The 269,645-nt window shown below is 53.5% G+C and overlaps 17 protein-coding genes and 1 pseudogene across 38 annotated transcripts; 8 read left to right on the top strand and 10 right to left on the bottom strand.

Annotated features, from left to right (window-relative positions):
* Positions 1–3,131: 3,131 nt before the first annotated feature.
* Positions 3,132–11,680, bottom strand: SIGLEC11 (sialic acid binding Ig like lectin 11; the record flags this gene model as incomplete). Its single annotated transcript, XM_079723050.1, has 9 exons — positions 3,132–3,323; positions 5,046–5,112; positions 5,592–5,688; positions 5,918–6,202; positions 6,292–6,549; positions 10,474–10,521; positions 10,720–11,049; positions 11,167–11,550; positions 11,638–11,680. The coding sequence occupies 9 exons, from the start codon at positions 11,678–11,680 to the stop codon at positions 3,132–3,134; spliced, it is 1,704 nt and encodes a 567-aa protein (XP_079579176.1).
* A 14,262-nt stretch (positions 11,681–25,942) lies between these two features.
* On the bottom strand, positions 25,943–27,658 carry ATF5 (activating transcription factor 5; the record flags this gene model as incomplete). The annotated part of the gene is made up of 2 exons (XM_079724246.1): positions 25,943–26,610; positions 27,481–27,658. The coding sequence occupies 2 exons, from the start codon at positions 27,656–27,658 to the stop codon at positions 25,943–25,945; spliced, it is 846 nt and encodes a 281-aa protein (XP_079580372.1).
* A 24,054-nt stretch (positions 27,659–51,712) lies between these two features.
* NUP62 (nucleoporin 62) lies at positions 51,713–53,263 on the top strand (the record flags this gene model as incomplete). Its single annotated transcript, XM_079724006.1, has 1 exon — positions 51,713–53,263. One exon carries the CDS (start codon positions 51,713–51,715, stop codon positions 53,261–53,263), a length of 1,551 nt encoding a protein of 516 aa, XP_079580132.1.
* Positions 53,264–58,240: 4,977 nt separating this feature from the next.
* Positions 58,241–67,838, top strand: IL4I1 (interleukin 4 induced 1; the record flags this gene model as incomplete). The annotated part of the gene is given in 8 exon segments (XM_079723765.1): positions 58,241–58,277; positions 62,077–62,315; positions 63,005–63,117; positions 63,725–63,926; positions 65,986–66,054; positions 66,394–66,530; positions 66,911–67,682; positions 67,686–67,838. Coding segments are annotated over 8 exon segments (1,722 nt in total).
* Positions 67,839–68,124: 286 nt separating this feature from the next.
* On the bottom strand, positions 68,125–81,213 carry TBC1D17 (TBC1 domain family member 17; the record flags this gene model as incomplete). 6 transcript variants are annotated; one of them, XM_079723690.1, is made up of 17 exons in its annotated part: positions 68,125–68,852; positions 68,935–69,021; positions 69,566–69,682; positions 69,849–69,946; positions 71,638–71,737; positions 71,816–71,916; positions 72,010–72,126; positions 72,585–72,679; positions 73,201–73,304; positions 73,391–73,519; positions 73,884–74,042; positions 74,146–74,257; positions 74,745–74,952; positions 75,730–75,853; positions 80,371–80,445; positions 80,652–80,750; positions 81,193–81,213. In XM_079723690.1, the coding sequence occupies 17 exons, from the start codon at positions 81,211–81,213 to the stop codon at positions 68,643–68,645; spliced, it is 1,956 nt and encodes a 651-aa protein (XP_079579816.1). In that variant the 3' UTR covers positions 68,125–68,642. The 6 variants fall into 6 exon arrangements, with proteins under 6 accessions (XP_079579816.1, XP_079579819.1, XP_079579818.1 ...); XM_079723693.1 differs by having other exon boundaries at positions 71,819–71,916; XM_079723692.1 differs by having other exon boundaries at positions 74,152–74,257.
* A 398-nt stretch (positions 81,214–81,611) lies between these two features.
* On the top strand, positions 81,612–89,843 carry AKT1S1 (AKT1 substrate 1; the record flags this gene model as incomplete). Of its 2 annotated transcripts, XM_079723468.1 has the most annotated exons (5): positions 82,279–82,331; positions 85,569–85,954; positions 87,057–87,134; positions 87,232–87,401; positions 88,798–89,843. In XM_079723468.1, the coding sequence occupies 5 exons, from the start codon at positions 82,279–82,281 to the stop codon at positions 88,939–88,941; spliced, it is 831 nt and encodes a 276-aa protein (XP_079579594.1). In that variant the 3' UTR covers positions 88,942–89,843. The 2 variants fall into 2 exon arrangements, with proteins under 2 accessions (XP_079579595.1, XP_079579594.1); XM_079723469.1 differs by lacking the exons at positions 82,279–82,331; positions 85,569–85,954 and adding an exon at positions 81,612–81,690.
* A 1,200-nt stretch (positions 89,844–91,043) lies between these two features.
* On the top strand, positions 91,044–97,024 carry PNKP (polynucleotide kinase 3'-phosphatase; the record flags this gene model as incomplete). Of its 2 annotated transcripts, none has more annotated exons than XM_079723219.1 (16): positions 91,044–91,194; positions 91,830–91,876; positions 92,219–92,530; positions 93,169–93,248; positions 93,328–93,385; positions 93,483–93,590; positions 94,006–94,077; positions 95,335–95,383; positions 95,493–95,563; positions 95,643–95,735; positions 95,823–95,919; positions 95,996–96,057; positions 96,345–96,454; positions 96,534–96,621; positions 96,709–96,770; positions 96,852–97,024. In XM_079723219.1, the coding sequence occupies 16 exons, from the start codon at positions 91,044–91,046 to the stop codon at positions 96,967–96,969; spliced, it is 1,578 nt and encodes a 525-aa protein (XP_079579345.1). In that variant the 3' UTR covers positions 96,970–97,024. The 2 variants fall into 2 exon arrangements, with proteins under 2 accessions (XP_079579345.1, XP_079579344.1); XM_079723218.1 differs by having other exon boundaries at positions 91,044–91,198; positions 91,786–91,876.
* Positions 97,025–97,854: 830 nt separating this feature from the next.
* PTOV1 (PTOV1 extended AT-hook containing adaptor protein) lies at positions 97,855–106,849 on the bottom strand. Of its 7 annotated transcripts, none has more exons than XM_079724451.1 (13): positions 106,563–106,849; positions 103,511–103,648; positions 103,288–103,370; positions 103,162–103,219; positions 102,972–103,079; positions 101,339–101,494; positions 100,746–100,832; positions 100,588–100,661; positions 100,453–100,510; positions 100,179–100,283; positions 98,421–98,618; positions 98,263–98,334; positions 97,855–97,983 (listed from the first exon to the last, which is right to left on the bottom strand). In XM_079724451.1, the coding sequence occupies exons 1-12, from the start codon at positions 106,731–106,733 to the stop codon at positions 98,323–98,325; spliced, it is 1,248 nt and encodes a 415-aa protein (XP_079580577.1). In that variant the 5' UTR covers positions 106,734–106,849; the 3' UTR covers positions 97,855–97,983; positions 98,263–98,322. The 7 variants fall into 7 exon arrangements, with proteins under 7 accessions (XP_079580577.1, XP_079580578.1, XP_079580579.1 ...); XM_079724452.1 differs by having other exon boundaries at positions 100,179–100,241; XM_079724453.1 differs by having other exon boundaries at positions 98,421–98,591; positions 100,179–100,241.
* A 12,055-nt stretch (positions 106,850–118,904) lies between these two features.
* Positions 118,905–135,703, bottom strand: MED25 (mediator complex subunit 25; the record flags this gene model as incomplete). Of its 2 annotated transcripts, none has more annotated exons than XM_079723763.1 (18): positions 135,517–135,703; positions 135,376–135,421; positions 135,025–135,149; positions 128,541–128,639; positions 127,998–128,118; positions 127,580–127,742; positions 127,319–127,449; positions 126,992–127,079; positions 126,703–126,896; positions 126,138–126,266; positions 125,409–125,494; positions 125,273–125,330; positions 125,062–125,169; positions 122,628–122,816; positions 122,240–122,311; positions 121,890–122,108; positions 121,465–121,648; positions 118,905–119,149 (listed from the first exon to the last, which is right to left on the bottom strand). In XM_079723763.1, the coding sequence occupies exons 1-18, from the start codon at positions 135,648–135,650 to the stop codon at positions 118,905–118,907; spliced, it is 2,391 nt and encodes a 796-aa protein (XP_079579889.1). In that variant the 5' UTR covers positions 135,651–135,703. The 2 variants fall into 2 exon arrangements, with proteins under 2 accessions (XP_079579889.1, XP_079579888.1); XM_079723762.1 differs by lacking the exon at positions 118,905–119,149 and adding an exon at positions 120,880–121,012 and having other exon boundaries at positions 135,517–135,680.
* Positions 135,704–141,899: 6,196 nt separating this feature from the next.
* Positions 141,900–146,652, top strand: FUZ (fuzzy planar cell polarity protein; the record flags this gene model as incomplete). The annotated part of the gene is given in 12 exon segments (XM_079723385.1): positions 141,900–142,010; positions 142,270–142,391; positions 142,670–142,754; positions 142,976–143,044; positions 143,270–143,374; positions 144,179–144,376; positions 144,523–144,666; positions 144,668–144,703; positions 144,971–145,077; positions 145,153–145,217; positions 145,299–145,373; positions 146,381–146,652. Coding segments are annotated over 12 exon segments (1,344 nt in total). The 3' UTR covers positions 146,608–146,652.
* AP2A1 (adaptor related protein complex 2 subunit alpha 1) lies at positions 146,649–183,502 on the bottom strand (the record flags this gene model as incomplete). Of its 3 annotated transcripts, XM_079723382.1 has the most annotated exons (24): positions 146,649–147,089; positions 147,480–147,614; positions 147,831–147,900; positions 147,994–148,110; positions 148,199–148,320; positions 149,522–149,613; positions 149,716–149,798; positions 149,904–149,960; positions 150,305–150,370; positions 150,688–150,851; positions 150,934–151,101; positions 151,217–151,448; positions 151,618–151,715; positions 152,188–152,370; positions 152,509–152,646; positions 152,783–152,951; positions 153,377–153,527; positions 156,541–156,649; positions 158,050–158,151; positions 158,684–158,813; positions 170,257–170,450; positions 170,598–170,740; positions 170,871–170,939; positions 183,436–183,502. In XM_079723382.1, the coding sequence occupies 24 exons, from the start codon at positions 183,500–183,502 to the stop codon at positions 147,012–147,014; spliced, it is 2,937 nt and encodes a 978-aa protein (XP_079579508.1). In that variant the 3' UTR covers positions 146,649–147,011. The 3 variants fall into 3 exon arrangements, with proteins under 3 accessions (XP_079579508.1, XP_079579509.1, XP_079579510.1); XM_079723383.1 differs by lacking the exon at positions 150,305–150,370; XM_079723384.1 differs by lacking the exons at positions 149,904–149,960; positions 150,305–150,370 and having other exon boundaries at positions 150,925–151,101.
* Positions 183,503–190,734: 7,232 nt separating this feature from the next.
* On the top strand, positions 190,735–204,649 carry TSKS (testis specific serine kinase substrate; the record flags this gene model as incomplete). 3 transcript variants are annotated; one of them, XM_079722944.1, is made up of 11 exons in its annotated part: positions 190,735–190,904; positions 191,150–191,363; positions 198,952–199,047; positions 199,254–199,337; positions 199,670–199,753; positions 200,330–200,610; positions 201,075–201,269; positions 202,124–202,297; positions 202,975–203,110; positions 204,219–204,343; positions 204,473–204,649. In XM_079722944.1, the coding sequence occupies 11 exons, from the start codon at positions 190,735–190,737 to the stop codon at positions 204,624–204,626; spliced, it is 1,713 nt and encodes a 570-aa protein (XP_079579070.1). In that variant the 3' UTR covers positions 204,627–204,649. The 3 variants fall into 3 exon arrangements, with proteins under 3 accessions (XP_079579070.1, XP_079579071.1, XP_079579069.1); XM_079722945.1 differs by having other exon boundaries at positions 204,176–204,343; XM_079722943.1 differs by having other exon boundaries at positions 199,643–199,753.
* Positions 204,650–214,939: 10,290 nt separating this feature from the next.
* On the top strand, positions 214,940–215,654 carry LOC307066759 (ferritin light chain-like; annotated as a pseudogene). Its single transcript has 2 exons — positions 214,940–215,041; positions 215,208–215,654. The product of its transcript is annotated as a ferritin light chain-like (transcript).
* Positions 215,655–218,473: 2,819 nt separating this feature from the next.
* On the bottom strand, positions 218,474–238,018 carry CPT1C (carnitine palmitoyltransferase 1C). The gene is made up of 19 exons (XM_079723856.1): positions 237,975–238,018; positions 237,139–237,293; positions 232,019–232,158; positions 230,606–230,777; positions 230,373–230,474; positions 230,153–230,290; positions 225,718–225,795; positions 225,376–225,483; positions 225,187–225,271; positions 224,547–224,742; positions 224,250–224,432; positions 223,444–223,549; positions 221,853–221,969; positions 220,967–221,131; positions 220,589–220,723; positions 219,799–219,951; positions 219,222–219,335; positions 219,016–219,108; positions 218,474–218,784 (listed from the first exon to the last, which is right to left on the bottom strand). The coding sequence occupies exons 2-19, from the start codon at positions 237,277–237,279 to the stop codon at positions 218,605–218,607; spliced, it is 2,406 nt and encodes an 801-aa protein (XP_079579982.1). The 5' UTR covers positions 237,280–237,293; positions 237,975–238,018; the 3' UTR covers positions 218,474–218,604.
* A 703-nt stretch (positions 238,019–238,721) lies between these two features.
* On the bottom strand, positions 238,722–239,703 carry ADM5 (adrenomedullin 5 (putative)). Its single transcript, XM_079723761.1, has 2 exons — positions 239,376–239,703; positions 238,722–239,180 (listed from the first exon to the last, which is right to left on the bottom strand). Exons 1-2 carry the CDS (start codon positions 239,444–239,446, stop codon positions 238,925–238,927), a joined length of 327 nt encoding a protein of 108 aa, XP_079579887.1. The 5' UTR covers positions 239,447–239,703; the 3' UTR covers positions 238,722–238,924.
* Positions 239,704–241,321: 1,618 nt separating this feature from the next.
* Positions 241,322–251,893, bottom strand: PRMT1 (protein arginine methyltransferase 1). Its single transcript, XM_079723551.1, has 10 exons — positions 251,825–251,893; positions 248,874–248,975; positions 247,946–248,101; positions 247,741–247,804; positions 245,623–245,765; positions 244,659–244,746; positions 244,457–244,572; positions 243,416–243,566; positions 242,986–243,107; positions 241,322–241,640 (listed from the first exon to the last, which is right to left on the bottom strand). Exons 1-10 carry the CDS (start codon positions 251,858–251,860, stop codon positions 241,557–241,559), a joined length of 1,062 nt encoding a protein of 353 aa, XP_079579677.1. The 5' UTR covers positions 251,861–251,893; the 3' UTR covers positions 241,322–241,556.
* Positions 251,894–257,843: 5,950 nt separating this feature from the next.
* Positions 257,844–263,997, bottom strand: BCL2L12 (BCL2 like 12). 2 transcript variants are annotated; one of them, XM_079723024.1, is made up of 7 exons: positions 263,728–263,997; positions 262,711–262,825; positions 262,352–262,494; positions 261,190–261,276; positions 261,011–261,102; positions 259,891–260,178; positions 257,844–258,017 (listed from the first exon to the last, which is right to left on the bottom strand). In XM_079723024.1, the coding sequence occupies exons 1-7, from the start codon at positions 263,831–263,833 to the stop codon at positions 257,967–257,969; spliced, it is 882 nt and encodes a 293-aa protein (XP_079579150.1). In that variant the 5' UTR covers positions 263,834–263,997; the 3' UTR covers positions 257,844–257,966. The 2 variants fall into 2 exon arrangements, with proteins under 2 accessions (XP_079579150.1, XP_079579151.1); XM_079723025.1 differs by lacking the exon at positions 263,728–263,997 and adding an exon at positions 263,504–263,557.
* Positions 263,998–264,909: 912 nt separating this feature from the next.
* IRF3 (interferon regulatory factor 3) lies at positions 264,910–269,122 on the top strand (the record flags this gene model as incomplete). Of its 2 annotated transcripts, XM_079724445.1 has the most annotated exons (7): positions 264,910–265,074; positions 265,743–265,914; positions 266,001–266,071; positions 266,722–266,908; positions 267,011–267,391; positions 268,280–268,395; positions 268,904–269,122. In XM_079724445.1, 7 exons carry the CDS (start codon positions 264,910–264,912, stop codon positions 269,069–269,071), a joined length of 1,260 nt encoding a protein of 419 aa, XP_079580571.1. In that variant the 3' UTR covers positions 269,072–269,122. The 2 variants fall into 2 exon arrangements, with proteins under 2 accessions (XP_079580571.1, XP_079580572.1); XM_079724446.1 differs by lacking the exon at positions 267,011–267,391 and having other exon boundaries at positions 266,722–266,895; positions 268,264–268,395.
* Positions 269,123–269,645: the final 523 nt, after the last annotated feature.

Below are 269,645 nucleotides of genomic sequence, written 5' to 3'. Positions count from 1 at the left end.
GCAAGTGGTTATTACCGTGCTTGGCCAAGGCGGGCAGTTTCGGTCAGTGGTTCCCTAACAAGGTGTGGGGTTTCATCTCTGAGAGGGGCCGCCCAGTAGACAGCTGGGAAGGACAAATCACTTCCCTTCCCTTGTGAAATATTTTTCTCATGAAAAAGGATTGCTTCTAAGACTGTTGCAAGTAAAATTCCTTCCGGATGAGACCTCAGAAACTATAGCAAATGTTTGCAGAGACTTTCTTATGGATGTTAAACAAAATTCAGCTGAGTACCTTTTACAGCTCTAATTGGCTCTGTTCAGTGATTCCTGAACTGAGCAGCATCCTGTCGAGCAGATAGAACGGACCTTGAAAGACTTTTAGAGGCAGAAGGAAGCAGGAGCAAGAAAGTTCTACTAGGCAAAAAAAAGCAGGTTGCTTACTGCAAACTTGCTTTTCTTCAGGGGACGGCAGGAGCCTGTCAGGCACATTGCTTAACTAATTCTGATCAGATGATTCCTGATTGATGGTTTAAGATGCCATTTCTGGAAGAGCTGACACTGTTATGGAGTCTCTGTTTGGTGACGTGGGGCTTAGCGTAAGCAACTCCATTTTGGGCCTGTTGCCTTATTTTTAACACACAGTTGGAAGTTAATGGGGAAATTTTTACTGCTTTGGTGGAGAGTCTACAAATGCAAATTATGATGGGTGTTTGTGAAATGTTTCACATCTGCGTTGTGAAACGTAGATGATATTTTTTTAATTGAATTGCTATTATTTATTTTTAAAATTTGTTTTATTTATTTATTTTTGGCTGCATTGGGTTTTCGTTGATGGGTGGGCTTTCTCTAGTTTCGGCGACTACTGAGTCCACGTGCTGCAACTACTGGAGCTCTGCGCCTAGAGCCCGTGCTCCGCAACAAGAGAAGCCACCGCAATGAGAAGCCCGCGCACCACAGCAAAGAGTAGCCCCCTCTCGCCGCAACTAGAGAAAACCTGTGCGCAGCAACAAAGACCCAGTGCAGCCAAAAATAATTAATAAATAAATAAATAAATAAATTTTATAGAAGAAGATAATAATAATCCATGGGAATTCCCTGGCAGTCCAGTTAGGAGTTGGTGCTTTCACTGTTAAGAGTGCAGGTTCAATCCCTGGTTGGGGAACTAAGATCCCAGAAGCCACACGGCACGGCCAAAATAAAAATTAAAATAATAAAATAATCCATGGGGGAGAAGCATATTTCATTGCTTACTTATAATTTCCAGGGTCTGTTTAGCCATAGAATTATGCAAATTAAAAGAACAGAGGACTTCCCTGGTGGCGCAGTGGTTAAGAATCCGCCTGCCAATGCAGGGGACATGGGTTCGAGCCCTGGCCCAGGAAGATCCCACATGCCACGAAGCAACTAAGCCCGTGCACCACAACTACTGAGCCTGTGCTCTAGAGCACGCAAGCCAAAACTACTGAGCCCGCATGCCACAACTACTGAAGCCCGCGTGCCTAGAGCCCATGCTCCGCAACAGGAGAAGACACTGCAATGAGAAGCTGTCGCACCACAATGAAGAGTGGCCCCCGCTCGCCGCAACCACAGAAAGCCTGCGCGCAGCAACCAAGACCCAAGGCAGCCAAAAATAAATAAATATATAAAAAGAACAGAAAACAATGTTAAGTGCTCTGTTGTTTATAAGAACTTGTTGAATGTGTAAGAATTGATGGAAAATTTCTTCAAGTGTCAAGGCTATTCTTAAAAGAGATATGACTTAGAACAGGAAAAATTTTTTTTTTAATTTGAAGTATAGTTGATTTACAATGTTGTGTTAGTTTCAGGTGTACAGCAAAGTAATTCAGTTATACATATATACATATAGATTCTTTTTCAGATTTTTTTCCCTTATTAGTTATTACAAGATAATGAATATGGTTCCCTGAACTATGCAGTAGGTCCTTGTTGTTTATCTCTTTTATATATAGTAGTGTGTATCTGTTAATCCCAAACTCCTAATTTATCCCTCCCTGCCTCCTTTCCTCTTTGGTAACCATCTGTTTGTTTTCAATGTCTGTGAGAAGAAATTCTGACTTGAAGTGGGTAATTACTGTGGCATTCCCATGATGATATTTTCAAAAAGATTTCATCCCTTGGAGAATGTGATTCTTTTACACAGATGTTACCAAATACTCTGCCAGCATGAGAGCACATGGAACCATCTTGTGTCATGTTGAGGAAGGGGGTAAAAAGTGGCAACCATGCTCTTGTTTTGTTGGTGGACACCATTTTTTTTTTTTTTTTTTTTTTTTGCGGTACGCGGGCCACTCACTGTTGTGGCCTCTCCCATTGCAGAGCACAGGCTCCGGACGCGCAGGCTCAGCGGCCATGGCTCACGGGCCTAGCCGCTCCGCGGCATGTGGGATCTTCCCGGACCGGGGCACGAACCCACGTCCCCTGCATCGGCAGGCAGACTCTCAACCACTGCGCCACCAGGGAAGCCCGGTGGACACCTTTTTTAAAGGTCATTGATCAAGAGATGCAACATGATCCTGAAAAATGGCAAAGCAAAATCTGCTATGAAAGATGGAATTACATGCTTCAACACCTCCAATGTGAAGAACAGTTACCAGCATGAAGTTATTAAATTTATGCCAAAAACACATTCCCCATCTCGGCTCATAATGCTCTTGTTGGGCGTGTTTCCTCACGAATGGAAACAATGGAAAAAATTCAATGGACGCTCAATGGAAAGAAGAACAAAATCCGTTGGATGTGACCCCCGTGAAAACTATATTACGATGTAAATGGACACAGACTGGAACTGCAAGGAATTTTATAAGCAGATTCTGCAAAACAAGAAACTTAAGGAGAAGCAAAATATCAAGGACACAAAATTCAAGAGGTACCCTTGAATCATTGATTTCAGATAATCAGTGAATGATTGTTTTTGTCTGAGGAAATACACAAATTGAGTTTCCAGGAAGCAGGCTCAGAGAGAGGCCGGTATGCAATGTGTTGGGAGGAGGAAGTGCCCCAGGGGTGGGTCCCTGTGGAGGGGAGACGGAGGGGGCAGGTGGGGCAGAGGGATGCGATGCAGCCCAACGACAGCCTCAGCCGAGAGTCTTTGGGGAGCTCTGGTGGGGGGAGGTCTCCAGAGCTGGGGGTCGTCATTTATGGATCTTGATCTCAGCATATTCGGTGGTGCTGGTGGCCTCCTGGTCCTGAGGCTCCCAGGGCCTCAGCGTGTAGAAACTGAGGGAGGCGTAATGGAGCTCCTGTTCCTCCCCAGAGGTGGGGGCGGCCACCACTGGTGGGGGGAGGTCCCGGGGGCTGCCTGGAGGACACTCATGCTGGTAACCCTGAGTGGAGGGAAAGAAGGGGGTCATATTAGGATAACAGGGCTGGGAGAGAGCAAGGGGGGTCCGTACGTAACCCTGAAAACTGAACATTCAGTCTTCCATCTATCCATTCCAGACATTGGCTGAGGCCCCCATTCATTCATTCATTCAACAAATGCTTGAGAGTAATAATGCCTGGCCCTTGGTAGTTAGTTGCCAGTCTCCTATATTCCTCACAACAATCTACTTGGGAGACACTATTATCCCCATTTATCAGGTGGAGAAATCGAAGCTAAGTAAATAGCCCAAATCACACATTTAGTCATTGGTAAGGCCAAGATTTATGCTAGATCTTTCTGACTCCAATGCTGCCTTATGGAAGAGCTCCCCTGGTGCCAGGCTCTGGATATTCAATGAGGAACAAAGAAGACACCATTCCTGACCTCCTGCAACTTGCGGTGGGGTGGAGGGGGACGGCGGGGAGCAGGCGTTAAAGCAGTAGTCAATTATATTACTATATAATTGCAAATTAAGATGGGACAAAAATGGGATGGGTGGTGTGAGGACAGGGATTTGCTCAGACCTGGATGGCCCTTCAGGGACCACTCAGCATTTCAGAGGTTCAGGCAAACACAATCACCCAATTGCATTATGAACCCTAAAATCAAAGGATCTTGTTGTGCCAGAAAGGGTTAACCTTGCCCAAAGGAAATTTGACCCTGTGCCCCAGCACCTGGGAGGGAACCTCTAAACCCTTGAAATGTCTTGACTGATTAGAGTGTCTTTGTTCACCCGGGTCTTGGCCCACACTAGATGGTGTAACAATGTGACAGATGGTGGGGGCCTTGGGTCACACAGTATCACACCTCTGCAGAGACTGGACACTAAGTTAAGCCATGTGGGCAGTCAGCCATGCCAACGTAACCAACTCCCAATAAAAATGCTGGGTATGGGAGAATTCCTTGGCCGTCCAGTGGTTAGGGCTCCTCATTTCCACTGCAGGGACATGAGTTTGATGCCTGGTCAGGGAACTAAGATCCCACAAGCTGCTCAGTGTGGCCAAAAAAAAGAAAAAAAAAAACTCTGGATGTGAAGGCTCAGGTGTGCTTCCCTGTCTGGCAATAGCCCATACATGTTATCACACATCATTGCTGGGAGAATTAAGCACTTTCTGCACAATTCCACTTGAAAGAGGCAACTGGGTACTCACGCCTGGTCTCCCCCAGACTCTGCCCCATGTGCCTTTTCCCTTAGTTGATTTTAATCTCTATCCTTGTCCTGTAATATACTATAACCATGAGTATAAAAGCTTTCAGTGAGTTTTGTGAGTCCTTCTGGTGAGTTATTGAAATTGAGCTTGTCTTGGGGACCCCCAAACTTGATAGTAGACAATAATTATTTTGGGGAGAGCCTTGTGGCATCCTGTCTTGGGGAGGTGAGGTAGGAAGTGGGGGGAAAGTGGGTCAGCGGTCCGGAGAGAAAGGAGGAGGTGGGGGTAGGGAGGGCCCAGTTGGAACTGAATACAATCAGTAAGATGGCTGGGTGGTCCTTGGCTCTGAGAGAGGAGACAGAGAGCAGAGGGGAGGGTGACTCCCAGGTCACTGGGCTGGGTGACTGTGTTGATAGGGTCCAGAGGAAAAGCTTGTGTGGGTCATGGTGAGCGTCTAAGTCATCGAGAGGACTGCAGCCATGGCCATGCTGGGGAGATAGATGGGATCCCGAGGGACAGCGCTCGTCACTCACCTGGGAGGTAAGACCCAGCACGGAGGGCTCATCCTTCTCACCGGGTGCCTTCCTGAAGGTCTTCACTCTGAAAGGGGAAGCCAGGACCTTTCAACAGCCCAGCTGGCTCAGAGCTTGGAGGGCAACTACTGTCCTCCCTGCTTAAGAGGCTAGAAGGGCTGGGACTTCCCTGGCAGCCCAGTGGTTAAGACTCCAAGCTTCCACTGCAGGGGGCATGGGTTCTATCCCTGGTCAGGGAACTAAGATCCCAAGTGCCACACGGCGTGGCCAAAAAATAAGAAAAATATAAAAAAACAGAAGGCTAGAACGGCTGACCGAGGCCAGGAGGTAGGGGGTGCACCTCATCTTATTGACCTTCATAATGAGAACGGGCGCCCTTCATGGATGGCTGGGGACAGACCCTGCTCTGACTCCCTGACCCAAGGCCCGGTTCTCCAAAGCTCTGCACCATCCAGGTTCCTCCAGCGGGGGCTGCCTGGGATTCCAGGGCTCAGACCCCTTCCCGCCCCCTGCACTCGCCTCCCTCCCCCAAGAGATGACACTCACGTGAAGAAGATGAGGCAGGAACACAGACTGAGCAGGCCAGCGATGCCAGCTCCTCCCACGGCCCCCAGAAGGAATTCTCCTCCAAGCTTGGGCTTCCCTGCAGATGATCGGGGTGTGGGGTGGCTCCCCTGCAAGCCCCAGCACCCTCGTGCCCCTTCCTCCCACAGAACTGAACTCTCCTCAGCCCCCAACCAGCCAAAGGACAGGGCTCCGCTCCCACCCCTGTCTCATCCCCTCCCGTCCAGGCCCCTCTCCCCACAAGCTCCATCTTCAAAGGATGGAGACTCCTTTCCCCCTAAGCCTCTGCCCCCAACAGGCCCCCTGACGTGGCAGCAGCAGGACAGTGGCGCTCTGGGCCCCGTGGACGTTCTGGGCCTCGCAGCTGAGTCTGAGGCCAGAGCTGAGCCCCTCGCGGAGGCTCAGGGAGCTGTTGGCCCAGGGCCCAGACGAGCTGGAGGTGATCTTGAAGGAGGCGTTGCTGAAATTCCCCTCCAGCAGCCCCTCCCCCAGCCGCCAGCGCAGGGAGGGCGCCGGCTGAGCTCGGGAGGAACAGTCGCAGTGCAGACCCTCATCCTCCTGGGCGCAGGAGGGTCCCAGCAGCTGCGGGGCGTCTGTGGGGAAGGAGACGTATCAGCGTGCCTCTCCCCTCCCCTGGACCTGAGTGTCCTGTCCCTGAGTGTTTTCCCTCCTCCCAGCTCACTCTGCACGGAGAGATGCACGGAGGTCCACAGGGAGCCCTGAGGATGCTGAGCTCGGCAGGTGAATTCGCCTTCATGGCCCGACACCACCTGGGGCACCTGCAGGACCCCGGGGTTTGAGGGATGTGAGGGGCTCAGGGTCCGGCTCCCCCGGGACCAGCTCAGTGTGGCTGGGGGGTTGCTGTCGGCGACACAGACCAGGCGCAGAGATTCTCCTTCCAGGACAGGAAGAGATGAGCCATTCCCCAGGTATTTCAGCTCTGGAGAGAGAGAGACAGACAGAGACAAAGACAGAGAGACACAGAGACAGACAGAAAGAGACAGAGACAGAGAGCTGAGCCCAGGCTATGAAGCGCTGTTTCTATTTCTCCTTTCTACTTTTTTTTTTTTTAAGTTGGGAAGGAATCCCACAAATAGTTTTTTAAGCAGCTTTATTGAGATATAATTCGCATACCACGCAACTCCATTTACATACCACCTAAAAGTCATGCGATAACCATCACCACAATCAATTTTAGAACATTTTCATGACCCCCCACAACACTCTGTACCCCTTAGCCACCCCCCCCAATCCTCTCATCACCCCAGCCCTAAGCAACCACTAATCTCTGTCTCTATGGATTTGTCTCTTCCGGCCATGGCATGTAAATATCCAGCTTCTTCCCCTCAGCATGATGTTTCCAAGGTTCTTCTACGTGTATCAGTGCCTCATTCCTTTTCGTGGCTGAATCTCATCCATTGTCTGAACAGACGATGTTTTGTTCATCTGTCCATCTGTGGATGGACACGGGTTGCCCCTTAACTTCTCTGAGGCATTTGTCCTCATCCACGTTTCTCTCCTTCCTTCCTGAACTGTCACCATCCGCCATTCAAGTATCCAAAATTCAAGTCCCACATCCTTCAAGGTTCTTCAGGACCTGGTCTCTACCTCCTCACCTCCTTTGCCCCGGTTATCTCAGGATAAATAGGGCGTTCACATCTCGCATTCTAAAATTCACAGAGGAAGGAAGGGGTGTCCAGAATGAAGTCCCTCCCACACTGACTCCCCAAGTGACAAATTCCTCTTGTCCCAGGCAACATTCATTGCCAGTTTCTCGTGTGGCCAGTCCAGAGCTATTCTGTCATAGCCTTATCTAGTGGCATCGATAATAGATATCCCTGAGGGACCTCCCTGGTGGTCCAGAGGTTAAGACTCCACGCTCCCAAGGCAGGGGGCCCAGGTTCGATCCCTGGTCAAGGAACTAAAGCCCGCATGCCACAACTAAAAAAAAACAAAAAATATTGCATGCCGCAACTAAGACCCAGCACAGCCAAATAAATTAATTAATTAAAAAATAATAAAAACAAATATATATATATATATATATATACACATACATACATCCCTGAGGCCCCACAATTATGCTCCTGGCCCTAAAACTTATAATCTCATAACTCAGAGTAGGGACTGTGACCCAGTAGATCAGCACCCTTCAGGACCTGGTTAGAGATGCAGATTTGCAGGCCTCCCTGGGCCTCCAGAGTAAGAATCTTCACTGTCACAAGATCCTTGAGAAATGTGTGTGCTCAATCAAGCTTTAGAAGTATTGCCCAAAAGAAAGGCTATTCTATTCGCCCAGGGAATGGGGAATGTTTGAAGGGACATTCCCAGGAAAACTAAAATCAGTGAACTCAAACGCTTGTCAAAAGTAGAATGGGGGCTTCCCTGGTGGCGCAGTGGTTGAGAGTCCGCCTGCCAATGCAGGGGACGCGGGTTCGTGCTCCGGTCCAGGAAGATCCCACATGCCGCGGAGTGGCTGGGCCCGTGAGCCATGGCTGCTGGGCCTGCGCGTCTGGAGCCTGTGCTCCGCAGCGGGAGAGGCCACAGCAGTGAGAGGCCTGCATACCACAAAAAAAAAAAAAAAAAAAAAAAAAAAAGTAGAATGGAAAAGAGAAAAACAAAAACAAAAATGGAATGGAAAACTAAGTTCTGCAGTGGAATGGTCTGTCGACAAGGAGACATGGTAATTACAGCTCCAAGCACTGCAGGTGAAGGTCAAGATCATGAGATGCTGCCACACCAAAGTCAAGGCAGTTCTGACACAGAAAATCCACTCCCAGGTACAGACTCAAAAGAATTGACATCAGGAACTCAAACAGTTACTTGTACAGGAATGTTCAGAGCAGCACCATTCACAACGGCCACAAGGTAGAAACAACCCAAATGCCCATCAACAAATGGATGGAGAAACAGATGGTGGTCCATCCACACAGTGGAATATTATTCAGCCATAAAAAGGAGGGAAGTTCTGATCGATGCTACAATGTGGATGAACCTTGAAAACATCACGTTAAGTGAAAGAAGCCAGACACGAAAGTCCACAGATGGTATAATTCCATTTCTGTAAATATCCAGAATTCATAGCAAATTCACAGAGACAGAAAGTAGATGAGTAGTTGCCTGGGGCTGGAGAGAGGGAGAATAGGACTTGAATACTTAACAGGTACAGGGCTTTCTTTCTGGGTGATGGGAAAGTTTTGGAATTAGGTTGAGGTGGGCAGTTGCACCACGTTGTGAATGTCCTAATGCCACTGAATTGTTCCCTTTAAAATGGCTCATTTTGGGACTTCCCTGGTGGTCCAGTGGTTAATACTCTGGTCTCCCAATACAGGGGGCCTGGGTTTGATCCCTGGCAGTGAACTAGATCCCACATGCCGCAACTAAGACCCGGCACAGCAAAATAAATAAATAAATAAATAAATATTTAAAAAAAAAAAAAAAAAGACATGACTACCTAATAGGTACGTCCTCAATGCCATTGAATTGTTTCCTTTAAAATGGCTTATTTTGGGAATTCCCTGGGGGTCCAGTGGTTAGGACTTGGCGCTTTCACTGCTCGGGTGAGAGCTCGGGTCCCATCCCTAGTCAGGGAACTAAGATCCCACAAGCTGTGCAGTGCAGCCAAAAATAATAAAATAAAATAAAATAAAATGGCTAATTTTAACTATATTCAGTGTCTTGCAATAACCTATAATGGAAAAGAATCTGAAAAAGGATAAATTTATATATATGTATAACTGAATCACTTTGCTGTACACCTGAAACTAACACAGTATTGTAAATCAGCTCTGCTTAATTTAAAAATAAAGGGGAAAAAATAAAATGGCTAATTTTATGTTACGTGAATTTAATTTCAACTAAAGAAATAAAAAGTCAAACAGGAACACGTCTTACTCCTATTCACATAAAGCTTTTAAAAATACGGTAAACTATACATCGTGCAGAGATTCAAACATATTTGGTAAAATTAAAAGAAAACAGAAGGAATGTGGATGTATTAATTAACTTGACTGGTAATCCTTTCACAGCATATACGTATATCGAACCATCACGTGGTACACTTTAAATATATACAATTTACTTATCAATTACACTGCAATCAAAAATAAAGTAAAATTATGGGAACTCCCTGGCGGTCCAGTGGTTAGGCCTCCGCACTTTCACTGCCAAGGACCTGTGTTCCATCCCTGGTTGGGGAACTATGATCCCACAAGCCCCTCAGTGTGGCCAAAAATAAAGGTGGCCAGTGGTTAAGAATCCGCCTGCCAATGCAGGGGACACGGGTTCAAGCCCTGGTCCAGGAAGATCCCAAGTACCGCGGAGCAACTAAGCCCATGCACCGCAACTAACAAGCCTGCGCTCTGGAGCACGCCAGCCACAATTACTGAGCCCACGTGCCACAACTACTGAAGCCCGCGCACCTAGAGCCCATGCTCCGCAGCAAGAGAAGCCTGTGCGCCGAAACGAAGAGTAGGCCCCTCTCGCCACAACTAGAGAAAGCCCGTGTGCAGCAGCAAAGACCCAAGGCAGCCAAAAATAAATAAATACAGATTTTTTAAATAAAGTAAAATGAAATCAATAAAAGGAGAATCACACGAATTCAGTGTAGTGGCTTTCTCCGAGGCCAGAAGGGAGGGGCTAAAATCGGGTGCTCCAAAGGTGGAGATGAGCTTCTAGTTCTTACCCAGGGTGCTAAGTACCACCCGGGTCTTCCTTTTATGGTGTTTCCTCAAAATTTGCATATGTTTGACAAATCGTCTTCGCACGAAATGAATAGTAAGTAAAAAACAATTTGTCTAGGAGTCAATGGGGGCTCTCCCGTCTCTCCCATCCCTGCTATATCCCCACGGCCCTCCCTTCCTACCTGTGCCATTTCCTCGGGAGATGCTGATGGTCAGGTTCTGGGGGGCGTCTAGGGCAGAGAGACGCAGTGAGGAAGAGAGTCAGAGCTGACCCTTCCGCGCCCCCCACCACCCAGGAGGCACAGAAATGGAAGCACAGCAGAGCAGGGCCTACATCCTTCCTGCAGACCCTCCCAGCCCCTGGCCTCCGGGTCACCAGCGCCCATGCCCCGCCCCGCGAGCACCCCCCATCCTGATTCCGCACTCACAAGACACGTTGAGCGTGACGGTCCTCTCCGTGCTCACGCCAGCCCTGCGGAAGGTCACCCGGCAGGTGAGGTTGGTGCCGTGGTCCTGTGGGCCGGGAGTGAGCAGGATCTCCGAGGAGTTATAGGCCCCCTTCGAGTCCAGTCCCGGGGGGCGGAGGGCAGCCCCGGTCCAGGAGATGGTGGGCCGCGTGGCCAGGTCACAGGCCCCTGGTACGGAGCACGTCACGTGGCTGCTAGAGCCGGACTCCAGGGGCTCCTTGATGTAGATATCGGGGGTCTGTGTCAGCGCTGGAGAGGAGAGAGGGAGAAGCCAGACCCCAGAGGGGCCCCCTGTGTGTGCCCAGCCCTGATGTGACCATGCGCCAGTGTCCCCCTTAGAGGTGGAGGGACAAGGGGGTCCGTCCTTCCCCCCATCCCTGTTATCTGTTCCTGGGGACCCCTCCGTACCTGTCACGTTCACAATGAACAGGTTATTTTTGTAACTATGTTTCACATCACCTCTCATCAGCTGAAAATAATAGTTTCCACTGTCCCCCTTCCGGGCGTCTGTGATGCCCAGGGAGCAGTTGTTTGCCCCAGGGTCCCCGAGGAGGTGGAATGGGATTTTTCTCTTCTTTTTTACTCCCCTGCCTGGGTTGTTTGTGGCCATGGCAAGATCCATTTGGGATGGTCTATCCCCTTTCCGGAACCATTCACCATAAATGGGTGTAGAGTCGGTCGGGCCAAGTGAGGGATAGGAGACGGTGCAGGGCACAAGGACACACAAACCCTCCTGCACTGTCACCGATTCCTGCACTTGCAGCTGGTACCACGGATCCTGCTGCAGGGACCCTGGGGGGACACAGAGGCTCAGCTGCAGCTCCAGCCCCAGCCCCGTCCCGGCCGGGACCCTGCTCTCCCCACCATCAACTCACTCACCCTCCCGTAGCAGGGGCAGCAGCAGCAGCAGCAACCTGTCCATGTCCAAGGGGCCAGGAGTTCCCAGGACTGTCCAGTTTCCGGACCTACCTGTCTGTCCGGGAAGGAAGCCCCAACAGGAAGCTTCTGGGGGAGAAGCGGGCAGTGACCATCCACAGATGAGTAAAAGAGGAAGCTTGGAACTGCAAATGTCTGGAAGACATCTCTTCTGACTTCTCCTTTCATAGATGGAAGCACCAGAGCAGAGATAGGATGCAGGGCTGCTCTAAACCCTGACCCCAGGAAGCAGCCACCCTGGGTCAGCCTAGGGGGAGGGCAGTGCCGGGAGTGGGGCTCTCCCAGGAAACAGGCGGGGGAAGGCTCCAGGTGAGGTGCTGGAGGCAGGGATTCATTCATTCATTCATTTATTTGTTCATTCATTCATTTGCCAGGCAAACATCTACTGCACGCAGGGGCTGCAGGCAGAGGAGGGCATGACCTCACAAATCCTGCCTCACTTTTGCGTGACCCCAAACCCAGTGCCCCCACCCAGGCTCTCCAAACTCTACTCACCTCCCTGCCTGTCTTGGGGCCATGTATGTGTCCACACAAGGATCCCAGCTCCACAGTAAGAAGTGGACTATTTGCACAGAGCTTCATGCTCAGAAGGGCTTCCCGCCTGGGGTTTGATGCTCTGAGGTTGCCATCTTGAAATTCCTAATAAGTTTGCATTTTGTAAGTGAAGTCTAATGTGATAAGGACCACATGCCAGGGGGATTGGAACTTTGAATCACATGCAGTCCATCCGGGGACGTCCTGGATCTGGAGACAGCTTCTGGGCCCACCCTCGCACCCCCATCCCACCACTTGGGCACAGAGAGGGTCTGGAGTGTGCTGAGTTGAGTGGGTGCCTGTGAAGGTCTGCACTGCCCATCCCCCCAGTCAAGCCCAAGGGATTGGACATTAACTAGCAAATATAAACACTATGAACAGGGACTTCCCTGGTGGCCCAGTGGATAAGAATCCATCTTGCGATGCACGGGATGCCAGTTCGATCCCTGGTCGGGGAACTAAGATCCCATGTGCCATGGGGCAACTAAGCTCGTGCACTGCCACTAGAGAGCCCAAGTGCTGCAACTACAGAACCCACGTGCTCTGGAGCCCACGCCACAACTAGAGAGAAACCCATGCACTGCAATGAAAGATCCCGCATGCCACAGCTAAGACCCATTGCAGCCAAAAATAAATAAAATAAATAAATAATAAATCTATTTTAAAAATGGTTAAAATGGTAAATTTTATGTTATGGGTATTTTAAGACAATTTTTTTTAATGTTAAGAGAAAAACAAAACATGACTGATTGAGAGAGAGTCCATGGAAAAAAGGAATAAAGGTTTTTCCTGCTTTTTTTTTTTTTTTTTTTTTTTTTGGTCAAAGGAACCTCACATTTTCATTTTGCTCAGGGGCCTGCAAAGGATTTAGGCAACACTTGTAAGAAGCTTCCAGACTCAGACCTGCCCTAAGAGGAGAGCGTGGTCAGCACTGCCCAGGGGCTGGGTTGATGAACATCTGTCCCTCTCCTGAGGGTTGGGACAACATAGGAATGAAGGACACATATCTGGGACCACTCTGCTGGCATCCAACCCAACTTCTCAAGTGACTGGCAATACATGTAGTAAAGAATTAACCTCATCCAAAGAGAGGCATGGGCTTTACCCAGCTCCTGGGAGGGAATCCTAAGCCCTTGGCATGTGTGTCTCGGTGTCCACATTTCCTTTTTATTTTTTAATAAGAATACTGGTCATATCGGATTAGGCCCACCCTAATGACCTCACCTTAACTTGATCACCTGCAAAGACCCTGTTTCCAAATAAGGTCACATTCACAGGTACTGGGGGTTAGGTCTTGAACATCTTTTTTGGGGGGACACAATTCAACCCATAACAGGCCCCCAATAAAAACGCTGGACACCAAGGGTTATACTCCACAAATGCTGTCATACATCGTTGCTGGGTGTATTGGTCAGCTTTGAGTTGCCATAAGATACCACACACTGGGCAGCTTAAACAACCGAAATGTATCAACACTTTCTCACAGTTCTAGAGGCCAGAAGTCCAAGATCCAGGTGTTAGCTTGGCGAGGGTCTGCCTCCTGGCTGGCAGATAGCTGCCTTCTCACTGTGCCCTCACATGTCAGAGACAGAGAGAGGGAGAGAGAGAGAACTCTGGTGTCTCTGTGTCTCTTCCTATAAGGGCACTAATCCTATTGCATAAGGGTCCCACCCTTATGACCTCATTTAACCTTAATTACCCCCTTGTTTCTATCTCCAAATACAGTCACATTGAGGGGGTTAGGGCTTCAACGTATGAATTGGGGATGGGGGATTCAGTCCATAGCACTCGGACAATTAAGCACTGTCCACATGACTCTACTGGGAGAGACCACTGGAACCTTGTGCCTGGCCTCCCCTGGACCCTGTCCTGTGAACTTTGCAGATTTTATTTTATTCTATTCTATTCTAAATTTCTTTGGCCGTGCAGCGTGACTTACAGGATCTTTGTTCCTCCACCAGGGATGGAAGCCGGAGCCCCAGCAGTGAGAGTGCAGAGTCCTAACCACTGGATGGCCGGGGAATTCCTTCCTTGGCAAATTGTAATCTGTATCCTTTTGTTGTAACAAATCCTGAGTATAACAGTTTCTCTGAATTCCTTAAGTCCTTCCAATGAATCATCAAACTTCAGGGTGGTCTTGGGGATCCCCAGAACAGTCTGTTTCCCTCCTCCTCCTCAGACTGTGGTGCAGAAAGCCACCGTTTACCTAAGTGGGGGCGACGGTGCCCACCTGCCTGGGTCTGCCCATCCTGGGGACCAGCGCTCGCGTTTTTGCGCGCCCTCTGGTGGACCTGCAGTGGTCAGCTCTCAAAGAGCCCAGAACTTGTCTAGGATGGGAAGTTGCTGACGGGGAAAATTGCTGAGTTTATCACAAATACGTAAAAAGGAAATGGGATAAATGCAGCCTGAAAAGCACAGAAAATGCACAGAAGAAACCCTCAGTTCCCCTTCATCTACAACCAGTTTCTCACTTTACTTCCTTATCGCTTGTCTCACAAACGGGACGCAACATCACTTTTTTTTTTTAATATTCATTTTTTTTATTTGGCTGCATGGGGTCTTAGTTGTGGTACGCGGATCTTAGATCTTCGTTGCGACATTTTGTTTTGTTTTGTTTTTAATTGAGGCACGCAGGATCTTCGATCTTCCTTGCGACGTTTTTGTTTTGTTTGGGTTTGGTTTTAGTTGCAAGATGCGAACTCCTAGTTGAAGCATATGGGATCCAGCTCCCTGACCAGGGATCAAACCAGGGCCCCCTGCACTGGGAGTACAGAGTCTTAGCCACTGGACCACCATGGAAGTCCCTGGAGGCAACATCACTTTTAACTAAATGGTCCCAGCTGGTACCAAGGTGCCCATCCCTCCTCTTGCACTTGCTACCCTGTCGTCTACAGCCCGGCCTGGACCCCACAGAGAGCAGGTCTTGGGGGCAGGCTCTGAGGAGAAGGGAAACCAGGATCTCTGTCTCTGACTCAGTCGCTCTGCCTTGTCTTGGTTTGAGTCAGTTTTCCAATTTCTACAGAATTGCAAAACAGGCCCCAAAAACTTCCCTTTTTTCAAATCAAGTAGACTATTCATTGCTTTTCCAATAGATGGCCCGAAAGAATGGGGGTGGGGAGGTCAGCCACTGGTAGGATTTCTGGGAGACTCAGGACCACATGGCATGGACATTTAGTGCTGAGGACCAAGCTGTCACCTAAAGTCAGGAACCCTGGGATTCCCTGGTGGCTCAGTGGTTGAGAGTCCGTCTGCCGATGCAGGGGACACGGGTTCATGCCCCAGTCCGGGAGGATCCCACATGCTGCGGAGCGGCTGGGCCCGTGAGCCATGGCCGCTGAGCCTGCACGTCCGGAGCCTGTGCTCCGCAGCGGGAGAGGCCGCGACAGTGAGAGGCCCGCGTACCGCAAAAAAAAAAAAAAAAGTCAGGAACCCTATTCTTTGTCTTCCATGGGAGATGTCATTGCCTCTGGGCCTCCTTGGCCTGACAACTAGGTCCAGTTGCCTGGATATAGAGCTCCACCATTCCTGGGAGAAATAGTAGGGTGGAGAGTTTACCCCAGGACTCACAATGAATAACACCCAAATGTGTGTGTGTCCGCTTGTGTATGTGTGTGAGTGTGTTTGGGGCCCAGAGCAGGCCATCTCAAAATGTGCTTCAATGGCATATTGATTATTTTGCATTATAGTTACTCAAGAAACTGCCAGGACTTCCCTGGTGGTGCAGTGGTTAAGAATCTGCCTGCCAATGCAGGGGACACCGGTTTGAGCCCTGTTCCAGGAAAAATGGAGCAACTAAGCCTGTGCACCACAACCACTGAGCCTGTGCTCTAGAGCCCGCGAGCCATAACTACTGAGCCCGCACACCACAACTACTGAAGCCCACGCACCTAGAGCCTGTGCTCCGCAACAAGAGAAGCCTCCGCAGTGAGAAGCCCGCGCACCACAAAGAAGAGTAGCCCCCCGCTCACCACAACTAGAGAAAGCCCACATGCAGCAACAAAGACCCAGCGCAGCCATAAATAAATAAATAGAAATAACATCCCCATCTTAATCCCCGGAACGTGTGAATACGTGTTACCTTGCAGGGCAAAAGACCTTTGCAGGTGTGATCACATTGAGGCTCTTGGGGTGGAGCGATTCTCCAGGTGGAGCTCCATTGTGATCACAAGTTTATAAGACAGAGGCAGAGGGAGCATGGACCACAGCAGGGGTCAATGATGGATGATGATCAAAGAGATTGTAGTGATGCCATCGCAAGAACCTGCAAGAAGCAAGAAAGAGATTCACCTCGAGATCCTCCAGAAGGAACCAACCCTGCTGACACCTTGATTTATCTCCCTGAGACTCTGTTTGGACTTTTAGACTCCAGAACCGTAAGAGAATGCATTTGGGCTGTTTGAAGTTGAAGTTGAAGCCCTAGTCCCTTGAGAGGCTCTAGAGGAGAATCCATCCCCTTGCCTCAAGGCCCCCTCCGCCATCTGCAAAGCCAATGGCATAGCATCTTCTCTGTCTGCCTCTGCTTTCATCTGCTTTTCCATCACACGGGCTTCTCTCCTGTGTTCAAATCTCCCTCCACCCCCCTCTTAGGAGAATGCTTGTGCTTACATTTAGGGCCAATGCAGGGAATCCAGGATAATTGCCCCATCTCAAAATGCTTAATTTAATCACATAGGCTAAGTCATTTCTGCCATAGAAATTAACATTCACAGGTTTCCAAAGATTAGGAACTGGTTATCTTTTTTTTTTTTTTTTTTTTTGCGGTACTCGGGCCTCTCACTGTTGTGGCCTCTCCAGTTGCAGAGCACAGGCTCCGGACGCGCAGGCTCAGCGGCCATGGCTCACAGGCCCAGCCGCTCCGCGGCATGTGGGATCTTCCCGGACCGGGGCACTGAACCTGCGTCCCCTGCATCGGCAGGCGGACTCTCAACCACTGCGCCACCAGGGAAGCCCCATGATTCCCTTTATATGAAGTATTCGGACTGGGCAAAGCCACAGGGACAGAAAGCAGATTAACAGTTTCCAGGAGCTGGGGGGAGAGTGGTTTTGGGGGTGATTGCTTAACGGGTCCAGGCTTCATGCTTGGGGGTGGGGGAGAGGATGAAAAAGTTCTAGAACGAGATAGTGGTGATGGTTGCACAACACTGTGAATGTGCTAAATGCCACTGAATTATACAGTTTAAGATGGTTACAATTGTAAATTTCATGTTATGTATGTTTTTATTGAAGTATAGTTGATTTACAATGTTGTGTTAGTTTCAGGTATACAGCAAAGTGATTCAGTTATACATATATATCTATCCTTTATCAGATTCTTTTCCATTATAGGTTACTACAAGATATTGAATATAGTTCCCTGTGCTATACAGTAGGTCCTACTTTATATATAGTAGTGTATATCTGCTAATTACCAATTTCAAATTTATCCCTACCCTGCTTTCCCCTTTGGTAACCATAAGTTTGTTTTCCATGTCTGTGAGTCTATTTCTGGTTTGTAAATAAGGTCATTTGTATTATTTTTTAAGATTCTACAAATAAGTGATATCGTATGATATCTTTCTCTGACTTACTTCACTTAGTATGATAATCTCTAGGTCCATCCATGTTGCTGCAAATGGCATTATTTCATTCTTTTTTATGGATGAGTAATATTCCATTGTGTGTGTGTATATATATATCACATCTTCTTTACCCATTCTTCTGTCGATGGAAATTTAGGTTGCTTCCCTGTCTTGCTACTGTAAACAGTGCTGCTATATATTTTGTATTTTTAACACAATTTTTTTAAGTCCTCAGGGCCACTAATACAGAAACAGCACATTTCTGGCTATTATCAACATAGTAATTCAAACCAGCTATGAAACAGGACTGAAACAGGATTTACCCCTTGGTGGATTATTTTCCTAGCACTACTGTAATAAAGCACCACAAACTGTGGTGCTTAAAATAACAGAAGTGTATTTTCTCACAGTTCTGGAGGCTAGAAGTCCAAAATCATGGTGTTGGCAGGGCTCTCCTCTCTCTGAAGTCTCTAGGGAAGGACCCTTCCTTGCCTCTTCCAGCTTCTGGTGGCTGCTGGCAATCTCTGGCATCCCTTGCCTTGTGGATGCATCCCTGCCTCTGTCTTCACCTGGCCTTCTCCCTTCATGTCTGTCTCTGTGTTTCTTTTCTTCTTGTAAGGACAACAGTTATATGGGATGAATGACCCACCCTACTGTAATGTGACCTCATCTTAACCAATTGCATCTGCAATGACACTATTTCCAAACAAAGTCACATTCTAGGGCTCTGGGAAGAACATAAATGTGGAGGAGACACTATCCAACCCAGTACACTTGGTCAGATGGTCACTGGGAACTCCAAGTGGAACCTGAACATGGTTGAACATTCAGGGCAAGACCACAGAGCAGCATACGTAGGTGATACAGGAATCTTGGGACCTGTTAATGTAACTGGCCTTTGCCTTCTGGCCCTGTTAGATCCCTTCTCCTGAAGGAGGGTTAATGCCACGCCCAACCTTACTTCATAATTCATCACAGTTCAGTACTGAAGAGGCAGTGTAGCTCCATAACACTTACTGACCAGCTCACATTACTTTCTCTTTATGTCTACTGCAATCTGGATGTCGTTCATTGTAAGAAAATGATTTATTTACTTGTCTGGCTATTCCACTGACCCAGAGACAGGGCCCCATGCTAGATTCAGTTGTGACTCCAGTACTAACTGTTGTCTAGTTGGACCCTGGGCTCATTTGGAGTACTTCACTGGCTTTGGCAGCTCCCCGCCCCCCGCCAACTATGCCAAGGGAACTGGGTTTACTTCTACCGCAAGCACAATGCCGAGGAAAACCTCTGGGCGTGGAATCAAGGTCACTGGACTCAACTCAGAGATCTCCCTAGGTGCGGAAATGTGGCTTTGGTGATTCACTCCCCTACTCTGATCCTCAGTTTTCTCTTCTGTAAAGTGGGAATTTTTAGCAATTGGTTTAACAAACACACCAGGCCCTTCAAAGTGATTTACAAATACTAACTCATTTAATGCTCAGACAGCCCTATCAAGTAGGTGCTATTAGTCCCATTTTAGAGCAGAGGAAACTGAGGCACAGAGAGGTTAAGCAAGCTGCCCAAGGTCACACAGCCGCCTGGATTCCACCCTGGGTTGTCCCATGCCAGACTAGGTGGGGAGGCCTTCCTGTACGGGCAGGGTGGTGAATTTGAGGTCTCGTCTGTCCTCCCATACCGGGATGTGAGCTCTGGGAGGTGCACAGGGGCATTTAATGAGCACTGTGGAATGAAGGGATGAGTGGATATTTTAGGATGGCCACATCCCTTCGTGACCGCCTGCGCCCTCCTGCCGCTCTCTGTTCTGGGAATTCTATTCGTGGTCAGGGCTTCTAGTCCCAGTAAACCGGATCCTCGGGGCGAGAGGGGACCCCAAGGAAGTCACGGGCTTGGGCTGAGTCAAGGTTGGAGGTTAACCCACTCACAGCGGGGCACAGGCGCCACCTGGCGGCGGAGTCCTGCTAAGATAGAGACGCCGGGAGACCAGGAACGTTTGCTTTGGGCGTGGTTGAATCGGCATCTTTGAAAGGGAGTTGATAGCGGGTGGGCAGTTGTCTGAAAATCAGTATTTGATACTGGGTGCTTCATAACTTTGGCTTCCAAACTTTTCTGACCGTGATGCAAAGTAAGATATGATTTTACATCAACATAGTTTCACAAAATAGCACTCTGTGATACATGGTATTTTGTATTCTGTTCTATTGATATCTTTAAACACTGGTCAGAATCCTTTAAATCGATATCCGACTCTATAATGGGTGCCCACCTGCACCATTGTTTTCAGCTCACGAAGAAATATTATGATGGAGAAAGGGTTAGCTCCCAGATCCAACTCTTTCCAAATTCCTCGTGATTTCTCTCCACATTTGTGCTACCTCTCAGGTCCAGCATTGCCATCCCTGACTTCAAGATAAGGAACCTAGGCTCAGAAAGGCAAAGACGCCTGTTTTTCTGGGGGAGAAAAAGCACTAAGTTCTCCTAATTTCACTGTTATTAAGTCAAGTTTAATTTAGTTCTTTCTCCTTGTTTGCTGATAAGATTGAGCTACACTGGCCTGTGGTTTTCTTGTCATGTACAATGTAAATTATTGACATTCCAGAGCTCGGGCTTAAAATTGCAAGTATTCATAGGTAACAAAACGAATCAGAGATGGAGATCAACAGTCTGTGCCTATTCTAGATTGTTCAAACAAACCATCCTTCTTAAATATGCATAAAGGTGACAGATAAAATATGAAAATCATCTTCTGAGCAACAATTGTCAAGGACCGCCCAAGCCAAAATCCACAGGAATGCCAGAGGGGAGTTAGCACTAAAGATAATTTGTCTTGAGGGCCTTGGCTGCTCCAAGCAAGCTTGAACTTGGGCTTTGACATTTGTGTTTACTTCTGCTAGGTAGCAACACCAGTCAGGGATGCTTCAAACTAAGTTCAAGCTCTGAGGGTCCCTGCCCCCCCAACTACGAGTACACAGGGTGGATATCCACAGTAAGTCTGGGCTGTGGCCACAGCTTCTCAGAGATGTATTTTTCCTATTCTTTTTTTTAAACCATGCTGTGGTCAGCACCAAGAGATGAAGGATAATGAAGCAAAAGGGGTCCCCAAGTGGGGCATCTAAAAGATGACCCTTGGGACTTCCCTGGTGGCACAGTGGTTAAGAATCCGCCTGCCAATGCAGGAGACACGGGTTCGAGCCCTGGTCCGGGAAGATCCCACATGCCACGGAGCAACTAAGCCCATGCACCACAACTACTGAGCCTGCGCTCTAGAGCCCGCAAGCCACAACTACTGAAGCCCGCGCACCATAAGGAAGAGTAGCCCCCACTTGCCACAACTACAGAAAGCCTGCACGCACCAACGAAGACCCAACGCAGCCAGAAATAAATAAATAAATAACTTAAAAAAAAAAATTGGAGGGAGAGCGTGCATGTGAAGTAACTGCTTAAAGGGCATGGGGCTATATTTTGGCATGATGGAAATGTTTTGGAACTAGATAGAGGTGGTGGTTGTGCAACATTGTGTGAACTAAATGTAACTGAATTGTTCACTTTTAAATGGTTAATTACGTTGTGTGAATTTCACCTCAATGAAAAACAATTCAGACTTGGTAAAGAAAGACTTTCTTCAAAAGGATTATTGCAAAGCAGAGGAGGGGCTATTGCAATGGGAGAGGCACTACTATAATCAGGAAAACCATAAGATTTGCAAGCTGCTAGCAGACAGCAGAGTTTTTCTTCTATAGGGAGGAGTTAACAAGGCTAAAAAGAATGAGATGTGGGGAAGTGGGATGACAAGGTAGCTTGCTAGAACAGTAGATCAGAGAGAATGGTTTATCCTGAGGCCACCCTATTCAGAGGTTGTATTAGGGCTCAGGCTAAGGATGGACCAAAATTCTGGAAGGGATGTGGTGGGAGACTTAACTTAGGTTTGGTTAACAAGCATTTTGTGCCAACTGATCCATGGTGGGCAAAACAGCTAATTGTTTATTAGTCCAAAAAATGGAAATTTGGAGGATCTGTGTGTTGCTTTGTCTTAGGTGAACAAGGGGCTCATCCATGGGTCTTATCTAAGTCATATGGGGAAGGGTGCTTGTTTGCAGTAAGCCATTTCCTGGAAAGCAAAAGTTGGGGGGTAGGGTGCAGGGCAGGGGATTTCTTCTCTGTTGTCCAGACGCATAAGGCTCAGGTAAATGTCAGCACTGTCACAAATAAATATGCTTTACTGTTGGGTGGAGAAGGGCAAAACCTGCCCCTTTGGACAGGTCAGCCCTCAGGTGGAATTTCAGCCCCAATTCACACTTGGCTGGCCCAAGTGTCAAGACTTGAAGTTAAGTAGAAATAAATACGAACATAGCAGTTCTCACGCTTTTGGGTCTCAGAGACCCCTTTGCACTCTTAAATAAATAACAGAGACCCCTTGTTTGCATGGGTTATATCTATCAATATTTATAGTCCCACGTGTCAGGACTCAAACCCAGCCAGAACCCAGATTGGGACTTGAATCCACCGTCTTTTAATTGAGATCACACACCTGGTCTCAGGGCTTAATGAAGCTCAGGTTCTTGATGTCTCGCTTCAGAAAAAATTCAGTGAGAGACAAAGTGATAGGTAAGAAGTGGATTTATTTAGAGAGAAACACACTCCACCAACAAAATATGGGCCATCTCAGAAGGCAAGAAGCCCTGAAATATGGGGTGGTTAGTTTTTATGGGCTGGGTAATTTCACAGGCTAATGAGTGGCAGGATTATTCCAACTATTTGGGGGAAGAGGCGGAGATTTCCAGGAATTGGGCCACTACCCACTTTTTGGCCTTTTACGGTTAGCCTCTGAACTGTCATGGCCCTGGTGGGTGTGTCCTTTAGCATATGCTAATGTATTAATGTATTACAATGAGCATATAATGAGGCTCCACTGGAAGTCAAATCTTCTGCCATCTCGGACCTAGTTAGTTCTAACCAGTTTTTGTCATGTCCTATAGTTATGTCATTCTTTTAAAGGTTGTGCCCTGTCCCTTTCCTTCCTGTTTCAGTTTTAGCAATTAAAATTGCAAAACCTTTAAATTGAGAATACACAAACACATATTCCATTAGCCGTCAGAGTATGATGTCATACATCACATAATCTCTGGAAAATTCCACAGAGAGAGAGAGAGAGAGAGAGAGGGAAAGAGGGAGGCAAATAACATCTTACTATTACTATGAAAATAGTTTTAACTTTGTAAAACACCTGAAAGTGCCTTGGGGACCCTGAGGTCCCCAGACAACATTGGGAACTGCTGGCCTAGAAGCCCCTGCATCCCTGTATTCCTGACCCTGGCTGACTCTCTTAGTTCTATCTTAATGACCAGACTCCCTAACATCCATTTTTCCCCTTTTCCTTTTGGTAATAGGACCACCTAGGCTCTGGCTGAGAAAATGACCACCCATCTAGAGACTACATTTCCCAGGCTACTTTGCAAGTAGGTGTTCCCACGTGACAAATTTCCAGCCAAAGGAAAGGAGCAGAAAAGATGTAGGAAACTCCCAGCTCACATCCTTAAAAAGAGGGTCCTTAAAAGGAGGCTGCTTGCTCTCCAGTATCTCTTTGCCCTTTCCTGCTTGCTGTAACAAAGTGATAGTGATGATGACTTGGCTTCAACCGTCTTGAAGAGGCTGACACTTTAGGAGAATGGTTCCCAAATTGTGGTCCCCAGACCAGCTGTAGCTGCAGCAGTGGCACCTGGGGCTTTGTGAGAGAGGCAAATTCTCAGGCCCCATCCAAGACCTGCTGAATCAGAAACTCTGGGGCATGGGGCCCAGGACTGTGTTTCCAAAAACCCTCCAGGGGATTCTGATGCACAATCAAGTTTGAGGACCAGAGCTGGGAGGTGTGGAGCAACAAGATAGAAGGAACCTGGGTCCATGGATCACCTCAGCAGGTAAGGCCGACCTACTCCCTGCCCCATCTACCAGTGTGGATATTTACATGAGAAAATCAATCCATGTCACTAAAGCCTCTGTTATGTGGTCTTTGGTAAATCAAGTCAATACCTTAATCAACAGTATATTTAAATACACTCCTTGATTCTTTTTGAATTAAAAATTTTAGGCATACACCACACAACCATCAGGAATGGCTACTATTGGGTTGGCCAAAAAGTTCGTTCGGGTTTTTTCCATAATGAACGTTTTGGCCAACTCAATATTAAAAAAGAAAAGGAAAAGACTAAGTTGGCAAGGATTGAAGAAACTGGAACCCTCGTGTACTGTTGGTGGGAATGTAAAATGTAAAATGCCACTGTGGAACACAGCTGGGCATTTCCTCAAAAAATTAAAAATAGAATTACCATTTGATTCAACAATCCTACTTCTGGTTGAAACTTGAGGACCTTGAATGGTATCTCATATAAGTGGAATCATACACTACCTTTTGTGACTGGCTTATTTCACTTAGCATAATGTCCTCAAGGTACATCCATGTTGTAGCATGTGTTAAAGTTTCCTTCCTTTTTAAGGCTGAATCATATTCCTTCCTACAGCTAGGAGTACCCATGTAACATAGCTCTAGACAATGAGATGTAAGCAGAAATCTACCAGAGTCAGCTAAGAAAGATTTGACCTCCTGTCTCAAATTTAGATACAATGCCTGGAGCTGTGGCCTCCATCCTGTGACCATGATGTAAAAGCCAAGAGAATCTGAGAGACCTCGGTAACAGCAGCAGCCTCCCTCTAGACTTCTGTGGAAGAAACTTACGTGCACACCACTGATGGGCAGGTCTGCTGTTACTTGCAGCCAAAAACATTTATAACTAATACACTTGGTCAAGTTATATCACCTCTGTCTCCCCAACCAGAAGGTAGGTTCCACAGTGGCAGAAAACCTGACTTTTTGTCCACCACTATGTGACCAGCCCTTCCTCTCCCAGCCAGCGCCCGGCAGAGACCACACAGATGGAATGAGTGTTTGTGGTTATTCATCCAAAACCTAACAATACCTTTCTTTTGGGTTGACTGAAATAATCATGCAAAATGCTTAAAATAGCACTCGGTACACAGTAAGCCTTCAGAAAACAGATGTAGCTGTATGTCTCCGCCATGGCTACCAGGCCACCTCCCACTTCCTCCGACTTCCCCTGGGAAGCTTTGCTCAGACAGCTGGCTCTTCATCACAGGGTACCCCACAACTGTGCTGCAGCCATCCAGCCCCTTTTGGTGTCACCCTTTTTGGTGACAAGGACCACGGGGAGCTCGCACCTTTGGCTATTCTCTCTTTTCCCTGTCTACGTAAGTAACAAATGGAAGCTAAAAGTGGGTCTTGGACGTTTACCAGTTCAATCAGTCCCATCTTGGCCTTGACTGTGTGTCGGTGTGTGTGCTTGACCGTAAGTATTATGTCATTTCCATTATTATCATTATCGTCTTTGGTCTAAGACTGCCCTCCGAGCAACTTCTCCTCTCAAAGACAAGACGCACAGCCAGAGGAAATTCTTCATTTTATTTCCACTCACAACCCCTGGAAAGGATCAGTCCCCGCCCTCCCTCACCTAGAGGCAGCCCCTCCCCCAACACCTTCACAAAACACTGATTTCCTCCCAGAGCTAAAATGAACACCCAGTCACCCATCATGGCCACTCCCCCCCACCCGCCCACCTCCCCAGCTGCCCACTTATCCACCTGCTCTGTGAACTCGGCCACCTTTTTGGTTCCACCCCCAAATGTAGTTCCCCAAGGTCACTTGGCTGATTTTGCTTGTATTCTGCGGGCACCTTTGTTAAAGCCCTCCCTGACTTAGTCTCCAGATGGCCTCCCTGTCCTCCTCTGCATAGACGTTCTGCAGAGATTCCTGGCCTCACTTCCCTGCTTGAGAGACCAGGTTTCCAAGCTCTCCCCTGCTCCCCCAATTCCCCATGGGCCTCGGTTCCTCAGCTGTTAGTTGAAGGGTATAGATGTGGACTAAGGCCAAACATTCCATGATTCTGGGGAGGGAGGAAAGGAGGCAAGGACAAAAGGGGAGGGGGAGGGGGAGGGGAGGGGAGGGAGGAGGAAGGGGGAGGAGGGGGAGGTTGGAAGGCAGCTAGAGGCGGGGGGATGACGGGGGCCCTCCCACCTCAGCCCCAGAAACAGAAGTGAGCCACGGCTGAAGAGCAGCTCGCCCGCTATGGCCTGAAGACCCCGCCCAGCTAGCTGGGCCGGGTCCTCCGGCTTCGAGCCTTGTACACTTCGATGAGCAGATCCTTGACGTACTGGATCTCCCGCTCCACCGACTCAGCCCTCTGCCTCAGCTCCCGGTTCCGGGCCTCCAGCCCCTGGCACTCGCCCTCCAGGGCCTCGCCCTCTGCACGCTTCCTCTGGCGGTACCTCAGAGCTGCTGACTTGTTCTGGTCTCTCTTCTTTTGCTTGCGGTCCCCTCGGGTGGCGGCAGGATTGGGGTAGGGGGTGGGGCGGGAGGGTTGAGCGGGAGGAGAAGGGGGTTGCCGTGGCGGGGACCGGGGGGGCGCCAACCCCGAGTCCCCCTGCGCGGCCTCACTGCGGCAGTAGATAGCCAGCAAGTCGAGGGTGTCCGGGGCCGGGGGCGGGGGGAGGTCAAAGGCAGGCAGGGGGAGGGGGAGGGAGAGGGCGGGTGCCGGTGCTGGCTGTGTCGGAGGTGGGGAGGATGGTGGGAGGAGTGGGGCGTCAAGGAAGAAGTCTTCCATCTGCTCCAGCTCCTTCTTGAGGAGGGAGGCCATAGCTTCCAGGTCAGGTGGGGGTGGGGAAGGTGGGGGGAGGGCACCTGAAGGCAAGGGGGGCTCCAGAGGGAGGAGGGCTGTAAAGTCCACCCGCTCCGTCATCCAGTCAGAGAAGCCATCGCCTGGAGGAGTGGAGAGGGGCAGAAAGCTCCTTGAGTTCCTAAGCCTCCACCCAACCAGGTCCCACTCACGACTACCTCATTCGTCCCATTCATTGAGTAAAACCACCAACCAGCCAATCAGTCAGCCGACCAAGCAAGGAATCATCAAACCAGTCAACAGACCAACAGACCAGCCAACTAACCGACCAATTAGCCAAACAATCAATGAACCAGTCAACCAACCAATGATCCAAACAACAAAACAACCAGCCATTTCTTCAACCGTTCCAACATCCTCTTTACTGATTAGCCTGCACCTGTGGTTTCTTGATTTACCCTCTAGTTTACTCGTAAACGGCAAATTAAATCACACATAAACACACCCTGTTTCATCTTTAATTAATTATTGAAAACCCACTATGTACCAAGCATTTGGGATACACTAATGAATAAAACACTTCCTGCCTCAGGAGCTCTGCCTATGCTGTTTCTTCCACCTGAAAAGCTCTTCCCTTTTCATGGCTCATTCCTTACCATTCTTTAGGTCTCAGCCAAAATGTTACTGACTTGGAGAGGGTTTCCTGGCTCCCCACTCTAAACGTGTCCTTGTTGTCATTTTTAAGCTCAGCTACTAAGTGTTTCCCACTTATCCCCATGCATCATCATTTAATATGTCTCTTGTCTGTCTCCCCAGTAGAGTGTGAGCTCCAAGAGGGCAGGGATCATGTCAGTCTTGTTTCCAGCTGTATCCCCAGCACCTAAGACAGTGCCTGACATATTATACATGCGCAATAAATACTTATTGAATGAATGAAAAATGAATGAATGAATTCTTCTCCCCTGCCCCCCACAGCCCAGCTCACCCCACCTCCATTCTTTGCCTGCCCTTACCTGCCAGGGGCTCTCCCCTCCCTGGAAGCCCACCCTCCAGGGCTCCCCCAAGGACCTCATAGGGGCCCAGGGGGGCAGGGGCCAGGGGGAGTTTCCCATAGTCTACGAGCCAGCCCAGCCCGCTAGCTGGGAGCAGGGTCCTGTCCAGCTCCAGCCCCAGGGTCGCCAGGAGTGACATGGCTGCAGCACGGGCGTTGGGCACGGATGGCAATGGAGAAGGCTGCACCAACAACTGGCAGGAGGCTCTGGCGGTTACTCAGCTGGACGAAGACAGGCACCAAGGCAAGAGTGGAGTACCTACGAGTGTGACACAAAAGTGAGTGGGTCAGGGGCCAGCCTCACCTACTGCCAAAGCCACGGGGAAACCAAGCCATACCCCCAGGGCCCCGGGATTCCTTGCCCTTTCAGAATTCTAAATCTGCCCTTTCTTTCCCCAAATCTGAGCCCCACCCATTCCCAAGGGAATTCTCTTTAGGCCCGACTTACTTTTTTTCAGAATTCCCCAGACCCAATCCTTCCAATACAGAACCTTATGGTCTCCCAGGGGAATTTCCTTAAGTCCCTCCCACCTACCGCATAGTATTCCGTTTCATTAAAAAAAAAAAACAACCCAGGGGAATTTTCTTGCAGCTACACCTCTTCCTCTAAAATACATCCTTTAGGCCCCACCTCCTCCCTAGAGTCCATCTCAAATCTCTTCCCAGGGGAATTCCCCCTGTCCCGCCCCTTCATCAATGTCATCCGTTCGAATCCCACCCTTCCCTTTGAATTTTGCGGTGATCGCCACTGTCCCTCCAAGTCCCGCCCCCACGGTTTATTTTAGCTCCACCCCTCCCCGACGATTCCCCAGAGGCATCGCCTCTTTCTCAGATAGAAACACCATCCCCTCAGCTAACGGTTTTCCTAGTCCCGCCCCTTCTCACCGTGGGTTACCCCCCCCAAGCCCCACCCTCCGTGACGCCTCTTATCCTAGCTCCAAACCCTTAAACGGGTCGTTTCTAAGTCCCGCCTTCTCCCCTGTCTAAGTCCCGCCTTCTCCCCAATCTAAACAGCCCTCCCCCGCCCCCAGCAGGTGCCTGAATGAAATGGAGGGAAGATGTGCTTTGCGCCTGAGCAAAGTGGAGGCGGGCGGGTGGAGGCTGCAGGCGGAGAACAGCTCCCCACTCTCCACCATCCACACGCGGCTCCCTCGCCGAGGGCTAAAGCGCATGCTCCACCGCCGTAGCGGCCCCATTACTCCCTCAGGCCTCCGCCCTCCTGGGGGTCAGTGCGCACGTGCGGCTGCTTACTACCCTCCCTTTGCATAGAAATACTACCGCTGGTGGACAGATGCGCATGAGCAATCGCTCGCAGACTCATTCAGGGCGGGGGGGAACCACCACCTTCTCTGGGAACTAGTGCGCAGGCGCAAACGCACAGGGGCTGTCTTTAAACACCAACGTTGTCTGGAAGAACGCACCCTCCCCCCATCGGCCCGAGTGCGCATGCTCCATCGCGCGCGAACGCCCTGTCTTCCCTCTTCTGCGCCTGCGCGACCGTGATTCCTCAGTCTCGTCTCCCTACCCCCCAGACTCGGCCGTGAGGGCCGCGAGCTTCGAAAGGGCGGGAAACGCCGTTGGAGAGGGAGAGGCGAGCGGTTACTCACTCCATGGCTGCGCAAAGGAGAGGCGGCGGCGGCCTCGGCTGAAGAAAGACGGCAGGAGCGGAGAGCGCAGGCGCGGTGAGCGCAGAGACTGGCCGGGGGCACAGAGGGGTTGCGGCTACAGAGCCATGGCCGGGGCTACGCGGGCTGAGGTGGCGTCGCGGTAGTGTGAGGAGAAATCATGATCTGAGGATGGGGAATGAGGCGACCCCGGGGACTGGGGACAGATATACCGGGGGTGGCGCAGCACGGCCTGCCCGAATCCTTCCGCGCCCCGCCCCGCGCGGCCTCAACCGTGAGGCGGGCCTGACCGCCCGCCCTCGGGGATCCCGGGATCCGGCCCCCTCATCCTTCCGACCACGGGAGTTCGGGCCTCTCCTTTCTCTGACCTGTGGATCTAGCCCCGCTTTCCTCCCAACCTCGGGGGTTCCGACCCTTCTTTCCCTCTGCCTCTGGGGTCCGGTCCCCTCTTCCCTGGGGTCCGCGGTCCGGCTCTCTGCTCCCTCTGATTTGGTGACTCGGCCCTTCCTCTTCCCTGAGACCCGCACTAGTTCATTTCTCCTTTCCTTTCCCCTGCTTCGCGAATTTCCGGTCAGCCACATGTTGATCTCTTTATCCTTAACTGCCGTCCCACTCTGAGAACACCTTTTGTGGCTTAGAATCTGGCGTGAGTCACAGAGCACGCTCCGTTCAAGTCAGAGACCGGCGAGGGTGGCCTTGGGCAAATAACTTAAATTCTCTAGCCTCTCAGATAGGGGATTATTTGTAAAGTAAGGAGAATCATCACGTGTACCTGGTGGGGTCGTTTGTGAGAAATAAGTCCATTCTTGTGAAACCCAGATCCCACCTCCTATGCGCTCGCTCAGCCTCTTTTATCATCAGTAGGAGGGAACTCTGGGCCCCAGCGTCAACCCTTCCGACCCCCGTGGCCGGAGCCCCAGACACTTAACCATGCAGCCCTTGCTCATAGGTCGTTCTTGTGTTTCCTCCACTCCTCCAAGGTGATTTCCAGCCATCCCCGCCCTCTCCCATTCAAATGATGGACGCTCAGCCCCTGGTGCAGGGAGTCGGTCATCGCCCTGTCCTATCTTTTCTCCATCCCCTGCCAACCTCTCCTCAACCCTTATCCTCAGCACTCCTTTCAGGCCCGTTGGTTCATTCTTTTGTCCCTGCCCCTCTCCTGGACTTCCTTTGGAAAGACCCTCTACCTCGGCTGCCCACCACCACCACCACCACCCGCCTCCCGCCACTAGATGAGTCTTCACACTCTGCCAGAAAGAGGGGGATCTGTACTTGCGTTGCTAAAAGACATCGGGCTTCCTAGCCATCCGCTCCCCCTGCACTGGACCCCCCACCAGCCCCAAGTGGATGTGGGTCTTTCCTGTGCAGCAGGAACCCCTCCTTTTCCCACCCTGCATTCATCCACATCAGGACATTACACCTGGAGTTCAGCTTTTCATCACTTTTGTGGTGCTTATGAGACTGAATCAAGATCCAAAGAAGGGGGGACCCGGATCTTGAGAGTTAGCTGGGAGTGAAGACACACGGGCTTTTTTTTTTTTCCTTCCAAATGCATGTGCTCTTTTTTTCTCCCAGTTTTATTGAGATATAATTGACATGTAGCACTGTATAAGTTTAAGGTGTACCACATAATGATTTGCCTTACATACCTCGTGAATTGATTACCACAATAAGTTTAGTGAACATCCATCACCTCCTACAGTTACGACACTAAAGAAATAGAAAAAATACATACGTTTTTCCTTGTGATGAGAACTTTAGGATTTATACTCTTAACAACTTTCATATACAACATATAGCAGAGTTAATTATATTTATCTTATTGTACATTATATCCCTCGTACAGGCTGCTGTTGCATACAGGAAGTCTTTCTTGGGATCTGACCATGTTCCCTTATGATACTTCCTGTCCAGTCTGCCAACTCTTGCCCTACAGGGGCTACGTTATTACCAAGGCAGCATAGAGTAGTGGTTAAGAGCAGTCTCTGGAGCCAAGTTGTTGGGTTCAAACGCTGAGTACACCCCACTTACTAGCTTACTGGCAATTTCCCTTCCCTGTGCCTCGGTTACCATTAACAGTGCCAGAATAAAGCATAGAGTTGAGTAAATAGAAACGTACTGATGTACGTGGCCGTTAATAGTACCTGCTTCTTAGTACTGTTTTGAGGATTAGATGAGTTAATCCAGGTCAAGTGCGCTTAGACTAGTGCCTGGCACGCAGTAGGTGCTACATAAGGAGTTTTTATTACTACTGTTATTGAGGTGGATGTGTTTTATCTCCATTGCTAAGCAGTAGTGCTTTTAAAGTTCTTTTAAGTAAGAAGTAAGGACCGACTTCCACTCCTCAGTGTAGATATTTGAGCGGTAGCAGGTGGGATTAGGGGAGTCTGTTGGACAGGCCGCTGGCAGTGAGGGCACAGTCATCCCCTGTCTTCTTCGAGAAGACCTTCTAGATTATAACAGGAGGACTAGGTAGAGTATTTTTATTTAAATAAACTTTTTATTTTGGAATAATTGTAGATGTACTGAAAAGCTGCAGAGACAGTGCAGAGAGTCCCCTTATACCCCTCATCCAGTCTCTGTCACTGGACATCTTGCATTATGCTCGTACATTTGTCACAATTCAGGAGCCAACATCAGTACATTTCTATTACCTAGACTCCACCTTGTCTTCTGATTTCACCAGTTGTCCGCTAACGCCCTTCCTTTGTTCCAGGATCCCCTCCAGGATGCCGTCTTACACTTAGTCGTCCGTCTCTTTAGCCACCTCTGTTCTGCAAAGGCTTTTTAGATTTTCCTTGTCTCTCATGACCCTGACAGTTTTGAAAAGTGCAGGTTGAATATTCTATGGAATGTCCCTCCATTTGGTTTTGTCTCATAGATGGGGATTATGGGGTTTTGAGAGGATGACCAGGTAGGATATTTTTTAATACCTGGGAATGAACTTAGTGTGGGAATCTTGCTGCCAGTAGATTGCGGTGTTTGCTGACTGAGAAGACCCTGGTCCCCCTGTCCCAGCCCCTTGTGCCTTTTTCTCTCTCCATCTGTTGGGTCCCATAGAGTTGAGTTCTGGTGCCAATTACCCCCCACCACGTGGCCTGACTCAGTCCTGCGGAACTGGTGCCAGCTTGCACACTGAGCTCCCTAGCCCTTCAGGGCATATTCGAATTTATGGGCGGTGGGTCATCAGTGGTGCCTGTGAGCCCAGGTCTTGGCACCCTGAACCCTCTCCCCACACCCACCTCTGGACCTATTGCCCATCCAGGACTCAGATGCCTTGGCCTCCCCCAGCTTCACAAAGTCCTCTGGGGTCCAGCTGCCCCAGGCCCTTCAACCCTGAGCTGGGGCTGGGAGCATGGGTGGGGCTGCTGGGGACTCTTTTTCAGTGCGGAGGAGCCAGGCTTGGGGAGTGAGGTGGCAATTGCAGGCAGGTTGCATCACCCTGGCTGTTTGACGGGGAGGGGGAGTGGGGGGATTCTCTGGGGGCCCCCCTGCGCACCCGGCAACTGTTCCTGGTTAGTGAAGTCCTGGATTGGAGAGAGGCCCCAGCACAGCAAGGGAGGGGTTTGGGGAGGGGGAGGGAGAGCAACCTGTGCAGAACCCTGAGAATCAGGCTCCATGCCAAGAACTACCAAGAACAGACTCAGATCACAGAGGCTGACCCGCTCAGCTTGCAGGGGGCAAGGTGTCGTGTACAGTCACACTGTGGTTAGGGCCCGGGCCTCCGCCATATAGCTTCCAAGGCCCTGCTGGTCCCAGGGAGAGCCTGTCCTCTCTCAGATGTGTGGGGTCCCTGACCCCCAGCTCAGGATGTAGCCTGCTGGGAGGCCACCAAGCCTGGACCTTCACCTCGGGTCTGCTGCTGCTCACAGTTGCCGAATTCTATTGATTGTGAGCTGCCCCTCCCCATCCCCTGTCCCAGAGGAGGCCCTCCTCACCTGTCCTATCGCAGAACCCCGAACTGGTCTCCCAGTCAAGGTGACGGGCCTGCAGTGATGAAAGAGGCACCGAGTTTTCCATCAGATGGACCCAGGTTTCAATCCCAAGCCCATACCACCTAGTCCTGGCCAAGGGTGCACACGAGGCCCCTACTCTGCCTTGGCCTCAGCTGCCTTCTGAAAAGTGGCTCAGATCGCTTCTCAACCTTTTGGCTGAGATCAAGTGAAAAGTGGCTCAGAGCCTTGACTCTGGAGCCAGCCTGCTAGGTTCACATCCCAACGCCACTTATTTGACCCTCGGCAAGTGACATCTTCTCTCTGTGATTCAGTTTCCTCATCCATAAAATGGGGTAAGATGACCCACCTCCTAGGATTATCGTGAGGATTAAATCGGTAAATGTATGTAAAATTCCTAGAACCGAGCCTGCCTAATTATGAGCATTAATTATTTCTCTTTAAGGCTTAGGTGCTGAGGGGATTATATGAAATGATGTAGGTAAAGCCCAGCACTTACTAGGAACTCAAGGTCAACCCATGTTTGTTTCTCTTCGTATTCCTACCCCACTTTGTTCTGCTTTCAGAGCCGCCTCGAAGGCAGATGTCTGTGTATGTGACTGTTTCCCTGAGCACTTAGAGGGTAAGTCAGGACCCTCCTCATTCCCAAGAATCATTCCTCACAGCCCCCAGCCCTGTGCTGTAGCCTCACGAGGCATCAGTTCTCTTTTTTTGGCCGTGCTGTGGGGCATGCAGGGATCTCAATTCCCCGACCAGGGATCAAACCCGTGCCCCCTGCAGTGGAAGCACGGAGTCCCAACTGCTGGTGGTCCCAACTGCTGGACCACCAGGGAAGTCCCGCATCAGTTTATTTTTAAATGAGTTGCTCAGGCACAGAGACTGGGGAATTCAGTCCTGTGGCCTCTGAAGGGGCACTAGGGCAGGTGTCTGCATCATGCAGGCCAGGAGGGCAGAGGTTGGGGGTGGGCGTCTTGGCAAACAAGGGCAGGAAGGCCAAGGCCAGTTCAGCTGGGGAAAGGGCAGTGCAGGGGCCAGGCACACAGAACACAGGTCTGCCACGTGGCCCAGCGGCTCAGAGTCCTCCAGAGTCCCTTCCCTCCCCTCGCTCCTGCTACATCTTCCTCAGCAGAGGCAGCCACAGCTCCCAGAGCCTGGCGAGGCCCCATACTGCTGCACCAGCTCCAGCACCCTCGATGGTCATCTTCTGTTTTCATTTCCTGTGGCCACTGTAACAAATTGCCGCAAACTTAGTGGCTTAAAACAACATGCATTTATTCCCTTTCAGTTCTGGAGACCAGAAGTCTAAAAGGGGTCCTTCTCGAGGCTCTAGGGGAGAATCCATTTCCTGGCCTTTTCCAGCTTTGAGAGGCTGCCTGCATTCCTTGGCTCATGGCCCCTTCCTTGAATCACTTCTACCTCTGCTTCCATCATCATGTCCCCTATCTCCTCCTTTGATACTCTTGCCCTCCCTCTTATAAAGACCCTTGTGATTACGTTAGGGCACACTCCAAAAATCCAGTATAGTGTCTCCATCTCAAGATCCTTAATTTAACCACATCTGTAAAGTCCCTTTTGCCATATAGGGTAACGTTCACAGATTCTGAGGACTAGGATGTGGACATCTTTGGGAGCGTTATCCATCCTACCACGCCTCCCCTCTCGGAACCTCAGTTTCCTCATCTGGGAGCTAAAGGCGAGCGCCAGCCCTGGCATACCCCTCCCTCATGTGCCCACAGGGAGTGGACAGGGTAAACTGAAGGTAATTGACAGCATAGTGTCCTGGAGCTCAGGACACATCACTTACCACCGTGTGGCCTTCAGCAAGGTGCTGTGCCCCCACGTGCTACATCAGAAGAGCAGGGACAATAGCAGAGGGCAGTGGTGAGGACCAGAGATAACGTGTGAAAAGGCCTAGAACGATGCCTGGCTCCGCGAGCGAGCTGTCCCCGCAGGCACGGTGCTGCTCAGGGTCAGCCCATGTGCCCTGCAACAGTGCCGGCCTGGCAGTGCAGAGCTTCAGGTTTCATAGAAGTGAGAAATCCAGACTTTTCCATGAGATCCAAGTTTTAAAAGGTTGGTGAGTCACTCAGAGAAACCTCAACAAACCACGAGTGTGGATAGGCTGGGGCCGAGGGCCCTCCCTGACCTTTGTGTGCGGTGATTGCCACCCCCCTGCTCCCAACCCCACATCTGTCATCCTCTGCCCAGAGCAGAGAACTAAAGGAACTGAGGACTTCTCGGTGCAGGGCCACACACCCCCCCGAGCTGCTCCCCCCACCCCCCGCTGGACCGACCCAGCTTGAAAGGGTGCCGGCCTCACTTAGTCTCTGCCCAGCCTATGCGCAGTTGGGGAGGGCAGTGTTTGTGGGGAGCAGGGAAGGGGGTCTCTAGGGAATCATCTGGGAAGGTTGGGCTCCTGCTGAAGGGGGGCTGGTGTCCTTCATCAGCCATCCATGCCCCCAGGACTTCCAGTACATGTAGTCAAACCATTTGGGTTTCTTGCTTGCCGCAGCTGTGGGGCCACCCACCTTGGGGGCCCATGGGGCATCTCAGGAAGGGGGTGTCAGGACTTTTAGGGGCTGGGCTGGGTTAGGTGACTGGGGAGGGTTCAGGGAAGTGGGGTTTTGCTCTGGATTGGAGGCCGGCAGGGAGCAGGGGCAAGTCCGTGACCAGCGTCCTTTGTCAGTGGAGCTGATGCTGTGCTTAGTTAAGAAGCAGCCGTCAGCTCTGAGCCAGGAGAGTGATGTTTGGTCATTTTTGTGCTTTGGACAGTATGTTTCTGTCTGTGTTGAGACGTGTCAAGATCCATCACAACCAGGGTGGCTTTGCCTGATGTGTTCTGTTAAGTTGTTTATGCCCAGCAGGAGAGTACCAGGGCCAGCTGTCAGGGCTGCTCTTCCCTTTCTCACAGCAAACCTGCTCCTCGTGCCCGATGGGGGATGGGAGGTGGAGGGCAGCTGCAGCGCAGCCTGTACCCCTGCCTTGAGGTGGGCCTTGGATGCACCATACCCCCAGGTTTGCTTGGGCACAAAGGGAAATAGCAAGGCCTGAATGAATGCAGTTGGCACCCACTGGGATGGCCAGTCGTAGTGGGAGCCAAGGGAGCAAGAGGGGGGTGGGTTTGAGGCAGAGGCAGGGGACCACAGCAGGAACACCTCGCAGGCCTGAGAGGTCCCCCAGGACTGCCCCACGGGGGGCTTTGAGGGCCAGCAGCCAGCAGGGCCCCAGACCTCAGAGCTGTTAGGTTTGTTCAGTAGCCCTTTGCGCTTCTTCTCCTGCCCGCCCCCACCCAGAGCAGGAACAGATTCCGGCGGGGGCCGGGGGGACGCGGGGCAGGAAAGAGCAGCTGAGGCCCCCGCTTCACTCCAAGCGTCAGGAGTCTATCCTGCAGCGGGGGAAAGCATACGGCACTGAGTTGGATTTGAGAGTGAAACCCGAACCGCTAAACTAGTCTGGAAGGTGACGGAGGTGACCTGGGATGTCATTAGGGAACAGGAAGGGGGTGTTGGACATGGCACGCGATGGGGGTGCGTAGTGGTGAAAAGGGTCACACTGCAGAGGCTCCTGATGCCCCAGCTTAGCTCTGGGGCCAGACAGCCTCGGTCAGTCCTAACCACCTGGGCGACTTTGGGCAAGTTACTGAAGTTCTCTTGGCTTCAGTTTGCTCATCTGTAAAATGGGAACGCTGGTAGTTCCTGCCTCTTTGGGTTGTAGTTAGTACAGGTAAAGCACTACAAACAGGGCACAGCACATAATAAATGTCCAGAAGTGTTAGTGCGTTGGTTGATACCCAGGGATAGGTAGGGACTGTGATTGGTTTTAATCTCAGAATCAAAGCCACCCTGCCCCCCACCTCTGGTGGTTTTCACCTGGTTCCCAGAGAAACCATCCCCATGGCAACTGCCTCTACCACAACCTGGACCTTTGCCTCCCTCCCCCACTGACATCACTGCCTCTCCCCTGGGACACTGGTGTTGATTACAAGAGAGAGGCTGGGGAGGGAGCACAGGTGTGTGTGGTTCTGTCTACACACACACACTCACACGTGTCCACCTGCGGTGCTCTTTTTTTTTTTTTTTTTTTTTTTTTTGCGGTACGTGGGCCTCTCACCGCTGTGGCCTCTCCCGCTGCGGAGCACAGGCTCCGGATGCGCAGGCCCAGCGGCCATGGCTCACGGGCCCAGCCGCTCCACGGCATGTGGGATCCTCCCGGACCGGGGCACAAACCCACGTCCCCTGCATCGGCAGGCAGACTCTCAACCACTGCGCCGCCAGGGAAGCCCCACCTGTGGTGCTCTTAAAGTCCCTTGGCCCTGGTGCTTCAGCCCCACACTAAGTCTTGTATCTGTGGTGTATCTGGGCCAGGCTGCGTTTCCACTGGAACCCCTTGTTGGCCTCAGCTGACTGGAGCATTTAAACTACAGTCTCCTCCCCAGCCCATTCTCAACCAGCTGTACTCATCCCCACGAGAAAGTGTGATCCTATCTTTAGAAATAGCTCTGCCCAGCCCCTGCCTTCTCAGCCCCTCCCTGGCATCCCATGCTTGGTTGGTTTGTTTAATGGCTTTATTGAAATACTGGGGGAAAAAAAGCATAATTCACATCCATTTATTAAAGTGTACAATTCAGTGGTTTTTATACATTCAGAGTTGTGTACTCATGACCACAATCTAATTTTAGAACATATTTATCACTCCAGAGAGAAGCCCCATACCTCTTAGTGGTCACTCTCCGTGCTCCCATCCCTCGGCAACCACTAAACCTGCTTTCTCTCTCTGTAGATTTGCCTATTCTGGACATTTCATATGAATGGAATCATACAATAGGTGGCCCTTTGTGTCTAGTTTTCTAGGTTCATCTGTTTTGTAGCATACGTCAATACTTTATTCCTTTTTTTTTTTTTTTTTTTTTTTTTTGCGGTATGTGGGCCTCTCACTGTTGTGGCCTCTCCTGTTGCGGAGCACAGGCTCCGGACGCACAGGCTCAGCGGCCATGGCTCACGGGCCCAGCCGCTCCACGGCATGTGGGATCTTCCCGGACCGGGGCACGAACCCGTGTCCCCTGCATCGGCAGGCGGACTCTCAACCACTACGCCACCAGGGAAGCCCTTTATTCCTTTTTAAAGCTGCATAACATTTCATTTTATCCATTCATCAATTGATGGACGTTTGGGTTGTTTCTACTTTTTGGCTGTTACGGAATATGTGTGTACTAGTTTTGTGTGGACATATGTTTTCATTTCTCTTGGGAGATACCTAGGAGTAGAATTGCTGGATCGTAGGATAACTCTGTGTTTAACCTTTTGAGGAACTGCTGTACTGTTTTCCAAAGTGGCTGCACTATCTTACGTTCCCACTAGCGATGAGGCTTCGAGTTTCTCCACATCCTAACCAACGCTTGATATTGTCCACCTTTTTTGTTATTTTAATCCTGGTGGCACCAGTGAACTGGTATCTCATTGTGGTTTTGATTTGCACTTCCCGAAGGCTAACAGTGCTTTTCCCGTGCTTATCACCCATTTGTGTATCTTCTTTGGCAGCTTGTGGTTTTCACACAGGGCATTTAACACTGTTCTTCAAGGCAGCCCTTGCCCATCTGAGCTTTTGCCTGGAATGAGCTATTGATCTAACCCGCTCCCACCTTGACTAACTCCTCCACATCCTTCAAAACAGGCTTAAACATCCCTTCCTTCTCTAGGACAGTGTCCTTGCCCCTCCCCTGGGCTTCCAGTAGGTTCTAACCAAAGCTCTTTCACAGTGTCTACCTGTTGTCCAACAATTTATCTCTTTGTTACCCTCAGTAAACTCCGAATTATTTAAGGACAGGAACCTTGTCATATCCTGACTTTGACATTTATGTTGACTCTAAAACGGAGATGCTAATGGTACCCTTCTACCCTGTGGTAGAAGCAGTGAGAACTAAACCAGTTAGTACATGGAAAGCACTTAGAATAGTACCTGGCACAAAGCAACCTGGATCTGTTTATTGGGTTAACAAGCATTTGCTGAGTGCCCCCAGTGACCAGCAACTGTCACAGACATTGGGTATAGCAGTGGAGATCACGGACCAAAATCCTGCCCTTCATGGATCCGTCGTTCTAATGGGCAGACAGACAACAAATGAGGTCTGAAAATGGAATATATTGTATTTCAGATGATGCTGGGTCCTAAGGATAGCTGGGGAAGACCTCACTGAGTAGGTGACATTTTAGCAAAGACCTGAAGGAGGTAAGGGAGTGAGCTATGGGGCCATCAGAGTGTTCCAGAGAGAGAAAACAGCAAGTGCAAAGACCCTGAGGCAGGAGTGCTTTAGGCGTGTGTGCAGAACAGCAGGAAGGCCTGTGGGGCTGGAGTGGAGTGATGGAGGCAAAGGGTGGTTAGTGATGGGGGCACCTTTTGGCTGTTGGGAATAATGCTGCTGTGAATGTTTATGCACAAGTTTTTGTTTGACTACCTGTTTTCAATTCTGGTAGCTTTTCCTTCCTCACATTTATAACACTGGGTTTTTGAGGACAGGTGGCCATGCCATATTGTCTTTGTTTGCCCAGCCCAAGGCCTGTCCTGTCCTGTCCTAAGTCTCAGTGGATGTTTGTTGACTGAATGAATGAGGTATATTTGTGAATTACCCAACATGTGCTGGCATACAGTGGTGCTGAATGGTTGGTGCTTTTATCATTTTTTTTTTTTAATGCAGTTCATATATCAGGTTGGCAATACTTTCCTAATTTCAGGTGCTGGCAGATTGTAGGGAAATGGTTGTCTCAGGCACTGCCAGTTAGAATAAAAGCACATACAGGCAAGTTGGAGGGCAGTTTGTTTGTCCCTCTCAAAACCAGAATGCAGGTACCTGTGGCCAGCAGTTCTTCTGGGATCTGCCCTGGAAAAGTGTCTGTGCCTGTGCCCGAGAAAGCATGAGTGAGCATGCTTGTTCCAGTATTATTTATAATAAAGAAAAAATCAGGAGCATTCTGAATGTCCATCAGTAGAGGCACGGATAAATAATATGTGGTCTAGTCACACTGCGGACTGGTTTACAGCAGCCAGAAGGAGAGGAAAACCTGTTGAAAACGCTACAAATTGTGGAGTGACACATGCAGTATGATCCCCTGTGTAGTAGAGAAAACATATGAATAAATCATTTCCTCTGGCTATGAACGTACGCACAAGTACGTAGATAACAGATACACAGCGACTTTTAACCGGGATACCTCATGGGTGTGGGGACCAGGATCAAGGGTAGTGATCAGGGGATGCTTAGCTTTGTTGGTGGTGGCCAAAACAATATTTTAAAGAGAGGACTGATGTATTGATTGTGTAGTTAAAATTTAAATGTTAAAAATGCAGTTAGGGGGACTTCCTTGGCGGTTCAGTGGTAGACTCTGCCGTGCTTTCACTGCAGGGGACATGGGTTCCATCCCTGGTCAGAACTAAGATCCCATGTGCAGCACGGCCACACACACACACAAAAATGCGGTTAGGTAGAGGGGGAAAATATCTTTCAGTACAAGAGAAGGAAACAAAACAGTTCTTGGCAAAAAAGGTAAGGGATCCAGTACCTGAGTATTCCTCAGAGCTCGTCCAGTCCTATTATTTTATATTAAGAGTGGTCCTAGAATCTTCCTTAAAAATCTACTCCTCTGGTTGTTTCCTGACTTTTCCACACACGACTAACCTGATTCGTTTTCCCCGTGGGGAAATTTGCTGTTTGTCCCCCCACCTGAGCTCCTTCAGGTGCAGGTTTGGGCCTCAGGAGTGAGAAGGAGAATGTAATTGCTCATTAGCCGTGAGGTGACTTCTTGGGGTAGAGAGAGTATTTTCCAGTGAAGGAAGGAAGAAGGATGGCTGAGAACCTCTGAGTCCAAGAAGTACTTAGGTACCAGCTGGAGGCAACCCTGAGGAGCAAACAGCCGAGGGGTGCAAGGCAGTTCCCCTGTGAGAACGTTTCCTCCTCCATCCAATGAGGATGATAAGCCTACTTAAAATGACTTCTACAGTATAGTCAGTGAAGAAAGAAGAGTGCAGAATAGTGCTCCTGGCATATGCAGCCTTTTGTGTACAACGGGGAGATTGCAAACTGCATTTACTTAAACGCATTGAAAATCTCTGGAAAGGGACTTCCCTGGTGGCGCAGTGGTTAAGAATCCGCCTGCCAGTGCAGGGGACACGGGTTCGAGCCCTGGTCTGGGAAGATCCCACAGGCCGCGGAGCTACTAAGCCCATGCGCCACAGCTGCTGAGCCTGCGCTCTAGAGCCTGTGCTCTAGAGCCTGCGAGCCACAACTACTGAGCCTGTGCGCCTAGAGCCCTTGCTCTGCAACAAGAGAAGCCACAGAAATGAGGAGCCTGCGCACCGCAACGTAGAGTAGCCCCCGCTCACCGCAACTAGAGAAAACCCACGCACAGCAATGAGGACCCAACACAGCCATACATACATACATACATACATACATACATACATAAATTTATTTATTTTTTATTTTTTTAAAGAAAAAAAGAAAATCTCCGGAAAGAGGCACAAGAAACTTAAAAGCTTGTCTCCAGGTAAGAAAGATAGCTGTGCGGGGCAGGGGAGGATCAGAGACCGTGGAATTCCCTGTTGTACCTTTGGAACATAGAACCATGTGAACAAACTATCTCTCCACAAAAAGAATTTAATTTTCATTTTGAAAAATGACCAGTATGTCATTGGGTGGGTTGGGAAATGGAACACGTGTGACAGTGTCTCTTGGGCAGTTAGTATACAGGGACATTTAGGGATCAGTTCATGTGACCAGGACAGGCAGTGAGGCTTTCCACATTATTTGCCCTCCCCACAGCAGACAGACAGACACGCCTTCTGTTTGTCCAGACAGGTCTCTAATGCTTAACATGGATTCGTTATATTGATACCTGGGAGGGTGAGAAGCCTGCAGCGTGCCCGTCCACAGGCCCGAGGAAATTAGGACCAGAACCCCAGGCAGCTTAAGGAGGTGAGAGGGCAGTTGAAAACTGCATCTACCTGGTCTCTGTCCCACCCTCCCAGTAGGGGATGCCTTGTGCTGTGGAAGAGAGATGGCCTTTACACGGAGGGGAGCAGTGAGGTTTCCCTGCTGCAGACTGGCTTAGAAAAGCCTCTCTGCCCCTCTCTGGGGCTCCGTTTCCTGCACCTGGGGTTGGCCGGGCCCAGCAGACAGGGTGATTGTGTAAGAGCCAGACAGAGTGGCCCAGGTCACCACCAGCCCCCGCCAGGCGACTGCTGGCGTCTTGCCCCACCCCACCTCCCAGCAACCTGGGTGAGTCTTTCAAAACGTAAATCAGATCCTGGAACTTCAGAACTCTATCGTGGCTTCACACCGCACTCTGGTCTGGCCACACTGGCCTCCTCGCCGCTCTGGAGCCTGAGACTCTGCCTTGTCTAAGGTCTGGTTGGCAAGCTGCTCATCGCTGATCAGTTGATTTCCATTCTTGAAGGGCCGGCTCTCTGGCTCATCCGTTCCCTGAGGTTTAGAGGGGTTTTCTTTGACTCAAGGGAGAGTAGGGGATCCGATTCAAGAGAGATTTAAGAAGCAAGAGTCAGTGTCTCACATGTTGGTGAGACAACCTGGAGGAGATGATGGTGAAGGGCAGGGGATAGGGAGTCCCTGCACTGACACAGCAAAGGTACTGGCTGGGCCGGGCTGGGCCGGGCCGGGCCGGACCTTTGAGCCTCAACGGGCATCACATTTCCCCAGGCAAGGCCGCGTTCAGCAGCGCTGGGCTGGGCTGGGCTGATGACGACCAGGGGCAGCGGTTCCCTCAGTCTCTGATCTCCTGCCTTGTCTCTCCCATGTCTTCTCCCCTCTTCTGGTCTCTCTGAGCCCGTGGCCACACTTCCTCCAAGTCTTAAATAAATAGCTAATTCCAAAGGGAAAACGTAGTTGGTACAGACAGCTCCTGTCCTGCCTGGGTACTGTCTGGGCTCAGCGTTGTTGGCAGCCACCAGGTGGCTGTGGGCAGAATGCCGGGAGCAGTTGCTCCCGTCACTTCCCAGAACCGCATTAATAACATTTCCTGGGTCCCGAGGATACACCAGACATGGTGCTAAGTGCTTGACACGGATTAGACCATTTCATCTTTACAGAGACCGTATGATTCTAGAGCCATCATCCCCTTTTTTCAGATGAGGAAACTGAGGCCCAGGGGATGAACTTAGAACTAAGCTCCCAGGGCTAGGAGTGGAGGAGCGGGCACTCGGGCCAACAGGCTGCAGCGCCCACTTCTCGTTGCTGGGTTGTGTCCTGCCGGGCGACTGGCAGAAGAGGTTGGGCAAAGTCCTCTGTCCGCAGAGCTCACGGAGGTGCGTGGGCTGGACTTCTCCTGACCGCTGCAGGCCTGCTGCCCTCCTCCCGGCCCATCAGTGGACTAGAAAGACCTGGGCCCCATTAAGGAGCCGTGGGACATGGAGTCCTTTGGCTGGACTCGCTGCCCCAAATGAAACAGAGTTTCTGTTATGAAGCAAGGGGGTGGATGTGGGGCAGCTGCCTCTGCCCCAGTGGATGAGCCTCGTGGTGGGAGAGTCACTTCTGAGGTGAGAAGGTGAAGGGCCGCGGTGGGGTTGGGAGGGAAGCGGGGTCCCAGCTTTGTGTCCGGTGGGTGGACTGGCTGCCAGTCTGCTTCTGTGACCCGGCCCTCGACCCCACTCCCCCTCAGCCTGCTGCTCCAGCCATAGCTGTGCAGAAGCTGCCCTGGAGGTGTGTCACTCCCTCGGCTGCTCAGCCGCCTGTTCCGCCCAGAGCACTCCACTCCTCCATTAGACTTAATTCTGACGTTTCCCCCTCCCCTACCCCAGAAGGAGCTCGATTCCCTTCTTGGGACTAGTGTTTGCTGCTGTGTGACCTTGAAGAAGTCACATCACCTCTCTGAGCTTGTTTCCCATCCAGGAAGGGTTTAGTGTGCTGCTTGCTCCCTAGTGCTCCTGGCCGGGTACCGCTTACATAGGTGGCACTCAGTAAATGTAGTTAGTATCAGTTCTCAGGCCGTTGGTCAGTCACAATTATTTATTGGGTACCTGCTGCATGCCAGGCACTGCTCTACGTGCTGGGGGTACAGCCATTAACAAAACAGAGGGAAATCCTGCCCTGTGGGGCTGACACCATCATAACCACAAGCCCTCCTTGGTGCTCCCAGGCCACCCTGTCCCTCCCCTCCGTCATACCCTGTCATGGCCTGTCGTTGCTGTGTGCCCCACACATCCATGCCCTGATGAGGTCACCCCAGTGGCCAGGGATGTCTGGATTTTCAGGATCACAGCTGTTCTTTCCCCACTAGCTCCGCAGCTGCTAGGGTCCCGCGATTGCGCCCCGACGCACATAGGCAGGCCTGCCCTGGCCCTGTCGCCCCTCTCTCCTGCCCCTTTCTCAGCCCCACCTCCAGGATGTGTTTCCCATCCATTTCTCTGTATTGAGTTCCGCCCTGTTCTTTGTCCCCCACCCCTGTATTAGTTTCCTATTGCTGTTGTAACAGGTTACCACGAACTTAGCCGTTTAAGACAACATACATATTTCCTCTTACAGTTCTGGAGGTCAGAAGTCTGAAATGGGTGCACAGGGCCGTGTTCCTTCTCGACACTGGGGGAGACTCTGGGTTTTGCCTTGTCCAGCTCCTAGAGGCCACCTGCTTTCCTTGGCTCATGGCCCCTTCCTCTGTCTTCAGAGCAGCAGTGTAGCAGCTCTCGGAACGTTCTTCCATGGTCACCATCCCTCTGGCTGTCCTCTTCTGCCTCCTGATTCCACTGAGAACCCTCGTGATTACATTGAAAGCCCATGCAGATAATCCAGGATCATTTCCCCATCTCAGGATCCTTTCCCCATCTCAGGATCCTTAATCACATCTGTGAAGTCCCTTTTTGCCATGTGAGGTCACGTATTCACAGGTTCTGGGATTACGGTGTGGACATGTCTCAGGGCTGTTCTTCTGTCCACCACACACAACCCCTCCCCCATACCCTTCTTAATCTTTCTTTTCCTCTTGGTCCAAGGCTGAGGTCCCCCCATATTCATCCCCAAACACCTCTGTTCCTGGTGTCTAAGAAAAGGGGCTGGGGTAGGGAGGGAGGGAAAGGAGAGCCCAGGGCTCAGTAACAGTGCTGCCTGCCTGCCCTCCGGCCACACCGGCCTCCTGCTGTCGTGGTCCCACCCCAGGACTTTGTTCTGCCTCCTCCCTCTGGTCTCAGGTGCTCGTCCCTCTGGCCGCCTCTGTCAGTCCCCTCACCCCTGCGCGGCGCCCCCTCTTCCCCTTCCCTTGCCCCACTTGGTCTTTTCTCCGTGACGCTGAGCCTCTTCTAACACGCCATGTAATTTCTCTCTTGTGTCTTGTTTTCCTGTTTGTCTCCCCCACTGGAATGTAGCTCCACGAGAGCAGAGACTCCTCTGTCTCATCTACAGCCGTATTTTCGGGGCCTTGAATAGTGTCTGTACATAGCAGGTGATCAGAAATACCTGTTGTATGAACGACTGTTGTACTGTAAAGAATTTGTGTCCCCCCTTGGGGGACAGACCATTTTTCCTCTCTGTTGTCGTCACTGTACACAGGGTAGGGCTGAGTAAATGCTAGAGTGAATAAAGTAGATGAAGTTCAGGTTTGGAGAGGCAGAAGAACTAAAGGTTGGTGGACCTGAGCGAAGGTGGAGGTGATGGCCGAGAACCCTGGTCCTTGAAGCTGAGGGTGAGTTGTGTCTGTAGGTGGGAATCCCAGACGCCCCGGGGCCATGCAGGTGGCCGGATGTGGTTTGGAAAATGAGGGCAAATGCAGGGCTGGTGGCTCTGCCAGTAACACCCTCAGTGATCTCAAGGCAGCCCCTTCTCACTCGGGGCCTGGGTCCTACATGGACCAACTATCCCGGCCACAGCTGCCCAGTTCCAAGCACCTGGCCCGGGCACACCCTCCCCTCTTCCCAGGAAAAGGCACCACTTCAGTTTTTGTACCTCCCCGCTTGCCCCGAAGCAGCATCAGCTTCTCTTTTAGGAAAGCTCATCCCGCCCTCACAGAGGGCAGAGGGCTTTTTTTCCTTCTCTTTTTTTCACAGCTCACAATAGTGTGTATTTGTTCAGCCATGTTTTATGAGAAATTCCCAAAGTTCTGGTTGTCAGTGGCTTCGTTAACCAGGACAGACCCTGCAGAACTATCACTTTGTCTCATTTTGGTGCAGATGTATACATGTCCCAACCTGGGATTCTCTCTTCTCCATCCCCAGGGTCCTGGCTCAGGCCTTGGGCTCTTGGCCTAGACCATCCCCCAGCCTCCTCCCAGCCGCCCCACCTCCAGCCTCTACTGCTCCAGTCCATCCCCCACCATGTTAGTCCCCCCTCCCCCCCCACCTTAAAGTCCCTCTGTGGCTCCCTCAGGATAAAGTCTGGCCATTATCGTGACATCGGTGGCTCTGCCAGCTTCTCCCATCACATCACGTGGCACCATACATGAATATGGTCACAGGTCCTCAAGACCACCCTCAGCTTCTGTGGTTTGCTGGAAGGACAGATCACAACTCAGCAAAGCTGTTATAGTTATGGTTTATTATGGCAAAACCAAAACAGGTTAAAATCAGCAAGGGGAAAAGGTATTCGGGGCAGAGTCCAGGAGAGACCAGGTGGAAGCTTCCAGTTGTCTTCTCCCAGGGGAGTCACACAGACAGGGCTTAATCCTCCAGCAGCAATGTGAGCACACGCGGGACGTTGCCCACCAGGGAAGCCTTGCTGTCCGGGGTGGTTTTAGCTACAGTCATGCAGGCACCGTGCCACCTTCGTTTTTCAGTCTCTAGCCCCCTCACAGGGCATGCTGATGCCGTGTGGCCCAAGGCCCACCTTAGAGACACTCTGTCAGGCAGGACGCTCCAAGGGCTTGGAGGTTCCCTCCCCAGAGCCGGGCAAGGGCCAGTCCTTTCTTTGGAATATGCAGGGTTCAGTCCTGCCCCACGCACGTTCTTCCAGCACATGCCGACAGCGAACTCAGGCCCCAGAGCCACACCTGCTGGTCAGCCTCTCTCTGCCTCCACCCAGACCCTCCTCCCTGTCTCCGGGCCGACCCCTCGTCCTTCAACGCTCAGCTCAGGCATCCGCTCCCACTACCTGTGACCCAGCCTTGCTCCTGCCCTCAGCCCTGGTACTGAAAACCAACGTTTGCCGCATCTCTGGCTGCCTTCAGGGTTTAGGTCATCTCCCTGGGCCTCACTCTCCTCGTTCGTCAAATGGACCCGCTTTCAGGAATAAGTGAGCCGTAACACACAGGGTGGGCTGGATCAGTATGTGTTCACCACTCTTGGTAGGTCCCTGGCATCCGAGGTGTTGGAAACAGATGAGGCGTTTAATAAATAGAGAACCATTAAGCCAGACAAGGCCCCACGGGAGATTGTTCTTCTTGTGGTATAAAAAGCAAAGAACTTTCTATAAATGCTCTTCTGAAAAATTTTAGCTGCAGCTTACAAATAGCAGAAGCTCTCTCGAGTGAGGTCTTGAGAACTGAGACATGTGGGTGTAGCAGTTCCGATGCTTCTGGCTGCTGGTAGCAGACCCAGCTCGAGGTGGCTCTGCAGTGAGCCGGGGGGGTGTGGGCGTCTCTCGAGCAAGAAGGGCACTGGTGCAGGGCCGGGCGCCGGTGGTCCCGGAGGCTAAGGCACTTGCTGTGGCGAGAGTGAAGAGGCCTTTCTCAGAAGCCCCCAGAAGAGCTTTGTAAAAAGGCCAAGGTCATGATCCCGCCCCTGGAGAGAGACTGATGTTGGTGGTCTGATCAGCTTACATTTTGAGTGTATGTCCCAGGAGGTGGTGGGTCGGAGGCAGCCAGCTGAGGTCTGCTGGCTCAGACCAGGCAGGCCCACCGGGAGGGCGGGCGGCCCCAGGCCCCTCTCCCCAGAAGCACATGGCTGCGTGGAGGAGACCGAACAAAACCAGGGGTCTGCGGTGGAAGGTGGAGGGGCAGCTACATAGGCAGAGGGAAGAGGAGACAGGACTGGCGGATGCCTTCTCTGGGCCAGGCACGCGGCCCCAGTCATGACCGTGTTTATTCTTCAATGTGTGAGGGGAGTATCCTCATTACAGGTGGGAAAACTGAGGCACAGAGCGGTTCAGGAGCCACCTGCGCCGGGCCCCACAGCTAGTGAGTGGCAGGAGCAGAGTTCAAGCCCGGGTCTTTTCTTCGTGCTCAGAGACCAACTTCGTGCCTGAAGACAGGGAGCCGTCTTGCAGCTGCTTTTAAATGGAAGGAAAATAAGCACATGAGGGTGTGGGGTGGAAGCTGGGGTGCAGAATAGCGGCCATGCCCCCAAAGCAGGGCTGCTTGCCCTGTAACCAGGATGGCGGGGGGTGCCCATTTGATGAAGTAGAGATGAAGAGGGCTTTTCAGTGCAGGGGCGGGGCTCTAGGGCCCACCATGGGGTGGAATTGCAGGTTGCTTCCGTCTGAGCCTCTCCTCGCCCATCTGTGCGCTGGGGCCATCGTCCCGACTACCTCGTAGGACGGGTGTGAAGTTGGCTGAGGAGGGGTTACGTATCACACTGCTGTTGGGGCCGGGATCGGCTGCCCCAGAACCACTCTCATTTCGACGCTGGAATGGGTCATGCAGCCTGAGGCCCGCTGAAGAGTGGCAGCTGACCGTGAGTTCGTGTTAAACTTGAGGTCAGCCACAACCTCCAGGTCTTTTTCCTAAGCACTTCACAGCTGGGTTCACACCCACCCCCGGCCTCCCTTCCTTCCTCACCAGCTTCCAGAGGCTCGCCCCAGAGTGACGGTGCAGTGCATGCCTGTGCGCAGCGACCGAGGTCATTAACACCATACCTACCTCCCTCCCGACTCGGCCATGCTTCAGTGTCGTAGGGGCCACTCCCACTTTCCTGATGAGGGAGCTGAGTCTCAGGGAGCCCTGGGGAGTCACGGGGTCCCCCTTCATATCCGTCAGACACTTTCTACTCCCCATCTGTATTCGTGTCTTATATGGCTGTTCTCACAAATTATCACAAACTTATTAGCAGCTTAAAACAATGCACATTTATTCTCTGTATTTATGGACATCAGAGTCCAAAATCATTCTCACTGGGCTGAAATCAAGGAGAGCTGGTTCCTACTGGAGACTCCAGAGGAGATTCCTTTTCCTTGCCTTTTCCAACTTCTAAAGGCCACCTGCATTCCTTGGCTTATGGCACCTTCCTCTATCTCCAAGTTAAAAATGCGTTACTCCAATCTCTGCCTCCATCTTCAGATGGTCTCTTCTCTAGTCAAATCTCTGTCTGCCTCCATTTTATAAGGACACTCATGGTGACATTTAGGGCCCACTGTTTAACCCAGGGTTGTCTCCCCGTTTCAAGATCCTTAATTTAATCACATCTGAAAATTCCTTCTGCCGCATATGGTAGTACATTCCCGGGTTCCAGGGAGTAAGACATGGGTGTCTTTATTTTTTATATATATATATAAATTTATTTATTTATTTGTTCTTGGCCGCGTTGGGTCTTCGTTGCTGCGCACAGGCTTTCTCTAGTTGCGGCGAGCGGGGGCTACTCTTCGTTGTGGTGCACGGGCTTCTCATTACAGTGGCTTCTCTTGTTGCGGAGCACGGGCTCTAGGTGCACGAGCTTCAGTAGTTGTGGCACATGGGCTCAGTAGTTGTGGCGCACGGGCTTAGTTGCTCTGCAGCATGTGGGATCTTACCAGACCAGGGCTCGAACCCGTGTTCCCTGCATTGGCAGGCGGATTCTTAACCACTGTGCCACCAGGGCAGTCCGACGTGGGTGTCTTGAGAGGACCACACCTTCGGTCCTGACTGGCATATGGTGTTATTTACACATGCCGGCTCCCCTGCTTCCTTCAGCCCAGCCTGTGGTGTCCAGCCCCTCCCCACACCCAAGTCACCTTTGGGGCAAGACAAGGTGTGATTGAGCACCAGCCTAGGGGAGGTGTGTTTAATTCAGTCACCCTATCTGTCCCGCTCGAACTGTGATTCTAGAATCTGGCTACACAAGTTCGCTGGTTCTTCAGAGTATATTTACACTCTGTAATATGAAGTTCTCTTTCAAAAACCAAGCTTATCAATTATGTGTCTATTATACAGATGGAATGAACATTTGGAAGCTACTGCAAATTAGCAAGGAGACCATCCACCTGTAGTCCCACCAACCAAAGACAGCCCCCAGTCACATGTCGGTGTATTTCTTTCCAGCCCTCTTTGTTCAGAGTAGTTCTGTTTTTCCACAGCTAAGATCACACTGCACTAGTAAATTTGCATTCTGCTTCCCTTTGTTGTCATTTCCTGCATTTCTTTAATATAGTTAGAGGCCGTGTCAGTGGGTATAATGCAGATCTTCCCTTGTATCTGTTAGCTAATTGATCCCCTAATTCGGTGCAGGGAAATGCCCTGTCATCTGGTGCCCGCGCTGGGTGAGGAGCTTCGTGGATCAGGCCCATGGCCTGGGGTCAGCTCCTGGTAGGTCACCGCAGCCCTCTGAGCCCAGTTTCCTCATCTTGGACGTGGGGACATAACCCCTGCCGCCAGACAGTAGTGAGAGATCGTGTCCCTGAGCAGCCCGCCTGATGGTTGGTGCTCAGTGTGTGATCACTCACGCCCACTGACCTTTTCCTCTCCAAGTCACCTTTGACTTTCCAGCTAACAGATGGCTCTGCTCAGGGCTTTTTCAGTTAGAAATGACGGAACTCAGTCAGCTTAAACTGAACAGGGGCGTGCTGGCTCATGGCACTTCTGAGGAAGACAGTGGGGCTGGTGAGCAGGACTGGATTTTCTGGGGCTCTCGCACTCTCTCCCCCTCCCTCTCTCCTGTGCCCTGCACCTGCAGGTGGAGGAGGCCCCTCTGTAGCACCTGGAGAGAAACCCGGGGGAGATCTCTTGGCCGACTCGCGTCTCCATGTGCCCTTGAACCAGTCTCTGCAGCCGGGGGCGCCAAGCGCTCTGATTGAGCACTCGGGTCTCGTGCCCACCCCTGAGTTAGAAGGAGGGCGAGGGACTGCGCCAACATGCCCTCCATCCTCCTAAATGGTGCGGGGTGTGTGCAGAGGGGGCCTTTGGCACCCAAGGCCCTGGTGTACGGCTCAGCTTCCCGGGGCCCGTCTCTCTGTGAGTTCCAGAAGGGCACGTGGTGGGTGGCACTGTGCCTAATCAGCCTACCCGCCCCCCACTTGCAGTCAGCAGAGAGGCCTGCGGAGCAGGTCCCAAAGGCGCTTGTGTGCCTCTAGCCCCACTCGCCAGAAGCGCCTCGAATCCGACCTCCTCTTCAGGGGCTGAGGTCGGTTCAGGCGCCCACTCTTCGGCCTTCCCCTCCTTGGCAGCAGGGCTCCCGCTGGTGCTGGCTGTGGCCATGAGCGGCCCAAGCACCTCCAGCTCCTAGTGCCTGACCCCCTGGACGGGCTGTGCATCCCGATCCTTCTTTGCTAGTTTAGCAGGGCCTGGTTAGGCTACACATTGGGAAGAGGAAGGGTGGCTGCTTAATCAGAATTATCGAGTCCTGCCACCCTGCAGACGGCTCCGTCGTGCCGCTGAGGTTGCCTTTCCAAAACTGCCATCTGATCATGTCACTTCCTGTGCTTTAAAAAATCTTTCCAAGGTTGCAGACACCGGTGGATTTGCTTTGGGAGCCGGAGTAGCTGCTGCCACCAGAGTCTGGAGCCATGAGCGGGTTTAATTTTGGAGGCACTGGGGCCCCCACAGGCGGGTTCACCTTTGGCGCTGCAAAGACAGCAACAACCACGCCTGCTACGGGGTTTTCTTTCTCCACGTCTGGCACCAGCGGGTTTAATTTTGGGACTCCCTCCCAGCCAGCCGCGAGCACCCCTTCCACCAGCCTGTTCTCACTCACCACCCAGGCTCCGGCGACACAGACCACAGGATTCAGTTTTGGAACCACAACTCCTACAGCAGGAACAACCGGATTTTCCTTGGGGATCAACAGCCCAAAGCTGAACTTGAGCGGCACAGCTGCCACCCCAGCCACGACGCAGCCCAGCGGCTTTGGGCTCGGCGGCAGCACCCTCACCAATGCCATCTCGAGCGCCGTCACGTCAGCCCAGGGCACGGCGCCCACCGGCTTTGTGTTTGGCTCTACCACCACGTCTGCTGCTCCGTCCACCACACCTGGGGGCTTCTCGTTCACGGGTGGAGGCACGTCCCAGACCGGGACCTCCGGCTTCAACATTGGCTCCATGGGGAGTTCGGCCCAGCCCACGGCCCTCACCGGGCTGCCTTTCACACCGGCCACACCAGCGGCCACTGGAGCAGGGGCCACACAGCCTGCTGCTTCCGCACCTGCCGCCGCTACCACCAGTGCTGGGCCCTCGCTCTTTGCCTCGCTGGCAACCGCTCCAACCTCGTCTGCTGCCACCGGGCTCTCCCTTTGTGCCCCAGCCACCACGGCGGGGACGCCCGGAGTGGGGACGTTGGGCTTCAGCCTGAAGGCCCCTGGAGCAGCTTCCACCACCTCCACGGCAACGACCACCACCGCCACCACTGCCACCACCGGCTTCTCCTTGAATATAAAACCACTGGCTCCAGCTGGGATCCCCAGCAACACAGCGGCCTCCGGGACCGCCCCAGCCGGCCCCAGTGCAGCCACCGGGGTGTCCGCCAGCCCCGCGATGACCTACGCCCAGCTGGAGAGTCTGATCAACAAGTGGAGCCTGGAGCTGGAGGACCAGGAACGGCACTTCTTACAGCAGGCCACGCAGGTCAACGCCTGGGACCGCACGCTGATCGAGAACGGGGAGAAGATCACCAGCCTCCACCGCGAGGTCGAGAAGGTGAAGCTGGACCAGAAGAGGCTGGACCAGGAGCTCGACTTCATCCTGTCTCAGCAGAAGGAGCTGGAGGACCTGCTGAGCCCGCTGGAGGAGTCGGTCAAGGAGCAGAGTGGGACGGTGTACCTGCAGCACGCCGACGAGGAGCGAGAGAAGACCTACAAGCTGGCCGAGAACATCGACGCACAGCTGAAGCGCATGGCCCAGGACCTCAAGGACATCATCGAGCATCTGAACACGTCAGGGGGCCCCGCCGACACCAGCGACCCGCTGCAGCAGATCTGCAAGATCCTCAACGCGCACATGGACTCGCTGCAGTGGATCGACCAGAACTCGGCCCTGCTGCAGAGGAAGGTGGAGGAGGTGACCAAGGTGTGTGAGGGCCGCCGCAAGGAGCAGGAGCGCAGCTTCCGCATCACCTTCGACTGAGCCGCTGCCCCGAAGGTGCATAGCGGGGCTGGGGACATGCAGTTACTGTCCCGTTTGGGGTTGCAATGAAATACATGTTTGTTTGTTTCTTTCTTTCAAACAGTTGTGCTGTTGAGAGAACTGTTCCGTGGTTTGACTTTCCACCTTAACGAATAGAAAGGATTCTCAGCGCTCCGGTCCAGGCAGCAGCCTCGCAGGTGTGGTTTCTGTGTGTATCATCTGTGTGTCCTAGACTCTCTCCATCTACTACAACCACCCACCTCCAAGAGCTGGAGAAGCACTGAGCCGCCTGAGAACCACTTGTCTCCCAGCCGGGGTGCCACGCGGCCACTCTGTCCAACACACAGTCATAGGTGCAGGGAGAAAAGACTACGGTTGAAGAATCTCCATCCTCAAGGAGCCAGCAGCCTGGTATAAGTGTAACCAGTATAGAGAAGTGACTTGTGAATGGAACGGACAGTGGGACATAGAATTTCAAAGGAGGAAAGATAGGTCAGATGAGGGACTTGAATGAGGTGTTGAGAAAAGAGGTCTCACCTTGCCTGGCTAACACACCTCGTCCTCATCTCCTTATCTCAGGCTTCACCTCCTCCGGGAAGCCCTCTCAGCCACCCTGAAGCTGGGTCAGGTGGCCGTCCTGCATCCTGCGGGCCCCACACCACACTGAGCTTGCGAGCTCACATCTTTGGTTACACTCGTCACACTGTATTGTGCCGACTGTTTACTTCTCTGCCTTGCCATTAGGTTGTGAGCCCCTGTGGGCAGGGACAGTTTCTTGTTCCCCTTGTGTCCTTGGCACAATTCCTGTCACACTTGTCAAACAGGTGAACAGTACAGATGAAACCAGCATAAAACATTAGTCCACAGAATGCCTGTTGAAGTGGCCAGGGTGCCAGAGGCGGCCACAGACTTGATTCTGAACCTCCCAAAGCCAAAGCAAACCTAGTCAGTTGCAGTGAAATCCACGGTGTCCAGAAGGCAGAAGCCAGCCAGCTGTATCCCAGGTGTCTTTTGTATCTGTCTTTACACTCTGCTGCACTCTCTGAAATACCTACGGCTGTCTGTTGCTTTTCTAAATAAAATAAAGTTTATAGTGGAATAAAAAAGCTGCTGTTAATGTGGATAACTTAGAAGAAGGCTGGGAAAAGAGCAGGTTCCAGATCAAGTGGGATGCCATTTGTCTGAAACTCAGAAGCAAGCAAACCTAAATGCACTGCCGAGGCGTGCATACACGTACATACACACATACACATGTTCGCAACGTGGGTTCCTCTGGTGCTGATGGCAGGAGAGGAGCCGGTGGGGAAACCCGTTATAGCTGGGTCATATCTTCCAGTACATGTAAATATCCAGTCATCTGTCACCATCCTCAAGGCGTGTCATCAGCAGCATTCCTCTCCCTGTTACCTGGGGCTGGCCGGAGGGTTCTAGTTGTGCTTCAACAGTGGGCAACAGGTAAAGCTGGGCTGCAGCTTTGTATCGGGTGATTTCCAGATACTGGCCTGACGTTCTCCCCCTGACCCTGGCCCCTGTAGGCGCTAGTGATGCCAAGCACTCAGATCTTGCTCCTGGTGCAGGGCATTGGAAGTCTGCCCCCCAGCCTCCCTCAGCCTGTGCCACACTAAGCCGTGTTTTGGCTAAGGAGGGCCCAAGGACACTGGACATGTATGGGCCAGTTTCCCAAAGTCATGATCATGAGTCATTTCCTCAGGCCATCTTGGGCTTCTAAGAACCATCCAAGCAGAAGCCATGGAAGAGGGAGGGAAACGAGCTAGAGGAGGGAGAACCCGGCAACCCCAGTTGCTTCTCTCCGAAGGCTCCGGCCCCTGCAACAGTGGCCCTTTGTGCCATCTGTGAGCCATGACTTCATCCGGGACCCGTATCTGACTCCCTCACCTGAGGTGAGGAGAGATGGGGAGGCCTTGAGTCCCCTTAGAAAGTAGGGAGTAGTGTTTTACCTACATGTATTCATTCAGCATCCATCTTTGGAGCACCTGCTACCTACCAGATCCTGATCTAGCATTGGGGTTTCAAAAATGGAACGATAATTCTCTGCGCATGAGGTCACTGGCAGGGGCTACACAATCTCGATAAGAAAAAGAAAATTCCTTGAGCTTGCATTTCCAACGCATATACCTATTACTTTGCATATTAAACATTAGTGGAGCTTAATTGCTTCCTTATAGTTGTATTTTTTTTAGTGACACTTTTTTTTTTTTCGGTACGCAGGCCCCTCACTGTTGTGGCCTCTCCCGTTGCGGAGCACAGGCTCCGGACGCGCAGGCTCAGCGGCCATGGCTCACGGGCCCAGCCGCTCCGCGGCATGTGGGATCTTCCCAGACCGGGGCACGAACCCGTGTCCCCTGCATCGGCAGGCGGACTCTCAACCACTGTGCCACCAGGGAAGCCCTGTATTTTTTTAAAAATAAAAACAAATTGAAGTTCTAATATTTTCCTCCCACAACCCAAGGGATCTCGGGCACCCCACTTTGAAGAACAAAAGCGATTATAATAAATCAACACAACAGCCGTGCCAGAGTGGGGGCACCATGGGGGGAATGGCTCCAGCGTCTTCCTGGGGGAGGCAGAGGCATTCCCAAGATTGCAACAGGGTCAGCAGCTGACTGGGTACCACCCCGTGGATGCTGGCTTCATTGTAATTGCAGTTTCCCTTTCTAGGAAGAAAACAGATGCATTTCCTTGTCAGTCCAGACAAATGGCCTCTCCTTAAGTTCCTCTTCATTAATTAACATGAAGACAAGCATGGTGACTAAATTCGGAGTCAGAGGCTTTTAAAGGTGAATCTCTCCCTCAGTAAGCTGTTACGGCATTTCTTCTCCCTGTTTAGGGGTAAGAGTGGCAACTGTGGGTTTATGGTTACAGCTCGCTTTTCATCTCCAAGACACCCTCAAACAACTGCCTCCATTATGGCCCAGCCCTTTCCCCAGGATGATGCCCCTGCCTCATCTGGCACAGGTGGGCATCAAAGAGTCAGATGTTTGAAACAACCAGAGATTTCCAGAGGTCGAGCAGCCTTGATCTCCAAAGGGAAGTTGAAACAAATGAGTCTCAAGCAGTGGTGTGCTGGTAGCAGTCAGCCCTCTGATAGCATATGCCCATTCCCATGGTGTAAATTCTCCCACAATGGCTGATTTCAAGCCACCAAGGTGAAGTCACCAAACACTAATTTGGGAAATTGACACACACTGTATAGATGCAACTAATTCACCTCGAGAGTATATACGTAATAGTAAAAGGTAATCAGATAATTAAGAGATGAATTTTGAGTATTATCTTTGTTTTTAATAAAATTAATTGTAAATATTTCAATTTTTTAATAATGGCTCGCAAAGCAAAACCAAAAAAGAGATCCGAAAATTAAATGGTCAGCCCTCGTGAATAGGTGTGAGCCAGCTCCAGCACACCACTGCTCCCAAGGTTTTCAATCGACCTCAAAATTGCCTTGGTGCTTTAAAAGTCTGCCCTCAGACCAGCAGCTCTCTGCAGAACTTCCCAGGAACAAAATCCCTCACCCTCAGAAGTCAGGTCTGCTTGTGGACACCAGCCAACCCCCAGCCAGACCTAACTGTCCTGAGCCACCCCTGGGCCTGTCCCACAGCCCTCACACACCTTGGCACTGGTCACTTCACACTCCAGAGACCCACCTGGGCACTGCCCACACCTCACCTCCAGACACCATCCTGGTTCAACCCCATGACCTGCTGAGATTTCCCCGAGGCAGAGCCCAGGTGTGCTGCTCTGCTAGGCTCAGGCCTAGCCTGGGGCCATGGGGCCACATCAGACCCCCACCCCTGGGTTTTAAGAACATAGACCCCCAAATCCACTGAACTGAAAGTGACACTTCCTGACAAAGATACTCAGTATCACTTAGATGCAGTGTGGGCTCTGTGAATGTTGATTCAAACCAACTGTTAAAAAAAAGTTTTGATGGGACTTCCCTGGTGGTCCAGTGGTTGAGACTACGCGCTCCCAGTGCAGGGGACACAGGTTCGATCCCTGGTCGGGGAACTAAGATCCTGCATGCCGCATGGCGTGGCCCAAAGGAAAAAAAAAAACACGTTTTGAGATAATCAGGGAAGTGTAAGCATTGATTTAATATCATTTTTAAATGTGATAATGGTATTGGAGTTTTATTTTTGAAAAAGCAAATAAGTTCTTATCTTTTTTTAATTAACTTTTATTGGAGTGTAGTTGATTTACAATGTTGTGTTATTTTCTGCTATACAGCAAAGTGAATCAGTTATATATAAATCCACTCTTTTAGATTCTATTCACATATATGTCATTACAGAGTACTGAGTAGAGTTCCCTGTGCCGTACAGTAGGTCCTTATTAGTTATCTATTTTATATATAGCAGTGTATATATGCCAATCGCAAGCTCCCAATTTATCCCTCCCACCAAGTTCTGTTCTTTTAGCGCAGAGGTTGGCAAACTGTGACCCCACTTCCTGTTTTTGTAAGTAAGGTTTTATTGGAACACAGCCACACCCATCCATTTACATGCTGTGACTGCTGGGAAGACAGAGTTGAGTAGGCGAGGTGGAGACCACGTGGCCCCAAAAGCCTCAAATGTTTATAGAAAAAGTTTGCCAACTTCTGTCTTACAGAAACATCCTGAAGTATTCACCTACAAAAATGATAATATGTCTGGGGTTTGCTGTAAAATAATCAGTGGGGGAGGGAGAAAGTGTAAATGAAACAAGATAGGCTATGAGGCGATGAATGCACCTAGCTTCATCATCCTAGTCTGTTTTTATATATGTTTGAAATTTTCCATAATAAAAAACTTTCGAGAAGGGGGCATCTGCGCTCCACAGCCTCCTAACTGCTCTGACCCCACACCAGGACCCTGGCATCTCTGGTCTAACAAGGGAATCGGGACAGAGCCAGCACCACTCAGCCTGGTTTCGCACACGGCCAACGATGACTTCTATCCCGGGCTAACCAGAAAGGCCATGGGCGCTGAGAGAGCCCGCCAGAGCCAGCCATGCAGTGAGTGCCCCCATCAGAGCCCTGGGGTTCTGGAAACTGGGGGAGGAGGGGCAAGGGGGCTCTGAGGGAAGGGGGCCCCTGTCTAGGGGTCAGGCCAGAGATCAGGGCCTCCAGTAGGTCTGTCCTCTGCCCTCTGTACCCCTCCCCATCCAGGTCTGGACCCCCGACTTCTGCCTGGGGCCCTTGGCATCCTCTGGGTAAGCCCTGCCCTCCTCTGAGACTCGGTGAAAGTTTTAATACTGACCACTCAGGGTCTTTGGACTGACTCAGAGGGAAGAATATATATAAGGCACTAGCCCTGTCCGTTGCCCATCTCTGTGGCCACCATCACTAGTAGCTGCCCTGAGGGGCCACAGAGGCCCCCCGGGGGGCGGGGAGCAGGGCCAGGTCTCTGGCTGCTTCGGATGTGACCTAACCCCATTAGAACTGTCGTTGTGGTTCTAGAAGCCAGCCAAATAAGGTAGGGTTTTCTCCCTAGAGGCAGTTTTTACCTGAAAGGGTTGAAAAAGCCCCAGGTCTTTCCCACCATCTGCCCCCACCGTCAGTTCTCGCTGTGTGTTCTATTTCTCCTACTCACAAGCTTAGGAAACCTAACCTAATCCAAACCACTCTTTCTCATGACCCTAATTCATACCCTAATACCCTAAATTCAACCCTAACACCAATCTCTGATTTTATCAGGAATGAGTCTGGAAGACCAGTTATTTCTGCCAAAGCAACCCCCACATTACTCATAATCTCTTGACCCCAAAACAACCTTTGGTGTATGGCCTTCCAGCATTTCTTTTCCTGCCAACTGTACCGTGGACCATATCTGGCCATATCTGATGTTGGGTGTTCCACCAACATCAACCAAACCCTAGCCTGGTGCTTCTCAGCCGGGGCGATTCTGCCTCCCCTTCCCCTGGGAACGGTTGGCGATGTCTAGAGACATTTGTAGCTGTTAAGCCTTGAGGGGCAAGTGCTACTGGTATCTAGTGGGTAGAGGCCAGTGATGCTACTCAACATCCTACAATGCACAGGACCTTCCTCACAAAAATGGTCCCAAATGCATAGCACCGAGACGGAGAGCCCCTGCCCAGGCCCCATCCCCGGTCCACGAGCCTGAGCTAACCAAGTGGTAGCCATCCTGGAGCCGCGCTGCTGGGATCAAACACAGGTTCTGCCCCTTCTTAGCTGGTGCCTGATCTGGGCCCCAGTTTTCTCCACTGTAAAATGGGGACAGCTCAACCCACCCTGTCAGAGTTGTCACTGGAGTCAATGAAGTAGAACGTGTAGCGTGTCGGGCACGCAGTGCTCAGCAGGACCCACCTTCACTTTATCAGCATCAAGCAGACCGAGCAGGCCTTGCCCTCGTAGCCTCCGTGAGTCCTGCTCGCCTCCCCGCCTGACTCCTTGCATGGGGTCTCTGGGGTAAGGCTACACGCCTTCCATAGAGTCCGGGGGTTGAACTGGGGGTGTGCCCGGAGCCGGGGGGACTGTGAACAGAGACCCTGTGCAGGAGAGACCAGGGGGTCAACCCAGGGACCCCGGGAGGGCCCCCCCAGATGCTCTGCAGACCCGCACCCCTTGCCCAGACATGCCCTGGGAGCCCCTTGGCTCCGCTGCCTCCATCCCTTTCTGCTTCCACGTTCTTGTTGCTCCCTTTCTCTGTGTGGGACATTACCACGAGGCCGTAGAGCAGAGGGGCCTCCGGGAAGGGGACGGGGTGGGGGTAGGGACCTGGGATCAGGTGGACTCCCAGCTCTGCTGTTTCCCACTGTGGGACCCAGGGCAAGTGCCTTCCCCGCCGCGGGCCAGGTTCCCCCTCCCTCACACGGTGTGTAAGTTCTGGCACGCCAACCCTCCACGTCATTGTGAATGAAGCAGGCGGGGTCTGCGATGAGAAGGCCTGCCAGCTCTGAGGCCTGTGCAAGTCCTGGGGTCCGCCCCTGCCCGGCCCCTGGCCACCTCTGAGCCTCAGATTCCTCCTCTACCCAGGGCAGAGCTCTGAGCACAGGCCACCTCAGAGAGCGGCAACCCTCTCGCTGCTGGTTTTTGCTGACTCTCGCCCTTTCTCTCAGTGTCCAGCTCACTGATTTTGTTTCCTTCTTGGCCACCGCCTTCCCACCCGCATCAGATGTTTTCTGACTCACTGGTATGCACCCCCTCCAGCCCCGTACCTCCATCAAACCACATCCCTCTTTGATTTACTGTTTGGATTTTCCCAACTGGTTGCTGCACAGGACCTGCCGCCCTCTGGCTTTCCTCCTCACCACTCGCCTGGTGCTCTCTCCTCCAACCTCAAGAAAAATCCCCAAGATTGCCTCTCCCCACCCCCTTCAAGGGACCCACGATGTGTCCCCTTGGCTAAAGCCCCGAAGCCATGAGCCACGCAGTGGCTCCTTGGAGCCGGGTCACCCTGTTCTCACTGCCTGCCCCCCGCCCCTGAGGAGAAAAGGGCCCACGGACAGTGGGTGGGGATGGCCAAAGCCAGGGAGAGAGACAGAAGCACTGGACAGTTTCTCCGAGGTGCCCCCCGCCGAAGCCCTAGCTTGAGCCGAGCGTCACAGTGGTTCTCAGCGCAGCGGGGACGGGCTCCTTGTGCAGGGCTGGGGTCCAGGGGGCCTTCACTGAATCCCTCCAGCACCCCCGCGGTGGCAGCAGCTGGCATTTCCTAAGAAGCAGCTTCTAGTACTGACCCGGCTGCTGTTCCCAGGGCCCCGACCTGGATTCACTGCCTACTCCCTCCAGCACAGGAGCGGCCCCCCCTTGACAGATGACACCAGCGCCAAAGAGAGGGGAAAGCCTGCTCCAAGTCCCCCGCTGGCAGGTGCCAGACTCAGGACCCAGGCAGGCTGGCCCAGAGCTCGTGCCACCGACCATGAGCTGCTGCCTGCGAGTCCCCTGCTGTGCCCGTTTCACTGAGCTCAGAGCGGCCATGTGGCGGGGGCCAGCGAGGGCCCTCCAGAGAGAGCACAGGGACGGCTGACACAGAGAAGGACTCAGAGGCTGTCGCAGGGCACACGCAGTCCCAAGGCGAGAGGCCGCCTCTCCCCCTGCTCTGAGAATGAAAGAGGCAGAGAAGGCAGAGGAGAGGACAGACACAGGGGCCCTGCGATCACATCAGGGGGACCGAGGGCTCGGGCAGGCCAGACTGATCTGCTTCCTCCCGACCCCTTCCCCCTCCGCCGCGCCCCCTCTAGCCTCAACTAGACTCTGAGCATCTGACCCGCCGCCCGGGAAAGGAGTTTCATTTCCCACAGTTCAATTTCCCAGAAGGGAGGGGAGGGCGGGGCTCGGCTCGGTTTAAGGACCGAGAGGGGGGACTCGGCAGACAGGCAGAGTGGACAGGGGAGAGAGGAGGTGCTGCTGCCTTTGGAGGCCGAGGTAGCGAGGAGGCTGCAGAGAGACTGGGCCCCATGGAAACAGATGGGGAGACAGGGCTGAGCAGGGCAGATAAGGGAGAAACAGGGAGACCCAGAGGAGGTGAGAGAAAGGGGGGACAGAGAGGAGAGACAGGAGAGGAGGGCAGACAGGTGAGCAGAGCCCAGGAGCTGGCTAGCCCGGGATCAGGGGACACACACGTCTAGAGAGACCAGGGCCATAGTGGGGAGGGCTGAGGGGGGCGCGGGGCAGCCCACAGCGGGCCAGGCTCGGGGGCACACAGGCTCCTGTCACAGTGGCCCTGCTTCCCCTCCAACCCAGACAACGTCTCCCCCAGAGAGACATGGACTCCTTGGGTAAGTAGGCAGGGGAGGGGGCGGAGCCCGCTTTTCTCTCCCCACATACCCGCTGACCCTGTCCTTCTTCCCCCCAGCCTGGCGCCTCCTCGCCCTGGTCCCCGTCCTCCTCATCCTGGCGGCCTCCCTGGACTGGCAAACTGCCCAGAGCCACGACCCCTTCGAGAAATGCATGCGGGACCCCGACTATGAGCAGCTGCTCAGAGTCCTGACCTTGGGCCTCAATCGGACCTCGAAACCCCAGAGGGTGACTGTGGTTGGTGCGGGCGTGGCTGGGTTGTTGGCCGCCAAGGTGCTCAGCGATGCTGGACACAAGGTGAGAAGTGCTGCTTGCTGTCTACCTTGAGTCTTTCCTGCTGCGGCTGGGAGTCCTGGGTAGAGGGGCCTGGCCACGTCCCTGTTGAGGGGTGGGGGTGATGGGAGGCGGAGAGAGGGAGCTATGCTTTCCTTGTGGTCTGGGGAGCGAGGCCTGGAACCCTCTGCTCTAACATGAAGCCCAGAGGGAACATGTGTCAGTGCTGAGGGGGCTTTGACTTTCCCTGCCCCACTCTCATCCTAGAGGAAAGTCCCTTGAAACCTCCTCCAACTTCCTGGGGGCAATTTGTGTTGGTGGAGATGGAAACTCCACACAAGGGGAAGTGCCCCCTGAAGTCTAACCACTGTCCCTCTCACTGAAATCCAAGAATGAGTATGGGCCAGGCCAGTGGCTTCAGTACACACAAGAAATCTCCCCACTCCCTGAGCTGGGAAGTCCCTCTGAAATCTGGCCAGCAGCCTTCCTGCTGCAGTCTGGAAATTGTCACATTGTACATGTTCACTATGACTTTCTGTTCTCCCACCAGCCCCTCCCACCCCCCCATAAAAAAGATCCTTCTTTCATCTCCGTCTGTGCTGCTGTGGGGATGGAAGGTTGGGTAGGTGCACGGCGGGGGGGCTGCGACAGGGTGGAGATGGGGAGTCAGTGGGAGGAGCTAAAGCACCTGCTTGCTGCCCATCGTCCCTCAGGTCACCATCCTGGAGGCAGACAACAGGATTGGGGGCCGAATCTTCACCTACCGGGACCGGAAGACCGGCTGGATTGGGGAGCTGGGAGCCATGCGCATGCCCAGCTCGCACAGGTGGGGCCTGACCTGGGAGGCAGGCAGGCGGGGGGCCACCCCAGCCCCTACCTCTGAGCCCAGTCTCAACCAGATTACCAACTCAATCACTGCTCCAGTGCCAGCACGAACCTCAACTCTGACCCCAAACCTGGCGCCCCAGTCAAGTCAGGCCTAGACCCAGCCTCCCGCTCTGTCCTTTTCCTGACACTTCCAGGCCTCCCGCTCCAGCCCCACCACTGAACCCCTGAAGTGCTCAGGCCACTGCGTCCAGCCCTTCCAGACCCCCAGCTCTATCTTCCCCGACCCTGGTCCTTTGCCCATCCCCAGCTCCCACCCCCATCCAGCACAGCTCTGTCCCCATTCCTACTTGATGCCCAGTGAAAGCGACCTCCCCCTCCAAACCCAGTCCTGAAGTGCTGCGCCCTCAGCCTTCCAGCCTTGTTCCCCTTTCATTCCCGTCTCTGGCACTGACGACCCCCAGTCTAGCCCAGCTCCAGCCTCATGCCCAGCCCCAAGCCCCGTCCCCAGCTGCCCCACCCACCCCCTTCCCTTCTCCAAGCCCCACTGGGGAGAGGGGCCCCCACCTCCCCCGCCCGACCCTCACCAGCGGCTCCCACTCCCTCAGGATCCTCCATGAGCTCTGCAAGCGCCTGGGACTCAATCTGACCAAATTCACCCAGTACGACAAGAACACGTGGACCGAGGTGAATGAGGTGAAGCTGCGGAACTACGTGGTGGAGAAGATGCCTGAGAAGCTGGGCTACAAGCTGCATCCCAAGGAGAAGGGCCACTCGCCCGAAGAAATCTACCAGATGGCTCTCAACAGGGTAGGTGCATCCGCGAGCCCTGCAGCCCTGTCCCCCTGCCCCTGTCCTCCACGCTGTGGTGTCCCATGCCCTTTCCTCCTCCTGGCCTAGCTTTCCTTTTCCCATTCCTTCTGGTTTCCCATCACTGGCTCTTCCATCTTTAGTTCCCCCATAAGCCCTGCTGATCCGCATCTCCCATCCCCTTCTCACTCACACACTGGCTGGGACAACCTCACCTTTCTACACGTGTGGGGTTTTTTGTTGGTTTGTTTTGGGTTTTTTTAGGCTGCGTCATTCAGCCCGTGGGATGTGGGATCTTAGTTCCCCGACTAGGAATTGAATCCATGCCCCCTGCATTGGGAGCTCAGAGTCTTAACCACTGGACCGCCAGGGAAGTCCTTCTACACCTTTGGTTTAAACTATGATCTGTGGGCTTATGTTTTCCAAGTCCATCTCCTGAGACCCAGACCTATGTCTGTCTCCCCCTGGCCATCCCCCAGGACCCTCCAGCTCCCACTGAGCTCGGCGGCAGCTTCCCTGAACCCACTCAGATTCCTGGGTTCCCCATCTCACAACAGTGCCATCATCACCACCCCCGGTCACGAAGCAGAACTCCAGGGGCCATCCTCGCTTCCTGCCTTCCCTGTCAGGCCCCAGCTCCACCCATCCTGCCCTCAACTGTCTCACACTGTTCCTACCTCTCTGTCCCCCCAGCTCCAGCCCCAGCTCAGGCCTGGACCGCTCCCTGCATCCTCACCCTGGCCCACCCTGCTCACAGCCCCCTGTGCTCCCTAGCGCCTCAGCCTCAGTTTGAAGCCCTGAGCAGTCTGGTCTCTCCCACTCCTTTAGCCCCATCTTTTCTCCAAGAAGTTTTTCTTGCCCACCCCAAACTCTCACGGTGGCCCAAACACCTTCGGCTGTGTGCTCCTTCGTGTGCATTATGCTTGTCCGCCGTCCCACACCCATGCCACTGACCCTGCCTGGAAGGCCTTTTCCTTTTCCCACCCAGGGAACCCTTTTCATCCCTCAAGAACCAGCTCCAGTGTCCCCTCCTCCAGGCAGCCTTCCCTGATGCCCTCAGGGAGGAGCCAGCCTAAGCCTCCTATGGGAGCCCCTAATTGTCCATCTCCTCTCGTGGACAAGGGTGGGCACTTAGTCCAGGTCATTTCTGTGCCCTGGCAGTGCCCAGTTTAAGGAGCCTAGGGAAATGTGAGGGGAAGTGTGAGTGAGTGAGTGAGTGAAGGGACACCTCCTTTGGGGAGTTCCCCGGCCACAAGAGAGAAGCCAGGTGGACAAAGGAGAGGGCTGAAAACAGAGGGCAGCGAGGCTTCCGGGAGGGGATGAGGCTTGAACAAAGCGGTGAAGGATGACCAGTTGGGTGCCTGGCAAAGATGAGGGGGGTGAGCAAGTGCAGGGGTGTGGAGGTGGGGGAGACCCGAGGGTGGTCTGGGCACTGGACACTGTGCTGTAGACCTGAAGCTGCCCTAAGAGATGGTGACCGAGGGGCTGGCAGGGGCCTTGAACGGCAGGCTGAGGGCTGGAACTCTGCGGCTCCAGGCACTGGGGAGCCACAGAAGGCTGTGGGCAGGGGAGGCGCCGTGAACAAACCCCTGTGAGCAGTCATGCCCTGTCAGGGCTGATGGGTGGGTGGCAGAAGGGACTCCACTTCCGTCTGCGCCCACAACGATCCAGGCGACAGATAATTACCGTCCATAAGGACACAGTGCTGACTGAGACAAATAATTACTGTCCACAAGGACACAGCGCATGGAGCGCACAGGCTGGGACAGAGGCAGGCAAAATAACACCCAACCGGGATGAGTGTGGCATTGTCCGGGTGGACCGAACGCCCGGGGAATGAGGGGTAGGAACGACTCAGGAGGACTTCCCAGGGTGGTGACATAGTTGCAGTGGAGGGCAAGGCTGAGGGCCAAGCACAGGCGACATCCTGGCAGCTTGAACAAGAGAGGTAAATGGCCGGCCATGGGCAGGAGCAGGAAGAGAAGCCAGGTTTGGACCCCAGGTGGGGCCTCCCCGGTCCTGTCCCCACAGCTCAGCGCCACTGCTTGTCCCTCCACAGGCCATCAAAGATCTCCGGACACTGGGCTGCAGAAAGGCAATGATGAAGTTTGAAAGGCACACGCTCCTGGTGAGTGAGGGCCTCGGTGTCGCTGTCTGAGAAACGACGACAAGGAGGGTGCCCATGGGGCCTTGGGCGGGGAGTCAGAAGGCAGGAAACCGGGACCCCAGGCCTGCCACCTCCTCCCTGCCTGACGGGGCTGGACACGCCCCTCTTTGGGCTTCGGTTTCCCTCATCTGTCACAAAGTGGGGGGGGGCCGTTTCGCTGAGGTCCAGGGAACCGCACTAAGCAGGGTCGTGTCACTGAACTAAGTAAGAGGCTCCGCGGGGAGCGGCCCCGTGGGAGGGGGTACGGAGCCGGCAGGTGCAGCCTGCCTGGGCCCTGACCTGGGCCACGCCATCCCCCAGGAATACCTCCTCGGGGAGGGGAACCTGAGCCAGCCTGCCGTTCGGCTCCTGGGAGACGTGATGGCCGAGGACGGCTTCTTCTATCTCAGCTTCGCCGAGGCCCTGCGGGCTCACAGCTGCCTCAGCGACCGGCTCCGGTGAGGCGGGCTGGACAGACGCGGGGGCCGACGGGGCGAGTACGGAGTGGGCGGGGCTGGCGGGGTGGGCTTGGTCCGTAGAGATGAGGGCCTGGACCCAGGGGGCGGAGAGAGGCGCGCTGGGTCCCGCCACACTCGCCCCGCATCCCGGTTCCTCCAGGGGATGAAAGGCACCTGGAGAGTGGCGTGGCCCTGAGGGCACGAGGCGGGGTTCCCGGGTCACACCGCTCTGCCCCCGGGCCTGGGGGCGGGTAGATGAACGGGTGGGATTAGAGGCAACCGGCAAGTGAGAACTGGAGCGGGGAGGGGGGAGTGTCTGGGGAGAGGCCGCTGCGGAGATGCAGGGCCCGAGAGCCCGTCACGCACCCGCCCCGCCGCAGGTACAGCCGCATCGCGGGCGGCTGGGACCTGTTGCCGCGCGCGCTGCTGAGGTCGCTGTCGGGGCCTGTGCTGCTGCACGCGCCCGTCGTGGCGATTAAGCAGGGGACGCACGAGGTGAGCGTGCACATCGAGCCCTCGCGCCGGGCCCGGAATCTGAAGTCCTTGACGGCCGACGTGGTGCTGCTGACGGTGAGCGGGCCCGCGCTGCAGCGCATCACCTTCACGCCGCCGCTGACGCGCAAGCGGCAGGAGGCGGTGCGCGCGCTGCATTACATGCCGGCCACCAAGGTGTTCCTGAGCTTCCGCCGGCCCTTCTGGCACGACGAGCACATCGAAGGCGGCCACTCGAGCACCGACCGACCGTCGCGCATGATATTCTATCCGCCGCCTGGCGAGGGCGCGCTGCTGCTCGCCTCGTACACGTGGTCGGACGCGGCTGCCACGTTCGCTGGCCTGAGCCTGTCGGAAGCCCTGCGCTTGGCGCTCGACGACGTGGCTGCGCTTCACGGGCCCATCGTGTACCGGCTCTGGGACGGCAGGGGCATCGTCAAGCGCTGGGCGGAGGACCCGCACAGCCAGGGCGGCTTCGTGGTGCAGCCCCCGATGCTCTGGCGAACCGACAAGGATGAGGGTCAGGAGTACGACTGGGCGGTCCCCTACGGCCGCATCTACTTCGCCGGCGAGCACACGGCCTACCCGCACGGCTGGGTGGAGACGGCCGTCAAGACGGCACTGCGGGCCGCGGTCCTGATCAACGGCCGGACCAGCAGCTGAAACGACCCCCGGACCATCAACAGCACGGGGCATGTGCACGTGGCGCCCGCCCACCACCACCCGCGCAGCCTCGAAAGGGGGCGGGGCACCCACTCTCCAGCCTTACATGCGGTCACCGCTCCGCACACGACCCAAAAGAGGACCCAATATTAAAGTATTTTTGGAAACAGCGGTGTGGTCCCGCCCCCTCCCTGGCTCAGTCGCTTCCCCAGTTTGCAGGGAGCAAAACCATTAGCCCTCGCGGTAGAAGGGGCTGCGCCTGTCCTGGAGCCCCAGAAGCTGTCCCACTTCTTCCTGGGCCGTGGGCTCCGTTTGGGGGAGTAGGACGTACAGGACGGACACCACTTTGCACCACTGGTGAACGTTAATCACAGTGCCCGCGACGGCTGTCACGACACGGCGGGATCCTTATGCAGGTGACAAAAAGCCCAGCCGACACTGGGTTAAACACGAGTTTATTTTTCTCGTAACAAGAAGCTGGTAGGTAGGGCCCCAGAGGGAGCAGCCCCGCAGGCCCTTCCATCTTGGTTATGTGTGGGATGTGCCCCTGCACCCCATCCTCACTCCTCCAAAAGCCCCAGACTCAGGCAGGTAAGGGAGCCCTGCCTCCACAAACCGCCACCACTCACCCCCAAGGGGCCTCCTCTTAGGCCTCACTGGCCGGGTCAGGGTCACAGTGGTCAGACATCGACTCTGCAGAGTGGTCAGAGGAGACCACGAGTCACCACCCCCTCTCCATCCAGAGCCAAGCCAAGTGGTGGCCTCCCCCCTCCACCTACTCGAGGCCAACTACATAGGAAAGTGTCAGTTTCAAGAAACCAGCTAAGAGAAGGGAGGCCTGGTGGAGAGCCCCGCCCCTCTTTGCACCTCCCCTCCCCAGCCTCCAGGAGGGGCGGGGTCGTGGGGAGGAGCTGGATAAAGTGTCTGGTACTGAGCTGGCCGCCTCGCCCAGCACGGCTAAGAGTCCGCACATTGCTCCTCCTCCTCCTCCTCCTCTGGCAGGATCTCCAGGCTGCTGTCAGGCTGCGGGACTGTGTCCGCCGGGGGCGGTGGAGCCGGTGGGGCGCGGGTGGGCGACAGCGGCAGTGGGGAGGCGGGTGGCGAGGGGCTCTGGGGCTCTGCGGGGGGCGCCAGGCCTAGGATCTCCTGCACGTTGTGGGGCAGCTCCTGGCGGGTTGGCGGGTAGGGAGCGAGAAGTCAGAGGTTTGCTGGGGGTCGGGGGGGCTATTGGGAGGGGTCAGGGACTCACCCGGCAGGCGGTCAGCTGCAGGTAGAGGGCCTCGGCCCGCGTCAGCACGTCCTCCACGCTCAGCTTCATGGTCAGCTCGTTGATGTGCTGCGGGCGGGGGTGGATCAGGCCTGCCTGCCTGCAAGCACCCAGCCACCACCGCCCAAGCACCTACTCTGTGCCTCGTGCTGGGGTACAATTGAGGGAAGACAGACCGGGCTGGCCCTCTTGGGGCTCACAGTGGAGCTGAGGGATCAGGAGAGGTCATGTTCTCTCCGGCTGCTTGCCAGCGCAGCATTCAAGGAAGGAAAAGGGCACCGAGCCCTACCACCGCGGCCCCGCCCCACATTAATGCACTGGGGCAGGGGCAGGTGGCCCACTCATGCATGGGCCACATGCTCTGTGAGGACACTGCAGGGAGCCAGGGATAATGGGGTAGGAGACAGACAGACCCCGTCTCCTGGCCACCGTGCTCAGAGCTTAGCCAATCATACTTTCAACAATCCTATTTTGAGTACCTACTACCGAAAGGTACTGTGGCACAGGGGCAGGGCCAGCCTCCACGGAGTTCACACCCAGGTGATGTGTCTTCTCCACACAGGTCAGGATGGGCAGGGAGAGGGAGGGGACTGGGAGGGAGCCAGGGTCTCACCTTGAGGATCTCATTGGACCCGAAGCCTGAAAGCATGAGGGTGTCCCGCTCCATGTCCAGGATGGCGCAGGCCACCAGCAGGTGCAGATTGGGGCCAGGGAGCCCCGTCCACAGCACCTAGTGGTTCCCAGGGGAGGGGTCACTGCAAAGCCTCTGCCTTAGGTCCCACCCAGGTCTGCCCCACGCCCTGCCCACCTCCCACCAACCTCCCTGCCCCACCCACTGGCAGTACAGCCAATCCATTTCTCTTTCTCGGCCCTCCCACCGCAACTGGCTGGCTCACCTCCCACAGCCGAAGGACATCCGGGAAGGGGAATTCCCTCTTGAACCAGATGAGCAGCCACCGGAAGCAGAAGCAGAGAGAGCCAGAGTCCTGGGAGTCTAGGGGAGGACAACGGTGGGAGGGGCGGCCCTCAGCTGAGAGCAAGCTCAAAATCCACTCCAATCCCGCTCAATTCACAGGGCGCCCGGTGGTCAGACTGGACTCTTAAGAAGTCACCCTGGCTGTAAGAACCCGCACCAGTCTACGCAAGTGGAGGGACAGCTTCAGAGCGGGGACAGGGACACTCAGTGTCAGCAGAAACCTTTCCCATCCTGCCTTCCAGGCTCCAGATGAGGTGAGCTAGCCCCGTGGTCTCCACTCTCATGCGGAAGGGAGGCAGTAAGACCAGTCCACTCAGGAAAGAAAATCTATTCAACATCCAAAGCTGGGGGAGGTGGGAGGAAACTGGCCCTCGTGTACACTGCTAGCAAAAACGTAAGCTGATAGAATTTCCTGGGAAAGCAGTGATGGAGACAAATGTTTCAAAAGATGTAAAAATATGTACTGCACTAGATACAATATCACTTCTTGGAATTTAACCTAAAAAAATAATCCACGAATATAGATTCATCACGGTGAAAAACTGCAAATAACCTAAAAGTCCAGCAGGTCAGGTTAAATCTATTCTTATACATCATTAAGATGGGCAGAACACCATGTAGTCGATAAGACTGATGATGTAGGGCTTCCCTGGTAGCTCAGTGGTTGGGAACCTGCCTGCCAATGCAGGGGACACGGGTCCGAGCCCTGGTCCAGGAAGATCCCACATGCCACGGAGCAACTAAGCCCGTGCACCACAACTACTGAGCCTGCACTCTAGAGCCCACGTGCCACAACTACTGAGCCCACGTGCCACAACTACTGAAGCCCGCGCACCTAGAGCCCGTGCTCTGCAACAAGAGAAGCTACCGCAATGAGAAGCCCGCGCACCACAATGAAGAGTAGCCCCCGAGGGCTTTCCTGGTGGCTCAGTGGTTGAGAATCTGCCTGCCAGTGCAGGGGACACAGGTTTGAGCCCTGGTCTGGGAAGATCCCACATGCCGCGGAGCAACTGGGCCCGTGAGCCACAGCTACTGAGCCTGCGCGTCTGGAGCCTGTGCTCTGCAACAAGAGAGGCCGCGATAGTGAGAGGCTGCGCACAGCGATGAAGAGTGGCCCCCGCTTGCTGCAACTAGAGAAAGCCCTCGCACAGAAACGAAGACCCAACACGGCCAAAAATAAAAAATAAATAAATAAATTAGTCATTATCTGCGTTCAAAAAAATAGTATGAGCAACAGCAACTTTAACTTTCTTTTCTTTACGTGAATTCCCTGCATTTTTTACACTGAACAAGCAATGCAGTCAAATTTTAAAGCCGAAATGCAGCAGTCCCCGCCCCAGCAGCCCAGAGAGCCAGTTTCCAATCCCGGCTCAGGGGTGACTGGAGATGAGAGCTGGTTGGAGATGAGGAGTGTGAGGAGCTGCGCCCAGGTCCTTCGTCTGACAAGTCTGACAGGACACGAAGGAGCCACCTCAGCAGGCAGCGGGAGCGCGTTTGGCAGGGGTAGGGGGCCCACATCTGCATTCGTTGAGGTTTTGCTCCAAACCGCAGTCCTGCTTTTACATATCAATTCTGGGTTCTGTGGGGATGTTTCTCTTGCTTGCACCACGTCCAAACATACTGGACATTGTCTGTGGTCACTCCCAGAGACTCTGCAGCAAGGTCTGTGGGCCCACCCTCATCCCCTGCCTACCTGCCGAGACACGTACCCAGGAAGTCGCAGAGCGGAGGGTCCAGCACCCTCAGGAGGAGCAGGAGTTGCCCAAGCTGCCGCTTCATCGTCTCCTGACTCTCCTCAAAGTTCCCGTGCTGGGGGAGGGAGGGCCACGTGAGGAGCCAGACCCCAGCTCTTGAGGGGGCCTGTCTCCCAGCCCTGCCGAGCCTCACCACGAGCTCCATGAAGCCACAGAAACACCAGAAGGCATCCACCTCGTTCTGAGTGACGTAGAGGATTGGGGAGAGAAGGTCACTCATGCCCTGGACGTAACCTGGGGGAACACGGGGTCAGGGCCCAGCCGAGGCCTGCAGCATGCTCCCCCCGCAAGGCCAGCCCCCAGCAACTCGCCCGGGCTGAGCCGCACCAAGGTCGAAGTGGTACATGCAGTAGGTAAGGAGGATGTCATTCAGCAGCCCCAGCCCCGGGTTCTCGGGGCCCTCGTAGAATTTGTTGGTCCTGTCGGTGCGGCTCACATCTCTCTCTGTGGGGACAGGGGGCAAAGTGCAAAGGCGTGAACGGTGCACCCCGTCCCTGCCGGCCGGCCGCCAGCACACCTAGGCAGGTGTGGGTCGTCCAGAGACCATCTCGCACGCTCTCACGTGAGGTGCTGTGCTTCACGCTCACCAGCTCGCCACACCCTCCCAGCAGCTGACAGTTACTAAACCATCAACAGATGGGGAGACTGCGGCCCAAGGAGGTAGAATCACTTGCCAAGATCTCACAGTGAGTAGGTGGTAGATTTGAACCCACGGAGCCTGGCTCCCCTCCCGTGCTCCCCCCATCCCCGACCCCAGGGCAACTCATCCCTGCTCACCCCCGTCTCACTCCCCCTCCATCCCTACAGATGGCCTCACTCCTGCTCTTAGGGAGACAGGGGGCTCCCTCGGGTCCCTCCCAGCTGTTTCTGGTCTCACCATCCCACCCTTGCCCCCCACCAACCAATGAGGCTGCGGTATCCGTGCAGCAGTGAGTTCCTCCGCTCCTGCTCTGGGCTCACAGATTTCCACTGCAGCTTCATGCGGAAATACTCGTCCCTGAGGGGAGGGGAGGGGTGAGATGCAGGGACACCCCCGCCTTCTCATCCTACAGGGCTCAGCCTAGGTCACCGCCCCTGTGCTTCCCCTCCCCCACATCTCTCATGACACAGAACACCCCTGTGGGATCTTTTTGTTCTTGTTGTTCAAAGTCTGTTACCCCCATTGGACAGAGAGCACCGGGGCAGGGACCGGGACACACGGCAGAGGCACAAGATATACGAGGAACGACGAGAGGTGGCCCCATGGGGTTAGGAAGCCCGCTGCAAAGCGGTGACCACTGAAACGGCACGGCGCCAGAATGAAAATGGCATCGGAGATGGGCTATGGGCCCTACAGGGGCAGGGCCTGGCCCACTGCCTCTGTCCCCGCTGTGCTCAGGTCGACGGCCCGTCTGTGCACGCATAGCGCGCCGGTGCCGGGCCGCCCACTGGGATATGCTGTTGATCAAAAACCTCCAGTCGACTCAGGAGGCCAGAGGCTGGAGCGCAGCAGGGCAGGAGCCACGGCGTCTCACTCACGTTTTCTTGCGCACGTGGGCCTTGTGCTCCTCGGCTGAGCCCTCCCAGCTCAGGTACCCCAGGAGGAACTTCCAGGCCTCGCGTCGCAGGCTGGGGCTCAGACCCTGGAGGGCAGAGGGCAGCTCAGACGGGCCTCCCCTTGGCTGCCCGCCGACCCTGCCCAGGCCTGCCCACCCACTCGGCTCCTCACCCCGGAGAAGATGCGGGCTTTCAGCTCAGGGACCTGCTGCAGGCGGCCCTCGGGGCCCACGCGGTGGGCCCACTCCTCCTCTGTGACCGGAGGCGCCCGCTCCACAGCCGGCCTCGGCCCTAGCTCCACCTGGGGGACACAGGACGAGTGAGCCCAGCGCCTCGCCCAACAGCGCTCCCCAGCCCACCGCGGGCCACTCCGAGTCAGCTCAGAGCCCTTCTAAGCTGCACGGACGGACAGAACGTTTGGGGCGGGAAGCATCTCCTTGGCTGGGTCAGTGAAAAGGTCACCCCCCAAGTCAGGCAAGTCCCCCCAGTAATAACAGGCACCAGGTGCACAGGCTATAAGCACCTTCCACCAAGTCACTCATGAAACCCGATGAGGGCGGTGCTGTTATTATCCCCATCTCACTGGGGAAACAGAGGCCCAGGGAAATGCAGTCCCATGCCCATGGTGACAGCCAAAGAGCAGCAGCGTCCACCCTGATACTCACACAGGAAATGACCTCAAACCCGGGCTCGGGTTCGTCATCGGGGGCTGGAGGCAGGTCAGGGGAGGCCCCCTCCTGGTGAGGCTGCAGGGCTCCCCGGAAGAAGTTGGTCACACGGGAGAAGCTGCTGAAGGTGGTGGAGTAGGGGTCCTGGAAGAAGCGCTGGGGACAGGGCCAAGGGGCGGTCACCGTCCACCCTCCCTGCCTGGCCTGCACGGCCCGCCCTTCCCTGCCCACACCGGCCAGCCTGGCGCTGGGGACTCACAGACACCACGTTGGAGCTGTCCTGGTCAAAGAGCTGGAGGTGGTGGAAGGAGTTGGAGAGGGCCGAGGAGTCATGGGGGAAGACAAGGTAGAGGCGGGAGTCCTGCGGGGAGCTGCGGGCAGGGCATCTGGGTGACACACAGGCAGGGCGCCCCGCTTTTTTTTTTTTTTTCTCAGTGTCCCGACTGCCCTTGGGGAATCCCTCATCTCAGGCCTGAGACCCCAGCTGGACCCCAGGGATGGCACAGACCCCAGGGCTGGTCAATGAGGGCCTTCCACCTCCCTGACCAGGGTGACTGACTCAGGGAGAGGCCAATGAGAAGCAGCCCCAAGATGCCGCTGGAAAGTGAGAAAGAGGTGCTTTCTACCCACCGGGGCCCCCAGAGAATGACAGCAAACTCAGAAACAAAAAGAGCAACTCTTTCTGCATTCTGGGACCCGGGTCCCACCTGATGTCAAACTGCCCTTTGATTTTGCAGTTACACGCGCCACTCGAGTCTCTTTTTCCTGCCTTTAAATCAGTCTGGGTTGTATTACTTTCTCAGCCCTGAGGGAGTCAGGCTGCAGCCCTGGAGGGGTGGGGCCTGGGACAAGGCTCACCTGGCCAACAGCAGGTAACGGCTGAGGACACGGAGCAGGGCGCGGGTGCCCCCGCGGTGGAAGTGCAGGGCGGGCAGGGAGCCTCCGGCCTGCGTGACCAGGACCAGGTATGCCCAGCTGAGGCCCGGCTTGGAACGGCGGATGGACTTGAGCTCCCCCAGACTCACGGAGAAGGCCCAGGAGCCCCGGGGGGAGCTGGGCTCTGCACCTAGGGGGACAGCAGCGTCGGGAGCGGGCGGGCGGGGGGCGGGGGCGTGTGAAGCCAGAGGCGGCTCAGGCATCTCCTGAGAGCCCACTGCGAGCCAGCCCCAGGCCCTCTGGGAAAGGAGCCCAGTAAAACTGGAGGGGAGCCTGGGGGACGGGTGCCTGCCCCCAAATCTCCCCAGGCTCCCCACGTCTGTCCCCTGCCCCCCACAACCCTGCCTGTCTCACCTCCCACCCTCTCTTCACTCTAGACCCCTCTCAAGCCACAGCAAAAAGGCTGTGGTTTCCTAAACACACCCAGTGCCCCACACCTGTGGTCTTGCCCCCGCTGCTCTCTCTGCGGGGAGAGAAAACTCTCAAGCATCCTTCAGAGCTAGGCTGTGGCACCACCTCTTCCTGGAAGACTTCTCTGCCCCCTAGGGGGTTAGACACCGCCTCTGGTGCCCCCAGCACCCTGTGCGACTCCAGGATGGCCCGAATTACCCTGTCACCCTGCAACCGTCACCGCCACAGCCTGGAAAATTCCATGGGCAGGACTTACGTGGAGGTGCCCACAGCCAATCAGGGAGCCCAGCCTGATGAGCAAGGCTGCAAACCCCAGAGACGCCGGCCACGCTGGACCTGGGCTGGGGACCGCCCTGCACCCCCCACCCACTCTCCTGGGACTGGACGCCAGTGTGGGCGGCCATCTTGACTGTGAGCAGCACAGCCCACGGAGCCATGACCACTGAGGGTAAGTCGTGTCTCCGCCTGCCCCCCCAGGGGCACCAGCTTAGTCTACCTCTCGTGGGCTCTGAGTGGCGGTGCCGTGGCCGCACGGTGCTGATGACGGCCCAGTCGGGTTCATAGCCGGGGTCAAAGGTTGGTTCCTCCTCAGAGGTGCAGGAGTCTCCCCCACTGGTGTCCTTGGGGGAAGACAGGAAAAGAGACTGAGGGACTGTGGATTCAGAGTTTCCAGATCTGAGCCTCGAGGCCACCCTGGGAGGTAGCCCCATTGAACAAAGAGGGAAACTGAGGCACAAAGAGGGCACAGCACTTGCTCTCAGGGTCGGTCACCCAGTGCAGCCAGGCAATGAGCCAGGACTTGAAGCCAAGTCTCACGGTGGCTCTAACCAAAGCACCCCCACATGGAAAGCAGACAGCTAGGCAGGGGTTGGGGTGCTTTGCAGTCAGACTGCCAGAGGTCGCTGTGCTTAAAATAAGTAGGTAGGAGTTACTAGAGTAACTCAAATCAGGACCACAATCAGATACCACTTCACACCCACTAAAATGGCTAGAATAAAAAAAGACAGGCAATAGCAAGTGTTGGTGAGGATGTGGAGAAACTGGAACCTCTTACACTGCTGGTAGGATTGTAAGATGGTGCAGCCACTGTAGAAAACAGTCTGGCAGGTCCTCAGAAGGTTAAACGTGGAATTACCATATGACCCGGCAATTCCACTCCTAGGTATACACCCCAGAGAAATAAACATGAACACCCACACAAAAACCGACATGTGAATGTTCACAGCAGCATTATTCGTGACTGCCAAGAAGTGGAAACAACTCACCATCCATCAAACTGATGAATTAACAAAATGGGTAGATCCATACAATAGAATTTTATTCAGCAATAAAAAGGAAGGACGTTCTGATAGATGCTACAATACGGATGAACCTTGAAAGCAACCTAAATAAAAGAAGCCAGTCACAAAGAACCACATAGAGTATGATTCCATTATATGAAATATCCAGAATAGGCAAATTTATGGAGACAGAAAGCAGATTAGTGGTTGCCAGGAGCTGGAGGAGGGGAGTACAGGTACAGGGTTTCTTCAGGGACGATAAAATGTTCTGGAATTACACGGTGGGGATGGTTGCAAACGTGTGTGAATACTAAAAACCACTGAATGATGCACTTTGACAATTTTAAGTTTTCATAAAGCTTGAATTTTTTTGAGTCTGATGGTAAGTGCATTCTATCTGAATAAAAGAAAAAAATAGCTGGCTCGTACTGTGTTATGAAAATAACATGAAGTGCTCAGCATGGGGCCAGCTGGTGGCTGCTTTTATTGACATGAGCCCAGGGGCCTGTTGGGCAGATTCAGGGAAACCATGCAGAGCAGGGCCATGCTGAGGGCCAGAGTGCAGTAAAAGCCGATGATGCTGGCCATGAGCCATGGAGGAGGGCAGGGAGGGGACAAAATGTGTGAGGATTGCAGCAACTGTGAGAGAATTCACATCTCATGTGTCTTCTTCCTCTATGGGAAAGGCTAGAAAGGTAAAACATTTCCCAGGCTCCCCTGAAGTTGCGTTCCAGGCACAAGAGCCTACCAATCAGATGCACTCAGATCTACAAAGTGGAAATTAGATAAGGGCAACTTCCTGCCACTCTGGCTGGTGTTTGGCTGACAAGGAAAAAGGAGGAGTCTTATCTCTGTCTTCATCTCCCTGCACACAGAGCGGTAACTGGGGCAGCAGTGGGGCCGATTAGCAGCTCTGATGTTAGTATTCTTGAATTTGACAACTCCAATGACAGTCCCATTCCCTACAGCCCTGCCCTCACTGGATCGCAGTTCCCCTGGCAGGTCAGTTCTGCAGTGTCAGTCCTATTCCTCTAGCTTTTGTAAAAATTCTGTAAGCCTCCACGTCTTTGCATTTAACCCCTTGCTACTTAAAGTAACTAGAGTGTTTTGTGACTCCTGCAGTAAAACTCTGCATGATTAGAAGGACTCAGACTGTGGGTCTACCCAACAGCCATTTCTGCTGGATATTCCAGACTTACAAGCCACTCCCACAACAGAAGCTGAAATATCCCAATACCCACTTTCCCAGCCTTCCCTGCACTTCTGAATGGCCTAGGGACCCAACTCTGGCCAGTGGAAGCTGAGGGTACAACTCTGGCCAGTGGAAGCGGGGAGTTTGAAGAAGGGAATTCCTGATAAAAAGGCACCTACAGGAGTGAACACCCTATTCAGGTTAGCCTCTATGTGCTGTCACGGGAGGACATGGTGTTTGGAACTGTGGCAGCCAACCAGGGCCACGAAAGGAAGGCCAAGGAATGGCAGGGACACCTGTCCACAAGCTGCCAAACCAGCCCCTGGCAAAGCCATCTGTGCCCTCCCTGTTTTGTGACATGAAGAATTTGATAATTTTGCCAGTGTTTACACAAAATAATGATAATTAGTAGTGTTGTTTGTCAAATATTTGCAGCTCTCCGCCCCTCGGGCATACAGTAGGATTACAGCTCACTGAACTCTACTGGCTGAGTAGAGACATGCAACTTGTTCTGGCCAAAGGGCTGGGATATATCACTTCCAAGATGGACTGTTTAACTGCCAGGGAAAGACTTCTAGAGATCTCTTTCCCTCTGCCACAAGGAATGAGACCTTTAAGATGCTGGCTGCTCTAGCAGCATGCTTCCTTGAGTAATCATGATGAGCAGAGCTCTTTTGCCAACCTGAGATACACACGTAGAGTGAACAAAAACAGTTAAAAAGGCTGGAGCTCCAGCAGCCCTTCTGGACCAGAAGGCAGCCTTAAGGACAGATGCCACATGTTGAGAATGGATGCCACATGCTGAAGATTACAGAGCAAAGTTGGAAGGAAGCTGAGTCATTGATAACATACGAACCTATACTGCTGACTTCTGGGCTTTGTAAAAAGAGAGAAATGAGCTGTTATCTTGTTCAGGTCACTGGTATTCCTGTTTCTATCGTGTACAACCAAATGCAACTCTTAACTGATGTGAAGGTTTCTGGGAAATCTCGTTTTTCCTGATAAAAAGGACAGATATGATTGGTACCCTGCTGGCCCCTTTTTCCTGCCTTAAAAGGAAGATGCAATGGCTGCAGCTGAAGTGGTCATTTAAACACCACTAGAGCAAGCACAGTAGGTTCTCAGCAATCCAGGTCTTGATGTCACTAACCAAGGACAGCAGCCTCATACCTTTTGGAGCCTTGTGAGGTGAAAGAAAAAAACTTGTTTGCTCACTGTGTTGTCAGCTCAGTTTTACGTTCCTTGGAGCTGAATGTATCCTGAGTTCATAGGTGTCCTTCCCACTGATGCCCGTCTCAGTGGGTTTCTGTTATATGAAAATAAGAGTGCCAAGGAGAACAGCAATGTTCTCAAGAAAGGCGCTCAGACTGCCTGTGAGGCTGGTGAAAATGCAAAATCCTGGCTGCTGCTGCTTTACCTTCCATAGGGGAGGCTCTGGAATCTCCATTCGAAACCCCATGGCCCTAGCTGAGGCTTCCTCCTCTCTTCCTGGCCCGTCACACTGGCCTCCTCCCCGACCTCCCAGCCCCCAATCTCCCTCCATTTGGTCCTTCCATCCATCTCCCACATGACCCCCCAGATGGGGCTTTCCATACCCATACCTTTCCCCTCCCAAGGCTCACCTTGGCCCCCAGGACAGGGTCCAAGCTTCGCAGCCTGGCATTTCAGGCCCAACCATCTTTCCAGCAAAACCCTCTACAGAGACATCCCACATTCCGTTGTGCCCTGAAACACCCTTCTTTCTGCTGTCCCTGAAATATATGCTTTCGGTTTTGGGGGGGGTTTTTGGCCGTGCTGCGTGGCATGTGGGATCTTAGTTCCCCAACCAGGGATCGAACCCGTGCCCCATGCAGTAGAAGCGCAGAGTCTTAACCACTAGACCACCAGGGAAGTCCCCGCTGAAATATATTCTTGCCTGCTTCTCATCTTTAAGAATCCCAGCCCAAATGTCTGCTCTCCAGAAAGAGACATGCTCTGGAATCAGTATGTCTGGGTTCAAATCCAAGTTCCAGTACTTCCTAGCTTTTCTGACCTCAGAAGAGGATGAGAGAATGAGGCTTCCTCTCATCGTGCCTCAATTTCTCAAAAACAGAATGAGGGGTGAGGGAGGACTTAGGCAGTGTCTGGGCTGGATTCATCTCTGGGTCCCAGCACCATCCAGCACAAGGGCCTGACAAGGAGACATCTGGAAATGAGAAGGGCGAGGTCTTGTACCCAGGGAAGGAAGGAATCCTGGCGAAGTGGATGAGTAGCCTCTGTCGGGTCTTGTTCCCTCTCTGGACATGATGGCAGGACTGCCCAAGAGAAAATGCCACACTCCGTCAAGTCCTTATGGGCTGAGAGCCCGTGGAACCTGAATCCACAGGCTGAGTTGTCCTCTTGCACCCTGGCAGAGCTCTCCCAAGAAGCAAAGGGGGTGAGGAGGCAGGCAGCTACCCCCATGGCCACAAATCTCATAGTGTCTACTTTCTTTCCATGAATGGGCATCTTCAGCCCCATTTCACAGAGGAGACGAAAGTGAGGGACAGAGAGAACTTAGGTCCCAACCAGGACCACACATGCTCCTAGGGTAGGTCTGGAATTGTATTCAAGTCCTTCAAATGCTTTCCACTGCCCCGACCTAGGAAAAAAGCAAGTGGAGAAAGGGGAAGCAAGGGTAGCCTACCTTCTTGGAGAAGAAGATTTGGGTGGAATCTCCAGCCTCCTCTACAGGAGCCCAGTGCAGGAGGACGTCATTGTCCTGAGGGAAAAAAAGAGGGGTTGGGGGTGCTTTCCTCCAAACTCCCCAAACCATATTTCCAAACTTCCTCCCAGTTCTGGACCCTCAGCCTTAGAAATCCACCTCTCCTTCCTAACCTCCCGTTGCTGACCTTCACACTACACTCCTACAGACGCCGCCTCCCTCCCGCTCTAGGCCTGCCCGAGCCCTGCTCTCTCCCGGCCTACCTTCTCCACAACACGGATGATGCCGGCGATGAGGGAGTCCGGGTCTTGGTGCTTCTTGGCACTGGTGTGCAGGTACACGCCTCCTTTCTCAAATACCACCTAGGAACGGGAACCATTGAGGGGCGGGGCCCAAGCGTGGGAAGACACGCAAGGGGGCGGGGCTCAAAAGAGAGCCAATGGGAGCAGACCCGGGGGAGGAGCTATTCACCAGCGGGCGGGGCCCGGGGTACATGTATCTAGCGGATGGGGCCCGGAGTGAAGCCTGTATAGCGCCAGGCTTCTCTGGCACTCCGGAGGATGGGGAGGGGAGAAAGGGGGAGTGCATTCCAAACTGGGCGAGGCCCAGGAGGCGGGGCTAAGTGATATGGGTCTCCCTAGGGCAGTGGAAGGAAGGGTGACAGCGTGTTTATTAAGGGAATGGTGTGCTTGTTAAGGAGGTGCTGGGCTCCCAGAGTCCCTGCAAGGCCTGAGAAAGAAGCAGACCACCGGAGGGCGGCGTTTCGCATAGACGGAAGCAAAAGAATGCGTCTTCAGTGCTTACCCTGTAACCGGCGCCCTCCATAGCCGCGGCCGAGACCTCACTGCCCCGGCTCCCTCCTTTTCCGGGTCAGCGTGCTGTCACATCCGGGCAGGAGACTCCCCTCAAGCTCAGACAGTGGTGGCGTCCCCATCTGTTCTAGAATAGGAATGGGTGTAACCATTTTTCAGAATGGGGTGGTTAAACTTGAACCACGAGGTTTCAAGTCACGTCACAGACGCTAAAGGTGGAGCGGCCAGTGCGCAGGCGCAGTAAAACAGTCCTAACGGAGACGTAAACAAGGGGGCGGGACCAGGAGCTCCACCCCCTCGCTCAAACTGGCTCGGAAAGGCCAACTCCTTTCTCCATATTGTGTACTGGCATCGAAGCCAAAGAGATGCCATTTTGCTCGAGGGCACGGAGAAGGCCGGTCAGCTGCGGCCATGTTAATGAGGGGCAGTCCCATCTCTCTGCGGGGCGCGAAAGCAAGGTCCTGGAAGAGAGAAACGGTTAAAGAAAAAGGTGAGAGGAGCTATACATCACACGGGGCCCCGAAGGACTCGGGTTAACGGGATGAAGCCGTCAGTATCCCCGGGGACGAAGCGGTCCCAGAAGAATTCCTGAGTCACCGTCGAGAGAAAGCGTTCTGAGCCGCCATATTGAAGCTGGGCAAACCGAAGCAAGAAAGGATGCCATGTTGGATCTTTGCCAGCCTTGGTGCTGAGGAGACAGGCTGGAGAGAGAGCCCATATATACCTTATGGGCAAATGATGCCAGGCTGGTTGCCATGTCATTAAAGGGCCCTGCTTTCCACCAGTTCTGTGGAAGAGATTATTATGGGGGAGGGACGTTAGGTCGCTTGCATTAGTATACTGTGGTCCTGAGTGTGCGTGTGCATTTTCCCCATATTTCTTGGGGAAATGTTTCCGAGCAAGCTGAAGCTTTTCTTTCACCATCTTTCTTATGGGCACCCTGCCGTCGCCATTGCCCCACTGTGATCCGGCGAAGCCCCCGTGGCCGCCATGTTAGTCTCGGGCGGCCGGGATAAGGGAGGCGGAGTGTGCAGAGTGGAGGTGGGCCAACCAAGCGGAAGTGGCGCAAGGCGCCGCCATGTCTTTTGAGGGCGGCGACGGTGCCGGGCCGGCCATGCTGGCTACGGGCACGTGAGTGGAGGCGGCGTTGTGAACCGCGGTGTGGGGAGAATTTGGCCGTCCGGAGGAGAGGGGCGCTGGGAGGGCGAGCCGCTCGCGGGAGGGGTATAGCCAGCGTAGATCAGAGGGCAGAAATCGCCCAGTGACCCTACGCTGAGCGCTGGAAAGGTGTCGCCCGCGGGAACCGTCGTGTCTGACCCGCGGCAACGCTTAGACAGCCTTATCCTCCGGTCTCTAGACCCACTAGGATCTTTACTTTGGCCGTGGACCATGTCCACAGGGTCGGGGGGTTACTCGGTGGGGCCTCGGGGCGCCCCTCACTCGTCCAAAGGCGGGACTTCCGGTCCTGGCCCCCACCTGGGCGGGCTTTCCTGTTTTCTTCCTAGAGAAGTGGGTCTTTCCCTGGACCCCCGGGCGAAGTGGGGACTCTGAGCGGTAGAGAAAGACCCCAGACATTCACCTGCCCCCGGCCACTGGGTGCATCCTTGAGTTCCTCCCACCTTGGGGCGGGGGAGGGGTTTACTTCCAATTTGACAGGTGGTTGGAGGGGACTTTGCTAGCATCCCTCATTCCTTGGGGGGCTTTTCCTCTTTCCTCATCTCTTCCTGGAGTCACTTTCCTCACTACATCTCACCTCATCCTAAAAGGCCAATCACCTTACCTGTCCCTTTCTCCTCCTGTGGAGGACAGGTCTTACCTCCCTCTCTCCCTAATCTTAAACACCTCCATTTGGGGGGAGGGAGGATCTTCCATCTCTAAGCTCCTTGGAAGATACAGAACTTCCTCCGGAAGCTGAAGGGGTGGGAGACTCTCATGTGGGGTACTTGGCTTGGCTACTCTCCTGTTGGTCTTGGCAACTCTCCTGTTGGGTAACCGACGCCAGAGAGCTCCCAAGCCTTGGCAGAGAGGTCTGTGTGAATGACCCTTCTCCTCTTTGAGGTGTGTGGGACCCTCATGACCCACTCACTCCCACTTCACTCTTTTCAGCTATTCTAAGCTATAGGAGTTTGATCTACTCTTAGAGATGTCGTCTAAGAGAGGAGTTGAATCTTGGTTTCCCAAGGGAGTGAGAGCCCCCTGGCCTAGCACTACAAGGCTTTGTGACATTGGACCAGTCATTTCCCTGCCCTGAGCCTCAGTTTCCTCCATCAGATGGGGATGACCCAAGGAGTGGCTGTGAGACCCTGTGCAGCTCCCAGTGCTGTTGGGATTTGGAGTCAGGCAGACAGCAGTTTCACCCCACTTCTGCCCTTTCTAGCTGTGTGCCTTCTGGCCAGTGCCTTAAGCTCTCTGAGCCTCACTTTTCCCATCTGGACTAGGAGATCATAAATCTTTCCTCATAAGGTAGGCAGGATGGCCTTTGGGATTAAGAACAGGTTGCCAGATCCAGGTCCCAGCTGTCCATCTCTGTAGCTAAATGACCCCGGGCAAGATATTGAATCTCCCCGGGCCTCCATTTGCAACTGTAAAGTGGGGTGATCATAGCTCCTCCCTCATAGGGGTGGTGGGAGGGTGGAATGAGATTGTTGATGACACACTCGGGTCCCTGCCTAGCCTGTGGGAGGTGTGGTATAAACTTGATTCAGGGTCTGTCAGGACTGGTACTGGTTGTGCCTCACTGCAAGGGCTTTGTACTCGGTGAGCTTCAACTGTCTCATATGTAAGGGAACAGCTCCCACCTTTGTGGGTCAGGTAGGAGGGGAGATGACAGGGGCAGAGTCCCTGCACAGAGTAGGTGCTTAGCAAACACTGGCTTCTATGATCTTGAGTCACAAAGGGCCTGCGAATTGAAATCAAACTTCTACGACCCTGGAGGGCTAGATCACAGCCCTGCTTGAATCCCCCCAGTGACGGGGAGCTTGCTGCCTCTCTGCGGAGGCTCCTCAGCGGCCCAGCAGGCCTAGCTCAACCACTGGTTTACAGGGAGAAGACAGGCACAGAGAAGGCCATTCAGTGGTGCAAGGTCACACAGCAGTCAGGGCAGGAAGCCAGGCCCCTTGTCCCTTGTTCTTCTCACCTTGTAAGGAGATGCATCCAAGCAGATTGTCTGCTTAGGGCTGACCTGTCCTGCGGCCACGGATCACTGACCTCGGGTTGCTCATATTCTGATGGAGGAGGCAGCCAGAGGTACAGCTGTCACAAGCTCGTGTGACATGAGCTATAGTGGAGGTAGCCCAGGGCATTGTGGGTCTAGGGAAGGCATCTGATCCATCCTGCGGGTCAGGGAAGACTTCCAGACGACCTGCCGGAACAGTCTTATAGGAAGTGCAAGAGCTTTGTGGGCAGAGGACAGCCGGCACCCCATTTTCTGCTCAACCCCCGCTCTCTGAGACCTACCATGTGCTGGGCAAGGCTGGTGTCTCAGAGATGAATCTGACGCCCACACTGGCTGGGGAAATGGATGTGGATCCGGGCAGTGCTCCCCAAAGGGATATGTGCTAGAACGGGGGTCACTCAGATATTGTGGGAGCCCACAGGTGGGGAGGGGCCAACCTGAGCTCCGGGTGAGTGCAGGAGTGACAAGTACATGGAGGACAAGCAGTCCAGGTAGAGGGGGTCCGCCTTGACAGAAGGAGCGTGTGAGGATCTGAGGCCGGGGCGGGCCCTCCAGCGCCGGGCTAAGGGGCCGTGACCTTGGCCTGGGGATGTGGGGGAGGAGCAGAGGCAGCTCCAAGGGGTAGAAGGACCCCCTGGGGGGCTGTGTGCCAGCTGGGCCAGAGGCTGCGGCAGTGGTCCAGGGCAGCACCATCCATCAGAAATATGATCTGAGCCACCTGTATAATTTCAAATCTTGTATGAGCCACATTAAAAAAGTGGAAAGAAAACAGATGAAATTCACTTTCACCCTATATTTTATTTAGCCAGCATAAATAAATGTGATCATTTCAACATTTAATCAACTTCAGATTGCTCATGAGATATCTTACATCCTACCTTTTTGTGCTAAGTCTTGAAAACCCCGTGTGGATTTCACACTCGTGGCACCTCTCACTTTGGATCAGTTACATCTCAAGTGCTCCCTAGTCACGTGTAGCTGATGGCTTCCGTGTTGGACAGGGCAGGGCCAAGAGGAGAGAGCGGGGCTGTGGGGACGAGGGATGGGGCTGGGGGGAAGATGCGGAGCTCAGCTGCGATCAGGTGGAGAGGAGGGGTGAGGGTGGAGTCCAGGGACTGGCGGCCACACGGGGCTGAGTGTGGACGGCGAAGTCAGCGAAGCCTCAGCCCACTGTGTCGTGCTCTGCCCCGCAGGGCGTGGATGGCGTCGGGGCGCCCCGAGGAGCTGTGGGAGGCCGTGGTGGGGGCTGCCGAGCGCTTCCGGGCCCGGACGGGGACGGAGCTGGTGCTGCTGACGGCTGCGCCCCCCCCGCCCCCCCGCCCGGGCCCCTGCGCCTATGCAGCCCACGGTCGAGGGGCCCTGGCCGAGGCTGCCCGCCGCTGCCTCCACGACATCGCCCTGGCCCACCGGGCTGCCGCCGCCGCCCGGCCCCCCGTACCCCCACCAGCACCTCAGCTGCCCAGCCCTGCACGGAGCCCACCCCGGCCTACCCTGGCCAGGGAGGAAGATGAGGAGGATGAGGACGAGCCAACCGAGACAGAGACCTCTGGGGAGCGGCTGGGCGTCAGCGATAACGGAGGTGAGAAGGGCAGGGGCCGGGGCCAGGGTGGTTCTTGGTAAGTTGCCTCCTCAGTGGGTTTTTCTGGAGGGATACAGCTTGCTTCTCTCTGAGCCCTAATGTTCATGGAAGCTGCAGGCTTGCCTGTGACTCACTGTGTGACCTTGAGCGAGTCATTTCTCTTCTCTGAGCTTCAGTTTCCTTCCGTCATGTCTGGGAGCCAGCTCTGTGCTGGGAGATGCTGGGCACAGAGAAAGCCAACTTGGGGTCTTTTCTCTAGGGACTCTGGTTCTGGCCAAGGAATTGGAGTCCTGACATGAAGCAGTGCCCTGTGGAGCCCATGGCGGGGGAGGGAGCCTCCTGAGCTGGGAGCATGAGTAGAACAGAACTTGTTTCCAAATCTGGGGTGCCTAATGCCTGTGAGAGCAAAGACAGGAGTTAAAGAGGAGTCAGGGGTACAAGCAACAGCTGAAGAAGCAACTGGCTGCATTGGGGGAAATGTGGAGGTTGGATGCTTCCCAGAGACTGCATTGTAACATTAGGGCTTTGAAGAGTGAGTAGGAGTTCTCTGGCAGTGGGTGGGTGGGGGACTCAATAAGTAGTTACTCATTTGTTACTGTTACTACCAACGGCTGACTTCCTCACTGTTGCTGGAGAAAACCTCATAGGGTTAAGGGCACAGACTCTGGAGCCAGGTGACCTGGGTTCAAATCCTGATGACACCACTTACTAGATTTGGGACTAAGCGCAAGTGAGTTAATCTCTCTGTGCCTCCGGGTCCCCATTTGTCAAACAGGGATCATAATCATCTCATATTTCTCTCAGCCTGTATTTTGAGTCAGTTCATCCCAAACAGATCTTACAGATTTCATGTTTGTCCAGCCAGTTGCTTTCACCTGGGGATGTACCCGATAGAGAGAAACTGGATTTATTTCTGCTGAAGGCCAGTCAGAAAACCAGGGGAAAGGTGTTCGTGGCAGAGGGAATAATTATTCCAGAAGCCCCGAGGCTTGCAAGGGCCTGGCCAGTGCAGGGAACGGAGAGGCGGTGGCAGTGGCCGGAGTCTAGAGCGCATGGAGTCCAGTGGGACTCAACTGGCCCGGGCCTCTAATGCCATCCACAGGACTCTTTGTGATGGATGAGGATACCACGCTCCAGGACCTGCCCCCCTTCTGCGAGTCAGACCCTGAGAGCACGGATGGTGAGTGTCACAGGCTGTCCCCATCCCTGGATAGGGGGGTGGGGAGCTGGGAGGAAGGCAGCTGAAGACAGAGGCTGAAGTCCACCTTCTCTCTCAGATGGCAGCCTGACCGAGGAGACCCCCGCTGGGCCCCCAGGCTACTCAGTGCCCCCGGCCTCAGCCCTGCCCACACAGCAGTACGCCAAGTCCCTGCCCGTGTCCGTGCCCGTCTGGGCCTTCAAGGAGAAGAGGACAGAAGCTCGGTCATCTGATGAGGAGAACGGGCCGGTGAGGGGCAAATGGGAGGTGGGGAGGAGGGTGTCAGGAAGGGCTCAGAGCTGTCTCCTCCAGGAAGCCCTCGGGCGTGGATGCCACGTTTCTCAGGACTGATCCGCCCCTCCTACTCATAAGGCTGGCTCTTGGGCTAGAGCCCTGCAGTTTTAACTCTCACAGCCTTGTAATGCGCCCCAGTGCCTTGTAGAGAAAGCAGCCTCTCCTTTCCAGGAACAGCTCCGTTTATAGAATACGTGGTTTGCGCAGGGCACAAGTATTTTAGTATCCCCTCCAGATGGGGAAACTGAGGCTCAGAGGGGTCAGGTCACCTTCCACCCCCACCCCGCGTATTCCCGGCCCCTCCTGGAGTTTGTGCCACCTCCCTTGTCCTCTGTTCCTCCCTCCCACACTGTCCTACACATGGAGTTCCTGGGCCGGCCTGGGTGGGTCCTTATCTCCCATCACTAAAGCTCCCTGAAGCAGAGGGGAAACTGAGGCACTGAGAATACACATGACTTCCTGAGACTCAGCCCGTAAGGGGCAGCGCTGGGATTGGAAGCTAGCTTACTTTTGGAAAAGAGCTATGGACTTGCAGGGAGGAGGCCTTGCATCCCATGGTTCCCCCTCCCTATGACACCTCTCAGTGTCCTCATTTACAGACTAGCAGGGTCCATCAGCTGCTGCTGTCCTTGTTTGTCACTGGTGGAAACACAGTTAATTAACTGAACCTTTGAGGCCTGAGTGCTGGGTCCTGGGCTGGCCTCCGAGAGGGCCCGGGTCCAGCTTCTGTTCGTGGCCTCTCCCATTCTGCTGGGCGTCAGGCCCAGCTCAGGGTGACAGGGGCCTTAAGGGAGGTAGTGCTAGGTGCTGGGGCTGCAGGCAGAATGACAGGACCCCTCCCCAGTGGAGACTGACAGGGAGAGAGCTCCTTTCTCTACGGCGCTGGTGACATGGTCGTTCACCCTTCTTTAGCAATCACTGTGCTGATTATCTCAGAGCCTGTTGTCAGCCCCGTGTTTTAAGAGGGGAGACTGAAGCCTAGGGAGGTAAAATCCCTGTCGACAACTAGTGGGTGGCAGAAGCCTGATTAGAACCTGACTGAATCCCGAACCCGGATCCTTGGACGTGAGACCCTCTGGGTGCACACAGCCGTGATGGTCAGCAGACAGGCAGCACTTCTACTATGTGGAAGGACGGCGGTGAGACAGGCCTCCGTGTGTGCACATAGGAGGCGGAGAACGGGGGGAGGAGAGGGGCAGGAAGGCTCTTGGAGGAGGTGGTGTTTTGAGTTGGGTGGCAGAGCCCTAAATGGAGCAGGACAGGGTGAAGGGCCTTCCTGGCCGTAGGCATCGCAGAGGACCTGGAGCCCAGGGTGTAGGCTCTGACCCCGTCCGTGTCGCCGTTCCCGCAGCCCTCCTCGCCGGACCTGGACCGTATCGCGGCGAGCATGCGCGCGCTGGTGTTGCGGGAGGCCGAGGACACTCAGGTCTTCGGGGACCTGCCGCGGCCACGGCTCAACACCAGCGACTTCCAGAAGCTGAAGCGGAAATACTGAGGCCCAGGGAGCTTCCCGGCCCGGCGTCCGCCCCACCCCCCACACTACACCCCTGCCCCGCCCCCGGGGCCCGCCAATCCGAGTCAGATCCGGGACCGGCCTCCCGGGCCACCAGGATTGACCAGCCCCTGCCAACCCCCGCTGCCCTTCCAGTCCACGACCGCTCCCGCGCGGATGAGCGAAGCCTGTCCAGTTTCCCGATTGGGTCTGTTTTCTCTCTGCCCAGCGACAGATTCTTTCTGTTAAGGGATTGTCTCGCTCCCCGATCGGGGCGTGGCTAGTTGGCCAACTTCGTCGTTTTCTGCCTAGCAACAAGGGCTTTGCTCGCACGGCATTGGCTCCATTCCTGAAAGAGCACAGTCAAGCTCCAGGATTGGGTAGTGGCCCTCGACTTCAGCACAGGGAATGGGCAGCTCCTTCACTTGATTGGCTCGAACACTGTAAAGGGCTTGACCAATCTCCCGAGAGAGCCATCACCCTTCCTGAGTTCCCCCACCTGATTGGCTCCACTTCTGGGGGCGCGGCCAACCCTCTTCCTGTGCCCAGGATTGGCCTGTGGCCTTAAATTTACGTTCTTTACACTACTGGGGCTGGGGTCGTCTTTTGCCGAAGTCCTGACAATTGTCCCTCTGGCCCCCTCAGGGATGGCCCGATCCTGTTCCAGCGTCTCACACCCTCTCATTGGTTCCATCCCACAACAGCCTGCCAATCAAACCCGTCCTTGCATCCAGGACGTTACCAGCTCCCGCCCCTCTCCCCCCACCCCCACAGGTGCCTTAAAGGGCCCTCGTCCACCCAAGGTGGGGGGCAGGGGGCCTCACTCTCCGGCCCTGGTGTGGGGGAGAGAGTGGGGGGTCGGGATCGGGAGTTGGGAGGGGCACTCTGAGATTAAAGAGTTTTACCTCTGACAAATGAGTCTGAGGTGTGTTGTGGGTATTCATTTAACATTTTCTGAAGCCAAATTAGCAGCGTCTCATTGCTTCTCAGTGCAAGGCTGAGAATTGGACTCGTCCCCATTTTACGGACAAGAAAAGAGAGGTTCATGGGGTGGGAGGAAGGATTCCATTCCTGTATGATCGTGGAGTCCCAATCTTCAGGGCTTTGAGTGTTGGGATCGGAATAGTTTAATGAGTCAGTCTCCTGAGCCCACATAGTGCCCAGGAACCTCCAGCTGAGGCCGGGAGTTTTCTGACTACCGTAAGACAGCTGGAGGTTAGAGAACAAATGGCGCCTGGTCCGAAGATGTAAACGCGGAATCCCCATGTCCCATCAGACCACCACCGATGGAATGCTAACAACAGACAAAACTTAGGGCAAACTATCACCTAGACACTTTTATAAGTTATTTACATGTACTAACTCATTTAATCTTCCTAGTAACCCCACAAAGTGGAAACGATTATCCCCACACTGTAGATAAGAAAACAGCATCCAGGGTAGGGTTGCTGTCGGGGCTGGGTTTCTTCGACTGACAATAATCGTAACGAGAATTTCCTCCCGCTATAACTGTCTCCGGCAAAGAGAATGAAAATTAGAGTTCAACGTGGAAAGAGGAAAAAATGTGTGAACAGGGAATCTACCCCCCCTACTGGCCTGCGTCTCATACTGCATCAGGAGAGATGAAGGTCTGAACAGCGGAGGGACCTTAGGGGCACTGTGTCTGGGAAGGGGCGGGGCTTATGGAAGGCGGAGCCAATGCCCCGCCCACTTTGGTAGGACGAGTCATTTCCGTCCGCGGAGAAACAGAGGCAGCAGCCGGCCGACTTGCGAGCAGAGCGCCTCCGGCGGGCCCTCCCTGGTCGGAAGGGGCGAGTGAGCCAAGCGGCGGGCAAGGGTGAGCGTGGGGCCAAGGCGAGTGCGCGAGAGTTTCTCGGCCTTTGCCGTGGGAAGTTGGAGTCCGGGGTCCCGGAGGGAAAGAGTGGGGCGTCGTCGCCTGGGAAACGGCGCGAGCCCCAGGCCGGCGAGTGGGTGGGATTTCCGGAGTTTTTAGCTGATGAAGGGAATTCCTGGTGTAGAGGGCGAGAGGAGGCGGGACTTCCTTTAGCAACTGACGGCTGCCACTCAAACCTATTTACCTACTTCCCTTTAGGCCGGCTCCCAGGATGGCCAAGGTGGAGGCCCAGGGCCGCCTGTGGCTGGAGAGCCCCTCTGGGGGAGCGCCTCCCATCTTCCTGCCCTTGGGTGGGCAAGCCCTGATGCTGGGCCGGGGACCCTTGACGCAGGTTACCGACCGGAAGTGCTCCAGAAACCAAGGTGGGCAGGGAGGAGCCTGAGCTGGAGGGGGTGTGGTCCGCTTCAGGAGCGGGAACACAGTCAATGGGAAAGGTAGTCCAGGAATTGCGTGGTGCAACCAGTCCTGAAGTTGGTAGGTGGCATGTGGGGAGCACAGGAAGAAAAAGGTTGTGCCTGACCTGGAACTAGCCAGACACCTTGGGCGGGAGCGGATGGAGTCAATCCCGAGACACTTTGTCACTGGGCAGAGGATACAGGCCACCGGGAAGGCTTGAATCAGGCCACGACCCTTGTCAAGGAGAGAGCCTATCCTATGGAGAAAAGTGCATATTGCTAAGCAGAGATGGGTGGTAGAGGGCCAAGCCCAGAACCTGCATCTTGCCAAAGTCTGCGTTGTCAAGGAGAAGCCAATTCTATACGGAAAAATACCTGCCCTGCACCTAGGCGAGGACCAGTGACACAGGCAATTGTTAAGGCCTTTATCAGGGTACTGCATGTCAAGGAGTGAGCCAATTCTGCTTAGAAATAAACTGCTTCCTCCTGCCGGATGGGTGCTGTAGCCCCATACTGTGGTCTGAAGCTGGCCATGCTCCCCAGTAAGGAGGGAAGCAGTCACACAAGGATTCAAATCCTGACTCCACCCCCTCAATCCTCAGTGGAGCTGGTCGCTGACCCTGAGACTCGGACGGTGGCAGTGAAACAGGTACCAGTTCGTTAGCAAGGGGCCTGGGGGTGGAGTGGGGGTGGGGTGTGTGGAGAATCGCCACCCAGCGGGGAACAGGCCCAATTGGGAAAATCTGATTCTGGGAGGGGAACAGGTGTGCCTGTTTCAATGGGGTAAATAAACATCCATCCCCATTTAAATTGGGTAAGACTGGACGCTTATAACCTTCCCAGAGCCCTGATTGGGGGTACAAGGTGAGGAGGCGGGACTTAAGTGTCTGATTGGCTGGTGGAGAAAGGCGAGTCCTTTTCCGGGTTATTTGATTGGAGGAGGTTGCCGCTGGGGGTGGAGCCAGTTCCAGTCCTCCCTCTCTCTCTACAGCTGGGAATTAACCCCTCAACTGCCGGGACTCAGGAGCTGAGAACAGGGTTGGAGGGTTCTCTGGGGGTGGGGGACACGCTATATTTGGTCAATGGCCTCCACCCGTTGACCCTGCGCTGGGAAGAGGCTCACACGCCAGAATCGCAGCCAGACACTCCACCAGGCACCCCTCCTGTGGCCCCGGAGGAGGAGCAGGAGGAGGAGGAGGAGGATGAACAGCAGAAAAAGCGGATAAGGAAGTCATCCCCTGGCTGGGAGAGCTTCCAGAAGCTGCTAGTGTTCACGGCACCTGGCGTGAAGCCCCGGGGCAAGGTGAGGCCCAAGCTGAGGACTGAGGGAGCACAGCCCCTTATATGCAGTTAACACCCAAACAAAACTTAGCTCCTGTTTGAATTTTCATGGCTATTAGCCCTCCGAGGTGAAAGAAGCCAGGGGAAGAGGCTGGGTCGGATATGAAACCCATTTTAAGTACTGTTTTGTTTTTTTTTTTTGCGTACGCGGGCCTCTCACTGCTGTGGCCTCTCCCGCTGCGGAGCACAGGCTCCGGACGCACAGGCCCAGCGGCCATGGCCCACGAGCCCAGCCTCTCCGCGGCATGTGGGATCCTCCCGGACCGGGGCACGAACCCGCGTCCCCTGCATCGGCAGGCGGACTCCCAACCACTGCGTCACCAGGGAAGCCCACCCATTTTAAAGATTCGAATACTGAGGGGCTCTGGAGGAATAGGAGGTAGTAGAGTGAAGATTTCACTCTCTGAACTCAGTGTCCGAGATGCATCTTTGCTGTGCCTTGTCCTTACATAAGATGTGTAGGCCCGCTGTGACTCAGTTTCTCCATCTGTAAGGGGTGCGTGGTAATAGTCCCCAGCGTGCAGAGTTGATGTGAACCAGCCTGTGAGGGGGATCAGAGGTGTAACAGTGCCGTTCTTCCTCTTTTCTGGGTATCGCCAGGTGGCCGGTTTTGATCTGGATGGGACCCTCATCACCACACGTTCTGGGAAGGTCTTTCCCACTGGCCCCAGTGACTGGAGGTGATAAGAGACAGGAGGAGGGGGTGGGTGAGGTGCACTCCGGGCCCCACATCACGTTGCTCTTCCACGCCCGCCCTAGGATCTTGTACCGAGAGATTCCACAGAAGCTCAGGGAACTGGTCGCCGAGGGTTACAAGGTGTGTGTGCGCGCGCGCGCTGCGCGCGGTGGCGGGTTCACAGGGCAGGTCCGGGCCTGATGAGGAGGGCGCCGGCTGACACCCGTCTGCTTCCCAGCTGGTGGTCTTCACCAACCAGATGGGCATTGGGCGCGGGAAGCTGCCAGCGGAGGAGTTCAAGGCCAAGGTGGAGGCTGTGGTGGAGAAGCTTGGGGTCCCCTTTCAGGTATGGCTGTAAGGGAGGCTGAAGGGCTATGTGGAGAGACAGAGACTCTGAGACGGGGGCGGGGGGTGGGGGTGGGGAACCTGGTAGGTGAAGGGGGCGGGCACAGGGACCCAGAAAGAGGGGAACAGAGACAGTGAGATGGGACAGAGGAGGGAACAGAGACCCGGGGAGAAGGTATGACATGGTGAGCCAGTTGGAGAGGTGGGGGGAACAGAGACCCTGGGTGAGTGGGGTGTGGGCCTCGGGTGGGGTTATGCTGACAGACCCATTGTAAGTGGCAAGTTCCAGGGCACCGGGCGCTCTCCCTGGATTGGTGAGGGTCGGGGTAGCATCCTTGGGACCTATGTGCCCCTGAAGGACTCTGGGTGCTGGAGGAGGAGCCAAGAATGGTGTCTAACCTCTGCCCCACCCACAGGTCCTGGTGGCCACGCACGCAGGCTTGTACCGGAAGCCGGTGATCGGCATGTGGGACCACCTGCAGGGGCAGGTGAGCTTTGGACTCCCGGTGGCTCTCCTTCTCCCTCTGCGCCCCTTGCTCTCTGCCCTGCCTCCCCGCTCTGGGTCTCTGGTGCATGACCTTCCTCTCATCCCCTTCCCTGGCCTGGCCTTCTCAGTTTCTTTGCTATCATGTCCTAGTGTTGATATGTGAGGCCGGTGCTCACAAACTGTGAAAAACAGTGGTGGAGAGAGAAGTCACTCATGGATCCATTCATTCATTTGGGTGTGCGTTTGTTCTGAAGTTCAACAGCTTCTTGAGCTGAAAATATTAGTGAACAAAAAAGACAAACCTGGGCTTCCCTGGTGGCACAGTGGTTGAGAGTCCGTCTGCCGATGCAGGGGACGCGGGTTCGTGCCCTGGTCCGGGAAGATCCCACATGCCACGGAGCCGCTGGGCCCGTGAGCCATGGCCGCTGAGCCTGTGCGTCCGGAGCCTGTGCTCCGCCACGGGAGAGGCCACAACAGTGAGAGGCCCGCGTACCGCAAAAAAAAAAAAAAAAAAGACAAACCTGCCTGCTGCCAGATTAGGGAGGGTGCGGACTATAAATGCATTGACAGATGTGTAAAATAGCAGAGTGAGGATAGGGCAGGGTGTTGCTTTACCTACGGAGCTCAGCGAAATCCTCTCTGAGGTGCCCTTGAGTAAAGATATAAAGCTGCTGAGGGAGGGAGCCATGTGTGTATCTGAGGGAAGAGTGGTCCAGGTAGGGGTAACGCCAAGTGCAAGGGTCCTGAGGTGGGACCGAGCCTGGTGTGTTCATGGGCAGTGAGGAGGCCCGTGTGGCTGTACCTGAGTGGGGGGGGGGAGAAGTGAGGGGTATGAGGTCAGAGAGCAGGGGTCAGGCTCTCAGGCTTCGTGGGCCACAGCGAGGTGGCCACCGGGAGGATTGGGAGGAGAGCGTCCAGAGCCGCGGTAAGTGGGAACTTGCGCCCTCTGGCGGCCGTTTGGGGAACAGACGGGCGAAAGTAGAAGCCGGGAGACCCGGAAGGAGTGACTGAATATTCTAGAGACGTGCTGGTGGCCAGGATCGAGTTGGTGGTGCGGGCAAAGGGGGTGAGAAGTGGCCGGAGGGCGGGGCCGACAGGATTCGCTGATGGATTGGGTGTGGAGCATGAGAGGTTAGAGATAGGCCTCTTGTGGGGCACAGACCAAGCTGAGCATCCCGTCAGGACCCGTTAGTGCTCTTGGGACAGATGTGTGAATAGGTTCCTTACTGCCTGTCGTCTATCACCTGTCCCTCCCCAGGCCAACGAGGGCGTGCCCATCTCCATCGGGGACAGCGTCTTTGTGGGAGGTAAGGGCCTGGGGGTGGGGAAGGGTGTGGGTCCGCAGGGCTGATGCAGGTGGGCTGGGGACCCCTGTCCCCAAGGTGGAGGCGGGTTGGTATCCTCCATGTGTTCCAGATGCAGCTGGACGCCCAGCCAACTGGGCCCCTGGGCGCAAGAAGAAAGACTTCTCTTGCGCTGACCGCCTGGTGAGGCCCGCTCTACCCTGTCCCTGCCCCCACCCCCGGGCCCAGCCACTACCCGTCTGACATGTGCCTTTGCCCCCAGTTTGCCCTCAACCTGGGCCTGCCCTTCGCCACGCCAGAGGAGTTCTTTCTGAAATGGCCCACGGCCCGCTTCGAGCTCCCAGCCTTTGACCCGGTGAGGCCCGAGGGGCGGGCTGGGGGCAGAGTGGGGGGCATGCAGGGGTGGGAAGGGCGTCTCGCTCATCATGTCTGCCCCTCCCAGAGGACCGTCTCCCGCTCTGGGCCTCTCTGCCTCCCTGAGTCCAGCTCCCTCTTAAGCTCCGACCCCGAGGTGGTTGTCGCCGTGGGATTTCCTGGGGGTGAGACTCCTGCCCCCCAGAAGCCCCAGCTCTGCTCTGACTTCTCAGGCCCCCACTAATGCTGCGCTCTTTACAGCTGGGAAGTCCACCTTCCTCCAGGAGCATCTCGTGTCGGCCGGATACGTCCACGTGAACAGGGTAGGCCATCATCCACAGCCCCTCCGTCTGTCTTGAGTCCCTCCCCTCCACCCCACCCCCACCCTGGAGAGCCGTCCTCTAGGTCTCTGCTCCCCCGGCATCTGTCCTCCTCTTTCCGGCTCTGCCCACTGCCCCCAGGTCCTCTCTCCAGGTCCCTGCCCACCCCCCCTGCCTTTCCCCCCTATCCTGGATCCCTAACCCTGTATCTCTCGGTCTTCCTCTCTGGTTCTCTGTCCCCCTGGGTCTCCTGGCCCCCATCCGAGACCTACTCTTTCTGGGTCCCCCAGGACACTCTGGGCTCGTGGCAGCGCTGCGTGACCATGTGCGAGGCGGCTCTGAAGCAAAGGAAACGGGTCGTGATTGACAACACGAACCCGGACGTCCAGAGCCGGGCCAGGTACCGGGGTCCCAGGGGCGGCCTCTGTAGGGTGGGCCCCGGGCCCTTTGCCAGCCCCCCACTTCCCCGGCCCCCACAGGTACATCAAGTGTGCCCGAGACGCAGGCGTCCCTTGCCGCTGCTTCCTCTTCAGCACCACCCTGGAGCAGGCACGCCACAACAACCGGGTGAGCCGGCCTCCACCTTCCCAGCCCCCCAACACCCCCCGCCCCCCACCGCCCCGGCCTGGCCAGCCTGACCTCTGCCCCCCACAGTTCCGGGACATGACGGACTCCTCTCACGTCCCCGTGACCGATGTCGTCATTTACGGCTACAGGTAGGTGCTGCGGGCGGGGAAGGACGCCAGGTAGAGCCTGTACGTTGGGCCTCACCTCCACCCCCCACCCTCTGCCGCCAGGAAGCAGCTTGAGGCCCCCACGCTGGCCGAAGGCTTCGCCACCGTCCTGGAGATCCCGTTCCGGCTCCACGTGGCGCCGCAGCTCGAGCGGCTGTACCGCCAGTTCTCGGAGGGCTGAGCTGACGCCCACCCCCGCCTGCTCCCCACCCCACAATAAATGCTGTTTTTCTTCATGTTTGACCAGCATTTTGCTCCCAGCTGGGCTGGGAGCACAGACCCACCGGCCCGGTCTCCCAGGAAGGAATTGCTGGCAACTTTGCCTCAAAGTAAACGCTCAGCCCACCTTGGGGACAACTGCCTCGCGCGGACCGGGGTTTCGGCTTCTCCAGGCTGCGGCTGCTGGCGCTCCAGATGGGCGCCAGGGCATCCTGGCTGGCAGGGCCCGAGTGGAGTTCGCTGCACGCAGCTGCCAGCTGCAGAGCAAGCCCAGAGTTTTAGCAAGACGTGACCCGAGGCCAAGAGTTGGAGCTCAGATTCCGTGAGAAATGCGGTGCTGTGCACGCTGGACTTGAACCCCGGGGCTATGGCCTGGACCTGCAGCAGCGAGGGGCGCCCGAGAGCCCGGCCAGGCCTGCGGCACGCCACCAGTGCCAGAGGACTGGAACCAGCCTGGCACTGCCTTGTGTTTGCTTCCAGCTAAGTGAGGCTTGTGGAACCCACAGGGCAAGGAGGGGGCAGCCTGGCAAGGCCGGGAGTCGGGGGCTGGAGCCCAGGAGCAGCCAGCCAGCTGTGGAAAGACCCTGGAAGACACGGCCCAGCAAGCACCTGGCAGCTCCGTGAACTGCAGCGTCCCCTCCTGGCTCAGGTGACAGTGATCTCAGAGGTGACCCCTCTCCTGTGAATGGTAGAAATGCACACTCCCAGGCCTCAGCCGTGTCCACACTCGGGGGTGGGCCCAGTCATCAGCCCCTGGGGATGGCACTCGGGTCTGAGGACAGCTGCTGTTGGGAGGGGCCTGGCCTCTCCTGAGCCAGGGTGTCTGGACAGAGCGCAGTGGCCAAAGGGCTTTTAAAAGGTTTTATTGGGGAAACGTACAAGGGTGGGGACTGTCCTTGGAGATATCTCAGGACGCTGTCCTCCATCTCACTGGGCAGTTGCAGTCCCCACGGGCCTCTGCTCAGAAGCATCTGACCTGGGGGCAGGGGGCACAGTGGGAGGGACTGGACAGGTGAGGCTCCAGGGCCCCGGCACGAGAAGAGCCTCTCCCTGCCCTCCCTGCCCGACGGGAAACCCCTGCTCCTGTCGCCGCCTGGTGGGGGGCAGGGCTGGAGTTTCCCAGGAGGCCTGGGACCACAGGGGATGAGCGTGCCTCTCTCTCTGCTCTGGTCTTCTCAAGGCCAGGGTCACACTACTTCCCGAACCCCAGGCAATTCCCAGGGTCCATCCTGTCCTCGGCCCAGCTGCCACTCACCAGTCTTGGCGGGGGCCTCGTCTGTGGCTCCTGGAGAGGCCCAGCCCAGCGGAGTGGCCCCTACCCCCCCATCTGTGCGGGAGGAAGCCAGGGAGGAGTCAGCCAGGGGTGGGGTGGGGTGGGGTGGGGACCGGGGAGGCCCTGGCCGCAGCGCTCACCCCGCGCTGCTGCTGCTCCTGCTCCAGGTTCCGCTGCAGGACCTGCTGCTGGTTGGCGATGACGCGCCGGATGCCGTTGACGAAGTTGCTCTGGTCGTGGGGGATGAGGCCGATGAAGATCTTCTTCTCAGAGGAGTACAGGAGCATGAGCACGCGGATCTCGCATGAGGCCTTGTAGGAAAAGTGCACGCAGCCGGCCTGGCGGCGCAGAGCGCGGTGTCACGGGCAGGCCCTCGGCGCAGATGCTCCTCCCCATGGAGACACGGGCGCAAACCGCACGGGTCGGCACCCTAGCAGACGGGCACCGCGGAGCATGCCGGGCCTTCCCAGCCGCCGTCCTCAGCCCTGTCACCACTCCCACAGGACACCAGAGACGCCGGCGCAAGGACCAGCGGGGCTCTACAGACGAGCCCAGGAGGCTGCTCGACGAGCTCCAGCGAGACTGTGGCCCCCACACCTGCCAGCCAGTACCCGGGACGCCCACAGGACCAGCCACGGCCATGACCACGACCACGCACGAGGGCCACGACGGGGAACCCAGGAGGCCAGGCACTAGGGCTCTGTCCACTCTGAGACCCCCGGGGGCAGCCGAGGGCGGGGAGGCTGGGCGGCGCTGACCCACGGCAATGCCGCCGTCACTGCAGCTTGGGACGTGGCTCAGCGTCACAGTGACCACAGCGCCGACAGGCACCAAGCGCTCCGACGCCTTTCACAGGATCCTCCCTCTCCAGGGCCCAGGGGTCACCGTCCCCGTCTTACAGGTGAGCAAACCCAGGCTGAGAGCTGAAGGACTCACAGGCCCTCAGAGCCAAAGGGGTTATGCCTGCCCTCGGGCCTGTGTGCCACTGCAGGGGACAGTGGGGACAAGGGTGACAGGCATCGAGGAGGAAGTCCCTCACAGCACCCCCGAGTCGACAGCATGAGGGGAGCCCAAGTGCGCCGAGGGAGTACTGGCTGCGGTCCTCGAGGCCTTAGTTTCCCTGAGGGAATCCTGCTTTTAAACTCTTCTTTAACGCAAAAAAATACACAACCAGCCCCTCAAATGCACAATGGCACAGCTATGATGACTTCGGCTGACTTTTTAAAGAGAAACATTAAGCTAATTCGAGGACAGCTACGACCCGGTACAGCAAACACCCACAAAGCGGGCACAGACAGCTGCGGCTTCAGAAGCACGAGGCCCGACCTCCTCACTTCACAGATGGAGAGACCGAGGCCCGCAGAGAGGGGAGAACTGGCCGAGGCCCACCAGCAGATGAGCACCGGGGGCTTTCAGAGTTCGCTCGGGCTGGAGGCAGACAGATGCCCTGCCTGGTGAGGGCCTTTGGGAGCCTCAGGTTTTCCACCCTGTCCCCGGGGAAGGGAGCAAGAGGAAGGTGGCAGGTAAGAACCTGGGAGCACAGAGTCGGCGCACGGGGTGATGTCAGCCTCCTCAGCTGAGTAAACCCAGACAGAGCAGCTGGGGACAGCCCCGGGGGCCCGAACCAGACTTGGTCCAAGTTCCCGCCCAGCACTTGCCGGCACAGCCTCCGAGCCTCAGTTTCCCCATCTGTAAAATGGGGTCAGGACCGCCCAGAGCCCCAGGGGAGCCAGTGTCCAGGCACAGAGCAAACGCGCCTTCCCCATGGCTACCATCACGCCCGGCCAGTTTTGGGGAATCGTCCGCTCTTAATCTCATTTCAGTTTTTAAACACTGAGCAGCTCTGGCTCTGTCTGTCCCACCATCAGCCCGGCCCTGGGCCCCGCCAGCCCACTCACAAAGCCGTTGTCCATAATCCGGCACAGGCTCTTCAGCGTCTCCAGGTCCTTGGTGAAGTGGAACTGCACCAGGCGGGAGTTCCGGAAGAGCGGAACCAGGGTGGTCTGCGGGCAGGCCGCGAGGTGGCTGGGCCAGGCGCCAGGGCCCCGCCCCCTCGCGCCCACAAGCCGGCAGGCCCCGCCCCACCGCCCTGCCCACCTCCACTTGCTGGACAGGCAGCCTCCCCCAGGGCCCCAAGGTCGAGGCAAGCAGAGTGCCCCCTTCCCCACTCACCAGCAGCTGCTGCGGGATGAGCTGCATGTACAGCTTCCGCGGCCACTGCTCGGTCCTCCTGCAGGGATGCGGGGACGAGGGTCAGGAGGCCAGGCCTCACCAAGATGCCGCCCCCGCCCCCTGCCCGACACTCACAGGATCTCCCCTTGGTTCACGTAGATATGCGATGGCAGCCACCTCTTAGACCGACTGTTAGGCTCAGGCCTCGGCTTTGGGGGGGGAAGAAAAGGGGAGCCATCAAGAGTGGGAGGATGCCCTGGTCCTGAGGTCACCCAGGCCCGCCCAGGGCTCACCTCCTGCCACTCCATGACTCCACTCCACGCCAGGAACTTGTTGTTGACCATCTGAACAGGGCCCGCGACGCCACCAGGTCCCACTGCCTGGGGGAGGAGACAGGTGGGCTGGTGCCCCAGGAGTCCCCCAGAGAACGCTGCCCAGACCCCTCCACGCCCCCAGTCCGTCAGTCCCAAGCTTATCTACCTGCTGCCCCCAGGGCCCGGCCCGGCCCGGCCTCCGGCCTGGCTTCCGGCCTCCAGTCTGCCCACAGGCCCAGAGGATTCCCCAGAGCGGCCCTGCCTCTCACAGCGCCCCCCCATGCCCTGGGCCGAGCCCCCACCCTCAGCCTGGGGGACATGGCTCACAGCGTCTGCCTCTAAGAACTGGGCAGCTGTATAACTTGCCACACAAACTGGGACACTTTTGGGTGAAGGGGACACTGAACAGCCGGTAAGGTGTGAGCCAGGATTTGAGGTCACCCTCCTGCCACGAGTGCGCCTCCCTGCTCCCCACGGGCACCCCTCCTGCCGGGAGCCACCCTGTCAGACCCCTCAACCCCCTGGCCCTTCAAAGCCTCAGACACGTGGGGAGGCCGGGCCCAAGGGCACACCTGTTTGCGGGTGGTGATGACCTGCCGGATGGCATTGACAAAGCCGCTCTGATCGTAGGGGATGAGGCCCATGAAGATCTTCTTCTTGGACGAGTACAGGAGCATGAGCACGCGCACCTCGCAGGGGGAGATGTGGGGGAAGAGCATGCAGCCTGCCTGTGGCGGGGGTGGGGAGGGAGCGACCAAGACGATCATCACGGGGCAGAAACCCCCAAGGTTAACACCAGGACCCTAAATGAGTGGCGTGTAGCCAGCACCTCGGTGTCCCCCCCACCGTGACTCTGGGGTCAGGGCTGGGGCCCCATGTGGCGGGTGAGGTCCTGAGAGGGCTCCACCTGCCGCCCACGTGCCCCAAGATCAGCCCTGTCCTGTGGAGTCTGCTGCTGGACCCTGCTGACGGAGGCCACCAGGCCCGGGGGTTAAGAGCACAAACGCAGGCCCAGACTGCCTGGGAGTAAACCTGGCTCCGCTACCTCCTAGCTGTGTGACCTAAGGCAGGTCACCTCTGGACCTCAGTTTCCCCACATGTAAAACGGCACAACAACGGCGCACAGAGTAAGTGCCACATAAACGCTCATTACACAAGCTGCTACTGCCTCCTTGGTGGGACTGAGGGAGAACCTGAGCCTCACAGACGTCCCCACCCGGGGTGTCTTAGAAGGGCATGCGCGTTCTCAGCCCCGGGGTCCGCTGGCTCAGGGACCCCCACCCCTGGCCTTCCTGGACCCATGTGCGGTCGGCCCTCCCAGAGCTACTAGTCGGACCCGGAGCGTAACCGGACAGGCCGTGGAGGGCGCGTGCTGACGTCCACCTCCCCTGCAGCCTGGGGGCCCCAGGCTCTAAGCAAACGGTACTGAACGAAGGGGTGACCAGGCAGGCAAGAGACCCCACACCAGTCACAACCCAGAAGAAAAGGGGATCCGCCCAGACATCGAACGGCGGCACACAGCGCCCCCCAGAGGCAGCAGTCAGGAGCTGGAGGGTGGTCTGTCCCAAAGGGGACCAGGAAAGGGAGCGGACCCCAGAGCTGAGTCCTCCAGGCAGACGACCTACTCCCACCTCAACCCAACCCTTTCCCAGCACCTGCCGTCCCACAGCCGGAGCCCTGGGGGGTGGGGGCAGCGGCTGAAGCCTGGGCCCAGACACGTGGGTGCTGTGGCCCAGACCTGAGAGGCTGGCAGGGACCACGCCCACCGCGTCCTGGGTCTGAACCCCCAACTCTAACTACCCCAACAGCTCGCATTTACTGAGCACTCCCAACGCCCTCCAATCACCGCCTCGAGTGCTGTACTCACTCCTCCCAGTGGCCCCAGGACCGCAGATGAGGAAACTGAGTCCCAGCAGACCATCTCCACTGCTGGCTCCCTCTTTCCCCCTGGCCACCCCGAAATGCCAAGTCCCTGCCATATGCTATGGCCCCAACAAGCTCCCGGGTCCCAGGAGGGCTGGCCCAGGCCCCTCCCTTCGCTCCCGCGCCCGGGGGCGGCCCCAGCTTGGCCAGGCTGGAGGCGGGCTGGGTTCCTCTGCTCTCCGGGGACAGGGATGCCCCCAGGAGAGGCTACCACGGTGCTGCCGAGGGGCCCTTCTCGCCCTGTCCCTGCCCGCCCGCCCCCAGCGCCCCCGCCCCACTCACGAAGCCGTTGCCCATGACGCGGCAGAGCCCCTTGAGAGAGTCGCAGTCTCTGTTGGTGAAGTGGAACTGCGCCAGCTGGGAGTTGCGGAACAGGGGGCCCAGGGTGGTCTGGGGGCGACAAGGGGACAGCTGGGTCAGGGCCAGGCGGGTGCTCTGGGGCCAGGGCGGGCAGCAGAGGGTGGGGCCTCACCAGCAGCTGCTGCGGGATCAGCTGCATGATCAGCTTCTGCGGCCACTGGTCGGTCTCCCTGCGGGAAGAAGAGGGTCAGGGGAGCGGCCCTGCCGCCCGCCCGCCCGCCCCCCGCCCACCACTCACAGGTTCTCGCCCTGGTTCACGTAGGCCTGGCAGGGGAGGGCCCGCTTCAGCTTCGCCGTGGAGTCCGAGTAAGGCCTGCGCTTCTGTGGTGGGAGCGGAGGGGTCACCGGACACAGCCCGGGTGCCCAGGCCTGCCCCCCACCTGCAGGGGCAGAAGGGACCCCGGGGCCAGCCCCCAGCCACCCCCCCCAGACTCACAAGGGGACCTGACGCGGACGCTCACCTCCTGCCACTCGAGGACGCCGCTCCAGGCCAGCAGCTTGTTGCTGAGCCGGTGCTCACCCACGGCCAGGCCCCCGAGGGCGAGCCCGGGCGAGGAGGGCCCGATGGGACCCAGGGCCCCGAAGACCCGAGCACCTTGCTGTGGCAGAGGGGGTAGGGAAACTGAGGCTGAGGGGCCCGCTAGGGGAGCTGTCCCCCACATACCCCAGAAGGGACATCCCAACGTTGAGACCCTGATCCCCAGCTGCGAAACCCCCAGGGCCATCTCCAACCCCTTTCTCCCAGGGTCGAGACCCTGAGTGGCTGACCCCCCGTGTCCTTTTCCTGCTGCCACTCCAGGACCCTTCCCCGCCCCAAGGCTACTTGTCACCTCAACACTGGCCCATGCAGGGTCCCTGAAAGCCACCAGTTGCTTCCCCCTCCAGCCTTTGCTCCAGCTGTGCTCTCATCCTAGCGGGCCACCCCCCTCCACCTTCCTCAGGAGATGCTCCCCACTCATCCTCCCGGGCTGATCAATTTTTTATTCCTCTGGTGAGACAACTCAGAAGCAGCTCTCTGGGGGTCCAGAGCCTCCCTGAAGCTCCCCCACGACGCACAAGCCAGCCTGGGTTTGTCTGTTTGTCTGGCACACTGGTTTGCCCCATCCCATCCAAGCTCAAAACCCTTCCAAAGCTCCCCCAGGCCCTCAAGAGAAAATCCAGGGACTCTCCTGGTGGTCCCGTGGTAAAGAATCCGCCTTCCAATGCAGGGGACGTGGGTTCGATCCCTGGTTGGCGAACTAAGATCCCACATGCTGCGGGGCAACTAAACCCGCGTGCCACAACTGCTGCGCACGCGTGCCTCAAACTACAGAGCCCATGCGCTCTGGAGCCCGTGCACCACAACTAGAGAAGCCCACGCACCGCAACAAAAGATCCCGCGTGCTGCGACTAAGACCCGATGCAGCCGTAAAAATAAATAATTTATTTAATTAATTTTAAAAGAAAAGAAAAAAAGGAGAGAGAAAATCCAGACTCTCCTCTCTGGCTCCCGCCAACCTCCCCAGCCAGTTGCCCGCCTCCCCTAGCGCAGCCCAGGCTGCAGCCACATCAGGCTGACCATGGGGAGGCAGGAAGGAACCAGAAGCACACACAGAACTCTCCAGGGACGTGGGGACACATTTACAACAGGGAGTCTGACAACACCTGGAAGGGTCTCTCAAACACAACGTCTTGAGAGCATCTGCCAAACACCAGAAGTTCCAGCAATAAAGCCAAGGAAAGCTACACAATTTACTCACAAGGCACTCTCCAGTTATCTTTTTTTAAAACCCAAAACATCTCAAAGCAAACAAGGGAAGGCTTTGAAACAGCCTGACAGCAGGAAACCCGTGAAAACCTCCCTAGTAGGTGCCTCCAGGCAGCAGAAAAAAAAATGGTTGTTACTTTTCATTTCATTACTGATCAGTATTTTCCAAATTTCCTATAAAGCACACAGGTGTTTTCTGCCCCAAAATAACAATAGGCGGGAAAAACTGTATTTTGTAGGGGCTTAAAAAGCAAAAAAAAAAAAAAAAAAAACCTGAGCAAGCATACTCTCCACCTGGGCAGGAGGTTCTGGGATTCAGGCAACCATAAGAGATCAGGGAGAAAAGCAGAGAGCATCCTGGTGTAAGAACATGGTTAGAGCGTCTGAGACGGAGAAACTGTTGTAGCCCTGGGTGTGTAGGTACCACAGCCAGAGCCCATAACGTTTGAGAAAACTCAGTTAAATCACACACCTGGAAGAGACTTTGGGATCCAGGTGAACTCACTTTAGGGCCCAGTTAATGTGAGCACCAGGGACACCTGTTCAAACTCTGCTTGTGTCTGGAAACCAGGTTGACCACGTTTTAACCTGGGTGTAAAAACCAGCGATGCTTAAGCTCAGGTCTCCCCAAAAGCAAGATGCGTGTCAAGGTGGAGGACCATGTTTAAGGTCTAGACCTACGTGCAATCCTAAAGGAAATCTCACATCTGGGCAGGTGTAAAATGCCTCCCACACCTGTTCTGTTGCTCACTGCATAGGAAGCCTATTTAGTACCTGGAAGAAGAATGAAAGCTTTAAGATGTACGTTTAAGGACCCAGGAGGCGCTTCTGAACAAGCAGACATGAACCCTAAGGAACGGAGAAGGCAATGGAGTGGATGATGTTTAAGTTTAGGGAGGTGTTCCGAGTCCGGGTACCTGAATATAAGATCCGAGAAAACCTGTTTAAGGCTAGTGTGGAGCTGCCACAGCTCCCCGCCACGCACAGTGTTGGGGCAGGATATTTAAGAAGGAAGCTTGAGCGCCAGGTTAGGGTAAAACGCGCATCTGGGCAAGCGTGTCACGGCTTGGCTGTGCGTGAAACGTCGGGATATGTAGATTTACAGCTCCAGAAAAACCTTAAGATTTTTGACAAGTATGTGCATCTTTCAGGTCTCGGAAGCATGTGTAACTTCGCGTACCTGCAAAGCTGGATGTTTATGTTTAAGATCTGGACTCACTTGGCCTACTGCCATCAGTAGGGGCATCCAACATCTGGGCGAGCGTGCAAATAAACCCTGGGCGCACACGCCACGGGCGCCGTACAGACGCGTGCAGGCCCGGGGAGAACGCCCCCGGGGGCAACACCTGGGCGCGCCAGTGCGAGACGCGGGGCCCTCTCGCCGCCGTCCCCCCAGCCCCCTCCCCCATTTCCAGATTTCCTGCCCGGAAAGCGAGCAACTTTCCAATTGGAAAAACAACAACGCACGCCGGCCGCCCGCCCGCCCCCCACCCCGCGTTTAAATCGGGTCGCGGAGTCAGCAGTAATTTGAGCCCTTCCCGCCCCCGTACCCCACCCCCGCCACCCCATCCCGAATGCGAAACAAAGGGGAGAGCCCGGCGCGTACCACCCAGGGGGGTTCACGGGGAAGCCGGCCCCAGGCGGGACCACCCTTCGGGTCACCGGAGAAACCGAGGGGGGAGGCCGCGGACAAAGACGCCAGGCCGGGAAAGGGGCCGGCGGGGGCGGGGCCGTGGAAAGCTCTGGAAAAAGGGCGGGGGGCTCACCATGGGAGGGGCCGAGCGAGCCCGGATCCGCGGCGGCTGCGGGCCCCGGGGGCTGGCCGGCCAAGAGCGCGAGCGGGCGGCGCGCACCGTGAGGTGCCGCAGGGGGCGGCCGCGACCCCCGAGGGGGCCCCCAGCGCCGGAGCGGTGCGGGGCACGGCGCGGACGGACCATGGCTGGCGCGGGCCGAGCGAGCTGGGGGTTCCACCGACTGAGAGGCGCGGGCGCGCGGCTTCGGGGGAGACAGGCTGGGCTGTACCAAGCGCGGGGGACGCACCGCCGGAGAGGGTCGCCGTGGCCAAACCACTGCGGCGAGCAGGGGAGTGCGGCGCGTACCAACAGCGTCCGCAAGGGGGCGTGGCCGGGGTGTACCAAAATAGGGCTGGGGGAGCCACGGGAAAAGGGTGTGTGGGGCGGGGAATACGGCAATTGGAAGATACTAGGGGCCGCTCGAGCACGGAGGGGAGGAACTGAGAAGACGTGAGGGAAACCACTTCAGGGGGGCGCGGCTGGAAACACCAGACCGAAGGGTGACCGGAGGAGATGAACGTAGAGGGTGATACCAAGTGGGCTGGGGGGTTGCAGGGGAGACCGTGCCCTGAGACCCAGACCTGCGGAGCCGGGAGCCTACATCAAGACATGTAAGGAAAAGGAGGAATAATAGGCCTAGGGGCCAGGGAACCTACCTAGAGGTTCGGGAATACGGGTCGTACAAGGCCTAAGGAGAGGACTTCGGGTTTGAAGGCAGTGACGTGGCTAGGTGGGCAGGGGACCACAACTCCCAGCGGCCGCCGCGCGGCCTGGGCGGAGCCAGAGGCCCCAGGAGACGCCGCCAGTCACAGCTGCGTGCCTATTGGCCCCCGGGCCCTAGGCTCCGCCTGCCTCCCTCTGCATCTCCTTGCCACTCGCCTCTCGGGGCCATTCATTGATACGCTCATTCACTCAATGATTAAAGGACTGCGTATTCACTTACTAGTAGTTGTGTAAGATTTCCTACTTCAATTTCCTTGTTTCTTAGATGTGGGTAATAGCTAACCCTAAAATGGTTATGAGGATCATATGAGTTAATAAAGTATTAGGATCGGTATTTGGCACAGTAACGACCTAAATGGTAGTTTTTCTCCTCTTAAAATCATTATTAGTACCATTTCCAGTTCTGTGCTGGGCAACGAGTATACCGCGGTGACCAAACAGACCAGGTCCACTGGAGAAAATAAATCATTGCAGTTTGTGATAAGTGTTATAGAGAAAATGCACAGAAGGGTGGGATGGTGACCGTGAGAAGTCAGGAAAGTGACCTTTAGGCAGCCTGCAACTCCACATAGGCTGGAAGAGTGTGCTAAGATGAGGGAACAGCCAGGGCACAAATCCTGAAAGTGGAAGGAAAACAAGGGGGGCCAGTATGGCTGGAGCAGAGTGAGAGTGGAGGAGAGCTGTGGAAGTGTAGAGTGCCCAGGTGCCACAAGCAGGGTCCTATAGCCTTGGGATGGAATTTGGATTTTAGTCTCACTTTGCTGGGGAACCAGCAAAAGGTTTTTACCAAGGAAGGGACATAGTATCATTTACATTTTAAACAAATCATTCACAGAATGAATAGAGTCATGCACACAATGTCTCTACAAGTCTACAGAAGAAGCTGGGATCCAGAGTCACCTCTGAGGAGAGAAGGCAGCAGATGGAGTGGGGAAGGGGTCACAGGAGTGGAAAGGAGACTCGGTTTATTCTTTTAGACTATTTGGAATTCTTACCATATACAAATGTTGCCTATTGAAAAATAACTTTTGATATATTAACATCTTTTTTTAAGGATCCCTCTGGCTGTGTTGAATATAAGATTGTAGGGGATAGTGGAGCAGAAGGGTAGAGAAGAGACTATGGCAATAATCCAGGTGAGAGGCACAGGTGGGCTGGATCGCAGGCACGGGGGCCGCAGTAGAAGCGGTCACTTTCACAATTTATTTTCAAGCTGGAGCCGAAAGGACTTGTGCAGAGAGTGAATGAAAGAGAGGGGTGAAGAGATGCCAAGGTTTCTGCTTGTACAGAAGTGTCATTTTGTGAAAGGGAAATGACTATGGGAGGAGAGGGTGGCAATGGCGGGGGAGATGGAAATATCATTTCTGTTTCTATGAGGTACATTTAAGATGTTGACTAAACAATTTGGATAGGGGAGTCTGGAGATATAATTTCGGGAGCCTTCAGTGTTGGAATTGATGAGAATGAATGAGAGATCACGAGGAGGTGTGTGTGGACAAAGACTGAGACACTCCATCCCTCTAGAGGTCAGATCTATGAGGGCAACCAGCAAATGAGAGGAGAGAAGCATGAAATTTGAGGAGAAGCCCCAGGCAAGGTCATATTTCTCATCCTTGTTTGCCTGACCCACTAAGCTGCCTGCCCAAGGGTTTCCCAGGGCTGATGGTGCCCCAACCTGAGCCCCAAATCTGGCCTGGACTGTGGCCAAATAGGGAACTGGTGCTCACTGGACCCAGACTGCAAGTTTGATATCAACAGTTACCTCCAGAGCCCTAACAATGTCAGGACACCCCACTGCTGGCAGCAGGAAGAAGAACTGTAGGGACAGAAGCCTCCTTCTCTTCCTTAATCTCCCTAAATCCTCAGTTCTCACCATTCTTAGCGGTCCAAGCCATTGTGATCTCTTGCCTGGGTAACAGCCTCCTAATTCTTGCCACCTTGACACTCATTCCGCTAATCAAAATACTCCAATGGCTTCCCAATGCCCTTAGAATTAAATACAAACTCTTTCTCTAAGGCCCTGCATGGTGGGACCCCTTCTGCTTTCTCCAGGCTGATCTCTTCTGTGCCCTTTCTGTCCTCCACCTAGTTGATGCCTTCCCATCCCTCAGGTCCCATCAGGACACATGTGTTGGTATGAATTCCTAGGATTGTCTAAGCATGGAGAAAGGTGTGCCAGGATACACTCCAGCATGAGCAAAATGGCAACATGTCAGAATGTGAAATGAAAACATAGGCTGAAATTCTATTAGTAATATTACAGTACAGCTCTCTGAAACCATCTAGCTTACCCAATTTGCCAGTTTGCAAGCCACTGTTCATTTATCTGTAAAACCTACCCAGCCTAGCTGGCTACTATTATGACAAAGCAATTCTGCTCCCATCTGTTCAGCTGTACACTTCCTGAGGAGTAGCTGTTACCAAACCTGTTTATGCCAGCTATGCTTAAGTTAATAACCCTATCAGATAAATGAAATATTAATGCAAGAGAGTTGTTTGTATGCAAAGCAGGTTGCCTGCATTGGAAAGAATAAAAGTGAGCTACTTAAAAAAAAAAATGCTGCCAAATTAGATGCAAGCAAAGCAACTGTAAATGATTAAACGGAAAAGCTCATAAAAAACTAGGAAGGTCCAGCCTTCAGTTTGCTTGATAAGTGTCTTTAGGTTCTCAAGTCACTTTTTAAAAAAAATAAATTTATTTATTTTTGGCTGCGTTGGGTCTTCGTTGCAGTGCACGGGCTTTCTCTAGTTGCAGCGAGCGGGGGCTACTCTTCGTTGCAGTGCGCAGGCTTCTCATTGTGGTGGCTTCTCTTGTTGCAGAGCTCGGGCTCTGGCACGCGGGCTCAGTAGTTGTGGTGCACGGGCTTAGTTGCTCTGCAGCATATAGGATCTTCCCGGACCAGGGATCAAACCCTTGTCCCCTGCATTGGCAGGTGGATTCTTAATCACTGCACCACCAGGGAAGTCCCTCTCAGGTCACTTTTTAAAAATAAATGGAAATGATAAATGACTTAGTGGTTTATGGGTGCAGTTTATACAAGCATGTGACGTTGTATGAGAACTGGGAGACTTATACTTAAAGAAAAGGTCTTGGGTACTTCCCTGGTAGCACAGTGGTTAAGAATCCACCTGCCAATGCAGGGGACACGGGTTCGATCCCTGGTCCAGGAAGATCCCACATGCCGCGGAGCCACTAAGCCCATGTGCCACAACTACTAAAGCCCGCGCGCTCTAGGGCCCGTGTGCCGCAACTACTGATCCTGCGTGCTGCAACTACTGAAGCCCACGCGCCTAGAGCCTGTCCTCTGCAACAAGAGAAGCCACCGCAATGAGAAGCCCGCACACCTCAACGAAGAGTAGCCCCCACTGGCCGCAACTAGAGAAAGCCCACACACAGCAACGAAGACACAGTGCAGCGAAAAAACAACAACAAAAAGGTCTTGGTTCTACATAGAGGGAAGAGACGAATGTCTTTCTAAAATGTTCTTGATGAAAATAAAACATTTAAAGTGTTTAGATATTCATTAAGGCTATTTGCCATATTTTTCTAACTCCCCACTGGCCCAGCAATTGAAAGGATTACACTTCCTGACCCCACTACATTTGAGTGGGGCCATGTAATTAATTCTGGCTAACGAGGTATGGGCAAAAATGACACATGTGAATTCAGTCTGGAGCATTTAATTACTGGTGCCAGACCAGAGCACTCTATGCCTTTCCCATGCCACTTGGCAATGTTTAAGATCTCTCAGCATGGGCTCCAAGCTGATCCTCCATGTAGCGAGCGTGAGAATATCCGCCTTTTCTATTTCAAGCCGCTGCAGTTTGGGCGTTGTTTGTTATTGCAGCATAACCCAGCCTATCCTGACACAGAAACGTCCTTTTCAAATAATCCTGTTTAACCAATCTGATTGCTTTTACTGAAGGGCAAGCTGGGAGCATGAATAGACACGTATGTGGCACAGACAAGGACATGAAGACAACATGGACAAAACAACACTTTACACTACAAAGTGGGGGTGAGGTGATCTCTACCTTGAAGTTTCTCTTTTGTTTTTGCAATTACAAAATAATGTTCTTAAAAAAAAGGGGGCCTAATACACACTCTTCAAGCTCTATACATTCTTCCTTAAGCTTTCTCATCATGATTTGTAATTATTTGTGTCTCCCACATTAGACTGGGAGCTTCTTTAGGACAAAGACCACGTCTGGCGTATTCACAGCTATGTCCCAAGAACCCAGCACACGGCTCTCTGGGTCTAAGTGTACAACCCCCTAGAACACCCTCCACACCTCTAGAGAGGTTATGTAATGTGTTCACTCTCCCGTTTCCCCTTCCGGGGCGCACCAGGAAACCACCTGTCCCAGCTTTCCCGGCAGTAGGAGGGGAAGATTGAGTTCTCACCTGTGGGAGCGTATGCGTGAGCATCATGCCGTCACGAGCGAGCGTCACTTCCGGTCCCGGGCCGGTAAGAGCCAGTGTCCGCTCCCTGTGCCCTTGTTCTACTGCCCTTTCCAGTGCCGGAGACTAAGGAGGGTTTGGTTATTGGATGGAAGCAGCAGGACCCCCGAGTCACTGTTGGAGAAGAGCCGCCAGAGGGAACAGCCTGACCCAGGCTATCATGGTGGGGCAGTGCCGGAGGGAGGTAAACCCTCTGTTAAACCAGTGACATTTAGGGATTTGTTAACGTAACACAGTCTGATCCGACCACACACACACACACACACACAGGGCTCTTTAATCCTATTTGTCTACCCACCACGTGTGCTCTGTAGTCTGTAGCCTCCAGGCCTTCATTTGCACCGTCCCCTCTACCTACTGTGCCCTTCCCTTCAGTGGTACCTATCAAAGGATGACCCATAATAGCATGTACTTTTCATTAAGCATGAAACTGGGAGTTCTCATTTAATTCCCACGAGGACCCTTCAAGGTTGGCTTATGAGAGCCTCAACTTACAGGTATGAGAGAACAGGGTCTGCAAGGTGAGCTCCCTGATTTCTTCCTGCCAACTCCAGGAAGGCAGGGACCACACCTTTTCACTGCCACAGCCCTAACCCCTACCAGGCATCCAGTAAATATTTCCCAAACAAATGAACTGCAAATTTTCGACCTCCAATGTCAACTGGCCCCTGCTTCCTGCTTGGTATTATATACAGTTCCTTGATTACCTCCTAGAGTTTGGTTGATCCTCAGCCATACACACCAGAGTGGGTCAGACTGGCTGTTAGAGCTGGTGCCAGCCTGTATCACTTAATTTAAAAACATATCATTCTTGGAGGGACTTCCCTGGCGGTCCAGTGGTTAAGACTCTGCACTTCCACTGCAGGGGGCGTGGGTTCTATCCCTGGTCAGGGAACTGAGATCCCGCAAGCCATGCAGTGAGGCCAAAAAAATAAAATTAAAAATAAATAAATAAAAATATATCACTCTTGGAAAAGCAATAATAATAAACATGTCTTAGACACTGCTAAGCACTTCATGTCTGAGCTCACCGAAGACTTACACACCAGGCCATGAGGGTGACAATCTTATTATCCCATTCTACAGATAGGGAAACCAAGGACCAGTGAGGCAGGAACCTGAGGTCACAGGCTGAGGAGAGGCAGAGAGAGATCACAAGCCCAGGTTTGCTCTTTTTTTTTTTTTTTAAGATTTTTTTGATGTGGACCATTTTAAAAGTCTTTATTGAATTTGTTACAATATTGCTTCTCTTTTATGTTTTGGTTTTTTGGCCGTGAGGCATGTGGGATCTTAGCTCCCTGACCAGGGATCAAACCTGCACTCCCTGCATTGGAAGGCAAAGTCTTAACCACTGGACTGCCAGGGAAGTCCCCCAGGTTCGTTCTTAATCTCAGCAGAAGCCTTTGGCCCCTAGTTGGTGGAAAAAATGAGGGGCATTAGGCGCAACTTTCTGTCGCTCCTGCCCAAGGCCCACCCAGGGCTATCAACTAGGGGCTGGGACCCTCCCGTCCTCGTCACTGGGACGCCTCTCACATCTGCCTCTCAGCCACCACCTACCCCCAAAACATGCACTGTTCCAAACACTCCCAGATTGGAAAAACCCGGACGTCGCCCACCTCTAAGCCCAGAGGCCTTTCTCCTCATCTTGAGAGGCAAGGTGCCTGAAGATGGCCGTGTCCTGCCCAGCCTCTTCCGATACAGTATGATCCACACTGGTTAACTGGCAAGATACGAGTTGGTATAGTCACTGATGTGCCAGATATTTCTTGGAGGGAGCAATGTGTGTTGCCGTTTAAAATGGGCACCCCACTAAAAACTAAATAAAATGGGCACCCCACTAAAAACTAAATGGGCACCCCACTAAAACTAAATAAAATGGGCACCCCACTAAAAAAAAAAAAGGGCACCCCACTAAAAAATAAAATGGGCACCCCACTGAAAAATAAAAATAAAATAAAATGGGCACCCCACTAAAAACTAAAATAAAATGGGCACAGCAAAAGGTCAGAAACATTCTACACGGCCAACAATAGGGGACTGATTGAGAAAGCTGTGGCATTCCATGGGGGAATACCATGCGGCCATGAAGACGGACAGAGGGGGACTTCCCTGGCGGTCCAGTGGTTGACTCCTCACTTCCAATGCAGTGGGCGTGGGTTCGATCCCTGATCAGGGAACTAAGATCCCACATGCCGTGGGGCGTGGCCAAAAAAAAAGGGACAGAGGGCTTTTTGCCCGGGTAGAACCTGCAAGATGCTCTGTCAGATGGAAAACGTAACCTACAGGATAAAGCAGACGAAGTTCTAGAGATCTTCTGTAGAACAAAGGGCCCATAATTACTGACACTCCACTGTGCACTTAAATTTAAGAGGATAAATCTGTTAAGTGTCCTTACTACCCACCCCCAACAACCACACACAAAACCAAAGGGACACAAGGAAACTTTTGGAGGTGATGGATGCCTACTACCTTAATTGTAGTGATGCTTTCATGAGTGTACACATATATCCAAACTCAATCATACCTCAACAAAGCTGTTTACAGAAATATAAAGCAGGCTGCCACTGGATAGAAGAGCCAGAAAATGAATATACTTCTCTGTTTGCTTCTACCTGCTCATTCAGATCTCTGAAAGAATACACAAGAAATTGGTTACTGCTCTCCAGAGGGGGCTGGGAGAGACCATGCATTGGGTTGATTTTGGAGCCTCCAGAAGTGTGAACCACAGAAGGTTTTTTAATGCAAAAAATAAGTTCAATCTTTAAAAAGGCAAATAAATAGAAATAGAACTGGCATACTCCTCAATTTTGAAATTTTCCAGCTGGGACTGTATCACACAGGAATCCCTGCACAAATGAGGGGTTAAAGATGTATGTATATGCTGATTCTCTGCGGCATTTTTGATAATAGTGGAAAACTACACAGCTACCCAAAGACAGCCCCCGTGACCCCCACCTCCTGGTATTATAATCCTTGTATTATCCTCTCAGCCTCAGCGTGGGCTGGACCTAGCGATAGCTGTAATGAACAGAATACGGCAAAAGTGATAGGCCATCACTTCCACCATTGAGTTACAAAAAGACTGTGGGTTCCATCTTGGGTGCCCTATGAAGACGGCCACATGGCGAGAAACCAAGGGAGACCTCCAGATAAGAGCAAGCAAGGAACTGAGGCTCTGTGTCCAGGCACCTGCAAGGAACCAGATCTGGCCAGCAGGGATGTGAGTGACCTTGGAAGTGGGCCTTCCCCCAGTGGAGCCTTCAGATGAGACCACAGCCCCTGCCCACCTGACAGCAACCTTGAGAGACCTTGGGCCAGAGGCCCGAGCTAAGCTGGGCCTGGATTCCTGACCCAGAGCAACTGCAGGACAATAAACGCTTATTGTTCTAAGCCACTGAGTGATGGGGTTTGTTACATATCAACAGACAGACAACTTATGCCACCAGGATGGTCTGTGGGATTGGAATTTGTCCACTTAATGGACTGGGGAAAGCAACCGTTTAATAACAGGACATAAAGCCTCATGTAACGAATGATGTGGACAAATGGTCATGACTCAAGTGAAAGAAAAGCAAGATAAAGAACATATAGAAACTGACCTCATTTACATAAAACATTTAAGAAACTATAAACGTGTCTACAGCCGCATGCATGTAAACCCAACACCAAACTGATGTATCTGCCTCTGGGGAGGATGCTGGTTCGCTCAGTTTGGGGTGAGAGGGGAGAATGAGGTGTGAAAGGGTCCTTCACTTTTTATTCTGCACACTTCAGTGTTTTTTCACCTTTATGAAACTAGAATCCTGTCTATTGCAATACATTTTTAAGGTTAATTTTTTAAAACCCAAGATGGTCGGAAAATATATATTAGTGAGTATTGTGTACCTTGAAACAAATAAACCTTTTTTAGAAGGTGTCATTTTTCTCATAAATTTTCTTCATAGAGGTAGCAGGTGGGCATGCTCTCACCCAAGACAGGTTTCCAACCATTAATGTGTCAGTGTTCTAGCTTTTTTTTTTTTTTTTTTCAGTTATGTTCTGCCACTTTTGCCAGATCTGTTCCTGTGGAAGAATTCTCAATTCCCAGTCTTGCTTCCAGCTCTAAATGCATGGTCCAAAAGCAAATTGGTCAAAAATGAAATGTTTCCAACCGGTCACTCATCCAATTACAACCTTCATGGATGCCCTGGTGGTACTGACAAACTGGCATGCATTTTTAGAAGCAGTTTTGCCCTCTAAGAGTGCGTTTTGGCCAGTGACAACAACCATGGCTGATAGCAGCTCTCCTGAGGGGAGGGCTGTGCTGAGCCCGCCAGGTACTCCATCCTACGAGGAAGTCACTACTTGCCATGTGGGGAGACTGAGGCTCACAGAGGTGTGGGGACCTGCCCAAAGCCACACAGCTCATTGGTTCAGGAGCTGGAGGCTAAACACTGAGGTGCTAAGGTTTGCACCCTTTCTTCTACACTTCAGCAGCTTTAACAGTACCTCGTGCTCAGAGAAAAATGTTCCAGAAAGATTTGCTCTATTAGCGTTGGCCGGTTCTCAGGGGTACTTAAAAGGCTGCTGTCTACACCCCGGCTGTGAAATGTGGAGGCGAGTTCTCCATGTCTAGACCTCCACTCTCCGGGCCTGCCCGTAACCAAGGGCTTTCTCCTGCCTCACCCTGTGTATGATATGCACCCGTGATGACACTGTGACAGTCCCTTTGGTTCCTCTAATTGGGTGCTGAGGTCAAGAGGGCCTCATAGGCCCACAACGGCCAAACCAGTGACTGGAAACATTTCTTTGTCTGATCAATTTGTCCCAGATGGACTGGAGCCTGTGTTTCCCTGCAGGGCAATGTCCACCCTGGTGGGAACGGCACGTGCTGCTCCCCCCTAGTCTTCTTCCCTTTTAGTGGCTTTGGACACAGTCGATCACTCTCCTCAGAAACTCGGCTTCCAGAACACACGTGCCTGCCTGCTCCTCCTGCCCCCCAGCCCCCACCCAACCCTCACACGTGGGTCCTTCTCTGGCCTCTGTCCTTTGTCCTTGCGTCTTCTTCTTCCAGAGGTCACAAAATGGCGGCCCGGTGGCCTCGTGAGACCCACCAGCGGATTTTGTTTGGTCCTCACAGTGTTTTTTGGTTTTAATTTGAATGCAGTTAGGCGGGGCAAGCACTCCCCAAGTTCGCCACAGTCCCCATCAATCCTTGTCGTCTTACACCCGTCCGCGTCACACATTTCCATCACCTGCCTGGTCCCTGGAGCCATCTGAGTTTTCAGAAACCCCTGCTATGCACGCTGCCTGGGAAACCTCACCCGCTTTTCCCTCCTTCGACCGCCACCGGCATCTCCTGCTCCATCTCTCATCTGCGTCAGAATCGCCGAGGGAACTTGTTCCAAATGCTGACGCCCAGCCTCCCTCCCGCCCCCGGATGGATTTGCTTCGACAGTTCTAGATGGTTCTAGATGGTTCTAGGGCAGGGATCGTAAACTCAAATGCCGGCAGGAGCCAGGTGGGCCACATAAATGAGTGAACTTGCCAGGTATAAGAAAAGTCGACGGCCAGAAATATAATCAAATGGAATCTTTACTGAACTCTGGTGAATGCATGGAACATAATACAAACATGTATGATACTGGAGTTTATATTTCAAATCCAAAATTGAAAAAATACAAATTGAAAAATAGAAATATTTAATTACTAAAATTTTTTTTCTCTGTCGTAACTCTTCTGGCTCCCTGACTTGAAGCCGGGAGGCGGACAGTCATCCCTGCCGCCCCCGGATGTCAACGTCAGGCCTTGGATGTCATGGTGGGATGGGTGGTTGAGAATTCAACCTGGACTCCTGAAGCTGGGAGCGATATTTGAACTTGATTCAGTTTTGTAACGGAAAACGGCTGTTCACAAGCGTGGCCACTTCCAAACACGGAGATTCAGGACAACTACTGGAGAGTGGTGTAGGGCTGTCATCTTCCGATGGAACCCACTTAGGAACCAGCAGCTTACTGCCCTGTAGTTCGTTCAGTAACTACTATTTGCGGTCTGCATTCACACGATCGACATTAACCAGCAAAGGCAAAGTGGACAGTGTTAGTTTGTTTTCATCAAGTCTGGATGTGGGAGAGCCCTTGGGGGGATTTGGTCTTTAACCCCACGACTTGGGTGGACGTGGTCTGGGCCATGTCTTTCGTTTCTGGAAACCAACTGCAGCAACGAAACGGAGGCAGAATATTCCCTGCCAACGACTTCCCCACTTTTGCCAGGACTGGGTGAACACGATCATACATTCAAGTAGCTGTTTGTGTACGTCCTTGCGGAGAAAAGAGAGTGTTCAGAAGGGTTGGAACCTCGATCAAAAGTCTCTGACTGACCTTCTCAGGGGAACCAAGGTGTGGCTTCTGCCTCATCTGAAATGAACCAAGTGGATGGACTGCAACGGTTCAGACTGCTTCCACCCGTCCTGTGACGACCAGGTCACAGAGCTTCTATAAAACACATCGGGTCAAGTTCATCACCGGCCTGCCCGTGGTTAAGCTACACGAGCCTGTCACGGACATCGTGTCGTGTGTTCCATTGACTTTCTTAGTAAGGTCAGTGCCTGGTGATTGATGCAACGACCTGAGTCCTCGGATCAAGGCATCCCGTCGGTCCCGTGTGACACTGATCGTTTGATCACCACCACGGTCTGTAGCTGTGCTCAGGCATTTTGACCAGTCTCCGTGAAACTGCATTTCTCTCAACACACAGAAAACAGGTCACTGCCTGGTGCCGGGCCTGCCTTGGCACCGTGTCACAGATTTCTTCGGTCACATCAAGATTCTCCACACCACAAATAAATAAAGCTAACTGGGTGGTAACAGTTCATGAGCAGCGATAGAAAAGGCCACGACTGATTTGACTCGTTCAAGCAACGGGACTTGTCAGTCTTCGGATTTCTCTTCACCTCCCCACGGGACGCAGACGCCTGCTGGACTTAAAGGATGGTCCAGACAGACATGAGTTTCTGTTCGGGAGGCGTCATTTCTGCTCCCTTATAAACTCGCTGTCAGTAGGCTGGAATGCCCAGGTGACTCTTTTCACGTGATTCCGGAACCGTGCGTGGCAGCCGTGCCACTGCTCCCGTCCGCTTCCCAAAACCAGCCCTACTGACACTTGAGGCCCTTTTTCAGTTCATTGAGTATCGCGTCTCGCGTCTGCTCTGTGTACTGGTCGAAGCTCTTACTGTGCTTGGATTCATAGTGACGCCTCAGGTTGTATTCTTTCAACACAGACACGATTTTTTTGCATATTAAGCACGTAGGCATGCTCTTCACCTCCACAAAGAAATAGGCTCGCTCCCATTTCTCTCGAAACACGTGGCCCTCTCGTTCTCTCTTTCGTTTTGCCACTTTTGGTAGAGACATGGGTACAAGAAAGATTTCACTGTCTCCGAACACTACCACAGGAACAACAACAGTGCAAGCCCCGTGCCAAAGGCAACAGCCTCCTGCCTTGTGGTAGGGGAGTCAAGAGGGAGTGGTGGGGACTGTGGCGAACCAGAGAGCACACGCCCCACTGAAAGGGGCAGCTCCAGCCCGTTGTTTGCTAGGCAGAAGGGCGGGCCCAGGGGTGCCAGATCTTCTGACTTGTCAAGAGAAGCCAAGACTGCAGATTTTGTGTGTGTGTGTGTGTGTGTGTGTGCGCGTGTGTGTGAATCATCCTGATTTTTACAACTAACTTGTTAGGGAAAAAAATGCCACATATGCTAACACAGGGAAGGCCAAACAAAACTCATCTGTAGAGTGGCCCACGGGCCACCAGATTGCAACCTCTCTCCTGGGACGGGGCCCAGGAATCTGATGTTAACCGGTGTCTCAAACAATGCGGATGCTGGTGGTCCAGCTGTGGACCACGCTCTGAGCAACACTGCTCTAGGGTCTGACAACAGACAACTAATTTTCTGCCCCCGGGCCAGAGCACCCCTGTGTGCCAGCCACGTGTCTGTACCCAGCCGTCCCCTGGACGTCTCTGTAAGGACGACCTGAGGCCCCTTGCCTCATAACATCCCAAACCTGTACATCCTCCTTACGTTCCTGCCGGGTTTCCCATCACCAGGATGGCTCCACTGTCCACCCTGTCCAAAGCCCTGGAAGGTAGGTCTCTGCCTGGGACCTGGAGCCTGCCCTCTCCACATGAGACCTCATCCATTCTGGTGTCTTCAACCACCAAACATACTGTTGCTAAGGACACACATCCTGAGCTCCCAACACAGCCTTGGTCACTTGGATGTCCCTGGACCATCAGCACTCACTACTGGCTCCTTCTCCCAGCTCCCTGCCTCAGGGAGGCCCACTGCCTACCACACAACCAGGCCAGGTCCTGGGCACCGCCCTCAACCCCACCCGTACACCCCCAGCTTTCTTTGCACAGCACACTAGTCTCTAGCCTCACCCCTCCCGCCCCCCGACTCGGCCCAGCCCCTCCTCTGGCCTCTCCTCTCCCCAGGGAAATTGCCCCAGACCCCTACCTGCCTTCCGTCCTGCCCCATCACATCCCATAGCCCAGAGGGGGCTTTCTGAGAGCCAGCCGACCCAGGCCTGGCCCCTGCTCGTGGCCTCCTGCAGCTCTTCTGCATCCCCTGGACAAGCCTCCAGCTGCGTGGTTTGGAATCTGAGCCCCGTCCCCGCCTGGCGCTTGCCCACCTCTCTAGGCCCCCCTCCCTTATGCTCGTGCTTCAGAAGCATGGACTCGCTCCTCTGACCACCCCAAGCTTCCTCCTGCCCCCACACGTTCATTTCTGTGGTCTCCGCACCTAGACCGCCAGTGCCTGCCTTCCCAGCCTCCCTGACTCCTGCTTCTCACAAATGCTGCCAAGCCCAGCTGGTTCAGAGGCCTCCTCCGGGCCCACCTGGCACCCTCTCTAGCTCCACGAGTGCACGTGGTCCAGTGGGCCCTGCCTGCTGCCTCCACATCTCCCTAGAGCCAGGCTGCACCAGACTGCCTGACTCGCCGCCAAGGCCCTGGCCTCACCAGCCCGGGGCCTCAGGGACGTCTGTTGAAGCGAGAACAAGGACAGAGGTGTCTCCTCCCGTCTCCTCCTGCCCAGTCCTGGGGGATGTCAGTGACGGGAGCCGGGGCGTGTGTTAAAAGGAACTTTATTGGGTGTCGGGGGTTCAGATGAGGTCCATGAGGATGTCGTCCTCCATGACGCTGGGCTGCAGGCCCGGCTGGGGGACCGGGCCCCGGGGACCCCCGCTGAGCAGCATCTGACCTGGGGGGCAGTGGGGAAGGGACTGCATCTCCCAGTAGTCCCTAGGGCCCTGGAGGGCCCTGGGCCTGCTTCCTCCCTCCTCCTCTGGGAGCCCAAGGCACTGAGTGGTCTAGGAAGCCCTGGGGGGACCCACAGAGGCGCCTTCTGACGCCATGTGACCACAGACAGTCTGTTTCCCGTTAAGCCTTTGGGAGCCCATCCCCCAACATACCTCTCTGGCCCTAAGACTGCGTTTCCCAGCAACCCCAGGAAGACAAGCAGGAGGGGAATAGTGGGGAGACCTCCTGCCTCCTTGGTCCCCCAGGAGCCCTTAGAGCCCCAAGAGCCACGGGGGACCCGCTATTCTTCACTCCCAGAACTTTACTTCCCAGAAGTCATTGGTCTTGGGGCTCCGGTCCAGGGGCTGTTGGGATACTCAGTCCAGGACCCTGGCCTCCCCCGAACCCCCTTACCTGGCAGTGGAGCCCTCGGGGCAAGCTGTGCAGACCAAGACTGGGCCGGTGGCGGCGGGTGCAGGAGCGGGGGCCCCAGCTGGGGCTGCCCCAGGCCCTGGTGCGGTGGGGGCAGCAGTGCAGGGGCCCCTGGTGGCTGGAGGTGGTGGAGGGAGGCCTGAGGCGGGGGCACCCCAGTCTGGGGCTGGGAGAACAAGGAAAACAGCTCAGAGGGCCGTGGTGGGGAGCCCCCACCTCCCCCAGCCCCTCAGGTAGCTTCCAAGGAATCTTAGCAGAAGCCCACGTAAGACACGTGGGGAGGAGCCAGGCGGGCCGCCAGTCACACCCTCCGATCAAACCAACCTCCCGCCTCCAAGATGAGAGGAATCAAACTGTCAAGGCCCAGGACCCACAACTCCCATCTGCCCCCCACCCCCAAATCTCACCGGTGGTGGGTTGAGGAGGAGGCTCCGCAGTTGGGGGTTGGCCCCGGGGTTCTGGGGCCGAAGTATGGGTCCGGGAGGGGGCGGGCCGGGGGCCGCTCCGGGAGGGCCTTGTGGGGCGCCCGGGGGTGCCTGGGCAGCACCCTGGGGCTGCGGCTGCCCCGTGGCCGTAGAGGCCCCCACGGTACCCTGCGGCTGGGGCTGCGGTGGGCGGAGCTGGAGCTGATGGGAAGAGACGGGGGTGAGGGCAGAGCCCCCAGACACCTTGACCTCTGCAGTGGGGTCAGAATGAATCACAGCCCGCTCTGGGGCCTCCCCAACCCGGGCCCTGACCCCACTGGCCCTATCCTCACCAGGTTCTGCGAGGGCCTTGCCTGGTCTTCCAGAATGGGGCCCAGCCCCGGGGGTGCCTGCTGTGCCCCCATCTGTGTGGGGAGAGAGGGAGCAGATCAGTGGCTAGCGGGGTGTCCCCATGTCGGGAAGGGTCTGTGCCCTGAGAGGGAACCTGTCAGGAGCTGAGGACCTTTTCTGCGGTGGGTGGGCGGGTTTGGGAGGTAAACCTTAAGTTCCCAGGTCCCCAAGAGGGGGCTGTGTCTTGGAGATTCGACAAGAACACTAAAAAAGGAGAGAAACGGTGCATGGCAACATGGGGATGGGGCTGAACTTGGCAGGAGTAAGCGTCCAGCGCTCTAGCCCCAGGAGGGCGCTGTGGGGTCAGGCCAGGAGCTCTGGGGCGCTCACCCCGCGCTGCTGCTCCAGCTTCTGCTGCTGGACCTGCTTGTGGTTGGTGATGACCTGCCGGATGCCGTTGACGAAGCCGCTCTGGTCGTAGGGGATGAGGCCCATGAAGATCTTCTTCTTGGACGAGTACAGGAGCATGAGCACGCGCACCTCGCAGGGGGCCGTGTGCGGGAAGTGCACGCAGCCCGCCTGTGGGAGAGGATCGGAGCTGGTCACACCCCGGAGGAGGAGGCCTCCCACCCCTCCAGGTTTCAGATGGTTCTAGAGGCCCCACAGGCCGGGAGTGGCAAGCTTTCTGCTTTGAAAGGTTGAGGAGACTCAGGTGTGGCCTGAGGCTGCTCCAGAGAGCTGGGTGCCCACAGGAACAGGGCGAGGCTGGGCACCTGTTCACTTGGGCACTTGCTGACCACCGGGCAGGAGAGCAGAGAGGAAGTCCCCCCAACTGTGCCACACCACGGGAGGCTGCCCTCCTCAAAGCCCCACTGGAAGGGCTCACGGCTGAGAGGGAGGGGCTTCAACACAGAGCTGACACTGGAACCATGTGATCAATGGTGGTGGCGGATACATGACTGACTGGGAATCCAAGAGGCCCTTGGGGGTGCCACACCCTCTGGGCCTCAGTACCTGCAGTGAGAACCTCGGGTGGCAGCACTAACGTCACAAGGGATGTGACTCTGGGATGTGCAGATACACATCAGGCATCCTGCCCATGGCTGGACACACAGGAAGTACCCGGGAAACATTAGCGAATGTCAGGTGAGGCCGTAATACGCAGGGTGTTCAGGAGGTGGGCTCTTGGGGAAGGAGGGGCTGATAAGACTGAGGTCCCCCCTGTAGAACCTTGGCCAATTAAGCCTTGCTTTCTCATGCGAGGCAGAACCTGCTAATTGCCTACCATCTGCCCTTCTCCCCTGGGCAGAGAACCCTGATTCCGTTTGGGAAGCAACATGTTTGGGTCCCAGGGCACTCATGGGTGCCTGTTCCCCGATGCTCTCCTCTGCAGCCAGGGGTGGCCCAGCGGCCTGGGTCTGGCCCAAGACGTGAAGGGAAGCCTGCCTGAGAGCGTGGGAAAGTGCTTTCCTAAAGAAAGGGAAATACACAGCTGATGCCACGCCTCCTTCTTGCCTTCCTACGTCAAGTCAGACAAGAGTCCTCGAGCTTCGAAAGCCATCTTACCACCACGAGAGAGAAGCCAAGAGAACACCCCAGAGATCCTGGCCCTGACGTCACGGGGCTACATAACTAACCCCGAGAGCTGCTCACCTCTGGATGTCCTGTTACGTGTCACAAATGAATGCCTGCTTGTACGATGCTCGCTTTGGGGACATCCCTCTCAGAACCCAGCCGCCATGCTGTGAAGACGCCCAAGCCACACGGGGAGGCCACATGCGGGCATCCGGATGGCCACGCCCAGCTGAACCCCACTGACACCACCACGTGAGTGGGCCAAATTGCACCTCCAGCCCAGGTGAGCTTTCACATGACCACAGTCTCAGCCGCCACCTGACGGTAACCCCCACAAGAGTCCCCAGGCAAGACGAGCCCAACTGAGCCCAGCTGACGCACACAGGACTAGGAGAAAGAGTAAACTGCTGTTGTAAGCCTCCGCCCCAATCATCTATCTGCTCTAAAAACTTTGCTGGGTGGGTGTACTGCTATTTGCAGTGGAAGGGATTCCCAACTCTCAGGATCACCTTCTTTGTAGAACTTTCCTGAGGATTCCATGGCGTAACCCGCGAAAAGTCCCCTCTCCTAGAAAAGTGCCAGGCCCACAGGATGTACTCAACTGGTTCCGCTCTATTTAGAGAGCCTCCCTCAGTGTTATGAGTTGAACTGTATCCTCTAAAAAGACATGCTGAAGTTCCAAACCCCAGCACCTGTCAATGTGACCTTATTTGGAAACAGGGTGTTTGCAGATGTAACAAGTTAGGATGAGATCATTAAAGCAGACCCCAATCCAAATGACTGGTGTCCTCATAAGACGACAGAGACACACACACAGGGAAGAAACACACAGAGGGAAGACAGCCATGTGACAACGGAAACAGAGACTGGAGTTTTGCAGCCTAAAGCCGACCCCGCCGGAGGCTACCAGCTGTAGGAGGCAAGGAAGGCTCTTCCCCTAGAGGCTTCAGAGAGCGCGGCCCTGCTGACACCCTGACTTCATTCAGACGCCTCTTTTCCGGAAGTGCGGGAGGATACACTTCTGTTGTTCCTGGCCCCAGGAAGCCAACCCAGCAAACCCCCGTCAGAGCCACGGGTTTTAACATGGAACGGACCTCAATCTGGTGCATGTTGTAATTATAAAAAAAAAAAAAAAGCTAAGGCTGAGGAACGCGAGGTCACAAAGGCAGCCCCACCATCAAAACTGGCTCCCTTGGGCCCAGGACGATGGGGAGTGGACACCTGCCCCCCACCCGCCCACCCCACTCACAAAGCCGTTGCCCATGATGCGGTAGAGGCCTTTGAGGGAGTCCAGGTCCTTGTTGGTGAAGTGGAACTGGACCATCCTTGAGTTCCGGAACAAAGGGCCCAGGGTGGTCTGCGGGAGACACTGACGTCAGCCGGCGAGCGGAGCAGGGACGTGAGGCGGCGGGGGGACAGAGGCGGGAGGGGGTGGGCGGCTGTCCTCTCCCACCACTCACCAGCAGCTGCTGTGGGATGAGCTGCATGATCAGCTTCTGGGGCCACTGCTCTGTTTTCCTGGGGCAACAACAGGAGGGGTGTCAGGAAGATGCACACCCCAGCTCACTGCCCACCCCACCCCCAGCAGGCACCTACAGGTTCTCGCCGTGATTCACGTAGACCTGACAAGGCAGTGACCGAGTCAGCTTGGTGTTGGTGTCCACGGAGGCAGGTTTGGGCTTCTGAGGGGAAGAAGAGCATGGCACGGTGAGAAAGGCCCCGAGCCTCCATCCCCTTGGCCTCTCCTGCCCTACCCTGGGAGCCCCAAAGCTCAGGACCCCCACCCCAGTTTAAGTCCCACGAGCCCTGGGCCCCTCCGCCAGACCATCAACCCCACAATCCTCTAGCCTTCAAATTCCACAAACGCTGGGGCTCCTCCTCTTGCCCCCGAATCCCACAGCCCTCTGTCCCCTAGATGCCACCATCCCCTGGATCCGCCCTGGACCGAGAATCCAAGACCTCTCTCTCTCTCTGTTTTTTTTTTTTTTTGCGGTACGCGGGCCTCTCACTGTTGTGGCCTCTCCCGTTGCGGAGCACAGGCTCCGGACGCGCAGGCTCAGCGGCCATGGCTCATGGGCCCAGCCGCTCCGCGGCATGTGGGATCTTCCCGGACCGGGGCACGAACCCGTGTCTCCTGCATCAGCAGGCGGACTCTCAACCACTGCGCCACCAGGGAAGCCCCCAAGACCTCTCTTAATCCTGAATTCCGGGCTATAAATCCCACGTGTCCTTGGGACTATCCTCAGGACCACAAGTCCCACGACCCCATGGGGGCTCCGGCCTAACCCTGCACCCCACCAGGCCTGGCCCTATGGACCCACTCACCTCCTGCCACTCGAGGACCCCGCTCCAGGCCAGGAGTTTGTTGGAGACTGACTGCTGCCCGCCGAGGGCCGGGGCCCCGAGCTGGGCCGGAGAAGGGCCATTCACCCCGCCTGGGGCCACGGTGCCCGCCTGACAGAGGGGAGGAAGGAGAGCCACGGGGCAGGGTCAGACCATCTTCTGGGAGGGAGTGTCCTGAGAGAGGGACAAACCAACAAGCGGAACGGGACGGAGGCCCCCTCCTCTGCACCCCCCAGGCCCAGAACACCACGGGGCCGAGCCTGGGACCATAAATGCTCTGACCCTGTAGGATTCGAAGACTCTCAAGCCCCTGATGTCCTGCGCTCCCAGGATTCCTCGGGCTCCTCAGAACAGCCTTCACCCACCCGGAACCACAAACTCCATGATCCTGCCCCCGGACCCGCTAGTCTCGGTGTTGCCTATAGCACAAGCTCCATGAGCCCCTGAGGACCCCGAACAACAAGGCCCACGTGCCCCTGGGCCCTCCTCGGAAAGGCCAACTGCTCCTCCCCTGCACTGTGTTAGCAGCCAGAAGGCAGGTACCTACCATGGATGGTGCCCCTGGCTGTGCAGGGGGTGCCAGGCCCGGGCCAGGGGCCACAGTGGAGACCAGGCTGGGCTGGGAAGCAGGAGGTGGCTTGGGGGCGCCGGGGGGCCCTGGGGGCAGCGGGGGAGCCTGGGCCTGGCTGTAGGGGGGACCCACTCCTGGAGCGGCTTGCTGAAGGGGGTTGATGGGCGAGACTGCGGGAGAGACCAAGGGAAGCGGTGGGGGCAGGCGTGTGGAGAGTGGCCCGGCTGCCGCCCCCCGCCCTGCCACATCCCCGCCCAGGACTCACAGCGAGGGCCCAGCCCGGCCTTCTGGCTCTTGGCGGCCTCCACTGCGTTCTGGGCAGCAACCTGGGCTGCACTCAGGTTCCCAGGGACCTGGCAGTAGAGGGGAAGGGCTGGTGAGGACCACCCTCCCCAGCCCCAATATCGCAGGAGCTCGTGACTCCCATCACCCCACAGGGACGTGAGTCCCCAGCCCTAAAAGTTCTACCCTCCAGGTGTCTCAAGGGAGACGCCCATCACCCCCAAGGCCCAACATCCAGCTAGGTCTCTCCCAAGGGGCCAGGGCTCCCGCAAGGCCCCAGGGCGTGTCCCTTCCCTGGTGATGTTCGCACCTGGTACTGCTGGGGGACAGGGGGCAGAGGCTGCTGGGGGGCTGCTGAGAGCGTGGCCCCCGAGGGTGGTGCTGGAGGCAGGGGCACAGGCTGCTTTGGCTGCAGGGGGCCGGGGGCTGAGCCACCTCCGACTGAGAGCCAAGGATGGACGATCGAGCCCCACGAGAAGGGGATTGAGAGACGGGAAGAAAATCCAAGTCAGAAGAAGCCAGGGAGGACGCCCCTCCCACCCCCATCCCCCCAGCAGCACCTGGGCCTCACCTGGCAGCACAAGCCCCCGCACCAGCACCATGTGCCGTGGGTCCTGGCTCACGTCTGCTGGCGGCTGCAGCGGCTCCAGCATGGCCGGGGGAGCTGCCTTCTCGAACAGAAGCCGCAAGGCAGGCAGCTTCCGGGGAGACACGATGGAGAAGTAGATTCCTCGCTACAGGAGAGGGGACAAGCAGTCAGGACAAAGCCACCAGGCCAAGCCCTGGCTGTCACACCTGCTGGGCCCTAAAACCAAATCCCATCAGGCTTTGGGACAGGAGACCCCAAGACCTGTATTAGCTGCCCCAGAGAATTCTGGGTTATAGTTCCTCCAACAGGAGGCAGCAGAGCTGGCCACGGAGTCTGTGACGATCCTGTGACCCAGGACGGCAGGCCCCAGCCCTCCTCCCTCAGACCCAGGAGTCCTCACCTCCCCAATCTTCTGCACGAGAGTCTCCGTCGTGCACCCAGAGTACGTGGTGCTCTCAACAGCAGGCAGCAGGTACGGGGGCGAGTTACAGATAAGGAGGCAGACGCGGTGCGTCTGGCCGCTGCCGAGGACAAGGAAAGATGTGGAGCGCGTGGCAACAGGGGCCCTGAGGAAAGACCCAGAGCCGGCACCGGCAGAGGTGCAAGTCCTCCGCCCCACGGGAAGTCAGGAGTCAGGCCCCTATTTCACGGCTGAGAACACTGAGGCCCGGAAGAGGCTCCTGACTCACTCTAAGATACCGGGCGAGCAGGGCAGGCAGGAAGCAGACCCAGGGCCGGCTCCCCTTTGATGAGGACACCGAGACTGGGCACGGGCCAGGTGTCCTCAGCAGAACACCGCCTGGACACCGCCTGCTTCCTGGCCCCAAGTGTCGGGCACGCAGAGCCCACCCACCTCCCCACAGTGCGGCTGGGGGCGGAGCCCCACGACAGGCAAGGCCGGCTGCGTGCGCACGGTGGCCAGAGGCCGACGCGGGCCACTCACATCTGCTCCCGCATCTTCCTGAAGTCGTCGAACAGCTGCAGGGCTGTGCTGAGGCCTTCTGCAATGAGGCTGCAGCTCTCGCCACCCCCGCCCATGAACCTGCAGGGGGCCAGGCGGTCGGTCAGCCCCCGGGGGGCCCTGCGGCTCCAGCCCCCAGCCCCTGGGCCACCCTGGAAGGGCCCGAACCTGTGCCATCCCTCTTCGTAGACTGGGCACCTTGGGACAGGGACACTGCAGAGTCTCCTGCTCTATCCCCAGTGCCGGCACAAGGACAGGGGACATTTGTCATCTCCTGCAAGGCAGTCCCTCTGGCGAGAGGCCCCATCAGAAGATGGAACAGAGAAAGGGCCCAGGACTCTAAGCCCAGGATCCTGTGCTGTGTCCCAGTCCCTGTGCACCTTGCCCTCTCTGGGCCATCTGCCCTGGCCTCACCCCAGCTTCCCAGCCTGGTGCAGGGGCCTCCTCTGTCTTCCCAGTGTTATGGGTTGAACTGGGTCCCCCAAAACAGGTATGCTGAAGTCCTAGCCCTCCACCACACCTTAGGATGTGACCTGATTTGGAAACAGAGTCTTTACAGAGGTAAACAGGCTACAATGAGGCCCTTAGGGTGGCCTTAATCCAATATGACCGGTGTCCTTATAAGAAGGGGGACTTTGGACACAGAGACAGACACACTCAGAGGAAAAGCGATGTGGATGTGACGAGACACAGGGAGAACGCCACGTGGAGATCAGAATGACACTGCCACAGGGCAAGGAATGTCTGGGGCGACCAGAAGCTGGAAGAGGCAAGGAAGGAAAGGAACCCTCCCCTAAAGCTCCAGAGGGAGCACGGCCCTGCCCCCCCATCTCAGACTCCTGGACCCAGAACTGCGAGACAATACTTTCTGTTGCTGTAAGCCAACCTGTTTCTTGTACTGTTGCAGCAGCCCCACGAAACTACTACACACAGATCTGGGTTTCTCCCCCAGCTGATCTACAGAGGGGTCACCAGCGTCCGTCCCCGTGAGGCCTGTGGCAGGCCTCTGCTAGACTGCAGCTGTTATCACCATGATTCTTTGGGTCACGTGGTCGCAAGGCTGACCCTTTGCCGCAGGGGACATCTGTGCAGACTGGGCCCCACTCTGGGATCCCTAAGGGCCCTGTTGCTCTGAACCATGGCCCCTGTGTCTGTGTCGGCACCTGTCTCCCCGACAAGGCAGGGACGGGGTCTGTGACCTCCCTTGTCGCCAGCCTCACCAATCCCACCCCGCCAAGCCTGGCACAAGGGAGGCCTTGGGAACTGTGTGTTACATAAACAAATGGCTTCAAATCCAACCCTGGCCATCAAGGCCAGAATAGAGCCAAGCCCTCAGCTGGGCATCTGGGGCCCTGCCCACCTTCCACTCCACCCTCTCTGGGTGCAAGTCCTCCAGAGCTTCTTGGGTGTCCCTGGACTCCGTGATCAGCCACGCGCCCAGGCATCTGCCTGTGCTGTCCGCCCCAAGACCATGTACCGCTGCCCCTTCTGGCACAGGTGGAAACCCTGCTTACCTAACCAGACACCCAGCCCAGTGTCATCCTCCTCCAGGAAGGCTTCCTCACCTGCCCCCTGATCTCAGGGCCCACCCTTGATCACATCACGTGTCCCCCAATACCGCGAATGTCAAGCTTCCTTCCACAGCCCACCTCCCCTCCAGATGGTGCAGCCCTCAGTGAGGGAGACCCAGTGGTCTGAGCCAGCTCTAAAAGTACACACAGAGTCCTGGGAAATGCCTGCTGAGTAAGTGAGCCACCGAAGCATGACCCCTCTGTGCCCTACCTGAATGCTTTCCCGGTGTAGACTTCTGCCCTCTGCTCCCACTCTCAGGGTGCTCAGGCCACACCACTGTTCCTCCCCATGACCCACTCCCCAGCCCTCCTCTTCCTCACCACCGAGACTCCGGTTTGCACAGGAATTTGAATGGCACAGAGTTGGGGGAGACCCCGATAAATGAACCAACTCTGGACCCACCCTACTGCCAGCTTCCTGTGCTGGAAGAAATCAAGGCATCTTCATGGCTGGGGCTAAGGAGACGGGGTGAGGGGGCAAGGGGAGAGGCAGGAAGCAACTGCTCCAAGCATTCGGGGTCTCCTTTCAGGGTGATGAAAATGGTCCACAACTAAAGAGAGAAGCCGGTTGCACAACACTTTGAATGTACTAAACACCACTGAATTGTTCACTTTAAAATGACTGCGTGTTGGACTTCCCTGGTGGCGCAGTGGTTAAGCATCCGCCTGCCAATGCAGGGGACGTGGCTTCGAGCCCTGGTCCGGGAAGATCCCACAGGCCGCGAAGCAACTAAGCCCGTGCGCCACAAATACTGAGCCTGCGCTCTAGAGCCCGCGAGCCCCAACTACTGAAGCCCGTGTGCCACAACTACTGAAGCCCACGCGCCTAGAGCCCGTGCTCCACAACAAGAGAAGCCACCGCAGTGAGAATCCTGCGCACCGCAACGAAGAGTAGCCCCCGCTCGCCGCAACTAGAGAAAGCCCGCGCGCAGCAATGAAGACCCAATGCAGCGAAAAATAAATAAATATTAAAAAGTAAATAAAATGACTGTGTGTTATGTGAATTTCACCTCAATTTCTAAAAACTGATTTATGAGGGAAAGTGCCATTGACCACTTTGAGATCCCAAAGCTGGCTTTTCTTCTTATTGAACAGTAAGCATAAGCCATCTTTTACCAGCTCAGAGAGAGACACATAACAAATATTTTGTCCAAGAAATGAGAAAAACGGGCAGTGGGAGAGGGAATTCCCTGGCGGTCCAGTGGTTAGGACCCCACGCTCTCAACTGCCGAGGGCCCAGGTTCCATCCCTGGTTGGGGAACTAAGATCCCACAAGCTGTGTGGCGCGAACAAAAACAAAAAAAACAAAAAAAACAATGGGGAATGGGAGAAAGCATGACCAGTTGCAAAATACGTTTTAAATATCACAAAGTTTCAAATAAACCCCTCAAGTAATAAACATAAGTAGAAATGAAACGATTCCTCATCCTCATGCCTCTGCCCCCACTTGTTCCGCCCGATGTCACACCACTGAGTCCTCACCACCCACTTTCATGGGCTAACAGGCCCCGGGAGCCCCCCAGAGGGACTGAAGGAACACGAACAGCCAGCTCTGACCAGGGACTTCCTACTGCCAGACCCCTGCCCAGCCCAGCACCCCGGGGAAACACTGGCTCCAAGAGGGCGAGGACTTTGCCTGCCTCACACCCCGACTCCTCGGTGCCTGGAACAATTTGCCCCACAAACATCTGTTGAATGAATGAAGGCACAGATGAATGAATGCATGCACAAACGCACTGTCACAACGCTATGGGGAAGACACTTGGGCTATTTTCCTTCTATCCTAGCCTTTTTTTTTTTAATCCTTTTTTTATTATTATTAATTTATTTATTGGCTGCAATCGGTCTTCGTTGCTGTACGCGGGCTTTCTCTAGTTGTGGCGAGCAGGGGCTACTCTTTGCTGCGGTGCGCGGGCTTCTCGTTGCAGCGGCTCCTCTTGTCGTGGAGCACAGGCTCTAGGCACGCAGGCTTCAGTAGTTGTGGCACAAGGGCTCAGTAGTTGTGGCGCATGGGCTTAGTTGCTCCGCTCCATGTGGGATCTTCCCGGACCAGGCCTTGAACCCATGTCCCCTGCATTGGCAGGCGGATTCTTAACCACCGAGCCACTAAGGAAGTCCCTACCCTAGCCTTTCTGATGCTGGGTCACTAGCTGTAGGGGGGAGGGGAAACCGCCCCTCTTGTCAGAAAGGAAAATGTAACATCAGAAATGAACCTCTCCAAAGCAAGGACGTTTCAAAAATCACACTGCCTGCTTTGTTCCATAAGTGATGGATGTTCCAGGAAAAGATAAGATTTCTCCAAGCGTGAACAAAACTTGCTAACTTTCTTCGTGATCTCTGTTACAGACGGGCCCTGAATGCCACAGAAACTGAATTTAGATAGTTACATAGGACTTGATAAAACAGTGACGACTGTGAATATTAAATAATGGCTTAAAATGTTTATCAGCTGATTGGGAGGATTCTGGTGAGCATACAGCACACAAAGCTTTTTTATTTGGTTATAGGTGCAGTGTATTCTAGGTTGGTTAAAGGGGAGGGTGAATATGGAATGAAAGTATTCAGAAAGCATTTCCCTCTTATCTTCCCAGTGCCCTTAACATTTTTAAAGAAGGGGGTTTAACTGCTTTTCCTGACAGCCACCAGAAGGTTTGGTTTCCTGGTGATTATCTTCCCCACAGCTTTCACTTGTTCATTTATTCAGCAAAGGTCTCCTAAGGCCTCTTGGGTCCCAGGCCCCAGCTGGAAGCAAACAGCAGGAGAAACACCCAAGTCCTGGACATTCACAGTCCAGAGGTGTGAAGCTGTGACAGGGAAACACCTGGGAGCAATGGGGACAGAGGAGAGAGCAACTGGCTGCTTGCCAGAATCAGGGAAAGGACATTTCAGTCGGGTCTTGATGTTTATATAGGAGTTTACCAGGGGGAACCAGAGTATGAAGTGCATTCTGGGCATTCATTCATTTACTCACTTGTTCAACAAAGTTTTCCTTAGGCCTCCTTTGTGCCAGGCCCTGTGCTGGGCGCTAGAGACTTGAGGGACATCAGACTTGGACTTGGGCCTCAAGGAGCCCCCATTCAACATTATTCAAGTCTTACCACAATCTAGTCCAGAGGTTCTTAAACGGGGTGGATTCTGCCCCCAAGGAGATATCTGACAACGTCTGGAGACATTTTTGTTCGTCAGACTGGGGGAGGGAAGTAGCCACTGGCATCTGGGGGGGGTAGGGGCTGGAGATGCTACTGAACACCTTTCAATGCACAGTACGGCCCCCCAATAACGAAGAATCATTTGGCCCAAAGGGTCAACAGTGCTGACGCTGAGAAACCCTGCTCTACCCTGACCATGAATTCTGTAGACCATGAGGGGGAAACTTAAGAGTCAACTTTGCAGTGAACATGCAGCACCCAGTCCAGCGCATACAGCCTGGAACAAAGCAGGTGTTCAACAAACATTTGCTGCAGGGACGTACAAAGGTAACAGCGAACTGGTGTTATTTAATGAACTCTGACCAGACCCTGAGCTGAACACAGTATGAAAATCAGGTCCTGTGATCCTCCCAAGAATGCTGAGACATGGACGACCACTATCCATCTGCAGTCCAAGAAACTGAAACACGAAACAACAGCAAAAGCTTAGGTAGCACTTAATACTTGTCAGGCACTCTTTTAAAGAGTCATCAACTCGTTTAATTCACGAAGTATCCCTACAAAGTCACGGTAACCATGTCTCGAATGTTCCTCATCTCCTAGTATCCACGCCCCCTCAAACACTGGACAGGACTGACTTGTGTAGTAAACAGAATGTGACAGAAGTGATGGTGTGTGACTTCCAAGATTTGATCATAAAAAGCTCTGTGGTTTCCTCTTTGCTCTTTCTGTTGGATTGCTCAGGCTGAGGAAAGCCAGCTGTTGGAGGACACTCAAGCAGCCCCACGGAGACACCTTGAGGCTAACATCTGGCAAGGAATCGAGGCCTCTAGCCAATAGCCATAGGGTGAGCCACCCTGTAAATGGATCCTCCGGTCGCAATCAAACTGTTGGATGACTGCAGCCCAAAGTCATGGTGACTGCAATCCCACAAGAGATCCTGAGCTAGAACAACCCGTCGAAGCCACCCTTGAATTCCTTACTTACAGAAACCACATGAGATAATAAATGTCTGTTGTCTTAGGCAGGTTAAGTTGTTTTTTTTTTTTTTTTTTTTTTTGGCCGTGCCTCCAGGCATGTGGGATCTTAGTTCCCAACCAGACATCAACCTGTGCCCCCTGCAGGGGCAGTGTGGAGTCCCAACCACTGGACCGCCAAGGAAGTCCCAAGCTGCTAAGTTTTAATCTGTTACCCAATAGTGAATAAGTAACACGATAACTATAAAGACTACTAACCTTCCCGTTTTAGAGACAAATTATATGAGACACAGGGGACAGAGAGTTCTCTTGTGGTGGAGCCATGCTGTGGCCCCAGTCTGTCTGCACCTGCAAGAGCCTGCAATGTGAACTATCACAATTCACTCCAAAGCACAGAGGCCTAGCTTATCTGGGCCTAGCCCCACCCCTCTTGCACTCAGGCTTCAATGCCTCCATCTGAAAATGGAGAACTAGAGTAGAAATGAGAAGCAACAGGCTGAAAAGGGAGGAATCACACGTGGGTGCTGGAGTTCCACAGGCCTCCTTGACTGGGAAGTTCTTTCTACTTCCGAGCCAGACAGCAACATCAGCTAAGCACACAGAACCGACCACAGAAGTGACGTAGGGATAAAACCACAATCCCCATCCCAGTCCTTTTCAGCCAACTAATGTGAGGGGATGGATCCTGCAGCTCAAATCCAAGCCACCATTCCTCCGCGGTCCGTCACAGGGTCCCCCAACCCTTCCCAAAGCCCAGAAAAGAGCTCACTTAATGCCATCGAGCCAGGTGACAAACTCATAGGCGCTGCTGGTGGGAGCGTGACATTGTACGTAGGACTCTGGGGCGCAGTCCACCGTGTTGAACACCACGAGGCTGTACTGGGTCCCCCCATACTGGAAGGGGAGGACAAAAACATTCTTCATCTGGGACCCCCAGCTCCCTTTTCCCTCAGGGGAGTTGGGGCTCCCAGCTCCCCGTCCCTTAGACCCAGGAGTCCAAACCCCAGCCCCTCCCACCTCAGACCCAGGAGTCCAGGTCCCCGCCCCCTCCGCTCTCAGACCCAGGAGCCCGGATTCCCAGCTTCCCTCTTCCCTCAAACTCAAGAGTCCCAAGACTCACGTCTCCCCCGAAGTCCGTCTCGGCAGGAGGACCACCATTAAAATACCTGTGAAGGTCGGAGGTGAAAGGTCGGGGTGAGGCAAGAGACTGTGGAAAACTAAAGTCGGAGGGCGGGGTTGGAGTCGCGGAAACGGCACTCACTCGATGGCCGGGAGCAGGTAGTGCTTGCGGAGCCCCTCGAAGTAGGGCCCCAGGTTGGCCGTGCCCTCAATTACAAACACCACGTCAGCTACGAGGCCCCCGGCGCGGGCCGGGCCCTCCGACCCGGGGACCATGCCCCGCGCCGCAGCCGCCACCGCCGCCGTAGCCGCCACCGCCGCCGTAGCCAGTGCGGGATGAGCGGAAGTGCGCCTGCGCTGCGCGCGCACCCTCGCCGGACGGCCTTGCGTCGCTGTTGACGCTCTAGCGGCCATGTTTGTGCGGGGCACCCAGGGCTGGTGGGTTTATCTCCATCCTCCTTCGCACCCAGTGTGTGCAAGACTCAAAAAGGACCTAGCGAACCCCTTCGGGGTCCTGATGTGGGAGACTGAATTATTGGCAGAACTGTCGAGAGCGAAATATATTGAAAGCGGTGCGTCAGCCGCCATTTTTGAGCGGGGCGACCATTCCGACACTAGTTTCAATGGGAGACCTGGTTGCCGTGCAACGCGCACGCTGCCCTTGTTTTCTAAAAGAGAGATTAGGTTTCTAGTTAAGTTCTTTCTGGCTTGGGGGATGGGGGGGTCGTGTGAAGGGTCCAATCACAGCATCCGAAACGGGGTTACTAGGCAACGCTTTAAGGTTGCAATCAACTCTGAAGGGAGTGCAGCTGTTTTTCCCACCCCGAAAAGAAGCCGAACTCCAACCCACGTGGAGGTTGCTAAGCAACACCTGCTAGTTGTTTTCTGGGAGAAGAGCCAGAAACTGGCCTAGAACATAAATACGTTCCAGGTGGATTAAAAATGTAAACGTAACAAATGAAAGCATAACGCTGTATAATCCTGAAGACTGGAAAAAGAGTTTCTTATTAGAGCAAAGCCGGAGAACGTAAAATATTGAACTGTTTGCATAAGACTCCATGAACCAAGTTGAAAACGATACTGTAAACTGGGAAAGTCATTGTAACTACATAAATACATGTTACTGATCAATAAAAACTAAGAAAAATAGAAATACTTTATTTTTATTTTTTTAATACTTTATTTTTTTAACGGGGAAGGAAACTAAGCAGGCTTTTCAAACACGCAAAAAATATTAAAAATAGCAAATATCTGAAAGCCGCTCATCTTCACCAATTAATAAGTGCTAACAGAGAGTCCAATGACATAGCATTTTACCTTTGTCATGTTAATTAAAGTTGGAAATAATATGTCCATTAGGGTGGGAGGGTTTGGGTAAAATAAGCCGGCTCAGAGGTGATCTAGTGGGGGTGGAAACCAAAACGACTTGCTCCAATGCAGTTTGTCAATATATTTCAAGGTAAAAGAGTGCATTGCTCTGCACTCAGCAGTATCACCATTTTGTCACATGTACTTTATCGATCCCTTTTTTCTTTTTTCTTTGATGAACACTTTTAAAGCAAATCCCAACATATCATTTTACCTCTACATTCTTGACAGGCATCTCTAAAAAGATGGAAATTTTTGCACATAACCACTATGCCATTAACACCCCTAACAAAATTGTGTTATTTCTTGATATCACTGAACATTTAAATCCATAATCAAATTTTCCCAATTCTCTCAAAATGCCTTTTTACAATTGTTTTATTTGTATCAAGATCCAAACAATGACCAAACACGTACTTAGATGACCTAAATTTCTTTTAATCTAAAGCAGCTCCCTTCTTTTTTATGCTAGTGTAATTAAATTTTTAAAAAATTATAAGGAAGATAAAAGTAAGTTGGAGAAAGGCAAAATGATAAATAGGTAAGGAGATTAAAATGGTACCTAAAATTGCCTCCTAACCATAAGGAAACTTTTCTTTAGATAAGCTGAATGCGTGATTGGCTCCATTAACTGATTTTTAACCATTTCCATTAATGTATTACAAACGGTAAGTTAAACAATGAGATATTTCAGTCTGGACTTCAGCTTCTGGCATTATGATACATTAGGTGATATGACATTGTTTTTGTGACATTGGTGGTTTCATAAGTGGTATGGGTAGTCTTCAAGTATCTTCCCTCCCCCACAGAGGAAACAAATTTTAAAAAAGATGCAGTTGGTATCGAACTTCCTGCCCCAGATGGGACTGCACTGGCATTACGAAGAGCCTGAAGCCAGCTGTGATTTGTAAAACTTAAGTGTAGCTCCCCAGCTAAGCAAGAGCTGTCCAGGGCAGCTGATCTAGTTCCAGGATAGTAACACTCCTGACAACCTGCAGAAGTAGAAGTGAATCCTCCCTAGAGGACTCTGATCAATATCACAAAGACCACCAGCACAGAGGCAAAGATTGAAATTAGAGTCCACAGAAACAACAGTTAACAGATGTAGGTCCCCCACCTCCAGGTACTGGAATTGTCAGGTTCATAATGAACCACAATATGCAAAATAATAGGAGAAATAAAGGACATTAAGTTATCTCGTGCTGTGTAACAAATTACCCCAAAATTTAGTGGATTGAAACAACATTGTTACTTCGCAGTTTCTGTAGATCAGGAATCCAGGCATGGCTTAGCTGGGTCCCCTGCTTCAGAGACTATAATCAAAGTGTCAGCCAGGGCTGTAATCACCTCGAGGCACAACTAGAAAGGATCTTCTCCCATACCTATTCTTGTCATTGTTACCAGGGTTCAGTTCTTCACAGGCTATTGGCCAGAGGTTCCACGTGTCACCCACCAGGGTCCTTGGACTCTTTTTTAAAATAATTTTAAATTTTTTATATTATTTTTAGCTGCATTGGGTCTTCATTGCTGTGCGCTGGCTTTCTCTAGTTGCGGCGAGCAGGGGCTACTCTTCGTTTCGGTGCGCGGGCTTCTCATTGAGGTGGCTTCTCTTGTTGCAGAGCACAGGCTCTCAGCGTGCGGGCTTCAATTATTGTAGCACATGGGCTCAGTAGTTGTGGCTCATGGGTTCTAGAGTGCAGGCTCAGTAGTTGTGGCACACGGGCTTAGTTGCTCCGCGGCATGTGGGATCTTCCCGGACCAGGGCTCGAACCCTCGTCCCCTGCATTGGCAGGCGGATTCTTAACCACTGCGCCACCAGGGAAGCCCCCTTGGACTCTTTCATCAATAAAAATTGATAAGAGGCCAGACAAGAAATTCAGGCAAGCCTTTATTGGGACTCTTGCTGCAGCAGGAGGGAGCGAAAACAAGAAAGAGGTGCCCTTGTTTGCTCCATGAGGGGGAGCAAGCCGGTTCCTTAAATGGGGTGAGGGGAGAAACAGTTTTTCGGTAGGAAGTACTTCAGGAAGTAGGAAAATTTTAAATTAACCTGGAAAGATTATCTGAGAGACAAGAAAGAAGAGGGAGAGCAACATGAATCATAAGCATTTATGTAATTACAAATAAATATTGCCTGCATAAAATAAATATATTCAACGAGGGCATAAAAAAAGTCAAACTAAAATGCTGACAACACGAGTTGGTTAGTCTGGGAGGGAGTTTAATGGAGTTAAGGTGTTATATTCTCTTTGTATTATTTGAGAGAGGGTTTAAGATCTTTAACTTTTTGCTGAATTAAATGTGTAAGGTAAAGTTTCAAGGATAACCAATAAAAATAAAAGAGAATTCGTGTATAAATTTGAAACCAGAAGAGAGAGAAAATAACGGACTGAGGAAACAAACAAACAAAAAATCCAGTAAAAGATAAGAATGGGGCTTCCCTGGTGGCGCAGTGGTTGAGAGTCCGCCTGCCGATGCAGGGGACGCGGGTTCGTGCCCCGGTCCGGGAAGATCCCACATGCCGCGGAGCGGCTGGGCCCGTGAGCCATGGCCGCTGAGCCTGCGCGTCCGGAGCCTGTGCTCCGCAATGGGAGAGGCCACAGCAGTGAGAGGCCTGCGTACCGCAAAAAAAAAAAAAAAAAAAAAAAGATAAGAATGGAGGAAAAAAAAAAAAAAGAATGGAGGAAAAAAGCGTTGAAAAGGCAGAACAAGAAATATAAAAACAAAATGATAGAAATACATCTAAATATATCAGTAGAAAATAAATATAAGTGGACTAAAGAAAAAATTCATAGAACTACAGGGAGAAATTAATATTTTAGTTTATTTGTTATTTTATGCAGCTTTCCCTCTAGTTTAATGTAATTTAATGTGCAGGGTAAATGTCTTAATATTTCTTATCAGCTATTAGAAATCAAATCCAGAGTGCAGACAAAACATGTTGAAAAGAAACAAATGTGGGCTTCCCTGGTGGCACAGTGGTTAAGAATCTGCCTGCCAATGCAGGGGACAACAGGTTCCATTCCTTGTCCGGGAAGCACCCACATACCGCGGAGTAGCTAAGCCCGTGCGCCACAACTACTGAGCCTGAGCTCTAGAGCCTGCAAGTCACAACTACTGAGCCCACGTGCCACAACTACTGAAGCCTGCGCGCCTAGAGCCCGTGCTCCGCAACAAGAGAAGCCACAACAATAAGCCCGCGCACTGCAACGAGGAGTAGCCCCCACTCACCTCAACTAGAGAAAGCCCGAGCACAGCAACGAAGACCCAACACAGCCAAAAATAAATAAATAAACAATTTTTAAAAATAATAAATAAAAAATAAAACAAATGTTTTTTAATATTACTATATATTTTGTAAATATATTTGGATAAATGAGGGCAACTGTTCTCACAAAAGAGAAAAGATCTAGAAAACCATAATTCAAAAAGTCATGTGCCACAATGTTCATTGCAGCACTATTTACAATAGACAGAACATGGAAGCAACCTAAGTGTCCATCGACAGACGAATGGATAAAGAAGATGTGGCACATTTATACAATAGAATATTACTCAGCCATAAAAAGAAACGAAATTGAGTTATCTGTAGTGGATGGACTGTCATACAGAGTGAAGTAAGTCAGAAAGAGAAAAACAAATACGGTATGCTAACCCATACATATGGAATCTAAATGGTTCTGTTGAACCTAGGGGCAGGACAGGAATAAAGACACAGACGTGGAGAATGGATTTGAGGACGCGGGGAGGGGGAAGGGTAAGCTGGGACGAAGTGACAGAGTAACATTGACATATATACACTACCAAATGTAAAATAGCTAGTGGGAAGCAGCTGCGTAGTACAGGGAGATCAGCTCGGTGTTTTGAGACCACCTAGAGGGGTGGGATAAGGAGGGTGGGAGGGAAGCGCAAGAGGGAGGGGATATGGGGATGTAGCTATGCATGTAGGTGATTCACTTCGTTATACAGCAGAAACTAACACAACATTGTAAAACAATTATACTCCAATAAAGATGTTTAAAAAAAAGAGAGAGAGAAAAGATCTAGCTGACTAAATTGATAACTTGATGAAGATTTACTTTATCACTTTAAACACACAGAGGTGAGAACCTAACGCATGTCAGCATAGGATAGGCTAAATCTACTTTGTTACATGCATAATATAGGTTAGAATAGGAGATTCAAAAAAGACGAAGTGTATTTATACGGTTTCATGAGAAAAAGAAAGTTTGAAAACAACATTAACACAGTAATCATATTTGTGAAAACGTGAATATTCTGTGTTAAACTGTAAAGCTTTTATTTTAGGGAAAGGGTTTTGGGAGTATTTTCACATTCTGCACAACACACTATCATGTACAAATTCATTACAAATAATATTATTTTCCGATTCTGGAAAATAAAGGATTTCATCTTTCTTTTTCTAACAGCAAAAACAAACATGCCATTTGTGGGTTACTAGGCAACACGCGCCGGACCAAACCATCCTCGAGGGTGAGGGGGGAGATTTTGCTCTAAAGGAAGTGCTCGGGATTCGTCATGCGGCCATCTTTGAGAGGGGCACAGCTGTTTCTAGCCTTAAAAGAGAACTAGGACTGAATGGTGGTTGCTAGGCAACGCCTAGGCACTGTCGCCATCGTTGAGTGTGGCATAGTACTGCCACTACAAAACGGAAAGCCAAGCCAAAGCGGTTGCTACGCAACGCCTCGGCACCGTCGCCATCGCCATCTTTGAGTGTGGCACAGCTCTTTGTCAATTTAGAATGTGAAACGTACCAGTTTACGTGATGGTTACTAGGCAACGCCTTGGCGCAGTCACTACCTTCAAGTCGGGCTCTTCATTCTCTTAGTTAGAGTCAAACCTCTTCAAGGAGCGACTAGGAAGCTTCGCAAATACAATTAGCCGCCATCTTTGTTAGAGGTATTGTGACTTCCGGCTGGGGCGGAAAAGAGCGTAACGGGGCTTGGGGGAGGTGCTGGAATAGGAGTTGATGGGGGTTTGAGTTGGATGAAGAAGGCGGGAATCCAGTCCTCTTCCAGTCAGCTCCCCGTCTCGCCCTCTGTCGGCTTCGGACCGCAACCTGACTTAGTGTGACTACCGGCATGCTCCAAGGCGGGCATTGACTGTCCCCACGAAGGGACTGGGAAGCGGGGGTTCCAAATGGGGGAGGAGGGGACCGAAGGCACCGTACATCTGCTGTGCCTCGCGGCATCCAGCGGGGTCCCTCTGTTTTGCAGGAGCAGCCGCGGCGGCGCCCCCGCCCGCCAACAGGTGGGGCCCCGGGCGCCTGGATCTCCGAAATAGAAGGGGTTTAGATGCTTGGACTCTGGGTCTTCAAGGGAGTAGGGGCTGGGGAAGTTTCAGTATTGAGTTTGGAGGGTCGAGGGTGCAATTGACCAGTGATCCTGGTTCCCCGAAGAGGAGGGGCCAGGAGATCTAGAGAGAGGAGGGGGTTGGGGACCTGAGTCATTGGTTCCCATAGAGGACGGGATTTGGGGGCTCCTGTCTGAAGTCCCCAATCTTTCCCCAGCTCCCATTCTCTGTCATCGGCTCCCTCAATGGAGTCCATATGTTTGGGCAGAATCTCGAGGTGCAGCTGAGCTCTGCGAAGACGGAGGACACAACCGTGGTGTGGAAGAGCTTCCACGACAGGTCTCCAAGGGTAGCTTGGGGGCAGGGCCAGGGTGATAGCCCCTGTTGAAGACGACCCCGAGGCCATCCAGCTCTCCAACGCCAGCTGTTTACCTGGTTGTGGGATCTTTGACAAGTCAGTTACCCTCTCTGATCCCTGAGTGTCTCTGAATGAAAAGCAGGTTGTGCTCGGGCATGTATGTAGCTGGCATCCAGGATCAAGGGCAGACCCTACTCTCCTCCCTGCCTTGTTTCCTTGGCCTGGACTCATTCTTCCTTCTCACCTTCCTTTCTCACAGCATCACCCTCATTGTTCTGTCATCTGAGGAGGGCACCTCGGAGCTGAGGCTGGAGAGACTACTCCAGATGGTGTTTGGGGCCATGGTGAGACTCCCCAACCCTCTTTTCCAATTCCAGGAACCTGAACTCTCAGCATCCCTCTCCCTCGGGACCCAGGAATCCTGGAACCCAGTCCCTCCTGCCTCGGACTAAGGAGTCTAGATCCCCAGTTTCCTCCTCCTGCAGACACAGGAGTCTGAGTCCCAGCCCCTCCTGTCTTATAACCAGTTATCCAGGTCCCCTGCTCTCCTATATGGTTCTTCTAGGTTCTTCTTGTGGGACTTGAAGAGCTGACCAATATCCGCAACATAGAAAGACTGAAGAAGGAGCTGAGGGTGAGGCTGCAGGACATGAGGATGGGAAGTTAGGATACCTGGTTACTGATATTTGGGAACTACAGTTCCCAGAAGCCCTCGGGGCAGCCTGACCCAGTGGGTTCAGGGGGCAGCTTGGTTGTCTGACACCCCTCAGCAAGGCCCAGTAGGGCCAGTTTTCTGAGGAGGAGGCAGCAGATCTGGGTACTACCTGGGTCCTAGGCTTCTTCATTTTCCCTCTGCTAGGCCAGTTACCACCTCATCGACAGCTTCCTTGGGGACTCAGAGCTCATCGGGGACCTGACCCAGTGTGTGGACTGTGTGGTTCCTCCAGAGGGGTCCCTGCTGCAGGTATTGGGAATGCCTTGTAAACTCTTAAAACTGTCCCTCTGGCCCTGGCTCAGTCCTTGGACCATTGCCTCAACCTCTTCCTATCCTTTTGGCTTCTAGTCCAACCCCCACCTTGACCCCGGAAGGATCTTTCTACACCGAGCTGCCCCTACCCCTCCCCTGGTCACAGTCCACCCGTGGCTTTCCATCACCCCCAGGACAAGGTCTCAGCCCCTCAGCCTGGTGTTGAGGACCTGAGGAATCTGACGCCCGCCAGCCTGCTCGCCCTAATCTCTAACTCCACAGTCCACCCTCTCCCAGCTGCCTCATGAGTCTCACAAATCCCCACAGCTTCCCAGCTTCCCTGCCCTGGCACATCCTGTTCCTTCTGCCTCGGAGATCTCTATCTCCCCTTCCTTAAATATTGCTCTGGATTCATCTGGCATGGCTTGCCTCCCAGCATTGTGACTCTCGGCAGGTGACTTGACCTCTCTGAGCTTCAGTAGGTTGTAGATTGCGCCTACCTGGCATATAATACAACGCGATAAACCGTAGCTGCTGCTGTTACAAGTATTAGCTTCAGTAGGACGTGTCAGGCTATGTAGCAATCACCCTACCTGTTTAATTTCACACTGTGACTTGGGATGGTACCTGCATGTGAAGGTGAAGGAACTCAGGCCCAGGGAGGGTGAGACACATGAGCATGGCCACCAGGCAAGCTTTGAATTGTATGGCCATCTCTTCCCACTCCTTACGCACCTGGGAAGTCACTGTCGGTCCTGCTCAGGTCTCCTGACTCGCAGCCGGCCTGCCTCCCTTACCCAGGAAGCCCTCTCTGGGTTCGCCGAGGCTGCGGACACAGCCTTCGTCAGCCTGGTCGTGTCGGGCCGGGTGGTGGCAGCGACAGAGAGCTGGTGGCGGCTGGGGATGCCGGAAGCCGTGCTGCTCCCCTGGCTGGTGGGATCCCTGCCGCCGCAGGCCGCTCGCGACTACCCGGTGTACCTGCCTCACGGGAGTCCCACGGTGAGTGAGTGGATGGGGCGGGCAGGGGGAAGGTGGGGGCGGGGAGGAGCGCGCAAGGGGTGGGACCTGGAGGCTGTCTCGAGGAGGCGGGGCTTGCGATGAGAAGGGGAGGAGCTCCGGCCAGCTCACCCCGCGGGCTGCCTCAGGTGCCGCACCGGCTTCTGACCCTGACGCTCCTGCCGAGCTTGGAGCTGTGTCTGCTCTGCGGGCCGCGCCCTCCCCTCAGCCAGCTGGATGCACAGGTGAATTTGGGCTACGTCCCGCTCTTCCCCTATTTCACCTGCTACCCGCGAGCCCCGACCCTTCTCTGAGCAGCCTGACCCGCGAGTGCGCTCTTTACGCTTGACTCGCCTTTGGTCCCGCCCCCGCCCCTCTTAGGCCCCGCCCCCTTCGGGCTATGCTCCAATCACCGTCCCCGCAGCTCGGCCCCTCTTTCCCTCTTACAGCATCCTTCCAGGCCTCGCCCCTTCCACGGTTCCCTCTGCCCTCTGCCCTTGTGTTCTCCTCCCCTGCCCTGGCCAAACTGCCTTCTCTTGGTATCCCCCCGACCACACCCACCGGCCCCGCCTCTCTCGCTGACCACGCCCCCTGCAGCTTCTGGAGCGCTGGTGGCAGCCACTGCTGGACCCGCTGCGGGCCTGCCTGCCGCTGGGATCCCGAGCGCTGCCCGCGGGCTTCCCCCTGCACACGGACATCCTCGGGTAGGGCTCAGACTGGGGAGTGCGTTAGGGGTCCTCATCCCCTCTTTTCTGGCCATGACACCTCTTTTCCCACAGGCTGCTGCTCCTCCACCTGGAACTGAAACGTTGCCTCTTCACGGTGGAGCCCTCGGGGGATCAAGGTGACTGAGAGGAGGGCGGGGCCGGGAGGGGCGTGGGCTGGGGAGGGGCCCTCTGTTACCCTGTCCCTCTTCCCCCTTCAGAACCGTCTCCTGAGCAGCGTCGGCGCCTCTTCCGCTCCTTCTACACCCTGGTCACCGCCACGCACTTTCCACCAGGTCAGCGGCGGGCACAGCGCCCCCTTTGCACAGGCTGGGACACTGAGTCCCAGCTCTCATAAGGTGATGGTGGGGAAACTGGTAGGAGAAGCCAGCTGTGAAGTGGGCTTGGCTGTCTGTGAGGACCGGGCGGTGCACACTGACAGGAAGGCAAGGGAGGGGCAGGGAGGTCCCAATCTGCAGGTCTCAGGACCTCCTGGCTAACCCTAATTGTTAACACTGAGGCCTCATGTCCTGCCAAGTGCTTTTCTGTGTACTGACTCACTTCATCCTCATAGGTGAGGGCTATCTCTTGTTACGTCATCATTCCCATATTATGGATGAGGAAACAGGCTCAGCTAATAAGCAGCAGAGCCACGATTCAGCCAGGCAAGCCTGGCTCCCACATCCACACACTCCTGCTCTAGTGCTGCAAGTACACGCTTTGCTAATAGTCTTGGGTGGAGTAGGAGTGGTAGATTCCACGGAGCCCAGGTCCGGAAGGAAAAGTTGTCACATACGACCTGTGAGGCCCAGAGAGACAAAGGAAGGGACCTAGAGTGGCACTACCACCCCAGCAAAGACCCTGATGAATGTAACAAAATGGTAAAAAGCTCCACCTGGAAGGGGCAGACGACTGTCCCTTCCTAGCTATGCGACTCCACCTCCCAACCTGCTTCCCACCTGTAAGTGGGGCAGGGTCCTCAGAAGGGTTACGGGAGGTCTTCCCTGGAGCCCAGCGCCCGGCACCTGGGAAACATCTCCTGCGTGTTTATGATCTGTATTGCTAAGCAGATTACCTAGGGCTGCACACGCAGTGTCCCCAGGAAAGTGGGGGACTGAGGCTGGGTGGGAAGAGGGGGAGAAAGTCCGTGATCTTCTCAGGTCCCGACAGCTGGCTGGAGCTGTAAGGCTCTCCTCTGTCAGGAGTCAAACTTAGGCCCAGGATGGGGGGTGGCCCCCGCAGGTTGGCATCCTAATTGTCCAGGCCCCACTGGTCACCTCGGCCCTCCCTGTCCTTCCTTCAGAGGCGGGGCAGCCAGAGGAGAAGGCGGAGGAGGTGGCCCATCGGGCACAGGTGCCAAGAGCCTGCTACCTGGTGTTGGGGGCTGAGGAGCCAGGCACAGGATGGCGACTGGTGGCCCTGCAGTTGGGGCCACGGCGGTTGCTGCTGCTGCTGTCTGCTCAGAGCCCCACGCATGGGCTGAGGGGCCTAGCCACCCACACTCTGCATGCCCTCACCCCGCTCCTCTGACCGCTGGGCGTGAGCGCCAGACACAGACAAGGACATGGGGCTGTTAGCGTCTCTCTGTTTATTCGCTCACAATAATACACAGCCCCTGGACAGGGAGGGGGCAGGAGGGGCTACGACAGGGTGGGGTGGGAGGGGAGGACGTTCCCACTTCCCTGGCCCCTCTCCCCTCTGTGCTTCGGGGGGGAAAGGGAGGGAGGGGCTCCCCCTTACCCCCCAGAATGTAAACAGCAGCAGATGAACAAAAATAAAAATACAAAAGGCTGGAGGAAGGTCCTAGGCACCCCCCGACCCCGGGGTCTTCCCTGTCACCAGCGGAGGTCCCCTCGCTGCCCCATCCACCACGGCTGCCTCAGTCCTGGTGGCTGCCCAGTGCCGGCCACATCCCCGGGGGCAGAGTCCAGGGCTCAGAACTGCTGCGCCAGCAGCTCACACAGGTGACGGGAAACGGGCTCCTTGCTGGTGCGCAGGGTCAGCCGGTACATCTGGGGGGACGGGGGGACTCAGGGAGGAGGCAGAGAGGATGGAGAGCCCGGGGCGGGGGGTTAGGGGGGAGGGGGATACAGGGCAGATAAATGATGAGAGGAGAGAACAAGGATCAAGGGATCAGAAAGGTGACAGAAGGGACAGGGGAGACAGGTAAAGGATGAAAGATAAAAAAAGAGGCCACAAAGGATGGAGGGATATGGAGAGGTGAAAATCAGGGAGGAAAAGGGAGAGGAAGACCAGAGGATGGAGAGACAGGAGGGAGACAGGAGAGGGAGGAGACAGGGACACAGAGCAGAGGCATGTGGTTAAAAGAACACAGTGAGGCAGGAGGGGGCCGGGTGCAGAGAATGCACACAAAGCAGGGAGCCTCGCAGACCACCACTCACCTGAGCCTGGGCATTGGGCTCCAGCCGGAGCAGACAGCCCACCTGCAGGGCTTTAGTCTGGATGATTCCAGCCCCCACGAAGTTCTCTGGGTTGGGGTCCACGTTGTCCAGGAGAGCAGAGCCAAACCCCAGGAGCTGAGGGGGAAGGGGGAGCCGTCACAGGGTGCCCGACCTCTGTTAGCTCCCAGACAGTGGCACACCAGTTCCCCCAAACCCTTTGGAGTGGAAACTGGCCCCACTTTACAGATGGGAAAACAGAGGCTCAGAAGTTGAGCAGCCACTGCTCCCCAAATCCCAGAGTTGGAGAGAGAGGCAGGGCTGGGAAACTAGCCCCGGTCTAGCCTGTCTCACCTTGGCCTTAGTGACCTCCGCGTCCATGGGGTGGTTGGCTTTGAAGATTTTCTGCGCCTCCTGTTGGGGGCTGGGGGCCGGGAAAGGTTCAAGTCAGGGATCTGGAAGCCCCAGCCCCGCCCACCCTGAGGGCGGCTTTGGCCCCGCCCCCCCGGCGGCTCACAGGCTCAGCTGCTTCCAGCGCTGGAAGAAGTCCTGGGCCGCCATCTCCGTCGGCTGGAAGAACTTGTTGATGGTCACCGGGAGCTTCAAGGTCAGGGATTGGGGGGCGCCCCCGTACCTGGCGGGAGAGGAGGGAGGGCTCGGTCAGACCACACCCTCGCCCCGGAATCCCCGCCCACCCGGCAGCGCCCCGCCTCCTGACTCACCGGAAGCGCACGGACAGGAGCGGGGGCGTCAGGAAGTCCCGCAGACACTCGATGTTGAGCACCTGCTGTACCTGCGCCCCACCGTCCACCTGCGAGGCCACCCGCTTGGTCTGCACGGCCAGCTGTGCCCGCCCGTGGTCAAGGAAGCCAGAAACAGGAGCGGCCCGGGGGGCGGGGGGGTGGTGATGGGGAAGGGACTTGACCATCATCACCTGATGGTTCAGAACTTTCCTGGAAGCCCCAGCCTGCCGGGCGCTGCCATCCAGGGCTCATCGTACAAGGCCTAGCTCCAAAGTCCTTCCTAAGCCAAACCTCCGACCTAGGTGCCTCCTCTGGCCTTCCATAGTGGGCTCAGCCACCTCCATTATGGTACAGGTCACACCATGGCTCTGAAGGCTGACCTGGGTTTGAATCCCAGCTCTTAGCACCTCGGTGACTATGGGCAAATCACTTAACCTCTCTTAGCCTCATCTGCGAAATGGACGTAGTGTCCTCAGCAGTCAGTGAAATCATCCAGCACAAGTACTTGTCAGTGTGTGTGGCACAAGGTAGGTTCACCAAAATGGTGGCAGTTAGTGTTGTCACCATCTACCTTTGTGTCAGCAACCCATTGGCAAGGACGGGGTCTTATGTCTCTCTCCCCCAGGCTCTGCCCAGCACAGAGCTGAGCCTACAGAAGGCCTCTGGAAATGTTGAATGAACCAAAGAACTGAAAAGGTCCTTGAGTTTTAGGGTCTAACCACTCTCATTTCCAAGTTGTGCAAACTGAGGCCCAGAGAAGGGGGACAGGGGACTGACGACACTGCTCAAGCAGTTCCTTTATGCCAGCCACCCTTCCAGGGTCTTCGAACCACAATGATCTTCAAAACAAGCCTGTGAAAAGGAGGATGATCTACACTTCACAGAAGGGATAGCAAGGCTCAGAGAGGCCAAGTGACTGGCCCAGGTCACACAGGAGAAGGCCGTGGTTGGCAACAAGACCCCCAGGCCTGGCTTTCGAGGGCAGGAGGCACTGGACTCATGGGTGTCGAGCCCGATGGAAGACGAGGTCAGGACATGGGAGGGGCCTGACAGGGACCAACTGAGGCCCAGAGCAGCTGTGATTCTGGAAGTAACACCTCCTGCATCCCTATCACATCATGTCACTGTCACTGTTAAAGAGGCCCACCCCATCTTACAGATGACACTAAATCTCAGAGAAGTACCATGGGCTCAGGCTTTCAAGTAAGAGGGCCAAACAGGGGTCTGGATCTGGGTCCATCTCCTTCCCAGCTGCCAGGAAGGTGGACCCAGAGGGGCGGGGCTGGGCCAGGCCGACAGGATATGAGTCTGGAGGTCTCCAGGGTGGACCACGGTGGGAGAGAAGTTCTGGAACTGCACCGAAGTCTTGTTGCCATAGAAGAGATACATGCGGCCTGTGGGGGGTGAGGAGAGGTAGGGCTCCATCTTGAGTTCCTTCCACGCCCTCCCGAAGCCAAGGTCTCCCCGAGACTTCACCCCATCGCCCCTGGACGCACCCAAGTTCTGCCGGAACTCTGACTTGACTCCAATCTGCAGCAGCTGGTTCTCAAACAGGACCCCGTTGTTCCTGCACACGAACCTGGGTGGGGGCGGTGGGAGCTCAAGATGACGGGTGCCCGCCTGGCTCCTGCTCCGTGCTTTGCACTTGCCCCCACTGCCCTCCCCAACCTCACCCACGACTCACTTATTCAGCAGCTCATCGGCTTCCGGGATGGGCGGGCCAATGTCCTCAGGACCTGGGCTGCAGGTGGGAAAGGAGAGAGATGGGAAGGGGCTTGGGGGGGCTAGAGATAAAGGCCCAGAGCTAGTGGTGGGAGATTGCAAGCCCTGAAGGAACAGAAGCCCAGAATCCATATACCCAGATTCCCCAAAGAGCCCCAGAATCAGACTGGCAATTGCCTCTAGTGGGAATAGGACCCTGGCAGGTACCGTCAGCACCCCCCTACCCTGTATCAGATGGCCCTGATTTCACTCCCTTCCAATTCCTTGCAGCTCATCAGGAGAGCTTGATGAGAGCTCCCAGTCCCCTAACCCTCCCTGGGGACACGGGAGTCTGCCCCCCAACCCCCTGAGGCCACCCCTTACTCAGCAGCTGGAGCTGGGTCAGCCAGCAAAGCCATGGGGCTCTCAGGGGCAGGCGGCTCCAGCTCGCTGGGCCATCCAATCCCAGAGCAGACAAGAGAAGACAGGCGTGGCAGCAGCCAATCCCAGAGAGGCAGCAAGAGGGCGGAGAGAGAGGGAGGGGGGAGGAGGGAAGGAGAGAAGGAAGAGCAGGCTGAGACGTGGTGACGGGAAAGGACAACACAGGGTGGCCAGGGTCAGCCGAGAGTCCAGAGTGGCCCAGAGGGAGGCAGGAGGCCGGGGGAGGCGGCAGCCAGGGCGACAGAGGCTCAGGGACAGGGAGGGAGGGGGGAGTTGGGAGGGGGCAGATGGAAAGGGGGCAGGCCTGGGCCCAAGGCGGGCGGTACCTGAGGAAGGCCTCCTCGGGGGTGGGCCCCAGGCTAGGCTGGGCGGCCGGGCCGTCGGAGAATACGTCCACCAGGAGGTTGCCCGCACCCGAGGGAGCTGGGGGTGCCGCTGGGGGAGGGGCTGCCCGCAGCCCCAGGAGGTCGGCGGAGGGTGAGGGCGTGGACTGCAGGGAATGCAGGCACAGGTGAAAAGAGAGGACGGCATGGCTGGGCCCAGCCCTGGCGGCCCAGCCCCACGGGACTCACCACGGTGCTGGGGGTGGGCTCCACGCCCCCGTTGATGTCGTGGCTGCTGGACTCCCTCCGGCCATCATCCAGGGCACTGCCGGCCCCCGGCCCTTTCTTGCGTTTCAGCTTGGCCAGAATGGACGACTCGCGCTCGGGGAAGGGTGGCATCTCCTCCAGCACTGTGGCCTGCGGGGTCGGGGGGTGTGGGTTGGGGGGCAGGAGCAGGTCAGGGACGGGCGTCCCGGGGAGGAGCAGGGGACAGAGGTGCAGAGGAGGGGCGCATGGGGACTGGGGCTCTGACCAGGACGTCCGTGCTGGCCACCGAGCTAAGGGTGAGGTACTCGACGGCGCGCTGCTGCAGCTCCACATCGGCGTTGCGCAGCTGGGAGCCGGCCCGCAGGACACCCTGGATGGTGGCCTTGGTCTCCGGGAAGAGGTTGATGAACTTGATGTAGGTGGACAGCAGCAGGGCCCGGGTGGCCACGCTGCACAGGTGGAACTTGGAGTGCAGCAGGGAGAACTGCACTGGAGGGCTGCAGGGGGCGGGGCCGGGGTGCGCGTCAGCAGGTGGCCAGCTCCGCCGCCCTCTCCCAGAAGCCCCCACAAGAGGAGCCGCCTCCCTCAGGGGGGCCTTTCCCGGGATCGCAGGCGGACCCCAGGGCCCCAGACCCCTCAGGAGTTTGTGTGCGTTCACCCCCTCACCTGGAGCGAGGGTCCCCAGCAATCAGGTTCCCAAACTCCCCAAGGATGTAGCCGCCGACTTTCACCATGTTCTCATGGCAGGCGGGGGCCTGGAGCGCCTGGGGGGCGGGGACAGCGGTGAGTGACGCCATCCTGACTCAGGAGCACTCAGCACGTGCCAGGCGCAGCGCTGAGCCCCTCGACTCCTATTAACTGCAGAAGCCTCGTGACTCTGCTGTGGGTGGGTTTATAGATGGGGAAAGTGAGGCACAGAGCAGTTAAGTGACTGGCCGGAGCTCACACAGGGAGTAAAACGGGGCAGAACGGGCCCTCTTTTCTGAGGCAGAGGGAGTGAGAAACTGCCGGGACCTGGGGACTGGTGGCCACACACTAGGCACCCCACGCCCTGCTGACCCTCGTATATATGAGCCCGTGGAGGCCCGGCCCCTGTGTCCCTGGAGGGCCCCAGGCGGCCAAGGCCCCTCTGAGGAGGAGGAAGCAGCATGGAGGCCCGGGCCGTCTGGCCCACCAGCCCAGCTGTCCTTGCTCTGCCTTGTTGCCCCTTTGTGGGGGTGAGATCGGGGTGCTGACCTCGAAGACGGTCTTGGCAGCGTAGCCCTGGACGTCGTCACGGTTGGTGACAATCTGTAGCACACGGTACCACACCTCCTCGCTCACGTAGTCGCCCGCGATGCGGATGAGGTTGAGGATGGTGTCCACGTACCAGCTGTAGTCCACGGCGTACTTCTCAGCCAGGATGGCCACCTTTAGGACCTGCCAGCCAGGAGGGAGGTCGGGCGTGCGAGTGTGCCCACGGCGGGGAGGCGGGGTGTGGACTCACCCCATCTGGGCTCAGCGCATGCCGATCTGGAGACCCAGGAGTCTGGGCGTCCTGCCCCTGCCAGGACTCACGATCTCTTCGCGGATGGCGTAGTCGGCCGTCTCCAGGTACCGCAGCATCTCTGACACAATCTGCTTGGCGTTGCTCCGGTCGCACATGGCGTAGAGGAGGTCGGCCGCCCGCTGTCGCACGCTGACGTCGCGCTCCGTCTGAGGGAGGAGAGCAGGTAGGGTGTGTTCTAGGCTCCCTCCTGGCAGGGGCCGGCCACCCCAGGGCCTCTCTGAGGGAGCAGAGGAGACACAGGCCAGGTCAGTGTGGCCGGGGGCGGGCTCCCAAAGGCCACACCTTGAGGGCATTGATGACGGTGTCAATGTGGGTCTTGACCGCCTCGTGGGAGAACTCGGAGCTGGCCAGCGTGCACATGCTCTCCAGGGCCAGGTAGCGCAGGTTGGTCTCCCGGTGCTGCAGGAACTGGCCCAGCTGGTTACAGGCCCGGACCAGGAGGTTGGGCTCGCTGCCGGCAAAAGAGGAAGAGACCGGGGTGGGGGCAGGGAAGACACCCAGATGACATGAGGAGATGGAGGACCGGGCCTCAGCTGATTCAGCTCTTAACTCCTGCCCTCTGTCCCAGTCATGACCACTCCCGGGGACCCAGACACCTGGGCATCCAGCCCAAATACAGATATTCAGGAATTCTGCCCCTCAAGAGGGGCCCAGTGCCAGTCTGGCAGGGCAGCGTTTCACACTCCCATCATCCTCCTAGCTAGAAGTCACATTCCCAGGCCCCCTCCCCTAGGACCCAGGAACCCAGGCCCCCAGCCCCTCCTCCCTCAGACCCAGCATCCGGGCCCCAGCCCCCCTCCTCCCTCAGGCCCAGGAGTCCAGGCCCTCAGCCCTCGTTTCCCAGGCCAGGCTCCCTGCCCCCCAGCAGGCAGGCACCTGTCGTAGTGGATGATGAGGCTGATGGTCTCGAAGAGGATGGCGTTCTTGGCGTTGGAGTGCTGGACCTTCTTGGACTTGGGCGGCTCCTGGGCCTTGTTGAGCACGGTCTCCAGACACTCCACCAGCCGCCCCTTCACGGCCGCGTCCTCTGGGGAACCAGAGGGCACGCCCTGGGCTGAGCTCCCTGCCGGCCCGGCCCGCGGGCCAGGGGCAGGGGCCACGCCATGGCTCCCATCCTCCAGAGGAAGAGTGCGGGCCCTGCAGCTTCAGGCTGGGGCCCTACTTCCCCAAGTCCTTCCTGGGTCCCCAGGTGACCAGTGGAGGCTGACAGAGGACATGACTCCAGACCTGAGCTCTCGTCCTGCTCTAACTCCGCTGGGCCAGAGGCTCCACCCTTGGGAGCCCCCGTTTCCCCTCCCGCAGCACGCATGCACTGTAGGAGTCTCATAGAGCAAAGAAAGCTGCAGGAACCTTCCCCAGAGACACCCCCAAACTCGGCTCTTCCCAAGGAGGGGTCTGAGTGCCTGAGACAGTTGCCAGCTAGGAGCTCACACAAACCCCGGGAACTGCCATTCCCTCACCTGTGAGGCAACACCAAGTGGCCAGAACAACTGTCAAGTGCTCTAGCAAAGAACATTGTACCCAAATCTATCGGGAAATTCACAAGATAGAGAACCAGCTAAAGGACGCAGGCAGCGATCAGCCAAATCCAGAACATGGGACACACCGCAACCCAAAACTTTCCCATTTCTTCAAAAACTGGGAGTGAGGGTGGGGCTATTCCAGATGGAAAAAAAAAAATGACAAAGATGTAACCAGTTAATTTGTGGTCCTAGACTGTATTTTTTAAGCCATAAAAATAATGCTATGGACAATTAGGGCAGCTTGCTGCCTGGGTAGCTGATGACCCCAAGGTTATTCTAAATCTTCTTAGGTGTGATAAGAGCATTGTGCTTTCGTAGTATTCTTGATTCTAAGAAACGTTTGCGGAAATATTTTGGGGTGAGGGGGAGTGTTATGATGTCTGCCACTTTAAAAAAAATAAATTTATTTAATTTATTTATTTTTGGCTGCGTTGGGTCTTTGTTGCTGTGCGCGGGCTTTCTCTAGCTGTGGCGAGCGGGAGCTACTCTTCGTTGCAGTGACAGGCTTCTCATTGTGGTGGCTTCTCTTGTTGTGGAGCATGGGCTCTAGGCACATGGACTTTAGTAGTTGTGGCATGTGGGCTCAGTAGTGTGGCTCGCGGGCTCTAGAGCGCAGGCTCAGTAGTTGTGGCGCACGGGCTTAGTTGCTCCATGGCCTGTGGGATCTTCCCAGACCAGGGCTCGAACCTGTGTCCCCTGCTTTGGCAGGAGTATTCTCAACCACTGAGCCACAGAGAAGTCCATGCCACTTACTTTCAAGTAATTCAGCAGCTGGGTGTCCAAGACAGTGAGTGAACAAGGGAGCAAATCCAGCAAAGTGGTAAAGCTCCACTGAGTCTGGGTCGGGGGCATCTGGGTGTGGTCATTTTACTGTTCTCCCAAGTTATCCTTATGTCCAAAATTTTTCTTAACCAAAGGTTGCAGTGAAGGCCAGTGTCATGGAATGAAGGGGGAATTCTTCGAGATTAAAAGAGACTTACGGGACTTCCCTGGTGGCACAGTGGATAGGACTCTGCGCTCCCAATGCAGGGGGTCCGGGTTCGATACCTAGTCAGGGAACTAGATCCCACATGCATGCCGCAACTAAGAGTTTGCATGCCACACCTAAGGAGCCCACTAGCTGCAAGTAAGAAGCCCGCCTGCTGCAACTAGGGAGCCCACGTGCTGCCACTAAGGAGCCTGCCTGCTACAACTAAGACCTGGTGCAACTGAATAAAAAATAAATTACTTGGAAATAAATCGGAGCAGCCCCTCCCTGCCCAGCACTGGGTGGGGGTGGGGTGGGGGAATGGCTGCAATTCTCACAGGGCAGGGGATTAGAGTTGGTGAGGTGCTTGCCCAGGGCACACCCCAAAATTATGAGGCGGGGCTTCCAGATGCAAGAGGGCTTAGGCTCTAGCTATGATCTTCCTTACAGGATGAGAAAAGAGGCCCAGAGTGGGGACGAGGCTTCCCCAGGGCCTCATGACAAAATTCATCCCTGGCTTTCACCGGCTGGGAGGGGCCTTGGGTGTCACCTACATCATACACTCCATTACAGTGTGTGCGTGTGTGCACGCACGCACACACCCACACACCCACCCACACACACATGCTCACACCCAGCTGGCTGTGAAGATTTGGGGCTACACGCCAGCTCCCTGGCCCCCAGCAGGTGCTTAGCACCCTGGCTGAATCGAAGGGCACTGGTTTATCAAGCGCCTACTGTGTGCTGAGCACCTCAGCACAGGGTCCCTCAAAACTGCTCTGTGAGGTCAGACGGCCGAGGATACAGGAACTCAGGGGGAGCCACGGCCCACGTGGTAGAGGGAAAGGGTTTAGAGCAGAGACTCAGGAGGCAGGCTCTGCTCTTCCTTCGCTGCCCGGGAAAGGCAACGTCTTCTCTCCAAGCCTCAGTCACCCAGTGTCTCTATTTCATGGACAGCTGCCCCTCGCCAGCTCTGCTGGGGGCACCTGGACACCCCGGTGCAGTACCAGCTCACTGCAGTACCCTCCGTCCACACCAGCGGTCATGACCATGAGCAAAGAGGGCATGAAAACCCCTAGCAGAGCTATGCCAACTCCCATTGCATGGCCTGGAATCGCCCCTTGACCTGCTGGGTGACCTTGGGCAAGGCCCTCCCCTCTCCAAGCCCTGGTTTCCTCATCTGTAACAGATGCGATGACAGCCCCAACATTCCAGTGAGTCTGGTTTTGCAGGGACCCAGGCCCAGGGCAGGGGGAGTCAACAAACAAGCGATTTGTCCCATTGTCTGTGCTGAGCCGGGAGGACGCCCTGCTCTCTGCTGCCCACCCTCCCCCAACCCGTCTCCAACAGCCTCATACAACATTCTCATCCAGGGCCTCCCAGCGTGGGCCCTGGGCTCAGCGCTGCCCCCACTGCAGCCTCGGAACAGGGGCTAGAGGCACCAGCCCAGCCTCAGAGGACTGCTGACACAGACCCCCAGCACCCGGCCCTCCTGCCCAGCCATGGGGTCGGAGGCCCCCAGACCCCAGCCCGGGTGGGCTCGGCAGTACCTGGTGGGGGGTAGCACTGCAGCAGCCGCAGGAGCTTCACAGAGAGCCAGGGCGCCGGGACGAAGTAGTAGGTGTAGTCCTGGAGGTCGGTGGAGGCCGAGGAGACGATCTGGGGGCAGAGGAGGGGGGCGAGGCATGGGTGGGGGCACGGGGAGGGGTGGCTGTCACCTGACAGTTTTAAGGTGCAGAAACCTGAGGCTCAGGGAGGGTGGTGAGGAAGCCTCGGGCACACGGCGAGTCACTGGCTGGATCTGGGACTGGTCGGTTTTTCCAAGTAAAGCTGGCGTTGGGTGGGCAGGAAATCTCGGCCAACCCGATCCCCTTCTGTGAAGGGGACTCCAGCTCTGTGCCTCACGATGCCCTGGGCTGCCTTCACTAGCGCCTGGACCCCACGGCTCCCTGGAGAGTGCTCCCTTGTGGCCCTCCCCCAACACCCAAAGCTACACAGGGGCAGGAACTGGGTCTGACCCATTCCTGGGTCCCCGGGCCTACTACAAGGTCAGACACGAGAAGGGATCAGGGAAGAGGTGGGGGAATTAGCAACTTTTTTTCCTCACGGCAAACTCCTACGCTACCTTGAAAACCCCTTCTCCAGGAAGCAAGCCCCATCCTGCTCTGAGCCACCTCCTTGACGGTAGGTGCCCCCCCCACCCTGCTGTTACTGTCTGTGTCTCCCCCACCAAGCCTGGCCCATGAGAGGATTTGGATGTGTGGTGAATGAATGAAAATACGGATGAATAAGCTGGTGTGTTGGTCTCTTTGGTTGAGAACACAGGCCTCTCTTGACCTGCTCGGGAAACACTTATATTTATTCCAAGTCTCAACACAGGCAAGGATCACCTCCACCAGGAAGCCTTCCCGGACTTCTAGGCTGGGTGAAGTGCCTCCCTTGGGGGGGACCTGCAACGTCCTTGCTACCTCCATGACTGCACACACCGCCCCTTTTATGATAATCTGTGCGTGAGTTGGCCCTGCGGTACATCCCTCCCCTCAACAGGACAGGGAGCTCCTTGAGGGCAGGCTCGGGTCTGAGTCATCCGTGTTCCCAAGTGTCAGCCTGCACAGAGCTGGGCCCACAGGAGGCCTCAGGGCATGTTCCCAGGACAGGGGCGAAGGTGGTGAGAGGAGCAGAAGAGGAGGGAAGGAAAAGCAGGAGAAGCAGGAAGAAGAAAGGTGGGGGTGCGAGAGGGAGACAGGCAGGAGAGCAACCTCACTTCCTGGGTGCTCATCGCGTGCCCGGCCCTGTGCTCTTTATACAGATTAATTCACAGCAGCTATGCTGTGAGGCAGGCACTGGAATAATCCCCTTTGAACACGAGGCAAATGAGGCCCAGAGGGGTGAAGCCACTTGCCTAGGGCCACACAGCCAGGAAGTGACAGAGCTGGGATGAACCTAGCTCTGACCCTGAGTCCTTAACCACTGAGCTAGATGGTATCTCTGGGAAAGTGAGGACCAGAGAGGTGCCCAGGGGACAGGGACGCCGCAGCTGGCGCTGATACCACACCCACCCGGCTCAGGCGAGACACGGCCAGGGAGATGCATGTCTTGAAGTCATCCGGGTTCTTCTTGCAGAGACAAGTGATGAGGCTGACAGCGGCTGTGACCACGCCCTGTAGGGGCAGAGGAGTGGCAGGTCAGGGCCCTCGGGGGAGGGTCACACTGGGGACAAGTGTCCAGGCTGTGGTTCTGAGAGTAGAGGCGCAGGAGCACTTGGGGCTGGGGTGGCCTGAGGGGTGCGCTTGGCTATGTACAGGTGTCCTGGTGGCTGTATCACGGCTTGGGGACCATGAGGGACTGGAGCACTGGGGGTAGCGACAGAGGTCAGTGTCTCTGTGCTGGTTGGGCAGGCGATGGGGGAATCTCTGGGTGTCGGAAACAGAGGCTGGGATTTTTCTGAGGGGCTGGGTGAGTGATGGGTGTTGGGGACACTGGACAGGAACCCCGGGCATCCAGGTGGGTGTCAGTGACAGAAGTGGGGGGCCCTGGGCATTCAGGTAAGAATCAGGGCAGAGGAGGGGTCCCCAGGCATCCAGGTGGGAATCAGGGCAGAGGTGGGGGGCCCCAGGCATCAGGTGGCTGCCAAGGGCGGTGGGTCTTGGGGGCAGTGGTCCAGGGTCCCTGGGCACCAGGCAGGGGTCTCACCATGTGCTGGTCGTTGAGCAGGTGCACCACGCGGGCCGTCCACTCGCCCATGGGCACCAGGTCGGGTGAGGCCTTGTAGAGCCGCAGCAGGCACAGGGCTGCACTCTGCTTCACACTGTCCATGCTGTCCCTGCCGGGACACAAGGTGGGGTGGGAGTGGGGGGTCAGCGTGACCACGGCCCTGCACACCTCCCCCCTCCTCTCTCGCTCCTCCCAGGAAGGGTGTCCAACAAGAGGCGGAAAAAGCCCAGCAGACCCAGGAACCCATCTGGTGCTGCCTTCACTGCCCATCGGGCCTCAGTTTCTTCATCTGCAAAATGGGTTGCATCCCAGTAACCCCACGGGGTCATGGGCAGGGCCGAGCAACATGCCAAGCGTGGCTCTGCACTTTCATTCAGTTACCGGCCACTTATTGAGCGCCTACTGGGAACCGGGCACTGCTGTTGGCTCTGTGGACAGAGTGGTGGACAAACTGGTCCAAAGTGTGTCCTCACAGGGACTTCCCTGGTTGTCCAGTGGTTAAGAATCCGCCTTCCAATGCAGGGTACACGGGTTCGATCCCTGCTCGGGGAACTAAGATCCCACAGGCTGCAGGGCAACTAAGCCCGCATGCTGCAACTACTGAGCCCACGTGCTCTGGAACCCACGTGCCACAACTAGAGAGAAGCCCTTACGCCACAACGAAGAGTCCGCGCACTGCGGCGAAAGATCCTGCACACTGCAACTAAGACTTGATGCAGCCAAAATAAATAAATAAATAAATAATCCACAGAGTATCAGATAAAGTTGTTCTTTCTTTTTTTTTTTTTTTTTTTTTTTTTTTTTGCTGTACGCGGGCCTCCCACCGCTGCGGCCTCTCCCGTTGCGGAGCACAGGCTCCGGACGCGCAGGCCCAGCGGCCACGGCTCACAGGCCCAGCCGCTCCGCGGCACGCGGGATCCCCCTGGACCGGGGCACGAACCCGCGCCCCCTGCATCGGCAGGCGGACTCCCAACCACTGCGCCACCAGGGAAGCCCAAGTTGTTCTTTCTTAAAAAAAAAAACAAAAACAGTGTGTCCTCACAGAGCTTACATTCTCACCAGGGCAGCCGGCATCCTACAACAGATACTGCCCAGGTTCAGTGCTACAGAGCAAACTAGGGCAGGCACTCTGGGGATGCTATTTTGGGTTTTTGTTTTTGTTTAATTTTTTATTTTAATTAATTAATTAATTTTTTGGCTGTGTTGGGTCTTCGTTGCTGCACACGGGCTTTCTCTAGTTGAGGTAAGCGGGGGCTACTCTTCGTTGCGGTGCGCGGGCTTCTCATTGCGGTGGCTTCTTTTCTTGCAGAGCATTGGCTCTAGGTGTGCGGGCTTCGGTAGTTGCAGCACTTGGGCTCAGGAGTTGTGTCTCGAGGGCTCCAGAGCGCAGGCTCAGTAGTTGTGGCGCACGGGCTTAGTTGCTCCGCGGCATGTGGAATCTTCCCAGACCAGGGCTTGAACCCGTGTCCCTTGCATTGGCAGGCGGATTCTTAACCACTGCACCACCAGGGAAGTCCCTGAGGACGCTATTTTGGATGAAGGTCTCACTAACAAGGCGCCAGGTAAACAGAAAACTGAGAGAAAAGACTAAAAATCTGCACAGAATGTTCCCAGCAGAGAGAAGAGCCTGTGGAGGCTTCGAAGCAGACAGGCCTGTGTGTGGAAGGAGCTTGTGTGTGTCTTGTGTGGCTGGAGACAGGACAGAGCAGGGGCTGAGGGCCAGACCGTGTGGGGCCTTGCAGGTCATGGTGAGGACGATGCTTTTACCCAGCGGGAGATGGAGCCGCTGCAGGTGACAAGCAAGGAAGCTATGATACTAAGGCGACAGCAGGAAAAGCTACCACCCAGGGCCCTTCCGATCTGCTCGGCCCTGGTACAGGCACTGGCTCATTCATTTTATCTCAACAAAACGAGAAAATAGGTACTACTATGGACCACTGTTCCCAGATCTGACTTATGTTTTTTTTTTTTTTTTTTTTTTGCGGTATGCGGGCCTCTCACTGTTGTGGCCTCTCCCATTGTGGAGCACAGGCTCCGGACGCGCAGGCTCAGCGGCCATGGCTCACGGGCCCAGCCACTCCGCGGCATGTGGGATCTTCCCAGACCGGGGCACGAACCCGCATCCCCTGCATCGGCAGGCGGACTCCCAACCACTGCGCCACCAGGGAAGCCCCTGACTTATGTTTTTAAAAGGTCCCTCTGCTGCTGTGTGGAGAAGAGACTGTGGGAGGCCGGGGCGGGGTGGAGAGGTGACAGCAATAGTCCAGGCAGGAGATGACAGGAGACGACAGTGCCTCAGACCCCGCTGCAGCCATGCAGGTGAGAAGTGGCTCTGTTCTGATACATTTTTACTATGAGGTGGTGGAGACAGAAGAGGGGACAAGGTGACCCTCAAGTTTCTGACCTGAGGGACCTGGAGAGTGGTGAGACCATTTGTTGTGTGGGGACGTGGGGCAAGATGGCGGGTGGGGCGCTGAGTGGGACCCAAGTCTGATACTGAACAGATATGAAATTGACATGCTAACGAGACACCCAGTGGGGCCCTGGACCCACAGGGCTGCGTGGCCTCTGGCAAGTGCCCTTCCCTCTCTGAGCCTCCATAATGTCTTTCATAAAATGGGAACCCTACTCCCCTCTTCAGAGGAGAGGAAGCCTGTCAAACACTGTGGTGGGCTGAATAATGCCCCCCCCGACACGTCCACATCCTAATGTCCAGACCCTGTGAATGTGTTCCCTTACATTCAAAGGGGACTTTGCAGATATGATGAAATCAGGGATCTTGAGATGATCCTGGATTACCCAGGTGAGCCCTAAATGTAATCACAAGGTCCTTAGAAGAGAGAAGGAGGAGGATCAGAGTCAGAGAGATGCAAGGACAGATACAGAGATCAGAGAGACGATGCTACCCTGCTGATTAAAGATGGAAGGGGCGGGGCTTCCCTGGTGGCGCAGTGGTTAAGAATCCGCCTGCCAAGGCAGGGGACACGGGTTCGAGCCCTGGTCCGGGAGGATCCCACATGCCCCAGAGCAACTAAGCCCGTGTGCCACAACTACTGAGCCTGCACGCTAGAGCCTGCGAGCCACAACTACTGAAGCCCGTGTGCCTAGAGCCTGTGCTCCGCAACAAGAGAAGCCACCGCAATGAGAAGCCCGTGCACCGCAGTGAAGAGTAGCCCCCGCTCACCGCAACTAGAGAAAGCCTGGCGGTGCAATGAAGACCCAACGCAGCCAAAAATAAATAAATTAATTAATTAAAAAAAAAAAAAGATGGAAGGGGCCACGAGCCACGGGATGCAGGCGGCCTCTAGAAGCTGGAAAAGACCTGGAAACAGATTCTCTCCAAGAGCCTCCCGAGGGCACCAGTCCTGCTGACACCTTGATTTTAGCCCAGTGAAGCCTCACTGTGGACTTCTGACCTCCAGAACTGTGAGAGGATCAATGTGTGTTTTAAGGCCCTAACTTGTGGTCGTGGGTTACAGTGGCCACAGGAAACTCAACAGGCACTGGGTTAGCACAGAGCCTGGCAGCCAGCAGTGTCCCATCCCAGAGGGCTGAGTTCATGGCCCGGTCAGTACCCAGGTCCCAGCATCACGAAGAGTGTGAAGCGTAACAGTGTTCTAGAAAGCACTCCCCGGTCTCTGGGGTCAGACATGCCTGCTTGTGGGGCATGATTTGGGGCTAAGGCATTGACCCTCTCTGACTGGCGATTTCCTCCTGGGGAAAATGAGGACCCCCACAGATTGGGAGATGAGAAGTGAACCTGGGTATCGCGGCCTCGAGCACAGAATGGGTCCTAGGAGTTGTCTCGACCGCCCAGACTGGGCCTTACAGTGACATTTTCCCAGAAAGAACCCAACAGAAGCACAAGGGAGGGTCCCAGGAAGGGTGGGTGAAACTGCAGGAGTCAAAGGCCAGGTGAAAAGATGTTTTACTGGATGTGTAGGAGAAACATGAATTGCATGGACATGGCGGCTCCGTTTTCTCCCGTCAGCTAGGCAGACTCGTGTGTGTCGGCCAGGCTGGGGAGATGGGAGACTTCGGGTGCCGTGGCCACAGGTGGACACGGACACAGGCCGTCAGAAAAGGAGCTGGGCTACCCCTGGTCAGGTAGCTGCTGTGAGGGATGCGGACCTAGACCAGCAATTCTGCTCCCAGACACCTGCCCTGGGGAAAGGCACACACACGTGCTCAAGGTCATGGCATAGGAAAGATCACATTAAAACCAGAAACCAGCAGAAGGTCCGCCCACAGCGGCGCTCCGTGAAGGGTGGTCTTTCCCCATCATCGTCATAGCTCTCACCCCATGAGGCCTGCCTCTGGCCCAGGCTCTAAGAGCTTCTACACAGTAACACGTTTAATCCTCAGCACAGCCCTCTGAGGAGGTGGATTCTATTATCATCTCCGTGACAGGTAAGGAAACGTCCAGGAGAATCCCAAATAAAAGAATAAGAGCGGGGACTTCCCTGGTGGTCCAGTGGTTGAGAATCCGTCTTCCAATACAGGGGACGCGGGTTCGATCCCTGGCCAGGGAACTAGGATCCTACATGCCGTGGGGCAACCGGGCCCGCGCAGCAACTACTGAGCCCGCGCACCACAACTAGAGAGAAACCTGCGTGCTGCAATGAAAGACCCCGCATGCCGCAACGAAGATCCCGCGTGCTGCAACTAAGACCCAATGCAGCCAAATAAATTAAATAAATATTTTTAAAAAAAGAATAAGAGCGGGCCTCCCTGGTGGCGCAGTGGTTGAGAGTCCGCCTGCCGGTGCAGGGGATACGGGTTCGTGCCCCGGTCTGGGAGGATCCCATATGCCGCGGAGCGGCTGGGCCCGTGAGCCATGGCTGCTGGGCCTGTGCATCCGGAGCCTGTGCTCCGCAACGGGAGAGGCCACGGCAGTGAGAGGCCCGCGTACCACAAAAAAAAAAAAAAAAAAAAAAAAAAAAAAAAAAAAAAGAATAAGAGCGATTGATCAACTTGGTTAAGTTACACAGAGATTGTGATACCATGTAGGTAAAGTTGAAAGCTACATAATATAGGGGGGTGTGCCTGGGTGTAAAAGGACAAAACGTACACGGGAATAAGCACCATCAGACTCAGGGCACCCGGAGGAAGGCCAGATGGAGAGATGACATGAGGGACCCGAAGGGGAAATTCAACCGCATCTGTTTTCTTTCTTTCTTTTTTTTTTTTTGAAACAAGGCGTAATACCTTATGACCCAGCAATTTCATGCCCAGGCAGCTCCACAACAGAACCGAAAACAGAGTTTACACAAATGCGTGCATTATTCAATACAGCTGAAAGGTGGAAACTTGGTGATGAACGGAGAAATAAATTGTGGTCCATCCATACAGTGGAATGCTATTATTGGCTCATAAAAAAGGAATGAAGCCCTGACACATACTACAACAGAGATGAACCTCAAAAACATTATGCCAAGAGAAAAGAAGCCAGACACAAAGGCCACATACTGTGTGATTCCATTTATCTGAAATGTCCAGAATAGGCAAATCTTTAGAGACAGAGAGCATAGTAGAGATTGCCTGGGCCTGGGGAGAGAGGGTCTGGGGAATGACTGCTGATGGGCACAGGGCTTCTTTTTTGGGTGATGGAAATGTTCTGCAATTAGATAGTGGGGATGCTTGAACAACACTGCAAATGGACTAAAGACCACCGAACTGTACACTTTAAAGTGCTTAAAACGGTGACCTTTATGTTATGTGAATTTTACCTCAAATTAAAAAAAAAAAAAAAAACTACCTAAAAAAACAGTAACCCAGCGTTTCCTGGTGGTCTAGTGGTTAGGATTCTGGGCTTTCACTGCCGCGGCCCAGGTTCAGTCCCCGGACAGGGAATAGCCACAAGCCACGCGGTGCAGCCCAAACCAGAACAAAACAAAAAATCAAAAACATAAAAACAGTTCCTCTGTGCCCCAGTCACTGTCAAGGTCAAGTTTCCAGTGCTGAGAGCCCAGCCTATAGTCAGACAAGCCCACTGTGGCCTGTGACTTTGGCAGGGCAGGGCCCCTTGTGTGAAACAGGGACATCACCTGTGCTCATATATGTTTGTCACACTGGCTTCTTTCTCAGCCCTCAGAGGTGCCAAGTTCTCCCCAATCAGGGTGACTGGTCACCTGACTCAGCCAAGCCAATGCCAGCTGCCTGTCCTGATCTTAAAGAAACAGTCAGCAGCATTCACCATGGCTGACCACTCCCTCCTCCATGAAAGTTTCTTCTCCAAGCTCCGAGCCACAGCCCATTCTGTATTTTCCTCCCTCTCTCTGGCCAGACTTCCACATGCTGGATCACCCCAGCCCTCAGCCTTTGGTCTCTTCTCTTCTCTGGTCACATCCTGCCTGAGGGACCTCATCCGGCCGTGGCTTTAATTATCATCCACCCTGCGCTGTCCCATCTGGTGGCCCCCAGCGACACGAAGCTACCGAGCACTTGAACGGAGTGAGTCCAGACTGAGATGCCATGTGTGTAAATTACACAGTGGTTTCAGACTTAACGCAAAAAATATTGGATAATGTGTATGTTGATCCAATGTCAAAATGATTCTGGATGGATCAGGTGAGATTAAAATATTAAAATTAGATGGGGAATTCCTCTGGTGGTCCAGTGGTTAGGACCCTGAGCTTCCACTGCAGGGGGCACAGGTTTGAAGCCTGGTGGGGAAACAGATCCCGTGTGCCACACGGTGCAAACAAAAATTTTTTAAAAAAAGAAATAAGTTTTACTTTTTTTTAAAATTAATTAATTTATTTATTTTTGGCTGCACTGGGTCTTTATCGCTGCACGCGGGCTCTTCTCTGGTTGTGTTGAGCGGGGGCTACTCTTTGTTGCGGTGGGCAGGCTTCTCATTGCAGTGGCTTCTCTCGTTGCGGAGCACGGGCTCTAGGCGTGCAGGCTTCAGTAGTTGTGGCGCACAGGCTTAGTAGTTGTGGCTCATGGGCTCTAGAGCATGGGCTCAGTAGCTGTGGTGCACGGGGTTAGTTGCTCTGCAGCATGTGGGATCTTCCCGGACCAGGGCTCGAACCCGTGTCCCCTGCATTGGCAGGCGGATTCTTAACCACTGCACCACCAGGGAAGCCCCTACTTATTTGTTTTGACTTTGTCTACTAGGCATCTCAGATTCAACATGGCCAAACCCAACTCTGGATCCTCCCCCTCCTTCACTTGGTTCTCCCCCACTCCCTCCGCCATCATTCATCCACCTGTTCAACTTCACTCCTCTCTCTCTCTTACACCATATACAATCAGTACTGTCGTCTTTCCTTCCAAAACATACAGCTCTAGTAACTATTTTCTGCAACAACCCTGGTCCCAGCCACCATCAGCTCTGCCCAGGATGGCAACAGACATCTCAATGGCCTCCCTGCTACCACGCTTGGTGCCCCCAACAGTCTCTAAGCTACTTGAATCTAAGGATCATGTTCTTTCATTGGTTCTGGTATATTCTTAGCCATAATCTGTTCAAACACTGCGTCTGTTATGATTCTCTCCCTTCTCTCTTTCTAGAACTCTAAAGAGTGTTGTTAGATTTTATCTCCCTTGACTCTTAACCTCTCTTTTAAATTTTTCCATCTCTTTGTTTCTCTGGGCTGCATTCTGATTAATTTCTCCAGTTCTTCTGCCTTGGTTTGGTTCTGTCTACTCTGCTGCTAAACTAGACCACTTAATTTTTTTTTAATTTAAATGTTGTCCATTTCTTTTAAAAAAATGCTCACACTTCATTCCATTTTTAAATTGTTCTCTTTTTTCTTGAAACATATTAAGCATACTCATCTTACATTCTGTATGAAAACTCCAATCCAACTGTTATTTTCCATTTTCTTTCTGCTGGTTCTCCCTCACGGTGCCTTGCGTCTTGTGTTTAGTCATTTTCGACTGTGAGCTACTCATGTAACTTGGAGCTTCATCTGTGGAAATCATTGAGGCCTATGGTGAAAGTGGGTTTCTCCCAAAAAGACTTGTTTGTTTCTGTCAAGCACTGGGGTACTAGCAGTTTGTGTCACTTACGCTAAAGTTTGGCTTAAGGTTCTATGGATGACCCAGGAAGGGGAAAATCGGACTGAACACCAGTGTGTGGGCTGTTCCATGCCAAAGTTCAAAAAGGGTAATTTTGCTTATAGACCCTAAGGGGATTTATTTCTAGGTCACCCTCACTTTGAAGTGTGGCCTCTGGAGTCCCTGCTTGAACCAGTTTGTCTTCTGTTCCCAGAGGCTACAGGGCCCCAAAACCAATACTTAAGTTCATCCAGGTCAGCAAATGCCCTAAGCAAAATCCAGCTTAGGCACTCTGCTCACCTCCCTGGGTGTCAGGCTCCTCTTGGCTTGTGGCCTGTGTGTCTCCTTGTTTTCTTGCTAGCTCATGAATACATTGAAGAATATTTCCTTTCTTCTTTTTTTTTTTTTTTTTTTTTTTTTTTTTTTTGCGGTACGCAAGCCTCTCACTGCTGCGGCCTCTCCTGTTGTGGAGCACAGGCTCCGGACGTGCAGGCCCAGCGACCACGGCTCACGGGCCCAACTGCCCCACAGCATGTGGGATGTGGGATCTTCCCAGACCGGGGCACGAACCCGTGTCCCCTGCATCGGCAGGCGGACTCTCAACCACTGCGCCACCAGGGAAGCCCTCCTTTCTTCTTTTAACCCACATTGATAACTGGGTTTTGGGGAGACCCTCAGGCAGGAATCTAGCCCACAAGCTGCCAGAAATACAAGTCCTACCTTCTCCCGCACCAGGTTGAGTGATCTTTTAAAAATACAGAGGCTTCATAAATAAATAAACAAACAAATAAATAAGCCAAAAACAAACAAAAAAACAGGGGCAGGCTTCCCTGGTGGCGCAGTGGTTAAGAATCTGCCTGCCAATGCAGGGGACACGGGTTCGAGCCCTGGTCTGGGAAGATCCCACTTGCCACGGAGCAACTAGGCCCGGGAGCCACAACTACTGAGCCTGCGCGTCTGGAGCTTGTGCTCCGCAACGGGAGGCCGTGACGGTGAGAGGCCCGCGCACCGCGATGAAGAGTGGCCCCTGCTCGCCGCAACTAGAGAAAGCCCACGCACAGAAATGAAGACCCAACACAGCCAAAAATAAATAAATAAAATTTTAAAACATTAAAAAAAAAAAACAGGAGCTTCCCTGGTGGCGCAGTGGTTAAGAATCTGCCTGCCAATGCAGGGGGCACGGGTTCGAGCCGCGGTCCGGGAAGATCTCACATGCTGAGGAGTAACTAAGCCCGTGTGCCACAACTACTGAGCCTGCGCTCTAGAGTCTATGAGCCACAACTACTGAAGCCCGTGCGCCTAGAGCCCATGCTCTGCAACAAGAGAAGCCACCACGATGAGAAGCCCGAGCCCTACAATGAAGAGTAGTCCCCACTCACCGCAACTAGAGAAAGCCCATGTGCAGCAACGAAAACCCAATGCAGCCAAAAATTAAAAATAAATAAAAATTAAAGATAAAATAAAATAAAAAAACAAAGCCAAGCATGTCATTTATCTGCTCAAAACACACCGATTGCCTCCCAGTTTCAATTAGAATAAATCCATACCCCCCTTATTCTCTCGCTTGCTCACCACAGTCCAGCCAGAGACACTATCTCTTGGTTCCTTGAATGTACAAAGCTCACGCCTACCTCAGGGCCTTTGTACTTGCTGCTCCTGTTGTTTGGAGCACTACTCCAGCCTTTTTTTTTTCCTAACATCTTTATTGGGGTATAATTGCTCTACATTGTTGTGTTAGTTGCTGCTGTATAACAAAGTGAATCAGCTATAGGCATACATATATCCCCATAGCCCCTCCCTCTTGCGTCTCCCTCCCACCCTCCCTATCCCACCTTTCTAGGTGGTCACAAAGCACTGAGCTGATCTCCCTGCGCTATGCAGCTGCTTCCCACTAGCTAGCTATTTTACACTTGGTAGTGTATATATGTCCATGCCACTCTCTCACTTCATCCCAGCTTACCCTTCCCCCTCCCTGCGTCCTCAAGTCCATTCTCTTCATCTGCGTCTTTATTCCTGTCCCGTCCCTAGGTTCTTCAGAACCATTTTTTTTTTTAGATTCCATATATATGTGTTAGCATACGGTATTTGTTTTTCTCTTTCTGACTTACTTCACTCTGTATGACAGACTCTAGGTCCATCCACCTCACTACAAATAACTCAATTTCGTTTCCTTTTACGGCTGAGTAATATTCCATTGTATATATGTGCCACATCTTCTTTATCCATTCATCTGTCGATGGACACTTAGGTTGCTTCCATATCCTGGCTTTGTAAATAGTGCTGCAATGAACATTATGGTACATGACTCTTTTTGAATTATGGTTTTTTCAGGGTATATGCCCAGTAGTGGGATTGCTGGGTCGTATGGTAGTTTTATTTTTAGTTTTTTTAGGGAACCACCATACTGTTGTCCATAGCGGCTGTATCAATTTACATTCCCACCAACAGTGCAAGAGGGTTCCCTTTTCTCCACACCCTCTTCAGCATCGATTGTTTGTAGATTTTTTGGTGATGGCCATTCTGACTGGTGTGAGGAGATACCTTCCAACATTTCTGAATGACTGTCTTCTCCTCATCATTCCAGTCTCAAATTACATGTCACCTTTTGCAGAGACCCTCCCTGATGAGTCTGACTTAAGTAGCCTTCCCCACCATCTCTGCTGCCCCCCACTACCCTGTTTTGTTTTCTTCAGAGGAATTGTCACTATCCGAACTCAACTCACTTCTTTGCCTATGTGTTTGCTCTTTGGATTCCCCCCGAGATGTAAGCTCCCCAAGAATGGGCATGACTGTCTCTGCTGCTCCCTCCTGCCTTCCCAGGCCCGGAACAGTGCCCGGCACATTGCAGGTGCTCAAGAAGTGTTTGCTGAACAACCTCCTGCTTCAGAAAGATCACACAGGCTGATCCACCACCCTTCACGCCTTTCCCTTTTCCACAGCCAACTCCTCCTCCTCACCCAGGTCTCAGCCTGATCCCACTTCCTCTGAGAAGCGCCCCCTGATCCCCCAGGCTAGGTCAGGCATGCCTACTACATGCCCTATGGGCTTCTGCACCCCACAGCATGGTTCTGAGAGGAAATATATGTTTCATTCTGAAATTATTCAGTCGATGTTTATCCTCCACTCTAGCCCGTGAACACTGGGAGGAGGATGACCATGTCTGTTTCTGGTCATGGCTACATCCCCAGCAATCAGCATGGCGCCTCGCACATATACGCTCAACAGATGTTGGTTGAATGAATGAATGGAGAAGAGGCAGAAGTTCTGGAGGGCTGTCACCAACATAACTTAAGGTTATCACCTCTTCTTTACTAGATGTTAAAGGTCAATCAGACAGACATCCCACTGGCTTTGTTGGGAAGCTGCCTTACACTGTCGAGTCACTTTGGTGAGATGACAAGACACAACCATGGGGCTGCCACCAGAATCATAGTGGTGCCAAGCCCGGCTGGGAGACCCTGGGCAGGTGACACAGCCTCTCTGACCCTCAAACTGGGTTGGGTCTTGTCTACCCCGTCCCCCAACCTGGGTCCCCAACGCCTCACCCAGCCACCAAGATGCGAGGGATGTCAGCGGCAAAGGCCTCGCCCATCTCACGGCTGCCCACGTTGGCGATGCAGTGCAGGGCCAGGCACATGAAGGTGGGGTTGCGGCTGGCCAGGTCATTCTTGATGGCGTTGTTGATGAGCCGGATCAGCTCCGAGTTGGAGTTCACCAGCACCGAGATGAACAGGTAACCCTGGGTTGGGGAGGGAGGTGGGGGGCTTGGAGCCTTGTGGTTAACTGGCCCTAGACCCCAACCCTCAACCCTGGAGTCTGCACTTCCGGCCCCTCCCCCCTCAGACCCAGGAGTCCAGGCCCCCGGCCCCTCCCCGCTCAGACTCACTATCTGCTTCTCCGTGTACTTGTTGGAGCTCAGCAGGTTCACGGCCTCCATGTGCCCAAAGTCGATGTCGTGGCCGAGCAGGAAAATGAAGAGCAGTTTACACACATACTTTTTCTTGCTGTAGCCGTCCAAGGCTTTGTCACCTGGGGCCAGAGGAAGGAAGAAAGGGGAGGCAAAAATGAGGAAGGATCATACCTACAAGTCCCAGGTATCCCAGCCCCAGTGCACAGCCCGCTCCTCCCACAGACCCAGGAGCCTGGGCCCCCAGCATACCCTTGAACTTGGAGCGGATGTTGGCCAGTTCCTTGTTGATTCTCTTAATCTCCGCCTCCTTGCTCTTACCTGGAAGGAAGAAGGCAGGACAGGTCAGGAGGGTCCCAGAGAGTTGAGCCACCTGCCCTCACTTTCCTGGGCAAGGTCCTTCCGGCTGGAAGGTCAGACTCTCCCCACCCTGGGGCTCCAGGCCCAGGGGGCTTAGGCGAGGCCTGGGCCCTGTCTCTAGCTGGGAGCTTCCAGGAGGTGGGAACCTCGGCTCTTTGGTCCCTACCACCCAGAGGAGAAGCCCAGCACACACTCTGGGGCGCTCCCTGCCTCCCTCCCTCTTCCAGCTCCTGTCCCACCCATGGCTCCGGTTACCACTGCACCAGCCCCCAGCTGAAATATGCCCCTGGCAGGAAATATGTAATGAATGAATGAATGCAGAGATCGGCTGCCTTCGAACTGGCCCCCTGGACCCTCACCCTGACCACACCCCCAGAGCTCAGTGTCTCCTGAAAACTGCTCGGCCCGCACCTTCCCAATTCCAGCCAGTTGCCAGGCTTTGGGTCCTGAGCTCCCGGCTCCCTACCTCCGCCCGCCCAGCCAGATCACTGTGGCAGCCTCCTTTCTGGCATCCCTGCTTCCCACTGGGGCATTCCACCCCGTGGCTACCAAGCCCTCTGGCCCTGCCCTGGCCACCCCACCAGTGTCACCCCTCACCATCTTGCTGTGTGTCCCCACCTCGCAGGCCTCCGTCAGTTCCAGGGACAATTCACACTCCTTCCCACCTCCACGGCCTTTGCACATGCTGTGCCCTCCACCTGCCCATCTATCCAGTTATCTTCTCATCACTTGGGTCTCAGCTCTTGTCACCTCCTCCAAGACGCCTTTCTTGACCAATTCTCTATTTATTTATTATTGTTATTTTTTGGCCGTGCCACACAGCTTGTGCGATCTTAGTTCCCCAACCAGATATCGAACCAGGGGCCCTGGCAGTGCAAGTGCGGAGTCCTAACCACTGGACTGCCACGAAATTCCCTCTTGGCCAGTACTTTAAAGTCAGTGCCTTCTTCTTCTGTTTCCATCATTTAAAAAAAATGTCCTGGGACTTCCCTGGTGGTCCAGCGGTTAAGACTCCGGGCTCCCGGGCTTCCCTGGTGGCACAGTGGTTAAGAATCCGCCTGACAATGCAGGGGACATGGGTTCGATCCCTGGTCCGGGAAGATCCCACATGCCACGGAGCAACTAAGCCTGTGTGCCACAATTACTGAGCCTGCGCCCTAGAGCCTGCAAGCCACAACTACTGAGCCCAAGTGCCTACAGCCCGTTCTCCACAACAAGAGAGGCCACTGCCATGAGAAGCCCCCGCTCACTGCAACTAGAGAAAGCCCACGCACAGAAACAAAGACCCCAATGCAGCCAAAAATAAAATAAATAAAATAAATTTCTAAAAAATAAATTAAAAAAAGAAAAGAAAAAAAAGACTCCGTGCTCCCAGTGCAGGGCACCCGGGTTTGATCCCTGGTAAGGGAACTAGACCCTGCATGCCACAACTAAAGACCCAGTGCAGCCAAATAAATAAATACTAAAAAAAAAAAAGTCTTCCCTGGCTCATTTCACACCATGTAACTATTTTATTTATCTTTACTGTCAAACCTCGGCTCCCCCTTCAGATTATAAGCATCACAGGGGAGCTTCTAGAACGGTGCCCAGCATATAGCAGGTGCTTAATAAATGTCTGGTCATCTGAATGGTGGAGCCTGCTCTGACCCATGGCTGTGTCATCCACATGTGGCGAGCCAACTGGGAGGTTCAAATGAATGAGTGAATGAAGGAGAAAGCGAGGGTATGTGCTCTCTTTCTCTTTAGAAATCCTGCCTCACCACCTATTCCCAACTTCCGGGAAGCTCCCATAAGCCTCACTTCAGCTATCACCTCCTCCAGGAAGCCCCCTTTGATTAGTACCTCCTGATCAGTTCCAAATAGATGCTAGAGCTGCCGTGTCCAATACAGCAGCCATCAGCCAGGTGGCTCTCAAGCACCTAAAACGTGGCTGTTCCCAACTGAGATGGGCAGTAAGTGGCAAAGACACACAGGATTTAGAAGGTTGAGTGTGGAAAAAAAAAAAGAAATGTAGGGACTTCCCTGGTGGCACAGTGGTTAAGACTTTGTGCTCCCAATGCAGGGGGCCCGGGTTCAATCCCTGGTCAGGGAACTAGATCCCACATGCATGCCACAACTATGGAGCCTGCCTGCCACAAGTAAGACCCGGCACAACCAAATTAATTAATTTCAAAAAAGAAATGTAAACTATCTCATTACAAAGTTAAAAGTATAATTAATTAGTTGTTTAAAAATTTTTAAATCAAAAAAATTTTTAAATATTGAATACATGTTGAAATGAGAATATTTAGTTGCCTGCATGCCGCAACTAAAAAGATCCCACATGACACAACTAAGATTTGGGGCAGCCAAAATAAAATAAATAAATAAATATTAAAAAAAGAATATTGGGGGTGTATCAGATTATACAAACATATTATTAAAATTAATTTGGCCCATTCCGTTCTAATTTCTACTAACAAAAAAGTGGTTCCTGAAGAAGTTAAAAACCACACATGCGGCTTGCACTCTGGGTAGCGCTGCTCTTGGGCCTTTCCTGGGCTCCCACACTGCCCGGGTCACCTCCCTCAACGCTGCTGTGCGTGTCTGGGTCTGCTGCTGTCCCCAGACCACACCAGAGCCCCGAGGGTAGGGCCAGCGTCTGCCACTTTTCTGGGTAGTGACTCCACGTTCCACAGGTTTACTGAGTGCCTGAGCTCAGGAAAGGCATGAAGTTGTGTAAAAAAAAAAAGGGTCTGAAGAGGTACAGAGTGACCCACTCCCAGGCCTCAGGGAGGGTGGGAGGTCTCTGGGACCCAGGCGATGAAGGGCCAGTACCTCAGCGATGAGGCTGAATTGGCCTGTGTGGCCCAGAGGCCATCTGATGCTTCATTTATTAATTACACGTTTCCTAAGCCCTGTGGGCCAGGCCTGAGTGGGGCGACGCTGGGCACCCAGGACCCACGCAGATCTGGCACTTTTGATCCTCCCCCAGGGACTCCTGGCTTGGTGGGGCGCAGGCAGCGGGGTCCCGTCCCCACACCTGAGCGAGATGGGCACAATTGGAGGTCACCCAGACACCCCCGGGGGCCTTGTTGGTGGCTGCCAAGAATAGGGGACATTTGAGGAGGGCCGTGAAAGATGAGGAGGGTTCAGGAGCAGTTCACCAGCGAGAACTAAGCCAGAACCATGTCACACTGCTGAGGCGTGCCCAGCGGAGGGTGGCCAGGGGGTCAGGTCAGCGCCTCCCTCTGGGGGCGGGGCAGGGCAGGGGCAGTGACCAGCACGAGAGCCCCTCAAAACTGGTGCGCATGTTCCGTTCTCCTCCTAACCTGAGGATGACCACACAATTGGTCTACTCAGTTGCCTTAAAGCTATTCTGTAGGGACGAGAAAAAAAACACCAAACAGCTTTTATAGATGGACCATATAGCACACAGTGGCTGCCTAACTTTTACCACAGACAGACGGATATCTGCACGGCAAGTAAATTACTGAGCCTAGAGCCCTCTCTGGCCTTCGTTTACCTCTATTAAAAGCTTTAAGAAGCAGGCAAAACTAACCTGTGGTGTTGGATGACTGAGCAGTAGGGAAGGGGGTGCCAGGGAGCTAGGGATGTTGTGTTTGCCCCTGGGGGCCAGTTACGCAGCTGTGTTCAGTTGGGGAAAATTCATCAAAATTCATCACTTCTGATCTGTGAGCTTTTTTTTATAGATACACTATATATGTATATGTGAATATACAAGTTAATATATTTGTATACAAATATATATGAATATATTTTTATAGTGAAGTATATCAATGATGTAGAAGAGAATATAAAATAGATATGGACAATGTAAAGAATATGCAGGCATTCCCTGGTGGTTCAGTGATTAGGACCCGGCACTTTGGCTCTGGTTCGATCCCTGGTGACAGAACTAAGATCCTGCAAGCCGCGGGGTGTGGCCAAAAAAAAAAAAAAAAAAATTCAAAGATAACATAAGCACATGACAGAGAATATGGAAAAGAAAAATAATGGCCATAGTTCATAAATTTTGGCTAATCTGAAGTGTTCTTCAATACACCTCTTTATAGCTATATGATAACACTATGTAATTTGTTTTTAGAATAAAGTCCTGGAAATAAAGTTCTTAGAGCAACGAGTATGCCCATTTTCAAATTTTTCTGATATATGAAGGCAAATGGCTCTCCCATAATGAACCAGTTTATATCCCACCATCATGGTATGAGAATCTGTTTCCTAATAAAAGAATTTATGATAGTCGGCTGAGTGAATTATCCAGTAATTTATTTAATTATTATGCTATAGTTGGACATTTCACTCACTTAATAAAAAAAATTATTAGTGCCTGCTATGTATAAAAATTAAAAATAAATTTTTAGGGCTTCCCTGGTGGTGCAGTGGTTGAGAATCCGCCTGCCAGTGCAGGGGACACAGGGTTCGAGTCCTGGTCTCGGAAGAGCCCACATGCTGTGAAGCAATGAAGCCGGCGTACCACAACTACTGAGCCTGCGCTCTAGAGCCCGCGAGCCACAACTACTTAAGCCCGCGCACCTAAAGCCCGTGCTCCGCAACAAGAGAAGCCACTGCAAGGAGAAGCCCGTGCACCGCAAAGGAGAGTAGCCCCCCGCTCCCCGCAGCTAGAGAAAGCCCGCGCGCAGCAACAAAGACCCAACGCAGCCATAAATAAATAAATAAATGAATAAAATTTAAAGTAAGGAATATTCAAAGAATATATGTTTGTGTGTGTATATGTTTTTTCCTTAGTGTTTCAATTGTTCACGTCTATTTGATATTGTCTTCTGCACCACCAATATACTTTGCTACAAAAAAGAATTCACAGAAAGAACAAAGCATCAGGTCTCCAAAAGAGAATGCTCTGTGGCCCCAGAGGAAATGCATCCCAGCAGAGCACATAACCTCTGCAAATATCTAGAGCCTGGGTGCCCAGAGACAGCACCTGGGTGCTGCTGAGGGTAACGCATGGGAGAAAGGGGCTGAAGGCGGCTGTGACAGAAATGGGCTCGTGGAAGAAACTTCCCATCACTCGGCCAGCCTGCGACAGGAGGATGAGCTCCCCGTCACAGGAGGCATTCAAGCATTTCAGGATGTTTTAAAGAGATTCCTTTATCTTCAAACATTCCCTGGGCCAAGCTCAGGGATGAGTCACACCTGCTCTGCCCTGGGGATGCTCCTTGATTGGAGAGGCTGACAGGGACAATGGGGAAAACTTTCACAGAGGCAAACACAGTGGGGGCTGGGAGGCTGGAATCAGATGCGGGAAGGAAGGCTTCCTGGTAGCCAGTTCCTGGGACTTTTTTTTTTTTTTTTGGCCAGCTCCTGGGATTTTTTTTGTTTTTTGTTTTTCCTTTTTGGCCACGCTGCAGCATGTGGGATCTTAGTTCCCCAACAACGATAGAACCCATGCCCGCTGCAGTGGAAGCATGGAGCCCTAACCACTGGACCGCCAGGGAATTCCCCGCTCCTGGGATTTTTAGGCTCAAAAGACGAGGCTGAAATGGACCAAGCAGAAATAAGGGGAGGTGTGCTCTGGGCATGAGGACCAGCTTGTGCAAAGGCCTGGGGGCTAGCACAGCAGGCGGGGACAGACGGTGCAACCTCTTGGCTTTTCTGAGGGTGCTGGGGAGCCATGGGAGGGCAGGGGCTCCCATTCTGCCTGCAGCTGTTGCTGTGAGGGCCGTGCAGGTGGAAAAGAGGCCACCCCCTTGCTACAGGCCAGGGCAGGTTACTGTTGACCGCTCCAGAAGGACCTTGGGGCTTCTGGGTAGGGGAAATAAGCCTCCCTAAGCATTTAACCTGGGGCATCGGGGTGGGGCTGTCACTGCCACAAAAGGCATCCTAACAAACCTGGACTACCATGAAGGGACTGACATGCTTTTATGGCTGTAACCCAGGCACTGGCTGGCACCTCACTGCAAGACCCTTCATTGCCTTCCAGACAACTACTGTTTACAATACAAAGCAACAAAAGTTTCTCTCTACTAGGATGTGCTCCAATGTCTCCCACACAAGTCCCAACAGCCCTGAGTCCTCAAAGAGGGTTCTGGGAGATGATGCTTGTTGACTCTGGACCCCTATAAAGTTCAGAACATGTTGGCCCATGTGGTCCACCACCAGAGCCACTGGCCACATATGGCCACTGGACATTTGAAAATTGGCTGGTGCTACTGAGGGACTGAATTCCTAATTTTATTTAATTCTAATAAGTTAAACATTAAAAACCAATCCTCCACTCAGTCACTGGAAAAGTATGTTTGGAACGACTTGGACCCTTTGTGAATCTTCTTTTTTAACCATAAGTTTTATGAACTCTTAAGACAGAGAAAATATTTCCAAAGAAACTGTAGCCTCCGAGTTGAGAAAGGAACATAAACTGTCTTGTTAATCATTGAAAAAATATCGATTACACATTCAGATAATATTTGGGGCATACTGGGGTAAAGGAAATAAATCATATTAATTTCCCTGGTTTTACTTTTTTAATGTGACTACGGAAAATTTAAATGTACATATGTGGATGGACCTAGAGATTATCATATTAAGTGAAGTAACAAATATCATATGAGAAAGACAAATATCATATGGTATCACTTATCTGTGGAATCTAAAAAAAAGATACAAATAAACTGACTTACAAAACAGAAATACACTCACGGACACAGAAAATAAACTTATGGTTACCAAAGGGGAAACTGCAGGGGTGGGGGGGAGATAAATTTGGGGTTTGAGATTAACATACACACACTACTATACATAAAAGAGATAAACAACAAGGACCTACTGTATAGCACAGGGAACTCTACTCAATATCTTGTAATAACCTCGAATGGAAAAGAACCTGAAAAAGGATATATATACATACGTATATGTATTCAATATATATATGTATAACTGAATCACTTTGCTGTATACTTGAAACTAACATAACGCGGTAAATTAACTCTACCTCAATTTTTTAAAAAATGTACATATGTGGCAACCCTGGGTTAGATGTTATCAAGACTGTCAACATCTCTGAGAGAAAACATTCTCCTTGAGCAACCAAGTCACACCCTGTCATTTCCCTACTTGAACGTAGCTGCAAAGACCTCCCTGAGCTGCCGCCTAACATATTAAGGGGGCACATGCTGCTCTGTAAGCCCTCGGCTTCTGGCTGGGAATGCCAGCTCCCCAAGGGCGGGGGTGGGTGGCTGTGTTCCGTGTAGCATCCTGACACAGGGTCCAGAGCAGTCCTGACACAGGGGAGATGCTGAATGCGATTGTGGACCGAGGTCACTAGATGACACACAGGTAGAAAGGGATGGGGCTCAGGCCTGGATCTATCTGTTGCCAGCATCTGGATGCCACTCATAACCTAAAGCCAGTTCCTTTAAGTGCCCTGGGCGGGGCGTGGGGGGAGGGGCGCTGTCCCCAACGGCACACTGATGTTGGAGCACCACCAAAGTGGGACTCATTCCTTCTGCTCTCTCCACAGCGGCCAGAGGGATTCTGTGAAAACATGAGTCAAATCCTGTCCCTTCTCTGCACTGAATCTCTCCCTGGCTTCCATCTGGCTCAGTGTAAAAACAAGTCGTCACTGGATCCACTAGTTCCCTCTCTGACCACGACTCCCACCCTCTCCCCGCATTCCTCCTATACCTGAAGCACAGTCCTGCCTCAGGGCCTTTGCACAGGCTGCCTGTGCTGCCAAAAATGTCTTCTCCCAGATTCTGCAGGCCAATTCACCCACCAAATTTTTCTTTGCTCCCATGTCACCTGCTCAGTGAGAGATGCTCCGAGCAGCGTATATAAAAGCACCATCCCTACACCCCTACACCCCTTCCCTGCTTTATTTCCTCCCAACACTCACTGCTACCTGTCTGAACACCTGAACACTATATATTTTCCTGTATATTGGTCCATCTCCCCCCTAGAATGTGAGCACCATTGGGAGGGGACTTTTGCTCACCGTTTTAGTCTCATCACCTAGAAAGTGTCTGGCACTCAATCAGTGCTCAGTAAAGATTGATGTGTTCATTCATTCATTCATTCATTCAATCAGCAAACACCTCCCAAGGACTCTTGTGGGCCAGGCCCTGCAGAAGGTGGAAGTGGGGACCCAGGGAGGGATCAGACCAGGGCCTGTGCTCCAGGGGCTGGGGGAGATGCCACAAACAGAATGGGTCACAGTTTGGAGTGGGATGTGCCCTCATGGAGAGCTCGGGGCACTGTGGCAGCCTAGCAACCCCCCTCCCATTCATTCACTCACACTGTCCTTGGGCTTGTGCAGAGCTGGGCCCTAGAGAGGAGGCAACCCCAGCTCCTGCCTTAGGGAGCTCCCAGTCAGATAAGTGTCTGGGAGGCTGACTCCCCTCCAGATAGGATAGGACTACGCCCTCAGGCTGGGCCCAGCCTCACCTCTCCCTTTCTTATCTGCAGAATTTGCCCTTCCTGGCTCTCCTTCTCAAAGCCTGCCTTTCATCTCCTTCTAGTTCCTTCCCCCTGAATTCCACTATGCCCTTCAGATCCTCCAGCAGGATGGCTCCACACTCCCCGCCGTCCTCCACCTGCTCAGCTCTGAGCACGGCCTCATCCACGTCCCTCATCCCTTCTTTTGCCCTCACTCCAGCTTGAAACCCTCTCCGGTGCTCTCAGGACAAACACCAACCTGGCCTTTGCCCACCTCCTCAGTGTCAGAACCCATCCCTCTCTGCACCAGCCACATAGGCCTTAGCACAGAGTCTCGACGGGGCCTCAGGACCTTTGCACTTGCTGTTCCTCTGCCTTCACAGCTCTTCTCCCCTTCCCTTGGCCTGGCTAACCCCTCCCCATTGTCTGGGCAACGCAAGCAGACAGAGCCCCCGTTCTCTCATCATCGTGGCCCTCCCCCTCACTGGACTTAGGACAGCTACAATTTTTTTCCACTTAAAAAAAAACTTGATGCAAACAAGAAAGGAGCCAGGATAGGGCTTTTAAACAAGCAGATCTAATTTTGAAAGTAAATTTCAGGTTATTTTCTGGGGGGGCAACAAAATATACCTCCCTGAATGCCTTGTAATATATTTAGATTTGATTTTAGGTTTCTTCCTCAATTTAGGTAAAGAAAATAAAATTAATATATCATCTAACAGTAGCATATATGAAGTAGATAAACAACCAGGATTTGCACAGGAAACTATATTCAACATCCTGTAATAAACCATGATGGAAAAGAATATGAGAAAAAAAAATATATATATATATATGTATAACGGAATCACTTTGCTGTACACCTGAAATTAACACAATATTGTAAATCAACTATACTTCAATTAAAAAAAAAATTGAGATACAATTCACATAGCACACAGCTCACCATTTGATAGTGTGATTCTGTGGTCTTTAGCAGATCCACAGTGCTGTTCAGCTATCACCACCATCTAATTCTAGAACATTCTCATTACCCCCCCAAAGAAACCCTGTTCTCATTAGCAGTCATTCCACATTCCACCACCCCCTAGCCCTAGGCAACCACTCAACTACTTTCTGTTTCTCTGGATTTGCCTATTCTGGACATCTCATAGAAATGGTATCCTATAATATGTAGCCTTTTGTGTCTGTCTTCTTTCACTTAAAATGATGTTTTCGAGCTTCATCCGTGTTGTAGCCTCTACGGTGCTTCATTCCTTTTTAATGGCTGAATACTATTCCATCGTGTGGGTGTCCACATTGTGTTTCTCCATCCATCCGCTGGCAGACATTTGGGTTTGTTTCCGCTCTTTGGCTATCTATCATGAATGATGCTGTATGAACATCCGTATACAAGTGCTTGGGAGATGGACAGCTGCGATTTTTATGCAGCACCTGTCTCCCTCAGGGGCTGGGCGTTTCATGGGGGTACAGACAAGTCTGTCCTATTTACCACTGTTTCCCCAGTGCCCATGATAAGGCTTGAAACATACCAGCCATTCAACCTACACTTGATGAGAAAACCAAGGACAAGGGGAAGCCCTGATTCTCCAGCCCTGGTTCATTTGGCTGAACTACTTCCACTGCCCCCAGGTCGGAGCCTCCCCTCCGTCCTCTGGCTTCCCTCTGGGGTCCTGCAGTGACACCCACTTGTCTTCTCTTTCCTGCCCTGCTCCCATCATCCAATCCGTTTGCAGATCCTTCAAAATCTATCTCCAACCAAACACTTCTCATCGTTTCCTTCTCACCCCAGTCGAACCAACACCGTCTCTCACTGGGATGCCTGCAACGGCCCTCTAATTCCTTCCCTGTTTCTGTTCGTACCTCCTTGGGTCTGTTCTCTTCCCAGCAGCCAGAGGAACTATTTTAATACATCTATCAGCTCCTGTCCCTTCTGTGCTCAAAACCTTCCCGCTGCTCTTGCTTCACTCAGAGAAAGGCCAAAGTGCTCCTAGTGGCCCACAAAGCCCTGTCTCCTCTCTGTCCTTATCTCCCACCGCTCTCCCTCCCTCCCTCTCTTGGCTCCAGCCACAAAAGCCCCCTCGCATTTATCTGAACCCACACCAAGCATGCTACAACCTCAGGACCTTTGAATGCACCATCCTCCTGCCTGGACCCTTCTTTCCTCCAAAATCTGCAGGGCTCGATCCCTCTCAATCCTGGTCCCTCGCCTCCCCCGCTTGCCAGCCTTATTTTTCTTCACAGCACTAGTCATCGTCTGACCCTGCGGTTCTCTGTGTTTACTTGTTAATCTCCCTCCTGGCATGGGTGCTCCCAGGGGCAGGAATTTTTGTTCACTGTTATAGCCCCAGTCCCCGGAAGTGTCTGGCACACTGGCGTGATCAAAAAGCTTTTTGTCAAATGAATAGACGAATGAACGAACCTTCAGAGGCAAGATGTTCTGATCAATGGGAGTCAGCCGACAAGAAAAGGGAGCCTCCAAGAACTTGAATGACTTGCCAAGGGTCTCAAGGTAGGTGTCAGAGGCAACGCACACTTGCTGCTAACAGCTGGCCCCCGCAACCCACCAATCCTCAAAGCTCCACCCCTTTCATAAGTCTTAACCTCTCTCCGCCACTTGAGACCCAACAGTTTCCACCCCTCTTGCTCGCTGAGCACCTACTACATGCCAGATCCTTCCATACCTACTAAATTCTAAAATCATCACTGGGCACTCAGCAGAGGCCGCTCTTCAGATCCAGCCAAATAACAAGAACAGTAGCCAAGCTATCTAGTGCCTGGAGTGTGTGAAAGGCCTCACTCACATTGGGTATCATAACCCCATCAGGAAGGTGTGATCAGCAGTCCCTCCTGACAGATGAGGAAACTGAGAGGCGACATCTCTCATTCAAGGTCACACGGCTAGGGGGTGAGAGCGCTCAGACTCAAACCCAAGTCTGGCTGACCCCAAAGCCCGTGCGGACACAGCCTGTGAAGCTTTTGGCAGCTCCGAACACCAACACCCGCTCGCAGGAGCTGGGAGCTGACTTGGCACCAGGCCTCCCACAGTCACGACCATTCTTCCTGCTGGTGATGGCTGTCCCCATGTTGATGTGGTCAGATGGGCGAGCGCTCCAGATTCAGGGCTGTCCTGCTCCCTGACCCATGACCCCTCTCTGGGGCCAGGCTTCCCCCACCCCCCAGCTTTCCAGATCTCTTCCCCACAAATCCCTAAGGCCCCCTGGCCCCTTCTTTGAGATCTGGGCTCTCCCCATTCTGGCACATCCCCCAAGACACCGCGTTATAATGTCCTCTCCTTTGCAGGGCCCCCAGCTCCCTATTTCAGGTTCTCCCAAGACTCTCCACCTGCAGCGCCTCTCCTCTGTGCTCCCCTCAGTACCCCCTCTAGCCCCTTCTCCACTGCCCTCCATGTCTCCTAAGCAATCCTCCATCCTGGAGCCCCTCTATCCCTCACCAGGGGCCCGCTACAGTCCCCCACCTTCCCGTCTCTCCTCCCCAAACCCCTGGGACTTTCTATCATTCTCAAGTCCTCTCTATGAACTAGCTGGGAGCCTCGGTGACCTACCTAGCCCCTTCCCCTCTATGACACCCCCTCACCGAGGCCCTCAAGCCCAGTCCCTTTAGGCTTCCTGTGTTTCACGTCCTCCCAGTCCTCTCTGGCCTCCTCCCACTTTATCTCTCCACAGGGTACCCCCACCCACCCACCCATGCACCCTTTCCCCTTTCTAGCTACATCAGGGATTTCTCTAACCCCATCTCTAATACGATCCCCCAGCCTTTCTTCCATTCCCAGGGACAACTCTATGCCCCATCCCCGGGACTTTACTAGCCTCCTTTCTATTAAGACCCTCCCGGACGCCTCTAGCCACTACGTGTCGTCACCTCAAGAGGCACACTATGACACCCTAAGCACCCCCATCCTCCCCACCCTAAACTACCCCCTGGGCCTCTCTATCCTCTCACTCTAAGACCGCAATGGATTTCTATCCCCTGGGCCCCTCTGTAACCCCCGAACCCCTCAATCCCACGCTCTCCCTCGCCCGGTGTCCCCCGGCCGCGCTCTCACAGTTCCGGATGTCGGAGATGAACACAGCGAGCCCCCGCATCCCATCGCCCTTGGACACGGCCGGCATGATGGCGGTGGTGTCGGCTCCAGGCCTGGCCGGGCAGGGCGCAGCAGAGCGGGGGCTGGCAGGCGGGGACCGGGAGGGAAGGACCCCAGGCAGCGCCGAGGAGCCGAGCCGGCCAAGGGGGGAGGGCGGGCGGGCGGGCGGGCTGGCAGGCAGGCGGGCTGGCAGGCCGCAGCTCCGCCCCCGGACCCGCCCCTCCCCTCCGCCATCCTGAGCTCTCAGCCGCCTATTGGTTTGGATTACTGCCGCTCAGACTCGGGCTCATCCCCACTCCCTCTCTCATTGGTCTCTGGACAAAGGCACGCCGCTGCGATTGGCCCAGAGCCCCGCTATTTCCGATCGGGAGGGGGTGGGGGCGTTGCCCGAGAGACGGGCGGAGTTCGGTTACGTACAGTGGGACCGCCCCCTCCGCTCGGCCGGCTCCGATACTGATTGGATCCGGTCGCCCTGTTAGAAGGGAGGGATTGACGTGAAGGAAGGAGGGGGAGCGGGCTCGAGCAGGCGGGACTTACGTTGATTGAGGCCCATGGGCGGGTATACCGCCCCCGCAGGCGTCGCGGATTCGCCGGACCAGTCCTACTCCCACCCCCGATTGGGCTGTTGTGGGGGCGGGAGGAGGGCGACGATCCGTAGAGAAGGAAGGAGCAGGGGGTTGTCCCTCGGCTGGGCTAGGATAGGTGGAGTGGCGCCTGCAATTCCCTGCTGCAGAGAAGGGGTTGGGAGGGGCTGGAGAGCGTGAGGTATTTGCTGCGCAAGCGTCTTTCTGTTCCCCTTTCTCCCTTTCCTTCACCCCCGACTCCTTAATCTCCTTCCAGGAAGACATCCCTTTCCCCTTCCCCTCCCTTCTCTAGAGGCCAAGATGTTGGGACCTAAACTTGTCCGGAGACCAAGTATCCCAGAGCGGAGGACCCAGTAATTCAAGTCTACTCCCATTAAGCAGAGGTTAAAACTGAGGTCCAAAGAGGACCTGAATGACATGCCCAAGGTCACACAGCTCAGAAGTGGTAGAGCCTGGATGTAAACTATATTTTGGCTTTTAACCACTTTTCAATATACAATGGCTTTTTTTTTTCAACCATAACACCATTAAACAGATATCGAATAAAAAATTGGGCTTGGAGCTCCTGCTGAACAAGAAGGGGACCTGGTACTGAATGAAGAACGTTGGTTAAAGGGAAGGAACCGGTGAATCCGCTTTGTTTCGCCCAACCACTACCCCTTGGCGCCCCAGAGACCTTTGGGTGACTGGCTTTGGGGAAGGCAAAGCCTCCGGAACTCCAACGCCCAGGGCTAAAGAGAAATTTGGGGCAAAAGGAACGGGAAGAGTCCATTCTGTCACCTCGAGGAACTAAGCACCACCCGCCAGCCTTTTCCAATCTCAGAAGCCTAGTGTTCTTGGAATGAGCCTTGGGGGAGTGTCACGGGTGCTGGGAACATCCACTCTGAATCCTGGGGGTATGGATAACGCCATTAAAAAAATACATATTAGTAGTGGGGTTGGTACTAGTCTGCTTTTCGAGGGATGCGAAGAGAGACATCCAGAGTCTGAAGAACAGGAAAATTCTGTCCCTAAGGAAGAGGGAAAAGCGACCCTCTTCCCAGCTTTAACTATCCACCTCCCTCTCACCCACCACCTTCAACCCTTCACCCAGAGCCCACCAGGAGCCAGATAGAGTGAACTCTGGGTTTTTGTTGCGGGGTGAAAGATGTCCTGATTCTAAGTCCTGTCATGGGTAGGTGGGGGAACTCAGTCCTCTCCCAACCCCCTCTAGAGCTTATAAATTAGCCAAAAGTTAATTTTTAAGACTGGCTGTAAAGCAAAGGCATTCTGGGCACACATAAGGAGTGAGATTGGGAAGAGCCACCCTAACCTGAAAAACCCTGGGACTGTCCCATCCTGCGTGGGGGGTGGATGTGGCGCCACCCACAGGAGCTCATGGACTCATCCCTGCCCGTTTAAAGCAGCACTTTCCAGAATATATACAGTGGGAGCCACAAATACAGTTTTCAGTATACTCCTGCCACGTTAAAAAAAAAAAGTAAAAAGAAAAGGTGAAATGAATTTTAATAATATATTTCGTTTAACCCCATATACCCAAATATTATCATTTCAACATAGTTGACATTCTTATCTTCCTAAGTCTCTGAAATCTGGTGTTTATACATATAGCACAGCTCAGCTGAGACATGCCACGTCGCAAGCGCTCAGCAGCCACAAGGCCATTATTGGAAAGCAGAAAATTACAGGACCAGATTTGAGTAAGACCATTCTGGGGTTCAGGGGCTGAGGAGGTGACCCATTGCTAAGTTTTAAGACCAGGTCATGAACAAGTTCATGTATAGGGTTCTAGATGAGGCTTAGACAAGTCCTTTTTGGTTTCAAGATGGAGCATTGGGACTTACCTCGTGGCTCAGTGGTTAAGAATCCGCCTGCCAATTCATGGGACACGGGCTCGAGCCCTGGTCCGGGAAGATCCCACATGCCGCAGAACAACTAAGCCCATGCGCCACAGCTACTGAGCCTGCGCTCTAGAACCCACGTGCCACAACTACTGAGCCCGCATGCCACAGCTACTGAAGCCCACGTGCCTAGAGCCTGTGTTCCACAACACGAGAAGCCACCGCAGTGAGAAGCCCGCGCACCGCAACAAAGAGTAGCCCCCACTAGAGAAAGCCCGCGCACAGCAACGAAAACCCAACACAGCCAAAAAAATAAAAATCAAATCAAATCTTTAAAAAAAAAAAAAAAAAAGACGGAGCATTAAGGGGGAACCCCAGGAGCTCCTCAAATTGCTCAGGGGTTGAACCACAATAGCTTTTAAGATTTTGACCTGAACAAATTAACTCCTGATTTTCTCCAGAAAAACTGGACTCATCCCCAGTCTTCCCATTTTGGCAGCTGGGCCCACCATCAATCACCCAGGCACTCTTGCCAGGATGGACCCCCTCCTGTCCTTCACCCCAAACCAAAGCCAGAACACACCCCAAAGCCGGCCACCTCCTCCCATCACCACTGCCTCACCTGGTACAGGGCACCATCGCCATCAGCTTTTGCCTGGAACCTTGTAGCGACATTCCTGGCCATTCTCCCTGCTTCCATCCTGGCCACTCAGGGTGCTTTTTGCAACATCAGTCAGCTGTGTCCTTCCGCAGTTTAAATGCACCAGACACACCGGCCTCCTCTTGGCCATTAAGACCCTCCAGACTCATTCCTGCCCTCTGCCCACCTCAGCTCTCCCCATGGCTGGCTCATCCTTTAGGTCTCAATGCAATGTCCCCTCTTAGGAGAGAACCTCTGGATTTAGGGATTTAAACTGACCTCTCGGGACTTCCCTGGCGGTCCAGTGATTAAGATTCTGTGCTTGCACCACAAGGGGCATGGGTTCAATCCCTGGTCAGGGAACTAAAATCCCACATGCCGTGCATCGTGGCCAATAAATAAAGAAATAAAAAAATAAAGTGACCTCTCCATGTCGTACTTGAACACATTATCCAGTATTAAAAAGAAAAAGTGTTATAGCAATCCCACTCCTGGGCATATATCCGGGAAAGACGAAACTCTAATTCGAAGACACATGCACCCCAACGTTCATAGCAGCACTATTTACAATAGCCAAGACATGGAAGCAACCTAAATGTCCATCAACAGATGAATGGCTAAGGAAGATGAGGTACATATATACAATGGAATACTGCTCAGCCATGAAAAAGAATGAAATAATGCCATTTGCAGCAACATGGATGGACCTAGAGATTATTACACTAAGTGAAGTAAGTCAGAGAAAGACAAATATCATGTGATATCACTTATATGGGGAATCTAAAAAAATGATACAAAGAACTTATGAAATAGAAATAGACTCACGGACATAGAAAACAAACTTATGGTGACCAAAGGGGAAGGGGGGAGGGATAAATTGGGAATTTGAAATTAACAGGTACACACTACTTTATATAAAATAAACAACAAGGACCTACTGTATAGCACAGGGAACTATACACTATCTTGTAATAACCTAGAATGGAAAAGAATCTGAAAAAGTATATACACATATACACATACATATATATATAGATAACTGAATTACTTTGCTGTATACCTGAAACATTGTAAATCAACTATACTTCAATTAAAAAAATTTTAAGGGACTTCCCTGGTAGTCCAGTGGTTTAGACTCTGCACTCCCAATGCAGGGGGCTTGGATTCAAACCCTGGTTGTGGAACTAATATCCCACATGCCATGCAGCGCAGCCAAAAAATAAAAACAAAAAAAAATTTTTAATGTGTTACAGAAATTTTCAAATATACCCCTGCAAAGCAGAAGGGTATAATGCACCCCCATATACCCAGCTCCAACAGTTATCAACATATGACCTTTATTCTTTCATTTATAATCCCCTGCATTTGACTTCCCTACCCACAACTGGATTATTTTAAAGCAAGCCCCCCCCCCATGGTATCATTTCATCCCCATCATCCAGTTTCTTCTCCAACACTTCACAATGAAAATTTCTAAATATTCAGAAAGTTGAAACAACTGTACAGCAAACACCCATATACCCCATTGCCCCAACGCTGGCATTAACATTTTACTCCACTCGCTTTATCACAAGTCCATCTGGCCTTCCCTTCCTCCATCCATCAATCCATCATGTGGTATTTATTTTTAATTTTTAAAAAATTTATTTATTTTATTTGGTTGCGCTGGGTCTCAGTTGCAGCGGGTGGGCTCCTTAGTTGCAGCTTGCTGGCTCCTTAGTTGCAGCATGTGAGCTCTTAGTTGCAGCATGCATGCAGGTTCTAGTTCCCTGACCAGGGATCGAACCCAAGCCCCCTGCATTGGGAGCGCAGGAGTCTTTTTTTTTTTTTTTCCCAAGTTATCCTAATTTATTTATTTATTTATTTATTTATTTATTTATTTATTTATTTATGGCTGTGTTGGGTCTTCGTTGCTGCGCACGGGCTTTCTCTAGTTGCGGCAAGCGGGGTCTACTCTTCGTTGCCGTGCACGGGCTTCTCGTTGCGGTGGCTTCTCTTGTTGTGGAGCACGGGCTCTAGGCGAGCGGACTCAGTAGTTGTGGCCCACGGGCTTAGTTGCTCCGCAGTATGTGGGATCGGATCTTCCCAACCAGGGCTTGAACCCATGTCCCCTGCGTTGGCAGGCAGATTCTTAACCACTGTGTCACCAGGGAGGTCCCAATCCATCATGTACTTTTAATGCATTCAAAGTAAGTTGCAAATAGCACTATTCACAATAGCCAAGATATGGAAACAACCAGGTGGTATATACACACAATGGAATATTATCTGGCCGTGAGAAAAGAGGATATTCTGCCGTTTTCAGCCACGTGGACAGACCCTGAGCACATTATGCTAAGCTAGATAAACCAGACAGAGAAAGACAAGTACTGTATGATTTCACTTATATGTGGAATCGTAAAAAGTCTAACCTGTAAAAAAAAGATTAAAATGGTGGTTACCAGCAGATAGGGTGTGGGAGATAAGACTGATGTTGTTTAAGGGTACAAATGTGCAACAAATAATAAATAAGCCATAGAGATCTAATACACAGTATAGTGAATATAGATAACAATATTGTACTATAATGATGTGATAATATAGCTACAATGGCAATCATATTATAATATATAAATGTATCAAAGTAAGACACACTTTAAATTTATAAACACTATATGTCTGGGAATTCCCAGTGATTAGGATTTGGCCCAGGTTCGATCCCTGGTCAGGGAACTAAGATCCCACAAGCCGTGCAGCATGGCAAAAACCAAAACAACAACAACAACAACAACAAAAAAGTCAAATTTATTCAATAAAAAAACAATTAAAAAACAGAATAAAACAAAGTTGCAGATATCAGTACTCATCAATCCTGTTACAGGTTGAATTACGTCCTGCAAAAGATGCTCAAGTCCTAACCCGCAGTAGCTGTGAATTTGGCCTTATTTGGAAATAGGGTCTTTGCAGATGATCAAGACATGGTCATTTGGTTGGGCCCTAATCCAACATGTCCAGTTTCTTAAAAGGGGGGAAATTTGGACACAGAGATAAACAGTTCCACAGAGAAGATAGTGTGAAGACACAGGGAGAAGATGGCCATCTACAAACCAAGGAACACCTAAGGATACCAGATACTAGGGGAGAGGCACAGATTCTCCCTCACAGCCTCAGAAGGAACCAATCCTGCTGACACCTTGACCTTGGACTTCTGGCCTCCAGAACTTCCAGACAATAACGATCTATGGTTTATTTATTTATTAATTTTATTTATTAATTTTTTGCGGTACGTGGGTCTCTCACTGTTGTGGCCTCTCCCGTTGCAGAGCACAGGCTCCGGACGCGCAGGCTCAGCGGCCATGGCTCACGGGCCCAGCCGCTCCGTGGCACGTGGGATCCTCCCGGACCGGGGCACAAACCCGTGTCCCCTGCATCGGCAGGCGGACTCTCAACCACTGCGCCACCAAGGAAGCCCTATCTACAGTTTAAGACGCTCAGTCTGCAGGACTTTGTTACAGCAGTCCCGGGGTCTAACACAACTCCAAATATTCAACATGCACATCATGAACTATAGTTCAGTGCTTGTTTAGATTCTTTAATAGGCAGAATTCACACACAATAAAAGCCTCAAATCCCAGGTGCACAAATCGACAAGCTTTGACAAATGTCCACATGGCCATCACCCAGTTTTGATGCCCTTTATATCACGTTCGGACATCTGGTATTTTTGGTTTGTTTCTATTGCCTGCCTGTCCCCTTCCAACCCCCCATAGAATGTAAGATCCTCCAGCGCTGGTATCAAACCTCATCGTCCCCCAGATCCTGGGAAAGTGACAAATCCAATGTATTACATGATGAAGCAAGTCTGAATGGGGGGGCTGGGTGACCCCACAGTGAGTTTCAGGGAAAGGTAATTTGGACCCCTCCCAAGAACCAGTGGGTCCGTCCACTAAAAAGTTCTGGACTAGAATGAATTTCACTGTGTTTCTGACGGGGAGGGACAGATCAGGGTAGAACTAGAATCCTGAACAAGAGTTCACTGACCCCCCACTGACTTGGCACGTTCCCCCACCCCTGTGCCCCCCCCCTTACTGGGGCCCAGTGGTTGGGTCCTTTATGAGGCAGGCTTGTGGGGACAGGGGACCTTGAGCGTCAGTGGTCAGTGTAGGTGGAGAGCCTCAGAGGAAGGAGCCCCTGGGAGCCGGGCCCTCCACAGGCCATGGCGAGCGTGGTGGTGAAGACGATCTGGCAGTCCAAAGAGATCCATGAGGCCGGGGACCCCCCCGTGGGGGTCGAGAGTCGCTCCCAGCTGGTCTCCGAGGCTCCTGGGGGTGTGACCAGTCCAGTCAAAGGGATCGCGAAGAGAAAGAAGGCCGTGGTCTTCCACGGGTGGGTTTGTCGCACCCTGTCGGGGGCGGTCCCAGCGCCCAGCCCTTGCCTCTGAGAGAGCACAAGTCCCACTGTGGGTGCTGGTGGAAAGGGAGGAAAACAGGCAGCAGGGATGGAGGAGAAAGAAGAAAGCAGGCGGCGAGGTTGAAGTCAGAGAGAGTAGGGAATGTGCAGAGAGGGAGGCAGGAGGGACCATACCCTGCTGGGGTGGCATCTTGACCCTCCTGCCTGTTTCTCCTCCCCAGGGTGGAGCCTCGGATGTCCTATGAGCCAATGCACTGGTGCCTGAACCTCAAACGGTCCTCAGCCTGCACCAATGTGTCCCTGCTCAACCTGGCCGCCATGGAGCCCACCGACTCCTCGGGGACAGACTCAACCGTGGAAGACAGCGGCCTGCTGGCATTGCCCGTGCTCATCCCACCCCGGGCTCCAGATGACACAGACATCACGGAAATACTGGTGAGAGGGCCCTCGGCCGGGCTGGGTTCTCACCCTGGTGGTAGGCAAATACTGAGGATGGGTTTGGGGGGGTGTCTTCTTGATTTGGAATGAGAAGGTTCTTGTCACCCTTTGAGGCCCTACAGTCAGCCATGAATCTGCTCCATCCAGGGGGAATGCTGCCGGCTGCCTGCGAGTTGGTCTTTTGTTCATTCAGTCACTTCCAAATGTCCTGGGTGAAGCTGGAGTCACAGATAGGAATCAGGCCAGGTCCCTGCCCCAGGAAAGCCCCCAGTCTGGTGGGAGTGACAGATACAGACTGGGGTGACAAATTCCATAATGGAGGTACACTGGGGATCCCAGAAAAGGGCCCCTCAAACCAGGCTAGGGGTATCAGGGAAAACTTCTGGAGGAGGCAGTGTTGGAACTGGGCTTTGACGGATGAGCAGGAGTTCTCTGAGTGGACCACCTCAGACTGTGGGGCAAAACTGGGAGGTGAGCAAGATCTAAGAGAATTTAGAGAATTCCTGACTAGAGCATAGAATGCTACGGCTTGGTCCTTTAACTCTTTCACCAACCTCCACCCCCTGCCAGGCTTCTCCTGGGTCAGACCCTGAACTTGGCTTGACATGGACACTGAGAATTACACTAACAATAATCACGGCCATAATGATACTAATAAGATTCACTAGCGGGAATTCCCTGGCGGTCCAGTGGTTAGGATTCCAAGCTTCCACTGCAGGGGGCATGGCTTCAATCCCAGCTCAGGGAACTAAGATCCCGCATGCCACACAGCATGGTCAAAAAAAAAAAAAAAAAAAAAAAGATTCACTAGCATATACTGAGCACTTTCTGTGTTCCAGGAGCCTCAGTGTCCTCATCTGTAAAATGGAGATGCATGTGTTTATTCTTTCAAGAAATATTTCTTAAACACCTACAATGTGCCAGGCACTGCTCTAGGAAGAGGAAATATAGCAGCACCCAAAACAGAGTTCTGGAGAGAATTGCACCCATCTCATGAGGTTGTCATGACAATGAAATGAAATTCATTCATGTAAAATGTTTAGCACAATAGTCAGTTGTATGCACGGAATAGTTAGTCATTATTTTTATCCTCACTTCACAGATGAAGATATTGAGGCCCTAGAAGGTTAATTAGCATACCCAAAGTCATACGGCTTCTAAGTAGTGGAGCCGGGCTTAGGAATCAGCACCTGCATTGCCAGGGGCAGTAGAGGTCACTGTGGGAGCCCTGAAGAAGAAGGCCTTGGCCCAGCCGACCATGGTCAAGGAAGGCTTTCTGGAAAAGGCAGCACACAAGCTGGATCTTGAAGATAAGGAAGGCAGAATACAGGGAAGGGTATTCCACCTAGCTGGAACAGCATATGCAAAAGGGCAGGAGTTGGAAAGAGCCTGGGGAACATGTCCTTGTGGCTAGATTGTGGTGTGTGGGAGAAGTGAGGCTGGCAGGGGGTGGGCACGGGACACAGAGGCTGAGAAATGTGGGCATTCTCCATTCTCTTGAGGACAATGGGGAGCCGCTGAGGGTTCCTGGGCAGGGGAGAGGAGCAACTCGGCATTTGGGCTCCATACCCATTTACTGAGCATCTACTATGTTCCAGGCACTGTGCTACATCCCTATGGTGGGGAGGGGGGTCTCGTTTTCCTCTCTTAGAGGTTCTGCAAGGAAGATGAAAACAAAAATAAGTGAGGTAGAGAGAGGTGGAGTGATCCCCTGCAAGGTTAGAGAGCTTGTAAGAAGCAGGGTCAGGACCAGAAGCTTAGCGAGTGTGAGGCTTTCTTTCCCTAGAAGATGCCTCTGGCCCCGGGTGAGAGACGTTTGGAGGGGAGAGACTGGAGGCAGGCAGGCCGGAGAAGAGACCGGGCGAGGGTCCAGGGTAAGAGGACCAGGTGGAGAGAAGCCAGCAGGCAGAGAGAGAGAGTCCATGTGGGATGGATGGCCTGGGAGGCATTCCCTCCCACCAGAACACTTTCCTCCCCTTCTCTTCCAGCATCGCTCAGGCAGCACTTGCAGAGGTCCGCCTCCCACCGGAGCTATTTCTGAGTCACATCCTCCAGAGGATTGTGATGCCTGAGAAAGAGCCCCGGGAGGCCAAGATCAAGGTCTGATGCAGCTGCGGCTCACTGTGGGGCTGCAGGGGAGCCTCAGCCTCGATGGGGCTTCTCCATAAACTAGAAAAAGTGCTGTCAGTCAACACCTTAAGGTATGGGCAGGAACCGTGAGGAGGTGGACAGGAAGAACACAGGCTGGCACACAGCATCTGAGCTACATCAAGAGAGAAAGCTGGAGATGGGCAGAGAGGAGGGGGCGGAAACACAGAGAGAAAGGAGGTCAGAGACCCACAGAGAGGAGGACGGGGACCTGGGGAGGGGGACAGAGACAGAAAACCAGAGACAGAGGGGGCCAGAGACCCAGAGAAGGAAGGAATGGACACCAGAGAGAGAGGTGGGACAGAGAACTAGAGAGGAAAGGAAGAGAACCCGGGAGCAATGGAGACCCTGGGTGAGAGAGTGATAATTCCCAGACTGGATGGAGGGTCAGCAGAAGAATGGTGAAGCAGACAGCTGTGGCTCCTGGCTTTTTTTTTTTTTTTGGCCACACTGTGCAGTTTGTGGGATTTTAGTTCCCCGACCAGGAATCGAACCCAGGCCCCTGGCAGTGAGAGCATGGAGTCCTAACCACGGGACCACCAGGGAATTCCCTGGCTCCTGTCTTAAGCTCTGACATCTTTATGAGGCCAAAGGATGCAACTGAGGAGGTAGTATCACTTTGGGGGAAGGTCAGTGCCTCCATGCGGAAATGGCCAGAGCAGGTCGTTTGAGCCCTGCTTGGAACTTGTCCTGCTGTCTACAGATTTCCCTGAGGCTGCTGTAGGGTCTTGGTGCTAAGCCCTTTCCTGGTAGGTCCTGTCGTGTTGTCTTAAAAACAATGCTGACACTAATCACTGCGCTTGGCTTATGGATCCTATAATCTTCTTGACCTTTCCTCACCACCATCTGAGCAAGGTATCCTCATTCCCATTTGACAAAAAGGGAAACCGAGGCAGGCTCGGAGTGGGGAATTGGATTGCCCAGTTGCATGGCATGTGGATGGCCAAGGAGAGGTTTATCCCCAGGTTTGGCTCCCCACCACCACCATGCCATTTGCTTTTTTAGCCAAGGCTAGCAGCCTCTGCTGTCACCATTCCCCAAATCCGATCTCAGTGAAGCTAAAACTCACCTCCAGTGACCCCAGCTGCACTTTCTCTTTTCCCAAGTATTGACCAAGGGCCTTTCTGGATTAGCCTGTGTTCCTCCCAACAGCAGCCCTGTGAAGGTAGTTATTAGTCCCTCCCCATTTTACAGGTAGGGAAACAGAGGCTTAGAGAGGTGAAGTCCCCTCCCTGAGGTCATACAGGTAGTAAGTGGAAAAACTGAGTTGACTCTAGAACCTGCTCCCCTAGTGTCCCAGAACAGCTACCTATGGGAAATCCAAGACCGTTGGGTCTTCAGTTTTAAAATATCACAGCTATTGTTGTGAAACAAATGATTCCTGACCTTAAAACAACAAACCTGGAGTGGCTTAATTGGGTGGTTCTGGCTTAGGGTCTCTCATGAGGTTGTAGTCAAGATTTTGACAGGGGCTGCAGTCATCTGAAGGCTTGACTGGAGCTGGAGGTTGGGCTTCCAGGATGGCACACTCACATGGCTCTTGGTTGGAGGCCTCAGTTCCTTGCCACACGGGCCTCTCCATAGGTAGCTGCTTAGAACATGGCAACTATCATTCTCCAGAGTAAGAGTGAGCAAGAAGAAAGATATGGTTCCTCTTATGAACTCATTTCTTAAGTCACATACCACCACTTCTGCCTTATTCTATTTACTAGGTATGAGTCACTAAGTCCAGCTGACACTCAAGTGATGGGAATAAGGCTCTACATTTTAAAAGAGCCTCAAAAAAATTGTGGGCACATTTTAAACCACCATGGTTTTGTGTGGGTTTTAATTTTTTTTTTTTGTAGGTGTCCTTCACCAGGATGAGGAAGTTCCCTTGTGCTTCTAGTTTATTGAATGTTTTTATCATGAAAGGGCATTGGATTTTGTCAAATGCTATTTCTGTATTCATTGACATGATTGTATTTTTCCCCCTATATTTTACTAATACGGAATATTACATGGGTTTTCACGGTGAACCAATTTTGCATTCCTGGGATAAATCCTACTTGGCATGGTGTATAATCCTTTTTATATGCTGCTGGACTTGGTTTGCTAGTATTTTGTTAAAATTTTTGTGGATGCTTTCCGAAGGAATATTGGTCTGTAGTTTTATTATCTGGTGATGTCTTTGGTTTTGGTATCAGGGTAACATTGGCCTCATAGAATGAGTTAGTTCCCTCCTCTTCTGTTTTGTTTTGTTTGTTTTCTGTTTGTTTTTTTTTGGTGAAGGGTTTGAGATGAATTGGCAGCAACTCCTTTTTAAATGATAGGTAGAATTCACAAGTGAAGCCATCTAGGCTTTTTTTGTTGGAAGTTTTAAAATTACTAACTCAACCTCTTTACTATTACAGGTCTATCCAGATGTCCTAGCTCTTCTTGAGTTAGTGTTTTGCTAGGAATTTGTCCATTCCATCTAGATTATCAAGTTTGATGACATACAATTCTTCATAGTGGTCCCTTGTCATCTTTTCTCTTTCCGTAAGATTAGTAGTAATGTTCCCTCTTTCCTTCCTGATTTTAGTAATTTGAATCTTCTTCCTCTTTTTCATGGTCAGTCTAGCTTAAAATTTGTCAATTTTGTTGACCTTTTCAAAAAACCAACTTCCGGTTTTGTTGATTTTTCTCTACTGTTTTTCTATTCTCTATTTCATTTTTTTCCACTCTAATCTTTATTATTTCCTTCATTCTGCTAGCTTTGGGTTAAGTTGTCTCTTCTTTTTCTAGTTTCTTGAGGTGGAAGATTAGGTTACTGATTTTAAGTTTTTGTTTTGGTTTTTGGGTTTTTTTGCAGTACACAGGCCTCTCACTGCTGTGGCCTCTCCCGTTGCGGAGCACAGGCTCCGGACGCACAGGCTCAGCGGCCATGGCTCACGAGCCCAGCCGCTCCACGGCATGTGGGATCTTCCTGGACCAGGGCATGAACCCATGTCCCCTGCATCGGCAGACTCTCAACCACTGCGCCACCAAGGAGGCCCCTTAAGTTCTTTTTTGATGTAGGTGTTTACAGCTCTAAATTTCCCTCAAAGTATTGCCTCTGCTGCATCCCACAAGTTTTGGTATGTTGTGTTTTCATTTTCCCTCATTCCTAAGTATAATTTCTCTTGTGATTCCTTCTTCTACCCATTGGCTGTTTATGAGTGTGTTGTTTAATTTCCATATATTTGTGAATTTCTCAAATTTCTTTCTGCTATTGATTCCTGATTTCATTCTACTGAGGTCATTGAGGTCAGAAAACATACTTTGTTTTCAAATCCTTTTAAATTTATTGAGACTTGTTTTGTCACTTAATATATGGTCTGTCCTCGACCATATGAACAATGTTTAATTTCACTTGAGAAGAATGTGTATTCTTTTGTTGGGTGGAATGTTCTGTAGGTGCCTGTTAGGTCTGGTTGGTTTATAGTGTCGTCCAAGTCTTCTATCTCCTTGTTGATCTACTCTCTAGTTGTTCAATCCATTCTTGAAATTGAGGTATTGTAGTCTCCAACCATTACTGTTAAATTGTCAATTTCTCCCTTCAATTCTGTCAGTGTCTTTTTTTTCTTTTTGGCCACACCGTGGGGCTTGCAGATCTTAGCTCCCTGACCAGGGATTGAAACTGGGCCCTTGGCAGTGAAAGCACAGAGTCCTAACCACTGGACTGCCAGAGAATTCCCAATTCTATCAGTTTTTGATTCATGTGTTTTGAACGTCTATTAGGTGCATATATATTTATGATTGTTATAATCTCCTCAATGACTTGACTCATAGTTTTGGCCAGTTTGGAGGGGTGGAATTTGGGGGTTCCTGACCCTACCATTTTGCTGATGTCACCTTAATACAATATTTCTTATCACACTTGTTCTCCAGAGCAGTTACGCAAGAAATGTGAAGTTGTTCCCATTTTACAATGGAGGAAGCTTGTTCTCTCTTTTCTCTTTGTGTATTAGTTCAGCAGCTGTGAAAGAAACCAAAATAGCTGCTTGAAGCAGGATAGTTTGTTGCTCACATAAATGTCTCAAGTATAGCAGGTCTCTTCAAATGCAGTAGGTTAGAGGCTCCAGTGTTCTGGGGGCTCAGCTATTAAGTCACAAGTTTGGCTGCTGTAACAAAAAGGTACAAAGTAGCATAGTTTAAACAAGATGGAAAATGTTCTCTTGGTTACATGTATAAAAGTATTCATAAGTGGTTGGAATTGAGTATGGCGGCTTCACAGGGTTGAGGATTCAGTCTTTTTTTTTTTTTTTTTTTTGCGGTACGTGGGCCTCTCACTGCCACGGCCTCTCCCATTGCAGAGCACAGGCTCCAGACGCACAGGCTCAGCGGCCATGGCTCACGAGCCCAGCCGCTCCACGGCATGTGGGATCCTCCCAGACTGGGGCACGAACCCACGTCCCCTGCATCGGTAGGCGGACTCTCAACCACTGCACCACCAGGGAAGCCCCAGTCTTCTTTTATATTGTGTCCTCCATCTCATGGTCCAAGATGGCTGCTCTGGCTTTAGCTACCAACATTGTAGGGAGAGAGAAAGGGAGGTATGCTCCCTACTTTCCTTTATTAAAGGCATGACTTGGAAATTGCCTACATTATTTCCACTCATATTCCATTGGCCAGAACTTAGTCACATGGCCACACCTGGCTGTAAGGGCAGCTGGGAATTGTAGTCTTTGGCTGAGCAGTGAAGAACCAGGCTAACTCTTCTATAAATGTGGAAATGGGAGAGTGGAGATCCTATCACATGCATCCCTCCTGAGCCAGTTCGTTTGACAGGAGTCACAAAGCATTTTATGGTGACATAAGGTAGCAATGAACAGAGGCCATATGGCATCATGGTTTGAAACAAGGGCTCTGAGAATAAATTCTGACAAGGCCACCTCCTGTCTCGTGTACCCGGGAGTACAAGGGACATCCCCTCTCTGGGCCTCATTTGCCTTGCTTGCAAAATGGGGCAAATAACCTCAAGAGGTGTGGTTGTGAGGAATAAAAAGGAAAACGTGGGTAAGGGCTTGGCTTGGGGCATAGTGAGTGTTTATATCTGGAAAGTGAGTTATCTTTAGAACTCTCCACTGCCTGGAGAGAAAGACAAGGCATGTGTTTTAACCGTTTATCTTATTTATGTCTGTGGACCCCAAAGGCATTTATCTCAGGTTAAGACCATCCTCCTTCTCCCTCATGTCTGAGCTTCCCACCCCCCACTCCCTCCTGGATCCTACTTATTTTTCTTGCCATCCACTAAGCAGAAAACGAGGCTGCCCCCTGGTTTTATAGCAAGAATCAAAGAGGTGCAGCCCTGGCCCCAAATTCCACAGCTATTCCAGGGCAGAATCAAGGTGTAAAGCTAGTTCTAGACTTTCTCTTGTGGTTGGGGTTTGCTCCCACGCACCCACTGACCCACCTGTCTCCCGTTCTTCCCCAGAGTTGGGTTAACAGTGGACTGGTCCACGCCAAAGATTCCATCACCAGCTTGAAGGAAAAGACCACCCGGGTTAACCAGCACGTGCAGACGCTGCAGGTCGTGAGGACCACCCGCCCCCTCCCGCAACATCTCCTCTTCCTCCAGGGTCACGTTGCCCCCTTAGAGCTATCCTCCAACTCAATGCACCCATAGCCCAGTTGGGGAGACTGAGGCTCAGAAGGGAAAGGAAGCTTCCCGCCTCTCCTCCCCACGGGGTGTCTCCTTGAGGCCCTGGCTAACCCCTCCTCCCTTCCATGCTACAGACTGAGTGTTCTGTGCTGAGTGAGAATCTAGAGAGAAGGCGGCAAGAGGCGGAAGAACTAGAAGGGTACTGTCGTCAACTCAAGGTGAGCCGCTGTGGGGCAGGAGCGGGGCGGGAGTAGGAAGCGGAAGTAGGAAGAGGGTGAGAGGAAGTGGGGAGGAATGGAGTGGTGGACAGGAGAGAGGTGAGGTGAAGTGGAAAAGGAGCATGGGAGAGGTCCGAGGAAGAACCATTTCTTTAGCCAAGGGAACCAAGCCGGGAAAGGGCAGACCAATAAGCAGAAGGCAGACCTTGCGGAAGGAGGGGGCGTGCCTTAAACGCGGGGGGTGGAGGCTGTACGGAAAATAGCGAGGGTAAGGGTTGGGAGGCGGAACTGGAATGGGAAGGCAGGGCCCCCGCCCTGGTGTCCTGACCCAGGAGAACTGCCGGAAGGTGACCCGGTCGGTGGAAGATGCTGAAATAAAAACCAACGTCCTGAAGCAGAACTCTGCCCTGCTGGAGGTAAGGGGGAGGGGTCTAAGGGTTTGAGGAAGGTACTCAAGTAACCGAGGTACTTGAGGTAGACTTCAGGTGGGACTTCCCGCCCTGCCACCACCACCACCACCACACTTCCCCTTCCTGTTCATGGTCATACTTTTCCATGAACAGTCATATTCAAGTCCCGGAGAGAGGGATTCGTATCGGACTTGGAGTGGGAATGCCTGTCCTGCCCACATACCCACTCATTTCCCACCAAAATGTTGGAAAAGCTTCAGCTGTTCTTCCTAAACAGGAGGGACTGGAATTGGATGCCTTCGAGGATTAGAGTGAGGGTGGAGGGATAGATGGAGACACAGAGGCAGGCATTCAGTCCAAGGTGAGTTGGACTCCAGCTGGGCTTCGAATGGGGCATCCCTCCCTAGTAACAGCAAGCGGGAGTCCATTAAGACTGCAGGTGGGACTTCCCGATATCCCGTGTCCACATCCATTCACTTTCCAGCCTCAGGAATTCACTGGGCGGATTTGGTGGTGGAGGCGGTGGTAGTGGTGGGAGGCAAGGGGCCGGACGCAGTAACCCTGCCCTCTTTCCCCGCCCAGGAGAAGCTGTGCTACCTCCAGATGCAGGATGAGACGCGCAGGAGGCAGGAGGCTGAGCTGCAGGGGCTGGAGCAGAAGCTGGAGGCTGGCCTCTCTCGCCACGGCCTGGGCCTCGCCACCCAGCCCCCAGGCTGCTCCAGCCCGCCAGGGAGCCCCGACGAACCCCCGCGACGGCGAGGCCTGGCCCCAGACGGCTGGGGAATGGGGCCCCGGGCAGGGGAGGGCCCCACCGTGAGCGAGCAGGAGTTGCAGAAGGTCACTGCCGCCCTTGAAGAGCTGAGGTGAGTGGGATCCTTGGATGGGCCCAGGGGGTGGAGCCTCGAAGAGGAGCGTTCTGGGGGCGGTGACCCGGAAGGGCAGGACTTCGAAGAACCGAGTTTTGAATATAGGGCCGGTGGCAGGGAGGTCCGCGTCTGGTGAAAATGAGTGGGCGGGTTTGGGGACGTGGCAGGTCTTTGGAGGCTCCAACTCCGGGGGACAGGGTTGGCGCGAGCGGTATCTTGAGGAGACAGTGTCTGGAGGAGCTGATGTGGGGCTGGGAGGCAGGTCGAGAGAAGGCCAGGATACCTGATAAGGGGATAGAGGCAGGGTTCTGGAGGACATGAGAGGATCCCAATAAGTGAACAGGACAGGAGAATTCGGGGACAGGGTGGGTCCGGAGCCACGGGTGTGGTCTTGGCGGGGCGCGGCGGACGGGGCGTGTCCAAACCTAGCCCTGACGCGTTCCTTACCTCTACCCCTACAGGAGGGAGGTGTCCTCACTGACCGCCCGGTGGCATCAGGAGGAGGGGGCCGTGCAGGAGGCCCTACGGCTGCTCGGGGGCCTAGGCGGCAGGCTTGACAGCTTCCTGGGCCAGTGGGAGCGGGCGCAGCGCGAGCAGGCTCAGGCCGCGCGGGGCCTGCAGGAGCTGCGGGGCCGGACGGAGGAGCTGTGCACCATGTAAGGGCCCAGACGAGCGCACGGGGCGGGGACGTGGGAGGGCGGAGCCTTGAGGGAAAGGGGTGGGTCAATCAGCTGGAGCCAATCGGGTGGAGCGCATATACTGACAGGTGGAAGCCCCAGTTAGAGAGTAGGGAGGGGCGTGTTATACCTAAGAAGGACTGAGGGGCGGAGCCACTTAGAGAAGAGGGGAGTTCCACACCTTAAAAGGACAAGGGGCGGAGCCAAGTAGGAACAGGGGAAAACAATTAGAGAACAGGGAGGTACATTCCCGACAATAAAACGCAAAAGGAGGTACCAATCAGAGCAGAGGGGGCAAGGCAGAGCGGGGTATTGAAAACTGGGTGGAGACAGAGGTACTGGGCTAATTTTGGGTGGCGCCGTGCTGGGACTACAGGTTTCCCTGCCATCCAAAAGTAGAGCAGTTCCTGTGAAACCTTCGGTAAGCCAAAATAGCATAAAGCGAAGAAGCAATTACCTTAGAATACATCTTGCTAACAGGTGCACAAAATAAATTGAGATAAAGCACAGGTGCCCATACACAACACAGTTCAAAGCTATGGTGGCTTGGTGCTGAGATACTGAGTGTAGTTCTCAGAGAAGGGGCTTGGTGGCGCCATTCTCGCTGCCTGGAGTGTGTCCTGCTTCTGTAACAGCTTGCTACAAAACAAATGCTTTGCGCTTTTTTTCATAAAAGGGAAAATCCTCTTCGGACTTCTTTTGGTTAGTGAAAACGTACTAATGTAGGCCTTTTGTAAAAATGAAGTGGGGTAAAGCGAACTTTCAAAAATCGGAGGATGCCTGTATACTGTTGGAGAGGCGACCTCACTGCACTGTTTACTCTCACACCGCAGGGTGGAGCGGTCAGCAGTGTCTGTGGCTTCACTGAGGAACGAACTGGAGGAGCTGGGCCCAGTGAAACCGATTCTGGAGGAGCTTGCGCAGCACTTTCAGAGCCCTCATAGAGGGTCTGACCTCTCTATGAACCTGGATCGGGCCCCCCAAGGCTCCTGTGCCCGCTGTGCCAGGTAAGGGGGCAGCGCCTGGCTCCAGGTGCATTCTGCATCGTATTGAGGACCAAGCATTGAAGGAGATGAGACTTTAGCAAGAGTGGAGAGGGAAATTCATTGTGGGAGACAGGGCATCCCCATGTATTGTAGGATGGGCCAGTCTCGCGGCATTATGGGAGTCACATTTCTTCCCTCCCCACAAGGTGAAGTCAGTATCTTGTGGAACGCAAGAAAGACTTGATATGTTTCGAGCATCTTGGATTTCCAGTGCATTGTGGGAAGGCTGGGCAGTGGTACTGGGTGGGGGGGCAGGTTTTCTCAGTGCATCGTAGGGAAATGAGACCTTGGGGTGTTGGAAGCCGACAGATACCATGCTTGATCTGTATTAGGAAGGGTGCAGGGCACTTCCAATACAACATGGGATCGGTTTTAACTAGTGCATTGTGGGAAATGTGAGTTTTTGATGAACCGAGGACCGTGTGGTAGAAATCCCCAGGCACTGTGAGAACTCCCCACGCTGTGGAAACCAGAGCATGCCAGAAGAACTGCAGTTTGGGCCCAGTGCATGGTGGGAAGGTTGCCTGGGTGCATAGTGGAAATGGGACCTGGGTGGAGGCTGGGCAGACGGGCATGGTATATCCTGGGGATGGAGTTGGTCTGAGACCTCTTTCACCTGGTGACTACCCCTCCCCCAGCCAGGGACAGCAGTTGTCCACGGAGTTCTTGCAGCAGCTGCTGGAGCGAGCGCTGACCCCGCTAGTGGACGAGGTGAAGCAGAGGGGCCTGGCTCCTGCCTGCCCCAGCTGCCAGAGGCTACACAAGAAGATTCTGGTACCAAGGACCATGGGCCACTATGCCCCACTTTTTGGTCAGGGCAGGGCGGGGGAGCCCCAGGCACAAGGATACTTCTGGTGTGTGGCAGGATGGGAAGGATGAGCTGTGGCCAGCAGGCGTTGGGGGGACACTTGGCTCTAATACATCGGGATGGGGTGAGAGGGGAGCTGTTTGGTGTTTAGTGAGTCATAGATCAATCATTATGGAAGCTTGGGTAATGGATACGGGCCCAAAGCATGATGGGACATGGATCTGGTGCACTGTGGGACAGAGGAGACAAACACCAGTCTATAGCCTCATGGAATATAAGCCTGATTTTCTATGAGCCTTAAGAGAGGCAATGCATTATATGGGATCACTGAGATCAGAGAGGGGACCCAGCAAATAGCAGGTCACAGTAAGCTAATGCATTATGGGAAATGGAACCACAGCTCTTCATGAGGCATTGCACACAGACTCAGGCCCAATAACTGATGGAACCTGAGGCTGGTGTACATTCTGAAACATAGAGATCTAGTATATTATGGGATATTGGCCTAATGTATGATGGGATATGAGTTGTAGTGGGTGAAACAGACAAATGAGGCAGTAATGGACAGTCATGTGGCAGATCTAGAGGACTAAGACATGATAGGACATGGGGGCTGGTACATTGTGGGATATAGGGAACCAGAGCACTGAGGACTATTATTGTGACCAAGAGGCTGGCCTAATAGATAAGATGTGGGGGTCACATCCCATAATGTGAATTATGGGATGTAGATGATCACCATGTGATGGGATACTGGGGCCCAGACATCAAATGCATGATGGTTCATGGGCATTAGGGGACAATGTGATAGATGCTGATTTAGTGTTTACAGGGACAAAGAAGGCCAGTGCAATAGGGGACAGACAGTGGGACAGACACAAGTCTAGTGCACAATGGGACTTGGGAGGCCCAGTGCACTGTGGGATGCTGGGGTCAGCCTCAACCTCAAGGCATGATGGGATACTCTGGGGGAGGAATGCGGGCCCTAGGGGACCCTGCCCTTTGCCCTCCACGATCCAGATCCCCCTCCACCCAGTCCACCAAGCCCAGCAGCACCTACACTCCTCTCCCCAGGAGCTGGAGCGCCAGGCCTTGGCCAAACATGTCAGGGCAGAGGCCCTGAGCTCCACCCTTTGGCTGGCCCAAGACGAAGCCTTGCGGGCCAAGAACATGCTGCTGACGGACAAGATGAAGCCGGAGTGAGGAAGGAGGCTGAGGGCATGGGAGGAGGGTGAGGTCTTGGGGAAAGGGCTTGAGTCACCCCCAGCTTCCACACCAGCCCCGAGGCATCAGGCCTCCCGAGCACTAACTGCCCACTCTCGTTACAGGGAGAAGGTGGCTGCTCTGGACTGTCTACACTTGAAGATGTGCTCCCTCCACGATCAACTCAGCAACCTGCCACTTGAGGGGTCCATGGGGACAATGGGGGGAGGAAGTGGTGGAACTCCCCCAAAACGTGGGGGCCCAACCCCTGAGCAATAAATGGCCCCTCATGCTGGCATGAATTCCATCTCCTTTTTGGCACCAAAAGAGGGCCAGTAAAATTGCACACACACCATGCACCAGCCTCTGTGTTCACCATGACTCGATCCTCAGCCAACAGGGTGTCGATGGTGGTACAGTTCTTTAGTTTCTTGGGGTTTTTTTTGTTTTTTAATATTTATTTATTTATTTATTTACTTTTTTTATTTGGCTGCACCGGGTCTTCGTTGCTGCTCACAGGATCTTTTAGTTGTGGCATGTGGGATCTTCGTTGCGGCATGCGGGATCTAGTTCCCTGACCAGGGATCGAACCCAGTCCCCCTGCATTGGGAGCTCAGAGTCTTAACCACTGGACCACCAGGGAAGTCCAGTACAGTTCTTTGAAAAGGAGGCAGGGGGTAGAAATAAGGTTCTGTGGTGGAGTTTGAGCCTGTCAAGCCAACATTTTTAAGGATGACTTTTACTAGATAATGATATTGTCTACCACTGTGTAAAAAAAGTACCCTCCCCTCCAAAAAACTTAGCTGCTTATAACATATTATCTTACATTTCTGAGGGTCAGGAATCTGGGAGTGGCGTAGCTGGATGGTACTGGCTCAGGGTCCTCATGAGTCAGGATGTCAGCTGGGGCTGCTGTCACCTGAAGGCTTGCCTGGGGCTGGATGTTACACTTCCAAGATGGCACATTCACATGGCTTTTGGTTGGAGGCCTCAGTTTCTCATTGCAGCTAACTTCCCCCAGGGCAAGCAGTCTAAGAACAAGCAGGAAACTAAGGTGCCTTTAATACCCTAGTCTTTGAAGTTGCATACCATCATTTTCTCTTTTTATACTCACTAGAACTGAGTCACTAAGTCCAGATCATACTCACAGGGTGTGTCAAAGAATTTGCAGACATATTTTGAAGAGAATGTCAATTTGTGTATATATTTTAAACCACCACACTAATACTATTTTTAAATGTACAGTTGAAATATAAACAGAAAAGTTCACAAGTTAAAAGTGGAACAGCTTAGGGCTTCCCTGGTGGCGCAGTGGTTGAGAGTCCACCTGCCAATGCAGGGGACATGGGTTCGTGCCCCGGTCCGGGAAGATCCCACATGCCGCGGAGCGGCTGGGCCCATGAGACATGGCCGCTGAGCCTGTGCGTCCGGAGCCTGTGCTCCACAACGGGAGAGGCCACAACAGTGAGAGGCCCGCGTACCGCAAAAAAAAAAAAAAAAAAAAAAATGAACAGCTTGGACTTCCCTGGTGGTGCAGTGGTTAAGAATCTGCCTGCCAATGCAGGGGACACGGGTTCGAGCCCTGGTCCGGGAAGATTCCACATGCCACGGAGCAACTAAGCCCGTGCACCACAACTACTGAAGCCCGTGGGCCTAGAGCCCACAAGCCACAACTACTGAGCCCGTGTGCCACAACTACTGAAGCCCGTGGGCCTAGAGCCTGTGCTCCGCAAGAGAAGCCACTGCAATGAGAAGCCTGTGCACAGCAACAAAGACCCAATGCAGCCAAAAATAATTTTTTTTAAAAAGCCAGTCGTTTAAAAATATGTGAACAGCTCAATGAATTATCATGAAATGGACATGTCTGTGTAACCACCACCGAGATTTAGAAACTACACCTGACCAGCATTCCCTGAATCTCAATCACTACCCTTTCCTTCTACCCCAAAGGTAACCCCTATTCTTCTAACACCATTGCAATAAGGTAAGAAAAGAGAGACTATAGGATAGGAAAGGAAGAAAACTATCATTATTCTGAGATGGCATAACTACATATAATCATAGAGAATCCAACAGAATCTATAAGTTACTAAAAATCAGTGAGTTTAGCAAGGAAGCTGAATAAAAGGTGACATAAAAAAATTATCTCTGTATGCCAGTGATGAAAGTTTAGAAAACGAAGAACTTTCAAAGGTGCTATTTCTAAGTAGAATAAAACTAAAAAATGTCTAGGAATCCAACAAAAGATAAGTTATGATCTCTACATCAAACTTTAAAATATTATTCCGAGAAGTTAAAGACCTTAACAAATGGGGAGTTATACCATATTCATGGTTTATAAGATGTCATTATAAAGATGTTACTTCTCTCCAATTGATTTATAGATTTGAAGATAGCAGATACGAGATTTATTAATGTGGTTCTGTTTGTACCAACAAGACAATGGGAACTGGGGGATCTAAAATCTCTCAGAGGATGAATAATTATTCTCATTTTATATAGTGCTATGGACTCTATGTGTCCCTCAAAATTCATATGTTCAAGCCCTAATCCCCAATGTGGTGGTATTTAGAGATGGGGCCAGTTGGGAGGTAATCAGATGAGGTCATGAGGGTGGAGCCTCATGATGGGATTAGTGCCTTTTTAAGAAGAGACAACCTCTCTCTCTACCATGTGAGGATACAGCAAGAAGGCAGCCATCTGCAAACAAGGAAGCAAGCTTTTCACCAGGCACTAAATCTGCCAGCACTTTGCCCTGGGATTTCCCAGCCTCCCGAACTGTGAGAAATAAATTGTTTAAACTACCCAGTCTCTGGAATTTTGTTATAGCAGCCTGAACTGAGGAAGCTACAGAGGAGGAACTAGGTCCAGAGAGGATAAATGATTTACACAAGGATACGTAGTTAATGGGTAAAAGAACCAGAATTACAACACATTTTATATTCCTCCTAGAGACAATGTATTCTAGGGATAACTGTAATCCCGTTTTCCCCCTACATAGATATTTCATTGAAGTTCAAGCAGATGAACACCTAATCCCAGAATCCCATTTTGGGGATCTGTTTCCTGAGGTCACTCTTTGCACCAAGAACCACAGCAGTCAAGACTCAACTGAGGGACTTCCCTGGCAGTCCAGTGGTTAAGACTCCATGCTTCCACTGCAGGGGGCACAGGTTAGATCCCTGGTCATGGAACTAAGATCCTGCAAGCCACACAACACAGCCAAAAAATAGGAAATTTTAAAAATTAAAATTAAAAAAAGGTAAACATGTTAAAAGACTCAACTGAATATCACTATCCTTGTGGCCATTTTTAGTGCCCTAAAGGTTAATTGCAGTAGCTACTTGATCTCCCAAGTCACTTATTTCAGTTGGAACCTCATCACTGTCAACATGGATGCTAATATATGATTCACCATGATGCCACTGCAGAGTATGGATTACTAGCATCCCATTTTTTGGCAAGGAGCTCATCACTACGTTCAAATCCTAAAAAACAACTATACCACCTCCAAACCCCATCTTTTGACAATCTGCTTCTTGCCAATATTGATGTCAGCCAAGATATATTCAGGAGGGCTTCCCTGGTGGCACAGTGGTTAAGAATCCGCCTGCCAATGCAGGAGACACGGGTTCAATTCCTGGTCCAGGAAGATCCCACATGCCGCGGAGCAACTAAGCCCGTGTGCCACAAATACTGAGCCTGTGCGCCTAGAACCCTTGCTCTGAGACAAGAGAAGCCACAGCAATGAGAAGCCTGCACACCACAACGAAGACCCAACGCAGCCATAAATAAATAAATTTATTTTAAAAAAAAAGATATTCAGGAGACAGAAGTCACACCAGTTATTTTCACAGAGATGATTTCATATAAAGAAATGTTACTTAGGTATGAAGAGTTGGTAACCAGGTAACTGAAAAGGCAAAAAGAGAGCCCTATGCTATCATGGTCGTAGTAACTACGGGAAGCAGCTAACACCCCTGGTGCAGGAAAAACAAAGGATATAGGTTAAAATTATGAAAACTAAACACTTGGATGAGAGGCTCACTGAAGATGAAACTCAGACCATGAGGAGGAGGGGACTGTTCAGATGTGCAGGTGTATCTGACCCCAGAGGACCACCAGGGACGAGGACCTTCCTTGGAAGCACCCTGAAATGGTGCTGGCATCTGTGAGGGCGTGCAAGACTTGGAAAAACTGCAAACTAGATTTAGCAGCTGCTACAGGAAGGAACTGCCTCAGCTGGGGTAAAGAAGCTGTGCTGGGTGATGCTGATGAGAGCAAGAAACTGACAGGAAATAAGCAGAGAGCAAACCGGAAGAGCCCAGTCCCACTGCTTCCTCCAGGCTTCTACAGTCCCTTTGGTGCCCCCTATTGGCAGAGTCGAACGCAGCCAGTCGGCAAAGAAGAAGTGCGGTTTGCAGAGTCCCAGAGTCCCAGATTCACACAAGGGAGTGAATTTGAAACCAAAACATAATAGCTTAATAACTGTGCCCACTTAACTGTAGTGTGTGCCAAGGACTAGCGGCTATGAGTAATCCAATTCTGTACCCCTAAGGCCCAAATATATCTTTTAAAGCATGCTTGAATACCTGAGAGTAATTATTTTCCTGGATAGCTAGTCTGAATGTTGTGCTGATATTAATTCTATCCAAGTTCCATTGTGGTTTTAATGCAAATTCAATCAAAATCCCAATGAGATTATTTTTTAAAGAATTTTATCCAATTATTCTAAAGGTCTTCTGAAGAAATAACATGAGAGAAGCAAAGTTTTTTTTTCTACAGAAGAGTAATAAGATGGGTCTAAAGCCAATATATTAGAATATAAGGTAACGCTAATCATGTGGTTCTGAAGGAAGATTAAAAAGATGATAAAATGGACTTCCCTGGTGGCGCAGTGGTTAAGGCTCCGCCTGCCAAGGCGGGGGACACGGGTTCAAGCCCTGGTCAGGAAGATCCCACATGCTGCAGAGCAACTAAGCCCGTGCACCGCAACTACTGAGCCTGCAGTCTAGAGCCCGTGAGCCACAACTGCTGAAGCCCGTGCACCTAAAGCCTGTGCTCCGCAACAAGAGAAGCCACCGCAATGAGAAGCCTGTGCACCACAGCAAAGAGTAGCCCCCGCTCGCCGCAACTAGAGAAAGCCCACGTGCAGCAATGAAGACCCAGTGTGGCCAAAAATAAAAATATAAGTAAAGAAATTTATTTAAAAAAAGATTTAAAAAGATAAACATTAAAATTTCATATAAAATAATATCTGACAAATATGTTGTTATAAAGCAACGAAGAGGGCTCCCCTGGTGGCGCAGTGGTTGAGAGTCCGCCTGCCGATGCAGGGGACACGGGTTCGTGCCCCGGTCTGGGAAGATCCCACATGCCGCGGAGCGGCTGGGCCCGTGAGCCATGGCCGCTGAGCCTGCGCGTCTGGAGCCTGTGCTCCACAATGGGAGAGGCCACAACAGTGAGAGGCCCGCGTGCCACAAAAAAAAAAAAAAAAAAGCAATCAAGAATAGTAAAATTGGGCCTCCCTGGTGGCGCAGTGGTTGAGAGTCCGCCTGCCGATGCCAGGGGATATGGGTTCGTGCCCCGGTCCGGGAGGATCCCATATGCCGCGGAGCGGCTGGGCCCGTGAGCCATGGCCGCTGAGCCTGCGCGTCCGGAGCCTGTGCTCCGCAATGGGAGAGGCCACAACAGTGAGAGGCCCGCGTACCGCAAAAAAAAAAAAAAAAAGAATAGTAAAATTATTTAAAGTATTATTGGGGGGGTGAAAGTTTTTTCCTCCCCTGACATCAAATAGTTTTTCCACACTAATTCTCTGATTCTCCAACACCAGCTAGGTGTCTAGCAACTTAATTCAATTCTGACACTAACCCTCCAGAGTTAGCCCGGACCCCTCAGGTTAAGACCTCAGATGCTGGCTGCAAATGGGGTGCCCAGTCTTCCCCCACTGCTGCCCAGCCAACTACAAATTCAGGAGTTCACATGATCCATGCCTCTCAGGTTCAATAATTTGCTAGAAGAACTCACAAAATTCAGGAAAGCACTTCAGTTACTATTACTGGCTTATTCTAAAGAATACAACCCAGGAAGGGCCAAAGGGGAAAGACGCATAGATAGGGCAAAGCATGGGGGAAGAGATGCAGAGCTTCCATGCCCTCTCTGGGCATGCCACCCTCCCAGCACCTCCATATGTTCACCAACTCAGAAGCTCAACAATTCAGGGGTTTTATGAAGGTTCCATTACCTAGACATGATTGAGTCAATCACTGGCCATTGGTGATTGAACTCAATCTCCAGTCCCTCTCCCATTCCCAAGAGGCCAGAAGGTGGGGCTGACAGTCCCAACACTCTAATCACTGCTTGGTCTTTTTGGAGACCAGGCCCCCTCCTGAAGCTACCTGGAGACCCCTCAGCCAAGAGCCATCTCACCAGCATACCAAAAACACTTTTATCACTGAGATATTCCAAGGAATATGGTCTTTTAGGAATTTTTAGGACCTCTGTGGCAATGAAGGGGCAAAATACACCACTTTGGCATAAGGATTATTTTGAACTGGAGGCAAATGAGAATCAACAGATGCAGAAAGAAGCCTTCTCAGAGCTACTCTTATCTGACTAAAAGCAGAAATTTCTGAGAAATGAAGACTTTCATAAATCCCCCCTCCCAGGGCAGTTTTTTAAAATTAATTAATTAATTAATTTTTGGGCTGCGTTGGGTCTTCGTTGTTCTGCGCGGGCTTTCTCTAGGTGCGGCAAGCAGGGGCTACTCTTCATTGCGGTTTGCGGGCTTCTCCTTGTGGTGGCTTCTCTTGTTGGGGAGCATGGGCTCTAGGCACGCAGGCTTCAGTAGTTGTGGCTCGTGGGCTCTAGAGCACAGGCCCAGTAGTTGTGGCGCTCGGGCTTAGTTGCTCCACGGCATGTGGGATCTTCCCGGACCAGGGCTCGAATCCGTGTCCCCTGCATTGGCAGATGGATTTTTAACCATTGCACCACCAGGGAAGTCCCCCCAGGGCAGTTTTATGACCATGAAGAAGATGGAAAGTTGACACCAAGATGGGTCTTATCTTCCATTAGTTTTGCCCATATATATATCCTAGTCACTTTCCCACAACTTATCACCCCTAGCCTAAAACTTTTTCTTTTGTCACACTGCATCTCCACAATTTATTGTTCTTTGTTAAAAAGGTATATAAGGTCTCAGGCCTATCCACTTCTTTGGGTCTTCACTTTTCTATGAAGGCCTCCATATGCATACTTAATAATAAAACTTTTTCCCTGTTACTCTGTCTTTATCAGTCTAATTTGCAGGGCCCCATACACTGAACATAAGAGGGCAGAGGAAAAACAGGTGTGTTTTTTTCCCTCTCCTACACCAGGCATTAATGACAAAGACCAAATACTTTTTATTAAACCACAGTTATTGCTTAAAATATATAAAATTTAGATCCTTTTCTGATATATTACTGTAAAATAAATTCCAAATAGATCTTAGGAAAAATAGAAAAAAATTGAAATGAACTTTATTTGAGTAAGCCCTCTAGGGTAGATCTGTGAAACTCATCAAACTTCTCCCCTGAAAAGTGTTATAAATTGAATTGTGTCCCCCCCAAAATATATTTTGGTGTCCTAACCCCTACCCCCGTATCTCAGAATGTGACTGACTGGGAAGACAGTCTTTACCAAGGTAATCAAGTCAAAATCAGGTAGGGACTTCCCTGGTGGTGCAGTGGTTAAGAATCTGCCTGCCAATGCAGGGGACACGGGTTTGATCCCTGGTCTGGGAAGATCCCACATGCCGTGGAGCAACTAAGCCCACAAGCCACAACTACTGAGCCTGTGCTCTAGAGTCGCAAGCCACAACTACTGAGCCTGCATGCCACAACTACTGAAGCCCGCGTGCCTAGAGCCTGTGCTCCACAACAAGAGAAGCCATTGCAAGGTGAAGCCCGCAAACTGCAACGAAGTTTAGCCCCTGCTTGCCGCAACTAGAGACAGCTTGCGTGCAGCAATGAAGGCCCAACGCAGCCAAAAATAAATAAATAAATAAAATTTTTAAAGTGAGGTAATGAGAATGGGCCCTAATCCAATATGACTGGTGTCCTTATCTCTCAAAACAGCACTGCCAAAGCACCCTTAAAGGGTAGCTATTATCTCCTACAATCATGAAAGCAGGAGCTAGGGAGCTCCCACAGCCCAGTCCACAGCATGTGGCTGCAGGAGCACACAGACTTAACTGCTGGGGTAGTCAGTTTCATTAGAGGCTCAATGAGCCATAAATCCTAGTGTTCATACTCTCTGTAGGTCCCTCCCTTTCAGTCTGGCCTAGTGACGTGCTTTAACCAGAAGAATACAGTGGAGATGATGCTAGGATGGTTCCAGACCTAAGTTTAAGAAGGCCTGGCTGCTCCATTTTTGTACCCTGGGGAACCTTGGGCTGCCATAGAACAAGTCAGGCTGCCCTGTTGGAGAGAAACTTGTGAAATAGACCCCATGGAGAGGGAGAGTCCTGCCATCCCATTTCCCAGCTGACACTTCAGCTTGATGCAGTGACCAATGCCCAATGACCACAGCAAGGCCAGTGAGTCCAACTCGACCCAGGCATGAGAAAATGCAATGGCTGACTTTTAAAACTGTGGCAAAAGACCTGGAAACAACCTAAATGTCCATCGACAGATGAATGGATAAAGAAGATGTGGCATATATATACACAATGGAATACTACTCAGACATAAAAAAGAATGAAATAATGCCATTTGCAGCAACATGGATGGACCTAGAGTCCATCCTTACTTCATACTAAGTGAAGTAAGCCAGAAAGAGAAAGGCAAATACCGTATGATATCACTTATATATGGAATCTAAAATACAACACAAATCAACATGACTATGAAACAAAAACAGACTCACAGATACAGAGAACAGACTTGTGGTTGCCAAGGGGGGCAGGTAGCGGAGGGAAGGATTGGGAGTTTGGGATTAGCGGATGAAAACTATTATATATAGGATGGATAAACAACAAGGTCCTGCTCTACAGCACAGGGACCTATATTCAATATCCTGTGACAGACCAAAATGGAAAAGAATATGAAAAAGAATGTAGGGGCTTCCCTGGTGGTGCAGTGGTTGAGAGTCTGCCTGCCGACGCAGGGGACATGGGTTTGTGCCCCCCAGGAAGATCCCCCATGCTGTGGAGCGGCTGGGCCCGTGAGCCATGGCCGCTGAGTCTGCGCGTCCGGAGCCTGTGCTCCGCAACGGGAGAGGCCACAACAGTGAGAAGCCTGCGTACAGCAAAAAAAAAAAAAAAAAAAGAATGTATATGTGGGGACTTCCCTGGTGGTGTAGTGGTTAAGAATCCACCTTCCAATGCAGGGGACACGGATTTGATCCCTGGTCTGGGAAGACTCACATACCGCGGAGCAACTAAGCCTGTGCACCACAACTACTGAGCCTGCGCTCTAGAGCCCGCGTGCCTCAACTACTGAGCCCATGCACCGCAACTTCTGTAGCCCAAGCACTCTAAGGGCCCGTGCTCCGCAACAAGAGAAACCATGGCAATGGGAAGCCTGCGCACCGCAATGAAGAGTAGCCCCCGCTCGCTGCAAATAGAGAAAGCCCGCGCAGCAACAAAGACCCAACACAGACAAAAATAAACAATTAAAAAAAAAAAATAGAAGTAAATTGACATGCTGATATTCAGCCAGTAGACCATAATACAGAAAAAAAGAATGTATATATGTATAACTGAGTCACTTTGATATAGAGCAGAAATTAACATATTATAAATCAATGATACTTCAAATAAATTGTGGCAAAATACGCATAATATAAAATTTACAATTTTAACCTTTTTTTTTTTTTTAATTTGGCTGCGTTGGGTCTTCGTTGCTGTGCGTGGACTTTCTGTAGTTGTGGCGAGCGGGGGCTACTCTTCGTTGCGGTGTGCGGGCTTCTCCTTGTTGCAGAGCACAGGCTCTAGAGCGCAGGCTTCAGTAGTTGCGGTGCGCTGGCTTAGTTGCTCGGCAGCATGTGGGATCTTCCCGGACCAGGAGTTGAACCCCTGTACCCTGCACTGGCAGACGGATTCTTTTTTTTTTTTTTTTTTTTGGTACGCGGGCCTCTCACTGTTGTGGCCTCTTCCATTGCGGAGCACAGGCTCCGGACGCGCAGGCTCAGCGGCCATGGCTCACGGGCCCAGCCGCTCCACCGCACGTGAGATCCTCCCGGACCGGGGCACGAACCAGTGTCCCCTGCATCAGCAGGCAGACTCCCAACCACTGCACAACCAGGGAAGCCCTGGCAGACGGATTCTTAACCACTGCGCCACCAGGGAAGTCTCTGCCCACCGCCCCCCCTGTTTTCTTTCAAGAGTTTAATAGAGTGCGCTCTGCGGCCCCGCCCCCGCGCCCCGATCTGTCTCTTGCTTCAACAGTGCTTGAATTCAACAGTCCCAGGGACGCCCCTTTGCTCCAGCCTCCCACCAGCCTCCAACCTTTTTTCCAGTCGCAACCTTCGAATCAGCCACTCAGCTATCCTCGCTCAATGGGACCAGCCAACACCATTTTTTGGGCTTAACTCCTTATTACCGATCAACCATGAGCTCCCAGACTCGTCAGAATTATTCCACCGAGGTGGAGGCCGCCGTCAACCGCCTGGTCAACATGCATCTGCGGGCCTCCTACACCTACCTCTCTCTGGTGAGGGTCCCCAGGACGCCCCCAACCCAAGTTCCCCTCAGCCGCGCACCTCCGGCCCTCTGCGCACGCGCTGGCCTTCTTTGTCCTGTTGGATAGTCAGAAGCAAGAGTGCGCATGCCTGGCCCCGCCTCCTGCTAACCGTTATTCCCGCCAACTCTTCCCGCAGGGCCTCTCATTCCACCAGGAGGATTTGACTCTGGAGGGCGTGGGCCACTTTTTCTGTGAATCGGCCGAGGAGAAGCTCGAGGTCGCCGAGCGTCTCTTGAAAATGCAAAACCAGCATGGCGGCTGCGCCCTGTAGGACATGCAGAAGCTGTCCCAAGATGAGTAGGGTAAAACACAGGACCTGGTGGTAGGGTAAAACCCAGGACGCTGTGGAAGCCGCTGTGTTCACAGAGAAGAACCTGAACCAGGCCCTGTGGATCTGCATGTCCTGGGTTCTGCCCATGCAGACCCCCACCTCTGCGACTTCCTGGAGAACCATTTCCTAGATGAGCAGGTGAAATTCATCCAGAAGATGGGCGATCACCTGATCGACCTCCGCAAGCTGGCTGGTCCCCAGGCTAGGCTGGGCGAGCATTTCTTTGAAAGGCTCACCCTCAAGCATGACTAGGAGCCTGCAGAGCCCAGCAGCCTTTGAGGAGCCCCTCTGGTGTCAGGGCTTCTGCCTGAAGCCCCTCTCTGAAGCCAGTAGGCAGCTTGTTAACCACACTGGAGCCCTCTTCCCAGCCATGGACCAAATGGAAACAATAAAGCTTTTTGCAGAAAAAAAAAAAGAGTTTTATAGTTTTAGCTCTTACATTTAGGTCTTTAATTTTGAGTCCATTTTTGTATACTGTGTCAGATAAGGCTCCAACTTGGTTCTTTTGCACATGGATATCCAGTTTTCCTTTTGCACATGGATATCCAGTTTTCCTAACACCATTTGTTGAAAAGACTGTCCTTTCTGCCACTGAACGGTCTTGGCAACCTTTCCTACCAGGGTTTATTTCTGGGCTCTTCTATTCCATTGTTCCATATGTCTGCCTTTATGCCAGTACCACACTGTTTCGATTACTGTAGATTTATAATAACTTTTGAAATCTGGAAGTGTGGGATCTCAAACTTTGTTCCTCTTTTTCAAGATTGTTTTGGCTATTCAGTGTCCCTTGAGATTCCATATGAATTTTAGGTTGGATTTTTCTATTTTGATAAAAAAAAATCACTGGATTTTGATAGGAATTGCATCAAATCTGTAGATCGCTTTGGATAGTACGGGCATCTTAACGTTATTGTCCTCCAAGCCAAGTTTACGAGATGTTAACAAATTTTAATTACATGTGTGGCTCACAGTACTGGCTTAAATGTTCCTCGAAACACCACATTAGTTCACCCTATCAATATTATCATGTTAATCAGACTGGATAAACAAGAAGCAGGAAGTGCATTGGAGGTATTGATAAGATACATGCTGTCCAGGGGATGGGAAATAAACTTTACAAAGTTTCAGGGACCCATCACATCAGTGAAGGTTTTAGGAGCCCAGGCATCTGAGGAGTGGGCAGTACCTACGGCAAAGGGAAGGACAAATACTGCATCTTACCACTAAGAAAGAAGCCCACACTCTTCACCCTACGGGCTCAGGCATCTTCAGGTTCTGGAGGAAGCATATTCTACACTGGGAAATACTGCTCTGATCCATTTTTTGGGTGACATGGAAGACTTCTGGCTTTGAGTGACTCCCGGGCCAGGAAAAGACCTGCAGTAGGTACAAGCTGCAATGCAAGCAGCCCTGCCGATTGGGTCATGGGACCCAGAAATATCTGTAGATTGGCAAAGATGTCACACACAGTTTCTGCCAAGGATTCTCCCGACAGAGAAAGCACAGTGTCGACCCCAGGGTTGTGAAGCAAGGCCATGCACCATGTTCCAGAGGAAATCCTGGTGTGCTACTGAGCCGATAGAGATGGAGGATCAGAACACAGGATATCACATGACATGCAGCCAGCGTGGCCCCTCGTGAGTTTATTCTGTTGGAACCCCCAAGTATTTCACGGTGGGCGGATACAACAGTGATCCATCGGGAGGTGGATCCTAGATCAGGCATTAGCAGGACCAGAAGACACAAATAAGCTGCATAAGCAGATGTGTCAGACCCCTGTGACATTCACCGCCCCCCGCCCGCTTATGACTGCCCCCGCTTATATTGGACAGGTTGGAGTGGGCAGGTGTTCTTTATAATCAGCAAAGGAGGGAAAAAGCTGAGCACTATTTTCACTCATTTAATTCTTTTTTTTTTAAAGCTCAATAACCTTGAATTTAACTTTTTTTTGGCCCCCACCTGCCCAGCACAGCATGTGGCATCTTAGTTCCCCAACCAGGGATTGAACCCGTGCTCCCCGAAGTAGAAGTGCGGCGTCTTAACCACTGGACCGCCAGGAAGCCCCCTTCTTTAACTCTTTGTCATGGAATTTTTAGGCATCTACAAAAGTCGGACAATCTCTAACGAACGTTGTAAATCAACTATACGTCAATTTTTTTAAATGACCAAAAAAAAAGTAGGATAATATGATGAACCATCCCCATCCCAATGACCTTTCCCCTAGTTTCACTACTTATCAACTCGTGGCCAGTCTGGTTTCATCTATGCCCGTTGTATGCAGAACAATGGTTCCCCCAAAGATGCCCACCTCCTAGTCCCTGGACCCTGTGCATGTGTTATGCTACATGGCAAAGGGGAATTAGGTCGCAGATGGAATTAAGGTTGCTAATCAGTTGGTTTTAAGATTAGGAGCTAATCCTGGATTATCTGGGTGGGCTCAGTCTAACTACAAGGGTCCTAAGGACCACAAGGGTCCTTAGAAGAAAGATGATGGCAGGAGTCAGTCACAGGAGGTATGACTAGAGGAGAAAGCCACAGAGGGATGCAGCAATGCTAGCTGTGAAGATGGAAGATGGGGTCATAACATAGGAATGTGGGCAGCCTCTAGAAGTAATAAGAATCTGGGGGGATTCATTTAGGAGATGTCAACCTTTAAGTTTAGGGTGGGCAGGGACTTCCCTGGTGGTCCAGTGGTTAAGACTCTGTACTTCCAGTGCAAGGGGGGGCAGGTTCGATCCCTGGTCAGGGAACTAAGCACCCCCATGCCCTGCAGCCTGGCCAAGAAAATATTAAAAAAAAAAAAGTTTAGGGTGGGCAGTTGGTGTTGCAGCTGAGCTCATGAGAGCTCGTGGGGTTGTTTGACTGGGATGGGCCTTGAATGGTTGGGTTTGGTGTGACTGGAGCTGGGAATGCAGTAAATTGGGCAGGTGTTGGGGGTTATAGCTGATGTGGTGATTGTAACCGGGAATTCATGGTGGGGCCTGGAGATGGATGGGAACTTTTCTCCTCCTCTACCCTGACCCTCACCTCTCCCATCCCTGCCCAGCTCGAGAGCACAACGGACACATCCCCAGCGCGCACATCTTTATTAGACCAGATGTGGGATTCCCAAACCCAAACAGGCTGCTTCTGTCCTGCACCAGCCCAGCCATAGACACCTTCCCCCTAGTTCCTGGGGAGACCAGCTCCCCTCTGGAAGGTGTCAAAAGTTAGTGGCTGTCGTGGGTGCCCTGGAGCCCCTGGTATGGCAGGGGAGAGGGTCAGGGCTGTGCCCCGAGTCCTCCTCCCCTAACCCTCTGCGCTTAAGACGCTGCCCCTCCTGGAAAAGGGCGGCCACGTCCAACAATGCATCCTCGATGTGCCGCCCCAGCCGGTGGGAGTCCTGGAGGGAGAGATGTGTCACGTCCAGCAGAAGCTGGGAGAGGAGCTCCCAGGGGCTGAGAAACAAGAGGGCTGGGGTCCCTGCTCCTGGGTCTGAGGGATGAGGGGTTTGGGTATTAGGACTCCTGGATCGTGGGATGGTCGGGAGCTGGGAGTGTGCACTCCTAGGCTGTAGGAGAGCAGGGAAGTGGGAGTCCTGAGGGAGGAAGGGGCGGGGGTGGGTGAGTCTCACCGTTCTTGTGCTTGATTTTCTGCTGGAGATGTGGAAGGTGATCACATCATCCCCCATGAAGATGTAGGAAACACCATAACCATGGTCATCCGCCTTGACAGGAACAGAGTGAGGGCAACGACATAGCCCCCGGTCCCCCCCACCCCCTGGGTAGGAGTGCGGACGCCCAGCCCCTCCTCCCTCCCTCAGGGCCCAGTTCCACTCACAGGCCCGAATCCACCACCAGAGGAAACATAGTCGGGGTAACTGTGGACGTCGAACAGGTGGATTTGCTGAACGGGAATCTGGCTGGTGGCCAGCTGCCACTGCTCCGAGCGAACCTGAGGGACAGAAGTCGGTCACGTGTGCAATAAAGACAAACTGACCAGGAAGTCCGCGCCGCCTTGGCTGAACTGCCTATTTCCCTTAAATCTGTGCCGTTCGGCCCCTCCGCTTCCTGACGTCACCCCTCTGCTCGGCTCCCTTTTGACCACACCCCTCTTTCCTTCTCCCAGAAACCGCCCTCTCTCCTTGTCCCCCTCCCCCAACTACGCCCCTCTCCCTTTCAACCCCTGACCCCGCCCCTCTCCTCTCTGACCACGCCCCTCGCGTTTCTTTCCATGACCACGCCCCTCTTTCCTGGCCCCTTTTTCCTCTCTGCTCTCTCCCTTTTTTCCCCGGGTCTCTCTAACTCTCTCCTCTGCTGATACCTCCATTTTCCAACATCACCCTCCTTGCCTGGAAGTGCCTCCCTTCTCCAGGGGTTTACCACTTCCCTCTTTAACCCTTTCCCTGCACCCCAACCTGGTCCAGGAAGGGAGACTGCAGGTGGAGGAATTGGGACACGATGTAGAGAGCAAAGAGGTGGCGATCGACCCCCTGTCCACTCATCGCTGCCTTCAGCAGAGCTTGGTGCTTGTCCACCGCCAAGCGGAACAGGGCGAGGCACTGTGGGTCCTGGGGTCCCTGGGGAGGTCGCAGGTCATGGAAAGACAGGAAGTGGGCTTACTGCTAAGGCCTGTCACACCCCCGGCCTCAACCCAGCTTGCAACATCCCTGCAAGGCAGAGATATCAACTCTGTTTTGCAGAAGGGACACAGGCCCAGAGAGGGGAAGTCACTTGCCCAGGGTCACACAGCAAGGCAGAATCAGGTGGATTCCCAGGGCTGTCTGACTCTAGGGCCCAGACTCCTTCCACTGAACCACAATACTTCATAAGTTGGGGGGAGAGGGAACAGAGGTGCCTGGGGGGTTCTGAGCAGAGAGGTTATATAGGGAACATGAAGAATGGTACAAATGAAAGGCACAAGGTCACATAGAGGTTAAATAAAGAGACGTACATTGTGGAACCAGGGCTTCCTCTTGGGTGCTCCCCCAGTGCCCTCTGTGTGACCTCCATTAAAGCATGTATCACACTGTGCTGAGCTACCTCTGTCTCCCCCCATCAGTGAGCTCCTTGAGGTCAGAGACCAGGCTTGGTTCCTCCCCTGTCCCATCATGGAGCTTGGGCCTGAGAAGGTGCTCCTTAAAAGTCTGTAAATGTATGAACGAGTATGTGGAAATGACTGAAGCCTCAAACGAGGCCCACACCCACCGTCTTCTCTTTGTCCTCCATGGCTCTCACAAAGTTGCAGGCCTCCCTCGTGCAAGAACGCACCGTCTCTGTCCGCCCTTCCAGGAACAAGCGAGTCATGGTCGACTCATAAGTCAGGCAGAATTGACCCCTGTCCTGGGGACAAGGAGGAGAGGAGCCTGTCAGCTAGGCTCAGGAAGTCTTCAGGGACTTGACCCACCTCTGTCTGGACCTCCAGCTCCTCCTGCCCATGGACATGTGATTGGGAGAGAGAAATCAAGATGGCGGACTCACCATGGCAATAACCAAGAAGTCATTAAAGGGGTCAATGCGGCGGGTCTTGGGGGCCCAGGTGAACTGAGATCCTGAGAGGGGGTGGGGGTCGGGAACCCAACTGACCCGAAAGTAGGCCAGCTGCAAGGCCATCTGGATGAAGCTGTCTGAAGAGAGGTGGCAGCGTTTGATGAAGCTCTTGCCGAAGTGGGAGAAGGGGAAGACGTGGCAGTCGATGTTTCCAGACAAGGTCTTGGCTCCCCTCAGGGCTAGAGAGATGGATAGATGGATCTGCCAGAGAAGGAGGAGGGAGGAATGGCCAGGGGTTACAGATAGGGGTAGGTTAGAGCTGGGAATGGGGCTGGAAGTGATGGGAATGGGGTGAGGCTGGGTGGAATATGGAAAAGGGGACAAAGAAGGGAATAGAGCTGAAGGGCTAGGTTAAAGATGGAGCTGGGGCTGGCAGTGAAGGTCAGGATAGGATTGGGGTTGGGGATAGGGACAGGATGGGGAATGGGGTTGAAAATGAGGACTGAATTGGAGCTGGGGATGGGGGTGGGATTGGGTATAGGATGGGATATGAGTTAGGGTTGGGTATGGGATGGGGTCAGGGTTGAGGATGGGGTTAGAGTTGGAGATGGAATTGAATTTAAGAATAGTGATGGAGTTGGGGATGGAGATGAGTCTGGGGTGGAGATGAAGTTGGGTTTGAGTGGGGCTAGAACTAAGTTGATGTTGGGGATGGAGATGGGATTGGGGTTGAGCGTGGGGTTGGGTGGTGGGAAGAGGGTTAGTGTGGGGTGGGTTTGCATTTGGGGTTGTGGTTGGGATGGGGTTAGACTGAAGATAGGGTTGGGGTTTGAGGTTGGGGCTTTTTGGGGGATGGGGTGTGAGTTTGGTGTTGGGTTAGGGATGGGGTTGACTTTTCAGTTGAGATTGCAGTGGGGATGAGGTTAGAGTCAAAGCCAGGAATTTGGGGACTTGGAAGAGAGGCCTAGAAACCAGGCCTAACCTTGTCTGGAAGGTCCCAGTGCAGCCGCTGGGGCTGGGGCAGTGAGGGGTCAGGGTGCCCCTTGCAGTGACCGTCTGCCGCGTAGCCCAGCTGAAAGCATTCTGTGGCTAGAGTGAACTGCGTACAAACGGAAGCTGTCAGAATCCCTTCCTCCCTCTGGACCAAGGGACATCTAACCAGGGACCTCTTTTCTTAAGTCCCTTCTTAAAGGGGTCAGGGACAATCCTTGAGACACAGAAACCTCTGATGGTCACAGGTGGGTTCTTGGGGTCATACTCATTGAAAGCAAGGCTAATACTAATACTCGGTGCTTACTGCCCTTGTACTTCTGACAGGTGGATAAAGAGCCACCAATGGCTGCCCCAGCCCTCCCAAGACAACCCCCGCCATGATCCGAGGACAGGAGAGAGAAAGCTGGGCATAGCATGGGCTTCTAGGGGTCAGCATTCCTTCTGATTGAGTGGTACCCATGCCCTGCTGGTGGTTAAATGTTTTAAATCAGTCCTGATGGAGCACCTACTACGGGCCAGCCTCCCACTTAATTTCTCCCTAGAAAGAAGGGATTAAGATCCCCATTTTGACATTAGAACTAAATGAGGAGAAGAACCTCTCACTTATGCCTTCGAGTTTCCATTTCTCTTTATCTTACTCTATGTGACATCTCTTTGTTCAAAGTCAATATGCAGAGATGACAGATGACAGGCAGTGTCTTGAGGGTCTGAGGTTAAATTGAATTGAGAGAGTCATTTACCAATATAATCAAAGGCAAATTCCCATTTTATAAACAATAAACAGGCACAGAAGACTCAGTGCTTACCTGGGGCTTCTCTCAAGATCTGGAAGCAACCTCCCTTCCCCTCATACATGCCTGATCCGCACCCTGGATCCCAGCTAACCCCTCTCATGCAACACCACGGAAGACTGGGAAACTGGTGGGGTGCAGACACCACCCCTTATGATTTAGGTACTAAGTGAAATAGAGAAAAGAGAGATGCTAAGGTTCTCAGGACTGGAGGGGAGCTTAAAGATAAAAGAAAATCCAACCTTTTCACCTGAGGAAGCAGAAACTGAGGCTCAGAGGAGGGGAGTAACTTGCTGAAGGTCACACAGCAAACCAGAGCTGGGAGATAGGTCTGACTCAGGGTGAGTATGATATGGTTGGTCACACTCTGGTCTCAGAGCATTCTGGATTCTTATTCTCGCTCTGCAACTTCTGGCTCTGTGACTCTGGGCAAATCACTTCCCTTCTCTGAGCCCCAAATGCCCATTCATCAAAGAAAGGTCATAGGGAATTCCCTGGTTGTCCAGTGGTTAGGACTCGGCGCTTTCACTGCTGGGGCCTGGATTCGATCCCTGATTGGGGAACTCAGATCCCACAAGCCGTGTGGCACGGCCCAAAAAAAAAAGAGAGAGAGAGAAAGAAAGGTCATAATCCCAGACACCGTTTTTTGCTGCGGGGCGACCCTGGTCTGGTCTCCGCCTCTCTCTGAGCCTCCGTTTATCCTCTGACCTTAAGGCGCTGGAGAGGAAGGTCTTTGGAAATGGGGCGGGGGGTGGCAGCCCCCAGGGTGGGGCCGGCCAGCTGCCATACCTCCCACATGTGTCCTGAGATGGTGCAGTCAGCCCATGAGTGCTCCACGCTGAGGCCCAACTTCCCGTTGGAGAAGACAATTAAGGAGAAGGATTTGTCAAACCAGCTGCGGGGGGAGAGTTCAGAGTATTCACCAAAGAGGCCAGGAGGGACGTCGGGGGGCTCTCTGTGAGAACTCAGGGGGTTTCCGTGGGGAGATCTAGGAATCAGGGATGGGGTCCTGGTATGGGGAGCTCTAAGAAGGTGGAGGTACCGATGGTCTCTGAGATGTGTCTCAGGTTTGGAGAGTTCAGGGCTTTTGAAAGAATGTGATAGAAAAGGTTCAGGGTTTACGGGTGCTGAGAGCTTAGGCGGACTCTCCCAGGAGCCTCGGAAATCAGAGTGGTGCCTGGTGGGCATCAAGGAAGTTGTCTGAGGATCTCTACGTAGGCGGGGTCCCAGGTGTGAGGTCCTGGGCTTGGGGTGCCTGCATTAAGGTCTGAGGGTTCCGTGGTTTGCAGTTCTGAGTCTGAGGTCCCCAGGCTTGGGGTCTAGCTGCAGGTCTCGGGGTCTAGGGGTCCCAGGTTTGGCATTTGTTAATCCTCAGATCTGGGGTCACTGGGTCTGAGGTTCTGAGTCTGGAGTCCCAGGTCGAGAGTTTCTCAAGGTCTGAGGGTCCAGGTCAGGGGTTTGTTGGTCCTTAGATCTGCGGTTCTGGATCTGGGGTCCCAGGTCTAGCAGTTATCTGCTTCCGAGGTCCCCAGGTCTCAATGCATTGGGTCTGGGGTCACAAGTTGGGTGGGATCCAAATCCCCAGGCTGACTCACCGGTCGTGTCCCCTGCCGGCCAGCAGGGCGTGGGCGTAGGCGTCCAAGGAAGCTGCGGGGTCCTCCCTGGTGAGCCCCGCGGGCTCAGAGTCGAGTGATACAAAGAAAGCAGCCCCTTCGACGGCCTCCAGGGCCTCCTGGGCCTGGGTCTTCAGGGACCTCCGCACCTGGGCCCACATGTCCCTGTCGGGGGAGTGCCTGAGTTCCGGCTGACTCTCTACTCTGCCCAGCCTCCACCCGGCCTGCAACCTCAAGATGCTGGCTGGGCCTCCGGGCCCCCAGATCTGTGACCCTCACCTCGGAGCAGCGGTCAAGGCCGCCAGATGCTCCTCGTGGGGGCAGGCAGGAGAGGGGTCGTCCAGGATTCGCTGGAACTGCTGCTCCAGGGCCCGCGGGGAAAGCAGGCCGCTTTGGGAGTGGGTCCCCACGCGGAAGAATCGGCCCCGGTGGAAGACGGCCACGTGTCTGCTGTCACGGAGGTGGCGGATGTGGTCTAGGGGTGATACATTATAAGAATACGTGCTCTGTGATGACCTAGATGGGTGGGATAGGGGGCGGGGGTCCAAGAGGAAGGGGATATATATATATACATATAGCTGATTCACTTTATTGTACAGCAGAAAATAACACAACATTGTAAAGCAGTTATACTCCAAAAAAAAAAAAAAAAAAGAATAACGACCTTTATTAGGCACTTTACCAAGTGGCTTGCATTGTCTGACACACTCCTTTAATCCTCACCACCCTAGGTACCCTTATTATCCCATTTTAGAGAAGAGGAAACTGAAGCTCAGAGAGGGTAATAATTTGCCCAAGGTCACACAGCTTGGGAGTTACAGAGCTGGTATTTGAACCCAGGCAGGCTGGCTCCAGAGAGCGTGCTCTTAGCCACTACACTGTTCTGCCTCTGTCAGTGAGGAGGGGAGGGGGGGCTCACCTTTGTGGACCCCGGGAATTCGCGTGGTGTTGAAAATCTTCTCATACTGGGCAGAGCACAAGGGCCGCATTCCCATCAGCAAAGTCTGCAGGAGGTCATGGGCCCATGAACTGCTTCCCAGGACCCACGTGGCCTCATGGTCTCAGAACCACAGCCTCTGTCCCCAGCCCGCGGGGGCAGCCCTCTTACCGGCAGGATCTCCTGGCGGTTCAGGCGGTGGCGGTACAGGAGGAGGGCGTGGACCGCGTTCCCTGCACGGGCGGCCTGCACAGGAGTGGGCGTGACATACAGGAAGTCCTGCGGGCCGGTCCAGGGGATAGCAAAACGTCTGGGGTCAGGTTTGCCTCTGATGGGGGCACTGACCCCAAACACAGGTCTTGATCCCAACAGAGGCAGGATGGTGAAATCCAGATTGTGATTGAGGTCACTGACCCTAAACCCCACATTCTACCCAGACACCCCAACCCTAGACCCCAGGAACTATGAACCCCATCCCCGGCCCGGTTCCTAACCTCCTTCTCCCCTTCTCACCATCATATAATAGTTGCTATTCACCATCAGTGAGTTCCGGGAGCGCAGGTACACAAATTCTTCCCACCAGTCACTGACCTAGGAGTGGGGCAGAGAGACACACAGCTGCGGTGGCTGGGCTCAAGGTACGGGGGGTGAGTGGGGGAGGGGAGCCCCCCAAGCCTTTGCTACGTCAAACAGGGAGGGTGGAGCTCAATGAAGGAGGCATCAAGATCAATAACTAGCAATAACCTAGAAGTCCATCGATGGGGGATCAGTTAGCTAAACCATGTAACCCTCGTGTTATGGAATACTTCACAGCTGTTAAAAAATAAGTTACATCTGGGCTTCCCTGGTGGCGCAGTGGTTAAGAATCTGCCTGCCAATGCAGGAGACACGGGTTCTAGCCCTGCTCCGGGAAGATCCCACATGCCGTGGAGCAACTGAGCCCGTGCGCCACAACTGCTGAGCCTCCGCTCTAGAGCCTGTGAGCCACAACTACTGAGCCCGCGTGCCACAACTACTGAAGCACATGCGCCTAGAGCCCGTGCTCTGCAACAAGAGAAGCCACCGCAATGAGAAGCCCGCGCACCGCAACAAAGAGTAGCTCCTGCTCACAGCAACTAGAGAAAGCCCACGTGCAGCAACGAAGACCCAACGCAGCCAAAAATAAATAAATCAATTAATTTTTTAAAAAGCTACATCTATATTACTGACAGAGAATGAGCACCAAGATAGGCACACAACAAGATATATGAAACTATCCCATTTTATTTAAAAAAATACTACTAAGGCCCAACCTGTCCACCAAGTGGATGAATAGACAACCAAAATGTGGTCTATCCATATGATGGAATGTTAATATAAAAAGGAATGAAGTTTTAAGTCTTCGGGGCTACAACATAGATGAACCCTGAAAACATTATGCTAAGTGAAATGACTCAGACACAAAAGGACAAATAGTGTATGATTCCATTTCTATGAAAAATCTAAAATAAGCCAATTCAGAGAGACAAAGTAGGACAGAGGTTACCTGGGGCTTTGGGGAAGTGAGAATAGGGATATTTTGCTTAGTGGACACAGAGTTTCTGTTTGGGATGATGAAAAAGTTCTAGAGAGAGATAGTAGTGATGGTTACACAACACTGTGACTATACTTAGTACCACTGAATTGTACACTGAAAAATGGTTACAGTGACAAATTTTATATTATGTATATATATATTTATTTATTTATTTATTTATTTTTTGTGGTATGTGGGCCTCTCACTGTTGTGGCCTCTCCCATTGCGGAGCACAGGCTCCGGACGCTCAGGCTCAGCGGCCATGGCTCACGGGCCCAGCCGCTCCGTGGCATGTGGGATCTTCCCGGACCGGGGCACGAACCCCTGTTCCCTGCATCAGCAGGCGGACTCTCAAGCACTGCGCCACCAGGGAAGCCCAATATATTATGTATATTTTAATCGCAATTAAAATTATACATGATATTTACGTTTTATATATAATATGAACTATTAATGTGTTATATATAACATATTACTAAATACTTTAAAATTATATGTTATAAATAAAAATTGTATACTTAAATATATGTATATATCTCCCTGGGTATAAATATATGTATATATACACTCAGAAAAGACTCTGACCAAAGTGTTTCTCACAGGCAATGGTGGGAGAAACAAGAATTAACGGGAGGTAGTCAGAGAGGACTTGAATGTTTTCTAGATGCTTTTCTTTCTTCTATGTCATAGAATCGCGTAGAATCTATGAAGACATACGTGTTTGCTTGCGTCTTAAAGTTGATGGCATCCTACACTTCCTTACACTTAGACTAGGCAGGATGTAGTTGTCATTCCCTGGAAATGTGCAACATCTTCTGGAAAAATCCATACGTTTCCAGCAAACGGTAGAAAAGTTCTATATATTGACCTAGCCAGGGGTTATCTGGTTATATGCATACATAAAACTTCATTAAGCTGTCCATGTAAGATTTGTGTATTTTACAATACTATATGTATAATATTGTGGAATTCCCTGGCTGTCCAGTGGTTAGGACTCTGCACTTCCACTGCAGGGGGCATGGGTTCAATCCCTGGTCGGGAACTAAGATCCTGCATGCCCCTGTGGCCTGGCCAAAAAATAAATAAATAAATAAATAAATAATTTGTAACATTATATGCATATCATGTACCATTTTTTTCAAAGAAAAGCCTCACCAGCATCAAAGCTTGCTAAAGTCTATGACTCAGAAGAAAATCCTAGAGATAACTGTGGAGCAAGATTTTAACTTCCAGGAACCCAACTGTTGGGATGGGAGGTCGGGGAGGGGTGGGGCCGTAGGGGCGTTGGGGAGGTGGCGATGAATCAGAAAATCTCCAAAGCAAAGCAAAAAGTAATCTGGTTTTAATAAAGGCCACTTTAGTGCACTGCACCAATGGCTTTAGGTACATTATAGGATCTTTCAGGAAATGCTACATTGTCAAGGTTCTTGACAACACAGAGGATGAAGCTGTGTGGAAAGTAGGAAGATACGGACAAGTCTGAGTCAAAAAGCAATTGAGAAGAGAGAGATTCTGAGCGTGAAAGTCTTAGGGATGCTTAGGCCAATTTATTACAGTTTACATTTCCGTTTTTCTGAGCTTGCTTGGGAGTGATAGTTGATACAAATCTATGTCTAAGTAAGTCTGAGCTGTTTTAACGTATACAGTTGATTCTCATTACTCGCGGTCGTTATGTCCTGTAAAGTGGCAGTGAACGCTGATGAGCGAACACTGAGCCATTGTTCCAAGGGGAAATCAGGGTCAGGTTCCTTCCAGCCCTGTTCCATCTCAGCTGGGAATGTGCGCATCGGGCAAGCCAAAATTTTTGCCATCCTGCGCATGTCTGTGAATGACTATGAAAGTGCCATGAATACTGATTTGGGGTTACAAATACATTTTAGCAAGTCGGCAAATCTGCAAATACAGAATGCATGAATGAGGATCGACCTAAATAATAAGTGATAAGAAAGCACTGTGTTAGACTTTAGTTCTTTTCCCTTAGTTGTCCATAAGATAATGGTGTATGTTATAACTGGCAGTGCCTTAGACATACAATGAAATATATATAATATGGTGTGTATATACATTATTTATATATAATAAACAACACATATTTATATAATTTATATATTATATAATTGCTATATTATTTATATGTGTGTGTGTGTATATATATATATATATATATATATATATATATATTTTTTTTTTTTTTTAAGAGCAGAATCTGGTCCAAGAGCATGAAGGGAAAAAAAAACTTTAAAACTAAGGCTTGTTGGGCTTCCCTGGTGGCACAGTTGTTAAGAATCCGACTGACAATGGAGGGGACACGGGTTCGAGCCCTGGTCCAGGAAGATCCCACATGCCGCCGAGCAACTGGGCCCGTGCGCCACAACTACTGAGCCTGCGTTCTAGAGCCTGCGAGCCACAACTACTGAGCCTGCATGACACAACTACTGAAGCCTGCGCGCCTAGAGCCCGTGCTCCACAACAGGAGAAGCCACCGCAGTGAGAAGCCCGCGCACCTCAACGAAGAGTAGCCCCTGCTGGCCGCAACTAGAGAAAGCCGTGCACAGCAACAAACAACCAAAGCAGCCAAAAATAAATAAATTTATGAAAAAAAAACCCCCACTAAGGCTTGCATAAAAAGAATGAAATATTGCCATTTGCACAACATGGATGGACTTAGAGATTATCATACTAAGTGGAGTAAGTCAGAGAAAGACAAATATTATATGGTATCACTTATATGTGAAATCTAAAAAAGTGATACATATGTCTCCTCTTCCTACCTCCACCTCATCACATGCTGCCTGACAGATATTTGTGGCTTCCTACGGAATGGGAGGCCTGGAAGCCGCTTACAGGGTGACTCGCTTACTGGTTCTATGCCTCGGTTTCCCAAGGATCTCAACTCAGAGTGCGTTCTAGGGCTCTAGCTCCTGAAATCATAGTAGAAGCCCGTTTGGCGTCTTTGCCCAGACAGGGGAGAGGAGAAAAGAACTGGGGGCGGGGCTTAGAGACTCGGCAGGCCAGAGGAGGGGCTGAAATGTTGGAAAGGGCCCGGAATTCTGGTTTAAATATTGGAGGGTTGGGGGCCGAGCTGTGGATGTGGGCGGACCCTGGAGGCGGAGCTTAGATTATTGAAGAGCCGGGCTCAGAATGCGGGAGCATGGGGGGACGGGTTCCAGAATATGGGAGAGGAGGGAGGAGCTCAGAATATTGGATCCATCTGGGGCTGGGTTTAAACTATTGGAGCGTGGCGGGGGGGGGGTCAGAATGTTCTCACGTCTGGAGTGAAGCTCCAATCTCCGCTGGGCCTGGGGGTTGTGGGCGGGGCGTGGGGCGGGGCGAAAAACTGGCAGGGTTAGGAGGGCCGGCTCAGAACCTTTGCCTATAGGATGCGGTACTCACATAATTGGACGCCCACCAGGACTTGAGCTGAAGGTACCACTGCAGCAGTGACGCCTGCAGCCTGAGGAATTCCCGTGCTAGGGCCGCGGTCCAGTCGAAGTCCTCGTCGGAGAGGACGGGTCGGACAGACTCCAGATACTGAGGGGCAAGGAGGGGAAGACGGCAGGTCACATCCCACTGCTCAGCAGCCTCCCGCCCCATCCCCGGGTACCTGGCCCACCTTGCGCACGGTGTCCTGCACGGAGGGCACAGGCTGACGCGGCAGGGAGCGTTGGTAACTGAAGAGCATTGGGTGGCGGCCGGAGAAGATGCGAACCAGGGCCTAGCGGAAAATTAGTGGTTCATTAAACTCCTCACTGCAGCCCGGCAGCCAGGTGTTGGGGGTAGCGGGGTGGCAACCCACAGAGAGAATGGGGCAGAGAGAGTGTGAGCAGGGCTCTGCCCCTCCCGTACCAGCCAGGTCTTGGTGCGTGAGGACATGGCTCCGTGGGGTTGGAGGAGCCAGCCGTGGTAGGACAGAAGTAGCCTCAGGGCCACGTGAAGCGTGAAGATCAGAGCTCCCCACAGACACGAAGCAAACAGCGCGGCCGCCAGGACGCCCCGAAGGCTGTGATGTTGTCCACCCCTGGGGTGGGGGGGTAGAGAAAAAGAGTATAGGCCTGGGCCTCCTGGCCTCAGAACACCCCTCCCCTCCAGCCCCACCCAGCGCCTGGCGTTCTTAACACTCTCTGACTCTGATCTTTTAGCTGTTGGAGGAATATCCTGTAGCATTAGAGTTGGTCAGAAAAAGTCCAGTTTCCTCATTTGTGAAGTGCTAGGTGTGATTTTTTTTCTCGGTACACCCACCATCTCCTCCCAGGACTGCAGAGACAACAAGTTTCTAAAATCATTTCCCATGGAAATTGGCAGGTGCTTAATAAATAAGAGCTGGTATTTCTATTGAAATATACCAGGTCAAATTACACTGTAAGGCAGTGGTTCTCAATGTGTGGCCCTTGGACCAGCAGCATCAGGACCACCTGGGAGCTTGTTAGAAATGCACATTTCTGGGCCCCATCATCTCCATCTCTTGGCGTTCAGGCTAGCAATCAGTGTTGTAACAAGCCTTCCAGGTGACTTCGATACAAACTCAAGTTCAGGAAATGCTGGTCTAAAGATACAGTAAATCAACATGTTTACAAAGTTGCAATCAGACAGGCTGTGAGCAAATCCCACCTGGAGGACTCAGGGCGAGTCACTTCCCCTCTGTGGGTAAATCTAGCCTTCCTAGAAATTTCTACGTCTGATCCTGGATCTGCCCTTTGAGGCCGTCTGCACAACGTTTGAACCTTCTTCCCCAGGAGGACTAATCCAAGAGTTAGAACCTGCCACTTCACCCACATCTGGTTTCCAAACCTTCCCCAACAACTATAATAATTCAACCACTCCCATTTAATAACCCCCTAGTACTGTACTGAATATTCCACATGCATGACTTTGTTTAATTCCTCCAACCACCCTAAGAAGCAATTATTATTATCCCCACATTACAGGTGAAGACCCTGACACCAAGAATGGTGAGGTCTCTTGCCCAAGACTACACAACTGTACATTAGCAGAGTTCATACTTCCATTAGTATATATAACCATAACTGGATATTGTCTAGTTTGCCACCATCCCCTTTAGCAAGAAGCAGCCAGGATGGAAAATGTACAGAGACGAGAGGAAATCACCTCCTTTTAGTTGAGTCTGTACCTTTATTTATCTGACCCCAAGTAAGTCACAAGGGTTACTTTTCTTTAACCGGCATACATGCTGATAGAGAAACTTACTGGGTGGAGGGAAGGGGGATTAGGAGGTTACTGGGCTGAAGTGGGAGACCTCACCAGTCTGGCAGCAACTCTTTGATTTTCTCCATCAGTCCTAAGGAAGGATCCAGCTGGAGGAACCAGGCAAGCTGGATTGCACTGAAGAGGAACAGCCAGCTGAGGGGGCTGGCAGGGAACACACCAGTGAGAAAATCGTTCTGCGGAGAGGAAAGGGCACCTATTCAATCAATTATCCCATCTGCTCAGCACCATTCTTAGATGTTGATTCAGCACTGAGCTGGGTGCACCAGATGCCGTGGGGAACAGACACATCTGGGTCTTGCCCCCAGGGAGGTCAGACCAGAATGAAGTGAGTACTAATGGCAACAGGATAGGGCAGGTTGCTCAGCCTGAAGGAGTCAGGGAGGGCTCCCTGGAGGAGAGGTTACTCCCAGGCAGGACCCCGAAGGTGAAACTGTCAAAAAAGCAAACTGGTATCCCATATATAGCAGGGTCCAGAGCTCAGGAGCTGGCCATGGGATGACTGAGGAATGAATGAAAGTGTTGGGTAACTAATCAGACTCCCAGGGAAGCATGCTAGAGTTGACTAACATTTCTTTTTTAATATTTATTTATTTATTTATTTATTTTTGGCTGCGTTGGGTCTTTGTTGCTGCCTGCGGGCTTTCTCTAGTTGTGGCGAGCGGGGGCTACTCTTCATTGTGGTGTGCGGGCTTCTCATTTTTGTGGCTTCTCTTGCTGAGGAGCACGGGCTCTAGGTGCGCAGGCTTCAGTAGTTGTGGCTCGCGGGCTTAGTCTCCACGGCATGTGGGATCTTCCTGGGCCAGGGCTCGAACACATGTCCCCTGCATTGGCAGGTGGGTCCTTAACCACTGCGCCACCAGGGAAGCCCCAAGAGTTGACTAACATTTAATGAGCACTTACTACATGCCAGGTGCCATTTGCAAGGCTTAACTCCCAACAACCCCATGAAGTTGGTACTAAGATGTTCTCTTTTTACAGAAGAAAACACGTAGGTTCAAAGTCACACAGAGAGCATGGTTAAGCTGGGATAAGAACTACTGTTGGTTTTGGTATCACCACCAGGGCTCAAGAAACCACTTCCTCTCCTCTTCCCACATTTTAATGACCAAGAAGGCCACAGAGATCATGGTTTAGACCTTGGTCTCTGGAGTCCCCACCCTCTGGGTTCAGATCTCTGCTCTGTCACTACCTAGTAGAGCGACCACAAGCAAGTGACTTTACTTCTCTGTCTCAGTTTCCTCATCTGTAGAATGGGAACAATCCCAGTACTTGGCTCATAGGGCTGTCACAAGGGCTGGATGAGGAAATATTCCACAAATGCTTACTGCAGTCCAACAGCAGTGACAAGACAGCAAGATTCCTGCTCTCATGGGGGGTAGAGACAATACCTACATAAGTAAAGGCTTTAGTGAAGTGGGTCAGATGACGAGAGGTGCTATGGAGAAAAATAAAGCAGAGGGCTTGGGGTGGGGGGAGCAGAATGGTAAATTGCATAGCTCATAGCCAGGCACACTGTAGGTGCTCAGTAATTATTATGATGATCCCCTCTGTTGCTAATCTACTTCTCACTGGAGATGTAGTTACTTGACAGTCTCCCTTTGGCTTGGCAGGAAAACGTTACTGGCAAATGTGGTTATTTTTGTTGTTTAATTTTTCTTTTTAAAAGAAATTTTCAGTTCTTCTATCTAGGGCTCTGTATTGCAATAGAACAGGGGCATCCTAATAACAAGCAATGTCTCCATAGCGCTTCCCAAGTACAAGGAGCATCATTAAATTATTTCGTTCCCCTGTCACTCGGTAAGATAGAAATTATTATCTTCATCATATGGATGAGGAAACTGAGGAGATAGGAAGTTTGAAGAACTCGTCGAAGGCCACATGGCCAGGAAGTGGTGGAGGTAGGATTTGAACCCAGGTTCCCTGGCTCCAGGGTCCACTGTCAATCACTTAAACCATCCGGGATGCCTTGTGACCCTAATGCACCAGGATGAACCACAAGGTACCGAACTCTGAAGTCTGCCGTATCTCAGAATTTCATATTCATTTGGAAATGATTTCAGATGACACTCAAATCTCCTGACAATGAACCACCCACTAAGTGCTGGATGCCGTGCCATATGCTTGGCCCAAGTGACCCACTGCACATAATTCACAACAGCTCTTTTGGCATAGATACTGAGATCACATTTTAGAAAAGCACCCCAGGATAGTGGGGCCTCAGCATGGACTCCAGAGCCAGACTGCTAATTCTAGCTCTGCCTCTACTTCTGCATCTTAGCAGCTGTGTGACCTGGGAAAAGTGAAAGCACCTCTCTGGGCTTCTGTTTCCCCATCTGTAAAACGGGACTAATGATAGGCTTACCTTAGAAGGCCCTAATGGGACTTCCCTGGCAGTCCAGAGGTTAAGGCTCCACGTTTCCACTGCAGGGAGCGCGGGTTCGATCCCTGGTTGGGGAACTAAGACCCCACAAGCCGCACGGCACAGCCAAAAACAAAAAGCCCTGATGAGGACCAGATGAGCAACAGAGTCAAAGGGCTTGGTTGGTACAGAGCCTGAGACACATTACTACCTAGTTTGATTTTAGAAATGAGAAAGCAGAAGCTCAGAGAAGTTACTAACATGCTGGAGGCTACACAGCACCTACGTGGCACATAAGACAAGAATTGCGATGCTGGAGTGGTCACTTCTGTGAGCCAGGCCTTCTGCTAAGACAGCTAATGCTTACAACAATCCCTAGGCAGGGACTGTCAAGGTTCCCATTTTTTAAGTGAAGAAAGTAAGGTTTAGGGCTTCCCTGGTGGCGCAGTGGTTAAGAATCCGCCTGCCAATGCAGGGGACATGGGTTCGAGCCCTGGTCCGGGAAGATCCCACATGCCGCAGAGCAACTAAGACCGTGCGCCACAACTACTGAGCCTGCGTGCCACAACTACCGAAGCCCGCATGCCTAGAGCCCGTGCTCTGCAACAAGAGAAGCCACCACAATAAGCCCATGCACTGCAATGGAGAGTAGCCCCTGCTCACCGCAACTAGAGAAAGCCCGCGCACAGCAACAAAGACCCAACGCAACCAAAAATAAATAAATAAATTTAATTAATTTTAAAAAAAGAAAAGGAAGTAAGGTTTGGCAATGAGTCTATGGAATTACAGCTCTGGCATTGCTGAGGGCACAGCCCCCATCTTGGGACCAAGTTCCAGGAGCTACGGGTTCAGGGTGGTTCCTGGGGTCCAAGACTGGAGAGGAAGGATGTGAGAGCTCCACGTGACCATCAGGGAGAGAGGCAGCTATGTGATAGAAAGGCAAGAGTTGTCATTATTACAATTATCAATTAATACTAATATGAGGATCTGGTGGGGGCCATTGGCAACAGGTGACATGAGTCAGAAAAGAGCTTCAGAGGTGACTCAAATACAGGGGTGACAGTCAAAATATTCGACACAGCAACACCAGTCCAAATCCGTCTATAAGCATAGAAATCAGAACAGTGGTTGCCTTGCAATGAGGGTGAGGTAGGGAGTGCTGGCTGAAAAGGAGCTCAAAGGAACATCCTAGGATGATGGCAGTGCTGTCTTAATGGGGAGTTGGTTACACAGGCATTTTACAGGTTACAAAGATATTACAAAATTCAAGGACTGTACACTTAAAAAAATTTGTGCATTTTTCTGTATATAATTAGATCTTAGTTTAAATGTCTATTTATGTGTATATATATAAATGTGTGTATTTAACCACAGGTTAACATGTTAGCTGCTGGGTTGGCCTGAGGTGCAGGGGCTTCCAGGGGCAGGGTCTCTCTGGGGGTTTGGGTTAGTGGCTATTTACTCACTGGAGCAGATACATCTCTATTTTAATAACCATTTTAACAACGAATATGGCCATAGAAGTGTGATCCACCCTGCTCAAATGTCTCAGCTTCCAGAGATCCTCCTGGGCTGCCCCCTGGTTTTAGTATAACACCTCCATGCCCCCTCTTCCCTGCCTGCTTTATCTTCCTCCATAGCACGACACCACCTAAAATACTCTATGGATTGCTTATTTATCTTCTTTATTGCCTTCTCCTCCAGCTTGATCAAGAGCTCCATGAGGGTAGATCTGTCCGTCTTGCTCCCTGCCATGTCCCCAGTGCTCCAAACAGTGCCAGGCCCTTAACAGAGGCTCCACAGATGTTTGGTAAATGACAAACAGTGTTATAATCTAAAGCTAACACTTACTCAGCACTTGCCATGGGCCAAGCACTTGGCTCAGTGCTTACACATAAGAGTTCGTTTAATCCTCGAAACTGTCCTGTGAAGGGAGGTGCTAGCATCACTCCTGTCTCACGTGTGGGGAACCTGAGTCTCAGAGCAACACGCTTGCCCAAGGCCACACAGCTGGTCAGTGGCAGAGCCAGGATTCAAACCCAGTCCTGGCAGACCCCACAGGTGTTCAAGACCTGTGTTCACAGAAAGAGGGTGTGACCAGCAGGGAGACTCCATACGTAGATGGTGCCAGAGTTCTAGAACCGGGGAGTCTCGGGCTGACGTGGGCTCTGGGTAGATGTGGGCATTCTAGGGCATTCTAGGGCAAGGAGTTTGTCTTTTCCAGAGCTGGGGCAGCAGGGTTTGTGGTGATGGGTAACTAGAGGATACAGACAGTGGAGGTTCACATCTCAGAACTGCCACATACTGGAGAGGGTACTGGAGGTTCACAGCAGGGGCAAGGAGGAGCCTCTCAGACCCAGTGGCTAAGGACTGTGGGAAAGGGGGCATTCAGGATTGGGGTGTGGGCTACCCAAGATGTTGATCAGGCCATGGGGTTCTGGAATGGGAAGCACCTCGTTTAGAGGTAGAGATGAAAGGGAACGGTAAGGGGACTGAGTTCTAGAAAGTGGGGTGGAAGTTGTGTTTGTGGGTGTTGGGAGAGTGGGAAGGGCTTCCAGGAAGTGGGTACAAGAGGTGAATGGCAGTTCCCAGTAGGTGAGGTTGAGGATCCCGGGAGTGAGCCATAGAGAAACCGGAAATGGCTTTAAGGGGTCCTGAAGTAGACACCAAAATTCCCAGAAGGGGTGACAGGATCCCAGAAGTGGGACCACCAGGATGCCGGAAGGGAGCCTCAGGCATCCCGGAAGCAGGGAACTGGATTCTCGGAAGGAAACCAAGCCGCAGCCCTCCTCACCCAGAAACGGGACAGATGCCTTTTCCAAGAGCGCAGTCCGGAGAGGTAGATCTCCTGCAACATTGGGGCACTGAGCTCCACTTCCCCCGCGTCCGAAGTCAGCGACGGTCGGAAGCCCACGGCCTGGTGCGCTTCAGCCATGTCCCGCTACAGCCCTGGGAGGAGGACAGAGGGTCATTCTCCAGGCCCCCAGGCCCTTCTCCGCAGACCCAGGAATATAGGACGCCAGCTCACCCTTCCCTAACCACCTGAGGGGTCTTGAGGGTCCTGGCCGAAGACTCCGGTATTGGGGGGACTTCAATTGGGAGGCCTCTGTGAACGCACAGAAAGGCAGGAGGGATAATTTGCGTTAACCCCTTTTGCGGCTATTCTGAGAACATGGTGCGGGGACAGTGCCCCCCACCCCCCCCGCAAGGGCCTTTCAAGATTCGGGGGTCGGGGCGGGAAACCGGTCCAGGGTGAGTTGCGGGATCTCGGGAAAAACATTAGTCCCAAACCCATTTGAAATGAACACCTGCCGGACGTTGGCATTGTCCACTCCATTTCCGCTTCCCATTCCAAGGCTGGGGCTGGGGGGTGGGAGTGAGGGGTGAGTTGGGTGGGGGTTCTCTATAAATTCATACGCTCTGGGGTAGCCCAGCGTCCCCTCCCCCCCGCCCCCGGGCTGAAGGGGATGGGGGGAAGCACCCTACTGCGCATGCCTCGCGGGCAGGGATGCTGAGGCTGTGAGCAGAGGCGAGCGTCGAGGACAAGTGATGGAGAGGCCCGCACTCCCAACCCAAGACACAATCCTCCAGCCCCCGCAGGAGCTCGGGCCCCTCCAGTCCGGCACTTACCACGCTGAGTCAGGGGCCCGCCGATCGGATCCTGGAGACCAAGCCCGAGTACACCCCCCCCGACCCCCGATTTAGAGCGCCGGACTCAAGCCTCTCACTTGCATATGCCCACTCTCAGTGACTATGAGTCCAAGACTTGGCCGATGGGCCTCCGGAGCACCTGTCCGCCTCCGCCTATCCGACATCCAGGAACCCGGATTTCTGTCTAACGGGTGCCTCGCCGGGTATTCAAGTCCCAGGTTTTAACCCCGCCCCCTTCCAATCCCTGCGCTCAGTTCCCGCCCCCTTCGAATCCCAGCGTCCAATCCCCTCCCTCCGTTCGATCCCCAGCCCACAGACTCCTACCCTCCTGATTCTCCACCATTGGGCCTCCCCCGTTCTACGCAGCCCTTCTCCTCCGAACCCCAGTTTCTTCGGCTCCCCAGTCCACTCTTTGTCTCTTTTCTTTCTCTTTGAGGAAGGAAGCTCAGCTTGGAACTCACAGCCCCCGCGCGTGGGAGCCAGAGTGAATCTCAGCCCTACCACCCAGGGGAGGGAGGAGGACTGCTTTGCGGTCAGGTCGGCCCACTAAAACCACCCACGGAAGATGCAGCTGCAGGGATTGAGTTGGCGTGGAGGTGCTACAGCAGAATAGATTCAAGTTAGTCAGAGGGACTTCCGTGAGGGGAAAATTGCGTGGGTAAAGGTGAGGGGCTCAGGGACCGGGCTCAGATTCGGAGGCCAGAATGGGCACAGACAACCCGAGACTGAAACATGGAACTCTCGTTTTATTCAGCTCTGGACGTTAATATTCTTTGTCCATGCTGGGTCCTGTGTGCACGTGGTCCAGCCCAGTCGCAGCCTGGGGAGAGGCCAGGAGGTGGACTTAGGGGAAAAGAAACTGGGGGTCAGGGCCCCGATACACAGATGGGTAGACTGAAGCCAGGGTACGAGCAGAGATGTGCCCAACATCACCCAGAGAGCTGGGCACTGCGCTGGCCTCCTTGCCGCAGGCTGGGGTCCTGGAGACGCAGCGGGAGTCTGGCCGCGCGCCGCCGGCGGCGCCCATAGCTGTGGGGATCCTGAGGCTTGCGGCCCGCCTTCCCTGAGAGCTCCTTGGTGGAGGCAGAGCGGAGCCAGTATATGATCTCTGGCAGGCGGTGCGCCTGGCACGTGCCCAGTGAACAGAGGTGCCCGCGCTGCTGGGAGACCTGGTGCCGGGGCCGCCTGGGGATGGAGCGTGGGAGAAAAGCGGGTTCAAACAATCCACTCGAGAAATGGAGCCCTGTGGGCGACCCAGATTGGCGGGCGCGTTTCCTGATCAACTTCCCATTCCACCGAAGCGGAAAACCGCCTAGAGAGGTCGCACGCCCCTCGCGGTCTCCCTCCGGCTCTGTCCCCGCTGCCACCGGCGTTTCTCACCTGCCCACGGAGTCCGGGTCCCCCAGGGTGGAGGAGGCGAGGAGCAACAGCAGGAGGATGTGGGCGGTCATCGTGGGGGTGGGGCGGGCGGGGTCCGAGAAACCGGTGGGTGAAGCGGCTCCTCTGGGCTGCGGCCCCGCCCCCTTCCCGGGCCTGGAAAATGCCCCGAGCGCCTGCTTCAGTGCGAGGAATCCGGGCGTCCCCACTTCTCAGGCCGAGAAAACGGAGGCCAAGAGCCACACCACGCCAGAAGGGCAGGATTAGGATCCGGACGCCCACCTCCCGCACCGCAGCCACGGAGCCCTCACGGGTCCCGCCGAGGTGCTATCTACGCCCCTGGGAGGTCTCGGGAGACGCGACCCCTTTAAGGCGGAGAGAGGAGAGGCGGGGCAGCTGACACCTGCAAGTGACGTCGCAGCTTCGGGCTTCCAGGAAAGGGGTGGGGGCGGGGAAGCGCTACACTACTTAGATGCGAACTCACCCACATCTCTGTCAGGGACCCGACTAGCGTTAAGTCTCAGGGGACAGGCGACTTCCAGAGAGGGGGCTGGGCAATGTGGGACATTGGTAATTGGGACAGGTGGCAAAGACAGCCACCTGAAGTTGTAGAGTCTGAGCCCTAACACCCTCCTGGTAGAAGAGGAATAGGTGTAGACGGGTGTGGGGTGCAGGCGGGCCTAGAGCTCCAGCTGTACTGAAGCAGGTGTAGGAGGGCCATGGAAAGAAAAGCCTGGGATGCCGTCTCCGGTGATCCAGGTCGTGTGGACAGAGACCTGGGGGACCAGCGACTCGAGAAAGGAAGGGCAGGCACGTGTAGACACCATGTCGGCAGCAGGGGCTGGACAGCCCCTGGGGAGTTGTGAAGCAGGGTAGTGGGGCCTCAGTGTGCATCTCCGTAAAGTGGGGCAGAGGGTGGCAACCCCCCGAGCTCCGAGCCAGGCTGGGGGAGGAAGCAGGCACCCACCCCGACAAAGAACTCTATCCCCGGACTTCCCTGGTGGTGCAGTGGTTAAGAATCCGCCTGCCAATGCAGGGGACACAGGTTCGAGCCCTGGTCCCCTCGTCTGGGAAGATCCCACATGGAACGGAGCAACTAAGCCCGTGTGCCAGAACTACTGAGCCTGTGCTCTAGAGCCCTCAAGCCACAACTACTGAGCCCGTGTGCCACAACTACTGAAGCCCGCGTGCCTAGAGCCCGTGCTCCGCAACGAGAAGCCACCACAAGGAGAAGCCTGCGCACCACAACGAAGAGTAGCCCCCACTCAGCGCAACTAGAGAAAGCCTGCGCACAGCAACAAGGACCCAACGCAGCCATAAATAAATAAATAAATAAATAAAAAATTAAAAACAAAAAACAAAAACAAAAACAAACTCTATCCCCCTCCAACAACCACCCCCCCGACTCAGTTTCCCTAGATGGAGAGGGCAGGGCAGTAGTCACTGCCAGTCAGCCCTGGTTTGGCCTTGGAGGGTCCTGGACAGGAAAAAACAGCCAGAGAGGAACAATGTATGTGATGGGGGAAGGCGGGAGAGAGAGCCTTCTGGGGAACTTAAGGGCCCAGCTGTGCCGGGAACCCACACCCCAGCCCTCCCCCAGCCCAGCAGGGCAGCTGGGAGCAGAAGTCTGGCCAGTGGGGACAAGAGGGGCCGGGGTCTCAGGAGGCCCGAGAGAGGGAGTTGGGGGGCACAGACCCCGGGAGCCAGTGGAGAAGGCCCTGCGAGTGACCTGAGGGCACAGGTGAGACAAAGACAAAGACAAAGAGCAGGGCTGTGGAACCCCAGAGACGGCGGGGGTGGGGTGGAGGTGTAGTAAGACCCAGAGACACAGAAGTGGTGACAGAGACCGACAGCCACCAGCAGGCGCTGTCCCCACGCTCCGGGTGCCTGGCATCTCAGCACCTAAGGACGGAACCCCAACCCCACTTCGCCCCCAGGAAGCTGAGCCGTCCCAGCTGAGGATTTATTGGCGTAAATGCAACCATATAAAAACATAAGTTATGAAAAACACAGTCACGATGTGCCCGCAACCCGCCCCCCACCGCCCCTGGCCCAGGCCCCAGAAACCCCCTTCTGTGGGAGGGAGGGAGAGGAAGGGGGAGCCCCGAAACTGCCTAAGAACGCTGCAGCCCCTGGGTCCTTGCAGGGCCGGCCCGGCCGGGGTGGGAGAATCCGGATGCTGCCTCAGCGCATCCGGTAGTCGGTGGAACAGGACAGCTCGCACAGCTGGCCTTTGAAGTCCAGGTCAATGGTGAAGTCCAGGTCGCGCTGTGGGGAGAGTGCGGGCGTGAGGGGGAACCTGGGACAGGGCAGGCCGAGACAGAGGCCAGCAGGGGTGCGGTAGGGAGGGGTGGCCACCCCAGCCCACCTGAGGTGCCGTGAGCCCCCCAGCTGTCTACACACCCTCCCCGGAGACCCCACATTGCCGGTCCCACTCCCAGCATCTGTGTTGAACCCCGCCTGACTCCCCGTGAGAAGCTCCACATGACATCCTCAAACCCACCTGGAACCCAGCCACGCCCCCCCCTTGGGTGGGGCGGCAGAGCTCAGCTGCTGTCTCTTGCATCATGACTTCTCCCATCAAAACCAGCCCCATCAGCAGGTTTTCTCCTTCTTTTACAAGAAGCAGACTTCCTCCTCTCAAAAAGCTCTGTGGTCCCACCCCACCGTCCCCACTTCCTCTCCAAGGCTTCCTGGATGCCAACCCTCCTGTGCCCGCCACCCCCAGCACCATGGAAAAACTGGGGCAAAGTCACCAATGACCTCAATGACTTCTGCCCTCAGTCCTCACTGCACTTCACCCCTGGCTCCCAGCTTCCTCCTCCTCTGGGTCGCTTTCAGTTTCTAGTTCGGGTTTTCTCCACCTCTGCACTACTGACATCTAGGGCTGGACCACTCCTCGCTGTGGGGGGATTCTTATCTTGTGCGCTGCAGATAGAGCAGCTCCCCCGCCTCTACCCACTAGATGCCAGCAGTACCCCTTCTTCAGTTGTGACACCCAAAATGCCTCCAGACAATGACATGGGTGGGTGGGGCAAAATCATCCCTGGCTGAGAACAACTGCTTAAACCGGTTCTCATATCCCTGACTTAGAAAGCGGGCGCACCCACACCGGCCCCGCAGAAGCTCCTGACTTTGCCCCAGACCTGCTTCCCCACCGTGTCTCAGGCTGATGGCAGCTCCGTCCTGCCAGATACTCAGGAGAAAAAAGCAGGGGAAGAAGCGGCCCTCCTTTCCTTCCCTCACCCCCGTACCTGGGCGAGGATATCCCGTCAGCTCTCCCTCTGTCCCCGGCCCCACCTGCTCCAATACCGGCCGGCCCCTTTCCCAGCTGGACACAGAAGTCACCTCCCACCGGCATTTACCACGTGACTGTCCTGTGTCTACAACAGGAGGGCGGGGGTTCAGCCTGATCACCGCTGGGGCCCCAGGGCCCCCTGGTTTCTAGTAGGTGCTCAATAAAACTGTGGTCCATAGACAGACCTGGGGGGCCCCCAGACAGATGAGGCCAGAGCAGAGTGTAGCCAGGCCGGCTGGCAGGCTTGGGGCTGAGGGGTGCTGGGGCCCCAGAACAGGGAGAGGTGCCCCCGAGTCCACCCCCCCAGAGCCTCACGTTGTTCTTGGCATTGGGCCGCATGCCAATGGTGCCAAAGATCTCCTCTCCCGTCTTCACCGTCAGGTAGTCCTCCATGTAGAACACCGTCTGCTTCCAGTGCGTGTATGGGGACTCAGGGCCTGGCGGGGGAGGCGGGTCAGCCGGGCCCACCCGCCTCCTAACCTTCCCAGCCCACACCTTCCCCTCTGCCTGGACACCCCACCGGCCAGTGACTACCGACTAAGTGGTGTCTGTGGCCCCTTCACCCTTGTCAAGCCTGGGAGGGGCTGTTTCACGGGTAGGGAAACAGAGGCACCGCACGCTCAGGTTGGCTGGCAGGGCCGGCGTCAGAACCCGGGTCCTCAAGTGTCCCCGTGGCTCCCTCTGGCCACTCCTGTCACATGCCCCACGGTCCCTGGGCCCCCGCCGCCCCAGGGCCCCGCCTCACTGGTGGAGAAACCGGTCCTCTTGTGGCAGCGGGTGAACTCAATGTTGAAGTAGGCCACCAGCGCATGCACGTAGTCATTCCGCTTCACTTGCAGGCAGAAGGGGGAGGTGAAGGTCAGGTCTTCCACCTTGACCGTGTAGATGTCCACCTCCTGCGGGATGAGCCTCGTGAGCCCCACTCCCCAACCTCCGGCCCAGTGGGGAAACCTGGGGGGGCCCCCGCTGGATCCTGTTCCCTGCTCTCCCAACTCCAGCCCCGAATCTGACAGTTCGACCTCTTACAACAACTACTGTTCCTTAGAGAATCGCCCGTTTTCCCCTCTCCACTGCCTGTACCCTGCCCCTGGCCACCATCCCCCCCTCCGATGCGGCAGCATCTTAACAGGGTTCCGTGGCTCCCGCCTTCTCCCCCCATATCCCTTACTCCACGTTATCAGCCAGTGCGACAGTTTAAAAACAGATCATGTCACATCCCTGCTTAAAATCCTTTGACTGCTCCCCGGTGCACTCAAAGCAAAACCGGGGCTCCTGACTCAGGCCGTGGAGGCTCGCCCAGTCAGGGCGTCTGCCCTGCCATCTCCCTCTACAAACTCCCTCCTCCAACCAGTTTTGCCCGCCATGAGCGTCCCAGCAAGATCTGATACTGTGGGTCGGGAGGGGGACCTCAGAAAATGATGGCTGCTGGTAGTCTTTATCAGGGATCCACGTGTGTATAAACTCACTCCTGGCGCTGGGCTTTCTGCATTTGGTGGCCCTGCCTGGGGTCTTAGCTGCCTGCCTTGGGCGGACGTGCCCTCCGGGAGGTGTGCCTTGGGGACAGGGCCAGCCCACGTCACTGCCTTGCTCTGGAACCCAAGGGCCATGCCTGGCTCACAAAGCTCTTTAAATGAAGTGGCTTCTCCAGGCATCTAGTGCCACCTCCAGCAGATCCGCCAGGCTCCCAAGACCTCGGGCAAGCAAGCACTCTGTGCACTGAGGTCCCACGCACTGGCCCTTCTTGGGTTGACCCTGCGGGACACCCAGCCACCCCACCCCCTCTTACCTTTATCAGGCAAGCGTTGGTGACCAGCTGCTTGGGGTCCACCACATCCACCAGGGGCTCCTTGATGGCCACGTCTTTGATGCAAGACATGTCAAAGCCGTACACGTTCTCCCACCCTGGGGAGGAGGGGAGGGGTGAGCCCATGGGGGCACCTGGCCCCGAGCCTGCCCCACCCCTCGGGCTCCTCGGGCCCCGAGCTCACAGTGGATCTTATAGTCTTTGTACTGCCGGTCCTCGATGGCCGTCACGTACAGCGTGGCTCGGTCCGGGAAGATGAGGCCGTCGGGTGCCTGCACAGTGAAAAGCAGCAGGGCACGGGCATGAAGGATGCGGGGCCTCGGCCACGCTGCCCCATCTTGTCTCCCTGCCCGTTTTGTCTCTTTACACCACCCCTGCCCCCGCCCTGGTGTGGGCTACCAACATTTCCCACGTGGACTCCTGAAGCGGCCCCCTCACTGGTCCCCAGCCTCAGCCCTCGGTTTGCTCCCCGGATGGCTGCCTGATGGCTCCCAGGAGCATCTAAGTCAGACCCTGTCCTTCAGAGGTCCTGAGAGATCCTCAGAACCACCCCCCGCCCCCACTCCCCTGAGGAGTAAAGCAAAGTCTCTCAGGGGTCACGCAGCCCTGCGAGATCTGCATAGGTCCCTCCACCCCTCACCCCCCAGTGCTCCTCCAGATCCTCATTCCACTACAACTTCGCCACTGCTCAACACACAGCAGGCGCACTCCTGCTCCAGAACCTACGCACTGGTTGAAATCCTCTGCCCAGTGTGCCTTTCCCCTCAGATCCCACGCAGCTCCTTCCCATCCTCTGTTCAGGTCTCAGTCACCTCCCGTGGGAGGCCTGCTCTGACTTGAGCACCTGGGACCACAGCCCCCCCGTCCCTCCCTATCCCCATGCCCTGCTATTGTTCCCTTCCCAGCACTAACTCTCCTGACACTGTACCATCTCCCTGTCCCTGTCTAGCTCCCAGTACTGGCTCCCCTCCGTCTTGGCTGTGGGCCTCCTAACATCTGTGTAGGAGATGTATTCAATCCCCTGTATTCACTGCCGCTGTGGGAAATACCTAGCATGGTTTTCCTTTTCTGCCTAGACCTTGACATATGCTCAACAGCCGAAGGACCCTGGGCTGCATCAGCTGCTCCCGCCCCACTGGGGGCCTCACCAGCCACTTGTCTCGGGCGTAGAGCACGGTGTTGAGCATCGACTCGTAGAAGAGGCAGTAGCCCATCCACTCGCTGATGATGATGTCCACCTTCTCCACCGGAAGCTCCACCTCCTCCACCTTCCCCTTGATGATGGTCACCACTGTGGGGCAGACAAGGGCACATGCCACCAGCCCAGAGGAGGCCCATCTGCTCGCCTCCCTTGAGGGGGATGGGGGATGGTCCAGGGCCTGGGGAGCCCACTGGGACGGCCCTTGTCTTCTCAAGGAAGGGCTGGGGCTTGTATTGGGGCATCTACAAAGAACTCCCCAAGCGGAAGCCACACCCTGTTAACTTAGTTTTAAAATTCATTCATCATGGGGTATTTTTGAGGTAGAAGCAAAAACTTTACGTGGATTAGGTATTAGGTGATGTTAAGATTTTGCCACTAACGGTCAGGCCTGGGGCCCGGCGCGGAGAGCCCTTCGTCCTGGGACGTAAGGCGCGGTCAGAAGGGCGGCTGACCCCTCGCCCGTCACGCACCGCACATTCGTGTGGAAGCTACTAAACCATTCGTAGACGACCTGCTTCTGGGTCAGGGTTTCATACTCAGCAGAGCAGCTCCCTCGCTGCAATCTATTAAAAGTCAGCCCTTGATGTGAGGGTTTTGTTTTGTTTTTCAAAAAAAGAAAAATTAAAAAAAAGATTTTCCCACTAATAGTCATGGTCTTTTTTTTTTTTTTTGGCTGCACTCTGCAGCTTGTGAGATCTTAGTTCCCCCAGCAGGGATCGAACCCCGGCCTCGGCAGTGAAAGCGCCAAGTCCTAACCACTGGACCGCCAGGTCACGTTTTCTGTGTGTGTGTGTTTTTAAATTTATTTAATTTATTTGTTTTTGGCTATGTTGGGTCTTCACTGCTGTGCATGGGCTTTCTCTAGTTGAGGTGAGAGGGCTACTCTTTGTTGCGGTGCGTGGGCTTCTCATTGTGGTGGCTTCCCCTGTTGCAGAGAACAGGCTCCAGGCACACGGGTTTCAGCAGTTGTGGCTCACGGGCTCTAGAATGCAGGCTCAGTAGTTATGGCACATGGGCTTAGATGCTCCGTGGCATGTGGGATCTTCCTGGACCAGGACTCGAACCCCTGTCCCCTGCATTGGCAGGCGGATTCTCAACCACTCTGCCACCAGGGAAGCCCAGGTCATGCTTTTAAAATGGCCTTATCTATTAGAGACACACGCAGCATTGGGGACGCATTATATTAGTCTCTTTTAATAAAATCCCTTCAGCTTCTAGAATGCCAAGAGCCCTCACATCTGAAAAACCCACCATCTTCCCATGTTCTCTGCCCCTCAACCCTTGCAGGTGGGAAGGACAATTTGGCAGTATCTACCCAACTTCCATTTTTGACCCACACGGTCCTACTTTTATGAACGGACCTCACAGGTACACTAGCTCGTATATGAAATGGCAATGACGTTACGTGTAGGGGGATGGAAACCTAGGAAGCTTAAATGCTCATCACCAGGGACTTGGTTAAGAAAGCTGGTGTACGTGTAGACAGATGATGGCAGCCATCAAAAAGCAAGAGCCGCTCAACATCGTGAAAAGTGAAAAGTGTTAAACCACACGATAAGCAGGTGAAAAAAGCAAAGGGCAGAAGACTTGTATTAACATGTATAAAATGCTATCTGTGTCAAAAACCAGCACGTGAACGTAGAAACACACACACATGTATATTTGTTCATAGGTACAGACTTCTCCGGAAGGGACCACTGGCTGCACTCAGAGAAGGGCGGCTGAGAGGCAGGTAGGAGACTTCTTACTACAGGCCCTCAGATGCCAACCACGTGACTCTAACACTCACTGAAAAAACGAAAGACTGCTTCTTGCTCCGCTCCCCCACCCCCCTTTTCTAAAGACTGAGGCACTGAGCTTTCGACTTCTGCACTCAGATTCTAAGATGACTTGTCAGGTGGTGGGTCCTGAGAAGGCTGGATTCTTGGGCTGTCGGCAGCCCAGAGTCCACAGAGGAGGAACGCCTGAATTTGAGTTCAGCGGCCCCCATCCCCTTGCTGAGGGCCCCGGGGAAGCTGGGACCACCCGCTCCCTCCCCACAAACCCGTTCTCTTCCTGGGCTCACCGTGGTCTAACTTGTTGGCTTTGACGATCTTCACCGCATAATCAGAGATACTGGAACACTCGATCTGGGGGCCCAGGAAGAAGGGAGGGTGAGAGCCCCCCCAGTCCCACCCTCAGTCCCCATCCCCCTCCACCCAATCCCTGAGCCCCAAGGGGCCCCCTTTCCGTCCCCAGGCCCAGGCCCGCCCGCTGCCTAGGACACTCACCCCGATGACCTTGCGGGCCCCAGCCTTGGCAGCGAACATGCAGAGGATCCCTGTGCCCGAGCCCACGTCCAGCACCACCTTGTCTTTGAAAAGGTGCCGGTTGTGAAACATGGAGTTTCGGTACGTGAGGGTGCGGACCTCATCTTTCAGCATTTCCTGGAGGGGGTGGGTACAAAGATATCATGAGGGGGCCTGCATCCCCAGCTGTAAAACAGGGTGCCCTGGCCTCCAACACACTGACCGTTTCGAGAGGTAGAGCTCAGGCCTCAAACTTGCTTTAGTCTCATTGGAACAAGTCATTTCCCTTCCATACGCCTCAGTTTCCCTATTTGTAAAATCGGATTGGGTGGACTCAACTCCCATATCAGCCACCTCAGGTTCTACCATTGCCACCTAAGCCCCTGTGAGCCTTGGCTGTAAAAAGTCCTCAGCAAGTTAATGCCACTGAACCGCACACTTGCAAATGGTAAATTTTGTTATGTATATTTTATAACAATTAAAAAAAGAAAAGTCTTCACAATTCCATCCCAGTAGCTTTCTGGGACCTCAGCCTCCATCGCGTGCAAAAGGGTCGAGAAGCCTTCAGCACACTGGGCACGAGCAGCTGGGGGACAATCCCGCCGCCGGTCACTAGAGGGCGGCAGAGACCGGCAGGCCCTGAACGCTGGCCGAAGTCTCAGGCACACATGCGTGCTCCCACCCCAGCCTCCCAAGAGGGGCCTGGCAGAGAGTCAGGCTAACCTGTCTCCAAGGCAACGGAGGCAACGGCTGGGAGAGGCGACCCCGGAGCGTGAGCCTCGCATGCGCAGAGGGGAGGCCCGCTGCCAGGGAAGGCAGTGCGCATGCGTTGGAAATTAAGTTCCAGCCCTCCCAAACATCAAACCCCCTGAAGACTCAGCAGCCTTATGAGCTGTCTGTCCATACTCACCTCGTGGATGCCAAAGTGAGCATAGGAGTCAAAGTAGTAATCTTTGGACGTCATGTCCTCAGCGTTGGGCTTCTCGCTGCTTTCTGCCTGGGCACAGGAGACCTGGGAGGGGGCGGATGGGAGCAGGGGTCAAACCTGGGGGCTCCCCACAGACTCTAAAGCCTCCAGGTCCCTACTTCTCCCTGGAGTATAGAACCACCCTCCCAAACCGTACCATGGCAACCCTAAAGCCCCCGCCTGCCATCTTGCTTCTCCCAGGAACCCCCAAACCTAACACCCTATTTTCCTCTTCCAGGACCCCCCACCAGAGCACCATCCAGGAGAGCACCCCTGATACCTCAGCCACGCCTACCATCTCTCCAGTCTCTCTGCCCCCGTCTCTAGCTCAGCCCACAGCTGGGGAGGGGAGGAGAGGGGAAGGCAGAATGGGGACGGACATAGGGAAGGACAAAGGGGGGCTGGAAATGGAGTTAAGGAAGTAGCCACAGTGTTGGGGGAGGCCAGATAGGGGCCACAAACCTGGAGGGAGTTTGTACTAAGTGTTTCCGGGGCACAGGGTAAACTGATTTGAAGCAGGAGGGATCATAGTTAAGACCACTAGAAAGGGCCTGATGTGTGACAAGATATGTATATGTGGGGAAGGGTCTCACAAAAGGATATTTACTTCTTCAAGAGGCGGCTGGAGGCTCATCCCATTAGCCAAGGTGGCTACAAAATTCTAGGAGAGAGTAACAGGGAGAAAGGATTAGCTACTGGGAGTGACTAGGGGAGGGCCAGGCCAGGGGACCCCGGCTCTTGGGGGAGAAGGAGGTGTTTCCTAGAATTTTGCTTTTTTTTGAGGAGAGTGGACAAATAAAGAGGCAAGGCTGTTTTTAAAAGGGTGCGGGGCGGGTGGTGGGGAGTAGAGGGGGAAGGGGGGTCCTATCCCAGCTGTGGCTGGAGAGATGGTGGCCTGCACCCACACTGCCCCTCTTTGGCCAGGCACCAGATGACACACACCTCCCCCATCCAGGCCAGAGGAACTGGCACCCGCTGGGCACACAGGCACTGCCAGCTGTCACTCCCCCTCATCACCTAATCCCCCCAGATTAGGTGACACTTCCTGACACGAACCCCCATCCTGGGGTGCCAGGAGTAGCTGGGGGAGGGTGGTTGGCAGGGTGTACCCACTGGGCACCTGCCACCTCTGCAAACCAGTCTCTCGTCTGAGAGGATTCCAGAAAGGAGGTGTGGCACACAGACGCCCCCACCAGAGCTGGCAGCCCGGCCACTAGCTCCTGCCTTGGACTCAGGGAGTCCCCAACAAAACCAGTGAGAGCCAACCTCCTCGATTATCACCCTCTGCCCAGGAGGGTAGAATCCCAGGGAGGAGGCCAGACCCTGGACCCTCAAGCCCACCTACCCGCCATTCAAACAACCATCCCAGGCCCTAAAACCCCCCACGTGTGGGGCAAAGTCCTGGGGCGACCTCTGGGGAAGGTATTTCCTCCACCCACACAGGCCCTGGTCCAGGAGAGAGCCGAGGGGGATAGGAGTCATTGGAGTGACCCCTAGGGGCTGCCCCCCAAGGTATGCATCTTGGGAGCCGACCTCCCATTCCAGAGACTGCTACAAGATAAGGGGTGAGAGTAGGGAGACCCCATCAGATTACAGCTTTTCCCGATGTAACCACCCTCTAGGCTCCAAGAAGCGTGAAATCACAGACATGACCCCCTGGGCTCCAAGCCCCACCTCTATCCTCCCAAGCCAGTGAATGACGCGGATTAAGAAGGGCTGCTGGTGAGAGGATTTCCCACCGGGGCGCATTTCTCAACACCGCCGATACCACCGCCAAACAAGCCCCCAGAGCGCTTGAAACACAGCACCGGAACCAGCCCCATACGGCTGCACGAGAATCAAACCTCACGGGACACCATTTCAGGCAACCAGGCTCAGGACCCTCAAACAGGGCCTCAGGAAAGGGGAGGTCAACTCCCACCCTCACAAATGCCCCTGGGAAGGAACGGGCTCCAGAAGGGGGTAAAGTTCGCTGCGTCCATTCCCTCACATCCCCTTCCCAGTACAGATTCTCCCTCCCCTCGCCCGGGAGGGCTTCGACGGGAGGTGGGCTTTGGGACACGCCCCATGAAAAAGACGTCCCTCCCACACACCCAGAAATGGCCACAAGGGGGTGCACAGGGCCTAAGCCGGAAGGATCTCCTTCAGCTAGATGCCCCCCCACCAACCAGAGGGAGGTCACAGGAGCATGCCCCATCCCCCTAGCTCCCAAAGCGAGGAGAATCCAGGGACAGGAAACAGGGGGTGGGAGGGGGGCCCGGAGGGAACCAATCCTTCGTCTTCCTACAATCTCAACGCAAGAGTGCACGAAACCTGGACGGATGCCTGAACAGATGCCCTGGTCCCAGGAAGGGATCTGTTGAGACTCGAGATATACTGCCCCTCCCAAGAGACTCTTTACTTCGTGGAGGTCCCCAAGTAAGTCCCATCCCGAGGTGCCTGTCACGATCCCCAGGGAGGGGGGCAGGGGGCCTCAGAAGGAGGGTCGGAGGCTCCTCTCCGCCCCCCCGGGGCGCCCCTCCCCCGGCCGGGGGCGGGGCCTTTGTCCCGCACGTGGAACCCGCCGGGCCAGCGGGCACGGCACACCACCTCCCCACCCACCGCGCCGCGGCCACGTGGGGGCCAGGCCGGAAGCGCCCCCAGCCCTCCTCCACGTGGAAGGGGGCAGGAGACCCTCGGAGCGGCGTGCTGCCTCAGGCCCCCAAAAGCTAGGGAACCCGCACTTCAAACGGTATCTCCAGATCCGGAGAATGCGGCGCCCCCTCCGTACTGCTGGGGGCCTTCAGCCCCAATCCCCAAGGGACTCAGAGCCCCTTCCCCAACACTGAGGCATAAAATACCGACCTCCAAACCGCCCCCCGCCCCCTGCCCCTGACGGCGCTCCAGGCGCTCACCTCCATGATGCAGTTCGCGGCCTCGGCTGCCGCCATCTTCACCCGCGCCTACTCCTCCTCCGGCCGCCGAGACCCCCCCCTTTCTCCGCACTCCCCCGGGACCGCCTTATACCGGAGGGTCCAAGGCCCGCCCACCGCGACCCCGCCAGGAGATCTCATTGGTAATGGAGGTGACCCGTCTGGGAATACCGTTTAACAATTGGGTGAAGAAGACGCCCATCAAAGTCGAGGGGCCCGCCCAGTCTGGCGTGCCGAACCCCGCCCCCATAAGTCGACCGGGATGGGAAAGACTGCCCGTCTGTCGCAAGAAGTGCGACTGATGATTGGGCAAAATCTACCGGGAGTTCCCGCCCCTACTCCCCCAGCACCGCCTCAAAGCTTCCCGGCGGACCCCGCGCTAAGCGGACATCTTGAAATAGAGCTGTCTATCACCAAAATGACCCGCCTCTTCATAGCTGCTATTGGTTTATCAAATCTGTGACGTCACGAAGCCTTTGGCCAGCCTCCGCCAAGCAGCCGGCCCCAAGGAGAACATGGCGATTGGCCCACGGGAAAAGAAGGCAGGGCTTTAGGCTCCAGCGATTGGCTCAAACGCACTGTCACTCATCATCCATTCGGTGGCTTCTCACAGTCTGTGGGAAATCCAGGAGGAGCAAGGGAGCTCGTGCCCATTTTCCTGAGGGAAAACTGAAGCAATGAGAGGCCCAAAGAGAGGAAGGTCATGTCCGGGGTCCCGAAGCAAGTCAGGAATAGGACTCAGGCGTCGAGGCATTGAACCCCTAACCCTCTACTTAATTGTTCCAAGTTTTTTAAACCCAGTGACTCCATTCAAGCCACTTGGCCTTTGCCAAATCCCACCCCTGCCGGGAACACCCACCCCCTTCGTCTGGCCAACTCCTATACGTCAGTCAGGGCACAGCTTAGTCGCCACCTCCTCCAGGAAGCTTTCCTGGACCTGCAGAAAAAGTTACTAGTTGAATGAAGATAAGTGCAACTTGTGGAATGTATCCGTCACCGAGAAAGTTCCTTCACGACTCTTTCTAGTCAACACCTCCCCCACCCAACCCCAGAAGCAATCACTTTCTGTTTTGCGTCACTATAGTGCAGCATTTCCGTTTCTAAAATTTCGTATAAATGGAATTATACAGTATGTGCTCTTTTGTGTCTGTCCCTCAGCATGTCTTTGAGATTCGTTCATGTCACATATAATGGTTGTCCAATCCTTTTTACTGCTGAGGAGTATTCCATTGTATGGATGGACCACACTTTCCTGTTGATGGACATCTGGGTGGTTTTCATAGGGCTGGTATGAATAAAGTGGCTATGAACGATCATGTCCGGGTCCTTCTGTGGACGTACACTTTCACTTCCCTTGGGTAAACCTAGGAGCACGTGGCAGGGTCATAGGCTAGGTGTATGGGTTTTTTGTTTTGCTTTTGTTTGGTTGGTTTTTTGGCTGTGCCATGCGGCATGCAGGATCTTACTTCCCCGACCAGGGATCAAACCCGTGGCCCCCGCAGTGGAGGCACCGAGTCTTAACCACTGGACCACCAGGGAAGTCCCCTAGGTGTATGTTTGTAAGAAACTGCCCAAAGTTTCCCATGGTGTTCTACCATTTTGCATTCCTATCAGTGATGCAAGAGAGTTCTAGCGCTCCACATCCCCTCCAGCACGTCATAAAATCAGTCTGTAATTTTAATCACTTTTTTTAAAATCACTCTTGTAGGTATGAAGAGATTATTTCCTGTTTGGGACTTGCATTGCTCTGACGGCCAGTGTTGTTCAGCATGGTTTCATGTGCTTATTGGCCATTTGTATATTTTCTTTTGTCAAGTGTCTGCTCAAGTCTTTTGTGTATTTTTACAAAGTGTTGATTTCTTATTCACAAATCATAAACGTTCATTATAGATTCTGGATACAAGTCTCTGTCAGGTATATCTACTTTTTTTTCCCCCCTTAATTTATTTATCTTATTTTTGGCTGCTTTGGGTCGTTGCTACAGCGCGCGGGCTTTCTTTTTAGTTGTGGCGAGCGGGGGCCACTCTTCACTGCGGTGCGCGGGCCTCTCACTACGGTGGACTCTTGTTGTGGAGCACTGCGTCCAGGCACGTGGGCTCAGCAGTTGTGGCACAGGGGTTTGTTGCTCCGCGGAACGTGGGATCTTCCTGGACCAGGGCTCGAACCTGTGTGCCCTGCCTTGGAAGGCGGATTCCCAACCACTGGGCCACTAGGGAAGCCCGGTATATCTACTTTAAATTTTTCTCTCAATCGGTGACCTGTCTTTTCATTTTCTTAACGTTGCCTTTGAAAAGCAGAGAGTTTTTCATTTTGATGAATTCCAATTAATCAGTTATCTGAGCCCACGTCTTGACCCCTAAATTGTATGTTGGATGGATCTTTTTTTTTTTTTTCCTTTTCTATTTCTCCAAATGTTCCAGCAGGGTGTTTGTTTCTTTTTACCTTTTTTTTTTTTCTTCTGATTTCCAAGCATTTTAACCCAATCAATTACTTTTGCTGTGTTGCTATGAAGAACAAAAAATTGTAACAAACTCTCTACAACACTAGGAAATAACCTAATGTCATTGGGTACAGAGTACAGGGGAGAAGTCTGAGCTGGAGACAAAACTGGGGGAGTCATCAGAGTCAAATTCTGCATTTTCCAAGATGGCAGCCACATGGGACAACTGAGCAATGGACCATGGCAAGTCTCAACTGAGATTTGCTATGGCTGTAGAACACACACCAGATTCTGAAGACTTCACGTAAAAAAAGAATCTATAACATATCATAAATATTTTTTATATTGATTACATGTTGAAATGATTCTATTTTGGATAAATGGGGTAAATTGTTATTGTTAAAATTAATTTACCTGTTACTTTTTACTTTGCTTTAATGGGGCTACTAGTGTATTCTAAATAACACATGTGGTTCATATTATATTTCTATTGGCCACTGCTGCACTAGGTCACGGAATGGACAAGATCACCAGGGAGTTGGTGTGATTAGAAGTGTGGTTAGAGGGACTCCCCTGGCAGTCCAGTGGTAAAGAATCCGCCTTCCAATGCAGGGGATGCAGGTTCGATCCCTGGTTGGGGAACTAAGATCCCACATGCTGTGGGGCAACTAAGCCCGCGCGCCTCAACTAGAGAGCCCACATGCCACAAAACTACAGAGCCCACGCTCTCTGGAGCCTGCGTGCCACACCTACAGAGAGAAAACACACACGCTGCAACTAGAGAGAAGCCCGCGCACTGCAATGAAGATCCCACATGCCACAACTAAGACCCAATGCAGCCAAAAATTAAAAAAATAAAATAAAATAAAAGAAGTGTGGCTAGAAGACCTGAGTCAAACTGGAGAGTCAAGTGTCCACGAGCTGTGATGGTAGAAACTTACATCTCTCGCTAAACTGGAACTCAGTCCTTCCTTCAACTGAGAATTTGGGCAACACATCAAAATAGGATTAGCTCCTGTGCCTGGTTCCGCAATATAAATCACAGAGATTTGCATGTCACATGACAGTTGCTGTAGATACTCCTGTGGTGAGGATTCTAAGATGGCCCCCATGATCTCTGCCCCCTGGTGTTACATACCAAGGAGTAGGTTGGGTTATATGACAAAGGAGATGGATGTCACTCCCTTGATTAGGTGACCTTATATGGCAAGGGTGAAGGGAGTTTTTGGATGACATTAAGGCTTCAAATTGGTTAATTCTTTTAATTACTTAATTAATTAATTTATTTATTTAGCTGTGCCGGGTCTTAGTTGCAGCATTCGGGATCTAGTTCCCTGACCAGGGATCGAACCTGAGCCCCCTGCATTGGGAGAGCAGAGTCTTAACCGCTGGACCACCCGGGAAGTCCCTCAAACTGGTTAATTTTAAATTCATCAAAAGGGAGATTTTCCTGGGTGGGCCTGACTTAATCAGGTGAGGCCACACTGATTGTCCTGCTAAAACCACGTGCCCTGGGAAGAGGCCCCCGAGCCTCAGATGAGATTGAAGCTGAAACCTTGATAGCAGCATAGTCACATCCTGAGCCAAGCACCCCGCTAAGCTGCACCTGCGCCCCTGACCCAGAGAAACTGAGATTAGTGTGTTATTATAAGCCACGAAATTTATATGACTTGTTACGGTAATAACTAATCTGCCTCCAAATGTCATTCCTGTTCTATTTAGAAATCATGGTTATGAGACCCACCCTAGGTGTTTTTAATGAATGTGTTAATGAAGAGGCATGCCTATTATTATTATTATTATTTTAAAATTTATTTATTTTATTTATTTTTGGCTGCATTGGGTCTTCATTGCAGTGTGTGGGCTTCTCACTGTGGTGGCTTCTCTTGTTGCGGAGCACGGGCTCTAGGCACACAGCCTTCAGTAGTTGTGGCATGCGGGCTCAGTAGTTGTGGCTCGCAGGCTCTAGAGCACAGGCTCAGTAGTTGTGGCGCACGGGCTTAGTTGCTCTGCGGCATGTGGGATCTTCCCGGACAAGGGCCCGAACCTGTGTCCCCTGCATTGTCAGGCGGATTCTTAACCACTGCGCCACCAAGCCCGGCATGCCTATTATTAGGCCACTAATTTTTATATTAATCTTGAAAGCTTTGGGACTTCCCTGGTGGCACAGTGGTTAAGAGGCCATGTTCCCAATGCAGGGGCCTGGCTTTGATCCCTGGTCAGGGAAAGAGATCCCAGATGCATGCCGCAACTAAGAGTTCGCATGCCACAACTAAGGGGCCTGCGTGCCGCAACTAAGGAGCCCGCCTGCCACACTACAGACCCGGCACAACCAAATAAAATAAATTAATATTTTAAAAAAAATCTTGAAAGTTTTATTTCCACATACACTCGATTCTTATTATTTGTGCTAGTTACGTCCTATAAAGTCGCTGTGAACACTGAACTGGCAAACACCGAGCCATTGATCCTGGGGGAGATACAGAGTCAGGCTCCCACGAGCATCTTGTCACAACACTTTTGCCAACCCATCAACATATAATCAGGTTTTCTGTGTGTTTTCTGTTTAAAGACACGTTATTTAATATAGAATTGGTCCATTCACAGTGATCTCACAGCCAACAGCAGTGTAACAAAAATTATCTACAACGAAGCTTGTCTAATTGAGGCACATCGCAGCCTTCGTGCACTTAGGAACGCTAGCCAGCACTCCAACGCTACGCTTGGGGCCCTTTTAAACAGCGAAATCACCACAAAAAAGCACAGAAATGTGAAAAATGTGGCACTAAATAGACTGCAGAAAGGACGCTTGTATACAGCGTGAGAGCTGAAACAAGAAGGCGCAGTTGCCTCGCCTGATCTGAGCTGAAAGGTGCCCATCGAGCGAGTCAGATCCTTTGCTGCTCTGAACACAAGCACGCCTGCCAACAACTGCGAAAGCACGTGAGTATTAGTTTGTGGACTACAAATAAATGTCCGCGAGTAGGCGAATTCGAAAAATACAGAATCCGCGAATACTGAGGCTCGACTGTAATTGGCTTCCTTTGTGATCCTGTGCGTTTCACTTTAGGCATTTACAAACCTAATTCGGTGAAGGGGGTGATAGCCCTAAAAAGGTGACAAATTTCTGGCAGACAGGCAGATGAGGAGAAACCAGCAAAAAAGGCTCAGAAGGAGCTGTGTGAAGAGAAAAATGAGAAGAGGGTGGTGTTCTGGATGTCTTGTGAAGAAAGATCATAGCTTTCTTCTGGAAATAGCTAGAAAGACTCCAGGACTATCAACACAGGATTAGCTGGAATAAATAAATCATGCAATAGGGGGAAAATATAATTAGCTGGAATCATATTTACAGGTATCCTGAAATATGCTGTATATTTAGGTGACAGGTGCTTGTAGGTGCCCCAAATAAGTATTTCTAGAATGAATGAATTGGTTCTTTCCTCAATTTATAAACCAGAGAGGTCTCCGAACCAAATCTCCTCTACTTAGAACTTTAGTTCTTGAGTGAAAGGACAAATCATTAAATACTTTAAAAAGTTTTTAATGTCAAAACATTTTCAACTTTTTTTTTGGCAAGAACAGAGAGGGTGGGCACCACCCCACAGCCCTGAGTGGAATAGGAAGGCTTGGAAAAAGAGGGCAGGGACATGAGGTCCAATCTTGTAGCAGCTTCTGAGGAAAAGCTCAGTCCAGGGGTAAGTTCAAGTCCACAGGTGAAACTGCCAGGATGCCCCCCTGGAAGGGAAAAGTGGCAGAGCCCCATGAGCAGAGAGGCATCCTCCACTCACAGCAGCATCCACACCAGCCCAGTGAGAGCAGAGACGGGGAAGGCAAGGAACCAGAGAGGGGGAGGGGAAAGAGACCCAGGGAGAGGTGGACAGGGATGAGGGATGGAGACCCCAAGAAAGGCTCAGAGACTTGGGGTGGATGGGAACAGAGTCCTAGAAGGGGCGGGGGGAGACAGAGCCCCAGAGGGGGTGGACAGAGACTCAAAGAAGGGGAACAAACAGGGTCCTGGAACTTTAATGATAAAGAGCCCTGGCTTTGTGTTAAAGCCCTAATTCCAATCCCCCACCCTGCATAAGGGACTTTCCCTCAGTCTCCATAAAACCAGGATAATAATCGAATCCCATAAGGTTGTTGTGGGATTTTAATGGGATCATTCTACTAAAGGACTTGGCTGAGTACCTGGCCAAGCTTACCTGTTATCATTCCTTAACAAATAAAATGATTTTACAAATAAACCAGCTTCTGCTCTGAGCTACAGACACTAATATCGACTGTCCCGTCATATCTTGCTTTGAGGTCTCAGGGGTCTCTCTCCCTTAACTGGACCACCTCCAATCACCTCTGCCTCTTCCCCAAACCTGCTCCCCACCTTCGCCTCCACTCTGCTCTTTCTGGTCCCAGAGGACATCAGATGTAGCCCTGCAGCTGCTCAGGCCAGCATCTTTGGCATCATCCTTGACTCCTGTCTCCCATCCACTCCATGAGCAAAATCTGTCAGGTCTACCTCCAAATTAAATCCAAAATTCTCTACTACCCCGACCCTGGTCTGATCCACCCTAACCTTCTCCCTGGACCAGCCCAGTCACCCCCTTGGGTCTTTGCCCGCTACAGTATTTGCCCCCCTACAGTATTCTCCATACGGCCGCCAGAGGGCACCTGTAACCCCCAAGACAGCTCGCATCCATCTACTCTGAGCCCTCCTAGGACTCCTGGCTCACTGAGTCAAAGTGCAAGTTCTTACCTTGACCACAAGGCCTAAAGCCTTGCATGATCTGGCCGCCCCTCCTGCTTTCATCTCCCACCCTCTCCCCCTCACTCACCCTGCTCCAGCCCTACTGGCTGTCTCTCTGCTCCTCAAACGCACCTAGCCAGCTCCTGCCAGTCTATGAAGCAATGCTTACATTCTGAGAGCCTGGCAGTGATGAGGTAGGTAAGTGAGATGGTGCCCACTGAGCGGCGTGAGACTGGTATCCAGGGAGACGGGGACAGCTGCCTAGGTCACACAGCCAGTACAGAGGAGCTTAATCCAGCTCTGAGCCCAGCACTGGAGTTAAAGCGGTGAGCAAGCAAGGTAAGGCGGGATGGTGTGGAGGTGGCTGCGATTTTACATGGGGATCAGGGAGGGGCTCGCTGAGAGTGATACCTGAGCAGAGCGGCAGAGGAAGCAAGGCAGGGGGATACCAGGCAAAGGGCATTCCCGCAGGCAGTGCTGCACAGGCAGACAGTCACCAGATAATCACATAAATGTCAAGTACTTACAAGGATGATCCCATTTTAATCCTCACAATAACCCTTTGAGGTAGGTATACAATTCTCCTCCTTTTACGGATGAGGAAACTTGTTTCTAGCTCATAACTGTTAGTGTATACCAGAGTGGTTTAAGCTGGGCATAGCATCTGCACTGATCACTACAGTGCCTCGTGTACATTAGGTGCTCAATAAACACAGAACGGATGAATGGTGGAGCTGGGAGAACATCCGTGATGTCTGAAAGGAAGCCTAAGAGCCTCCCCGCCCACCCGCCCACCCCCAATACACACACATACAATTACAATTACAGTTAGGTAAAGGGAAGCCCAGAGAGGCTTTAGAGGCTTACCCAGCCCCCGTGGGCCTGGATCCAGGGCGCAAAGCTGTGCACGTGCTCTACGCTGAGACCGGCCAGGGTGCCCCCCAGCCTGGCCACGCGCCGGCTCAGCTCCATGGCCAGGGCCAGACGGGCCAGAGGCTCCGGGGAAGGCGGTGGGGGCCCGGGGCACGGCAGCGAGGGGCGTGCTTGGCTTGGGCGAGGGTTGCCCTCCCGGCTAGAGAAGAGCTCCACTAGGCGGCTGAAGGAACCGGCGGAGAGGCGGGCCAGCTTGCGCCGCAGGGCGGGGTCTGAGGCCAGCTGTGGGGCGGGGAGGGGGAAGAGGCAGGGTCTGCCTCAGTCACACCCTCGCAGCCAGCCAATGGGAGGCTGGGAGGCGTGGCTTCAAGCGAGCTCTAGATACAACTGACGCCCTAAGCCACGCCCCTATCCAGCACATCTGCCAATCACAAACGAGACTATATGATCTCGGCCAAACTACTCACAGCAAGATGGCCTAGAAGGGGAGAAGCCAAGCCACGCCCCTGCCAAGGCCTCGACAGCCAATCGGACCAAGCCCTGTATTAGCTGTGTTCTAGCATGCTAACATTCTAGCCACGCCCCTGTGGGCTTCCCGAAGGCCAAGCCAGTGACTACGGCAACCTTGCCTTCTACCAGACAATGAATATTATAAGGCCATACACTTTACCCAAGCTCCTGACCCAACCTGATTCCAGGACAGAGTCACAAGCCACACTCCCTCCGGCAGTCCATTTGCCCCATGTTCTAATCAACGTCCCCATATAGTCAATCAGGGCTTCAGATTTTAGACAGCTGTCTTCAAGCTACCCCCTCCTCCCTTTCCCATCACCATACATTCCCTTACCGCCTCACCTCGTCCAATCTCCTTCCTAGAACAGTTTCTGGTGGCCACACCCCTCTGCCTTCAGGCCACGCCCCTTTGACGATCAAAGAAGTCACTAATTTAAAGTATTGCCCTGGCTTACCTGTCACTCACCCCTTCACTGAAGCCTTGTCCCACTTTCTCCCCACCTGACCATCCAATGAGAATGCAGATCCAGCTTCAGGTCCCAGTGCGGAACCATGCCGCACCTCCTATCCTAGCTAAGGGATGGAACAGACCACCCATCACCTTCTGGTTGATGACTTCTGCCTCTTCCTCAAGCAAGGCCACCAGCTTTCGCAGCAGGGCTTCCTTCTCTGTGGGTGCGTGACCCTGTAATTCTGGGGGGCAGAAGAGAATGTGGCTGGGGGCAGAACCCTGGCGACCCTTCTACCCTCATCCTTCTCCAGGGCCCTTCTGCACCTCACCTGGGCTAGGTGGGGATTTCAGTTGCTCTTGGACCAGCTGTTCCAGCCGCTGGGCCACCAGGGCATAGAAATCTGGAGTAGCTGGGCCTGGGATGAAAAGAGCCAATGATGGATCTTCAGGACATAAGGAACTTAGGGATTCTCTCCTCCCAACCACCTTGCCAGCTAGCAATGATTTCCATTTCAGAATGGGATAAATTGAGGCCCAGTGAGCAAACTTGGTAAAAGACCCTTTTACTTTTCCCCAAATTGGACTTCGAAAGTTTGAGCCCAACTGGACCTTGAAGATTATCCCATCTAAGGAAGGCAAACACATGGCACTCCAGCTATTACCACTCTATCCCTTGCCCATTTCAGGCAACAACTCATCACAGAACTCTTCTCCCCAGCTGTGAAATCCTCTCCAAGCGAGCACTCTCAGTAGCCATTGCTTGTCCATCCAGTATCACATATGAGAAGAAACCTACTGGTCACTCTTGATCAAGTCCAGTATCCACACACCCTCCCCCATTCCTACTTTGCTACTGGAGAAAAGGATTCATGTAACCAAAACAGCCAGGGAACTGTGACTGGAAATCAGGTTTCCTGCCTCCCTATTGGGGGTACTGGTGTCTACAAAAGTCTTAGGGGCAAGGAAGCATGTGTGGAAAGAGAGATAACAAATAGAAAGACACCAAAACGAAGTGAGAGAGTGGCATGGACATATATACACTACCAAATGTAAAACAGATAGCTAGTGGGAAGCAGCCGCATAGCACAGGGAGATCAGCTCGGTGCTTTGTGTCCACCTAGAGGGGTGGGATAGGGAGGGTGGGAGGGAGACGCAAGAGGGAGGGGATATGGGGATATATGTATATGTATAGCTGATTCACTTTGTTATACAGCAGAAACTAACACACGATTGTAAAGCAATTATACTCCAATAAAGATGTTAAAAAAAAAAAAAAAGGAAAGAAGGAAAGAAAGGCACCAAAAGCCCTCCTGAAGGCTGCTCACAGAATTGACAGATAGTAAACCAACTGGGGGTCAGGGGTGAGGGTAGGTGCTGGAGATCCCCCACAGCTACCCCCTTAGCTGAGTGGTCTTGAACTAGTTCCTTATCCTCTCTATGCTTTAAGAATCAAAGCTGCCAGTTCTTGGGTGATCGAGGGAAATCTCTTACCAGGCTCTGAACCATAGCATGGCTGGAGAGGCAGGGAGCAAGGCCGAGGGGACTCAGGGGGAACTGCTCCTCGCCGCAGGGAGCAGGGAAGACATCTTCGAAGGCGGCTCAGGAAGTCTGTTGGCTCCTCTTGGGCAGGGCTCCTGGGGAAGGGGACCTCAGAGAGTGACCCCAAAGACCCTTTGCAAGCAGTCCCTTTGTCCTCCCACTGAGGGCCTTTCCCTGCAACCCCCAGGACAAGGAGTGGAGCCAGATATAAAGAGCGGGGGGAAAGGAGACAGACTGAGTCCAGGAGCAAGGGTTGGAGAGGGGCCCGGCACAAATGCCGTTCCCTGAGGGAGGAGGGCAACTCCTCTTACCTGGGTGGGGTCGGAATGGGAGACCCCGCAGCCTCACCCCGCCTTAGGAAGGCAGCTAGGACTCTCAGCGTGTCCTCTCGGAGCCCCAGCTCTTCCGAGCCTGCCATGGGGGCACCTGTGAGAGAGGGAGCTGGAGGATGCGCTCCAGGGTTCAGCGGGAAGTAGAGGCTGGGGACCCAAATTCCTAGTCCCCGAATGAGGAGGGAGCCAGGACTTGTGAGTCCCCACAGAGGGAAGGGGCTGAGGGTCTGCATTCCCAGGTCCTTTACGGGAGTTGGGGGTCTGGGGGCCCAGACGCTTAAGTCTCCAGATGCAGAAGAGGGATGAGGAGGAAGACACCTTGATCCTGGGAGAGGAGAAGGCTGGGGATCCAGATTCTTGGGTCTAAGGGAGGAGGGGCTGGGGGCCTGGACTCTTGAGTTTTCGGAGAAGGGGGCTGGGGGTGTGAACTCTTGAGTCTAAGAGAGAAGGGGGCGGGGGCCTCAGACTTCTGAGTCCCCGAGGGAGAAGGGGGCTTGGAGACTTCTTGATTCTGAAGGTATATGCCAAGCTGCTCACGTCCGTAGAGAGCCGAGAACTACCAATCCCAGCAGGCTTTATAGCAAACATTCCCCTCCGTCCGCTACTGGTTCGCCGCGCAGCCTGCTGGGAGGGGTAGTTCCACTCTCTGAGGCTAGAATTTGGGGGACCCAGGACACTCGCATGTCGGAGAAGCGGGACTGAGTTGCTCCCTCCTGGATCCAGGCTCCCTCTACTTTCCTCCTCACCTAGCCCTCGCTAACGTCTCGCTCACCTGGTCCCGGGCCCCGCCGCCGCCACCTCCTCCACTGAACTTCTATAAACTTTCTTTTCTTAGTTCAACTTTCCCGCGCCTGCGCACTGGGTCGGGTTGGTGACGGCCCAAACGTAGAGGGGAGGAGCGTTGGGTCCCGCCTAATTTGCATGTGACGTTCCCAGCATGCCCGCGGTCGGAAGGCCTAAAAAGGGCATGGGGTTGGGGGCGACGCCCGCCCTTACCGAGCAGCCTTTTTTTTTTTTTTTTTTGGCGGTACGAGGGTCTCTCACTGTTGGGGTCTCTCCCGTTGCGGAGCACAGGCTCTGGACGCGCACGCCCAGCGGCCATGGCTCACGGGCCCAGCCGCTCCGCGGCATGTGGGATCCTCCCGGACCGGGGCACGAACCCGTGTCCCCTGCATCGCCAGGCGGACTCTCAACCACTGCGCCACCAGGGAAGCCCCCCGAGCAATCTCTTTCGTTTTGGAGTCACCCAAACGACGGTGAAGTCGTTTTTATTTCAGGAAATCGATAGAAAAGGAAGCCCCACCTCTAAAGCTCAGCTGACCGGAAGTGGGGTGTGCAGCTGAGTTCGAGAGGTACGAGACCCCAAAGACAGGCGTGGCTGGAGCACTCTGCGCGCCCCAACCGACCACATAGGAAACGTAGGTAATTGGGGAGTAGGTGGCGTCCAGAGGTGAGGAATCGGAGAAAGGATGTGTCTACCCTGACAGTGGAGAAGGGCGGTTGTGTAGTCTGGGGGAAAGTGAAGCAAAAAAGATAAAAGTGAAGCAATGACTGCCGCCGAGATCGGCTGTAAAAAAAGCAAACGTAAAAGAAGTAGCGGAGAGGAGGGGAGAGGAGGCGTCTACACTGGGGGATCTAGGGGAGAGATGGACGGACTGTGAGAATGGGAGGCAATCCACTCTAGAAAGTGGGGACGTGCCCTGGAGGAGGGAGGCTGTCTGTTTGGGAGGGATTGTGGATGGTCTACGGTAGGAATGGGTGAGGGGATAACTGCGGGAGGTAGCGGTCTACAGGTCACTAGTGTCTGTATTGCAATAACTAGAGGGAGGGCTCTACCCTGGAAGTGGGAGTACCTGCCTTGGGTGATGGGGGAAGGACGGGCTTTCGATGGAAGAGGGAAGGTGTACACGGGCGCAACTGAGGGAGGTAGAGGTATCTACACAGAAGAAGCTGGGGAAAGGAGGGGGGTGTGTAAAATGGGCTTGGGAGGGAGTTCTCGCTGAATTAGAGAGCCTCGCTGGAGGATGGGAGAAGGTCTCCTGTTTGTATCCCGGGAAAATATAGGTGAGAGACCTGCGCCGTGGCCGGTGAGGGAGGTCTGGGTGCGAAACCCCCGCACGGGGTGGGCCTGGGAGGCCGCCTGTACCTAGGACCTGTTCTCTGCGCGCAGGCCGGACCATGGGAACACAAAAGCCTCGCATTCTGCCCTGGCTGGTATCTCAGCTGGACCAGGGGCAGCTGGAGGGCGTGGCCTGGCTGGATGAGAGCCGCACGCGCTTCCGCATCCCTTGGAAGCATGGCTTGCGGCAGGATGCCCAGCTGGAGGACTTCGGCATTTTCCAGGTGCGGCCGCGCCGGGCGGGGTGGACCCCGAGGGGGCGGACCCCGAGGGGGCGGGGCCGAGAAGGCGGGATTAGGAGGCATGGAGAGGCCGGCTGTCATTCTGACAGACTGAGGTGGGTGGAGTTAGAACGGGAAGGGGTTTAGTTAGTAGGATCCACGGACTGGTGTCGGAGAGCAGTCAGGATTAGAGCTGGCAGGTTCCGGTAACAGAATCGGGAAAGTGAAGGAAATGCATCCTGGGGAGTTCGGGGCCCCCGGGGTGGGGCTCTTGGTTGTAGAATTTCTGGGAGCCGGTCTTGGAATATTAAGAGGCGAGACTTGGCCCTGAAGCTGAGGTTTCTTACCACCAAATTAGGATACACCGGTGGTGGTAAGCCGAGTTAGAGTGCGAGGGGGCGGGGTTATTACAGAGGGTGTCCTGGGGCAGGTTGGTGGCAGAGTTAGACACCCATTAGGACCTGGAAGGCTGGCTTAAAAGCAAAGGTTTTTGAAGGGTGGTGGTAGGGGGGTTCGGGGCGCAGAGAATCTGAGAGTTTGGGGATGGAACCTTGCCAAGTTAGAACGTGTCGGGGGGAGGACGGTGTTAGGACAAGAGGAGACAGGGTTGGGACCCCTGGGGCAAGGTCTAAGTCATCCTCTCCACTATCTTGGTACCACTGGTCCCCTAGGCCTGGGCTGAGGCCAGTGGTGCCTACACTCCTGGGAAGGATAAGCCGGACTTGCCCACCTGGAAGAGGAATTTCCGGTCCGCCCTGAACCGGAAGGAAGCGTTGCGTTTAGCAGAGGACCACAGCAAGGACCCCCACAACCCGCACAAGATCTATGAGTTTGTGACCTCAGGTGTGCTGGAAGTGAGGCTTCACTTAGAGGGATGGGATTTCGAGTGTCCCCAGCGCCCCCACTCCACTCCCCACCTTTCTCCACAGGAGTTGGGGACCTACCTGAGCCAGACACCTCTCTAGACACCCATGGCAGATGCAGTACCTCTGATATCCAGGTAAGAATGCGCCCCGACCATCCTGCTCGCAGTCTCTGCCCCATCCCCTCTCTGCATCCTCATGGGGCTATTCAGGCCTCATCTTCTTCCCCTGGACCATCACCCCAGGCTCCATTCTGTCCCCTGCAGTTTGTCCCCAACCTGACTCAGTGCTGACCCTGTCCCCCCACCCCCTGCCCACAGCCCTCTGTGGCTTCCCAGCATCCTCAGGAGAAAATTCAAAGCTTTCAGCAGGCATTCAAGGGCCTAATCCACCTTTCTAGGATTTAATAGCTTTCCTCCCTGTGCAGGGTTCTCTCAGCGTTTGGGGAACTCAGAACCTCTCTCTCCTTGATCTTGCTGATGTCTGTGCCAGGGGAAGTCCCCTCTGAAATTCTTCCCAGCCCTCTCTGCCCAGGTCTTGCTTGCAGAGAGCCAGATCCTTGGGTGGAATTAGCTGCTCCCCTCGGGCCACTGTAGTGCCCGGCATACATCAAAGCTGTACATACTTTACTGTCTGTGCCCCAGGTTAGAAGCCCCTTGAGGGCAAAGCTCAGGTCTGTCTCCTCAATGGGTCCCCACATTGCTGAGCACAAAGCTTGGTCCATGGGAAGTCTCCAGAAAAGGCTGTGGAAATACCTGGATCCTTTTTTTTTTTTTTTTCTCTCCAGGAAGACATTCTGGAGAAGTTACTGAGTGACATGGACTTGGCCCCAGAGGGAGGGCCCTCAAGTCTGACCATGGCCCCCGAGAACCCCCCTCAGCTCTTGCTGAGCCCCAATTTAGATGTCCCTGCTCCTTGCCCAAAGCCGGGACTCCCTGAAAACCCACTGAAGCAGCTGTTGGTGAGCGAGGAAGGTGAGCGCCAGCTGTGGGGTGGGAGGGGTTAGGGCTGGGCCGTAAGCCCCCTGACGTGCCCTCATTCTCTCTCCCCTTCACATTACTGCTGCTGCTGCTCAGAGTGGGAGTTCGAGGTGACCGTCTTCTACCGGGGCTGCCAAGTCTTCCAGCAGACTGTCTTCTGCCCGGGGGGCCTGCGGCTGGTGGGATCAGAAGCAGGGGACAGGACGCTGCCTGGGCAGCCAATAAGACTGCCAGACCCCGCGGCGTCCCTGACAGACAGGGGAGTGACAGACTATGTGCAGCGGGTGCTGAGCTGCCTGGGCGGGGGACTGGCTCTGTGGAGGGCTGGGCAGTGGCTCTGGGCCCAGAGGCTGGGGCACTGCCATGTGTACTGGGCCGTGGGCGAGGAACTCCTCCCCAACAGTGGTCACAGGCCTGATGGTGAGGTGCCCAAGGACAGGGAAGGAGGCGTGTTCAACATGGGGCCCTTCATAGCAGGTGAGTGAGGCGGGGCCTTAGCTCTGCTGTGGAAACGGCAGGCAATGGTGGTTAAAAACTCTGGGGCCAGGAGGTTTGGGATCGAATTCAGACCCTGCTGCTCTGCTTGTGGTTGAACCTGTGGGGAGAAGGACTGGACTGCTCTGAACCTGTGGAGTCTGAGGACTGTCTCCTCTCTCTCACCTGCCTGGAGCTGGCAGGAGGCACAGGGCCCCGCGTACAGAAGGTGCTTCAGGGAATTAGCTGCCACAGTCGTTATCATTTATTACAATTATGGTGGAAAGACAGATGCAGGAGAAAGAAATCCTTTAGGGCTGTGCTCTCCAAACAGACCTTTCTGCAATGATGCAAATGCTCTGTATTTCCACTGCCCAATATGGTATCCACTAGCTACATGTGGCTACTGAGTACTTAGATGAGGTGAGTGCAGATGAGGAAGTGAGTTTTTAAAGTTTTATTTGATTTTAATTAGATACAATTAAAACTTAAATAGCCACGGTGGCTAATGGCTACATATTGGACGGCATGGCCTTGAAGGGTTAAAGAGCAGTAACCACCAACCACGTTATACTCCAGAATCACTGAGCATCCTTGGGGGAGCGGACTCCCCTCCTGGGCCTGTTTCCCCATCCAAATGCTGAGGCTCCGGGAGGTGTGTGTGGAGGCCTACCTTCCAGCCCAGGCCTGATGGAAGGGAGGAGGAGCATTTCAGCTGTGCCAGAACTGGAGGGACTTTCCCCAAATCAACAGCCCCCTGGTCATGGTGGCAGAGATATGTTGAGTTTTAGATCAGAGAAGAAGATGAGGATGTTACTGAGGTTTTGGGGGAGCAAGGAGGGGCAGGTAGAGGTCTTCTTCCCATCCCTGACTAGGTTCCTGGGCCCCCAGATCTGATTGCCTTCATCGAAGGAAGCAGACGCTCACCACGCTACACCCTCTGGTTCTGCGTGGGGCAGTCATGGCCCCAGGACCAACCATGGATCAAGAGGCTCGTGATGGTCAAGGTACTGCAGCCCCAGGCTCCTGGAGCTGAGGGGTAGATGCTAAAAGGGAGGAGGTTGCTTCTGGGAACTACAACTCCCACAGTCCCCTCGGAGAAACTACAACTCCTAAGAGTCTCTGAAAGTACCAGTTCCTCCTCAGGAGCCTCTGGTGTCCCTCCCACGGCCTCACCCCCAAAGCCTGTATTTGCGTTCTCCCAACCATGTGGAAGCTGGTGGACTACAAGTCCTAGCGGCCTGTGTGAGGTACTACAGCTCCCAGGAGTCCTTCTGCTCACAAGCTGCTCGGCTCTAGCTTCCAGGAACCCCTCAGCAGCCTCAGCCTTAAGAACCATTTACTGCCTCCCTTGGTGGTGAATATGGGGAAGACTGTAACGCCCAGCAGCCCTGGGCCTAACGGTTCATCCTGGGTTACAGTGGGGGCTGTTGGGAATTGTAGTCTACTCACCCCATCCCCAACAGAGATGGTGCTGGGTGCTTCCCCTGACTGTTTCTCCCCCACCTCCCTCAGGTTGTCCCCATGTGCCTCAGAGCCCTGCTAGACATGGCGCGGGTAGGGGGTGCCTCCTCCCTGGAGAACACTGTGGACCTTCACATTTCTAACAGCCACCCACTCTCCCTCACCTCAGACCAGTACAAGGCCTACCTCCAGGACCTGGTCGAGGACATGGACTTCTAGGTCACTGGGGAGGCCTGAGCGCTCACCTTCCACCTCGACCAATAAACTGGTTCCGGCCATGGTCATCACTTGTCTGTCTGGTGTTCACTGTCCCTGGGCCAGCCCTGACCCGAGTTGGGGGTTATTCCTTCTTAAGGCCTGTTTATCCATCTGTGCAAGCCACTCATATCCTAGGTGCTCACTGCATAAAGGCCAGGCACCGTGCAGGGGGCAGCTGACACTCCTTACCTCTTCCCTGTGGCCTGGTGAGTAGGTGACAGTCACCCCCATTTTATAGACCAAGACACTGAGGCTTAGAGAGGAGCAAAGTTCACAAAGTAGGAAAATACAAGACAGGTCAGAATCCAGGTCTGACTCTAAGGTTGCCACTCTTTGAGGGCGGCCTTGGGGCTCAATCTGGAACCCCCATCTTGCCTATAAACAGTTCAGGCCGACGTCCAGTAAGCACAGAGCCTTTCGCCTGACTGTCCTGCCTGTCAGGGGCCTTGGGTCCCCTCCCAACTCCTGCTAGGTGACCTCAGGCAAGTCCTTCTCCTTTCCGGGCCCTGGGCTCCCCTCCGTGTGGGCCTGCGAG

The sequence above is a fragment of the Hyperoodon ampullatus genome, assembly GCF_949752795.1.
Source record: "Hyperoodon ampullatus genome assembly, chromosome: 18".
Taxonomy (NCBI): domain Eukaryota; kingdom Metazoa; phylum Chordata; class Mammalia; order Artiodactyla; family Ziphiidae; genus Hyperoodon; species Hyperoodon ampullatus.
This window is presented reverse-complemented; position numbering and strand designations above follow the sequence as displayed.

Coding starts and splice junctions, on each gene's coding strand:
- PTOV1 (XM_079724448.1), bottom strand. CDS start 106,733: ATGGTCCGTCCGCGCCGTGCCCCGCACCGCTCCGGCGCTGGGGGCCCC. Junction 103,649..106,562: donor CTCGCTCGGCCCCTCCCATG/GTGAGCCCCCCG, acceptor CCTCTGCCACAG/CAAGGTGCTCGGGTCTTCGG. Junction 101,495..102,971: donor GCGTCATGGGCAACGGCTTC/GTGAGTGGGGCG, acceptor CCCCCGCCACAG/GCAGGCTGCATGCTCTTCCC.
- CPT1C (XM_079723856.1), bottom strand. CDS start 237,279: ATGGCTGAAGCGCACCAGGCCGTGGGCTTCCGACCGTCGCTGACTTCG. Junction 223,550..224,249: donor GCCGGCAGGGGACACGACCG/GTGAGTCAGCCT, acceptor CTCCCCCCGCAG/CTGGTTTGACAAATCCTTCT. Junction 220,724..220,966: donor TGCAGCTGGCCTACTTTCGG/GTCAGTTGGGTT, acceptor CCTTGTCCCCAG/GACAGGGGTCAATTCTGCCT.
- ADM5 (XM_079723761.1), bottom strand. CDS start 239,446: ATGACCGCCCACATCCTCCTGCTGTTGCTCCTCGCCTCCTCCACCCTG. Junction 239,181..239,375: donor GACCCGGACTCCGTGGGCAG/GTGAGAAACGCC, acceptor CTCCATCCCCAG/GCGGCCCCGGCACCAGGTCT.
- PRMT1 (XM_079723551.1), bottom strand. CDS start 251,860: ATGGCGGCAGCCGAGGCCGCGAACTGCATCATGGAG. Junction 248,976..251,824: donor CCGCGAACTGCATCATGGAG/GTGAGCGCCTGG, acceptor GCCCCCTCCCAG/GTCTCCTGTGCCCAGGCAGA. Junction 244,573..244,658: donor CAAAGACTATAAGATCCACT/GTGAGCTCGGGG, acceptor CCTCCTCCCCAG/GGTGGGAGAACGTGTACGGC.
- BCL2L12 (XM_079723024.1), bottom strand. CDS start 263,833: ATGGCCGCTGGGCGTGCGCGTCCAGAGCCTGTGCTCCGCAACGGGAGA. Junction 261,103..261,189: donor GAAATCCCCACCTAGCCCAG/GTGAGGTGCAGA, acceptor TCTGCCCCCCAG/AATTACAGGGTCACGCACCC. Junction 258,018..259,890: donor TCCAGGCCCACGGGGGCTGG/GTAAGCCTCTAA, acceptor TTTCCCTTCCAG/GGGGGCATCCTGGCAGTTTC.